The sequence below is a fragment of the Cydia fagiglandana genome, chromosome Z (assembly GCF_963556715.1).
Source record: "Cydia fagiglandana chromosome Z, ilCydFagi1.1, whole genome shotgun sequence".
NCBI classification, from domain to species: domain Eukaryota; kingdom Metazoa; phylum Arthropoda; class Insecta; order Lepidoptera; family Tortricidae; genus Cydia; species Cydia fagiglandana.
In genome coordinates this window covers 24,930,637-25,218,994 of record NC_085959.1, presented here as the reverse complement: position 1 = coordinate 25,218,994, position 288,358 = coordinate 24,930,637, and the positions used below count along the sequence as shown (strand labels likewise).

General features: G+C 37.3%; 10 protein-coding genes across 10 annotated transcripts in view; 4 read left to right on the top strand and 6 right to left on the bottom strand.

The window, feature by feature from the left end:
- LOC134678269 (uncharacterized) overlaps window positions 1-75,561 on the bottom strand; it is a 77,028-nt gene extending 1,467 nt beyond the window's left edge. Inside the window, exons 1-11 of the mRNA XM_063536752.1 lie at window positions 75,179-75,561; window positions 39,386-39,538; window positions 29,155-29,278; window positions 28,544-28,654; window positions 21,192-21,348; window positions 18,583-18,745; window positions 17,772-18,350; window positions 16,953-17,109; window positions 10,144-10,319; window positions 5,003-5,155; window positions 1-4,665 (exon numbers count right to left, since the gene is read on the bottom strand). The exon at window positions 1-4,665 is cut by the window's left edge and continues 1,467 nt beyond it. Of these exons, the coding sequence (XP_063392822.1) occupies window positions 4,355-4,665; window positions 5,003-5,155; window positions 10,144-10,319; window positions 16,953-17,109; window positions 17,772-18,350; window positions 18,583-18,745; window positions 21,192-21,348; window positions 28,544-28,654; window positions 29,155-29,278; window positions 39,386-39,538; window positions 75,179-75,395 (2,301 nt within the window). The 5' untranslated portion in view covers window positions 75,396-75,561 and the 3' untranslated portion in view covers window positions 1-4,354. The remainder of the gene's footprint in view (window positions 4,666-5,002; window positions 5,156-10,143; window positions 10,320-16,952; window positions 17,110-17,771; window positions 18,351-18,582; window positions 18,746-21,191; window positions 21,349-28,543; window positions 28,655-29,154; window positions 29,279-39,385; window positions 39,539-75,178) is intronic.
- A 1,459-nt stretch (window positions 75,562-77,020) lies between these two features.
- LOC134679413 (probable pseudouridine-5'-phosphatase) lies at window positions 77,021-80,439 on the top strand. The gene is made up of 4 exons (XM_063538308.1): window positions 77,021-77,349; window positions 77,787-78,005; window positions 78,282-78,514; window positions 79,321-80,439. Exons 1-4 carry the CDS (start codon window positions 77,238-77,240, stop codon window positions 79,495-79,497), a joined length of 741 nt encoding a protein of 246 aa, XP_063394378.1. The 5' UTR covers window positions 77,021-77,237; the 3' UTR covers window positions 79,498-80,439.
- Window positions 80,440-80,563: 124 nt separating this feature from the next.
- Window positions 80,564-83,762, bottom strand: LOC134679416 (NADH dehydrogenase [ubiquinone] 1 alpha subcomplex subunit 2). Its single transcript, XM_063538313.1, has 3 exons — window positions 83,554-83,762; window positions 83,370-83,476; window positions 80,564-80,730 (listed from the first exon to the last, which is right to left on the bottom strand). The coding sequence occupies exons 1-3, from the start codon at window positions 83,631-83,633 to the stop codon at window positions 80,648-80,650; spliced, it is 270 nt and encodes an 89-aa protein (XP_063394383.1). The 5' UTR covers window positions 83,634-83,762; the 3' UTR covers window positions 80,564-80,647.
- A 7,682-nt stretch (window positions 83,763-91,444) lies between these two features.
- LOC134679412 (DCN1-like protein 1) lies at window positions 91,445-97,110 on the bottom strand. Its single transcript, XM_063538307.1, has 3 exons — window positions 97,012-97,110; window positions 96,260-96,859; window positions 91,445-92,147 (listed from the first exon to the last, which is right to left on the bottom strand). The coding sequence occupies exons 1-3, from the start codon at window positions 97,012-97,014 to the stop codon at window positions 91,953-91,955; spliced, it is 798 nt and encodes a 265-aa protein (XP_063394377.1). The 5' UTR covers window positions 97,015-97,110; the 3' UTR covers window positions 91,445-91,952.
- A 350-nt stretch (window positions 97,111-97,460) lies between these two features.
- On the top strand, window positions 97,461-101,436 carry LOC134679409 (nondiscriminating glutamyl-tRNA synthetase EARS2, mitochondrial). Its single transcript, XM_063538304.1, has 6 exons — window positions 97,461-98,094; window positions 98,417-98,612; window positions 98,940-99,154; window positions 99,744-99,859; window positions 100,586-100,695; window positions 100,895-101,436. The coding sequence occupies exons 1-6, from the start codon at window positions 97,766-97,768 to the stop codon at window positions 101,432-101,434; spliced, it is 1,506 nt and encodes a 501-aa protein (XP_063394374.1). The 5' UTR covers window positions 97,461-97,765; the 3' UTR covers window positions 101,435-101,436.
- A 17,262-nt stretch (window positions 101,437-118,698) lies between these two features.
- LOC134679408 (diacylglycerol kinase eta) lies at window positions 118,699-232,044 on the bottom strand. The gene is made up of 22 exons (XM_063538303.1): window positions 231,778-232,044; window positions 206,761-206,871; window positions 190,447-190,527; window positions 183,295-183,440; window positions 182,822-183,020; window positions 178,825-178,916; window positions 177,501-177,706; window positions 169,609-169,805; window positions 168,537-168,682; window positions 162,320-162,434; window positions 160,591-160,766; window positions 160,116-160,206; window positions 146,428-146,535; window positions 146,009-146,160; window positions 144,328-145,812; window positions 123,128-123,541; window positions 122,577-122,751; window positions 122,032-122,261; window positions 121,724-121,877; window positions 121,158-121,313; window positions 120,552-120,677; window positions 118,699-119,059 (listed from the first exon to the last, which is right to left on the bottom strand). Exons 1-22 carry the CDS (start codon window positions 231,913-231,915, stop codon window positions 118,772-118,774), a joined length of 4,986 nt encoding a protein of 1,661 aa, XP_063394373.1. The 5' UTR covers window positions 231,916-232,044; the 3' UTR covers window positions 118,699-118,771.
- A 350-nt stretch (window positions 232,045-232,394) lies between these two features.
- On the top strand, window positions 232,395-234,177 carry LOC134679358 (tubulin beta-4B chain-like). Its single transcript, XM_063538259.1, has 2 exons — window positions 232,395-232,620; window positions 232,856-234,177. The coding sequence occupies exons 1-2, from the start codon at window positions 232,564-232,566 to the stop codon at window positions 234,140-234,142; spliced, it is 1,344 nt and encodes a 447-aa protein (XP_063394329.1). The 5' UTR covers window positions 232,395-232,563; the 3' UTR covers window positions 234,143-234,177.
- A 7,158-nt stretch (window positions 234,178-241,335) lies between these two features.
- Window positions 241,336-244,401, bottom strand: LOC134679224 (uncharacterized). The gene is made up of 2 exons (XM_063538111.1): window positions 244,067-244,401; window positions 241,336-241,801 (listed from the first exon to the last, which is right to left on the bottom strand). Exons 1-2 carry the CDS (start codon window positions 244,394-244,396, stop codon window positions 241,763-241,765), a joined length of 369 nt encoding a protein of 122 aa, XP_063394181.1. The 5' UTR covers window positions 244,397-244,401; the 3' UTR covers window positions 241,336-241,762.
- Window positions 244,402-260,452: 16,051 nt separating this feature from the next.
- Window positions 260,453-273,765, bottom strand: LOC134678610 (uncharacterized). Its single transcript, XM_063537239.1, has 9 exons — window positions 273,638-273,765; window positions 271,810-271,872; window positions 264,174-264,206; window positions 263,959-264,084; window positions 263,651-263,861; window positions 262,363-262,470; window positions 261,989-262,136; window positions 260,848-261,037; window positions 260,453-260,613 (listed from the first exon to the last, which is right to left on the bottom strand). Exons 1-9 carry the CDS (start codon window positions 273,674-273,676, stop codon window positions 260,491-260,493), a joined length of 1,041 nt encoding a protein of 346 aa, XP_063393309.1. The 5' UTR covers window positions 273,677-273,765; the 3' UTR covers window positions 260,453-260,490.
- Window positions 273,766-275,392: 1,627 nt separating this feature from the next.
- On the top strand, window positions 275,393-287,183 carry LOC134679411 (tubulin beta chain-like). Its single transcript, XM_063538306.1, has 2 exons — window positions 275,393-275,594; window positions 285,823-287,183. Exons 1-2 carry the CDS (start codon window positions 275,538-275,540, stop codon window positions 287,119-287,121), a joined length of 1,356 nt encoding a protein of 451 aa, XP_063394376.1. The 5' UTR covers window positions 275,393-275,537; the 3' UTR covers window positions 287,122-287,183.
- The last annotated feature ends 1,175 nt before the right edge of the window (window positions 287,184-288,358 follow it).

Genomic DNA, 288,358 nt, shown 5'->3' with positions numbered 1-288,358 from the left:
TGTTTTCCAAGCAAAGCTCGGTCTCCCAGATATTATATTATTAAGTAAGATATATAATTTATGGAAATTATAAAGCCTAAGACAAATTCGTGCCTCAAATTTGTCAGGTGATGTAGATGGCGCTGTGTGGATCCGGTACAGTACCGTAAAAGACGGTACAGTACTATATATACCTAGGTATATACCTACTGTTTCGGCTCATTCGGCTCTTAAAATAGGAGGCACGTTTTTTTCTTAGGTTTTCCTCTCTATTGCAACCAATAACTATTGCTAAGGGTTACGCTCACAATGATATGTAAATATCCCACATTGCGTGCACTGAAATATGCTTAACTAACTTATTAACCGGAATACCTTGCCTACAATCATATAACAATTAATACGCAGGAGGGATCCACCACCTCCGCGGGCAGGTTTTATGTCTTGCCGTAGAGAAATACATAAGCAAGTTTGTGCCCACTCGAATCTATACAAGAATTTCCCTAATCAATAATAATAGTTGTATTTTGTATGGAATAAAGGGGACACTTTTTTATTTTAATTAATACACGTGACTGCGAGTCGAAATAACCCAAGAGATAGATTTTTTTTTCTGAAAATCCCCAAGTAATTCAGTGCCGAAAACATAATAAACACTTCAGAAGTCATAAAACAAAAAAGGAATAGGCCACTGTTGTATGGCGACATATAATATGTACGAGTAGATTGCAGTAGGAGTTAGATAGCAGCGCGTGCAGCCGACCCGACCTGCATGCCGGGGTACTGTTAGGCCGTGGCAATATTTAATCCTGCACTATCGCTGTAGCGTTAATGAATCAACTCGGTACCCTGTTTCGTTAACTGTATAAAAACTACTACTACTAGCCACATTCAGTTTTCATGATAGTAGTTAAATTACATAATTTTATATAACATTAAATACGATATTTACATTAAGTCTATACAATGTTACAAATTGTTGAGTTATAATATGATAAGAACCGTAGTTCTGGTTTGCATCTTCAATTTATTTTAATGTTATAAAATAATGTTAATATATTATTGAAAGCCTTCAATTTACTGGCTTAGTTGTTAATGTATGTCCAACTCATGTCCAACTTCATATTATAGGGTGGTATTCATAATAAGATAGAGTAAGTTGACGTCTGCGGGCGTTTACTTAATGAGACTTTCGTACTATGGTAAAATGGTATGACCAGGGGCCCGTTTCTCAAAAGCTTGTAACTTGTAATACAAGCGGATGTCACTTTATGACAGCTTTTGTTAGAAAGGGACTTCCACTTGTATTACAACTTACAAGCTTTTGAGAAACGGGCCCCAGGGATATATGATCACGCACCATGTTGCAGGATTTTACTAGAACCATTTTTTTTTTCATACTATTCTGAACAGTCACCCTATATATGAGAATAATAGCGCCGCCCCTGACAATGATCATATACTACTGGTCAGGCTTTACTTATAAAACTAGCGTTGCCGACTATTGACTTGTGAAAAGGTCCTGGCGCCTATTATTTTGGAACTATTTTTATTCATGAATTAGTTCCTTTTGTTTCAGGATTCTTTCAACTCTTTACTAATTTATATTTTTACGAACGAAATATTTTAAATTGCTGCCATTTTGCGTTATCTTATTCTGAAAACCACATAACGATTCTTGTAACTACTAGTAAAAGTTGTGAATAGGTTTTAGATAACTAAATCGATTTCATTTCAAGTAAATGTTGTATAGCGGCGTCGACTCTTGTAAACCAATAGCCATAACGTCCTCATATTCAGATTGCGACAACAATTCGCATTGTATACAGCTGCGCTTCGATAGCTAGATACGTATATAAGTGAGACATTATTACTTTTTCATCACACTTGCTCGAAAAGGATCTTATTTCATGCCATGCAGGTGTACTGAAGGACAAAGGCCTTTATTATTCCGGCTGTTTGTTATGTTTCTAATTCATACGAAATGACGAGGTTTAAATAAGTTTTACTTTTGAAATACTAACGTTTATACTTAAGTGTTTATGTTTAAAAAATCTTTAATTTGTTTTTACACAATTTTCAATTGAGGTTGAATGCCGGAAAGGTGGTGGTGCCTTTGATGTTGCTTTGATGCCAAACCTGTCAAAACATGACAATATGGCGGACGAATGATTGAAATTTCACCTTATTTAAAAATAACTCGCTTACAATTTAGTTTTTTCTTCGCAAGTGTGGTGAAAATCATCGTGTGTAACTCCAGGGGTAAGTTATATTGCAAACTTGAGTCTTTTCCGAGCACCTTCATTTCCAATATATCACTTACCCACCTCGATACACAATGTACTATTTTTTCATGCAACAATTCCTTTGGAATAACACAAAGTTACACAGTAAATAATAGAGAATATACAATAAGCACAATGGCACACAAATCAGGCATACAATATATTATTAATTTGGTCCCGTAGCTCGCACATATCGCGCTTCACCTGGCGATAAATATAGCCCGCGTACTCTTGCTACTCGCTATATATTTTATTAATGTGGATTTTGTTTTAATCAAGAGTTATATACAGCTGCTTTATAGCAATATAAAACAAATACATGTATGTGATAATAATTGTAGGAATTGGCAATTTGGCAGGTACACTTGTTATTCGTGCACGGCGGGTCGCGTCGCTTGGCGAGTCGTATTGTCCTTGAACGGAAACATGTTTTTAAATAATTTAATGTGTCTGATATCATACTTGTTCCGAGGCAGGCTTTGGGCCTAAATTGCTGCAGACATTGAGTGCATAGTACGGGGTTAATATTTAAATTTATATTTAATCTTACATTTATGAGATGGAAAGAATGCTATAAGACAAAAACATAAGATTTTAGCTTATACATTATTGATGATTGTGCGTTTCTTTTTTATGTTAGTATGGCAAAGCTCGACATTAATAGAAACATGTACATAATATCCACTAGCTGATGCCATTATATGCACTAGCTAGCTAGAGCTCGACATGGTGAACCCTATCGGAGTGAAGGTGCAGTCACCTCATTTCACACTGCAAGCTTTGTCATGGACCGCGGTCGGCAGCGGACAGCTGACGGGTGACAAACTGTAGTGTAGAGTTAGACCGTAAAAAGTCTGCAGCGATTTTGATAGCCCATGTAGTGCGTCATTTTAAACGTCAAACTTCTATGAAATTATGACGTATAAATAACACTTACACTGCGTGGGCTATCAAATCCGCTGCAGACTTTTATTGGTGCGACTATACATCAAATTCATCTATAAATAAAAAAAATGATACTAAGAAAAACAGTAAAAAACAAATATGGTATAAAAGCGATATAGTTACATCACAATAGTTTTTGCTTAACCGTCGCGTATGATCAAATAAAATTAGCTATATTATTTATATAAAATAAACGAAAGCGAATCAGTCTCTTAAATTAATTTTAATATTAAGTCTAATTTATATGTACATTTTAGTTAAGTCATTTTTAACGTAAAAGAGTCATTATGTGGATTTGCTCTTAGAATTAAAAAGTATGTATACATAAAATATGTATAAATATTAAATATGGAGAAATACACATAAACATCCAAGTTTCATCGTTAGCATTCCACACAGACTCACTAAATAGTATACATACATTAATCTGACGCATAACAATAGACATATTACATTCACTAGCTAAGTTAAATTTTACACTTCATGCACAATAACAAAATGTGCTCGGCAGTGGCAAACGGGCAGTATTGTATATTCAGCCACTCGTATGGATTTATTTAGGTGGCAAACTAAATCCAATTGTTACATTCACGGGGTTTTTGTTAGGGGTGACTATTTCCAGTCGGCGGCGACTATGCGGTGGCAACATCGAGCCCTACCCAGGTTCGAGCCACCAGCTTCGCCCACGCGACTAACATTTTAATAAACGCCACGTATTGCAGACAATATGCATGCGTCTTTTTATAAATTGATAATATATAAAAACCAGGACTAATAATAATATAAAAAAATAATAAATAAAATCCACAATATTTCACAGTGGTCGTAAATCGTTTTACAAATTTTCTAGGAAGTTCATGCTCAGACATTCTTTCCTATATTTTTAGTAGGCATAACCTGTCCACTTCTTTTTATCACAGCAGCGCTCACACGCCATTCTACTTCCGCTTTTACTGACTAGGATACTATTATCCGATTCATTCTCTTCAGTTTATCCGAAACGTCACGTGTGGAAACTCATAATACACTTCCGAGGTCAGACGCCACTAGCAATTGAACTAGCCAGTACCCCGCACACTTCCGCAACGGCCGCTCGCACGATCGATCAAGTAACAAGTCCAACACTGAAGTAACGAGGGGTGCGGTTATATCAAGTCGGTGATGATGGTACCGAACCACGCGCAGACCACCGGCAGCGCGTAGGTGAAGAGCGCCTTCTGTAGCGAGGGGCGAGCGGGGGCGCCGGCGGCGCCGGCGGCGGGCGGCGCGGGCGGCTCGGGCGGCGGCGGCGCCGCGCCCACGTGCCCGCGCACCTGCACGTTGTTGGACTTGGGGCTGTCCACCACGCCCGGCAGCCCCGGCGGGCCCGGCAGCGCGGGCCGCTCCGTGCCCAACGGCTCCTCCACCTCCGTCTCCAGCGAGTCTTCGTCGTCCCGCCGTGGACCTTCGCCCGACCCTGCAATCATTACAAAATCAGTATATCAACAACACACACATATATAAACATTTGATACATATTGTCGAGGCGAGGAATAGGCCATTTGCAGGCTGAGTATAAATTTGAAACCGACGGCCTTGGGAGTTCATTTTATTAAATACGACACACAAGCAAATGATGTCATTAATTCCAGCCGAGTCAAAAATATATTCCTTCGCCCTTAACATTGACACAAATTATGACACCAAACATTTCTCGGATCAAAATTGGAATAACGCTCAACATAAACTTAAAAATTGTATCAAATTGGCAGCAATCCTGAAGTACAAAAACGACAATTGAATGAAATAGTGACCTTCAGGATAGTCTGTGGGCGGGTCGCGGTCCTCGTCGTCGTCGGGCAGCCGGTCGCGGCCGTCCTCGTCGTCGGCGTCGTCGCCCGACCCCGACCCCGACCCCGGCTCCGTCAGCGAGTGCATTTGCGACTCCGCTGCCGCCAGAGAATCACCTGGTAAACACAATCACTTACACTCAATACATCATTCATATGTCATCGAGTAAAATACTTGAGGGAAAACCAGCTATCCCAACAATAGTTCACTCATTATATCCAAAAAACCGACCCTACCCGTGAATAATTAGTTCTTGGATTCTTTTTTCGTAGGTCCCTCGGGGGGCACTGGGAGTGTAAATTCAATAATTTTTAAGAAAAAAAAAACCGACTTCCTTGGGGGCCGATGAAAGATTATTGTAGATGGTACACTATGTAGAAAAGGAGGTAAAACCACCCACTTTTCTACTAGCATTTTTCTTCTGTATAATGGCTCCTCTACAGGATGGGCCAACGCCAGCCACTCCAAGGGACGCAGCCATGCGGTAGAATGAGATAGCAATATCAGTTGCTCCCTCTAACGCATAAATGCGTCCCTTGGAGTGGCCGGCGTTGGCCCATCGTGAAGAGGAGCCATGAGGGTCGTAGTTCTAGCCTAACCTAACCCACTCCTCAGATAGCAGTTCGGTTCTGTGCGGCTCGCAGTTCGAACCTAATCAAACCCACTTTTCAAGTAGCATTTCGTTTCTGTAAGGCTCGCAGTTCTAACCTAACCTAATCCTTGTTCGGTTCTGTGAGGATCGCAGTTCAAACCTAACCTAACCCACTTAATGGCGCATGCCGTGCGGTGTACGGGGGTTTAAGCGGGAGGGGCTAGTAAGATTGGCATCATCGTACTTTATACCTACATTAATTTTATGATAGGTAATCATAGTTGTTTATTTAGTTAAGGTATCATAGTGGTTTTCTGGGTCAAGGTCCGGGTCCGAGTCCGGGTCCGTGTCCGGGTCCGAGACCGGGTCCGAGTCCGGATCCGAGTCCGAGTCCGGTTCCGAGTCCGAATCCGGATCCGAGTCCGGGTCCGAACCGGATCCGGGTCCGAACCGGATCCGGGTATGAGTCCGAGTCCGGGTCCCAGTCCAAGTCAAAATCGAAATTCGTAATCACCAAACGTGTACCATGCGTCATTGAAGAGTTCTGTTCTGGTCATCATCAGCAGTTCCACTTCATCAAATGCGACAGTTTTTAATGTAAATGCTTGATTTTATGATGAAAATACAAAAAAATCTATACGTAGGTATGCCTTTAATATTTGAGGAGTTCCCTCGATTCCTTATGGATCCCATCATCAGAACTCGAGCTTGACAAAAATGTGGCTTAAAAACTTAACTTGCTTAACGATCATAACGAAAAGGACAAATCGCCAACCGTGAACTATGCGTCGTTTAAGAGTTCTGTTCTGATCATCATCAGCAGTTCCACTTCATCAAATGCAACAGTTTTTAATGAAAATGCTTGATTTTCTGATGTAAATACAAAAATCTCTATACGCATGCCTTTAAGATTTGAGGAGTTCCCTTGATTCCTCGTGGATCCCATCATCAGAACTCGAGCTTGACAAAAATGTGGCTTAAAAACTTAACTTGCTTAACAAACATAACGAAGAGGACAAATCGCCAACCGTGAACTATGCGTCGTTAAAGAGTTCCGTTCTGATCATCATCAGCAGTTCCACTTCATCAAATGTCGCTTTTTTGGGTGTATATGCTTGATTTGTTGATAAAAACCCAAAAATCACTATATGTATGCCTTTAAGATTTGAGGAGTTCCCTCGATTCCTCATGGATCCCATCATCAGAACTGGGTTTTGACAAAAACGGGACCAATCTGTATGCATATACATTCAATCAAAAAAAGAATTTTCAAAATCGATCTAGTAATGACGAAGATATGGAGTAACAAACATTAAAAAAAAAATAAAAAAAAAATACAACCGAATTGATAACCTCCTTCTTTGAGATTTGGAAGTCGGTTAAAAAGTAGACTGAATCAGGCTCCTGCGTATATTCGAAAAACGGTTTTTCTTGTATAACTCGGCCATTTTTGATTTTACAGTAAAAATTTTAGGAAATTTGATTCTCTACAAGTTTGGTCCTCACAATTTTTCTTCTAGGATCGATATATTGGAAATTAAATTTGAAAAAAAAAACCGGGCAAGTGTGAGTCGGACTCGCTCACGAAGGGTTCCGTACCATACTGCAAAAAAAAAACAAAAAAAAGCAAAAAAAAAAAAACGGTCACCCATCCAAGTACTGACCACTCCCGACGTTGCTTAACTTTGATCAAAAATCACGTTTGTTGTATGGGAGCCCTGTTTAAATCTTTATTTTATTCTGTTTTTAGTATTTGTTGTTATAGCGGCAACAGAAATACATCATCTGTGAAAATTTCAACTGTCTAGCTATCACGGTTCGTGAGATACAGCCTGGTGACAGACGGACGGACGGACGGACGGACGGACGGACGGACGGACGGACGGACAGCGAAGTCTTAGTAATAGGGTCCCGTTTTACCCTTTGGGTACGGAACCCTAAAAAGCGACAAATAAACTTCAGAAACCCTATAATAAAACCCTTCAGAAATCCCTATAATAAAATCTCATATCTTCCATTTCCAGGTTTATGATTTGTGGACCTGCGTGCGCTCTGAGCGCTTTTAATATGTGACTAATGGGCAAGTGAGCAACATTCACCATTTTATTCACCAGGCTATGCACATTCCATTACCAACAATTTTATTAATTTGCTGTCCGAAAGTCATAAATTTTGATGCCTGGTGACATTTCGCCGTAATGTCATTTATAAAAAAGATTGTAAACTAACGATTTAGGGAACTTGGATTTTGGAACCCAAAAAAGAATTCAAAAATAAAAAGTATTTATTTTTGAGTCTCCATCATGAGATATGTAATTAACGCGACAGCATGTATTTACACACTAATAGATATAGTAAGAGTAGTATCTCTTATAACTTCCCATATACATATAAATGACTCTACAGTTTGAATACGGAAATCGTGGATTAGGGGTCTGGGCAAGCTTCGGGCGGCCTACAATCATGTATAGAATAGACGTGTGCGCCGATTAAAAAATGATCGGCGGCGGCGTTTGCCAAAAAATCGGCGGCGGCGGCGTGTTTTCGGCGTGAAATCGGCGTGACCTTGACTTTCAGGTTTCTTAAGAAAAATCATTAATTTGTTGTTATTCTTGAAAATTTGATCAATGCAGGTTGCTGGTCAGTCAAGCTACGTATAGTTTGAATATGCTGCGAGTAAAATAGGGTTTGTAAATGAATATAAGATGGGTATAATCACTTGATTTCCCTAGTAATTGGCTTGCATTAAGAGGTTACCTGGTTCCAATGACCTTCGATCTGATTTGTATCTCTCCGTATTGTCCAGCTTTCCATGGCTTATCCAATTAAAAATGACGTACTTTAACAAAACAGAACTCCACATATCCTTGACATTTGCTAGACATGTGGACTCCTATGGCTTCTTTTCAATGGTTTTTTTGTCGTACAAGCACCAGGCTCTCTGAGACGTATCTTCTTTCTCGTGTTCTCATTGCTGAGGCTCTCGACTCGACCACATGTAATTTGTCTCCATTTCGTGCGGTCATAAGCCGTATGGACTGCACGGTGCAGACTGCTGCAAGCCGACCTCTTCATTTCATAACGTTCGACTATCTCACATCACACGTATGCACGAACTCGAGCACGTTTGCCATTCATTCGGCTTAAACTCATGTGTTTCTCCACATCATGCGTTGGATAATATTTCCGAAGAATCTAAGGGCTAACCCATGGCATGTTGGGAAGAGATGAGTGGCGATATAGAGCTCTTTGAGAATGGAGGGGTTTGTTCTTCTAGCTGTCCAAGCAGCACTACTAGCAGTCTTCGTTCGTTCGTTAACAGTTGACGGTGAATACTTAGGATAACTCAGTTACTTTAATTGGTGTGTCAAATAGTTTCTGCAACTGGCTATTCAGTTTCATTCAATTAATAACTGACGTATATTTGACAACAGTGTTATAAATAATACAAAAAAATAATATTGTAATCCAAAAACCAGCTTGAAATAGCTAATTAACAACACTCAAGGTCACGCCGATTTCACGCCGATCATTTATCGGCGGCGGCGGCGTGGTCAAAAAGCCCGGCGGCGGCGGCGCGCCGGCGCGGCGCACACGTCTAGTATAGAACAAAGCAATCGTATATAACTTGAATAATGTATAGAAATAATCCCGTGACTTTGGTGTTCAATTTTAATTTTCAATCGGATTTGTCGTTGAACGATATAGTGAACTACGGCACTGACGACGCCGTTGACCAACCGGCGTTGAAAGATGGACTAAATAAAACATAATGATTACTACACACTAATACCACAAAACAGATAGGTACAGAAATCAACCTACATACAAAGCGCGCTCGAGCAACGCACACATAGACACTGCTCACGGACACGATATCTCGGACCAGTTGGGACCAGTGCGAGCGCGAGTGCCATCCGCTTGAGACACGCGTCTGTGAACTTTTTTGTGCAATAATGGAGAAACAAACAAAAAGTTATTATAACTGTACAGTGGACGGTTGTTTAAATTCAACATTAAACGGTGAATTGTCGTTTTTTAAGCTACCAGTGGTTTCAGAGAGAATGCGTATGCGAATTTATTACATTGTACATGAGAATGCGAATTTATTACACTTAAAAATATAATAATCGTGTATTTCGCCAATCTCGGAATCATCGCAAGATATTTTCTGTGGCAAATTTGTAATATAACAATGACATTAAAATTTAAATACCTATTTGAGTTATTAATGTTATTATTAATTTATATTTCCATTCTTCCCGTTTCATCCTCAACAATAAATCAAACAACTAAATACTAGATACGATATGATAGTTACGAGTGCCACTACCACGATAGTTTTTGTGCATAAGTCATAGTTCGCAACAATCGCAACCCTAGAGCGACCGCCGAGCGTAGGTATGAAAAGTAAAGTACATACATGTGATTGACTTCTGTACTTATCTATTTTGTGCTAATACGACAAACACGTCAGACAGACACGTGATGTATAAATAAGTAGTGACATACTGTCGTCCTTCCACTGCACTTCGACGCCGTTGTAGGCGTCCTTGAGGCGCGCGGTGAGCGCGGGCAGCGCGTCGAGCTGCGCGCGCGCCACGGCGGCTGGCGCGCGCGCCGCCCCGCGCACCTCCGGGTTGGCCGCCAGCGCTTCGCTGCCCTCGCCCGCCGAACTCAACGTATAGCTGCAAAAGAAAATCGCATTTGGCTCAACATTTTTTTTAATATCAGTCAGATTATATGCGACTTTCCTGTCAACATTATAATATAAACGGAATTAAAGCCTAATTTCCGTACTTTATCATTATGTTAAAACCTATTTAAGGGCCGTAATTAAAACATGTAAATTCACTTGAGATTGAGTTTTATTTTTCAATGACAACAATTAAATATATGACACATTGCGCAGACTTTTCTTTACCGCGCAGACAATCCTGCGCGGAGATGTGCGCAGCAGCTACAGGGCTCCCCCTCAAGCGAAGCGTACTGGTCGCCTGACGGATCGGCCTGACCGAGTACACTTTGCTGGAGGTTCATTACTCGTAGCATTACCAGGTTCACTCAAATTCACTGTATAGGCGGGCTTTAAACGGTCAATGGATACTGCGACAACCCGTCCTGGCAATTGTATTGTGAAAACTTTATCACTACGCTTCAGTACTGGATAGGGCCCTTTATATGGAGCTTGTAGCGGTTTGCGCACTGCATCTTCACGCAGGAATACATTTTCGCAATTTTGCAAATCAGGATGCACAAAAATCCTTCTATTGCTAGAGTGTACCTTTTGCGTAGGCTTGAGATCATTTATGATTTGCCGAAGTTGTTCGACGTAATCAAAATTTATGACAGGATTTACAGAAGTGGATGACGAAATGAAATCGCCTGGCAAAGGGAGTGAGCAGCCATACGTAAGTTGGGCTGCACTGACGCCAGAGTCGCTGCGCAGCGCTGAGCGTAGTCCAAGCAGGACAGTGGGGAGTTCTTCGACCCATTTATCTCGATCGCTCAGCCGCGCCATAAGAGCTGCCTTTAGGCATCTATGCCAGCGTTCGATTTTACCATTACTCTCTGGGTGATAAGCTGTTGTGCGTACTCTTTCGATGCCAAATAATTTGGTCAGAGATGAAAAAAGTTCACTTTCGAATTGACGGCCTTGATCAGTTGTTATGGTTGATGGGCACCCAAAACGTGCGATCCAAGCTTCGTATATAGTTTTAGCCACAGTTTCAGCAGTTATATCTCGAATGGGTATTGCTTCTGGCCAGTGCGTTGTCCTGTCTATAATTGTGAGTAAATACCGGTGTCCAGCCGATGAAGTACTCAAAGGACCGACGAGGTCTGTATGTATATGTTGGAACCGTGCGCTCGGTGTGAAACATCCCACGTTGCTGTAAGTATGACGCTGAACCTTCGATTGTTGACATTGGATACAAGTTTTGGCCCAAATACCGACATCCTTGTTCATAGACGGCCAAAAATATCTCTCTTGTATCATCTTCCTAGTTGTCCTGATACCCGGGTGACTTATATTGTGTACGGTATCGAAGGCAGTGCGGCGTAAATCTTCAGGTATGTAAGGTCTAATGGCTGATGTAGATACTTCACAATAAATTGGTTCTTTTGAGTTTGGCAAGATGATTTTCTTTAACTCTATATTCTTTTTCAGTAATAAATGCTTGATAGATTTGTCAATTTGCTGTAATTGTGCGAGTCTATCATAGTCGAACACAGATGGCGTGGTGATAGTCTCGATGCGTGACAATGCGTCCGCAACCACGTTATCTTGGCCACTTACATGCCTGATATCGCTGGTAAATTCGCTAATGAATGACAGCTGTCTGGAACGGCGAGGAGTTTCTGACTCAGATGACATTTTCATAAGTGCGTATGTCAGCGGCTTATGATCTGTAAAAATGATTAACTCACGGCCTTCGAACATTTTCCTAAAATGTTTCACAGACATATATATAGACAACAATTCTCTGTCAAACGTACTATATTTTTGTTGGGCGCTTGAAAATCTTTTTGAAAAATATCCCAACGGCTGCCATTTATTGTTAATACGTTGTTGGAGTACACTTCCCGCGCTCTGCTCGCTAGCGTCACAAAAAAGAGCTATAGGCGCGCTATGAGAAGGGTGAGCGAGAATCACTGCGTTGTTTATAGCTTTCTTACATGCTTCAAATGCCTCATCCGCTTCAGGGTTCCACTGTATGACTGTTTTATCGCGTTTCTTGCAGTTGTGCAAAAATACATTTAATGGTGTTTGAATTTGTGCTGCGTTGGGAATGCTGTCGTGATAAAAGTTGACCATTCCAAGAAACCTTCGTAGTTGTTCGATATTTTCAGGTTTAGGGTAACTGTTAATAGTTTGAATTTTATCTTCTGGTGGTTTAATTCCATGCGGTGTTACAGTGTAGCCGAGGAACTTGACAGATTCTTGACCCAGCACGCATTTTGAGGGATTGATTGTGACACCGTATTCGTTCAGTCGTTGGAGGACTGTCCGGAGGTGATTTTCCTGGGTTTCCGCGTCCTTAGATGCAATGATGATATCATCGATGAATGGGAAAACATAATCTAAACCAGCAAGAACTTGATGAATAAATCTTTGAAATGTCTGTCCAGCATTTTTTAAACCTTCTCTCATCATCGGAAACTCAAAAAGACCGAATGGCGTGATTATAGCGGTTTTGTCGATATGATTTTTGTGCATAGGAATCTGTTGATACGCCCGGTTTAAGTCGATCGTACTAAAAATATTCATACCGTGAAGTTGGTAGGTAAAATCTCTTAGTCGAGGAACGGGGTAACGATCTGGTTTTGTGACAGAGTTTAACCGTCTATAATCTCCGCACACTCGTATGTCGCCATTTTTCTTAGGCACAACGTGAAGTGGACTTGCCCAGGGACTCTTGCTAGGACGACACAACTGTTGCTCTATCATGTGATCAAATTCCTTTTTGACCGCGAGGTACCGGTGTGGCGGGAGCGGGCGTGGGCGTGCATGCACGGGAGCTCCATTAGTCTCAATGTAGTGCTCGACGTTGTGCTTGGGAGCGCTCTTCATTGATGATGGCCTTATAATATCGGGAAATTCTTTGAGAATATGATGATATTTTTGTTCGAGATCAATGCTGCAGATCGTTGGCTGCGAGGTCTTACAAATCGGAGTTCTGACAGCAAGGTTGGTTTTCTTGTCAATCAGACATCGTCCGTCAAGATCGACGAGCAATTGGTGGTACTTCAGAAAATCAGCGCCGATGATTGGCTTACTGACTGCCGCGATAATAAACTTCCATCTAAATGTACGTTTTAAATTGAAATCTAGGTCCAATATCTTTTCGCCGAAAGTAGGAATTATGCTGTTGTTCGCTGCATAAAGATTGAAGGAGGTCGGACGGCCACGGAATCCTCTAGGCTTTGGTATGACAGAAATATTTGCGCCAGTGTCAATAAGGAATTTAACTTTGGTGTCTTGATCAGTGACGAACAGGCGGTGTGAAATATCCGATGCGCTAGTACCCGCCTCAGCTAACGCCGGCACTAGTTTTCCTTATTATTGCTCTTCTTGAAATTACAAGGGATGGTGCACTTATACGCTGAGTCGCCGAAACGTCGGTGATAAAAACAGATGTCGCTCGACGAAGGTTGGAGGTTTTGAAAATTGGTCCGTGTGCGAGAATACGGACGATTAAATCGCGAAGCGTTGAATTGCGGACCTGAATATGTGCTGCGACGGTACTGTTTCTGTTGAATCTTGATCTCGGCGACTTCGCGAACGAGATAGTCCAGCTTGTCTTCTAGCGTTTTCTGCGGCGAATGAGCTTCACTGGTAGTCGTAGAAGTGGATGGTTGTGCCGAAATTGCGGATATTTCTTTACGCGTCTGTTCTAAAATTTTATCTGCCATCAGTGCTATGTCACTTAAATTTATATCTTTCATAATAGTATCGCTCGAGGCGACGACTGCTCGAACAGACAGAGGCAGATGATTTGACCACAGAATACGGAGAGCTGTTTCGGAAATGTTGCTACCGGCGAGGGTTTTCATCCGACGCAGTAACTGAGATGGCTTTAAATCGCCGAGCTCCATTTCTGATAAAAGACGTTGCAGACTACGTTCTTTAGACTCCTCGTAGACGGTAATCAATCGGGTTTTCAATGTTTCGTACTTGTTAGTTTCAGGTGGTTTTAGTAAAATGTCGCTTACTTCGTCCAGATCCTGACGTTCTAGTTTTGCTATTGCGAGTTCGTACATTGCCTGGTCGCCCTTCTTGAGGGGGGCGATGATAGATTCAAATTGCACAAACCAAAGTCTTATTTGGTCGCGCCATATTGGTGGGATACGAATGTTGGTCGCGATACCTGAGAGCTCTACAATCGGGCTCGAAACTGCAGGTTCGAACTTTTCGGTTGTTTCGTTATCAGAAGACATGTTTTTAGAAGGCTGGATGCTGCTCTGAATGCGGGGTCACCACTTTAAGGGCCGTAATTAAAACATGTAAATTCACTTGAGATTGAGTTTTATTTTTCAATGACAACAATTAAATATATGACACATTGCGCAGACTTTTCTTTACCGCGCAGACAATCCTGCGCGGAGATGTGCGCAGCAGCTACACCTACTTAATTAAATTTACATATATGATAAAAGACGTCAATTTTTTTTATAAATCGTTAACATCTGCAATATCCACAAATAAGACTCCAGACTCCAGATTTCCCGAACGTTATTGACCCATTTCTAACTAAAGCTCCATAATTTTCCGAAATTTAAATGAAATCAATAGTCAATAGAAGATTGTTACCCGAGGTTCACATATCCATTGCACCCGAGATATATTAGCACTTGAACGAATAGGGAACGTTAATAGTGTGAAATGGGTGCTCTTTTCTGTTGTACTTACTATTTCGATTAAGAGGAAAGAAGATAAATAGAAATATGTAAAAAAAAAAAATTAACAATTTAGACAAGAGGAAAGTAAAATACAAGGGTAGGAAAAGCGCTTTTCAACCCTGCTATCTTCATATGAAAAGTGAAATTTACGAAAATAACAGTTAAATAAATCGTCATAAAATTCATTATTGGTTGTAACGTTGTACGTACATGTTTTAATTATAAGCTTAGATTTTACTATTTTTACATATTAAATTAATCAAATTTAAATAAAAATAACTTATTTATAATAGATTTTAATTTATTAACGCATGAATTATAATTTTACTTTTATTTTAATCAATTATTATTTATGGAAATGAACTAATTATTTATTTATACAATTTTATTAATCAATTTTATATTTACAGTAATCGTCTTATTCTACTTTACTATTGTAAAGTAAGACAAAAATATCATAATTAATATATTCAATACATAGATAGTTTTTACATTGCATGACATTTTATTCTTACGGACTGTACTCGCGACCGGTCCATTGGTTGACGTCATGGAAGGATCGAGAAGCGGCTGCGCGCGCGCTTGTCTCCTCCCGTTGACCTCTGGCAGTCCAGTCCGCGCCACCTCGCCGTCGTATACGGTTGTGCCGTTGCGCACACGGGGGAACCCGTGTCGTCTAGCGCGCGGTACAAATATTTAATTATGGTGAGCGCGGAGCGCTTTCCTTATAAAACCCTATTTGCGACGTTTTAGCGCTATAATTGTTATTCCCGCACCCACGTATTGGTAAGTGCAAAGTGTTGAACGTTATATTATTAGGATAAGTAGTTTAAGTTTGTGTTAAAGTAGCTCCTTTGTTATTCGCTCTTTAATTAGCGTAATACATTTTGAAATCATACATTTCACTTGTTGCTAAATGCCTTTATTATAATGATACTGCAGTTTCCTTTGTTCTCGTAGTGGCGGGTACGAGTAAGTATGTGTGCGTACCCTCCTACTTATTTAAATTCACTTCTTTGTTCTTCTTTCCTTCTTTACTCTGTGCTTTTCCTTCGCTTTTGTAACTCCGCTCTGCTTGTGAACACAAACACGCTTTCTGCTTGGTGCACCGGCTTTCCCATGGTCATCATCATCATATCACAGGGTGTTCACGAATGCAGAGCGAGCAGGAACACCTTACTAAGACGTTCTGGAAATCCACAGGGTGCGTCGTAATATTTCAAAAATCACCGTCGGCCGACGTAGCAACAACGCACCATCACCACCACCTCGACGGCAGGGTTGGAGCCATAGCCGTTAGCCCGCCGTCGCCCCTGCTCCTCTTCAGTGCTGGCGAGAGTCACCCACCTGCTGCGGACCCTCGACCTGGCCAGGGCAGTACCGGTTCCCGGGTGCAAATCTAGACGGGCCTTGACCACCCACGACCCTATTTTAAATTCGTAGTTTTTTTAAAATAAATAATTATTTTGTTAACGAGTTGGTAGTACTTCATTTACTTACCCTACCAACTAGGACGTACTCTCCTCTTAACGTTACATGGTCAAGCTTTTATCGCTGACTGTACTTTTTTTCCACAGTCAACTACTTGCTCATCGAGACAATTGTGAAAACCCCAAACACAATTATGTAGTTTGAGTTGTTTTATCACAGAGTTCTCATGACCACGTCTCCATCATCAGATCAGCTCCATGTCATCAAAATATGGCATTGTCATTCGATTTATATAATTATGTATGCAAAATTTCAGCTCAATCGGAAATCGAAGTGGGTCAAATGTAGCTTCCAAGATTTGATTTGAAATAAAAGCTTGTAAAAAAATGCATCCTAGTCGCAAAAGTGTCACTAGCACGACGCGAACGGTTATTAATGGTCAGCATACTCGTACTCGTAGGTGTGTGTGTGTGTGAGGTGGCATGTACCTGGCGCTGTGCGTGCCGTTGAAGCAGGGCGCGCTGGTGACGCTGGCGGGGCTGCAGAGCAGCGCGGGCAGGTGGCTCCAGTAGTGATGCGTGGCGCGCACGCGCAGCCGCGTCTCGCGCACCAGCTTCTCCAGCGCCGGCCCCGCCCACTCCGACCCTGCTCCCCGCATCATACAACACCTTATTATTATACATATACAGGATGTCCCAATACTATGGGATAATGGGACATCAAGGGAAAGTACCTTAAATATCGTAGATAGGATATTTTGCTGAAAGAAGACATTATTTTAATTTAAAAAACAATTTAAACTGCATTCATAGATTTTTAAATAATTACATGGTTGAACCGGGAATCGAACCCGCTACACGAGAAAAAAAATCACCTGTAGTTTTATCATACCGATCCAAAGGCTTCATCATAAGGATAATTTTTTGCTAAATAACATAGTGTCAGAAATAAAAAGAAGACCATGAATTTTTTTTGTATGTTTACTGTCCTCATATTAAAATAAACCTAACAATAAAATAAACATAAAATTTTGAACTTAAAAAAGAATTTAATAGCATCGTACGCAGACGTTTTGCTTGTAAAAATTAAATGTATCAACAACCGACAACGTGGTACCTTTTAGTTGAAAACATCACATTTACGTATTGACGTGAATAGATACGTCTCCCTAACGGACTCTATAAAAATCATTTAGAATTTTAGACAGCGACTAACTCTGTTACCGAAAAACGCAAATGATCGTTATGATAGTCAATGAATAGTAGTGGGCACATAAGCCGCGGGTTGTGTAAGGCGCTCGCACTCACCGTGGCCGTCTTCCGCCTTGGCGGCGGGCTTCTTCTTCTTGGAGCCCCGTTTGCCGGCGAACTCGTACGACCTGAAGTCAATCTCAGCGCCTCCGGCGGGTTCGGGCTCCGCGTCTCGTTTTCGTCTCTCGTGTTCTTCGTACGCTTCTAAATCGATGTTTCCCCTCATATATTGCAAGAATCGCTCTCTCGACTTGGCGTGTTCGGCCATCTCGTCCGTTATCTTTTTGATACCTTCTGGTGTCCTCAGGCTGAGGAGGGAAGGATCGTCGTTGACTAGACTCTCGAAGGACGCTTCGATCTCGAAATCGTCTACGTCATTAGCGGCGGGGCGGACGCGGGCCGGAGGCGGCAGCGCACGCGGCGAGCGGCGGCTGCGCTCGGGCGCGAAGAAGGCGCCGCTGCCGCCGCCGCCGCCCAGCACCGGCTTGCCGCACCCGGCGAAGATCTTCTGGGAGATCTCTTGATTGTGCTCTTGAAAGCTCATGATGGCCTCTGATATCTTTATGTCGATCGGTTCTACCACCATGGCGATATTGAATGGACCAAGAAGTCGATCGGCTACCTTTTCCACAGCGTCTGAAAAACACAACATTTATCATAGGAGAAACTTAACTATTAGCAAAGAATATTTAAATAGAGGCGTCAGAATCTACAGAATTAAATATTGTATAATTGAACTACTAGCGTAGCGAGTGGTTCAAAAAGTGTAATCTTGAGAGTTGCGTGTGTTTGCGAGATATAGTTATCACTTGTAATTCGGCGTCGTGGCTCGTGTTTGGGCGCGAGCAATCGAGATGTATGTACGTACCGACGTAGGCGTCCCAGTTGTCGGCGAGGTCGGCGTGCGCGGGCAGGCAGCCGCGCAGCACGTTGTGGCAGTAGCGGCTGCAGGCGGGCGCCGCCACCGCGCCGCACGCGCCGCACCAGCGCAGCCGCGCCCACGCCGCCGCGCACTCCTCACCCACGCCCACCTGCGCGACACACCAAGCTGCATCACACCACTCTCACTCCGCTAACCACGCAGCCGCACGCATTTTTAGAGCCTATGAGGCATTCATACGTAGCCTTATGCAACGCGATTGATCGGTGCGCGGTATTCACAATATCACATTCGTTTAAAGTTTACATTGGCTTTTAACCGTGAAAGCGTAGGTACTTTGAAGAAAACGATACCCGAATCTGCCGTGTGACGATTAAAGCCTTGTGACTTTTGCCTCAAGGTTTCTAAACAGCAATCGACTAATTAAGTGACCGTTACTTACACAACATTTACTTACTCAAATGTGACGAATAACATTTACTTATACAATATTTTATCATAGGGTAATTTATTAATTATAGGACACATATTCGCAAAGCGTTGATACAACTGTAAAACAAAACGTCCATAAACAAAAAATGCAAAAGCTGGTGCATTACATCTCGCGTTGCAATCTCGCTTCGTTTATTCTTCTTAAGTAAACCATCTGAATAGCCTACTAGTAATGAAAAACTCTTAAAACTTATTAAGCTAATTGAATGTCAAATCGGTACTTAATACTAGTCGAATTATGGAAGGTTCAAATTGGTAGACATTGTCTTTCCGCCTCGGACATGACGTGAATAGCAGTTTAAAACTTCAGAGCCACATATGCAATTTTACGGGTAGGTATAATATATTGTACCTACTTCATGATATATAGTACTACTACTTAGCAAAGATCAGTTGCAAATACATTTACTATTCTCATCACAAGTCAACAGCAACGCCGGCCTTGGTGGCCAGTAACTTCGCGTGCAATGCAAATGCTCGTCGGTTGGGCTTCTATTAGAGGCTAGGGAGACGTTGCCTGAATCGGCAGTGGAGCAGCCGTGGGCCGCGGGAATAGAAACAATGAAACAATTGGAGCGCTGGCGGGCGCAGGAGGCGCGCGGCGCGGCGCCGTGACACACGCGGGGAGCAACGCTCGCCAAACGAGCGCTGAAACTGTGACTCACGGCCGGGCTGATGTCAGCTCGCAGAGGTCATCTTAACGTCTTCGATATCGATTTGCTTAAATTACACATTTAAATGTTGAGCCGGTTGTTATAAAATATTTCATACATTAAGAATGAATAATTAAGTTTGGCACAGGTTACGATAAAATATGCCGCTAAAGGTGCACAATAACTAAATGTCCAACATTAGTATTCTATGTTGAGAACTTCGCTTAGCATACCAAATGAATCACGCTAATCTTTATACAGCTGTGTAAGCCAGAAGGTTGCGTCATCTCAACTACTGGTATTGGAACTAAGTTATTTGTACTTCTATAAGCAATAATTACTATTTAACCTATGTATTTCAGGCAGAATTTACCGTATGAAACAGTATGTGGACCTATCTTAGGGACAAGTCTATTAAATTCTGACTCTCCACCTACTCGTATCTACAGACATTTCTGTAGACAAATATTTAGTGATTATGTATATAAGTCATAATTTTAATAGGTACAGTACGTAATTATAATTAATTATAAATGGAAAATGTACGTGACAAAGAAAAAATATACTGGTGGCGATGCACGATGAAAACATAACAAAAGTCGAAAAATGTAAGTAGTATGTACAATTAGTTGGTAGGTCGCGCGGAGGCGCCGGCGGCGGCGGCGCGCGTCTATTAATAACGACAATCAGTTCGCGGACACACTCGCAGACCAGAGGAGCCACACAACGCGTGTTCACTTTGCGTGCCTGCTACTCGTATACTTTATGAAACATTATCTAGATAGGTATTCGCTCTTTGCATTATTAATACTCATATAATAGAAAAATAATAAAACCCACTATTTTAGTGCCTTATTATTCTAATTAATATGTTAATAACATGTTAAATAGGCACTAAAATAGTATATTTTAGTCGACTTAGTTAAAACAGGATTAAAAGTACCTAGGCGTCGTGTTTTTAGCGTGTATTCTTTCAATTTTCTGATTCTGCTGGTAAAGGATAACATTTATCTCTAATCAATACACATTAATTCGAAGGTGCTGGTGCACTTCGCTAAACTGACAGTACACAATTGTAAATAGCATTTATAATTGAATCAGGCCGTTCCGCTGTCATCATAATGTAGGTACACGAAAATTCGTCGTCCTTTAAGGACTGTGCACACCGGCTGCGTGTGCGTGATGTGCGCGTGCGCGTACGGCGTTGTGATATACTGGCTCCAACATTTTAGCGCAGTGTGCACAGGCCTTTAACACAACGAATGTTTTAGATGATATGACTAGAAAAAAAGTGTCAATGAAAGAAATAATCCCCATTAAATTCCCTATAAAATATCACTATTAAAAAGTATACATACATATTACAATGTATCTTGATTATTGTACAAACGGATCAGTTCCGTGGTTGGCGTAGTTAGTTAGGTTAGGTTATAGTGCGGTGTCGGTGGTTACCTGCATCATGTTGCGCACGACGTCGGCGCCGGCGCGCAGGGCCTTGTGGAAGGTGCGCGTGGCCACGAAGGCGCGCCGCAGCTGCACCGACAGCTTGTGGGGCACGTCCTCGAACGGCTGGATCTCGCGCATGTGCTCGTTCACGCATTTCAAGTACCTGCAGTTTACAAATTCAATACATATATGTATAGCTTGGCAAAAAAGAGTACAAATTAAAAAGTGGCAACACTGTAGTGTCGTCCCTTTCAAACCAATGTATATAAGAAAAAGGGACAATACTTTTTTGCCAAGCTGTACGAGCTAACTATGACTGAAGTGGGAGAGCCATGGATATGTACACCCGTGTACTGGCAACTGCAGAAAAGAAATAAGCCTGCTGTGTTTATGTAGTACATTACATAGGTCACTACCCATATAACCATTCCAGTCGCAGAATCATCAAAGTGGTAACTAAATGTCAGATGTGTCGTAACAGAGTCCACACAATGTGTCTAGAATTGTTTCGAAACAAAGTGTCGTCGCCGTGTGTACACTTTTCCGTAACAAGGTGTCGACACATTTGTGTGCACTTTGCGTGCGGTTTGCGACTAAATCTGACAGCAAATTTGTGACAGCAAATGTCAATATAAAATACCTCTTGAAAACCAAGGTTTGTCAAACTACTATTAGTGTCTCGTGTGCTCGTAAGTAATTCTAGTAAGTCATCATGGGCGATGCAAATGATAATAATCGACCAAAACCATATAAACACCCAACACCCGTCAACCTTTTACAGAAAAGTTTTTAAAGAAATGCAATAAGCTACTTAGGTCAGCCAACGAATGCCCAAAAAAGTTGTAGAGGGAAATGCTCGGAACACAATTTTTGACTCTGTAACTTGATGGTTTGGACAAGTTAGGAGGTGAACATATCAAAAGTCCCCGGCCGCACGGGCGGTATAGCCCTTGAGCGGGGGAAGAGAGGGGGCTTTGAAGGTCCCATTTTCCGGTTTTTCGATTATATCTCGGAAACTATGCATCTTAGCGACATGGCCACTTATACAAAATGAAAGTTAATTTAATTTGTTACAAGTTTATTCAGTCAATTTTTTCGATATGTTGAATAGTTTTTGAGATATCCGCTCTTGAAAGTTTATTTAGGGCTCTCAATTTTATCTTGATATATCTACATCAGTGAAGGTGCTAGGCCGTGCATGGTATCGTTTTCGTATAAATCTGGGTTGCTGAATCCATTTAAGGTATCACATTGACACCATTCCACTAAAATAAAAAAATCTTTTTAGGGTTCCGTACCTCAAAAGCAAAAAACGGAATCCTTATAGGATCACTCGTGCGTCTGTATATCTGTCTGTCTGAATACACAAAATAGTTCTTTACCTATAGATGACAGGAAAACCTATTAGAAATGTGCAATCAAGCGCGAGTCGGACTTAATGTACGGAACCCTTAATACGCGAGTCCGACTCGCACTTGGTCGGTTTTTTTTAAACTCCTCTTGACGCTTAACCGCTGAACCGATTTCGTTGAAATTTGGTATAGAAATAGTTTGCGTCCCGGAACAGGACATAGGATAGATCTTATAACCAAAATCATCTTTTGAAGGTGTGAAAAGTGGCGTGGAAATTTGTACGGGAAATCAATAACCGCTGAACCGATTTATATTAAATTTGGGATGGTCTACATCTTTGATTTAGTTAAAAATGATAAAAAAAAACATGACTTCAAACCTAAACTTAAACAGTATTAACTTCAAGAAGTCAATTCTGAATTCCCCCCTACACCTCATTTCACACCTTTGAAGGATGATTTTTGAGATAACTTATTATGTCCTGTCTCGGGACTCAAAATATATGTGTACTAAATTTAAATTAAACTGTTCAGCAGTTTAAGCGTGAAGAGGAGTTTAAAAGAAAGTAAGTTTATATGTTTTTACTTTGGAATGGTGTCAATGTGATACCATAACTAAATTTGGTACTGCGAATTTATACGAAAACGATATCAAACATGGCCTCGTAGCTTTACTGTTGTAGAAGTCAAAATAAAATTGAGAACCCTAAATTCTTATTACTTGACCAAACTTGTGTAGAAGGAAAAGGAAAAATAAAAGTCTTCGGCAGGAATATAAGACACAAATATATTTTTTTTTTTGCGTTACTATTTCAATCATCAAATATAAACATACCTTGATTATGATTATATTATTCTAGTGAGATCCTCACAGATAAACAAAAACATTTACTTAAAAAATTACAAGGTCGAAATGTCACGGAACTTGTGAGAGTAATACGTGAAAAATAAAAACTTTTATGACAAAAAAATCTGGACACAATTTAAGAAGCATCCCATTGCGTCGAGGAATCATCTGTATTTTTGCTTGTTTCATTACCTCCTCGCTTCTTTTTTTGTCCTTTGTATTCTGTAGCAATTTGTTAGATCTGAAAATAAAGATAACTTTCGTCGTCACGGATGTCGATTTATAAGATTTAGGGAGTGCAGAATTCGAAAACGATGATCATTTTATAATCCAAGATGGCGGCTACGTATTTTGTCATAAAAGTCGTCATGAATATCGTTTTATAGGTTTTAGGAAGTGCCGATTTCGAAAATGATGACCAGTTTGGAATCCAAGATGTGTGCCGTGCACTTTGTCATAAAAGTCGTCATGGATATCGTTTTATAGGTTTTAGGGAGTGCAGAATTCGAAAATGATGACCATTTTGGATTCCAAGATGTCTGCCGTGCACTTTGTCATATAAGCCGTCATAGATGTTGATTTATAGGTGTTAGGAAGAGCAGATTTCGAAAATGATGACCATGACCAACAAAACGACATCCATGTCGACTTTTAACATAGTGCATGGCCGGCATCTTGGATTCCAAAATAGTTATTATTTTCGAAATCTGCGCCCCCTAAAAACTATAAAACGACAGCCATGACGACTTTAATGACATACTGCATGGCCGCCATTTTGGATTCCAAAATGGTCATCATTTTCGAAATCAGGGCCCCCTAAAACCTACAAAACGACACCCATGACGACTTTTATGACATAGTGCATGGCCACCATTTTGGAATCCAAAATGGTCATCATTTTCTAAATCTGCGCCCCCCAAAACCTATAAAACGACACCCATGACAACTTTTATGACAGTGCATGGCCGCCATTTTGGATTTCAAACTGGTCATCATTTTCTAAATCGAGGCCCCCTAAAACCTATAAAACGACATCCATGACGACTTTTATGACATAGTGCATGGCCGCCATTTTGGAATCGAAAATGGTTATCGTTTTCGAAATCGGCGCCCCCCAAAACCTATAAAACGACACCCATGACGACTTTCATGACATAGTGCATGGCCGCCATTCTGGAATCCAAAATGGTCATCATTTTCTAAATCTGCGCCCCCCAAAACCTATAAAACGACATCCATGACGACTTTTATAACATAGTGCATGGCCGCCATCTTGGAATCCAAAATGGTCATCGTTTTCGAAATCTGCGCCCCCTAAAACCTATAAAACGACACCCATGACGACTTTTATGACATAGTACATGGCCGCCATTTTGGATTTCAAAATGGTCATCATTTTCTAAATCGGGGCCCCCTAAAACCCATAAAACGACATCCATGACGACTTTTATGACATAGTGCATGGCCGCCATTTTGGAATCGAAAATGGTTATCGTTTTCGAAATCTGCGCACCCCAAAACCTATAAAACGACACCCATGACGACTTTTATGACATAGTGCATGGCCGCCATTCTGGATTCCAAAATGGTCATCATTTTCGAAAGCGGGGCCCCCCAAAACCTATAAAACGACATCCATGACGACTTTTATGACATAGTGCATGGCCGCCATCTTGGAATCCAAATTGGTCATCGTTTTCGAAATCTGCGCCCCTTAAAACCTATAAAACGACACCCATGACGAGTTTTATGACATAGTGCATGGCCACCATTTTGGAATCCAAAATGGTCATCATTTTTGAAATCTGCGCCTCCTAAAACCTATAAAACGACACCCCTGACGACTTTTATGGCATAGTGCATGGCCGCCATTTTGGATTCCAAAATGGTCATCATTTTCAAAATTGGGGCCCCCTAAAACGTATAAAACGACATCCATGACGACTTTTATGACACAGTGGATGGCCGCCATTTTGGATTCCAAAATGGTCATCATTTTCGAAATCGGCACTCCCTAAAACCTATAAATCGACACCCATCTTGACTTTTATGACAAAGTGTTTGGCTACCATCTGCATGCAAGACATTTCTATTATTTTTACGTACAAAAATGGCCCCCTGTCAACTTCCAACCGAGATTTAATCGATAATTTATTCGATTAATGTTCAGATTAATTCAATTTCAATCTATGTTAGGTCGACTAAACTAATCGTGATTAAAATTTGAGGATTAACTTTTTTTATTCCATTAATTAGTCGAATAAACAGTTAATCTATTAAGTCCCATCTCTGACCACGTCATTTTTACACTTTGAGAATATCTGAAAACAAATGAATACAAGGAGCCATTTTGCAAATCCAGTAACTTTGTTATTACTTTTGACAGCGCGTGTCATGTGTCTACACAGAGTCGACACAAAGTCGAAACATTTGCGACTACTTTGTGACTGCAATATTTCTCAGCCTTAAACCATATTTATACATCATAATTAACAAGTTTCGTAGTATGTAAAGCGTTATTTCTGTTATTTAAGTATAGTATACGCATCGAAGTACTAAAAATGCATCAAATAATATATTTATGAACACAAGCCCTGAGAAGTAAACAATTTCATTTTCGGCTAAACTAAAACAATGTGGTGGCGCGTTGATTATATTACACTTAGTTTATCAAATCACTCGAGCAGTTTAATTCCCCATAATAATTTAAGTCCTATTGTAATATAAATGCAAACAATATATAATTACGTCTTGTTATCCGTTTTAGAGATGGCGTATTAATGTCACTTATTTTTATTTAACTATTTTTCCATCTGACAGTTTCCATTTGACAGGAACAAAATGAACGAATGAACGAATGATTTTGGCATAAAGTAGTCGCAAACTAGTAACAATGTGTGCACACGGCGACCACACTTTATGTCACTTTGTGTCATGTGTCGACCCTTCCCCATTTCTGGTAACTGTGTCGACACGGCGACGACTCTGCGACTGGAATTGTGACCGAAACAGACGGTGTCGACACAAGATGTGTCTACACCGCGTCGTAACGGCGACTGGAAATGGTTGTATGGGTAGATAAGATTGCAACAAATATGAAACAAAGAGGTGGCCTGTCGCATATACTTTTTAAAACTATAGTTCAATATATGTACATACAATGATTGGCCGGAAAAAAATACTTATTTTTATACCTTATTAAAAAATCTAAACTTTTAAGTTTTAATGAAATAAAAATATTGTAACAAAATTCGTAAATAAACTTTAGCCCACGCAGACATTTTAAAATAAAAATATATTTTTTAATAAGTAAATTTGAAAAGAAAGTTAATGTTTTCTCGCGAAACATTATCTATGTAAATATAATTTAAAAAGTACATATATGTAAGTCGCCTCTTTGTTTCACATTTGTCTGTAGCAAAACTTATCTAGTGACCTATGTATGTATTACATACATCACCATTTGACTAACAGTACTGTGGTCTTTTTTATCCGGTTAAAATTAATGGTAAGTCCTTCCGATTTCATTATTAAAACAGGTACTTACTTTTGATAATGATAATAGATAAGTTATTCAGTTTAGTTTGTTGAAAGAACTCTCAGAAAAGGTAAAGTACTAGCTCTAGTATGTATGTATGTCGCAGTCGGATCGTATAATCCGCCGTATTACATTACGGCTAGCCGTTTTCAAAAACAGGGGCGTTTTGAAATGCGGCGGTTTAACGATTAGCCGTATTGAATGCGGCTGAATGAGAATCCGCCGGAATGTATTCGGCGCCATACGTTCTTCAACACGGCTAGCCGTAATGTAATACAGCGAGTCATTAGCCGCCGCTTTGACAGTTTTTAGTTCCCATTTTTAACACTCGTGGCGCTGCCTGACAAACGCTGGGGTGTCCATCAAATCTGGAGTTTGTCGGACTTTTTCTTTTCAAAAAAAAATTTCCTTCGCAACTTAACTAGACGGAGCCCCGCTTCGCGGGGCTCCTATTTCTGAGCGGTTTGCCCTTCGGGCATCTGAAGCTACCTAACGAACCTAACCTACCTACCTATTGATTAAGTGAGACGTCCGTGAAAACATTACACTTTGGGGAAAAAAGCGTAGGTAGATAATTAGGTTAGGTTCGTTAGGTAACTTCAGATGCCCGAAGGGCAAACCGCCCAGAAATAGGAGCCCCGCTTGCGGGGCTCCGTCTATTTAAGTTGTGAAGGAAATGTTTTGGAAAAGTAACACATGTAGTGCGGTGGGACCATGGTAGAAATAAATTAAATTGCAAACATTGTCAAATTCCGGTTACGTAGGCGACCGAAAGAACTGGTCACTCTACAATGTACGATGCGGCTAAACGTGGGCCGCCTTATTGAAGAACGTATCGCAGTGACAATCCGGCTAATCGTCGAACCGCCGCATTTCAAAACGCCCCTGTTTTTGAAAACGGCTAGCCGTAATGTAATACGGCGGATTATACGATCTGACTACGACATGTACATGAGGTGCACCTACAATAGGGTATTTTCCTACTAGTCAAATCAATTACTTTTTTAGAACTGTCAAAACGATTTGCTAATATGGAATTTATATGAAACATTACATCGTGACGTCACGGTCAACTCACCTACTTTTTACATTTCTATCCGATTTATTAAATAGAACTTGTGTTTAAAAATAACTCCCATCTGTGTTTTTCTAATAACTAATTATCTGGTGCTTTATTTCATGTATGGTGTAAAATAATTTATTTTAAATACAGTATTACACATGGACACCGAGGGTAACGTCAAACAAAGTGACTCATTGTGGTTAATTACTCATCTGGCACATAAAAATATTGGTTTCATTATAAAGAAACGGATTAATAAATGACTGGATTATAAACACAACACAGTAAATCTAGGAAACAAGAAATTGTGTCACAGGATATTTTTTATAGTTGCTGCTGTCATTCAACTGATTCAACTCCTCCTAGTTCTAAATATGAGTTTGCTTACCTTTCTCTTAAGCGTCCAGTAGAATATAAGAAATGCTTCAAAGAGCAGGGTATGACATCTTGCTAAAGTTATGTTATGTTAAGCCGAGATACGACATGTTCTGTGCACAGGAAATAAATAGCCGAATGGAGCGTTCTATATGGTTAAGTTATATATGTGAATGCACTTACTTTTCATCGAAACTGTATTGAGCATTGAGCACGCTGAACATCTTCTGGTAAAGTATGCCAAAGAAATGATCCATCATGTGCTCGAAGTTGGTGTCGCCGAGAGTGTAGTACCTGACCAACACACATGTTCATCGCATCATTTGTCACATAATGGCATATTTACACATATGTTTTGTATATACATTACTACTACAGACTATCTAAAAAATGAAAAAATACAGTAGGTACATAAGTCACAATTCGTAATATATTTGCATAAGATAGTGTTCATAACTGTTATGTAAATTATAATAATATTAAAGGAGGATCTGCTTTAATTAGCCGAATTTCATATAACTTGACACAATTCTCCATTTAAATCTATAGGTGTGTTTTCTACGCTTAAATCACTGATAATTGGGTACTATTAAACTATTGAGTGATGCTTATAGTTTAGGTGAAAACTTAACATGGCGACTGCAAATGTCAAGCACTGAATTTTAATTTTTCAAAATTAAAAAAAGATATCACTTCAACACTGGTTAATTGTGTAAATACATAGTTTCATCTTCAGTCAGTAGGGAGTCCAAAATTTGAAATGGTAATAATAAAATAGAAGCATAAGTAGTTACCGTTCGAGCTGTTCGAAGAGCTGCTCGAAGACGTACGAGTGCTGCTCGTAGATCATGCCGTAGGTGCGCTTGAACATGGCGTGGAAGCCCTCGCGCGAGATCTGCAGCAGCTTGCGGAAGAAGTCTGCAACAACAACACAACTATAACCATCCACCTTCCTGTCATTATGTTTATTTTATATTTAATCATGCGTCCATCAATCCGCCTGTAGACAAACCATAATGTTATGACTAACTGAGTGGTTCTAATGAACCATATACATAAACCAACGTCGGTTTTGATCACATCTCTCAACACAGAGAAGGATCGGTATCAAAATGAATAGGTACGGCCGATCGTAGATATTATGATATTGTCACCTAATACATTATAATTTAATGAAAAAAATGTTTAGCATTAAACTTGTCGAAAATTGAATTATTCAACAGTTTTATCTAGTATTTCAATGAATAGTAAATAACAGTATACAACATTGAAGCTGTCTAGTGTCCACACTATATAACCTAATAGCTAATATTTAATAGCTAGGCCAGATAGTGCAGGCAACATAGAATATAGATTCTATGTTGATAAAATGCATCGGTATACATAAGTATACTTGACCATTATCCTCGACTATAGTTATATTGAGCCTCGCCAGCCGGTTCCTGACACACATTGACTCAGATGGACGGGTGGTTTTACTATCTTATTGATTATAGAAAAAAAGGCATATATCTCAAAGATTCGTCTGATAAGTAGGACAGAGGCAGTTTCCCGTTGCGAGTCGTCGTTGGGTAATTGCGCCGCGGTGAACGGGACCGCCGGCGCCGGCTCTCCAAACATGGCTCGGCCGGCGCTCGCAACACTTCTCTCAACGCTCGCGCTGCCGTGCCGCCTTGCACATTACCTTACGACATTCCAATATCACAAACTTACCGCCCACCGCCCCCGCTTAATGACACCACTTACATCAACTACTACGCGTTATCATATAAATTTATCACTTACTAGTTTACTGATAACATATGTATTAGTACTGGTATAAGTACGTTCAACACTAAGTGTGGGTTCAACCCCCTCATCATACATATTTGCATCACACTAATAGATATATTAAACCTAATATCATCGGATCTACATCATTATAGTCCGGGAGCCGGCTGCATGAAACAAACCTCATCAAAAAATAGAATATACCTACCCTGTAGAGGTACCTGACATTTAGTAGATTCCAACGCACTTGGTCGGCCTAGGCTTAACCTGGCAGATTTTGTACAAATGGCAAAAACGTTGGACAAAAATTCATCAAAAAAAACCTCATCGAAAAATAGAATGAAACTTGTATGGTAGGATACCTGACCTTGAGGACAGTAAAAAAAAAGTGGTCGGCCTCACCTTAGCCTGGCAGTTTTTGCAGTCCGACCAGATTTATTGGGTCACGTGAGAGCTACAATTTACCTCATCGAAAAATAGAATGAAACAAACGGATTATAATAGCTAAAATAAGCCTGTCGACGTATGTCTTGGTCGGCCTCACCTTAACCTGGCAGTTTTTGCAGTCCGACCAGATTTATAAAAAAATCATCAAAAATTTTTTATCGAAAAATCGTATGAAACTTGTATGGTACGATAGCTGCCTTTGAGAACAGTAAAAAAAAAAGTGGTCGGCCAAATCCTGTGTTGGCAGGTTCCTGTGTCCGACCAATTTTGTGGTACCACGTAAGAGCTACAATTTACCTCATCGAAAAATAGAATGAAACAAACGGATTATAATAGCTAAAATAAGCCTGTTGACGTATGTCTTGGTCGGCCTCACCTTAACCTGGCAGTTTTTGCAGTCCGACCAAATTTATAAAAAAAACATCAAAATTTTTTTATCGAAAAATCGTATGAAACTTGTATGGTAAGATAGCTGCCTTTGAGGACAGTAAAAAAAAGTGGTCGGCCAAATCCTTTGTTGGCAGGTTCCTGTGTCCGACCAATTTTGTGGTACCACGTGAGAGCTACAATTTACCTCAACGAAAAATAGAATGAAACAAACGGATAATAATAGCTAAAATAAGCCTGTTGACGTAGGTCTTGGTCGGCCTCACCTTAACCTGGCAGTTTTTGCAGTCCGACCAAATTTATAAAAAAAACATCAAATTTTTTTTATCGAAAAATCGTATGAAACTTGTATGGTACGATAGCTGCCTTTGAGGACAGTAAAAAAAAAGTGGTCGGCCAAATGCTGTGTTGGCAGGTTCCTCTGTCCGACCAATTTTGTGGTACCACGTGAGCTACAATTTACCTCATCGAAAAATAGAATGAAACAAACGGATTATAATAGCTAAAATAAGCCTGTCGACGTATGTCTTGGTCGGCCTCACCTTAACCTGGCAGTTTTTGCAGTCCGACCAGATTTATAAAAAAATCATCAATAATTTTTTATCGAAAAATCGTATGAAACTTGTATGGTACGATAGCTGCCTTTGAGAACAGTAAAAAAAAAAGTGGTCGGCCAAATCCTGTGTTGGCAGGTTCCTGTGTCCGACCAATTTTGTGGTACCACGTAAGAGCTACAATTTACCTCATCGAAAAATAGAATGAAACAAACGGATTATAATAGCTAAAATAAGCCTGTTGACGTATGTCTTGGTCGGCCTCACCTTAACCTGGCAGTTTTTGCAGTCCGACCAAATTTATAAAAAAAACATCAAAAAATTTTTATCGAAAAATCGTATGAAACTTGTATGGTAAGATAGCTGCCTTTGAGGACAGTAAAAAAAAAGTGGTCGGCCAAATCCTTTGTTGGCAGGTTCCTGTGTCCAACCAATTTTGTGGTACCACGTGAGAGCTACAATTTACCTCAACGAAAAATAGAATGAAACAAACGGATAATAGCTAAAATAAGCCTGTTGACGTAGGTCTTGGTCGGCCTCACCTTAACCTGGCAGTTTTTGCAGTCCGACCAAACTTATAAAAAAATCATCAAAATTTTTTTATCGAAAAATCGTATGAAACTTGTATGGTACGATAGCTGCCTTTGAGGACAGTAAAAAAAAAGTGGTCGGCCAAATCCTGTGTTGGCAGGTTCCTCTGTCCGACCAATTTTGTGGTACCACGTGAGAGCTACAATTTACCTCATCGAAAAATAGAATGAAACAAACGGATTATAATAGCTAAAATAAGCCTGTTGACGTATGTCTTGGTCGGCCTCACCTTAACCTGGCAGTTTTTGCAGTCCGACCAAATTTATGAAAAAAACATCAAAATTTTTTTATCGAAAAATCGTATGAAACTTGTATGGTACGATAGCTGCCTTTGAGGACAGTAAATAAAAATGGTCGGCCAAATCCTGTGTTTGCAGGTTCCTGTGTCCGACCAATTTTGTGGTACCACGTGAGAGCTACAATTTACCTCATCGAAAAATAGAATGAAACAAACGGATTATAATAGCTTAAATAAGCCTGTTGACGTATGTCTTGGTCGGCCTCACCTTAACCTGGCAGTTTTTGCAGTCCGGCCAAATTTATAAAAAAATCATCAAAAAATTTTTATCGAAAAATAGAATGAAACAAACGGATTATAATACCTAAAATAAACCTGTTGACGTATGGCTTGGTCGGCCTCACCGTAGCCTGGCAGTTTTTGCAGTCCGACCAAATTTGTGATACCACGTGACAGCTAGAATAGGACCACACATGCTGTATTCCATACGCATCATGACTTTGTGTACCTATCTGATGGGCGGGCGTATATGAAACGCCTTCTTGTACGTGCAGGTGATCCAGGTATACACCAAAGCTTAGTTTTCAATCGAACACTTGTAATATAAGAGGAAAAACTGCACGTGATCCTTCCAAAATTTAAATAAATGGTAAAATGTTCCTCCACGATGTTCTCAACGGGCATCTAGACTGCGTTGGATTGCTGTCACAGTTAGGGCTCCGCGCTCCCACGCGCCGAACTCGTCACACCACACTATTCCATATTCCCTGTCATCGTACCAATTATGGCCAAAATTCTATTCTATTAAATTCTGAGTAGAATCGCACGTACCTATAATAAATCGTTCCAAAACATTGACCCTTTCTTCTCCTCCAGACGTGTTTTCAAATCACAAATTGCAAAGCAACTTTCCTGGTAGTCACGCACTATCACACCCACTTACACACATACACCCACCCACCCACACAAACACACACACACACACACACAAACACATAAATTCCAATAAATGCATACAAACTAATAGATTCGCTCGTTTATGTAGGTACTGTATGTATTTTTATTTTACTATTTTTTATTTATTGTTTACGCAAAATTAGAGCTATACCTACTATTTTAGGATTTTTTTCCAGGTTACAGTTATAATTATTTTTTTCTCTTTTTCCTTGTACCTTAAAGACTTACAAATTAAGTTATATTTACGATTCTTGTACAGCACAAGTTGCAAGTCTACCCACAGATGATTTTTTATTATGTATAAATTACAGGAAGTTCTGTTATTGGCTATGCTATAAGTTCTCATGTTTTTTTGTATATTATTTAATGTAAACGCTGTTGAACTTCTCAATAAATATAAATAAATAAAAATACACAAGATAACCTCACATATATTAAGTGATTATCTTATTGTTATTTCTTCGACTCGCAAAGGCGTTATGTGTCCTTCAAACCATTTGATCTTATACATTTCATCTCTTAATGTCCAGCCACAATGTGTTGCATCAAATTTGATGCAAGTGGATTCTGCCGCACACTGCCACATTGAATTTATGAAAGCCGCCCGTAACAAGCCATACGTCAACAGGGTTATTTTAGCTATTATACTTAATCCGTTTGTTTCATTCTATTTTTCGATGTGGTAAATTGTAACTCTCACGTGGTACCACAAAATTGGTCGGAGACAGGAACCTGCCAACACAGGATTTGGCCGACCATTTTTTTTTACTGTCCTCAAAGGCAGCTATCGTACCATACAAGTTTCATACGATTTTTCGATATAAATTTTTTGATTATTTTTTCATAAATTTGGTCGGACTGCAAAAACTGCCAGGTTAAGGTAAGGCCGACCAAGACATACGTCAACAGGCTTATTTTAGCTATTATAATCCGTTTGTTTCATTCTATTTTTCGATGAGGTAAATTGTAGCTCTTACGTGGTACCACAAAATTGGTCGGACACAGGAACCTGCCAACACAGGATTTGGCCGACCACTTTTTTTTTACTGTCCTCAAAGGCAGCTATCGTACCATACAAGTTTCATACGATTTTTCGATAAAAAAATTTTGATGATTTTTTCATAAATTTGGTCGGACTGCAAAAACTGCCAGGTTAAGGTGAGGCCGACCAAGACATACGTCAACAGGCTTATTTAAGCTATTATAATCCGTTTGTTTCATTCTATTTTTCGATGAGGTAAATTGTAGCTCTCACGTGGTACCACAAAATTGGTCGGACACAGGAACCTGCCAACACAGGATTTGGCCGACCATTTTTAGGGTTCCGTACCTCAAAAGGAAAAAACGGAACCCTTATAGGATCACTCGTGCGTCTGTCTGTCCGTCTGTCCGTCTGTCACAGCCAATTTGCTCCGAAACTACCGGACCAATTAAGTTGAAATTTGGTACACGTATGTAAGTCTGTGACCCAAAGACGGATATGTAACGACAACAAATGAATTTTAAACATAGGGGCTACTTTTGGGGGGTAAACGACAAAATTAAAAAACAACGTTTTGAAAACTATATCGTGTTACATATCAAACGAAAGAGCTCATTTTGAGAATCTCAAATATATTTTTCTTATAAATTTACGATAATAAGTTTAGAAGTTATTCAAGAAAATAGACATAAAATGACCATTCCCCCCCCTCTATCTACGAAACTACTGGGTTAAAAATTCTGAAAAAAATACACATAATAGTCCTTTACCTAAAGATGACAGGAAAACCTATTAGAAATCTAGAGTCAAGCGTGAGTCGGATTTAAGAACAAAAATGCGGTTAACGTTATTTTAGGGACACAGCCGCAGTGGTTTAAGTGAAACGTGATGTAGACAACTATTGCGAAGGCCCTAGGCCGATATCCGCATAAGGCCGAAGGCCACAAGCGTCCAAAAGAGGCGTGCCTTTAGCTTCAAGCGTGAGTCGGACTGAAGACAAAAAATGCGACTAGGCTGTATTTGGCACATAGCCGCAATGGTGCTTGTAGTACAGTCAACAGCAGAAGTTGCTAAGCGGGCGAGGTGATCAAAATTACCTTCACATGCTCTTATTGTCTTAACTATAAAGTCGCGTCCATATCATTTTAAACCAGTCGCCCGCTTAGCAACTTCTGCTGCTGACTGTACTGATTGATTAGGTTACTTATTGTTACGTGTATTAAAAAGCACTAGGTATACAGGTTGGCTAAAAAATAAACTAAGCGTATTTCCGTTGCCAACGTGCAACTCTGAAATCACGAAGAAAAATTTGGCTGTTTCATACATTTTGGCTGGTCTGTTTTCTATGGGAGGATACTTCTTTTTTCGCGATTTCGGGGTTGGTCCCGTACTAAAAGTTGCTCAGTATAATCCCAAAACCTCCCTAGCTACGGAAATACTTACACTTATTTTTTGACCTTCCTGTAGGTATTATCTCTCGTCGGCCTTCGCTTTTAAAACACTGTAGGGCATTTAATCTTCAGAGATGTAGAGATATAAGCCACCACGCCAGAAAACTTCATGTTACATCTGGTTTTTGATTGACCCATTCGGGTTTTTCAAGACGTTTCACGACTCACGTACAAAAAAAATGTTGAAAATTATGTGATGTACGGAACCCTTGAAACGCGAGTCCGACTCGCACTTGACCAGTTTTTTTTTTTTACTGTCCTCAAAGGCAGCTATCGTACCATACAAGTTTCATACGATTTTCGATAAAAAAAAATTGAATTTTTTTTTATATATTTGGTCGGACCGCAAAAACTGCCAGGTTAAGGTGAGGCCGACCAAGACATACGTCAACAGGCTTATTTTAGCAATTATAATCCGTTTGTTTCATTCTATTTTTCGATGAGGTAAATTGTAGCTCTCACGTGGTACCACAAAATTGGTCGGACACAGGAACCTGCCAACACAGGATTTGGCCGACCACTTTTTTTTACTGTCCTCAAAGGCAGCTATCGTACCATACAAGTTTCATACGATTTTTCGATAAAAAATTTTTGATGATTTTTTTATAAATCTGGCCGGACTGCAAAAACTGCCAGGTTAAGGTGAGGCCGACCAAGACATACGTCAACAGGCTTATTTAAGCTATTATAATCCGTTTGTTTCATTCTATTTTTCGATGAGGTAAATTGTAGCTCTCACGTGGTACCACAAAATTGGTCGGACACAGGAACCTGCAAACACAGGATTTGGCCGACCATTTTTTTATTACTGTCCTCAAAGGCAGCTATCGTACCATACAAGTTTCATACGATTTTTCGATAAAAAAAATTTGATGATTTTTTCATAAATTTGGTCGGACTGCAAAAACTGCCAGGTTAAGGTGAGGCCGACCAAGACATACGTCAACAGGCTTATTTTAGCTATTATAATCCGTTTGTTTCATTCTATTTTTCGATGAGGTAAATTGTAGCTCTCACGTGGTACCACAAAATTGGTCGGACACAGGAACCTGCAAACACAGGATTTGGCCGACCATTTTTTTTTTACTGTCCTCAAAGGCAGCTATCGTACCATACAAGTTTCATACGATTTATCGATAAAAATTTTTTGATGATTTTTTTATAAATCTGGTCGGACTGCAAAAACTGCCAGGTTAAGGTGAGGCCGACCAAGACATACGTCAACAGGCTTATTTTAGCTATTATAATCCGTTTGTTTCATTCTATTTTTCGATGAGGTAAATTGTAGCTCTCACGTGGTACCACAAAATTGGTCGGACACAGGAACCTGCAAACACAGGATTTGGCCGACCATTTTTTTATTACTGTCCTCAAAGGCAGCTATCGTACCATACAAGTTTCACACGATTTTTCGATAAAATTTTTTTGATGATTTTTTTATAAATTTGGCCGGACTGCAAAATCTGCCAGGTTAAGGTGAGGCCGACCAAGACATACGTCAACAGGCTTATTTAAGCTATTATAATCCGTTTGTTTCATTCTATTTTTCGATGAGGTAAATTGTAGCTCTCACGTGGTACCACAAAATTGGTCGGACACAGGAACCTGCAAACACAGGATTTGGCCGACCATTTTTTTATTACTGTCCTCAAAGGCAGCTATCGTACCATACAAGTTTCATACGATTTTTCGATAAAAAAAATTTGATGATTTTTTCATAAATTTGGTCGGACTGCAAAAACTGCCAGGTTAAGGTGAGGCCGACCAAGACATACGTCAACAGGCTTATTTTAGCTATTATAATCCGTTTGTTTCATTCTATTTTTCGATGAGGTAAATTGTAGCTCTCACGTGGTACCACAAAATTGGTCGGACACAGGAACCTGCAAACACAGGATTTGGCCGACCATTTTTTTTTTACTGTCCTCAAAGGCAGCTATCGTACCATACAAGTTTCATACGATTTATCGATAAAAATTTTTTGATGATTTTTTTATAAATCTGGTCGGACTGCAAAAACTGCCAGGTTAAGGTGAGGCCGACCAAGACATACGTCAACAGGCTTATTTTAGCTATTATAATCCGTTTGTTTCATTCTATTTTTCGATGAGGTAAATTGTAGCTCTCACGTGGTACCACAAAATTGGTCGGACACAGGAACCTGCAAACACAGGATTTGGCCGACCATTTTTTTTTACTGTCCTCAAAGGCAGCTATCGTACCATACAAGTTTCATACGATTTATCGATAAAAATTTTTTGATGATTTTTTTATAAATCTGGTCGGACTGCAAAAACTGCCAGGTTAAGGTGAGGCCGACCAAGACATACGTCAACAGGCTTATTTTAGCTATTATAATCCGTTTGTTTCATTCTATTTTTCGATGAGGTAAATTGTAGCTCTCACGTGACCCAATAAATCTGGTCGGACTGCAAAAACTGCCAGGCTAAGGTGAGGCCGACCACTTTTTTTTTACTGTCCTCAAGGTCAGGTATCCTACCATACAAGTTTCATTCTATTTTTCGATGAGGTTTTTTTTGATGAATTTTTGTCCAACGTTTTTGCCATTTGTACAAAATCTGCCAGGTTAAGCCTAGGCCGACCAAGTGCGTTGGAATCTACTAAATGTCAGGTACCTCTACAGGGTAGGTATATTCTATTTTTTGATGAGGTTTGTTTCATGCAGCCGGCTCCCGGACTATTATTTATTATGCTTACAGTTCGAGTCAACCAATAGCCACTGACAGTATTTTGCAAGACTAATAACTGTTCCATAAAAAACTCTTTCTATGCTTACAACTTACGAGAACTTTTCTTTCTCTTGTTTGTAATGAATCTCTTTTCATAACTATAAATTCCATAGTGCAGGCACATTCCTAAGATTATTAAATACTCCAGTCCAAGAAAAGTATATAGTTTGACGTATTAGGTACCTACGTTGATTTAAATGCAGTCCTGGCGATAAGTCGACGCTGCATTGCACGCTAAAAATACCCGGCTGGCTAATCGTCGGGGTTCCCAAAGGCAAACGAGTCGAACGCTCACATTCAGGCGACAGAGTTTAACTGTATCTAGAGATTCCTAACAAGAAACAACAACTATGTAGGCATATGTGTAACCGGAGAGCGCTGGTGCGCTGGTTCACCAGAGCGCCCCCGCTTGGTAGTAAGCAATTGGAATAACACCCAGGATCGACATCCAACTCAGTGTCAGTGTCAGCCTGGCACGGCACTACATTACATATCAGCATATCACTGTAGTGGCTGGTTGTGTCTTGGTATTTCATGTAAATAAGCATGCTAGTGTCCAGTAGAGAGTAGAATTGACGCATCTTATTTAGTCTTAGTTTTGGACACTTGGAGACCTAATACATCTCTAAGTTTTTACGTAAGCTACAGCCTTCTCCAGAGCGGAAAATAGGTATCTTTAGTACAAGTCCGGTATCCTCACGATGATTTACTTTTTTCTTAAAAAAAACTATTGTTACATAAATACATATCAAATGATATTTCGTACCGTACATAAGTTTTAAGAACTTACGGTTACGGGGAGGAAAGTAGCAGTGAGTTACCACTAGGCCTCCAAAGCTTCCCAATTATTAGTGTAAGTAGGTAAATATGATAGGATATTGTAAGGTGTGTTAGTTACCGTCAAACCGCTTGGCCCGGTTGCCGAGTACGTCCGCCAGTTTGCCGAGCTCGCTGCGCAGCGCGTCCTCGAGCTGCCGGCGCGCCTGCTGCGTGAGCGGCCCGCGGGCAGCCGGCCCGCAGCACCCCTGCATGCCGCATAACCCGTCCGCATCTGGAATTGTATTCTACTTTTATATTCATGTTATGAAAGTACCTAACTTACGAAGAAAAATAAATAAATAAAATAATAAAGCATAACTGTGTTTTGTTTATTAAATCAAACTCATTTATACTCAAAATACTAAATTTGAAAGAACTCACGTGAGATTAGGGAGGAGGGAGGTATTTGAGACAAATCTCAGAATATATCACCAGGGTGAGAGGGTGTGGGGGGGGATCCTAAAACCCTCCATTGAGAGATTAAAATAAAAAAATAAATATTGCTTCCTTAAGAACGTACCTTCCTATACAAATTGAGGAAAGGAAGGTTTAAGTTTCAAGAGGGAACCATTAAGTCCACCAAACACTGAATGTTCGAGTGTGAAAGAGAAGGCGATAAAGATGTTGTAATGGCTCTCCGTAATTACATAGACCACCCGCGAGATACCACTCGCATCAACCATTATAATACTTTTTGTGGAGAAAATAATAATCAACACAATGAAGTCATCAACCGACTCCCCGGAGAAACTCGGGTTTAATCGATTGAATTTAATAGCACAAGAAACAGTTTAGTGTGTCTGTATGCTGTATGACACTACACAGATACCGCATTATGAAGCGTTTACAAATAGCTTGAGGTACACCATTTTATTTCACCACACCAGCTCGGAAAGGCTTACTTTGCACTTCGAAAACTGATAGCAAAGTTGCATTTTATTCACATGTGAGACAAAGTAATCAAACGCAAATTTTGAGTTAGTTTCTTATGTTTTCTGCTAGAATTGACTTTTGAATTATGTTTTTGGATGATAAATATTTAATAACATTGATTTGGATTTGATTTGGTTTGATATTTTACATTTAAAATTTGCTTCGGGTTGGTGTGGTGAAAAATTTTGTGTTTCACTCGGGGGCAAATTTAGTTTAACCCTCGTGCTTTGAAACCCTCGCAACGCTCAAGATTCCATTATACGAACCACTCGCTACGCTCGTGGTTCAATTTTGGAATCTTTCGCTTGCTCGGGTATCAATATTAGCACGAGCGGTTAAACAACAACTTTGCCCCCTTGTAAAACAAATAACTATTAAAATATTTTAATTTACATGCCGTAAAGTAGAAGGAATATTTAGAATTAGACCAGGAAGTTAAGAAAAATTTCATAGAAGTTTGACGTTTAAAATAACACTTGCACTGCGTGTGCTATTAAAATGGTTACAGACTTTTCTTGTTGCATTATGTGCACATATAACTATTTCTACGAATTTACCTCGTATATAAAATATTGGAATGAGTGTTACTGATGGCACAACGCGCTCTGTGTGGAGTATAGCGAGGTGCGCCATCGCCACTTCCGCGAAAGGAAGAGTCGTCGATCTGTTACCATGCTACATGTACGATTACTTTCCGTCACGGACGATTCCGTTTTCTGGCATGCGGTGCCGCACAGTGCGCGTACTGTCTCATTTGTGCCCACTGTATGCCAACATATTGGACAGAGATTTTGTCTCTCTCTTTCTCCGATTGGTAATTTCTGTCTTTGTTAATATAAGAATAAGAAGCCATTTATTGCAACACACAAAACATACAGGCAACAAATATAGGTAATAACTAAAAATAAAAATTGTGAGGCAAAAGGAACGGGCTCAGCATACGCTGCGTCAGTCATTTCGTTACAAATTGCCTGCGCAGCGCTGATTTTCAGTCCGTCCCCTTCACTGAACCACATTTACATATATGCGGGTTGATGGTAATTTGCTTGTATGTACAACCAAAAACATAAAACAAACAAAACTACAAAGATAACATGTCAGTAATTAAACAGAATATATGTACTTTTTTTTTTGTATGAGAGAATACTTATAAACAATAATAAAAAAAAAGAGAACAATAGGATAAGAAAGTGTCCTAAATATGTAATGTAATATGACGATAGCTAAACCTGATTCATAATATAAGTGTCTTTATATTATGAATCAGGTTAGCTCGTGTCCTCATGATATTGATATGTCACCGATTTTACAAGAATCTGCAACTTCGTAAGTGATCGAAAAATAGTCTGTTTATTTTGAAAACAATTAAATATACATTGTTAAATACAAACGAACAATGAAAGTGAAATGAAAAAAAGCGTGTAAAAAGGAGTTAAAGGACTGTAATTGTATTCTGAATTCTCTTTCCTGGAAACCCATATCTAAACATGACAACTGCGCTGAACCCTGGAAGATTTCTCACAAGATGGTGTGAGGTAGAGCATAAAGGACACGTCTCGACTCGACACGGCGACCCAGGTTGGAACACGCTTACGGAACCGGGTCACGTACAGTTTGCCGTACAGCGCCGCTGTTAGGCTCACACACAACACGCCTACGCAAGTAGGTAGGAGGTAACTCATTCATTTACTGATTGCTTTTCGGTACATAGTCTATAAATAAAATTGGTACTCTATAAAGGGTTCTATGATCTATAGAATTATACTTGACTTTGGTCGACTATGAGTTGGTTGCTGCTATGTCTTGCTAAATTTTGTTGTTATAATTATGTCGGTACGGGAAATTTCATAATTCACTGCAGTTTGCCGTTGATAAGTATTGTTCGTCAGTTGTGGTTGGTGCCAGCCCATCGACACCCCATACTTTGATAAATTATGAAAGCACTTGTTACCAACATTGAGGCATAGAAATGATCTTATCGAATTAAAATGACTGCTGTTGCATTTTGGTGGCACATACCATACTTGCTTTTGACATAGACGTATTATACTTACTTTTCTTTAGGTTGGTATGATTGGTAGTAAAACGTCAAACGTCATTTGAATTGTCGTGAACGTAATTGGTAAAATAACTTTAGCTGTTATTTAAATGAGGGGTAAATCTTTAAGGAAATGTGAAGTTTGTAGTGGGTGTGTAAGAAGACTAACTACTGACGCATTTTTGGCCAAATTTCCAACTTGATCCGAACAGGTCGGTAAACTGATGTTTGTATGCAATATTTTTATTTTTTACTTTGAGTCGTTAACAGTTACTAATTTAATTAGTTTTAGTCGTATACAATCCATGATTAAAACGAAAATATTTTGTGAATAAAGTATTTTTAAGTAAAAAAGTCTAAGTAACCTATGACACGAATAGTGTACGACCAATTTTATCGATAATCTCTTTATTTCAGATGTCGATTATAGGCAAAGCTGAGGAAAAGGAAATGAGGATTTGGCGTATTTATTTACCTATTCAAAAGCTGAATAGAAACAAGTTCATTTGTGGAAATCATTCTCCATCCAGTGCCTGCAATAAAAAGGGACCAGATTAAAAAAGAATGCGCGCGAATTCAGCATATTGTAATATGCCTACTTGAATAATAAACTATGTTATTTTTATCATGTAAAGTAAAATTGTTTATATATATAATGTTCTTTTATTTTATTAATCCACGTGATTCTCAAAATGTACTGTTACAGTAGTACAGTAGGTAAATACAGCAGCACGTATCGCACATTTATCGATATCGATAAACAGTAGGTACTGGAAGTGTCGAGCCCTAGCGTTGTTTTTTTTGTGTTGGTAGTATTGTGTGGGGTTTTTATTTAACAATTATGGCCTGGATGCGAGATCTTTAAGCCTGTATTTGGTGTGCTGGGATATGTACGTTCATAATTCGGTTCGAGGATTGTTCGAGAGTGCCGACTCTTAAAACGTAGTGATTATATGCTCTTTGGTTGGTGCTACTGGCCCTAAATATTCTTTGTCTGAATTTTTAAGTTTAGACAATCTGGCGTGTGCCTAAGCAAGATAAGAGATAAGTAAAATGAACTACATCGAGGGATGGGGCACGGGAGAGCGGCGCGTGGCATCTGGGTGAAGTGCCCACTAGGCGAAGCATTGTGTTCACACCTTATACAGATACCTACTACTCGTATACACGATAAAACATATATGCTCAGAGATAAGACAAATTTTCGAGCGTTTGTATATGTATGTATGTAAAATATAATATGTTCAGAGAAAAGACAAATTTTCGAGCGTATGTATATGTATGCTACCTATCGGCGTCATTTTCGTACGTGTATGAATAATTATCGGCAAATAAATGAGTATACCTACTTAATTTGTTCTGAACATTAAATAATACATTGTGGAGTAAGGGAGGTATGGACAAAATGGTTAGCGAGAGTCAAAGGAACACGATGCACCTCCTGTATTTTAATTTTCAGTACAAAATGCTTGTGCCATAACCAGACATCGTAACTTTTACAGCATTTTTGGTGCAGCGTTAATATTAACCTTAATTTACCATTTCAGTTGGAATTATCTATACCAATTCCGTTAACACCACTCCGCTGCACCAAAAATGCTGTAAAGTTTACGATGTCTGGCCATAACACACAAAGTTATTCATCACACTTGCATGAAGAAAGTCAGAAAAAAACATCAAGTCACATAAGAGAAGAGCCCTTGCTGCCTTGCGTACCATCACGGGTAAAATCCGTCACACGCGTCTCCGCGCCAGCTAGCGTTGCTACCGGACTAGCACATGATTGGCGCGACAGTGTCTCGCCATGAGATAGACTGGGTAGTCCTGTTTGAGTTAGAATTTAGACCAAGGGACTTGAGATAGATCAAGGGTAAACCTGCTTAAAATACCACCCTCTATATGAGCAAGGGGGATGAAAAATATTTTCCCCCTTAATCATAAACACGCTACAAGCCTCAAGTAGCTAATAATCGTTTGTCTTTATCTGTCATTTTGACTTATGTGTTTGTAAGAAAGGAAGGGATAAAGATAAAACATAATTTAAATTGTAAAGTTTTATAAATAATGAAAAAAAAATGCCGATGGTGTTTTATCCAAATACGGAAACTAGAGAACATTCACAAACCCCTAGGCATAAACAAAGAATTGGTATAAATATAATTCCAATATATAGATAAATAATAAATTAATAACTATCAATAGGTACCTAAGTTAAACAATTTCAACGAAAGAAAACTAACCGACTAATTACCAACTAACCGTCGAAGAAATTAGGAACTAAGCATTAATGTCGCGTCTACGACACCAGACCAGAACTCGCTAACAGTTGAAAAAGTAGCATTTGTGAAAAAAGTGTTCGAATAACTACAAGCGGCGAGGAAGTGTGCATTGTTCATGCTCGGTTTACGGTTTACGAGTCAACTGCATTCTTAAGTAAACTATCCTTCCATTAAAGCGATTCGCCTTTTTAGGGTTCCGTAGCCAAATGGCAAAAAACGGAACCCTTATAGATTCGTCATGTCTGTCTGTCTGTCTGTCCGTCCGTATGTCACAGCCGCTTTGTTCCGAAACTATAAGCACTATACTGTTGAAACTTGGTAAGTAGATGTATTCTGTGAACCGCATTAAGATTTAAATAAGTAACAATAAGTTTTTAGGGTTCCCCATACATAGAAAAATTTTTATCATCAAACCCATACGTGTGGGGTATCTATGGATAGGTCTTCAAAAATGATATTGAAGTTTCTAATATAATTTTCTTCTAAACTGAATAGTTTGCGCGAGAGACACTTCCAAAGTGGTAAAATGTGTCCCCCCCCCCCCCTGTAACTTCTAAAATAAGAGTATGATAAAACTAAAAAAAATATATGATGTACATTACCATGCAAACTTCCACCGAAAATTGGTTTGAACAAGATTTGGTAAGTAGTTTTTTTTTAATACGTCATAAACCGTAAGCCGCAATTTTATTATGTTACTTGCTGTTACGGAACCCTTCATGGGCGAGTCCGACTCGCACTTGGCCGCTTTTTATAATTCGTATAGAATAAAAAAATTAGGCCATGAGCATGTCGGGCCATGTCTAGTGTAGGGTTCCGTAGTTACAATTTTATTTGGGTCAGTGAGGGTAGCTACTTGATTCTGTTCAGCTACGTGGAAATGGTCTTATGGCTCCTCTACACGATGGGCCAACGTCGGCCACTCCAAGGGACGCAGCCATGCGGTAGAATGAAATAGCAATATCAGTTGCTCCCTCTAACGCATAAATGCGTCCCTTGGAGTGGCCGACGCTGGCCCATCGTGTAGAGGAGACATTAGAAGATTTTAATTACCGTAAACTAGTTCAGCATTGCCTACCGTGCCAAACATTGCCTGGCTTATAAAACGGTAGGTAAAATGACGCTTGGCATCACAAGTCTTGGAAAAAGTGTAAAGTTAGCCTCATCACCCTATATTATTACAAAAGTTATTCATATCCGTGAGCATGATCGCATGCCCGAGCTGTTGGATAGTATCCATCGTCGGTTAACATTTTGTTTACGTTACAGGGCCACGAAACTGTTTCTTTTTTCCTACCAATTTTACATGTGTGAAAGTTTGTACTTATGTCTTATGCCGAGTTATACCGGAACTGCGGGCTACATTAGCCCTGGGGGCCGACTTTTGCATTTCGACCGCTCGATTTCGTCACTCGAAAATCGGTGGAAAACGATGAAATGCAAATTTTTGAAATACGAGCGTATGAAATTTGGAATCTAGTGGTATTGACCACTCGATTTCAATTCTATTAGTAGAATTTAAATGCCTAGTAGTGGAGACATCATTTAACGAAATACACGAAATCGAGTGGTCGAATTTCAAAAATCGGCCCCCTGAGGAAAAACTTTGTCCTAGATCAAAAAATGTTTAAGTAACTTATTGCCACGTCGGAGCGTCTGAGTCAGTTGTAAAATTTCTAGCTGAAACGTATGGCTGGTTGTAAGCACGTAATTGAGTACTTTTTGGTCAATCTAGCAGTTTGTAATGTTACATGATCTCTTTGGACCTGTTGTATTTTTAGCAGTTTGGTTTTGGTACAGTACAGCCCAGTTCTGCCGCTCTGCTCGCTAGCTGACGTGGATTTCACACTCGCATTACAGTGTACTCGTAGTAATAACATTACGCTATATTTAGCTGCAGCCGACGTGATCTAGCAGTGTGTAAGTAAATAAAGGTGCCCACCGCCGCGGTCAATATCCCACCGCAAATAGAAGGCTGTCTTCAGTTCAACGGTGTCCGGGAAATACACAATAGCACTGCGTTCATACTTACACACAAATTAAAATAGCCTTCATGTACAATGGTAAAATTAGTAAACTAAGTATCCGTACGTACTATTTCAATCATCAGAATGACTTCGGTTAAACCTTAACATGGTTAGTTCGGCCAACTGTGTAAATTGAAGGGTCTGAACGCACTTGTTCCAACACAATCAAGTGTAGCATTCATAGGACAAGGTGTTAGCCTAGGGCGTTGTTTTCTTGGGAATTGGTAATTTGCATGTTGAATGTGACCAGCCGGAATCTCCGGTCCAGGTCATTAATTGTTCCATATTAAAAAGTCCCTTTCATTGTCAACGCCAGGCGTTTCTAAGCAGATTTGTAAGTAAGAGTGAGTAAGAGTTGTGTTGTCTAATAGTTTCTGATAATGATGCTACGAGTATGTGATCACGAATGATAATAGTTTCGACATATTATATACCGTTTTTGGGTGCGACAACACAGTGTAATTTCCGTACTGTAAGTCTTTCTTTGATTTTTGGGATCGGAATGTGGAGCAGATTTATTGAACTAGCAAAGGTTTTCATTTCAGCTTGGGCAAAAATGCTTTTTCACCACACCACCTCGGAAAGGCTTACTTTGCACTTCAAAAACTGATAGCAACGTTGCATTTTATTCACATGTGAGGCAAAGTGATCAAATGCTAATTTTGAGTTGTTTTCTTATGTTTACTGGTAGAATTGACTTTTAAATTTTGATTTTGGATGATAAGTATTTAATAACCTTCATTTGGATTTGATTTTGTTTGATATTTGCATTTAATATTTTCTTCGGGTTGGTGTGGTGAAAAATTTTGTGTTTCACTCGGGGGCAAATTTTGTTTAACCCTCGTGCTTTGAAACCCTCGCAACGCTCAAAATTCCATTTCTCAAACCACTCGCTACGCTCGTGATTTAATTTTGGATTCTTTCGCTTGCTAGGGTATCAATATTAGCATGAGCGGTTAAACAACAACTTTGCCCCCGAGTGAAACAAATAACTAATTTTTTGTAAAAAAAACTTGTACAATACGGTCCGAATTGCGGATACGTACTCACAGTCACATAAGGGCTCACGCTAGACAGCGTCCATGATGTTTATCTGGGGTCGCCGTCATCGAAAACGATGAGGAGGACTATATATTTGTCAACTATGGTAGAAATTCTTAAAACTAAAATAATTAATTATGCGTTATAATCTGTGTATTTTTTGAGTTCATTATTTTAACTGTACAATAAAATACCTAAAATATAGTATTTTATTAGTTTTTATCAAATCTACAACTTTATTTTTATTAATTTATTATTAAGAATTCATACTCGTACGTGGTTTGGAACGATGCGGTCTGAAGTTTTTCGGGGGTCTATTATAAACCGTCAATATGCCGTTGAATGTTGTTTTAACTTTTTGTTGTCTGTTTCTTTTTGCTAACAGTGTGAAAGGGACAGAGATAATAGAACCCAAGTATTTCGATCTTGTATTAGACCCCGCATGTTGAAATGACATTTGACTATGAAGGTCACTTGAATGTCATTTGGTCTCGCTCAGTGAGCAAAATCGTATTTTGCTCACTGTTTTTACGAAGCAAAGTACCCTTGATCGAGCTGCTGAGGTGAAAAATAGTTTTACTATTAAAATAATGATATCAAAAAGCACAGATTATCACACAAAATTAATAATTTTAAGTACTTTTAATAATCTTTAATATGAGTGACAAATAGTAGTGTCTGCGATTTGGACTGTATCTTGCAAACTTCTTTACAAAAAAAAGTTGTCGATTGAAGTGTCAATTGATGTTAGTTATTTACATATTATTTTACTGATTTTTTTTTCGTTTTGTTTTCGTGTTTGATTGCGATATTTAAATGTAATTGTTAGAATATATTAAGAAAACGTGGGTGAATAAGTGATGAAGAAGGATTTACCTACATTTTTCAGGTTCAGGTTGTCTAATATGTTCTCACTCTTGAGGTGAAAATTGTATGTACAACAAGAGATCAAAGTTATTTAGTTTCGAACATATTTCGCTTGCACGGGACTCAAAATAAACACTCGAAGAAATATCAAACGTTGATCTCTTGATGTACGAATAATTATTTCATTAAAAACGTTTCATGGAAATGATGGAAAATTTCATGATTTTTACCATATTTTTTTTTTGACACGCGGTTCAAAAGTTAGAGGGCGGACACAATACTTTTAGTTAAATTATTTCTGTTGACTATCTATTCAAGACCCTTATTCAACGACACCCCACACCATAGAATAGAATAGAAGCGCAAATAAAATTCCATTTTATTTTACTTGTGTAAAAAATCTAGTAAGTAGGTACTTATTAATAAAAGGGCACCAAAATGTAGGTTTCTTGTACTATAGATCATAGATCCCTGAACTAAGCTGCGAACGGAAGGACCGACGGATGGACAAACATGCATGGTGTAATTATAAAAGGGGCTTACCATTAAAAGCTACTACTTTACCTACCTATTTATGTAGACTTTTAACAATCGCATTTACCACCAACATCATAATAATATGATCCAAGTAAGTAGAGTCAGCATATTAAGTATATTGCTATAGGTACCCATACAACCATTTCCAGTCGCCGTTACGACGCGGTGTAGACACATCTTGTGTCGACACCGTCTGTTTCGGTCACAATTCCAGTCGCAGAGTCGTCGCCGTGTCGACACAGTTACCAGAAATGGGGAAGGGTCGACACATGACACAAAGTGACATAAAGTGTGGTCGCCGTGTGCACACATTGTTTCGGGTTTGCGACTACTTTATGCCAAAATCATTCGATCATTCGTTCATTTTGTTCCTGTCAAATGGAAACTGTCAGATGGAAAAATAGTTAAATAAAAATAAGTGACATTAATACGCCATCTCTAAAACGAATTACAAGACGTAATTATATATTGTTTGCATTTATATTACAATAGGACTTAAATTATTATGGGGAATTAAACTGCTCGAGTGATTTGATAAACTAAGTGTAATATAATCAACGCGCCACCACATTGTTTTAGTTTAGCCGGAAATGTAATTGTTTACTTCTCAGTGCTTGTGTTCATAAATATATTATTTGATGCATTTTTAGTACTTCGATGCGTATACTATACTTAAATAACAGAAATAACGCTTTACATACTACGAAACTTGTTAATTATGATGTATAAATATGTTTAAGGCTGAGAAATATTGCAGTCACAAAGTAGTCGCAAATGTTTCGACTTTGTGTCGACTCTGTGTAGGCACATGACACGCGCTGTCAAAAGTAATAACAAAGTTACTGGATTTGCAAAATGGCTCCTTGTGTTCATTTGTTTTCAGATATTCTCAAAGTGTAAAAATGACGTGGTCAGAGATGGGACTTAATAGATTAACTGTTTATTCGACTAATTAATGGAATAAAAAAAGTTAATCCTCAAATTTTAATCACGATTAGTTTAGTCGACCTAACATAGATTGAAATTGAATTAATCTGAACATTAATCGAATAAATTATCGATTAAATCTCGGTTGGAAGTTGACAGGGGGCCATTTTTGTACGTAAAAATAATAGAAATGTCTTGCATGCAGATTGCAGATGGTAGCCAAACACTTTGTCATAAAAGTCGAGATGGGTGTCGATTTATTGGTTTTAGGGAGTGCCGATTTCGAAAATGATGACCATTTTGGAATCCAAAATGGCGGCCATGCACTGTGTCATAAAAGTCGTCATGGATGTCGTTTTATACGTTTTAGGGGGCCCCAATTTTGAAAATGATGACCATTTTGGAATCCAAAATGGCGGCCATGCACTATGCCATAAAAGTCGTCAGGGGTGTCGTTTTATAGGTTTTAGGAGGCGCAGATTTCAAAAATGATGACCATTTTGGATTTTAAGATGGCGGCCATGCACTATGTCATAAAAGTCGTCATGGATGTCGTTTTATAGGTTTTAGGGGGCCCCGATTTAGAAAATGATGACCATTTTGAAATCCAAAATGGCGGCCATGCACTATGTAATAAAAGTCGTCATGGGTGTCGTTTTATAGGTTTTGGGGGGCGCAGATTTAGAAAATGATGACCATTTTGGATTCCAAAATGGTGGCCATGCACTATGTCATAAAAGTCGTCATGGGTGTCGTTTTATAGGTTTTGGGGGGCGCAGATTTAGAAAATGATGACCATTTTGGATTCCAAAATGGTAGCCATGCACTATGTCATAAAAGTCGTCATGGGTGTCGTTTTATAGGTTTTAGGGGGCCCCGCTTTCGAAAATGATGACCAATTTGGAATCCAGAATGGCGGCCATGCACTATGTCATAAAAGTCATCATGGGTGTCGTTTTATAGGTTTTGGGGGGCGCAGATTTCGAAAACGATAACCATTTTCGATTCCAAAATGGCGGCCACGCACTATGTCATAAACGTCGTCATGGATGTCGTTTTATAGGTTTTGGGGGGCGCAGATTTAGAAAATGATGACCATTTTGGATTCCAAAATGGTGGCCATGCACTATGTCATAAAAGTCGTCATGGGTGTCGTTTTATAGGTTTTAGGGGGCGCAGATTTCGAAAACGATGACCATTTTGGATTCCAAAATGGCGGCCATGCACTATGTTATAAAAGTCGTCATGGATGTCGTTTTATAGGTTTTAGGGGGCTCCGCTTTCGAAAATGATGACCATTTTGGAATCCAGAATGGCGGCCATGCACTATGTCATGAAAGTTGTCATGGGTGTCGTTTTATAGGTTTTGGGGGGCGCAGATTTCGAAAACGATAACCATTTGCGATTCCAAAATGGCGGCCATGCACTATGTCATAAAAGTCGTCATGGATGTCGTTTTATAGGTTTTAGGGGGCCCCGATTTAGAAAATGATGACCATTTTGAAATCCAAAATGGCGGCCATGCACTGTCATAAAAGTTGTCATGGGTGTCGTTTTATAGGTTTTGGGGGGCGCAGATTTAGAAAATGATGACCATTTTGGATTCCAAAATGGTGGCCATGCACTATGTCATAAAAGTCGTCATGGGTATCGTTTTATAGGTTTTAGGGGGCGCAGATTTCGAAAACGATGACCATTTTGGATTCCAAGATGGCGGCCATGCACTATGTCATAAAAGTCGTCATGGATGTCGTTTTGTAGGTTTTAGGGGACGCAGATTTCAAAAATGATGGCCATTTTGGAATCCAAAATGGCGGCCACGCACTATGTCATAAAAGTTGTCATGGGTGTCGTTTTATAGGTTTTAGGGGGCCCTGATTTCGAAAATGATGACCATTTTGGAATCCAAAATGGCGGCCATGCAGTATGTCATTAAAGTCGTCATGGCTGTCGTTTTATAGGTTTTAGTGAGCGCAGATTTCGAAAATAATAACTATTTTGTAATCGAAGATGGCGGCCATGCACTATGTTAAAAGTCGACATGGATGTCGTTTTGTTGGTCATGGTCATCATTTTCGAAATCTGCTCTTCCTAACACCTATAAATCAACATCTATGACGGCTTATATGACAAAGTGCACGGCAGAAATCTTGGAATCCAAAATGGTCATCATTTTCGAATTCTGCACTCCCTAAAACCTATATAACGATATCCATGACGACTTTTATGACAAAGTGCACGGCACACATCTTGGATTCCAAACTGGTCATCATTTTCGAAATCGGCACTTCCTAAAACCTATAAAACGATATTCATGACGACTTTTATGACAAAATCCGTAGCGGCCATCTTGGATTATAAAATGATCATCGTTTTCGAATTCTGCACTCCCTAAAACCTATAAATCGACATCCGTGACGACGCAAGTTATCTTTATTTTCAGATCTAACAAATTGCTACAGAATACAAAGGACAAAAAAAGAAGCGAGGAGGTAATGAAACAAGCAAAAATACAGATGATTCCTCGACGCAATTGGATGCTTCTTAAATTGTGTCCAGATTTTTTTGTCATAAAAGTTTTTATTTTTCACGTATTACTCTCACAAGTTCCGTGACATTTACACCTTGTAATTTTTTAAGTAAATGTTTTTGTTTATCTGTGAGGATCTCACTAGAATAATATAATCAAGGTATGTTTATATTTGATAATTGAAATAGTAACGCTAAAAAAAATATATTTGTGTCTTATATTCCTGCCGAAGACTTTTATTTTTCCTTTTCCTTCTACACAAGTTTGGTCAAGTAATAAGAATTTAGGGCTCTCAATTTTATTTTGACTTCTATAACAGTAAAGCTACGAGGCCATGTTTGGTATCGTTTTCGTATAAATTCGCAGTACCAAATTTAGTTATGGTATCACATTGACACCATTCCAAAGTAAAAACATATAAACTTACTTTCTTTTAAACTCCTCTTCACGCTTAAACTGCTGAACAGTTTTAATTTAAATTTAGTACACATATATTTTGAGTCCCGAGACAGGACATCTAGACACGCGGCAGCGTGTCAAGCCAAGTTCAAGCAAAGGAACTGGCTAGCCAGCGCCAAGTGTAATATTACAAGAACCACTTGGTGCCACTTTTGACCCTTCTATAACTCAAAACATCTTTAACGTAAACACATAAAACTACGTGTGTTTAATTATATCCATAAGGACATCTAGAAGCCCAAATTTCATGAAGCTAGCTCAAACGGTTATAAAGATATGAAGGTCAAAAAGTCGTAAATTTTAAGACTGACTGACAGACTTATAGTACCTAAACCTAACCTACTTCCAGATGACCTAGAAGGATGAAATTTGGAATCCAGCTCAGTTATTGTGTGAAAGCGTAGGAAAAAATCTAAAAATAAAAAAAAGTTATAAAATAGGAGGGGTCCCCATACAAAAAAACTATTTTTTATTGTGACTGACATATAAGTACCTAAACCTAACCTACTTCCAGATGACCTAGAAGGATGAAATTTGGAATCCAGCTCGGTTATTGTGTGTAAGCGTAGGAAAAAATCTAAAAACAAAAAAAGTTAATAAATAGGGGGGGTCCCCATACAAATTTCTTTTTTATTGTGACTGACATATAGTACCTAAACCTAACCTACTTCCAGATGACCTAGAAGGATGAAATTTGGAATCCATCTCGGTAATTGTGTGTAAGCGTAGGTAAAAATCTAAAAATAAAAAAAGTTAGAAAATAGGGGGGGTCCCCATACAAAAAACCTGTAATACGCGCTAAACAACCGGCCAACGGTGTGTCGTTGCCGGCGCGTGGCACCACATAATTAATACAAAGAACAGAAGTAAAAAACATGCAGCGGAAACACAAGAAAAAACATTAAATCTCAATACCTGCCTAGTTTTCTTTACAAAAAGTATTGATATCCCATCAAAAACATAAATGTAAAAAAGGAGAGCCAAGTTCAATACAAAAATTATGCTTGGCTGTGGGGTTCGCCGCAAAAAGAATGGAGATCTAAATGAGTGCCAAGTTCTATGCAAAATCCAAATATGTATTTATAGGAACAAACTAACATTATAAACAAGTATTAAACTCTATTTCTTTGCTTTATTGGATACCTATAACAATTGCTGTTATTTAAAAAAAATGTGAGATCTTAAAGTAGGTTAGATTTGGCTTGGCCAGTTTTTATCAGAATTACAAAATATATATGTTGAATAACTTTATAAAATGACTTATGTAATGAAAACTGGCCAAGTCAAATCTAACCTGCTTTAAGATCTCGCATTTTTTTTTAATTACAGCAATTGTTATAGGTATCCAATAAAACAAAGAAATAGAGTTTAATACTTGTTTATAATGTTAGTTTGTTCCTATAAATACATATTTGGATTTTGCATAGAACTTGGCACTCATTTAGATCTCCATTCTTTTTGCGGCGAACCCCACAGCCAAGCATAATTTTTGTATTGAACTTGGCTCTCCTTTTTTACATTTATGTTTTTGATGGGATAATAAGTTATCTCAAAAATCATCCTTCAAAGGTGTGAAATGAGGTGTAGGGGGGAATTTAGAATTGACTTTTTGAAGTTAATACTGTATAAGTTTAGGTTTGAAGTCATGTTTTTTTTATCATTTTTAACTAAATCAAAGATGTAGACCATCCCAAATTTAATATAAATCGGTTCAGCGGTTATTGATTTCCCGTACAAATTTCCACGCCACTTTTCACACCTTCAAAAGATGATTTTGGTTATAAGATCTATCCTATGTCCTGTTCCGGGACGCAAACTATTTCTATACCAAATTTCAACGAAATCGGTTCAGCGGTTAAGCGTCAAGAGGAGTTTAAAAAAAACCGGCCAAGTGCGAGTCGGACTCGCGTATTAAGGGTTCCGTACATTAAGTCCGACTCGCGCTTGACTGCACATTTCTAATAGGTTTTCCTGTCATCTATAGGTAAAGAACTATTTTGTGTATTCAGATGGACAGACATACAGACTCACGAGTGATCCTATAAGGATTCCGTTTTTTGCTTTTGAGGTACGGAACCCTAAAAAGATTTTTTTAATTTTGTGGAATGGTGTCAATGTGATACCTTAAATGGATTCAGCAACCCAGATTTATACGAAAACGATACCATACACGGCCTAGCACCTTCACTGATGTAGATATATCAAGATAAAATTGAGAGCTCTAAATAAACTTTCAAGAGCGGATATCTCAAAAACTATTCAACATATCGAAAAAATTGACTGAATAAACTTGTAACAAATTAAATTAACTTTCATTTTGTATAAATGGCCATGTCGCTAAGATGCATAGTTTCCGAGATATAATCGAAAAACCGGAAAATGGGACCTTCAAACAAATCCCCCTCTCTTCCCCCCGCTCAAGGGCTACGGCCGGGGACTTTTGATATGTTCACCTCCTAACTTGTCCAAACCAAGTTTCAGAGTCAAAAATTGTGTTCCGAGCATTTCCCTCTACAACTTTTTGGAGCATTCGTTGGCTGACCTAAGTAGCTTATTGCATTTCTTTAAAAACTTTTCTGTGAAAGGTTGACGGGTGTTGGGTGTTTATATGGTTTTGGTCGATTATTATCATTTGCATCGCCCATGATGACTTACTAGAATTACTTACGAGCACACGAGACACTAATAGTAGTTTGACAAACCTTGGTTTTCAAGAGGTATTTTATATTGACATTTGCTGTCACAAATTTGCTGTCAGATTTAGTCGCAAACCGCACGCAAAGTGCACACAAATGTGTCGACACCTTGTTACGGAAAAGTGTACACACGGCGACGACACTTTGTTTCGAAACAATTCTAGACACATTGTGTGGACTCTGTTACGACACATCTGACATTTAGTTACCACTTTGATGATTCTGCGACTGGAATGGTTATATGGGTAATATCTGTACCTATTCTATTGATATGAACAGCAGACACTGCAGAAGGCAGGCAGGTAAAACCACTACTACAATCAGTAAGAATAAGAATAGTAAAACGGTCAAACGCTTGTTTATTACAAACGAATTCAAACGACTTGAACAAACCTGTATCAACATGTTTTGTCCGGATAATCCCTCTGCACACGACCACTGACAAAATTGGATATAGATAGGTAAACTCTTATAAATAAACTAACAGTTTCAAAACTTGTATTTTGCATGTGTTAAGTATTTTTCCCCGAGATTAATAGCGACTACATATACACAAATACACTATTAGAGGTCAGAGACTAGTCCGTCTGGGGCAGTGTCAACGGTGAACGTCGACCTTACCTATTAATACAAACAACTAGGTACTTATAGGATTATCGCGATAAGACCCCATCATACTTTAAAAAGTAGCCTATAGATAGTCATGAAATGGTTTGAAGTCCAAAGTGCAAAATTAGTATTAACGTTGCGATCTTTTTCCTGACGCCCACTTAAGGCATCTTGTGGAGTTCCACGAATAGATTTCATCACGCATCATATTATGTGTAAATCCAATCGGAAGTGTTAGTACCTATCTATTACGTGATGCTGTTTATAGGTACCTGCGAAAGAAATGTTTGTGGTGATGGGTGTTTATTTTTTCTATCAAGATAGTATTTGGATTTGTACGGAAAGAAAAGAGTCGTAGAATATATTGGACGACTCTTCTCTTTCCCACAGACTATAGCTATTTTATTTTCACCACATCAACTGGTAAAGACTCTCTTGATTGTTCAAAAACTGATAAGTTACATTTTATCCGGGTCTCTATTGTTTCCCAAATAGTTTTAAGTCATAATGTATTGTTTGTCCGAATTTTCGTTAGTCATAATCATAATTGGTTTTTCTCAGTAACGCGTAACTTTTCAGGATTGCCATAAAACAAACCTAACCTAACCTAACCCATGTATAGAATAACCTTACGAAAATCCTGAAACGTTAGCGGTTTCAGTTTTATGACTAACGATAATATAACAAACAATCATAGTCATAATATAGACTTAAAGCTTTATGGGAAACAAAAGGACCCCATTTTATCCACATGTGAGACAAAGTAATCAAATGCAAAATTAGATTTGAATCCGTTGGCTGGTAGAATTGACTTTTAAATGATGATTTGGGAACATGGATGATAAATATTTAAAAACATTAAGTATCTAATTTATATTCAACAAATAATTAGTAGTAGCAGTTTGTAGTAATGCAGTTTACTACATTAATAAAAATAAATCGATATACGAGTAAGTTCCTACGTATCAAACTATATACGTTGACGTTTTCGCAAGGAAGCATTTTTGCATAAAACGCTCGTAAAAGTATTGATTAAGGAGTCTGCCATGTTTTGCTTACAGCAACCAACATGGGCCAATTCAGCCAATGTATTGCTGCACATCATATTTTATTTACAATCTTTTGAAAGCTAAATACTACTTAAATATCTTTTTGTAGTTCTGTAGCCAAAAATAGAAAATACAGAAATCTAGTTTTGCCATGTCCGTCTATATTTCAATTCTGTGTATTTAAATCAACTTAGGTTAGAATACAGGGTCATTTTTGGACCGTTAGCCATATTGTGCGAGGTGATTAGGTAAGTCATACTGAACAACTTTTTCTGTGGGACCAACCCCGAAATCCCAAAAACGAATTTGGCCTTCCCATAGAAAACGTTGACATCCACTCGGCCAAAATGTATGAACCGATAAAAAAAAATTGTGATTTCGGAGTTCGTTCCATAGAAAAAGTTGTTCAGTATGGCCTGCCTAATCATCTCGCACAATATGGCTAACGGTCCAAAAATTACCCTGTATACATATACATATACTTTAGGATTATCAAACAGCGATGGGTGCAGCCGTGCAGCACATTCAATGAGCAAAGATCAGCGAGTCATCCCAAAATAGTTTCCTATGTAGGTCGGCAACTCGGCAAGGCTAGCCAGTTTATGGAATATGACGTTTACTGATCTAGATACATTTTGTACCGAAAAACGCACGCCATAATATTTACAGGTGGCCACACATATATATTAACTATTTACCACGGTATAAGGCCCAATCAAATTGGATTTTTTTGAAGAATTAATTCCCAGCAAGTTGGATATCGTTTAGGGTCATTTTGGTGGTGGTTTGTTATATTTATTTGCGTATTTATTTTTGCGGTGGGAGGGTGGGAACATTCTTCTTCTTCTTCGTATTCTTCATTACTGAAGGTCGTGCCTGTCTTGAAATGCCTTCACCGAGGCCTCGACGAGCTGCTTCCATTTCACCCTGTCTTCGGCTTGTCTAAGGGCAGTAGTGACAGTAAGTCCTGTAATGTTCCTTACTTGATCGGACCAACGGGTGGGTGACCGTCCTCTCGGCCTCTTGCCATCCACTTTTCCACAAACAACCAGTTTCTCCAGGTTATCTGGCTGCCTTCGAGCAATATGTCCAAAATAGCCCAGGACCATCCCAGGACTCGTTGGTAACAGATTGTGGACAGTCTGGATTTGATCCTGAGTTGGTTGAGAATGGATTTGTTGGTTCGTTTTGCTGTCCACGGTATGCGCAACATTCTCCTCCAACACCACATCTCAAATGCCTCAATTCTTTTCCTGTCTATTGCCCGTATTGACCATGACTCCGAGCCGTAGAGAAAAATTGAAAACACTAAAGAACATTAATTTCATGTAAAAAATAAGCAAGTATAATGGGTTAGCACTGTTTGACTAGCACGTTATCTTTTCGCGGAATAGCAAACTAATATTTTGGTTTTAATTATTTTACCCGTACCATAATGTCGCTGATTGGTAGTTATTGACATTATATGCATTTCATCTATACTTAGCTGTGTACATTAGTGTAATAGCGATTATTTAGTTTACCAGCTTAGTTTCTCGCTAATTGATTGAACAAAAGAAAAAAAAATCAAGTCAAGAAAAATTTGTTTCCTTTTTTCGATTTTTAGAATGTGTTTGTACTTACAGAAAAAGTCAATGTTATTGGTAAATTGAATTGGTTTCGTTTTTCTCGTAAACCTAGTTTTTGCAGAGTTACTTGCCACTTTTTGATATGTCAAAGATGTTTATACTAGGTCATATAGTGACAACATCACCATCAAAAAGATGTTTTGAAAGTAACAATAAAACATATTGTTTTAAATTGCGAAAATTCTCAGTAAAAAATAGAATATTTTTTTTTACACCAATGTGCCAATAGCCGAGGCACACCTCACCTTAAAATTGAAGTATCTACTTATCTGTATGCCTTCTCTCGGTCCATTCCTAATGTACGGTGCTTATGACTAATGTATACTTGTAACGATGACAAAAGCTTACAATCTAACAAAAGTGTTGTAATTCCACGCCGTAACGTGTTTGTTAGCACACGAGAGACACGAGGAAGATGGTCCTTCTGTCTGCGCCAGTGAAGTTTATATTGGCGTGGGGGACCCTCGGCGCGGAGGCGGCCGGCGCCTTTGACCGAGCAAGATAACATCTACATCGAGCAGGTAGGCTTTATTGCGGTGCGCTTGTGCCGGTGCAGCGCGACGCGAGAGACGCTGCCCTAACAAACATTGCCACACTCGGCTCGACACATTTTTGTTTAAAACCGAAATTAACTATAATAGTATCTATTAATTTCTTCTGTATTTAATAATATATTTTTTATCTATTGTAACATTCTTTAATAGAAAAAAGATGTTACAATAAATAAAAAAACATGTTCATAGGAGCGTGGCCGTAGTTTATTAACTAGTCAAAGCGATTGGCAGTTAACCTGTAGGTTCCTGATTTAAAATCGAGGATTATCAATGAATCAAAGAACTATTACCGACCTATTCCATTAAATACAAACCAGGCACGAAAGATAGGAGAAAGCCCAGGTATAATGTATGTAGTTACGTGACCTGGCACCAGATCGAATGGAAAGAGCAGGGTTTTGGACTTACTACCCGAGCACGGCGCAGGCGCCGGTAAGATGAACGACATTCCACGACTTTATTCTGTTATTTTAACAAGGCATGGCGCAACTACATTAAAACACAAGTTTCAGAAGTTTACTTGTTATCTCTTTCCAACTAGCACCTGGGAGCATCGTTGGCCGCAGGCGCTATTGTATTCGTTGGTTGGACTCTTTTTTTTGTGATAGTATTTCGGCATCGCCCACTTGAGTTTTTCGAATTCCAAAAGCAGTAATGCCCCCCGCGCATCGGGCGGGCCATTATCGGCGGTTCGGCGACGCCGGGCGCGGGGACTCACGTTCATTCATAACGCTGCGTGATGCCAGATTCACTCCCACCCACCTTCATTTCGCTTCTCTAGTTGATTATGTGCTCAACGTGAGCACCAGTACTTCTAAACTATCCTAAACTAATTAAAGGTCATATTAAAAATTTTTTGCAGCTTTATGGCGTAGGTACTTCATGCTAAATAAAATCTGTTATTACTGTTTTCTTTGGTTAATCGCATTACATTAGTAAATTTGCTCAAAGTCGATAACAATGGTAGATTGGCCGCGAATGATTGATTATTTTTGTGTTTTAAGATCTTCATACAAAACGACATATCGGTTGAGAACTAAATGAAATAAGAATGTTATTTTGTTTTATATCACTTTTGATATTAATTAGCTTTTATTGCCCACTGTACGTTTCTTTTAATAGTTATCTACTACTTCATTGGCAACCTACGGTCTCGATCATCAGGTCAATCATTGTCACCGGTCTTAGGATCGATACTTACGGACTGCAACCCAACTGCAACTTGTATGGGAACTGCACGCCCACGTTGCAGTTGGCGTGCAGTAGGCGCGGAGTGCAGTTGGGTTGTAGTCCGTCTGCATCGGCCCTTAGATAAGTAATTATGCCAAATATTAGCACAATCAGTTATTATAAAGTGGTCGAAAATTGGTGTGCAAAATTTAATAACACGAAGGACAACGTGATTTAACCAATTAGAGAATAATAATTATGAGAAAGTTTCCTAAATACGGACTTGCTAGAAAAAGTTGCAAAAACAGGCAACCTTGTAGGTATGTCCTGAAGCTGAAGTTTCGCCGCAGTGTCAATATGAATTACCTATTTCCCCGATTTTAGCGTTCCGGCTGATCGTCTAGCTAGGCTAGGAAGAGTTTTGGCCGAAGGGTGTCAAGTTTCAGCGGTTCCGCAACTCATTTCTCTCATCGCCGTCTGCGACGATATGGTGTGAGTTGCGGAACGGAACCGTGTAAGTTGTGGTTGCGACACTTGCGACTGATCGTCTAGGCTAGGGGGAGTTTTGGCCGAAGGGTGTCAAGTTTCAGCGGTTCCGCAACTCATTTCTATCATCGCAGAGGGTTGCGAAGTGCATCGCCACTATAAAGTACCTATTTTAGTTTTAAATTACATATAACTATGTTCTTATCGTGGGTTCTTAGTTTACTGAAGATGATAACAAATTTCTTTCTTTACATTCATTCAATAATAAGTAGGATTAAGCGTTTCTTTACGCGATATATTATGAACTGGATACTTGGATAAAAAAATGATTCACTAGCAACTACATATATCTACTCTTATAACTAAAATTTTAGTTTTAGGTGTAGCGCTGTATCGGGAAATTATTTCATGATTTACTATTGTGACTTTAATATGTCGGTAAGCTTACTCTGAAATAAGTATGGCCAGTTGCCACCTTATTAAAATAGGAAGTTTACAAACGGGGAATCACCAGCACATAATTCAATATAGATTCTGATATTCGTCAACTAAGTCAAGTGGGGTCCTAAATTGCGGTGTAATGAATCTGTAAATAAACAATGAGCACCTGTCTAGTCGGATAGCATGTCATTGATATTTGCAATTGATTGAATCAAGGCGCAGCGGCGACTTGTTATTGGGGTGCACGGGCGCGCACTCTCACGGCGTAATTACGGGGCGCGAAGCACTCCGTCGCAGTTTATAGGCCGGCCCGCCCTGCGCCCGCGCCGCGCGTGCAGCTCCCTCCCCGCCCGCTCGCCGGCTGTCCCTCGACACTCGCCCCGGTCGTCGGACCGCATTCCGCTCCCATGCGACTACGTCCTGCACCCTTCTCGCTTCAGGACCTTCCCAAAATGACGTTTATAGCTAATACATATAGGTACCACCTATACCTAACTTTGCACATACGCGCATTCCTATTTCGGACCTATTATGAACTTTGTATTATCAATGAACATACCCCGATTTGACGAAGGCAAAATAGCACCAGTGCTAGTGATTAATGAAATATCGGTTCAAGTGTTATCGATACGATTAATTAAATTGAATTGAAATGTGACATTTACTTGGACTAAACGTTATTAATTAACACGTTGGCTGCTATGAGCATCACCGGTGGGATCACGTAAACTTCTCTGTGTGGCCATGAGCATCACCCCCACTGGTGATGCTCGATCACGATCACGTAATCTTCTCGGATGCGGCGTGGGAGCTACACTTTAGGCGAAGTATGGTGGGCAGCCAACGTGTTAAGAGCGTCAGTTTTATTATTATTATTTTATCGAAACCATAAATAAACATCTAACACCTGACGTCGATTTGACTCCAACATAAATTTAAAATGACCTACAATGCAGATTAATACTGTTCATATGATCGTAATACATCATATTTTAGAATATAAAACGGTGGTATATGTAAAAATTTATCGACATCGAAAGCAAGTTTCATTTGCCCTCGCGCTCAAACCAAAATTGCCCTTGTTAGACCGGGGCCCGGGGTATGTAAATGAACATACCGACACTTACTCGAACTCGAGTTAAACTATAAAATCGTATTCTTCTTGAAACGCATATAAGACTATCAAATAATATGCCACACCAATGGTTGCAAGAAAAAAAAATTCTTTCAAACTTTATGTTTACGGGAAGTTCACCTACAAAATACTTATTTGTTCTACAAGCGGGCAAAGTTGTTGATTGTTTAACCCCATGTGCGAATAATATAGAAATTGACACTGTAGCAAGAGCAAGATTCCAAAATTGATCAACGAGCGTAGTGGTTCGAAAAGTATAATATTTTTCATCACACCTGCTGCTTGTAAAGGCTCTCTTTATTCTTCAAAAAGAGTTAAGAAAATTGCATTTTATCCACAAGAGTGGCAAAGCAATATGTTTGTGTTGCAAATTTCGAGTGGTTTCCTCATGTTGGATGGTGGAGGTTGAGTTGTGGTTGTTGGCTGGTTACTTTTAAGTGACGATTTTGACATTTTTGAATGATAGATATGTAAAATTGTTCATAGCTTCCTCGCACAAAGAATAAGTATTGCGATACAGCGGGGAAATGCTGCCAGCATCTACGGCACCATTCCGCAGGATAGTTTGTAATTATTTATTTTTAGATTAGTTTTATTTATTTTTAGATTTAGTTTTTAAGTTTTGTAGGTTAGTTATTTAATTATGTTTTAAGTATCATTTTTGTTTGTAGATATTAAGTTTGTATACACTAATAAATTCTTCAATCAAATTGTTCATTTGGATTTGAGTTGTAATGTTTTACATTTAGTATTTTTCTCACATTGGTGTGGTAATTTTTATTTGTTTTCACTCGGTAGCAAAGGTTGTGTTTGACCATCTAATCTTGAAACCCTAGGAACGCTTCATATTCCAAGTTTTGAACCCTTTCGCTTTCGCTTTCTCGGGGGTCAATATCAGCACGAGGGGTTAGTTAAACAACAACTTTGGCGCCTTGTAAAACATTCCAAAATATTAAATCATCATAATAAATATTAAATCATTATAAACATCAGTATTTTAAAAGTAAAACTCCGTTATACCTTGACATAAAACAAAGTATTTTACTTATCATTATAACCTACTTGGTTCCTATGAATTAGTGACGTAATAAAAAAAAGAAAGCTATAACTCTCTAGGGAGTTATGGTGTTCTGTGTTTTCCCAATCCATAACTCCCGCGGCCTTCACCCTTCAGTACACCTGCATGAAATAAGATAGTTTTCGAGTGTGTGATGAATTCTATTACCACTGACGTGACGGCGTGATATTGATATACCCATGGGCCCCATGGCATTAGTTCTAGATAGCTATGGCAAATTTCAGTTGTAGATTAACGGTCAATGAGCTAAGCCGCGGACGGAAAGATATACGGACATGGCGGACGATCCGGTTGGCAGAAGGACGGAAAACTGAGGAGAAGGCGACGCCGACACATTAACTCAATCCAATCTAGCAATCGTGCTCGAGCTTGGCCGTCACTTTCGAGCAAAATATGTAAGTGCGAGTGATGTACGACACGAGACGACACATAGACATAAAACTCGGTGAACACACATACAAATAAAAAAATAAAAAATTTACTCCGCGAGGAGGCCTCAAGGGCTCTTTCACAAGTAAATCTAACATTTACAGTGACATTCAAAACACATAGAAACATATATGGACATGGTTAAACATTCAAACAAAATTTTATTTAGCACTATAGAGAAGACTCTAAAAAAAAAGTTTGTTTCTGGAATTGAGGAGGTTATCAAATCATGCTAAGTTGGCAGAGATTTCCGAGTGTTATTTTAAACGACAAACTTCTATGAAATAGTGACTTAACTTTTGCACAGTCTGGGCCGAGGATGATAGGAAGGGGGGGGGGGCACATTTTCTAGATTTAAAACACAAGTTTTAGAATAATAAATTACACATGCACTTGCAACTAAAGTCGTAGGAAATAATTCACACGGTTATTGCTATTCCATTAACGAAATCAGACGATGACGAATCGAGCACTAAATTGAGATTATAATCATTATACGAGGTTGCGGCTCGCATTCTTAGCCCCGAAGAATCCATGAAGCGCCGGCATGCACGGAATCAATTCAAACTCGTTTTGTTTTCGCCACGTCACTACCCGCTCAACCTTCAACCCGAGACCAACTCCCCGGGATGTTGGTGAGACCCTACTCCGGCTAATCAATACTGCTAATGATGGGGGAAGTCAAAGTGCAGAAAATTACCGGGTATTTACCTGATTGGGTATATACCCACGACCCATCTCTATATAGTTTCTACCTACGTTTAGTTATCACGTCAAGTTTGGTATAATATTCGGTGTACTTTCGTTTCGGCCAAATACATTTCGCCAAATTTCACTTCCCAACAAACTTATCGCAATAGTTTCATTTCCCAAAGGAACCTTTAGCAAAGTTACACTTCGCATATAATTTATTTGGTCAAATTATCTTTTGGCATGATTTTACTTTGTCAAATGTTATTAGGACAAAAACTTATTTAGCAAACGTTTTTTATTGTCTAATATTATATTCCAAAAAGATGTTTGGTCAAAATTGTCACTTCGCAAATTTGACAAATAGGCATCTCTATTTAAAGTACTTTTTGTTATGTTATAATAGGTACGTTAAATTCTACGTAATTTGGGTGGGTTGGGTTAGGTTTGAACTGCGATCCTCACAAAACGGAACCGCTATCAGAAAAGTGGGTTAGGTTAGGTTAGAACTGTCACCCTCACAGAATCGAAATGCTATTAGAAAAGTGGGTTAGGTTAGGTTAGAACTGCGGTCCTTACAGAAACGAAATTCTATGTACTAAAAAAAGGTCATCGAAGTGGATTAATTAATTTAATAGAATAACGAGATGTAAAAAAATTGCATGACATTTTAAACTAAAATGTGGTTTGAATATTGGTGGTTATTTACTATTTTTGGGTTACAATGATTACTTTGGTGTTATTTGCTTTAATAGAATAGCAAGATGTAACAAATTTGGTTGTCATTTTTTTTTTATTATAAAAACAACATTACATTAAAATGGAGTTTTAATTTTAGTGATCATTTACTACATATTTTTGGCAGTAAGAATGTTTTTTTTGACGTTACATTTTACTATGTATATGTAATGATCAGTTAAATACTAGACAAATAAAATTCTGCAGCCTCCACTTTATTGGTATGTAAATTGTATGCCATGCAATATTTTGGGACATGTAAGTTATGCTTAATGATACATTTGACTAAAAAATATTTGGTAAAATGAAACTTGTCCAAGTAATTATTTGCTAAACAATAACTTGCCAAAAAAGACTATTGCTAACTGAAAATTTGCGATAAGTTGTTTTGCCAAACATTTTTTTGGGAAATGTTAATTTGGGAAACATAGTTTGGGATGTGATACTTTGGGAAACGATTTTGGCCCATTCGTTAGTAAACCATAATATTCGCATAAATTAGGGATACATACAAAAAAATAAAATTATGATCATTCCGAAAATTAGACGAAATCGCCTAAATTAAATCCGTACTTACTAATATTATAAATGCGAAATTGTTTCTGTCTGTTGTCTCTTCACGCTTAAACAGCTGAACCGATTTAATTGAAATTTGGTATATAGATAGTTTGAGTTGAGTTGCGGGAAAAGACATAGGATAGTTTATAACCCAGAAATCATCCCTAAAGGGGGTGAAAAGGGCGATGTAAAATTGTACGAGGAATCAAGCAGAAAAAGAAATGAACTGAAGTTGAATGAAGTGAAGATACCTACAGCTACACTTATTTGTGACCATTCACGTGATAGCTACAGTTCGTTTTTTTAGCATTAGAAAGAACTTGCAAGAAGGTAAGCGATCTTGACATGTCTTTTAATTGAAAAATGCTTTTAGAAATCAAAAACTATTACTTATGAAAGCAGAAGAATATAAATGATCGTATAATACGATCGAATTATTCGTATTAGATTCATAATTGTTACATATTTGCCGTAACTTATTTTTAAAATGTGCTTTTCAATTAAAAGACACATCAAGATTGTTTACCTTATTTCTAATGCTAAAAAAAACGAACTATAATGGCTAATAGCAAAGAGAATAGAGTGTATAGATAGTTATTGTCAAAGTAAATTATGTCGTACAGTGAATTTACTGCCATTTTTCGACAGATGTTTAAGACTTTAACTAGACTTTGATACTTATTCTTTCACAGATAAGTGTTAAATTTGTTAAATATCAAAAAGTGTCGCTATCTACTCGAGACTAGGCCGAAGATATGGTTCCATCTTCTAGAGCTATGGGAACTATAATAAAATCAAACAACAGACAAATACTAAAATCTCTAAAATACTTTAGGGATTAAAGGGCCCCCCAGATTATCAGTTCGCCGGACGATATCAGCCTGTCAATTAATCGCAAAAGGTGACAGTTCCGAACAACTGACAGGCTGATATCGTCCGGCGAACTGATAATCTGTGGGGTCCTTAAAAGTCTCTAGTGTCAGAGCTAATTTAAATAAATAAATATCTAATAAAATACGATTATCAAATTATCCTTAGAAATGCATAGGCCAGGGTCTTCAAGATTTGAATTCCCTTTATGATTAAAAGAATAGAAACAAAAAGATAAGAACCGAATGAAGTGTCTCACGTCAATGCCACTAAAAATAATTATCCTAGATAACTCTGTCCGTCTGTTATGTATCTCTCATTCTCTACACGCGTATTAGTTAAACCGCTGAACCTAGTTATTTATGTAGATAATTGGGTGGAGATGTAGTTTAAATCACGGGGATGTTGCACCATTTTCGACCAACGAAATCTTACTGACTCTGTAAACAAATTACTGTACCTACCGAGAAGGGGCTTAAGATACTTTGCTGCAGACATAAGGCATATCACGTGCATAATTAGCATGAAACTTAACATTAATTACTTTAGTTCGTGTCCTGTAATTGGAGATGCAGTATCTAATTAGTAGTTTTAAAAGCGATTGCAAGCAACGAAGAATAAGTAGATTGCATTTTTTTGCGGAAACAGGCTCGAGTACGGGACCGGTCCGCGGCGGCCAGAGGAGCGCCGGCAGCCGGCACCTGCATCACCGCTCGCTGGAATGTCCGGCCGAGAATTAAATAAACCCTGTATCCGTTGGCTGCTCCACTGCATAAAAATGCACCAAACCGGCCCTATTTTATTATTAAATATACCTATCGAGTACCGAGTTTGGTCTGTCTGTATACCTATACCTAAATCAAATAAAACAACGACACAACCCTGGAGAACACTTGGGGTTTCATTCTTCCAAACATTACTCTTGCAGTTAAGTCATCTGCAGATAAACGACTTCTAAACGGACGTAGTCGCCGATACAGGCTAGTTAATGATAAGTTACTATTGAGTCATGATGAACATAAAAAGAATGTCGAAATCATCATAATTCGTAACTCTAGCAACGGGTACCAGCGCTTGTACTCGTAATGAAGAGATCTCTAGTTCAGAGTCGCCCACTCTCGACAAACCACTTCGTTCGTTCGACTTTTTGCCTCTATATCGCTGGAATAAATAATAAACAAGAGAGCAAAGAGACAAATTATAAAGCAGCGGAAATGGCGAAACTATAAGGGTTCCATTTTAACTACAGTACCCTAAGAAGTGCGTCCAGATCAGGTGAAATGCACACTGCACGCAACCAATAATTTAACGTTAATGTAAAAACTTCGCGCACGGCACTCCAGCTGTCCCATAGTGTGTATAGGCTTATAAGTTCAGTAAGACGGAAAATTAAGATGAATGATAAATTAAAAAAATTGGGTCTCGTTGGGAAATAATGAACTAGGCAGGTATATCTTGTCGCGGTACGAACTGTCCAAAGTTTTTTAAACGTTAGTTCACGTCCAATATATAGTGTGTGCGTTCGATGCCGGTGCAACAAGGTTTGTCGACCTTTTACTTGTTTGCTTAGTCGGCTGTCAACCAGTCCACCCACTGCTCGATTTTTATGTACCTAATAACAAATATTGGCTTTCATAGGTAGTATAGGTACCCATTGCCATGTTAACGTGTTTATTATGCTGAAAACTTGACTCCACTAAATTATTTGTATCTTATTGATTGATTGATTTAGTTACCAAATAAATGTACACTATCCTATAGTCTGATTAATGAAACATGGTCTATAAAAACTGTTGTAGCCAGAGCCAGACCAAGCTAGTTCTGCACCGACAAGTGTGTAAGTCTAAAATAAACTTCTAGATTTCATAATTAATAATATATAACATTTCGTACTTTGTCATTGCATGTCTGTGCAGAGTTAGCTTGGTCGGACTCTACCATCATGACCGTGGTAAAAAATAACTTCAAATTTCTCGCAATCAATATCAATCATCAAACAATCGACCGAGCGACCATGGAGTGAAAGCAAAGTGTCTCCAATTCAACTTGGGCAAAAATGTTCGTATGTATATACTTCTATAGATTCTATCCGACTGCGTTCTTCTCTTATTTCTACAAGTCGCATTTTTCAACCGATTCTCATGAACCAATTTTTTAACAAGCAGATCTGCGAGCGATACTACAATTTTTTTATATTAAAGGAAAAACCGGACGGACAAGTGCGAGTCGGACTCGCCCACCGAGGGTTCCGTACAAAATTATTATTAAATTATCCTTATGTTTTATTTATAGTTCTTGCCAAATTTTATAGTTCTAATTCAACAGGAAGTATTCCCTTGAGAATGTCGAAATATTTGTACCTATTTACGGCATAAACGTAAACGGCCGTATCTTTTTTTTGCGTTAACTTAGAAGTTTGATTTTTTTCACAGCTTCAAGGGACTGTAGACTTGTGTTTATTTATTTATTTGAACTCGATATCTCCACGTGTTCCCGTGATATTAAGGGTCTTAACAGACAGACGGGCGGACGGATACTCACTGACGGACAACAAAGTGATTCTATAAGTTTTCCGTTTTTTTTTTGAGGTACGGCACCCTAAAACGGCTACATTTACTTTTGAAACTTGAACCCCCAACTTCTGCAATCAGTGCATTGCTCTTAAGTCTACTCTACAAGTTCATAGTGGTGAAAAATAGAGATACTACTTCTAAAAATATGTGTGATATCTCATTGGATTTGGAATGATGACTAGAAAAATGTGTTGGAAGCGTTAGTTGTTAATGATGCAGACTCTGCTACGGAGTTACGGACCACGGTGATATCATTGTTTACACTTTGGTTGGACTTTTACGTGTATTGCACCAACATATTGAGTTTTTAGCTTGCGTATGAAAAAATAGGCCAGTAATCTTAGTGTAATTTACACCCAACTGCAATAACAAAATTAGAAAGTTTGGAGAAATGAAGATTGTAGTACTTATGCTAAAAATCTAAATCAAGAAGGCACCTGGGTCGATAAACTTTTTCATGTCATGGAGAAAGATTTTTTTCGAAAAAATAAATCTTTTAATTATGATTATTTTTCAGACATTTAGCGTACAAAAACATTTAAAGTTTTGTATGCGATAACGGGCCGCGCACAAATTTTATTATTTTGACAACTTTTGGTGTTATATATGTTGTGCTGTCTCAAAACGTGTCCCCTGGGTTACCCGGGATTTATTAAATAAAACTTCATTTAATCGAAATACATATTCGTCTATTATATAAAGGAGCATAAACTCTTTGCTTCTTTTAACTTAAAATTAAAGAGACCCTTTTTGGTTTTCCTTAAAATCAACTAATAGTGTCTCCTGAGTCACTTATGTCGTAAAATGTACGAAAAGTTTTTATATTACTCAAATACCGCAACCATGCATATTCTACCTATCGGAATAATATGTTAATGTTACGAAATAATCAAAAAATTATAATTAAAAACATTTATTAATCACTCTCCTCCAGAAAAAATGCAAAACATGCCTAAAATTTTTTGGGACATCGTAGTTTTCCCAGAGACAAATTTAGTTATCCAAGAGACATTTTTGGTTCCTCCAGAGACAAATTTAGTGACTCAAGAGACATTCTGTCATTCTGTTTCACATTTTAACTTATCAGTAAGTCTAATCAGTCTAAAAACACTCAGAAATCAAAACAATTAAACAAAAATCAAAGTAAATGATTCTCAGCAATCAGTACAATCAACATCAAAAATATAGTGACAGCCAAAGTGGCTAAAGAAAAGCTCGCCTCATCCAAATTTCAAATACACAGTTTTCAAAAGGAATAAACAATAACATAAAGGCTCAAAAATCATCATCATCATCATCATCTCCTCCTAGCCGTTTTCGGCTACAGCGACTGCTATGCTACAGCTGAGAGCGTCGCTGGTATGCTCTCAGGTGACTGACGTAGCCAATCTTTGCAGCAAATGTGCGGCCACATTCGCTGCAGGTCAGCACCCCTCCGATATAATTGTACGTGATGGCCACAGGTGGTCTGGCCTTTAGCTCGTCACGCTTAACGTCGAGCTCTGTGCGTCGCCTGGCCTCAAATTCACGCACCTGCGTCTGCACAAAGTTTTTAGACCACTTCCGCTCATAAGCAAAGAGACATCATCATCATCATCATCATCTCAGCCATAAGACGTCCACTGCTGAACATAGGCCTCCCCCTTGGACCGGCCGGTTGGAAGCGACCCGCATCCAGCGTCTTCCGGCGACCTTAACAAGGTCGTCTGTCCGTCTTGTGGGTGGACGTCCTACGCTGCGCTTGCTAGTCCGTGGTCTCCACTCGAGAACTTTTCGACACCATCGGCCATCTTCTCTGCGTGCAATGTGGCCTGCCCATTGCCACTTCAGCTTGCTAATCCGGTGGGCTATGTCGGTGACTTTAGTTCGTCTACGGATCTCCTCATTTCTGATTCGATCACGTAGAGAAACTCCGAGCATAGCCCTCTCCATAGCTCGTTGAGCGACTTTGAGTTTTGAGATGAGGCCGATAGTGAAAGACCACGTTTCGGAGCCGTAAGTCATCACTGGTAACACACATTGATTAAAAACTTTTGTCTTGAGGTACTGAGTTATGTCGGACGAAAAGACATTACGTAGTTTCCCGAACGCTGCCCAACTGAGTTGGATTCGGCGGTTGACCTCTTTCTCGAAGTTGGACCTACCCAATTGGACTACTTGTCCTAGGTAGATGTACGAGTCAACAACTTCGAGTACCGAGTTCCCAACAGAGACTGGGATGGGCACAACATTGGCATTTGACATAAGTTTCGTCTTGTTCATGTTCATTTTCAAGCCCACCCGTTGTTAAACTCGGTTGAGGTCATCGAGCATCATGCTGAGTTCCTCCATCGACTTTGCCATGACTACGATATCGTCGGCAAACCGAAGGTGAGTGATGTATTCGCCGTTGATGTTGATGCCAAGTCCTTCCCATTCCAGGAGCTTGAAGGCGTCTTCCATTACGGCAGTAAACAGTTTCGGAGAGATAACGTCTCCCTGCTTTACGCCTCTTCGCAATGGAATCGCCCTCGTGCTCTGCTCCTGTACTCGGACCATGGTGGCGTTACTATACAAACACTTCAACACTTCGATGTACCGATAGTCAATATGGCATCGCTGAAGAGACTCAAGCACCGCCCATGTTTGCACCGAATCGAAGGCTTTCTCATAGTCCACAAACGCTAAGCATAATGGCAAGTAATACTCTTCGGTCTTCTGTATAACTTGCCGCAGCGTATGGATGTGGTCTATGGTCAGGCGTTATGCCCTCGGACAAGACGGAATTAAAGAGCTTCTGGAGGACTTTAAGTACCGGTGTTCCACCCGCTCTCAGAAGCTCTGAAGTGATTCCGTCTTTGCCCGGCGCCTTGTTGTTCTTAAGCTGCTTCAGGGCCATCCTAATCTCATACAGACTGATGTCCGAGATATCTTCGGGAATAATGTCGGGACAGCTTGGCTCTTAGATCTCCTACCAAGCTGTCATCGGGCTTTGCGATCGAAGTGTATAACTGTCCATAGAACCTCTCGATCTCGCCTAAAACCTCCGCTCTGCTCGACGTTATGCTGTCATCTTCCTGTTTCAGCTTTGTCAGCTGGCTTTACCCAATAGACTTGTCCTTTGCGAACACTTTGGAGCCTTGGTTTCGCTCAATAGTCTCTTCATAGTCAGTGTCTCAAAGAGACATAGTAATAATTTATTACTAATTTCTATTAAAAAGTTAATATATCCATGAAAAGAAGCAAATTTATCAAAACGTATTGATAAAGTCTCCTGAGTCACCATCACAGTCTTTTGGGTCACCAGAAAAGTGACCCGGGGGAACGGTGACCCAGAAGACATTTAAAGTCAAATCAATAATTTTAGTTATTATCCACAAAAGTATGTTAAAAAAGTATATTGTTAGACCATATTAGAGCTAAGAAGGATCTATAAAGCTACAAATTAATATAAAAAGACAAAACTACTTACGAAATATCACAGTAAGTCAGCGGACCGACAATTAACACATCTTGTCACACTTCGAACCACAGACGAAATGGCCGGCGAATAAGAAAGTAACCGTAATGGTGGATCTTGTCACGTGATACTTAGATCGGCTGCCTATTGGCTGGGCGATACAGTGTCATAACTTTGAGCCTTCGTTGCCATTGTAATGTGTGGTAAGTTAGGGGACTTAAAAATGAATCATTGTTTCGGGACGCAAAAACATTTTTTTTTTTAATAAATCTACGAATTCTAGCGAAATTTTAGCATCGAATTTGTAAATTAGATGTCAATATCTTTTTAATTAAGCGTTAGTAGTGAATATGGTGGAGTACATTTTTTACACTGTTAAGTAAAAACCGAAGCCGACATGCGATTGGGACATGCTTTTTTTGTATGGGAGTCTAAAATTATCTCCTGGGTCACCAAAAAAAAACTGTATTTAAAAATAATTCTTTCAGTTTTTAAGTTCTAGTTTGAATGATTATTTGGTTAATTTACTATAATATACCAGATAAATTTAAAAACTGTTACGATTTGTAAGATTTGAATTTTTATATCGTTGGGACACGATATGACATAAAAAAGTTGATCGACCCACCTAATTTAAATTTTACTGCTTGTGTTGCTAACAAAATATCTCCAAACCATATCATCAAATCAGTTCAGCGGTTTAAGCATAAAGACTTGAAGAGATAACAGACAGACCAGCAGAGTTACGTCCACAATTATTTTAATATTAAGAGCTAGGACTTATCTATTAGCCTTTGCAGTTTTCATAGCATGGTTGACTTTAGTGGGCTGAGGATGAGTAGGTATGTCTTTAATTTTAATGCAATGTCAAGTCCATAGCTCATTACTCATTACCATGCTATGAGAACTTTGATACCTGTTTGTTAATTTATGATAGATAGATAAACCATTTATTAGCTTGCCACAATACACACATTGACAGAAAAAACAGAAACAATAATAATATCAAACTAAAACTAAAATCAGGAACAAGATGTATCAATAAACGTGCTGTGTGTGTTGCAGCAAAACAAAAGGGTTCTGGTCAGTAATACGCTCCACTCTTTCGTGTGAAGCACTGATAATTCTGCTAGAACCCAGACATATTATCTAATTATACTTACTGCCGACAAACGAAACAGGTTGTAGCAAAATAAAGTCAATGGCAATGTAATTGTATCAATAAAGTTTGATATACTACCTTAAATAATTTAATGATGTTCATCTAATATGAATATCTGTTATTTAGGTCAGGTATGGTTAAAGTATAGACGGAAATGCTTGGGACACAATTTTTAACTTAGTAACTTTGTTGGGACTAGTAGGAGGTGAACATATCAAAAGTCCCCAGACTTAATGTTTGAGTCAGGGGGAGAGGGAGTTTGAAGGTCTAATTTTTCGGATTTCGTTTATATCTCGGAAACTATGCATCCTAGCCATGGGGATCATTTCTACAAAATAAGAGATGATTAATTCTATTCAGTCAAGTTTTTCAATGATTTGTATACCTAGTTTACGAGGTATCGGCTCTTGGACTTCCTGCATTTTTGCATTGAATTTTATTGAATAATATTTGATGTGCTCTTGAGGAACCAGAAAGATTTTAACAGTGTATTATAAACTTTTCAGGAATTACCCCAGTTTCAGAGTTAATAATACCATTTAAAAAACAAACCACCGCAGAGCGTCTGACAAACCGCCTGATTTAAGTAGTAGCCCTGTGCCCATACTTACAATTCATAATACATACCCAGTCACAGTACATATATTTTACTTGAAAAATGTTATACTTTTACAAAACATACTAACAACTTTTGTTCGACCCCATTTACATGTCTATTGAGATTGGATCTGACTACGCGACATTTCACTACGTAGAAAGCTTATCTTGACTTATCATAACAATGCAAAACTTGTAGGCTACAAAAAAAAGGAATCTAGAAGAATTTAAAAATTGTAAGTGATTGTGTCACGTATGTTTGGCACGTACTTAATGAGTTTAATATGAGTGAGCTCACAGTGCTCCCAAGCCGCGACATGCAATGAACTCACCTGAGTTAGGTTGCTCCTGTATGTCCACCACCGACAGCATTCCTTTCTTTTCAAAGATATTTCGCACGTTTGCGCATGATAGTTCCAAATCAGCAACACAAGAACTAATCATTATACTGGTAAATACCAGTAGTAACAATATTTGTCTCATTCTCAATCCGTAAATCGATTTTTTGCTGGGCGACAGTTTAACACAATAACACTCTCTCACAGTCATGGTTTTAACAATTTACTCTTTACATACATCAATATGAATTGATGTAAATAGACAAATCAAAGAGTCTTTGACTTGATTCTTCTTATAAAAAGTATTCTTAATTAAAACTAATAATATAAACGTGACCACTTAATCGTAACTTCCAATCAACTACGATCCATGATGGCCGCAGTTCGACTGCAATGTAAATTAGTTCAACTTCAACCAACCCTGTTCAAAATAGCGATCAATGCTGGCAATCGCAGAAACCGAGTCCTAAATAATGAACTGGCAACATTAAAGGCCTCTATACACTTTTGTGTTAAGCCGTGACTACTGCGCCGCACCGCCTTCTTGGTGCGGTTCTATATAGAGCCCGCTCCACACTCCTGCCCAAAGAATATAATACTCACTAGGAGAAGAACGGTAACTCCATACAAATAAATGTCCCCAACCGTTTATACGTTTATACTAGTGGCGCCGTCTTTGTGTACCAATGGAACTAAAGTTGACAACCGGTTTAGCCTGGCGGGTATTGGTAGGTAGTAATTCTGTTGATAAACATATTTGTTATCTTCATATCACGAAATATATGCAAGATGCAAATATTACCCCTTGTTTGTGGTATTATCAATTGATTTAAATAAAAGGCATGTTTATGTTTATAACATTATATATATTATTTATTAAAAAATGTTTTACATATAAAAATATACACTGAAAACTGGCAACTGGCAACTTAATAAAAAAATAGACATTAATAAAGCGCATTCACAAAGTTTTCAGTACCTTTTATACAAATAACATTAGGCATGCCTACCTATTACACTTTACACACAGATACACTACACTTTACACACGGCATTTTACACAGATTTCCAACTTGTATTCATACATTTCTTCACGGTTAATTAATACGCTTTCCAGATGCGTTATGACTCGGTTCCTTCTGAACCCACTAAAGTTGTAAATTTCACTCTGGCTGCTTCAACAGCCGTTGCTCCGCATTTAGCACATTTTCTATGTGCATTGCTGTAATCTATGTAGGTACAGACTTACAGTCTTAAGTGGTACGTAGCGGTACACGTTGTATGTATTATTTAAAGAGTTAATAAATAAAATTTTCGTTATGAACTTTAACCACAGCAGTTGGACAGAGTCATTGACAAATATATTTTTTATTATGGTGGGTAGACGTACCTACCCTCCATATATTTTATGAACATTGATAAAGACAGTTGGAAGCAAATATTCATTATAAAACTTAATCGCATGTAATTAAGTTTTAAGCGTTTTAAGTTTCGTTTTATGATTAATATTGTATAAAATTCGTGATAATTTAAATCAGAGTTGGGAGCAATGTTGCTGTAGAAAAATGTTTTTATTTTTATTACTCGCAACTTTTTCCCGGAGGCCAACGCACACATAGAAGCTTAAGGCGCACACATGCGCAATTATTTGGGGACATAACTTTCTTAGGAAGTGAACAGGCCTTGCTCCTGCCAGTGTTACGAAACTCCTGACATGGGTTTTGTATGAAGTTTTCTCTATACGGTCACTTCGTCCAAAGAGCATATAATCACTACGTTTTACGTGCTTCGGTCAAACTCGGCTCCGCTCGGCGGATTAGTACTATTAGTAGGAGGCAAGTAGGAGGAAGATTGGAAGTGATTAGGGAATGGAGTTGGAGTTTTCGATTTTTATTTTAAGTGCCTTACATGGGAAATAAGCCACGTTTAGTTTTAATCGTAAATATTTATTATACATTATTTTCCTAAGAATTAAATATAACAATCAAATATCGAGAAGAAACTTACCAACTTTTATTCTAAGTTTACATAACCATTGAAAGTTAAATCCACAATGTATTTTTGTACTAAAATTGTCTTTAAAACGGTCGGAAGACGATATTTGTCAACGAAAAAGTTTCGAAGTGTTACGCATTGCATTTTTGATATGGATGGTCTACTTTTAGGTAAGTAGTCTTGTTATTATAATTTGATTATTATAGGTATATCAAACCAAAATACATGGGAGATTCCTTGGAAAATGTATAAAAACGCCAAATGCGCGTTTTCCCAGAGGTAAGACCTAGCTAGATCGAGTTTTCGCCCCTGAAAACCAGCATTTAGCAAATTTCATCGAAATCGTTACAGCAATTCCCGCAATTCAACATTTTACTTCATGTTTTAAGGTTTAAACATAAAGTAAAATGTGGACTGGAGTTTTAGTGTGGGTTTGTTCCTGTTTGCTGAAATACGTGTTTTAACACTAAGGTTTGATTTTCCAAATTGTTTTGTGTGGTTTGGTTCCCGTTTGCAAAACTTCGACTAATTGTTTCTGTGGTGTGTATTTTCGTAGTCTTGTGTTATTATGATGAGAAAACTCATGTTCAATTATGTTGTTTTCCAGATACAGAACTTGTCTACAAGAAAATGGTCACTCAGCTGTGTGCAGCATATGGACATGAATACACGGATGAACTTATGATGAAGGTTTTAGGAGGAACTGAGCAGCGTTTGTCTGAGATCCTATGCAAGGAATTAAATCTTCCAGTATCTGCAAAACAATTTAGAAATCAATTGCTGGAACTAGGCGATACAATGCTTGCTGGCACTCCTCTGTTGGATGGTATGATACTTGTTTTGCTTGAATGAATATAAGTCAGTTGATGTAGCATGTAGCATGGCCTCACACTTGAGGAGGCCCCATGGGAGTCAACTCAGATTCGACTATACCCACAGCTGGATTAGTTCACACAATGCTACTGTTTTTAACCTGCATCTCTCTGTGACATTGTAGATATCAAATATGTGGTCTAACAAGTTGGTCTTAGATCAACTTGCTAGATTGCATTTAGTTTGTCGGGGGTTTGAAATGATATGATAATTTTCTGGGCTGTTTCAGGGGCAGAAAAATTAATAAGGCACCTGCACAAAAGTAAAGTTCCATTTGCATTAGCAACTTCCTCTAGTGAAAGATCTGTGGTTACTAAGGTAGCTGCACATAAAGAGTTGTTCAAGCTATTTAACCATATGGTCATGGGAAGTAGTGACCCAGAAGTAAAATTTGGAAAGCCAAATCCAGACATATTTCTAGTTGCTGCTGCGCGATTTCCTGACAAACCACACCCATCCCAGGTAATCAACTAATCATAGATTAATTACAGTCATGTCACCTAATGTTCAATTACCTAATTTACCCGTGGAGTAGGGAGTGTCACACATGTGATAAGCAGTTAATATAGGAGTTCCATACTACTGTGATACTGGGGTGCTCCGCGGGTTAAGACCAAAAACAAACCAATGAAGATTGGGACCAAATACACCCAAATCAAATCAGATTCTTGACATAAAGCATAAATACAGTTTTTTTTTTGTTTAGAACCTAGTTAGGATTTTCTTTCATAGACCTTTGGGGTCATCCATTAATTACGTCACACGAATTTCTAGGTTTCTTGACACCTCCCCCCCTCCTTGTCACACTTGGTCACATTTGGCAAACCCCTAGTGTGATGTCACATTTTTTTTTAAGAAATCGCCAATTCGAATTAAGTAAGTACCTAAATATTATTAATATTTTATCAAAATATATTTGACGATATAAATATTAGTAATTTTATAACCCAAAACTGCTTAGGAAAGAAAATTAAATGAATAAAAACATTATCGTTTTAAAAACTTGTTATTTAAATGTACAGTAAATAAAGTAGTTTAAATAAATTTTCGGTTACTGATGAAGTTAAAGTGACGTCACAAAGTTTGTGTCTACCCCCTACCCCATGTCACATTTTCTTGACCCCCTCCCTCCCCCTAAACGTGTGATGTAATTAATGGATGACCCCTTTTCTCAAATGCTATGTACTTCTAATATGCTATAATATTTACGGAATGTTTATACAAATACTCACTGACATTTAGCTCAAACTTCTGCTGCATTATTTCAGTGCTTGGTCTTCGAGGACTCTCCACACGGCGTCACAGCGGGAATTTCAGCTGGCATGCAAGTGGTTATGGTGCCCGACCCCCATTTAGATAGAAAACTGACTGAACATGCCACCATAGTTCTTCCTACTTTGTCTAAATTTCAACCAGAGCTATTTGGTTTACCAGCTATGCAGTAAAGAATGAGATGCCTACATCAGTGTCAGTCTTTTGCAAAAAGTTCAGGGTTCTGTTTTGTAAAGCTAGAACTTAGTTTAGACTTGTAAAATGGAAACAGCTAACAAAACGGGTTCCAGGAATTGAATTAAAAAAAAGGTCTTCCAAATATTTATAGCCAGACTTTTGTAGTGCACTGGTATTATTACATAGTGGTTCGTTTCAAAAACTCCTGCAACATGAAGTGCACACGGAAGCCTGTTTCTATTAAAGAGTATCTGATGGCTCCATGTGGGTACGAGTATATTCGAAATATTACCCCAGTTGTATTCGAAGGAGGAGCAGTGCGAAATTTGTATTCAACTTTGAACTATTAAAATTTTCTTAGATGTCGGAATCAATATATGTACTAATAATTGTATCCTCTACTTTCTATGGAATTTGTATAGGTACAGTCAACTGTAAAAATATAGGTGCACAAATCATCTCAAAAATATGCCCGCGCATGTCAGCGAATAAGGAACAAATTATTTTTACAGTTGACTGTACAATATTCAGCAATCGAGGTGACAATGACAAACAATGTTTAAGCTATTGTCGTCTACCTCAAGACGGGCCTTACGAGCATCAAAAATGTTACTACTATCAGCGGTTTCACTCACGAATTAGAGCAAATCGTGCAGTCTAACGCAACTAGTTGCGACCAATCGCGCGCGTAATGCGAACTCATCAACCAATCGCGTTGTAGCGGTGTAACACCACTGTACTGGCTCCATTCGTGCCCTTCTTATTGCCCGTAAGGCCAGTCCTGAAATATAAATACGTCAATGGTTTAAGCAATCTTGGCCGAAATTCACCTTCCCATACAAACGGAGTTTCGTTCTCATTTTAAAACTACATGTTTCATTGTAATGAAACTTTACACATACAATAACATGAGGTATAACTTTACTATGCCTGTAATTAGTTTGCTAAACATCTCTGCATACAAACATGTATGCAGCGGTGCTAATGGTTTTGCCGACTCTACATAACCGTTGGTATTTAAGTAGTTGAGAATCAGTAGATGAATAAGAAATAAAGAAGTACTTAAATGAAAATCAGTTTTTAATTTACCAACATATGCATTTTTCTAAATCTTCTATTTTTAATAATAATTACATTTGTTCTGTTTTATTTTACTAGCTTTTGAATGGCGGCCAAAACGTCCCCAGCCGATAAATTTGTGAGAATTGTGCTGCGCTCCACTCCTTTATCTGAAATATATACCAAAACTATAATATTCATATCTAAAATTCCAGATGAAATGCGGAAATGATTAAAATATTAGTTCCCGATTCGCCGGATTTACTTTAGGATATCACAGTCCGAGTAGGTACGTAGGTACATATATTAGATTGAGAATCCAACGAAACAAGAAACCGGCGAAAAAGGAAGGAACCCTTAAAATATATAATAACATATAAACTTCCGCAAAATTAAATAAAATCAGAAGGTAAGGTCCATGCGGGTAAGTGTGGCTAGCCTTCACATTAAGGCCAGCGCAAACCGGCGGAGCGCAGCGCAGATCACCGAGGAGGATTTACGCCGCGCAGCGCACACAGGCGAGGTAAAATCCCCCGACATACCGCGAGCGTCTGCCAGCCCGAGCGCTGGCGGCCGGCGCACCAAGAAGCACTTCGGCGTAGGCCGGGGGATGCCGCGGCATGCCGCCGCGTGTGCTCTATCACAAGGGATTAGTGACTAGTGTGCACGAGTTCTTCCCCGTCGTCCCGGCCCTACTCCGGCGCACTCGGGAGGCCTCGGCGCATGCCGCGGCATGCTAGCGCCTACCGCCGCGGTATCCTCTAGCGTGCTCCTCGATGCCGTGGAGTAACAATCCTCCGTGATGCTCCGAGGTCGGTCTCAAAGCATTTAAATTTATACCTGAAGGTAATTTAAATAGGGAAGAAAATACATTGATAATTTTAAAGTGATCTGCGCTGCGCTCTGCCGGTTTGCGCAGACCTTCAGGGCCTGTTTACACATGAATTGGTGTTTATTGCAAGTTCATACATTTATTGCTACTCGCGTTTATTGGCAAATGTATAAACTCGGAATAAACAGTAATCAATGTGTAAAGCAACGAATGTCTTACCCCCTTATTCATAAACGTCTACTAAAGTTGACAAGCCGACAATAATCGTTTGTCCCTTTCCGACGTATTATGATGGAAAGGGACAAACGTTTATTATCTGCTTGTCAACTTTAGTAAACGTTTATGAACTTTATGAATAAGGGGGTAATTCTCTAGCTAAAACTTAAAATAAAAAATATAACTTCTACTAATATTAAAAATTAAACTACTACTTCAAACATCTCTTTTTAGATAAAAAATAAACATTATCACTGTCAGCCTAATAATAAAACTTTCATCTGAGTATTCTGAGTCAGGATACATATATAAGTACGAGTATTAAAAGGTCAGTATCAGTTATACATAAGTACGTTTTTTTAATTATATAATGTACAAATAATGTAAACGTAAATACACAAACTATAAAACGATAAATAGAAATAGTCTAACAGGCCTTTTAGAAGTTGACTTAAGTAATTTAGTTATTATAATAAAATCATGTTAGTGCAATTTCGGTAGTTACCCAACCAGTCTTTTTAATACTTCCATAACTTGTGTGGCAGATAAATTACTTAATGGAGTTACTGTTTCACATGCTTTTGCTGTAAGGTAAGAAATATATTTTTCAATTAAGCACCATCACATTGTGCTACTTGCAATAACTATATGTTTTATAATATTTCATAACTAGCTACTTATTCATTGATTGCTTTCATTCACAATCCTAACTCCCGCGGGAATAATATAGGCCTTTGTCCTTCAGTACACCTGCATGAAATAAGTTACTTTTCGAGCAAGTGTGATGAAAAAAAAAACTATACCATGTATGTAATTTCCTGAGACTCTATCTCAGTATCAAAAGGCATCTAATAGGTTCAGTGTTCAGCGGTATTAATGTGAGTGACAGGCAGAGACAGTTACTTTTCCATTTATAATATTAGTAGTGAAGTAAATAGGTATTGTAGAGTTGGACCAAGAAAAGTCTGCAGCGATTTTGATAGTCTAAGCCAGGGATCTCCAAACACTGGCCCGCAGGCCAAATCCGGCAAATCATTGACTGTACATTTTAAATATTTTTTTTGTGTCCATTTGTTCTCATTTGAAGAAACGAAATAAGCTAATCATTATAATGAACAAAACTGTTCATAATGAAGCTTGGTAGATAAATACTGAAGTTGTTCAAATCAAATTTTCATGTTTGAAAATTGTGATCTGCTAAGGTATACCGGGATAACATCAGATTGATGTTAATATTGTATGATCGCAATTGCTACGAAAATAGTAGTATTTACATTAGAGATGCCACAGATAGTGGTTTTGCTGGATACCGAATAACGGATAAACAGCCTGACTATCGAACAAATATTTGGTATCTGGCCAGTGGAACAGTTTTTCAGGGGCGCATTGTGCAGGTTTCTCATTTCTAGGTTCGAAATGAGTGCGCGTAGGTTGTAGGTCACTATCTGGTATCTCACTGATATTACAATAATGGCCAGATACGGGACAGTAACCAAATATCTCATGCATCTGTAATTTACATTACTACCAATACAATGTGTGATGGCATTTCACCAAGCTCCCTGGTCCATGTCCATGTATTAAGCCCATGGTAACTACTGGACAATGCAAAACAAATTGCATGCCAAGATTGAACTCTGTCTCTAAATACCTGCTGGCCAGAAAATAATGCCTCGTGACGGCAAAAAACGTATCATAAGGGAAAATTTGTTATCAACCTATAAAAAAGTGGCATTACTAAATCGAAACTATTTTACATACCATATCGGGCCCAGATCTTAGGTTCAACTCCACTGCACTCACGAATCAAAATCGGAAAGCCAGGATTCGCTTTCTTGATAGATACATAGTTTTGCTGAATAAATTCCCTGAAAAGGATGAGTGGTTAGGTTAACCAGCAATATTCGTCAGAAGAATGTTTCATAGTTTATGTAATCAAGCGTACCTCACGCCCGCAGATTGCTTATTGGTTTGACACAGATGAATCCGGAGCTCTCTTAGTGCGCCGCCTAGACGTACTGACATTTTTAACGTTTGTGATTATATTCAATAAACAAAATATTAAGAAATTCACAGTAAAAGGGATATATTTAGGCAATTTTTTCACCGACCACCGAACGTCAAATCGAAATGTCGATTCTATTATCTGTGTCTGTCATTTTTCATATGACAATGACATTGACAAGGGCTGTTTGTATTAAAGTCGCAACAGACGGGCGTACCGCATCGTGAGCTTGGTACGGTTAAAATTTATGTCTTCGTTTATCTCGCGCACCGGGTCAAAGAGTAGTATAATATATATATGACTATCCCTATCGGCTATTTAGGGTTGTCAAAATTCAATCCATTATCTTAACTGTCGTGCACGCAAAGGGACGTCAAGTTGTGTCAACCCTAATAATTGCTAATACTGAGCCGAGTTTGGCCGAGGTCAGAAGTTTTGACCTGCTTCGTAGTGATCTTTCAACCAGTTACTATCCGGTATCCGACCAGATATTAGGGCACTATCCGGCCGGATATTAAAAATAAAGACTAGATTGAGATACCGGATAGTGACCGAATATCCGGTGCATCTCTAGTCCTAGTCAGTACATATTTTACTGCCATCTTTCGAGTTCGAGACAAATGATTAACACTTTTAGAACGCCATTAAATTTTGACTTTGATCTTTATTAGGGATGTACCGACTAGTCGCCGACTAGTCGGGAAAGCCGACTATCCGGCCACATTTGTAGTCGGCGATTAGTCGGCGACTAGTCGGCAAAAATGGCCGATTAGTCGGCACTTTATTAGTGAAAGAAAAACGGAAAGAAAGAAACCAACAGTCAATATTTACCATATGTTTTATGTCTATTTTACCAAAATACCTATTCAAGATGTGAAAACTTTTGTTCATATAATTGACCGTTTAATCGTTATCGTATGGTGGTGGGCTGGTGTTTTCCTCTACAGGTCGATCTCAACTGATTCTCGTGTAATTTCATGGCCAAGTTCTATACTTAAAGGATTTTATTATAATTCAGTTTTTTTTTTGTAATGGTGGAGCCATAACCATGGGGAACTATTAATTTTATTGTAAAATTAAGAGACATATAAACAGGCCATGTTGCTCGTAAAGACGCTGACCACAGGGGATAGGTTCTTAACTGGCGACTACGTACGAGAAATAGAGCCTTGAAAATACCTCCTACAAGTTGTACCTGCTCAGGATCGCAAAATAAAAAAAAGACAGAAATTGAACGAGGATTCTTGTGATAGGTCTTTGAACCTGTAGAGAACACCTTTTAGCCAAGCTAATATATGAATAGCGCAACCAAAAGAGCAAAACTATTGTTTTTCACCTGAACTTATACGAAAGTAATGATCTGGCCGACTAGCCGACTAGTCGGCCGACTAATCGGCCATTCGAGCGCCGATTAGTCGGCTAGTCGGCCAAATCAATAGTCGGCACATCACTAATCTTTATTTTATCACTGATATTAAGTAAAATTTGTTAAATGTCAAAAAGTATTGCCATCTACTCGACAGTAAGCGAAGGTATATAGGTATGGCGCCATCGCTCAAAAACATGGTACCATACCTTTGGCGTATTCTCGAGTAGATGGCATGGTAAAAAAATAAGCATCAAAGTCAAATAGCATAAAGTGTTAATCATTTGTGTCGAAAGATGGCAGTAAATTTACTTACTACTTGTTACTACATAATTTACTTTGACAATATTCCTACCACTCACAAATTTAATATGCTTGATATTTTTCAGTGACCTCTATTATTATAATAAAATAAGGGTGACAGCTGGTAGCTACAGTTACCAAAAGCATGTGAGTGGTTAGTCTAAATTCTCATTGGTACAAACATTCATTTATCTCAACTCTTTGGCTTATTAAAGGACTCGTGACTTCGTCGCTTTGCAACAGGTAGCTATAAGTACATCCGTTCCACACCAATTTTGGTGGCTAGCCATAAGCCGCGCGTGGCGCTATCGCCACCTAGCGGCCATATCCATATGTCCTGATCGTAACAGACGCGTTTTGTTAGAGAGTGAGCTTCTGTACCTACTCGTAGTACTAGAAATTTATTCTGTGATCGAGGCCATAATTGACCGTAGTTATGCAGAAAACGACTAACTCATTTTTTTATCAATGCAGAAAGCGACCAAAGGTATTGAGTTAGGGTGTAAGTCACTTTGACAAAAATAATAAGTTGGTCGCTTTCTACAGATCTACGGTCAATTGTTAAAAATTAATAATTTATCTCGTGTTGAGACACAAAAGACTTTTGATCCAAAGTCCTCCTCCTCCTCGCGTCGTGTTCCTCGTTGCCGAGGGTCGTGAAATTAGCTTCTCTTTGATGGTGTTTTTGGCATCGTGAAGCGCGACATGCAGTTGGGTGCCCAGGATAGAACGGACTTGATCCTTGATCTGCTCACCTTGTTGGACAACTACGGCCTCTGGGTCAATTGCCATCAACCTTGCCAGTAACTGTGATCAGAAGTAAACTATAGTTCGTTTTTTTAACCGACTTCCATTTCATAGGAGGAGGTTCTGTATTCGGTTGTGGCAATTTTTTTTTTTGTATGTACGTTCACCGATTACTCCGACATCCGTAGTCCGATTTGAGTAATTCTTTTTTTGTTTGAAAGGAGCTACCTCCGAGTTGGTCCCATTTTAATTTGGTTCTGTTCTGATGATGGGATCCATGAGGAATTGAGGGAACTCCTCAATTTTTAAAGGCTCATGCATGGTGATTTGGGTGTTTTCTTAAGCAACTCGAGCATTTTCTCGTGAAAACCGCCACTTTGATAAAGTAGACCTGATGATGATGATTGTTTTGATGATTAATGATGATGATTTTTTAAATGTAGTATGTTCAGCGAATTACTTCGGCACCTGTGATCCGATTTGAGTAATTCTTTTTTTGTTTGGAAGGAGTTGCCTCCAAGGTGTTTCCGTATTATTTTTGGTTCTGGTCTGATGATGGAATCCATGAGGAATTGAGGGAACTCCTCAGTTGTAGTAGGTACAACTATTTAATTGTAAGTAGAAAATGTTTTAATTTAATTTTAAATTAGGCATAGTTCTAATGCTTATAAACTAGTTAAACTACCTAGATGTAAGATTTTATTTGCAATGCCCTAACAGGGTGCCATGTGTTCTCACAACCTTTTACTGTAACAACTAAATGTACCATGGTTTCGCAATAAAGAATTCTATTCTATTCTATTCTAAAGGCACGTGTAAAGAGATTTCGGTGCTTTCTAAAGTAACTCGAGCATTTGCTTCCGAACACCGCCTTGATGTAGTGCAAGTGTAGCCTTACCACGAGTTTGACATTGACATATTCGCTAAGTTAGCGATGCTAACGACCATAGCTTACTTTTTATGCATCTCGCTTGCACTAATATGCCAGTACGAGCGAGATGCAAAGAAAGTAAGTTACACACACGCTAGCGAATAAATCAATGTCAAACTCTTGGTAAGCTGGTAAAGGCTTGGCCACATACAGAGCGCGACGCAGCGCCGCGTCCACGCCGCGCGACCGCGGCACATGCTAACAGGTTACCGACGTCAAACAGACTGCGTCCCGCCGGTATCACGCCCCGCTTCTGTCGCGCCCTGCGCCGCGCGGCCCCTTGCGTCCGCGCGGCGCGTGCGCAGCGCTGCGCCGAGCGAACGCGGCGGCCCGCCGCGTCCCGCAAGGTCACATCAGTAGGATCGGACGTTAGGCAGCGAGCGGTGCGCCGCGTTCCCGCGCGGCCGCGCCGCGTTCACGCGCGCCTTGAGGGCGTGTTGAGAGCGTGAGGCCGGCGCGATCGGCGCGCGCCCTGTTTGACCAGGCTTCGCGTCGGCATCACGCGGCGCGGACGCGGCGCTGCGTCGCGCTCTGTGTGTGGCCAAGCCTTAAGGCTACTGATCGGGGGTTAGAGTTAGGAGTTAAGGGGTCGGGTAATGGTGGTTGAAGGGCTGCTGGTTCAGGGCCGAGGGGTACATGGATCAGGGGTTGCGCTGTGAGGTAGAGTGATCGGGGGGGGGGGGGGGGGGGTTGAGGGATTGGGTCAGTGGTGGGGCGGAGGATGGATTTAGTGTAGTGACTGGAATTATAATTTCCCAGACGGACTCGTGAAAATTCCTGATTACATATTTACTAAAGTAGGTATGTATTGGCAACGAATTTAGTGTTAATCATTATGTTGTTTTTCATGCATGCGTCACGCTCTTAACAATTAAAACTAAAAATGGAAAAATAAACTTTTTACAAAAAAAGAAAACCGACTTCAAAAAGGATGAAATAAAATATTATCCTTTTTAAGTATATGCGTTACCAACTGATATGTTTGAAGTCGGTGCCAAGCCAAGTAGGTAGTAACAATACCCGTCAAAAATAATCAGCTTTATGACTATAAATCCCATTAGAACTGTACTAATAACTATTATAAATGTGTAAGTAATTCTGTCTGCCTCTTTGTCGCCTTTTCATGGCTAAACAACTGAACCGCTTTAGGTGAAATTTGGCAAGAAAGTAAATTCCTTAAATTGTTTTATATTTTGAAATATAGTCCTCTGAATAAGGGACGGGAAATAACTTCAGTCCCAATCCCACGCTTGCGTGCCGACAAACATGGTACGGATTGTGCCAAGAAGATTTGATCGTGTGTTCTTAGGTACAGTCGAGGTCAAAGATATGTTTACACTTTTGCACCCTACTCCTTTGTAATAAGACGAAAAGTGTAAACATATTTTTAACGTCGACTGTACCTACAGAAAGTACGTTCATTGTCGTCGTGTAAGGCAATCGAACGTACATCCTTATCGAATCACACCCAACTCATGGTATGCTTCAAAAGTTGGCTTGGCACCGACTTCAAACATATCAGTTGGTAACGCATATACTTAAAAAGGATAATATTTTATTTCATCCTTTTTGAAGTCGGTTTTCTTTTTTTTGTAAAAAGTTTTTATTTATAAATAAAAATAAGGTAAACAATCTTGATGTGTCTTTTAATTGAAAAACACATTTTAAAAATAGGTTACGCCAAGTACCTATGTAACAATTATGAATCTAATACGATCATTTATATTCTTCTGCTTTCATAAGTAATCGTTTTTGATTTTTAAAAAGCGTTTTTTAATTAAAAGACATGTTAAGATCGCTTACCTTCTTGCAAGTTCTTTCTAATGCTAAAAAAAACGAACTATAGCATATATTTAATTACACAAACGGGTCTACTGCGATATAATTTCATTGTTTTTACCTTTAATTCCGACGTTTCAGCTGAGTTGCACCAGCTGTGGTTACGTTTGTGTAATTAAATATGTGTACAAAACACGAGAGTTTAAAGTGTTAAACTAAGCATAATTATGTACAGCGTCATTTATCGGCAAATTGGCTAATTCGAGGCGCGACGTATATGTATGTATAGTGGCAAAGAGAATAGAGTTGGAATAGAGTGTATAGAGACTGATTGTCAAAGTAAATACAGAGTGGCCCAATAATACGTTGACAACTTTTTTTTTCTAATTATTTTATTAAGTACTTACATAACTAGTACAAACTAAGTTAAAAATTAAAACTACACTCTTTTTATGCAACAAAAATTAATTGTCTTCAAAATAGCCTCCTTTCACTTTAATACACAAACGCAAACGCTTGTTAAAATTTTCACTGAAATGCCGCAGGTCCTCCAAGGATATTTTTTCCCATTCTCTGGTAAGTGTTGCTATTAGAGCGTTTACACTTTTATGTTTAGTAGCACAGGCCCTTGGTCTATAAGATTGACCACAAACTATAATCCATTGGATTTAGATCAGGCGAGTACCACTCTTTTAAACTTATGAATCCGGGAAAATTCTCTGCACAACTGCTAAATTTCCCGGATTCATAAGTACCAAAAATTGGCTACCCTACTCGTCTGATTTAAATCCAATGAATTATAGTTTGCGGTCAATCTTACAGACAAGGGCGTGCGTATATTAAACACAAAAATGTTAACGTTCTAAAAGCAACACTTACCAAAAAATGGGAAGGAGGAGCTGCGGCATTTCGGTGAAAATTTTAACAAACGTTTGCGTTTGTGTATCAACGCGAATGTTGTTGCATAAAAAGAGTGTAGTTTTAATTTTTAACTTAGTTTGTACTAGTTATGTAAGTACTTAATACAATAATTTGAAAAAACGTTGTCAACGTATTTTTGAGACACCCTGTAATGTAGCCACTGTAAATTTGCTAGAGTTACAGTGTAACTTTTCTTGGTGTAACTGTTAAACCAAGAAAAGTCTGCAGCGATTTTGATAGCCCACGCAGTGCTAGTGTTATTTGTACGTCATAATTTCATAGAATTTTGACGTTTAAAATGACACTTGCACAGCGAGGGCTATCAAAATCGCTGCAGACTTTTCACGGTCTGACTCTACCATCTTTCGACAGAACATAAAACTGTTAGAACGCCATTTGACTTTCATTCTTATTCTTTCACTGATATGTGTCAACTTATTAAATATTAATATTTTACCATCCATCTACTCGACTATAGGCTAAAGGTATGGTGCAATATTTTCCAGCGATGGCGCCCTCAGCCTACTCTCGAGTAGATGGCGTTAATATTAAAATTTGACAAGTTAGTGTTAACTTGTTAATGCTAACAAGTTAATGTCAGTGAAATAATAATGTAATGATCAAAGTCAAATGGCGTTCTAAATGTTTGAATTGTGTGTCGAAAGATGGCAGTAAATGTAATGTAGCTACCTAATTTACCATGACAGTAACTTTCTATTTTAAATTCTCTTTGATATTGGTCATCAAGGATAAAAACGTGGAATAAAATTAGTAACGTGCCGTGATAAAGTAGGTACTTATGTTTTAAATGTCTACCAAGGATTTTTTTTTTGGATATTAATATTTTATTTTGCTAGGTCTGTCTTGCCGTGGGAGTCAGTAGTATCTATTCATAATTCATTTTATTATTATAATTGTTTTGAATTATAATTATCCGTGAAATATAAAGTCCACATCTCAGGTAATAAAATAGGAGTAAAGGTGATTTTTATTTTTTTTATATTTAACCTATTCAGAACTATAAGTACAAATTGTAGTAGGAAGTAAATATGTTTTTTTTCTATTTTCGTGTATATTATTTCATATACATAGGTCACAGTTAAATATATCGGGAAAAATCTTGCGGAGATAACGTTAGGTGGAGGCAATTCGAATTATGGGCTACATTGTACTTATCATATTGAAAAAGAATAATATACACATATTCCTCATGTCTTTCATATTCATTGTCATTGCAATAAGTACTACAGTCACTACAGAGGCCCAGAAACATAATCAAGTTAGCTACCTAATGAGTCGATCAGAACTATTTTAGAGAAATAGGACAAAACAAGAATGACACATAATGACATAACACATAAAATACATATACACAATAATAATATTTATATTATAACGTTTTAAAAATGTCACTTTTCAGTGTAGTAGTTATTACTAAGAGACACATTTAGATCTCAATGTGATTGTATAGATTAGGAACACCAGGCTAGGGAGCTAGGAGGCTAGGCAGCCCGATGACCTCGGCCGCGTGGCCAGTGCCTAATGTTCCTTGTGGGAGGGGAGATCATGCCAGTCCCCCCCCCCCCCCCCCCGCCGGGACCGGAACCGAAACGGGCGCGGAGACAATGCGGACTTATACTATGTATATACACAGGCTTCCATCAGTGTCCTACGTTGTAATCTTTATCTATATTGTATGAATACCTATATATCACAACTGTCTTCAACGATTATGAATTAGTTACCAACCCTATTTAGAAAAAAATACTATACATATAGTAACAAAGTTTTCAGTTTTAATACAACCAGTATTAGTCATAAAAAACAAAATCAAAATTGACAAACCTTACGATAGTTATGATAATGCATGAATCTACACACACCCAATGGCAAATAGGCGTACCTTCGTATCTACTTCAAGAGAGCTGCATACGAAAGTGTTTATATTATAACTCTTATAACAGTTTCTCTACTGTTTTAGATCTAAGTTACTAGATTATATAGTAAACATCTTAAACGTTTTTTTTAACCGGGACAATCATCTATAAATGTAATATAAAATATCTTTTTGGAATAACTTACAATTGCATCGTATTAGCCACAGAAATCGAATACCATAACAACCGCGATCCACTCTATGGGACAAATGTCCAGAAGGTAGAGGAGCAGGCGGAGCAGCAGCAGGGCGAGGGAGGATGCCAGCGCGCGCGAGCGGGCGCGGCGCGGGCGCGGGCGCGGCTGCGGGCGCGGGCGCAGGCTCGGCGCGGGCTGCTCGCAGGCGGGCGGCGCCAGCTAGCCGGACGCCGGCTCCAGCGCCTTCAACCCCTCGGCGGTGAGGCCCTGCTTCTGGCACCACTCCACGAAGTCGTCTATTAATACGGGCCAGGCTCCCTCCGCATCATAGTTGCTCATGCCGTCGTCGATTTGCGTGGCGAAATCTAAAAGTAGATTCCATGTATCCTTGGGAATTGACCTTTTATGGTGTTCCTGAAACATTGCATATTTTGGACAATATTACTTTTTGTGGTCATGGACAATCAAAGCAGCAACACAACCTGCCAGATTACGTTTTCGTTTCCTACATAGTTAGCAAGTTCCATAGAATGACATTTTAGGTCCTTACAATGCCTAATATACCTACATTACGCAATGTAAAAATAATCATATCGTAATTATTAGCGTTACGTACATGTTGTTAGCCTACCTACTGCTTTCATGGCGTGTTACATTTTATGTATAAAAACAGTCTAATTTGAATACAACATTTTCATCTTTTATTTGTACACTAAGAAGGCAAAAATCCCACCGCTCTATAAATAGCCACATTGTTTTTAGTTAAAGCACAGAGTAATGTAAGTAAAGAAAGAGTGGTAACTCCAATAACTCAGTTTTCTTACCAAAACGCGAGTTATTTCGTAGTCGACATTTAACGTCAACTAGTGGAACTATCCGTAGGCACCGCTACTTGACATGAGATGACAAATTGTCGCTAGTGACGAAAAATGTACTACTAAAACAATTTACAAGTAATATTATAAGCCAAGGAGTTGAATATAGACTTCCAGTTAATCCAGTTATAATACTTACTTTCCTTATATTACTCTAAGCTTAAAGTGAGAATGAAGGTTCCGTTTCAGCTTGGGTGAAAATGGGTCAAACACATTATATAAAATGGTCACTTCTGTGGACATTATGTATAATAAAAGCTAACATTTTAGTGGGTACCCCCCTATGTGTGGGGTCTCACACATAGTGCGTAAATGCATTCCCACTTCTTAAAAAAAAGTTCTAGTTATCTAGATAAAGTTTTGAAAATAAACAAAATAGCGGCCATGGTCTACAGCGACACTTCAAAATAAAAGAAAAGGAAGTATTTAACAATTTTTGCTTCTCGCTCAATAACTTTTCTATTTACATGCATAGTATCAATGGAATGCTGGTAAAAGGAATCTATTAAAAATACGCAAATTTTATTTGTTTAAGGTTTCACAACTGAAAAGTCCACGTTTCACAGGAATAGACAAAAAAACGGTACCTAGGAAAAATTACAGTGATTATTATTTTAAAAATACATTTCCTTTAACAAAAGGTTTCCCTATGGAAAATCTATAATTAAAGTTACCACCCCCAGGACTTTTCACATGGTACTTAATACATTTTTCATCGATTTTATTAATTTCTTAAGATAATTCTGTGGTAGCTATTCCTCCAACAACGCCGCGTTCCGCACTCGAAGGTTGATCTATTCTCGTTTCAACTACTTAGTTAGCAGTTTATAAAAAGTATGGGAGTTTTTGAAAAAGAAGGACCTTTACTCGAAGACCAGGAAATGATCACCGGTGGTGCATGACAGCTCTTCGAATACGCCACCTTCCAGGAATGCCAATAAGTGGAAAGTTAGGAGATGACCTTGGAAAGGTGACCTGACTCCTAAAAAAACCTGCTACCAGGCCCAAATTGCTGCCAAGGTATTGTACAGTTGGTACCCTAACATAAGTATGCACTTTTCTATACAGCTATTATGGAGGTTCTGTAATAATGTGGGTAAACATTTCCATCGATGGCGGGATCGAGATTCTTCTCGTGCCTGGCGGGAGCCACGACTGCACATTGTCAGCAGAAAGGTACACTGACATCCTCCGTTACTTACGCTTGTTTTTGACGAGGGGTTCCTTCTGATGCAGAGCAAAGTCATCCGGACCTACCCTCCCGAAGTTGACATCGCCATAATGAATTAGACAGCTCTTACGCTGGACCTCTATTCCATCAAACATGTGTCAAAAAAGGAAGCTTCAGAACCAACATCCTGCGCCACCAGGACCTGAAGCGGCTTAGCTAAATGAATAGGCAGGAAATACATTATATGACAAAATTACCTTAGGAAGTTAATGAAATCGATGAAAATCTAATAAACATATGTAAAAATTACTTATTACCCCCATTTTTTTGAAAGAAAATGAATTTATATAATAAAACTTACTGTAATTTTTTCAAGCTTTTTTTTTGTCTATTCCTAAAAAGCAGGGAGTTTTGCAAACTGAAACAAATAAAAATTTGGTGTTTTTCAATAGGTTATATTACTAGTTTGGTTGGATACTACTTTCTTCAGGATATCATGAAAATTAGTAAAGTTATTGAGCGGAGAAACCAAACATGTATTCCGTATTTTTCTGCACATTTCTTTGGTCACAAGTGTATAGCTCACAGAGAGACTGAGGTCTATAGTTCAGTTTAATACAAATATTATATTAATCTTGGTCTTGGGTTAATAAACAAATCCATAGACTTATGATGCTTTTACTTTTATGTGTCCGTTGCTTTCAGCAATGTTGGTTCACTACGTCCAGTTTCTTATGTGCCTACCTACTGGCAGGTACACTCAAGAAAACAAGACATTGTCGCCTAACACGGACAATTGTCTGGTCCTTGAGATACCTCAGGTGAAGACCACTGGGGAAAACAAGTTGCCTTATTACAAAGGGCTCATTCAGAAGTAATGTCAACTTGTTTTGCCTATTTTTTGACCAACTTCCTTTACCCCATAAGGCCTCACATGAAAACAGAAAATGCACAAATTATTTTTTCATATAGGTTGCCAGTGAGCATAAATGTAAGACCATGAATCACTTAAGTGCAAATATTTTATCAGTATCAGTGCTGCATTTGCTCATTACTTCACGTTTTATAATCATACTTCGCTGCTTGTTACCAATATGCATATAATTGAATACATCACTCGCTAAGCAATAAAAATTAAATATTATTATGATAAAAAAAATTTGCTAAAATTCGCACCTGCTGGAACAATTTTATCTTATAGTTAGGAAAATTATTAAATGTTTAGCTACTTAAAATAAGGTATATTCAATTTATGATTATATGCCTTGGAAATCTTTATATATTTCAAGTCAAATAGGATGGATCAAACAAAATCATAAGCATTTAACTTTAGCATTGACTGCAAAAATTTCCATCAGAGAAGGGTCTATATACTTCAAATGCATGCAAGGGCCCTCTTCTTTAAAAAAGCCACAAATAAAATATGTGGGCCATACTGAAAGTTTCTGGATTCTGATATATCAGACAACCGGTTTTTCCTAAGTGGCCTGTCCAGGAATTTTCAGTATGCCCTAAATTATGCAGGGTGTATTTTTATGAAATGTCTAATAACCTAAAGAGAACATTCCTTGTGCAGCCTAGGTTAAATACAATTAATTTTTCCAAGTCACTTGTAGTGTAAATTAACTCAAACATTAGTACTATTATAATTCCCAAAACGAATGTTTATTTGATTATGTATCAGCATGCATCTGAAATATGCTTTTCGATGTATGTTGTAAGATGCATGTTACAATGCATGTTGTAGTTAAAGTATGTGTCATAAATTTGTTTGGTGCAAGTTTTTATTGCAGATTGTACTTCCTATCCCTAAAGTTGGTGAGCGGTATTGCCGCTGCGGCACAGTGGGCGAGTCACACACAACACAACACACAGCTGTTAAGCAAGCTTCCAACCACTACAACCTTGGTGGTTTCCAATCATCTAGTAGGCCCTTTACAAGCAATATATGATTACCAACACATTAACAGACTTGTGAAAACCACTTAAAATAAGGACTTTATTCAGTATATGACACTGTACAAAATTTGCAACTGAATGGGACAATCCTTATGGATGAAAATTGAATTTAATTTAACAAATAAGAGTATGAAAAAGACTTGGGTATGTTGAAAGTGTCATGCCAGGACTAACATACAGGACTCATCCACCTAATATTGATATGGCATAGTAATAATTGTTTATAAAGCCCATTTTCGAATCATATGTAAAAAAAAAACCATTTACATTTAAGATGCTATTAGGTTCAGGAACTGTAAATTGTTTAACCACTATGTTGTAATTGTACTATCTTGCAAGAAGTACCTATTGATTTTAAAGTGATTAAAAATAATAATATCAACAACTAGGACCCAGTACCAAATTATAATCAGAACCATAAAATGTGTAGCATGAGTATATGGGTGTTGGCAATTTACAAAGTATAATTTGTATACAAGTAATACAACCAGAATTAAAAATGTTTGTGTAGAAACACATACCGTAAGAAACTTGCACCAAGCATCTAGGAATTTAAATCTTCCTCGAAGCACTATATTCCAATATGCTATTGCCATATCTAACTCCAATCCCTTTTGTCCTGGGTTTTTGGCATAGTTAAAAGTGAAGTGGTAGAAATCTTTAAATTTATTAGGATCTTTAATTTCTGTTTCAAGGGTAGCTAGTTTTGTTTTTAATTTGTCTATACTGTCTGCTCCCAGCTCCATCAGCCCAGTCAGGAACTCGTCTTTGGAGAACTCACACTGCACTGCAGCTTTACATTTCCATGCAATAATAAGTACTAATATAGATTCAGGACTAAGGTTTAAATCTTCTAGAAATTTCATGACTCCATCCACAGTGATCTTATCATTCTCTTGTTGATCTTTGTACTTGTTAAATAAGAGTTCCAACTTTTTTCTGTCTACTGCAGCCTTAATGGGATCCTTGTAGTACGCATCTGGGTTCTGAAAATAGTTATCACTAGCCAGGTCCAGTTTCCAATCATTCTGAGTAAGGCAATAAATCGCAGTGCTCTCGCTAGTTTGAGTAAATGCGACGAATTTCTTGACTTTGTCTCTCTGTGATGATTTTAATTTATTCTGAAAGAAAACGCAATAGGTAATGTCATAACCTTAGTCTAGGTGTTGTCTCAGGTGCCTTGTTTCAGCGTCAGTATTGGTCAAAATTTACTCCTTATTGAAATATTTACATGGAATACCTTTTTAAAAAGCTATAAGGAAATGATTCTTACCATTTTAGTATGATTTTTGGTAATTCTAACAATGACTTTCACTGTTATTTCGACATCGGTACCATAGTGATATCCATTTTTTTTGCTTTCATCCTTTAACCAAAGACAAAGTTGTGTAATCAAAAAGTATTAACACACGAACCGAAATATCCGGGTTTTGTATTATAGTCTGTCAAACAACTTTGACAGTCGAAAAAGGTCTGTTGCTATCACTCTCAACAGAAAGAAAGTGTCCGATGAAAAAGTAAATGTAAAAGCCCTAAATTTCATGGCGAAATCTCAATTTCCAGCGAGTATTATATTCTTTGGATCAAAATATCGAAGACATAAAGCATAAAGTCACATCCTGTTACATCTATAAAGCCCTTTAGATGGACGTAGGGAAGAAAAAAAACCAGTGTGACACATGTCATTGTCATTATCTGTCATCATATAGGCTCATTTTCGTTTAGTTGAGAATTTGGGACTTATTAATATTTATTATATAGATATAATATATCTTCCAGTAAAACGGAGAGCTTAAAACGCTTGAGGAATAATATTCTCGTGGGCGAACGGATCAAACTTTGAACGTCAAATTGTCAATTATTTGTACTAAAATATAAATTTTTGTGGCTGCCGGTTGCAGGGTTTCATGTAAATGGTGCAAAAAAAAAGCATTCCGATGAAAGCTAGGAATTCTCTACATTACACAGAATTGTAACTTGTGATTGAAAACAAAAAAAGAACCTACAGCTACGCATTGTATACTACTATGAAGCTCCTAACACCCATCCCGTATTTTATGTTACCACACCGCTATCTGACATCCAAAACCCCTAGAGTCAGATTTGCACCAAGTCCTACTGGCTACCTTCATTTAGGTGGGTTACGCACTGCACTATATAACAAATTATTCGCAAAATCGCACAAAGGTTCACTTATTCTTCGAATAGAGGACACTGATCAGACACGGAAAGTAGAAGGCTCTATTAATGCTCTAATCCAAGACTTACAATGGGCTGGCATTCAGTGTGATGAGGGTCCGAGCATTGGTGGTCAATATGGGCCATATATTCAGAGTGAAAGACTTGATATATACCAGTAAGTATGTTTAATATATTTTATTCAGTTAAATACAGAGTACACGCGAAAAACAATGAGCCAATTAAGAGATTGTTATTTTTCAGGAATAATTATTATACAGGGTGTTACTGACCATGGGGCTTTAAATCCAGGGCTCGATTCTACTTGCTAAACTGAGCTACTTTTATTATGGCACCAACCCCAAAATCCCAAAAAAAAAATTACTTTTTCATACATTTTGGCTGATCAGATGTCAACGTTTTCTATGGAAAAGCCATAAATTTTTCCCCAATTTTATGGTTGGTCAATATTATAATTATTGTTATTGCAATTGTTACAGGAGATACATCAGTAAACTCCTTGACAATGGTACAGCATATAGATGTTTTTGTACAGAGCGTAGATTAAATTTGCTGCGTAGAGATGCAATGAGAACACATAGTATACCAAAGTATGATAACAGATGTCGTAATCTATCATTTGGAGAAGTCATGGAAAAATTGAATGCAGGTACTCCAAACTGTATCAGATTCAAGGTTTGTCTAGCTAATAAAGCTTGTTATAATTTTAACTATTTAATCTACCCTCAAATGGATCCTTATGCCAGGTGAGGGTAGTTGAAAATATTACATGATCAAATAATATAGGTTAAAGTCAGGTTGTTCAGTGACTGATTCAGTCAGTTTTTATTTTAGTTGGTTAACCAATAAATGTTATTAACTACCCAAAAATCTATTGATGAAAAAAATATTGGTTGGATTGTACATACATATAATATCCGGAAGCTAATTTAATTATCATTAAAAAATAACTTAAATGTTATTCGTTCTAATAGATACCTAATCTCTAAACATGCACTGCAGCTGTCATCCGAGTGCCAATTTTTTGAAGATTTGATCTTTGGTGGCATTGCGTATGATGTGTCCATCAATGAAGGAGACCCGGTGTTAATGAAATCTGACGGATTCCCGACTTATCATTTTGCTAACGTGGTTGATGATCATCTTATGGGAATATCTCATGTGTTGAGAGGCGTCGAGTGGCAGATTTCCACAACCAAACATATTTTAATTTACAAGTAAGTTTTACCTAAGGATATATGAATACATTTGAACGTATTCCAAAAGATATTCTTGCTAAGGCTTCTTTATTTTTATTTACTTAATAGGTAATATACCAACTACCCAGGTCCAGTCTTGTTTTGTTTGACAATGTAAGAGTAATATAATAATGATTACTAGAGTCTGTGTGGCAAGATAAGAGTCATGGAATGTATCGGTTCCCATGCTTTTCTCCTATCTCTATCGCACGCGCATTATTTTACATTAAATCGTTGTCTCGCAGATAATGCGGCGGTCAATGAAACTGCGCGAGCGGGACAGCAATATTATTCGCGTGCGATAGAGATAGGAAATGGTCAATGTACGAAATTCATCGTGCGTAGCGTCCGTAAATTATATGGAGAGTATGTTGGGTAGGGGTGTACGTACAACCAATTTGATTCCTTAACCACTATGTCATAAAGAATCAATTTGTTTATCTTCTAGGAAAATGCTTATTGATTACCTACCTAGTAGTTAAAGCGACTAGGTTCTGTAGTGGCCTTGAAATCAATTTGGTTGATTGTGCGTTGGTATGACAGAATGAAGCAAAAACCTATTTTGCAGGGCATTTGGATGGAAACCTCCCGAGTTTGGTCATTTGCCTCTCATAGTGAATGCCGACGGTACCAAGTTGAGCAAAAGGCAAAGTGATGTAAAGGTGGAGGATTACAGGCGGAAAGGTTTGTAAAATTGATCTGGTTATACTGAAACTAAACACGTTAGGATGTGGTACACGTTTTAGAAATGTTTACATTAATTGCTATCTGATGTAGGTATCAAATGTATTTCAGTTCAGATATTTTTGAGCACTAGGTACATGTAATACCTATCGTAGAGCCATCAAATTCGATTAGTAACCTATTTTAATTATAGAAATTGATGGTTGGTACGACACTACTGCGAAAGGGCCGGCGATAAATATTGCATAATTGGTCTTTAGAAAGAGAAAATTGGAGACAACGAGAGAGAAACAGACAACGTTCCATGTACGTAGCCGAAAGACCGATATGCAATATTTATCGCCGGGTATATACTGTACCGATAGATACTTGTTACGGCAAAAGTTTCTCATAGGAAAGAGTTTCGATTAAAACCTTGAGACTCGTTGGGTGTCTGGAGCAAGAGATACGATGATCCTTGAGACTTGCGAGTTCCTCTCTCTGCGGTTTTTAACCAACACGCGCAGTGGCGGATTTGCAGTAACTACTGGCTGCCCCTATCTCAGCACCCATCATATAGGCTGCCGCTCTAGGCCCGGGCCTACTGGCCCTTAGGGCAAGTCCGCCACTGAACACGCGGAGGCACTCTAGGTTAGCTTTTCTCGTGCCCCATGAAGGTTATGATTCATAGGAGGTTAGGACACGCCCGGATTTTTTCAAATAAGTTTAAAGTGTTTTCGTTCGCAGGAGTGTATCCGCTGGCGCTGGTAAACTACATCACGCTATCTGGCGGCGGGTTCGACCACGTGCCCGGCGCCGGGATCAGGCTGAAATCAATGGATGACCTAGCTGAAGAAGTAAATATTTCATGTTTGTTCAATTTGTTCACAATTATAAAATAGCGTTGAGACTTTTTCTGATAAGAAGTTTCTGGAGAAATGCACAGTTGAGGACTGCCAACCATCTAAGCGGTCAAAATAAAAATGCTGTCGCGTAGATTTTATTTCGCTACTTCTGCCGCCACTATCTTTTTGATGCTGACCGTACAAAATTTAGTTTCAGTTACGAAAAATATCATCACATCCAAGCCGTCTCAATCCAGAGTTGCTTGATGAATGCAACAAACTTGAGATGAGACGCCGTTTGCGCGACGACAACGAATGTCGAGCCCTCGTTGCTACATTACAACAACTAGTGAAATGTTCGTATCCCAAAGAGAAGTTGAACTTGAGCCAGGAACATGTCAAAGGAGTTCTCGAGTGGGCGACCTCCAGAATCAGCAGGCTCGAAGAACTGGTGACGGACAAATATGGATTCTTATGGATTCTTCCATCAAATACTGATCAAGCTGAAATTAATAAGGATCTACTTGAAAAGTTAATACCCGTTTTAGAATCGTTATCAAATTATGATCAAATACATATAAAACAAAATCTCAGGGATTTCTGTACCGAAAATAATGTAAAGTTTCCAATTCTTATGAAAATGCTTAGATCAGTTCTCAGCGGTCTCGCAGAGGGTCCTGGCGTGGCTGAAATGATGCAGCTGCTTGGTAAACAGCAATCCTTGTTAAGAATAAAAGCATTTATTAAATGATATCAGATGTATTATTTAAATTTGTCTCGATTTGCTAGGCGTATTTCATTGCAAATTTATCATTCGGTCAAAAGTATCAGGTTTTTTCGCAAAAACGCGTTTTCGGGTAAAGTTATCGTGATTCTGACATTCTAACACGTTCTTCGTCGACCTACAGTTTATCGTAAGAGCGATATTTTGCACACTCGTTCATCGTCGTCGTCGAACGTGCATTATATGGGATAACAGGAGATGGCGGGGTGAAATCAAAAAGAAGTAAAAAATAAGTATAGAATATTATAGAGTCAGACCAAAAAAAGTTCGCAGCGGATTTGATAGCCCACGCAGTGCAAGTGTCATTTATACGTCAGAATTTCATAGATGTTTGACGTTTAAAATAACACTTTCACTGCGTGGGCTATCAAATCCGCTGCAGACTATTCTTGGTCCGACTCTAATAACTAATACGCGTCTGGCTCTTTCTGCCTCGGTTCTGGTCACTTTAGCTCCCTTTTTGGCCCGTTGGAATTTTAATGAGTACATTACGACTATTACGATACAAGTGCGAAACTTAAGAAATTCGTAACGAGTGGCGATATATTGAAACACGAACGAAGGGAGTCTTAAATCGACACGAGTTGCGAATTTCTTACTATTCGATTACATACATTTTTCCACTTGACGTAACAAAAATAATGAGGATCCGTTTAAGGGCATATTCAGTAGGTATTTAACCGTAGGTTAGCTTAAAATGAAACCAAGCTAGTGAGTAACAGTATCTTTAATTGAAATACCAAATATAAATAAGTATGTATAAGGTCTTGTTTCACTTAGTTAAGTATAATATAAACATAGACATTAAATGTGTAGGTAAAATACCCATAAGACAACAGAAATCAATGCTTACTTGAGATCTATAATTTTAACCATAATAACCAGAGTGAACGCCTCTACGTTCGAACACAGTCATAGAATGATTGCAGTCAATAAGTACAAATTAGACTTTCCTTACATGAAACACATACCTATTAAGTAGATATTATATTGTAATAAGTAGGTATTAATAACACATCTGCAAATCGTTGGGAGTGATGTTAGCTAGTGAGCAGGTTCCTTCTCCTTGAATACCAACCATAAATACATATCAAGTTCATTTTAATTATTAAAAACTAATACCTTTATCTCCGAAACACAATATTTAATAGTTATTTTGTGTTTCACTCGGGGGCAAATTTTGTTTAACCCTCGTGCTTTGAAACCCTCGCAACGCTCAAGATCCCATCTTTCGAACCACTCGCTACGCTCGTGGTTCAATTTTGGGATCTTTCGCTTGCTCGGGTATCAATATTAGCACCAGCGGTTAAACAACAACTTTGCCCCCTTGTAAAACACAAAAGTTTTCACCACAGCAACCCGAAGCAAATATGAAATGTAAAATATCAAAGAAAATCAAATCCAAATGTTATTAAATATTTATCATCATTCAAAAGTCAATTCTACCAGCAAACATAAAAAAACAACTCAAAATTTGCATTTGATTACTTTGCCTCACATGTGAATAAAATGCAACTTTGCTATCAGATTTTGAAGTGCAAAGTAAGCCTTTGCGAGCTGGTGTGGTGAAAAAGTATTTAGTAGGTAAGTATTAAGGAAAAAATACTTTCGTTGTAACATTAGAATTACAGAAAATGAAATTAAATATATCAAAACAGCTATAGGTATCATCTACTCATAGATAGGTACGATGCTAAGAACCGTTTCGGATTGAGAGTAGGCAACTTGAGGGTGGGCTAATCGACATTGCTGGCCTAGCGGCTAGGGATCTTATAACATTGTCACAGTGATAAGGACGAAAATGTACAGAAATATATCAGAAATTTAATTCTTTAACTACGGTTAAAGACGTATAACGAAGACGTACAAGAAGGCACCTGCTCCCGCTTCTACAAATCAACTCACTCACACTCACTACACGACCTTAATCAGAAAGTTATAAATTATAAACGGGAGCAGGTGCCGTTATACTTTCTATTCGATGGTCCTTATTCACGGTACCTTTATACTAATAACATCAGACGCAGTAACGTGATCGAAGGGACAAGGCTCTTACTTTCTTTGTACAGCTATTTATACCAATTGTCATAATATGTAAGGATGTTATGCAGGATAATCGGCAGTTAATATTTTGGATCGATTTTTTAAATAAGTAGGGGCAAGCAAATTGTCATTTTAGCATCTGGGATATAAAAACAAGGATTTACCTAGTTAGAGACGGCCTAATAAGCAAATTCTGCACAGGCTGTAGAAGTGTGAAAGTGCCACTACATATTATATAAACGGTGTCTAGAAAATAACTGCATTCCCATTGCCAGGGAGGTTTTAGGATTATACTGAGCAACTTTTACTATAGGACCAACCCCGAGAGCCCGAAAAAAATTACCCTCCCATTGAAAATGGACAAGCCAAAATGTATGAAACAGCCTAATTTTTTATTTGCGATTTTGGGGTTCCCATAGTAAAAGTTGCTCAGTATAATCCCAAAATCTCCCTGGAAACGGGAATGCATTTATTTTTAGCCACTCTATATACCGCGTGCTTCCTATAACACGTGCAAATAAATGAATTAGATTATTTTACATACATTAACATAAATTGTACTCATACAACTGTATATATATAATGCGGAAGCCAGCCGCCTCTATCTATCTGTCTGTCTGTCTGTTACCTCTTCACGTTTAAACCGCTGAACCGATTTAGATGAAACTAGGTATGGAGATAGTTGAGGCTCGGCGGTGGACATAGGATCATCATCATTCCACGCAGACGAAGTCGCGGGAGGAGCTAATATGTGACGTCCCACGGGAAAAGGTACCTTATGGCGGTTGGCGCTTACGCTATTATTAATGCTTCTCCAATATTATTGCGGCGTTATGCGACGTAAGCGCCAGCCGCCATAAGGTACCTTTTGCCGTGGAATGTCACATATGTAATAAACAGTACCTAGGCACAACCATTACCAATTTAAACCTAATAGTTTCGATATGATGTCGATGCATTGCTTGTGGTATATTTGAAATGCTGACAGAAAGATATTCGTCAATAAGAAACAAACAATGAAAGCTACTTCTTTCGACTACATTTATGATAGTATCTATGTTTTTTGACGATTTGAGTAATGCACCTCACAGTACAGGCACAGTCAGCAAATAACCATTAGGTACCATTTTTTATTTATTTGAAATGCATGTTGATTGTAAGTAGTTATTTCACATCTTGCATGGTGCAAGAAGCACTTGCAAAAAATGTTACCCGGTATTGTAACCGCGCTATTGTCACAAATATCGAAATCGGAAAAAAATATTACAAAGTAACCTTGACATTATAGTTATTGGCTTAAATATGAGAAAAAAGAAACTGATCTTACATAATACATATCAGTTAACGTCCCATGGCGAATGATAGATATTTTCGATTTTCATACATAGCCTAAAAATAGCGACCTACACAGTACAGGTACAATACTATACCTACATTAATAAATTCAAGGACAATACATATATACTCGTAGATACTTTTAACTTAATGATATGGTAATCTTAGGTATGTAGAAGAAAAGATATATAAATGGTTACTTAAGAGCGCTCTTACAAGAAAAGTCGAAATAATGCAAAATTGATGATACTAGTCGACGAAATTCAGGACTTTGTGCTCATTATTAGAAACAATGAGTACTTGTTCCAGTAAAAGCGTCTTCTTATCTTTTTAAATATCGTTGTAAATATTAGAAAAAGGACTTATTAAATTAGTAATGAATTTTTTTCTGATGGTCGTTTCCGAAAAACCGCGTGAAGCACTGAACGGCAAGCTCTTATTTGGAAATGTTGAGAAGTTTACTCTGCTAAACCTGGCTATTTTGTATTACTAATACCCTGTACTTTAGGCATATCAAACGATATTTTTCCTACATACTTTTGAGAAAGAGAAAATCAAAGTAAAACGAATTCAATTTTCTCTCCGAAACAAGTGTCAATTTCTACGAAAATCTACTTAATATCGAAGTCATTTTCATACTCAAGCAATCTGCAACGTTTGCTTATACTGTTGGTATACATTAGTGTTTATGAAATTCTACTATAATTTTTTGGCAATTTTTTGAAAACTACTCTATATTACCGATGACGCGCGCTCGCCAGCTCAGTGCCGCGGCAGAGCTTGTACAGGCAGGACGTGTGTCGGTCGGCTCCGCACATTTTCAACGGCGACGACGAGGTTTTTTATCATTGTCAACCGCAACGAGAGACTTTGATCCTAGCACTGTTTTTATAGTATTATAATTTATAATGGTACAGTTTAATAAACTACCGGACAGGATTAAAAATATTTGAAACGACCTGACATTCTATATGTATTTATTTGACTCAAGATAGTACTCAGGGTCTGATGCTGGAGCCGGAAGGTGGTCACCGGTACCAATCAACCATGCAACTAAACCACTTCGTGTTTGGGCACGTTTGATTCGGCTCAACAAGATCTTTGACACAAGATAGTACTCAGGGTCTGATGATGGAGCCGGAAGGTGGTCACCAGTACCAGTCAACCATGCAACTAAACCACTTCGTGTTTGGGCTCGTTTGATTCGTCTCAACAAGATCTTTGCCACAAGATAGTACTCAGGGTCTGATGATGGAGCCGGAAGGTGGTCACCGGTACCAATCAACCATGCAACTAAACCACTTCGTGTTTAGGCTCGTTTTATTCGTCTTAACAAGATCTTTGACACAAAATAGTACTCAGGGTCTGATGATGGAGCCGGAAGGTGGTCACCGGTACTAATCAACCATGCAACTAAACCATTTCGTGTTTGGGCTCGTTTGATTCGTCTCAACAAGATCTTTGACACAAGATAGTACTCAGGGTCTGATGATGGAGCTGGAAGGTGGTCACCGGTACCAATCAACCATGCAACTAAACCACTTCGTGTTTAGGCTCGTTTTATTCGTCTCAACAAGATCTTTGACACAAGATAGTACTCAGGGTCTGATGATGGAGCCGGAAGGTGGTCACCGGTACCAATCAACCATGCAACTAAACCACTTCGTGTTTGGGCTCGTTTGATTCGTCTCAACAAGATCTTTGACACAAGATAGTACTCAGGGTCTGATGATGGAACCGGAAGGTGGTCACCGGTACCAATCAACCATGCAACTAAACCACTTCGTGTTTAGGCTCGTTTTATTCGTCTTAACAAGATCTTTGACACAAGATAGTACTCAGGGTCTGATGATGGAGCCGGAATGTGGTCACCGGTACTAGTCAACCATGCAACTAAACCATTTCGTGTTTGGGCTCGTTTGATTCGTCTCAACAAGATCTTTGACACAAGATAGTACTCAGGGTCTGATGATGGAGCCGGAAGGTGGTCACCGGTACCAATCAACCATGCAACTAAACCACTTCGTGTTTGGGCTCGTTTGATTCGTCTCAACAAGATCTTTGACACAAGATAGTACTCAGGGTCTGATGATGGAGCCGAAGGTGGTCACCGGTACCAATCAACCATGCAACTAAACCACTTCGTGTTTAGGCTCGTTTTATTCGTCTTAACAAGATCTTTGACACAAGATAGTACTCAGGGTCTGATGATGGAGCCGGAAGGTGGTCACCGGTACCAATCAACCGTGCAACGAAACCACTTCGTGTTTAGGCTCGTTTTATTCGTCTCAACAAGATCTTTGACACAAGATAGTACTCAGGGTCTGATGATGGAGCCGGAAGGTGGTCACCGGTACCAATCAACCATGCAACTAAACCACTTCGTGTTTGGGTTCGTTTGATTAGTCTCAACAAGATCTTTGACACTGAAGATACACAAGGTTTGATTATGGAGCTGAAAGGTGGCCACGGGTACCAGTCTATCATGTAACTGAACCGCTTCGTGTTTAGGCACGTTTTATTCATCTCAACAAGATCTTTGATACAAGATAGTACTCAGGATCTGATGATGGAGCTCGAAGGTGGCGACGGGTACCTGTCTATCATGCAGTGTTGGCATCATTCTGAACTAAATCAATCCGGATTGATCAATCGAATTGACGCGTCAATCCGAATTGACCAATCCGAATTGATCAATTCGAATTGTTTTAATTCTGATTGACGCGTCAATCCGATTGAATCAATTGGAATTAACGCATCAATCCTCAATTCGGATTAAATCAATTCTCAATCTAGATTAACCCCTTCCCCTTCCCTAAGATAAGGGTCCCTTTCCCTTCCCTAAGATTAGTTTTCAAAGGTGTCCTTTTTAGGGACTTACTTACTGGACTTAAAATCGATATCTGAGGTTCCCAGAGGTTCGAAAACGTGTTCCTGATGTCAGTATTGACTGATGTCCCTTTTAGGGACATTTTTCGAAATTGGCCAATTACGTTCATATTCGTAATCGATGTCGACCATAGGTCCCGAAAAATGTTTCTGACGTCAGTATTGAAGGATGTCCCTTCCATTTCGGGACATTTTTTTAAATTGATCGTTGGCACTTTAAAACGATATCTGAGATTTCCAAAGGTTCCGTAACATGTTTCCGACGGCAATACAGACGGAGTTTCCTTTTTTTCTGGACATTTATGGGACATTTCTTCCAATTAACCGATTGCGTTCAAAATCGATATCTGAGGTGCCCAAAGGTTTCGAAACATGTTTCTGACGGCAATACCGAAAAATGACCTTTTTTCAGCAGGGTGGCGTAATGCAGGTAGTAAAGTAAGTACGCGGCTAAAGTGTAGAATCTAAATATTGCCGTTGAAACCATATTTTGCACCTCAGATATCGATTTTGAATGCAATCAGTCACTTTCAAACAATGTCACTAAAATGTCCCAAAACAGGACACCTTTCAATATTGCAATTGAAAAAATGTTTAGAAACCTCTGTTTACCTCAGATATCGATTTTAAACGCAATCGGGTAATTTCTAGAAATGTCCCAAAAAAGGACATCTCTCAATATTTCCCTCGGAAACAAGTTTCGAAACCTTTGGGCACCTCAGATATCGATTTTGAACGCTATCGGTTAATTTCAAGGAAAGTCCCGAAAATGTTCCAAAAAGGACATCCTTCATATAGCCGTCGGAAACATGTTTCGGAACCTTTGGTAAACTCAGACACCGCTATTGAACGCATTTGGCAGTTTCACAAAAATGGCCTAAATAAAAAGGACATTAGGTAGGTACATACAAAGTAATCGTCAATCCGAATTGACGATTGAGGATTGACCGATCAATTTGAATTAACGATTAGTAATCGTCAATCTTCAATTAGTAGATTTAGAATTAGTTTCGTCAATCGTCAATTCGAATTGATCGGTCAATTCTCAATCGTCAATTCGAATTGATTTTTTACTAACACTGCTATCATGTAACTGAACCACTTCATGTTTGGGCTCGTTTGATTCGTCTCAACAAGACCTTGGACACAAGTTAGTACTCAGGGTCTGATGATGGAGCTGGACTGTGGCCAAGGGTACCAGTATACCATGTAACTGAACCACTTCGTGTTTGGGCTCGTTTGATTCGTCGCAACAAGATCTTTGACACAAGATACTACTCAGGGTCTGATGATGGAGCTCGAAGGTGGCGACGGGTACCAGTCTATCACATAACTGAACCACTTCGTGTTTGGGCTTCGTGTTTGGGATTCGTGTTTGGTTTATCACCTAGTGTCAAAGATCTTGTTGAGACGAATCAAACGAGCCCAAACACGAAGTGGTTTAGTTACATGATAGACTGATGGTACCCGTGGCCGCCTTCCAGCTCCATCATCAGACCCTGTGTATCTTCAGTTTCTTGTAACTTGTTTCTTGTAAATAAGCGAGTACCTATAATTTCTTTCGAGTAATATACGTTCATAAGTACGAGTATGGGGCTATTCATAAATTACGTCGTTTCAAATGGGAGGAGGGGGGGAGGGGGTCTGGACATCGGATGATGGTAGCATGATGTAGGAGGAAACAGAGTCATCCGATGCATGATTTTTGGATGATTTGAGGGATGGGGGGGTCAAAAATAGATGACGTAATTTATGAACAGCCCCTATGTACATTTGCACTGCATTTAGTATTTTCGTACCAAATAACAGTTTTAGGACTTTATAAGTTAAGTACAGTTAGTGTTGTTATGGTTGATTTCAATATGCTTCGCGAAGGATCAAGAATGTTTAATCCATCATTGTAGTGCGAGTGTGGTAGAAGGGATCGGAATACTGAGCTCGCACGGCCTGCCGCAGCGCGTAAAATACCTAAACTCGCTCAACCCCGAAATGTAATAGCACTCTTAACGAAGGCATTTTATAGATGTGTAGGCTACAAGTGTTACCATAAGAAAAGGTTGACTTAATAATTCTGTAAGTAGTAAAAATAAAGTATTTCATAATCATAATTATTTAAAGTAGGTATTTTATCAATTATCGAGGTTAATCAACGGAAATATGTGCGGTCAGTGTGAGTGACCAAATCTTTTATTAGATTTTTTTTAAACCTTCAATAATTTGTGTTTACAGTTTTTTGATAGAAGTTTGTTTTTGTGAGGGTCACAGTTCAAACAATGCGTACCTACTTATAAGATTTTTTTTCAGATGCGTTGTTTTAATAAATTATTCAGTTATAAAAGAATAGTGTCCCGATTCATATTTTATTATATATATTATTTTTCTGTCAAATAAGTTAAAAAAAACAATGTTTTACATAAATATCTACTTATTTTGGAATCATTATTGTGACAGGGAATGTTGGTGAAATGAATAATCATCGATAATAAATTATCCGTGACGTTTCCATTATATATTATGACATTTAATAAAATGTAGCCTACTCATTAATTAGTAGGTAAATCAATAGCTTACGAAACACTAAAGTACCTACTTATTAACAGTTTTTTTTTATTTCTGTTCATGAGCTCTTTTTATTACCGACTAAGTAGGTATAACTTAATATTTATAAAACTGTGTGATATCTTTAAAATTATAAAGTAATAAATGCACAGATTACATATAGGTCAGGAAATGAATGCTCAAAAAACGTTGTAGAGGGAAATGCTAGGAACACAATTTTTGACTCCGTAACTTTGTTTGGACTAGTTAGGAGGTGAACATATCAAAAGTCCCCGGCTGTAGCCCCGGTGCTGGGGGGTAGAGGGGGGTAAGAAGGTCGAATTTTTCGGTTTTTCATTGATATCTTGGAAACTTTGCGTCTTAGCGACATGACTACTAAGACAAACCGAAAGCTGATAAAATTAGTTACAAGTTTTATCCAGTCAAGTTTTTCGATATCTTGAATAGTTTTTTAGATACCCGCTTTTGAAAGTTTATTTAGGGATTTTAATTTTTTCTTGATATCTACATCAGTGAAGCTGTTAGGCCATGTTTGGTATCATTTTCGTATAAATCGGGGGTGCTGAATTCATTTATGGTATCACATTGACACCATTCCTAAGAAAAAACATATAAACATTAAATAAATACCTTTTTTTTTCGATTCCTCTTCACGCTTAAACCGCTCAACCGATTTAATTGAAATTTGGTATACAGATATTTCGAGTCCCAAGACAGGACATAAGATACTTTTTATCTCAATAATCATCCTTTAAAGTTGTGAAATGGAGTATGGAGGGAATTCAACTTCGTCGACGAAACTGAATTCCTGAGGTTAATACTGCTTAAGGTAAGGTTTGAAGTAATGTTTGGTATCATTTTCATCTAAATACAGATGTATACCATCCTAAATTTCATCTAAACCGGTTCAGCGGTTATTGACTCCCCATACAAACTTCCACCCCACCTTTCACACCCTCAAAAGATACTTTTGGTTATAAAAACTATCCTATGTCCTGTGTCGAGATTGAAACTATTTTTATACCAAATTTCAACGAAATTGGTTCAGCGGTTTAAGCGTGAAGAGGGATTTAAACAAAATATATTTTCTAAAATTTTGGTTTTACTTCGGAATAGTGTCAATGTGATACCGAAAATGAATTCAGCACCCCCGATTTATATGAAAATGATACCAAACACGGCCTAGCAGCTTCACTAATGTAGATATCAAGAAAAAATTAAAATCCCTAAATAAACTTTCAAAAGCGGGTATCTCAAAAACTATTCAAGATATCGAAAAACTTGACTGGATAAAACTTGTAACTAATTTTATCAGCTTTCGGTTTGTCTTAGTAGTCATGTCGCTAAGACGCAAAGTTTCCAAGATATCAATGAAAAACCGAAAAATTCGACCTTCTTACCCCCCTCTACCCCCCAGCACCGGGGCTACAGCCGGGGACTTTTGATATGTTCACCTCCTAACTAGTCCAAACAAAGTTACGGAGTCAAAAATTGTGTTCCTAGCATTTCCCTCTATACCTTCTTATTGCTTGGCCTAATAGGAGTCTTAAGTAAATTTACGGTTAGGACCCGATTCGCCGGATTCTTATTTCGTCGTATATTTCACATGTAAAATATTTTTTTATATCATACAAATAAATTCACCCTGTGGTTATTTCGTATCCAACGTGTCCCTGGTCTATATACAGGGTGATTCATGAGACGTGAGCAGGACTAACACTGCGCATTTCGTAAATTATAAGCAACTGTTTCCTATCAGTATTAGTGAGGTTAACGTTAATTTTCTAGCCGTGTTGAAAAAAAAAGTTATTAATTTATTTATGACATGGATGGTCACCCTAACATTAGAATACTAAACTATCGATATTGTGTGTCAAATTGAATGTCATCTCGTATCTCACTCAGGTTTGACATTTTATTTTCTTCGTAAAAGAGGTTTTATGTTTATTAATTAGGTCTTGTAGGGTGACCATGATTGTAGAGAATTAAATTTGCTCTCACCAAAAAGTTGAAAAATAGGAATAAGTGTGGTTGTTTCACCTAAATACGACAGTGATCGATCAATTATCAGTTACTGAGTGTGCAGGATTAGTCCTGCTCACGTCTCATGAATCACCCTGTATACATTAGTCTGTTCGAGGTACGGAAAACGGTGAAAAATATAGATAATACTCCTAAAAATACGTGTGATACCTCATTAGATTCGTAATGATGTCTAGAAAAATGTATTCGAAGCGTGTATTAGCACACAAAAAATTACAAAAGTTATTAACAAAATAAGGGAAAAAAAAGTAGATTTGTCTTATTTCCCAAATATCTCAAAAAGTATTAATATTTAAGAAACCAAAATTTATATTATAAAATAGGAGGATATTTCCAATCAAACATTCCAACTTGCAGAACTGTATCTCCATTATTTATACTTCTTTTTCAACGCAGAACACAGCCCTCCGCGCCTCATTTCGGGAAACGCGCGCGGCGTGAAAATGCGATTACGTAGCATTAAATATAATTTTAAAGGTATTAAATATTCATTGAAAAATTTAAAAAAAATATGGTGTATATAAAATTAATCAACAAATGTAATACTTGTAGAAATTTATCTTAAAGTTATTTTTTCAACAAGTTAGGCAATTGTTAATGAACAAAATTTTCTCGAAATTCTTTCTTCAATGATAACGAAAAAAAATGTACAAATAACTATTGTAAAATTTTGTCGCTTTCTAGAGCCCTTTTCATATACATGCTTAATAAGATCACGTAGTATTATCTATATTTTTCACCGTTTTCCGTACCTCGAACAGACTACATAATTTGGAAGTAAATATTCTTACTAAGTATTACAACAGGGAAATAAACGATCAAATATAAAACAAAAAAAAATGATTAGTAGTTGCTTTGAAATCTAATATTTATAATATGTATATACCTATTACTGAATCGCGATTAGAAAGGGATTGAGATAGCTGTCAATCCATATTGATTTTGACGTAAGTGTATGAAAATCTGTTATTTCTAATCCCTTTCTGATCGCGGCATGATAATACCTAGGTATGTAAGGAAATAATGTGAGAGAATTTCAGATTATGTAACGTCATTAATTAACCCTACTCTACACACCTTTGTTTGTAATTAATTGCACTAAATAAGTCTAAAAACGACATGTATTTATTAATTGAAAAATAACATTTCTTGTCGATAGGTTTGATTAATGTTTTGTCGGATATTAAGCGGTGTAGTGTAGGTACAATAGAGGACTCCTGTATTTCATAATCATAAAGTAGGTTCATAAGAATCGTCGTAGGTACTTAAGAATCGTTTCGATTAAGCGAAAGAACTTTTCAATATGTATGTAGAATTATTTAATAAATCGAGATTAAAAAATTCTACAAGGGTGGTATATTTTTATCCCGGTTGATTTTTGTCGCAATCTGCTTCGCACGGCTTACACAAGACCTTATCAAAGTATCACCTAAACATTCCTCAATAATGACTCTTAATAGGTAAAAACCGCATGAAAATCCGTTCAGTACTTTTTAAGTTTATCGCGAACATATTTTTGAGTTTATGCACACAAACAGACAGACGGCAGCGGGGGACTTTGTTTTATTAAGTGTAGTGATGTCTAAGAAAGATTTTAACGCATTCTCTGCCAGGCCTACTGAATGTTCCATAAGACCGACCCGTTTGGTCATGATACTATTATTACAGTATCAATTCATGTCTACGCTTAGTCTGACCCAGGCCGATTCGAGTTTTAGTTAGGTATTCAATCTGTTTCCAATATGATACTGATCCGTCAGTTGCAAAATTGACATAGGTATCTTAAAACAAATACGTCACTATTGACGACAGATCAGTATCATATCGGAAACAGATCGAGTAACTAAAACACGAATTGACCTATGAGTTGATACCCCTCTAAGAGTATATTTTCGGTCCTGTTTCAAGACCCTGCCCTGTATTGCCTGCTTCATACTATATGACGGCGTGTTAAAAACATCGACTTTTGTGTTATAGTAGAGAATCAAATTGATAAAAACTGTCCATCAATCAATAGCCATAAATAATTTACCTGTAAGTGTGTATGTTAAAATGTCCCCGATTAGGATTAAGTAGTTCATAAATGTGGGGAATAAACGGACATAAAGAGAATTATTTAATTTCACACATGATAATAATTGATAACATTAACACTGAGGAAATAATATATTCAACTACTGAACAATTAACACTTTTCTTGTTTATTAATAGAAGCAGAATGTTGAACGAAAAAATCATTTTTGAGCAGGCTCTCTATAACAGTGTCGTATCCATGGTTATTAGATCGCAGTTTAACAACTTATTCTTGAAGTGGGGTTCCTAGGCTTCACGAAACCCGATGTTGCCAGGTTGCGAAATGGGGCCGTACCCATCAGCCACTTAAATTCCCTCCATACAATGCAAATATTTTATTATGTATACAACACTGTTCTAGAGAGCCTCTATTTCGATCAGTCATCATTCAGGAATAGATTGAAGAAAATCCAGCTATATACTTTAAATACATAATCGAAAGTGCTTACTTGTGCCATTAGACGAGAAGTAGATAAAGATCAGTTGAAAGAGACTCAGGCATTGTGTAAGTGTAAGGCCAAGGTGTGGTCGACGCGGGGCTCGGAGCCCATTGACATAGATATCTAGGGACGGGCTTTATGGGCAATAATAATGAGGCATGACAGATGGGCCAGTACAGCGGTGTGATACCGCTACAACGCGATTGGTTGATGAGATGGCATCACGCGCGCGATGGTTGATGAGTTCGCATTACGCGTGCTATATGTTGGTCGCAACTAGTTGCGTTAGACTGCACGATTGGCTGGAATACGTGAGTAACACCGCTGAACTAGTACCATTTTTAGTGCCCGTAGTGCCCGTCCTTAGATATTATACGTAAATGGCGGAGCCCCGCTGCAGCCCGCAGACAGTCACTGGGCTGTTCACCGAAACCGACACTAAGCAACTCACTTTAATTCATTTTTATACATAGTAACAAGAGGACAATATTTGTCACACATAAGTAGTACACTTAATAGATGTACATCCATAATAACAATTATTAGGTAAGTAATGAAATTTAGAAGAATAGATCACATTTCGCATAGTTTTGTATTAATACAATATTTTTACAACAATCATCACGACAAACAAACAAACATTGCTTGTTTTAATTTAGAATTTGGTTTTAACCTTTATATAGTAGGGAATACGAACTATTAAATGTATAGCTACTACCTATTTATTATCGTAACTTCCTATGTTTACGACTAAAGATAAATAGATACATACTTATTATTCTTGTATACTTATGACAGTTACGAGTATGATCCCTAAAACTTGTAGATATTGATTCATAAGAACAAAATTTTCACCACACCAGCTGATAAAGGCTCCCTTCATTGTCCAAAAACTGATGAGAAAGTTGCATTTTATCCACATGTGGGGCAAAGTAATCTGAGTTGTTGTGTTGGCTGATATAATTGACATTTAAATGATCATTTTGAATGAATAATGTTTAATAACATTAATTTAGATTTCATTTGGTTTGATTTTGAACGATATTTTACAGTTCCCTAAGGAATTTCCTCGCGTTGGTGTGATGAAAAATTTTGTATTTCACTCGATGGCATAATTTGTTTAATTTTCGTGGTTTAAAACTCTCGCAATGCTCAAGATTCCACTTTTCGAGCCACTCGCTACGCTCTACCTATGAAATCTTTCGCTTGCTCGGGTGTCAATATTAGCATGAGCGGTTAAAGAATAACTTTGCACCTTGTAAAAATTGAAGGGATGTTTACAAAAACAACATAACTGCTTAGAGCGGTTGACACTTTTTTAAGAACATGGTCAATCGTTTCAGGCGTCAACCAGTGTAGTCAGTTATGTTGTTTTTGTAAACATCCCTTCAATTAATGTCTATTCTTGTTACCTATAAAACGATAGTACGTTGTAGTGCTTGAATAATTTAATTTATTAGTTTAAGAAATCAAATTGGTTTTGCTAGGAGTTCCTATTGAAAGCACGCAAAAGGTACTAATTTTAATTAAAAATCTCGAGCGTAGGGGGATTGTAGGTGACTACTCCATTATACGAGTAGGCAAGTCCCCTCTTAAAATGGGTTCACTGCTGGGGTGAAAAAAGGTATGCCACATAATACGAAAGTTTTTTTTAGGACGGCTCTAAGCCTTCGAGACAAAGAATATAATACTTATTCTTCGAGACGCTCAAGATTTAAAATTACAATCTTTCACTTGCTTTGCTCGGGACTCAAAATCAGCACATACAGCAAAAACAAGTGGGCAAGCTTAAATATATGAATATTTTTATTTGTATTTTCTTAAAAACATCGACGAACAGTAAATATACATGTAACTATTTTAAGTAAGTAATGATATATGTAGCTAATAAATTCGCCGTGTCTGTTCCCAACGACGTACCGTGTCATTACCTACTTGCCAGATAGTTCAATGCATATCTGGTTTCATTATGTTTTAGATATTAATATTAACCGCCAAATATAATTGTAATAAAATTGTATATAATATTTAGAACATGTTTATTAATTTAATAATTAACTAGTGACGAGTAGAAAAATATGTAGGTAAGTAGCCACAGTACGATCTAAATGGCTGAAGAAATAGGTACGAAATAAGTTATCGTGATTTTCGTGTAGAGTTTAAAAAAAGGAGGTAGCGATTTCGATGTTAATTACTTGTGTACAAGTGATAAAGTCGGCCATCGCGCCGTAGTGGAGTGCGTAGCGAGCGAACAGAGAACTAGAAAAGTTTCAAACATCGATGGTTATAATTTATAATAATTATAATTATTATATCCATAAGGTGACTCGCACATTTTTATATAATTGATGCTTATCTTATGTAAAGACACATTACCTATATAACCAATATCTATAATCATGTATAATTCATAGAGAATAATGTTAAATATTTTTATTATTATTCTAATTTACTTAAGATTTAAAGTTATCTTCATATTTAATACATGCTTGAGTAACTATTTAGAGACACTTCAGTATACATGACTCTTGTTATAAATTCTTTGGGCCACTTGCACCATACAATAACCCGTGGTTACCAGTACAATTTGACACTGGGTTAACGGTTTAACCGGTTAACCCCGGGTTAGTGGGATGCTGCAAGTGGCGCTTAGATAATTATATAAATAGATGAAATTTAAGAACCATAATATAATAATATAATTATGTAGATACATACACTGTTAAAGTTTTGATGTATCTATTAAGATTAACAGGTCCTTAAAGTTGTTTAGATCAAGATCTGATCAAAACCGTTAAGGGTTTTGTAAGAATGTATACATATTTATGGTAACTATCACTTCACATATATTCTTTATTGTGTTTAACCTCGCTGGCGGTGCTAGCTAAAACGAGATAGGTAAGTTTCAATTACTTATGATGTTTTCCAGACTTACCTAATCAATGAATGGAAGAAAAAACGAAGGCCGTTTTAGTATTAGGTATATAGGTAAGTAAGATAATTAGTAGCCTTTTCGGGAGCATGCCATAAGCACTAGCGAGAAGCGGTGTCAGCATTACACGGATAAGTGTAATAACACGGCTCTGCCGCCAGCCTGCTGCACGCAGCTGACGCAACACGCGAGCTTTTACTCAGTCTTTTAGTACATTCATATATCAGCCATGTAGTTAATTAGCTACATTTTGTTTTAACGTATATTTATATTTATACCTATAGCCTCAGCTATGTGGACATAAGTTGGAGTTTTTATTTTAGAAATAGTTTAAGCTGGTTATTCACATCAAAGGACTAACGTCTTTTGCCAGTTGGTAGGCAGAATTTATTAGTTAGTTTTTTAAATAATAATTCCTAAATAGGTCACAACGTCCACGTGTTATATTATATGAAAACAAGTCTTAATAGTTATCATAAGGAATGTTGTGCCATAGCACAAAGTATATGACACCGTGACAGCAGTGCTACTTCTTTTGGCAGCCAGTTAAGTAATGCCATTTATCATATTAATGACCTACGCCTACTAATGTTAAACCTTGGAGATAATGATTACCTACTAAATTATTCATCGAAAATATAATGTAGGTACTAAGTACAAGTACCTATCTATAATAGTGAGCATAATAATTTAATGTTAAACGACACTAAAATGTACCGCCACAAAAACAAGGTTTCATCTTAAGATTCGTTGGTAGGTAAATAAATATAGCTAGGTAATAAATAAAGCAAAAAATAAATACCTTTGAAAGGTCGTTCTCAATTTTTCTTTGATTAGTTACTCGTAGATATTACTCGTATTATATTTACTTACGTTCTCTTTAGTGAATGAAAACCATAAAGGATGCGATCTTCTGATACGTGTTTATGTTTAATAGAATACACCATTGAAGCTCGGCTTGCTACGCTCCTCGGAGCGGCCGCGCGGATGTCACTGGAGTTCTTTTACGGCCTGCAGAATCCTCTTGACATGGCCGACTTTTGTAATACCTAGATCACGCAAATCCCGCCTCGCCAATGACAATAGTTCCCGGCCCGTAACGTCATGCTTGGCAAATACGTCGCAATATTCTCCCAGCTGCAGAGACTCCAGCCATGCCTGCACTTCCTTGATGCCCCAATAACGAACTTGCGTGCCGCTGTGTGACGTTGTAGATCCTCCTTCTGACAAACTGCGACGTCCTCTAAGCCAATTTCGGCCACTGCCCTTCTTAGGTGCCTGAATAAAATATCACGGGAGTTATAGCTTTTTTTATTATGTCACTAACTTATAAAAGTTATAAATAAAATACTTGTTTAGTTTAAACTCAAGGTATAAATGAGTTTGACTTTTAAAATATTTATGTTTACAATGAAAAATTTTGTTTATGTTTAAAAGTATTTGAGTTGATTATTTTAACAGCCGTTTAAAATATTTTTACACAATTTTCAATCATGGCTGAATGCCGGATACCCTATGTCTTCAATGCCTATCTTGCCAAAAAAGAAATAATGAAAATAATACAAGTGTGATGAATTAATACATAATCAGCTCTATTTTTTTTACGATACGACGCCGCGGCGCACAGACACCGTACCTATTGCTAATTATTGCATTTGAATATTTATATTATCAAATCAATATTGCAAAATTTGCAAATGGCAAGTATTGATGTCTGGACGGCTAGAGGTTAAGTGGACGTGGCGTGCGGCGGGTGAGTCACCCCGCACATACGTTTACCTATACGTATACCCCATTTCAAATGCCATGGCCCGATTCCACTTGAGACCTTCATTAGGCGTACACAATACGAGTAGTGACAACAAAAGATACTCCGCAAAATATTTTTTCTCAAAAATGGACGGCAAAGTCGACTTTGCCGTCTAAAAAATTGGTCGCGAAGCGCGTAGTTTATGGTCAGGCAAAAATTAAAAAGTTAAAAACATTGCAGTCTCGATTTTGGGACTGCAATGTTGCATACAAATTCCATTATTTGTCGAGTTCCAAACTTTTTAAAAGTTGAAATTACCATATCAAATGAAGGCACAGGCCCATTAAACAGCCAAACAGATGAATAGTACCGCGACTATTTAGATGTCTCAAATAGGTTGGCGTATTTTTGGCAGAAAAATACACTTCTATTTTTTTATTTAAAAAAATTAAAAAGGCGGCAAGGGTTTTTTTCTGTCAAAATATATATGTAAGAACGTTGCTTTTGTAAAATATTTCTATGATATTTATATTTCTTGCACCATTTTTGAGAAAAGCACTATATATGACTCGGCTGGAAGGCTACTTGCTGGCTTCGGATTCAATTAAACGGACTCCCAAGGTCGTCCGTTTAAAACGAATCCTCAGCCTGCAAGTAGCTACTTCCGAGCCTCGACAATAATGTACTATTTGCGGCGTACAAAACAAAAACAAAAGATACCCGACTTTACTTCACTGGAGATGCTGACTTTCAAGAGAAAAGGTTGTACTAGTAAAGCAATTATTCAGCAATAGGCAAATATTATGGTTATCTCTGTGCAGTTTCAAGTGGAATCGGGCCATGGCATTTGAAATGGGGTATGCGTACTGTACGTAGCAATCAACGTCGTCGGTAGCAGGAGGTTGGCAGTCCCACCGCGGACGGCGTCTGGTCAAACACACCATTAGGCCACTACTAATTCACCACTTCGCGTACCCAAGCGATTGGTTATATTAATTTATTGAATGCTTGTTATCTCACCTCGTCTACCTGCAGGAATGCGTGTCCATCGTGAATATCACAGCGAGCGAGGTGTGCACGCAGCGCTGCCGTCACTCCGGCGCTCACTGCCACTGTATCCTCAACCAACTCATGACAACTTTCCACCTAGTAAAGGACAATTTAGTACCTTTAGTAACATTTCATCTCATCAAATATAAGTTGGGAGTTGAAAATGATACGCAGATTTCATCCTTATTGACAGCAAGATTAGAACATTAGAGAGACAAATATGTGACTGTACTTGACAGGCTCGAACAGGGGCTCTCAATCCAAAGATGATTAAGTCGGATGCCGTTGGGATTGGATGCAACGCATCCCCATTAATATTCTTACTATTTAGGTCACGGGTCACGATGACCTAAGGACCTAAAGAGGCGAGACTATCGAAATCATGTTGTGGTGAGAGGTAAGTAGACGATTCGATACTAGGACCTTTCAGCCTGTTTGTTTGTCTGTTATCTCTTCACGCTTAAACCGATGAACCGAGTTTAGATGAAATGTGGAAGGGAGATGTTTGGGTGGAAATTTATCATTCAATCATCATCATTCCAGCAGCCGGCAGAAATACATCATTATAATATTTACCAGGGCCGCAAGTAAGCGTCGCAGCAAAGGTGGGGGCAGGAGCCGACCCTCAGAGTCTTGCAGAGCATCGGCGCGGGCGGCAACACGACGCGCTTGGGCCACGCTCGCCGTGGCGCTCCCGGTCGCGGCGCCCTCACTAATGCACGACAGCTTTACCTGTGTTCCGATCACAATGCTTGTAACAGAACCGAGATTGAAAAGTATAAGAAGGAGAATGTTGATCGGAAAAAAAATTTATACCTAATCTGAACCCCGCTTGCGATGGTTGTAGAGCTTGACAATGTAAACTTCAGTAGGTAACAGCAGAATTCAGAATAACAAATATGAAAAGTATAGTTCCTAGTAGTATAGCCGAAGGATAGGGTTCTGGTGTTTGAAGATCGACAGGGCAAGCTCTGAGGTCGAGTCTTCCGATCGTGCGCTTAAGAGGAAGGCACTTCATAAACAAAACCCATAATGCGCCGGCGCAGTCAGACATGGATACTTTTTGTAGTATTAAGTCTAGCTTATTTGGTATATACCTACACTGAGTAACTAGTAACTATTGCCAGAGTGCTAATACTAACGTGTTTGACAAGTGTGTTGACGTCGTCGAGCAGCGCCAGAAGCGCTGCATTTTCGGCGGTGGAGAGTGGAGCGCGCGCCGACTGTGGCGCCGCCGAGGTTGGTGCCGAGCCTGACGCTGCGTGAGCTTTCATTTGTTGCTTCTCGTCCCAAGCTCTGCGAAGTGAATGACTTAGCTTACACGAAATTTAGATAGGCCAGGTATCATTTTAAACGTTTGGATTTACTTTTAATAGGTTTTAATGGTAAACTGTGTAATTATATAACTGAGATAAATTCACGAACCATAGGCTTGCTTGCAATTCTATACCTAAGGCTTGTCTCAAGCGCGCGCGAGCGGCACATCATTTGCGCTCTGTTCTTGTGAATGATCCGCACGCAGCCGGGCGGCTGCAGCCAGGCCTCGCCATCCACTTGTACGGGCACGCACTCTTCACCAAGAATATTTATTTGCACCGCGCGGCACTGGGCAATGCGATGCTTCTGCAAATTGATGAGGCGAGACGCCGCCATTTGTGCTGAACCGAATACTGCCACCACCTAAATAGATGCATGAAAAGTTATTACCAGACATCGTAACTTTTACAGCATTTTTGGTGCAGCCGAGCGGTGTTAACGGAATTGGTATAGATAATTCCAACTGAAATGGTAAATTAAGGTTAATATTAACGTAATTAATGCTAATTAATCATTAGGGTTGAAATTGTTTAATACCGATTCCGTTAACACCACTCTGCTGCACCAAAAATGCTGTAAAAGTTACGATGTCTGGTTATTAGTGTTATTTACCTACCCATTTAATTAAGTCTAAGTAAGCACATTCACATCTAATATATGTATAGGTTTGAGGATTACCTCTAGGATGCGGTCGTCGAAAGAAGGGGCTAAGAAAATATCATCGCCCCTTGTTCCTCCCCAGAAATTCGTCCCACCCATGAATGATGATATGTTAAGGACGACAATCCCCTGCAGTTCTGGCAGCGGTATACGTTGACCATCGCATTCTAGTTGCACTCGTTGTCCAAGGTGCCTTAAATATAAAGATATGTTATAAATCTGTGTCTTGCGAAAAAAAATACAAATTTTGGTAAGGACATACATTTAATACATGACAGGAGATGGATACTTTGAGTAGGCGTAGTGAAACAAACAGGTGGTTTAACAGTTTCAGAACGTCTATAGACGTACCCCATACATACTCCATCATCATATATTTTAGTTGCCTGTATTAAAGGTACTTAAGTACCTAATTTAGCCAGCCTGTTTTTGAAAACGGCGGCCAGAGATGACCAATCGTTTGAAAAGCAACAGTGTAAAAAAGCATTGGGTGATATCATACTTTTATTTACGATAAGATGCAATAATATTACTTAATGGATAAAGGTTTTAAAATAAGGAACGAGTACCTGTAAGTCTTGTTCACCCACTCCTTAGATCCTAGTACGCCGTACCAAATGTAATTTCTTGCACGTGAACGACATTTTTCAGGGTGTTCTTCGCGTTTGTTATGGAAATCCAGTGTTATTTTGGCATCGATTCCAATACCAAAATAGTTATTCATAACTGCTTTTTCGTAGAAACCTTCTAGCAATGTTTCGTCGGGGTCCATTAATGGGCTCACGGCAGCACATAGCGCATCAGCATTTGCCAAGAGACATTGGCTTATAAAACCCTGCGTGACATGAGGCCAGGCTGGCAACTGGACCAGCGGATTAATAATTGGTAGCTTCTTGGCACGTTCGCTGGTATCTGACTTTGAAGACCCGCTAGCTCCCCCAGTCGCACCTTCACCCCAAATGGACGACACTGATGTAGACAATCTGTTAAAAAAAATTATCGACAACGTTCCAAGTGTTCCACCTTTTCAGTGATTAGAAAAAAAAACGAATTTGTCATTTTATCAGGGTCGGTTGATTTCTCATTTTTAGACCAATTTGCAAAGTTAGGGTAGGACACATTATATTAGATTCTGAAAACGATTATTATCAGTTTGAGAGATATTGGACAAAACTAAATATCATCTTTTTTCAGGTTTATATTCGCTATGTGCACGACTGGTGCTGCCCTCATTTTTGGGCAGAATTTCTACGTTAAATCTTATGGAGTAAAATTAGTTCAAGCGGCTGCCGCTAGTACTAATGTCGGACATTCCATAAGATTACCTGTGTTTGTGACGATCAGCGCCACCGACTTCACACGGTCCCAATACGGATGTAGGTAACATGAGGAAACCGAATAATTTTAACAGCGTATTCCTACCAATATTAAGTTAAAAATGTCGTATAATGTTTGCTGGGTTCAGCTTGGTTTACGAGATATTTGCGTTTCTAAAATGTTGTAATGAAATCTTCAGTCCCTTATAATTGCGACGTTGTGAGCCTGCCACATCTAAGTTGACCGTAAAAGTTAAATTCATTTCTGTCACTAGGTTTAAAGCCTGACCAGGGATATGATCATGCGCCATGCGAATAAGAATTTGATTGGAACTAATTTCTTACACTGGCAATAATTTTAATGATAGGTTGTTGTCATTGTTGTCAGTGTCATTGTGGCATTAAATAATTAATGGAATAAAATGTCCATAACTATACACTATACACAGGCAAGAGCGAAACATTGTATATAATAAGCTGCTAGAAATAAAACGCTTGGGACATGAAACCATTTCGCTAAAAAACATTTCTCATTTAACAATCAGACCTGACAGGTAAATAATCAAACTGTCATTATAGTCCGGTTATTACGAATTGGTTATTGTAGTGTCATGTTATTCAAGCGAGGCCATACCCATAGTAAAAATATTTATAGTTGGCTTATAATGTACCTAGTAAGCGTACATTTACGGAATTTAACTAGTAACATGATAAACGAAATCATTTTCCAGCTCTATTATATAGCCACACCATCTGATATATGACAACTAAATTAAACATTTATAAAAAAAAATAAAAAAAAAATTATAGGACATTCTTACACAGATTGACTAAGTCCCACAGTAAGCTCAAGAAGGCTTGTGTTGTGGGTACTCAGACAACGATATATATAATATACAAATACTTAAATACATAGAAAACACCCATGACTCAGGAACAAATATCTGTATCATCATACTAATAAATGCCCTTACTGGGATTCGAACCCAGGACCATCGGCTTCGCAGGCAGGGTCACTACCCACTAGGCCAGACCGGTCGTCAAACACTCATTAATAAACTTTTCTAGGTAAATCTGAGGCATCGATTACGCGAATTACGAGAGAAGGTCGTTCTTCCTCAGGTTTTTGGTTTCCTTAGAAAACAAACAGAAAATAAAAAGGAAAATTAGACGATTCGACCTTTGTGTGATACGTAGGAAAATACATGAATTTTATACAATAAAAAAAGAGGTACGGACATTTAAAAAAAAATAACGGGTTGCACTCCGGGAGTGCCGACAGAAGTGAAAACTCAATGACCAGTCCAAAATGTCTGCAGCACTACCTAGTTGGTTACTAAGTTCTGTTACTCGATTTGCAACCTCTTCCTTTCCGTTAAAACAAATGCTACGGAAAAAATAAAAAAATTACATAATGTGGTGGATTTGTGAGCAATAATTTTATACCGCACATAACATTTATCTCCTCGTATTTATAATGAATTGGGGCATAAAAGAGAATCGTGTCGCTGTGATTGCTTTGCACAAATGTGGGCACCCGCCAAACATGATTTTGAAGTTGCTTGAAAACCTGAAAATCAACAAACAATTTGTTTATCGCACAATTAATAGATACAATAGTACTGTGCTTCGATGACCGCAAGAGAGACGGAAGACCACGCACCGTTCGGACCCCAGCTCTGATAAAGGCAGTGAAGGCGAGAATTGCAAGAAACCCCGTCCGCAAGCAAAAGTTGTTGGCAATACAGATGTCTGTGAAGAGAAGCTCCCTAAAAAAAGTTATCGATGAAGACCTTGGACTACACGCTTACCGCAGACGAAAAAGTCATTTGCTTAATGGACGATTAAACACTATGAGGCTGGAGAGAAGTCGCGTGCTACTGAAGCGGTACGCACAAAATGGCCACCGAAAAATACTATTTACAGATGAAAAAAAATTTACTATCGAAGAATGTTGTAACCGCCAGAATGACAGAGTATATGCAAAAAACAGTCAAGAGGCGATTGCGGCTGTTCCGAGAGTGCAACGAGGCCATCATCCCTCTTATGTGATGATTTGGCTGGGAGTGTCACACTCAGGGCTAACACAGGTTCATTTCTGTGAAAAAGGTGTGAAAACTGGAGCCAAAGTTTACCAGGTAACCGTTCTCGAACCAATAGTGAAGCCTTTAAGCCACACCTTACTTCAAAACCAGCCGTGGGTCTTTCAACAGGACTCAGCTCCTGCACATAAGGCAAAAACAACTCAAGCCTGGTTTCGAAGGAACAAAATTGACTTTATTGCCCACGAAGACTGGCCGTCCTCCAGACCGGAACTGAACCCGCTGTATTTTGCCACATGGCAGGTTATTGAGGAGAAAGCCTGTGCTAAACCCCACACAAATATGGACTCCCTCAAGCGGGCCATAGTTAAGACAGTGACGGGATTAGACTTGACAACCGTGCATGCTGCTATTGATGACTGGCCTCGTCGTTTGAAGGCCTGTGTCAAGGCCAGAGGAGGCCATTTTTAACCGACTTCCAAATCCCAAAGGAGGAGGTTATCAATTCGGTTGTATGTTTTTTTTTTAATTTTTATTTTTTATTTTTTTTTATGTTTGTTACTCCATATCTCCGTCATTACTGGACCGATTTTGAAAATTATTTTTTTGATTGTATGTATATGCATACAGATTGGTCCGGTTTTTAGCTCAATAGTGGGACCGGATTTTTGCACTAAAAGTTTTGATAATTCTAAAGTTGAAAAAGTGATACTTATCTGATATGGGACATATTTTTAAGCATATTTGCAATATATGATGAAAAGTTAGAACGAGCGTTAGGTATAAATTAGGTATTTATATATTTTAGTAATGATTTTTTAATATTGAATTAAAGTGCAATGTTTAAGTTCCATTGTTTATAATATGTATGACGCTATATAATGTAAAATTATTAGAAATTTTTTTAACGTGCTTCTTTGTCAAACTACAATTAGCTTATTATTTTGTCGATATTGAATTAAAGTTTAATAAATCCACAACAACATATCTAAATTTTTAAGTTAATAGGCAAGCTAAAAAGCTAGAAGAATAAGATATATGCTTTAGAATTAATATGCGTTTTTTGTCCTATAAGATCTAATATTGAATTAGAGTCTGTAAAAATAAGTCTATTACTATAAAATAATATACGCAGCCATATTATGGAAAGTAAGAAATTTCTGTGTGTAGCTTGCATTGTAATAGTAAAATCTAGTTAAAAAGGCGCGAAATTCATACATACGCCGCGCTGGTCCGTCAGTCGCCGGCGCGGCGCTCGAGAGCCTATCATAGCCTACCTATACCTCGCCCCTCGCCCCACCTCCCGCTCAGTAACACTGTCTGTCTTTTCTTATCATTCATTTGTTTGTTTACCGTGCACATATACAAATTAGATGCGGACATTACGTGAAATTAAAATATCTTATTACGTAAAAATACCTACAGCTGGTCAATCAGATCTTGTCAGTAGAAAGAGGCGGCAAATTTGAAAAATGTATTCGCGAAGGGATATCGTCCCATAGAAAATTTGAATTTCGCGCCTTTTTTTAGTGACAAGATTTGCTGGACCAGCTATAATTCATTATCTTCACTAATATTGTAATAAAAATGTACAAGATATTCACAACTATTTTTTATTATACATAGTTTGTCAAAGGACTGTCTCATTTCAAACATAGACAGAGAGAATCATCATACTATCTTTGACTTACACTAGTACTAGCACCCAAAAGGATGAATATAGTTTTTTGTTTTTATTTACTGACAAATTGGTTTGACCAACTATACCTACTTCTGGTTCCTATTGTCATGTCCTGTCCTATTCAACGTCAATATCATAATATGTATATTATAAACCAACTGCTCAATATTACACGGTATACATCCTGAATATACAATAAGGTAAGTGGCCTCACTTACCTTATTGTATATTCCGTGTGGGCCGTATATGCCTATATACAGCCCACCTTAAATTAAAATGTTTTTTTTTTTTAATGAACAGGATATGAAGTATGAAAAACTCACTCAAATAGGTTTCTCATTTATTTAAGTTTCTTCATTATACCAAAATAGTTATAAAAATATTACGATACTCTTGGAAAATAAACCTTTTATAAAAGTCCTATTATCGGCCTTATTGAACACTAGCAGTGTATTACTTAATCCCGCAAAAAATAATCATTTTGACTGTAGGTAATAACAGATTTTATTGTTTTTAACTTAAGAGTTATACATATACAAATAACAATATTTGATACTTCATATCAGGAGGATTTATTTATAATAAGTGAAAATAATTATTTTGGGCCTTAATAGAGTCTGGCTACTGAAATTGTACTCAAATGTTTGGCGGGAAATTCAAAAAATCTTGGGCTGGTCACACTTTGTGTAGTAGGAATTATAGTTTTGATACTAGACAATATTTTTGATTTTCTATAGTTCGTTTTTTTTAGCATTAGAAAGAACTTCGCAGAAGTAAGCTTGTGGTTCCAAATCCGGTACTTTTAGCGGTAATAATTTGAAGTGAATTATATGTATTGACCGTGCTACATTAGATAATTCAATAATTATTAACAATTAAAGAGCCTGATAAAAACTGTACGCTTACTTCTGTGGAGTTCTTTCTAATGCTAAAAAAAACGAACTATATGCACAAGTAAGGTACTATGGAAATAAGTTAAATAAGCGTTTACGTGTACTCAAAGTCAGCTCACATAATTTCTACCACTATTTAAACTACAGTCAACCACAAACACATGTGTTTACGTTCCATATTTAGATATTATAGATATTTTTCAGAACGTTTAGTTTATCCGTTTCTGTATGCACTTGTCCTGTTTATGAGATTCAAGCATTAATGAAATCACGTACTTAATCAAAGTAATAGGCAAATGTTAGAACTAGTACTTAAAGTATCAAAATGTTTATAGAGCACCAACCTCCTAATTTGTTTACATTTGGTTAGGAGTTGTAAACATTGCAGTTTTTCGTTATACAACGCTACACGTCGACTTCGCACATTGTCGTAATTATTTACGAGTACGAGCTTAAATAATGGTTTGCGAACCTCACTCAGTATAGAAATTATTAATAAGTATTATTTAAAATAAACCCCTTATAAACCGCAAAAAATTTAAAGGAATGACATAAATTGACAACTGACTTTTAACTTTTTTTTAAATCATAGACAATCGGTGATACAACAACGAAATATCTGTCAACAATTTTTGGCTAGCCAGACTCTAACTAAAGATTTAAAAATTGTCTAGTTTACGCGAAAATAGTAGGTAACTAAACATAAATCTTTATTAGTTACAGTATTATCATCTTTTAACATCTGGGGGCACGGAAGTGCCCCCGCCAAGACGAGCAAAGCGCACGGGCACTATCTACCTTTTCTCGAAGCGCTTTGTCGTTTTTTGGAACCCTCATAACTTGGGGTTGGATTATACCAGATAAACAAAGTTCTCGGGCTTATTAAGCATATCAATTGCATAGCTCTTATACTTTAGATTTTATTCATATCTAAAAACTTTGATTTCGTCACTGACTCACTCACTTGATGATCATCAATACCGGGTACTTCCTGAAGTCCTCTAAGAAGCTGAAATTTGGTATGTAAGATAGTTTTAGTACACAAACAACAAATAAATTCAAAAACTTGAAATTTTTTATCCCTAAGAGGATGAAGAGGGGGTTTAATTTTATATGGGGAATCAATAATCGCTGAACCGATTTAGTTGAAATTTGGTATGTAGATAGGTATTGTTATGGGGAAGGATATAGAATAGATTTCAACCTCAAAGTTTACCCTTACGGGGTGAAGGCAGATTTCAACCCCAAAGTTTACCCTTACGGAGTGAAGGGTTTATATGGGGAATCAGTAAGAAGTACATTGTGTAACAGATGCCCCCAGATACTTATTTCAGGATTTTTAATAGTAAATCACCCCAACCCTTTAAATTAGGGGATGGAAGATTGTCATATGCAACTTACAAAAAGACGTGAAATCCCACCAAAAACATTTTGATGTAAAATGTTGCCCAAACGAAACCATAAGGCTCGCACTGTCAAAAAGTTATCAGATCTCTTGCCAAGCTTCTAACTCTACAAGCCCTCTAACTTTACTAGCTCTACACCAAAAGTATGTGGCTTGGCCGTTTCGTTTCTACAAGAACTATTGTATGTAAGTATAACACAAAAACCGCCCAAATGCGAGTCGGACTCCAAGGGGTCCAAGGGTTCCGTACATTACACAATTTTTAACAATATATTTTTTTTTAGAGAAAAGTGAGTAAAATGTCTTTGAAAAACCCGTAGGGATCGGAAAACTAGGTACTTAAGTCCGACTCGCGCTTGACTGCACATTTCTAATAGGTTTTCCTGTCATCTATAGGAAAAAAGCTAATATGTGTATTTTTTTCATAATTTTAGACCCAGTAGTTTCGGAGATAAGGGGGGGGGATGGTCATTTTTTGTATTTTCTTAAATAACTTCCAAACTATTTATTTTAAAATTATGAAAAAATATATCTAAGATTCTCACAATGCGCCCCTTCATTTGATATATAACAAGATATAATTTTTTTTCTTCTATTTATCATTCATCTCAAAAGTTACCCCTTTATTTGAATTTCTGTTATTTACTTTACATGTATGCCCTTGGGTTATAGACTTACATGTGTATACCAAATTTCAACTTATTGGTGCAGTAGTTTCGGAGCAAATAGGCTGTGACAGACGGACAGCCAGACACACGAGTGATCCTATAAGGGTTCAGTATTTTTCCTTTTGAGGTACGGAACCCTAAAAATAATGAATTAGATAAATTTTTCACCTTATGCCCATGTGGCGGTAGCGAAACAGCCAAGCCACATATTTTGACTAAGGTGTAGAGTTAGTGAAGTTAGGGCTTGTAGAGTTTGAAGCTTGGCTCGACAAGAATTTAGAGATCTGACAACTTTTTGATAGTGCGAGTAGTGGTTTCGTCTTGGCAACAATTTACATGAAAATGTGTTTGGTGGGATAATTTTTTACAGTATAAATATTTATTCGTAACAGTAAGTATTATCTTTTAACATAATTTTTACAGTACATCTGGTGCTACATTACGACACCGGTGCTATAATAAGCACATTAAAACACTCCCGTTGGCCGTGTTTTAAAATTCGTCACTCGTTGCAAAATATCTATTTTTCGCACTTCTATCGTAAATACCTACCTATGTATTAACAAAAAAAAGTCACTTGTAAATAGTACAAGGCAGTACCTTTAAAAAGTATAGGTGCCTCAATGTTATTAGACTTTTTGATTCTTTAAAACGTCTTTAGGTCAATAAAGCAAGTGAAACATTATTAGAGTTAGACCAAGAAAAGTCTGCAGCAATTTTGACAGCCCACGCAGTGCAAGTGTTATTTATAAGTCATAATTTCATAGAAGTTTCTTCAAATCGACCTTATTAATAAGAGATTAAAAATATTCAAAATTTACTTAAAATATTTTAATCTAATATTTCATCTCATACGTTCAATAAGGCCCGGGACTGGACCTTTTTACCTGCACTGACAGTGGGCCTTCTAAGCAACAAGTAGAAATTCAGAATAATTGGGAATAATAGGGAGCAACTGCTACTTTTGAATGCTGGGCCTTGTTACCCGCCGGGCCTCATATGCCTGCACCTCACCTACTTTATTTATTTGTTTTACAAGGGGAAAAGTTGTTTATTAACCGCTCGTGCATTTTTTTATTAAATAGGAGGCAAACGAGCAGGTGGATCACCTGGTGGTTAGCGATTACCGCCGGCCATGGACACCCGCAACACCAGAAGGGTTGCAAGCGCGTTGCCGACCTTTAAGATGGGGGTCTTTGAAGGTTTGAAGGTCGTATCGGACAGTTCATTCCACAGTTTGGCTGTGCGAGGCAGGAAATACATTCACAAATTCAAACATTCTAAAATTGAACCACGAGCGTAGCGAGTGGTTCGTAAAGTTGAACCTTGAGGGTAGTGAAGGTTTCAAGGGACGAAGGTTAAATAAAATTTTCACCACATCAGCTCGTAAAGGCCCTCTTGATTGTTCGAAACGGATAAGAAAAGTGGCATTTAATTTGATGCAAATTTTGAGTTGTTTCCGTAGGTAAATAGGATCAGTTGGTTGGTAATATTGACGTTAAAATGATAAATATTGAATAACGTTAGTTTGAAATTGATTTTATAATAAAGTAAATATTATCGGAGATGATCGCTCTTAAAAAATATATGTCGCTAGTCATTTATAACCTAAAAGCGCCAAATTACGCAAAATTATATTGAAATGACACCTGTGTATTGAATTTGAAGAATATTTTAACAAGGGTAGTTATCTGTATGACAATGCACCTAAAATAATTTTCAAATGTATCTATTATTTCATTTATTTCTATACTTAACACGATAACGAATTCTACGTATACGAAACCGCGGGCAATCCCTAGTACATATAGAAATAAATAAGGGAAGGTAAGTTTCCATTAGTGTACTGTGTAAAATAACTATTTACCATTGATAATAATTTTATAAACGCTTTGCGTATTATTAAGGGCACCGCGCTAACCGCTAGCCCGCGACCGTCGATCGCTGCCCCCTGCCACGGCGCACAGCGCGGCGCGCGAAAACGCCGTGCGTTTGAAATGTAGCTTAATATAAGCTCGGAATGCATACTTACGTATCAGTATTTAGTGTCGCCGTGATTTTATATTTCTAATCTTTTGTGTGAGAAGTAAGATCTTTATTATGACCGTGTAATACTAACTCTACAAACTTTAATTCAATATTGGCTATACTGCTTAACCAGAAATCAATATCTAGACAAGCACATTGTCTACATTTCTAACTTTTTACATGTATACTAAGTTGATAGATAATATCGTAATTTTGCAATATCAGCTACTCTAATTCTATATTTGCATAATAATTCGTGTTTTTACGTTCACCAGAAAGCAGCTGTTCCAGATTTCTAAAAACCGAATATTGTGAATAAATTAAAGTGTTATTGAATATGTTAAAGTTTTTTGTAACTTTAATTTTATATTTACATAGTTATTTAGCAAAAATTGAAATATTTAAATATGGCCGAACGCTCCACCTAAAATTTTCTAACTTTTTACATGAATGTTATTTAACATGCTTCCAATAACATATCAAAAAAGAAAAAACTTTAATGTTATCAAAACCCATTTTTGTTCCACCGCTGGTCTATTTTGTCAAAATCCAGTTCTGATGATGGAATCCATGAAATGGAAATTGCATGAAAAAGCTATACTTCCCTCTTAAGTCAGGTCAATTATTTATTACATTCATGTACAACATAAGAAACTACTTATTTTTAACCGACTTCCAAATCCCAAAGGAGGAGGTTATCAATTTGGTTGTATGTTTTTTATTTTTTTTATTTTTTTTATTTTTTATGTTTGTTACTCCATATCTCCATCATTACTGGACCGATTTTGAAAATTATTTTTTTGATTGTATGTATATGCATACAGATTGGTCCCGTTTTTGTCAAAATCCAGTTCTGATGATGGGATCCATGAGGAATCGACGGAACTCCTCAAATCTTAAAGGCATACATATGGTGATTTTTGTGTTTTTATCAACAAATCAAGCATATACATTCAAAAACGTGACATTTGATGAAGTGGAACTGCTGATGATGATCAGAACGGAACTCTTCAACGACGCATAGTTCACCTTTGCCGATTTGTCCTCTTCGTTATGTTTGTTAAGCAAGTTAAATTTTTAAGCCACAATTTTGTCAAGGTTGAGTTCTGATGATGGGATCCATGAGAAATCGAGGGAACTCCTCAAATTTTAAAGGCATGCGTATAGAGATTTTTGTATTTTCATCAGAAAATCAAGCATTTTCATTAAAAACTGTCGCATTTGATGAAGTGGAACTGCTGATGATGATCAGAACGGAACTCTTCAACGACGCATAGTTCACGTTTGGCGATTTGTCCTCTTCGTTATGTTTGTTAAGCAAGTTTAGTTTTTAAGCCACATTTCTGTCAAGCTCGAGTTCTGATGATGGGATCCATAAGGAATCGAGGGAACTCCTCAAATCTTAAAGGCATACGTATATAATTTTTTGTATTTTCATCAGAAAATCAAGCATTTTCATTAAAAACTGTTGCATTTGATGAAGTGGAACTGCTGATGATGATCAGAACAGAACTCTTCAACGACGCATAGTACATGTTTGGTGATTTCGAATTTCGATTTTGACTTGGACTGGGACCCGGACTCCGGATCCGGTTCGGACCCGGACTCAGATCCGGATTCGGACCCAGACTCGGACCCGGACTCGGATCCGGACTCGGACCCGGTCTCGGACCCGGACTCGGACCCGGACCCGGACTCGGATCCGGACTCGGATCCGGACTCGGACGCGGACTCGGACCCGGACTCATACCCGGATCCGGTTCGGACCCAGACCTGGACTCGGACTCGGACTCGGACTGGGACCCGGACTCATACCCGGATCCGGTTCGGACCTGGACTCGGACCCGGACTCGGACCCGGACCCGGACTTGGACCGGGACTCGGACCCGGACTCTGACTCAGAGACCCGGACCTTGACCCGGAAAACCACTATGATACCTAAACTAAATAAACCACTATGATTACCTACCATAAAATGTGGGTATGATGATGCCAAACCCCTCCCGCTCAAACTCCCGTACACCGCACCGCATGCGCCGTTAAGTGGGTTAGGTTAGGTTTGAACTGCGATCCTCACAGAACCGAACAAAAGTGGGTTAGGTTTGGTTAGAACTGCGAGTCTTACAGAAACGAAATGCTACTAGAAAAGTGGGTTTGATTAGGTTCGAACTGCGATCCTCACAGAACCGAACTGCTATCAGAGAAGTGGGTTAGGTTAGGCTAGAACTACGACCCTTACGGAAACGAAATGCTACTAGAAAGTACTGGTTTTACCTCCTTTTCTACATAGTGCACCATCTACCATAATCTTTCACCGGGCCCCACAGAAGTCGGTTTTTTTTTCTTAAAAATTATGAATGATATTCTCAAATGTACATCCTGATTTTATATACTTCATTTTAATATATAGTTTATTCTACTTTCGTTAGTATATTTTATGTAGTTAAAGATTATTACAGTAGCAGAACTTAGTAACAAACTAGGTATGTATAATTGACCCATCCTCCTTTCTATTGAAAAACTTTAGTTCAGAAATTGCTGGTCAGTGAGTTTGTTTAAAATTCGAAATTCAAATTTGTAGCGTTTATTGTTTAAAATTCGAATAGAAACTGTAAAGTTACCTTGCAGACCTTGCATCTAATATATTTGGTCATGAATGTCATGATATTTTGAGTTTTATTCACCAGTACTAGAGTTCACTTTTATTAGCGATTTCATCAAGATGTAGCTTTATTGAATTATATTTAAGTGATATAAAATTAGAATGTAACTGTGAGATTCTCTCCTCATATTTCAACCCGTACAAGATTAGAACCTTTTTCATGTAATGTCATTGAGTTTTTCTTTATTGATTTAAATGCCATCTAAATGAGTGGCCATCTAAACGTTACGGTCACGTGATCGTGTTACGCTGTCTCGAGTTTATTATTTTTTCCACCTCAAAAAGAGTCCAGTGAGGCGCCGCTAAAAAAGTTTTCACTTCAATAATTGTTGGCAGTATTAAAAGAGGACATTCATTTCCCTGGAGGCAGAGAGTCATTACGACTAATTTTGAAAAAAAAATGGATCTAAATTTAGAAAGTGTCGAAATCAGACACAAATCTTGATGAAACGGTTTGATATAATTGCTTGACGAGAAAAGTATTTAGATGAAATTGACAATGCTCGAAAAAATAACATTCCTATTGTGTATTTGCATGAGTCATAGGTACATTCATACATCGTTGAATCGCAAGTGCTGGCAAAGTGATGAGGAACCAGGTGTATCTAGACACGCGGCAGCGTGTCAAGCCAAGTTCAAGCAAAGGAACTGGCTAGCCAGCGCCGAGTGTAATATTACACGAACCACTTGGTGCCACTTTTGACCCTTCTATAACTCAAAACATCTTTGACGTAAACACATAAAACTACGTGTGTTTAATTATATCCATAAGGATATCTAGAAGCCCAAATTTCATGAAGCTAGCTCAAACGGTTATAAAGGTATGAAGGTCAAAAAGTCGTAAATTTTAAGACTGACTTATGACTTATAGTACCTAAACCTAACCTACTTCCAGATGACCTAGAAGGATGAAATTTGGAATCCAGCTTGGTTATTGTGTGTAACCGTAGGAAAAAATCTAAAAATAAAATAAAGTTAAAAAATAGGGGGGGTCCCCATACAAAAAAACCACTTTTTATTGGGACTGACATATAAGTACCTAAACCTAACCTACTTCCAGATGACCTAGAAGGATGAAATTTGGAATCCAGCTCGGTTATTGTGTGTAACCGTAGGAAAAAATCTAAAAATAAAATAAAGTTAAAAAATAGGGGGGGTCCCCATACAAAAAAACCACTTTTTATTGGGACTGACATATAAGTACCTAAACCTAACCTACTTCCAGATGACCTAGAAGGATGAAATTTGGAATCCAGCTCGGTTATTGTGTGTAACCGTAGGAAAAAATCTAAAAATAAAATAAAGTTTAAAAATAGGGGGGGTCCCCATACAAAAAAACCATTTTTTATTGGGACTGATATAAGTACCTAAACCTAACCTACTTCCAGATGACCTAGAAGGATGAAATTTGGAATCCAGCTCGGTTATTGTGTGTAAGCGTAGGAAAAAATCTAAAAATAAAAAAAAGTTAAAAAATAGGGGGGGTCCCCATACAAAAAAATATTTTTTTATTGTAGCGTTGGAACCGTTACAAGCAGATATTTGAAACTACCCCAATATATGTATTATTATATTTGCTATATTAAAATAAAGTTTAGTCAAAAAATAAGTGGTGTCCCCATACAAAAAACTTTTAATACGCTCTAAACAACCGGCCAACGGTGTGTCGTCGGCGGCGCGCGATACCACATAATTATACAAAGAACAGAAGTAAAAACCATACAGCGGAAACACAAGAAAAAACATTAAATCTCAATACCTGCCTAGTTTTCTTTACAAAAAGTATTGATATCCCACCAAAAACATAAATGTAAAAAAGGAGAGCCAAGTTCAATAAAAAAATTATGCTTGGCTGTGGGGCTCGCCGCAAAAAGAATGGAGATCTAAATGAGTGCCACTGCCAAGTTCTATGCAAAATCCAAATATGTATTTATAGGAACAAAATAACATTATAAACAAGTATTAAACTCTATTTCTTTGCTTTATTGGATACCTATAACAATTGCTGTTATTTAAAAAAATGTGAGATCTTAAAGTAGGTTAGATTTGGCTTGGCCAGGTTTTATCAGAATTACAATATATATAAAATGATTGATATAATGAAAACTGGCCAAGTCAAATCTAACCTACTTTAAGATCTCACATTTTTTTAAATAACAGCAATTGTTATAGGTATCCAATAAAGCAAAGAAATAGAGTTTAATACTTGTTTATAATGTTATTTTGTTCCTATAAATACATATTTGGATTTTGCATAGAACTTGGCAGTGGCACTCATTTAGATCTCCATTCTTTTTGCGGCGAGCCCCACAGCCAAGCATAATTTTTTTATTGAACTTGGCTCTCCTTTTTTACATTTATGTTTTTGGTGGGTCTAATCTAGACACGCGGCAGCGTGTCAAGCCAAGTTCAAGCAAAGGAACTGGCTAGCCAGCGCCGAGTGTAATATTACACGAACCACTTGGTGCCACTTTTGACCCTTCTATAACTCAAAACATCTTTGACGTAAACACATAAAACTACGTGTGTTTAATTATATCCATAAGGATATCTAGAAGCCCAAATTTCATGAAGCTAGCTCAAACGGTTATAAAGGTATGAAGGTCAAAAAGTCGTAAATTTTAAGACTGACTTATGACTTATAGTACCTAAACCTAACCTACTTCCAGATGACCTAGAAGGATGAAATTTGGAATCCAGCTTGGTTATTGTGTGTAACCGTAGGAAAAAATCTAAAAATAAAATAAAGTTAAAAAATAGGGGGGGTCCCCATACAAAAAAACCACTTTTTATTGGGACTGACATATAAGTACCTAAACCTAACCTACTTCCAGATGACCTAGAAGGATGAAATTTGGAATCCAGCTCGGTTATTGTGTGTAACCGTAGGAAAAAATCTAAAAATAAAATAAAGTTAAAAAATAGGGGGGGTCCCCATACAAAAAAACCACTTTTTATTGGGACTGACATATAAGTACCTAAACCTAACCTACTTCCAGATGACCTAGAAGGATGAAATTTGGAATCCAGCTCGGTTATTGTGTGTAACCGTAGGAAAAAATCTAAAAATAAAATAAAGTTTAAAAATAGGGGGGGGTCCCCATACAAAAAAAACCATTTTTTATTGGGACTGATATAAGTACCTAAACCTAACCTACTTCCAGATGACCTAGAAGGATGAAATTTGGAATCCAGCTCGGTTATTGTGTGTAAGCGTAGGAAAAAATCTAAAAATAAAAAAAAGTTAAAAAATAGGGGGGGTCCCCATACAAAAAAATATTTTTTTATTGTAGCGTTGGAACCGTTACAAGCAGATATTTGAAACTACCCCAATATATGTATTATTATATTTGCTATATTAAAATAAAGTTTAGTCAAAAAATAAGTGGTGTCCCCATACAAAAAACTTTTAATACGCTCTAAACAACCGGCCAACGGTGTGTCGTCGGCGGCGCGCGATACCACATAATTATACAAAGAACAGAAGTAAAAACCATACAGCGGAAACACAAGAAAAAACATTAAATCTCAATACCTGCCTAGTTTTCTTTACAAAAAGTATTGATATCCCACCAAAAACATAAATGTAAAAAAGGAGAGCCAAGTTCAATAAAAAAATTATGCTTGGCTGTGGGGCTCGCCGCAAAAAGAATGGAGATCTAAATGAGTGCCACTGCCAAGTTCTATGCAAAATCCAAATATGTATTTATAGGAACAAAATAACATTATAAACAAGTATTAAACTCTATTTCTTTGCTTTATTGGATACCTATAACAATTGCTGTTATTTAAAAAAATGTGAGATCTTAAAGTAGGTTAGATTTGGCTTGGCCAGGTTTTATCAGAATTACAATATATATAAAATGATTGATATAATGAAAACTGGCCAAGTCAAATCTAACCTACTTTAAGATCTCACATTTTTTTAAATAACAGCAATTGTTATAGGTATCCAATAAAGCAAAGAAATAGAGTTTAATACTTGTTTATAATGTTATTTTGTTCCTATAAATACATATTTGGATTTTGCATAGAACTTGGCAGTGGCACTCATTTAGATCTCCATTCTTTTTGCGGCGAGCCCCACAGCCAAGCATAATTTTTTTATTGAACTTGGCTCTCCTTTTTTACATTTATGTTTTTGGTGGGATTATCTACACTAGGTGTATCTAGTAATCTGTATCTACAGGAAAAAAGTACATAATGGTACACGCAGGTGAAGCTACTGGATTTGTACCAAATGCTTTGCTTTTATATAACGACAAAGAAAAAAAAAGTGACTATCATGATTCAGTGAATAAGGATAATTTTAAAAATTGGTCACTGATAAGATAAGATAAGCTTCTTCCGAACCTGAATGAAAATTCCTGTGTAGTTAATATTGACAACGCAAAATACTATTCTTACCACATCAACAAAGCACCAAATACTTCTTGGAATAAGGCGCGGTTACAAAAATGGCTTGAAGACAACAATATTATTTATCCATCCAAGGCCACCGACGCAGCCTTAATGAAATGACTATTGCTAAAATAGATACACCAGAGCCAAAATGTAAAATCGATAAAATTTTAAAAGATTATGGCCACACAGTACTCCGGCTACCGTCATATCATTGCGATTTTAACCCTATTGAAATGGTATGGGGTATAGTTAAAGGCAAAGAGACATCAAAAAATGTTGCACATGGGGGCGAAAATTTTTTGAAACTAATGCAAAACAGTTCTGAGGTAACTATCTATTTACGTTAAATCAGGACAAATGATCATGCTCAGTTACATATTATGTTATAGAAGTAACGTTTTTATTTTCAGGAAGTAACTGCCGATTCTGGGCGAAACTGTTGCGATTATGTGATCAAAATAGAAAATTACTATAGGAAATCTGATCAGACAATTGATATCCACGTGGAAAAATTCGTGATTGAAGTTGGGGCAAGTGACACCTCTGACTCCGAAAGTGATTCCAGTAAGTCACTTTCAGAGTCTGAATTTGAAGCTACTTGCCCTATGGAGCCGGAATATTTGGATTCTGATTTCGATTTTGGCGAATAAAAGTACCTATGTCATAATAACGAGTTGTCAATCCACATAGTTCAGACTATACTGAATTGTTACCATATAAATGAGAATAATAGCGCCCGCTTGACAATGATCATATATATTTCTTGGTCAGCCTTTACATGTCAACGTCAGCTTCAATTGTCCAAAACGTAGAAATAATAATCATAGAATTAGTCAAAAATATTCAATTTCTGTAGTCACAGTCAGATAGTAATATGTTTACTTTTGGATTGCTGGCTGCAGATAGGCAGGTATTGTACCTGACTGCGGCCAGGTTTTCATTTCATATTTGATTCTCGCACCAGCATCAATTTTCGTCAATTGATGATAAATTGATAGGCCGGGCCGGTGGAACACCCTTCACGATTGAATTCAGAACGCTACCTAATTTTTTTGCGGGAAGATCTGGACAACCTTCTCGAAGTTACGAAGCTTCTCGTTTAATGTGGTACCAACATGACGGAGCTCAACCCCCAGGCCTCCACTATGGACTCATTGTTCGGGATTATCTAAACCGAGAGTTTCCAGGCCGTTGGATTGGACGAGGGTCTCAAACAATAGGTACAGGTGGCCTCTGAGATCGCCAGATCTAACCCCCCTAGATTTTTAACTATGGGGCACTTTGAAGGATATGGTGTATTCAAAACCAATTTCAACTCGAGGGTAGAATTGATCCTTAAAATCACAGAAGCCGCTCAGAACTTGGAAGACTGGCCTGCTCAGTTAAATCAACATCAACAAATACGTACTAGGCTAAATTTATGCATCGAAAAAGAAGGATCCCATTTTGAATTTTGTTTACGTTGAAACATATGAGTAGATAGCAACGGAGTTGATAGCAGTCGCCGTGGCCGAATCGACCGTGGAGGAGTTAGTTAGTAGAGAGGTGTTTAAGTTTTTATTTTATTTTAATGCTTTTATAAGAAAGTCATTATGTTACTTTTCAAGTTTGAATATCATTAATTTTATTTTATGATTTATACTTTTAATTAAAGTCTATTAAGACATACCCTACTTACAAAATTATCAGCCATTTTTACCCGACTACGGCAACGCAAAAGGAGAGTTATGATTTTGACCGGTATGTATGTGGGTATTCTTATTTAATAAATTTCATCCAATCTGTTACTCTTGTTTTTTCTAACGAATTGTTCCAGAATTCAAATCCCAGGTTCCATTTCTGGAGCCTAGTTACAAATTACAACTTACAACCGGAAGTCGTAAGAAGTTTAAATTGTAACCTGTAATAACAAGAATAACATGACCAACAAATGCTTGTAAGTACAGTCAGCAGCAGATATACCTGAGCGGGCAAGGTGTCCAAGAAAACATATACACTTCAATCGTCACAAAAATAAGGACATCTAAGTTGTCATTTTAGCGTAGGCTTTCAGTTCGTCACATATATCTTAACTTCTGAGTTTTTCTTTAACACATACACCCTTATTTAATCACAATGACAATAACGGTTAGTAATTCAGTGGTAACTAAGCACTCAAATTCAAGCTGCTGTCATTAATACCTACACGCACTGCCAATCATGTACGTCAGCAGTCAGGGTGCCACCAGTTGCTAAGCAGTTGTTATTTCAATGGTAACTAAGCATCAACATTTTATCTGTTTAACTTTAAAAAAAATACTGTAGCAGCTACGAATTGACACCTTTCTTAAAGAAGTATTTTATCGTCAAGTGTCAAACTTAGACAATAAATAAGTATTAGGTTCTATGAGAAATGAGAATGATCGGTTTTTAATTTTAACTGTCATAGGCGGCCGTTTTTCCAAACCGTAGAGCATATATTATATGTTAATATATTTATTTAGCCCGCTTATTGTACTAAAATATACTATATACTACTATAATACGATGCTCCGAATCGATCAAAGAACGAAGGAGGAAATAATAGAATTGAAACTTAACACGTTCACTGTCCCAATCTGACATGTAAACCTTTGGCTTTGTAATAGAGGCTAGCCGTGGCCCCACGTGAGGAGCACGGGCAGTATAAAGGTGTTAAGCATATCCAACTATGACTCCTCTGTTTATTTTGTTGGTTCCAACCATGATCCGGAAGAACGGTGCCTCCTCTTCTATAGATGTATGTGTATGCGATAAAACCATCACTGCCATGCATATATCTACGTAATATGCTAACTGTTGACCATAGGAATTTACATCAAATGGCATTACGCAAAGGAGTAATCTTAAGGAACGCCCACTGCGGGTTCAAACCTACAACGTCCTGTTAGAAAGTCGCATATACGCTACATGTGACATATCTTCAAAAACATATAATATAAAACCACAAGATTAATATAAAACCACAAATCAATAATAGAAATGAAACCCAAAAAAAAAGCTGTAATCTCTAGGTGCGTCCGACTGAGATTTGAACCCGCGGTCTCTGCTTTGAAAAGCAAACGCCTTAGTAACAAGACCACAACGTGCCTTGACAATTGGCTCTAAATTCGGCTTCAGTTAGCTTTCGCTATGTGTCACTCATTCGTTTTGATGATTCTATTATATAAAAGAAATAGTTTGCAGTAAGCTGACTGACAGGCCCCTGTCAATGGTTGAAGGGCAAAACGTGAGATAGATGTATGTGATCACAAGACTGTACTGCTTACGATGATTGTCAAAACGCTTTACCAGAAATTAGCATAGCTATTATTCATTCAATATACGACCATACATGTATGCTTTAAACGTCTATTTTTCCATATTGTTCAGATATATTTGACACGTTGACCGCTTAGATACCAGTGGTTTTTTGACAGCTAAGGTATCAATGATTTGTTGTAAGTGTAGAAATTAATGAATAGCGACTGTTAAGATATTTGTGACATGTTGAGCGCTCACAAGTAAATGCTACCATGACAGTCAACAACTTTTTGACAGTTTAACCGTTTACCTCTCTTTGAGCACCTGGAGTGTATAGCGACTTCTGCTGCTGACTGTACGAATGAATAAACTACTTGATGAATCCTGTAATCCTTCTCACTTCAATATTGATATAAGAAAGGTGAAAGGAATATCCGAACTTTTTGGTTTACCGACACTACTAATCGAAAGAGGTTGTACAATAACGTTAACGCTGCGAAAATATGCCTAGTGTGAATAAGTAAACAGTTCCAATTGCACTTTTACGTAAATCCTGCTTTGAAAAATTAATGCCTAACAAGGAAATTTTATTATAACATAGACTTGATTCTTCTAATGGAAAGAAATAACCATAACAATCGTAGTAATTAGTTCCGATTGCACTTTTACGTAAATCCTGATTTAAAACAATTTGTCCGACAACGAAATTTCTCTATGGCATCGACTTGCCTCTTCCAATGGAAAGAGCTAACAATAAGAAACGTTGCAAGCTTATCCTAAGGTGTTGTTTTACTGGTGAAGGAAAAATAATTTATTTATTAAGTTTGAAAACATAAAAAATTGCTTCTAGACCTCAGGAATTCATACGCTGTTAAAATTATCCGGTTTCCTCGTGTACACCGGTATAACTTTTGCATTTTTATATGTGCTAATGCTAATACATTTTTCTAGATGTCTTATTGAAGTCGACCAAACTATGCCGCTTATATATGCTTATATATATATGCCTCAATTGCCTCATACGGCAAATCGTCGCGCATTTAATTATATTGCATGTAACACATAATGAACTAATAGATAGCGTCAATTATTCGTCTAAGGCTCACGGTCCTGTTTATATCTCTTATTATCAATTGGAACAGAGTTGCATTCCTAATGCAGCGTTTGTTTTCTAAAACAAAATAAATTCAAGCATATTTTAAGTGTCAGTTTTTCATATCTAAAATTTTAATTACTTATACAAAAGCAACATAAACGTATTAAAAGAAGATTGATTCAATTTGAAGTCTCAGATCGTGTTTATATACTTACTTGATAGAAATAAATCGTTTTGAAGTTTCATAAAGAGTAGGTAGTTGATTTGACTGGTTATACTGACCTATCAAACACAACAAGAACTAGGTACTTACTTGTCTGGTTCGCCAGGTTTGAATAGACTCCCACAGGATATTCGTCTAGTTGCCGCTGGAGAACAACTCAAAAACTTTCCATATTCCGGATCTGAACCCAGTAACTTCGGGTTATCTGACTGCCTTCTTTCTCTATTTAAATCTAAGCTAGGTTCTGGCGAATTCACGCTGAGGGTATCGTTGCCTTGCTCAAATATATCACTTAAAACAGACGCCATTCGGCTTGCGCACGCTTTCAGACTCTTTTTATCCTCACTGTGGGATGGAGAAGGAGGTTCGACGACAACACTTACTTTAGGAAATGTTGAAATATTATCTACGCCAGTATCTGGGATATTTTTTGTGTCTAAATCGTCAAATAAGATAGACCCTGAAATATTATTTTGAGATTGTTCGTCAGTTTTAGATGATTCGTCCAATTGTTTCAGTACCTCTGCTGTTTTAGGTATTAATAGTTTCATACTTCCGTTATCACTCCGGCACACTTTTCTAATACTTTTCTTCTTATGATGCCTTTTAAAAGATTTTCGGGCGATATCATTCCCTTCTTCAAAATGCGCTAAGCTGCAGTATTTTTTTTGTTCGTCCGGTTTACCAGCGTTTTCAATGTAAAATACTTTGTTTTCAAAGCCAAATTTATCGATATCGTTTTCTTTAGAAAAATTAGCTTTTGCATTAAATTTTAATTTTTTCTCCTTATGTTTTTCCAAACTTGGATTTCGACTGTCCATAGCTAAATCAGATACTGTGTCGGAAGTAAACAATGTTGTGTCATCTGTATACGTTTCATTTTCACCATTTTTTCCCAACATGGCTAGTAGAACATCTTGTCCTAGCATAGAGCTTATGTCATCCACGATCGACTCACCATGTAGTGTTTCAGAGTTAACATATGTCGTATCAGAAACTTCAGGTGAGTCAATATGTCCAATTTCACCTAAACCTCCAATTTCATTGAGATCACTGGGTTTCGTTTCCATGATTTCAGAAATTAGACTATAATCATCACTCATATTTGAGCCCTCTGAACTTGTGTCATCGTCGTCGTCATCATCGTCGTCATATAATTCCAAATCTACACTAGAAGGCCTTCTGTCTGGAGTACATTCTCCGCTCCCTGCCATCACGCACTGTATTAACTCTTGAAAGTGAACATCGTCAGTATACGGTTTGTCTATATCTATAATAGTCAATTGGTCCGATTCATAAGTTTCTCCCTGTAATATCGAATCTCTCTTATCGCTAAGATCTGAGACAACCAAGTTTGGTATCATCAAGTTACTACTAATACTGGATTCCTGATCAGCGTCTGGTTCCGATTTATGCAAATTTTTGCATGAGCTCGTATTACATGTCAGTAGGTTTGAGACTGATAGACGAGCTTGACTTATCGTAATACTATTATTTTGCTCTACCTTGTTATCTACATCCAAATTGAACATTGGAGTTATAAGTTTGACAATATCCTCGTCTACGTCCGGAATGCTGCAAATAATAAACACGTTGCCATGAGCACATCTATAAATAATAAATCACCCAAAATTTAATATAATACGTTAAAACATTGTAAAAACCCGTCAATTAGAGACTTGCCCCACAAAATCATTCATGAGGCTGAAGTAAAAGTATGATTTAACGCATTATTTGTTAGTTACCTTCTTAATATTATACGTGAACTCACTTATCAGGATGTAAAGAAGCGGCCGAGACAGCAGAAGTGGCCGAGGATCGGCGGCTGTCGGCGAAGGCTCGTGGGACAGGTAATGTCGATGCCTCCACTTCGGCGCTCTCGCCGCCTGCGTCGCTGCCGCAAGCTTCGCATAATGCTACACCCTATATTTTTATTAAGATGCCTATTATTATTATCATTTGTAGAGGAATGATGCGAATGAATAGAATAACTATTCACGAATGAAAAAAAAACGTAACATAGGTACTTCTATACACTTATTTATTATAAGCACATAATGTGCTAATTTAGAATACAGGACAGATTGTTAAAATAGGTCAGAGATTTTATCAATATATTTGTGGTGCCTCTTCGGTTAGTGGTGACTCCAATTCGCTATGTAAGATGGTTTTTACGATGCACAGACGTACCTGGGGGTAGAGCTGCGACAGCGTGTGCATTAAGGAACGAAGGGCGCGCCGCACGCTGTCGGCGCGGCCCGCAAGCGCGCAACCCCGCACCTCCCAGTTGAGCTGCTCCTGCGTACCATTTGATCAGTGACGTAGCGTGAACCAATCTAGCCGTGGGCGAAAACCACATCTGCGAGGCCCTTGTCAATGTATTTTCCCTTTGCGATTAAAAGGTTCGCTTTGCGAGGCCGTGGGCGAAGCCCCCGTTCGCCCACGCCAAGCTACGCCACTGCATTTGATGACCTTGTTATCGTCACAGTCAGTAGCCTACCTACCGAACCTACCACCTACCTACGTACCGAAAACAAAACAGACTTATATTGAAATTATTAGGTTGAAACCTTAGTATGGGATATTTATGAAAAGTCACAATCGCTAGCCTTTCCAACCCTTACGTGGCAACATAGGTATGTAAATAAATTTACAGTAGGGTAATTCCAGTATAGTTATACTCTAATATGACTAGCCGTCTTAGAACTTTTTGTTTATTATCTGAATTACACAACGTATTTCTTTCCAGATCATTTTGTTAACTCATCAAAGGAAAAAGTATATAATTTTAACTAACCAAGATTCCTACAATCTCTAAATCTTCCAAATGAACGTGTAAGTGCTTCAGATTTGTTAAAATGCCGAGTTATAGTATTATTCTCCTAACATAATTATGTGAACAATATTTACCAAAAATTAAAATCTTGACTGTGTTTTATAGTCAAGTCGACTATCAACCGCTATAGTCTTTCTGAGTTTTTCATAAGTGAGGTTTTTCCTTTTAAGCCTGAAATGTAGTAGTAGTAGTAATCACTTTATTGTAAACAACACAGGTTTACAAAAATAAATTACAGTAATGGAAGTACAAAGGCGAACTTATCCCTATAAGTAAATAAATAAATGAATGTATATTTTTTTTTACTTTTTTTCCAGAAAAGTATGGTACATTTTAAATCTATATTAAGTTCGTCAAACTTACGTTTAATGGCGACATGATGCACTCATTTCCAACATAATCATAGTACTTATCTTTTATCATAAATATCATAATAAGTCACTTTTCCTTGCAAATTTATATTTATTGGTTAGGAGTGGGTTATCGAGCTTTTCCTTGCAAATTTATATTTATTGGTTAGGAGTGGGTTATCGAGTTTTATTAGATAGAAGAGAAAAAACCTTAATATGACAGAAAAAATATTTAGTCATGACCTGACATAATAATAGATCTTTCTATTTTACAATCATACGTTAGTTACATATTAAGTAATCGAAATATTCTCTGCCGCTTTCTCAAAACAAAAATACCTCTTATAAAACAACTCTCAGTTTCTTCATGATATTTGGCATCAAAGCTGAACAATTTTAGGCCAAAAAATCTGGGTTTATGGCCATAACTTGTGTTAATTCGTTTAAAATTAAACCTAAACCCTAGACACGTTTTTAGAGACGTCAAAGATGAACCCAAATATGTATATTTCGTAGGTATATATAAGATATTACACAGTATCAAATCGAGATACGAAAAAAGTGTTTTTTAGACAATGTTAGACAAAAATGTAGAGATGCTTTTTTTTGTTCCAGAAAAAAATTACGTTTTTTACAAGCAGCGATTACGTTAAAAGTTTCAATTAAAAAGGTTTAAAAATGCTGGTCGTTTGTAAGATGTCGTCTGCCCAAGAAAAGCTGCATGAATAGTACATTGTAGGAGAGGACGGAAAACCGCCAAAAGATGGACGAGTGAGTTCGAGGGCCGACACGTTAGTGGAGGCCCTCGAATAATACGAGTCCATCTTTAGCGTTTCCGGCCGAGGCATTACATAGTGCTTTTCACGACTACTGCGAGGAAATAAGAAAACATTTGCATAACTATAAGTACTAGCCCGCGATTTCTCTGGTAGCAAATTACTAGCCACTGCCTGTACTGTCTCTTGAATTTCAGTAGGCGTCAGCGTAAGAATATCATTTTCTTCACTAGAATAACTCATTTTTATAGCGAGCGCGTTTCTTATATTTTTTAGTCAAACACAATTTACACTATCCAATTCAGTAAGTATTTTCAGATCCCGCCTTTTTTACTTTTTTTACCACTTTTAAGAGGCGTTTTTCTGTTATTTGCTTCAAACCGACTCTAAAATTAGAAGCGTTTTTGCTAAAAAAAAACACAAACAGCTATAAAAGTCAAAAACGCCTTAAGCGTGAACTGACTGGATAATTGTTAAAAAAAATGAAGTGAATGGTTTTGACATTTCTTTTTTTTTAAACAAGAAATTGGTTCTATAAATAACCTAATTTTATTTTTGAAGGAAAAAGTTGCGCAATAAAAGACCTTTTATTGTTTTTTATGTTTTAAATTATACTCATTGCTGTAGCGAACTGTCACCAATGACAGATGATGATAACAATGAAACATTGTAGTAGTGGTGGTAGTTCAGGTGCTACAGCTATTGCCTACTTTCCAGCTTGGCTTTAGACCATCTATTGCCACATTTCCGAACAGTGGCGTGAAAAATATAATATTGTACATATACGTCGAATATGGAGGCAATTCTACGAAAAAAGTAGCGTTGGAGCTGAATACATCTATAAGAACGGTTCAAAGGGTGATTAGACTATTCAGGAAAACTGGTGGAATTCGGCGACGGCCTGGAAGTGGTCGTAAGAGCTTGTAGATAGAGAAATTGAGAAAAAAGTCATAGGCTGCTTTGAAAAGGAAGCCAACCCTCTCTGTAAGAGATTTGGCTAAAGAGTTTAAAACATCTAAATCTACAGTGCAACGAGTGAAGAAAAATAATCACATAAAGACTTTTAAACAAACTAAAGTTCCAAATAGAAATGCCAAGCAGCAAACAGAAGCAAAAACCAGATCACGAAAACTATATTCAAAACTAACCACAAAAAATTACTGTATCGTTATGGACGACGAAACATACTCCAAATTGGACTTTAAGTCACTACCTGGCACCTGGGCATCATTTTTTATTCTGGGACCGACAGAAAAAATGTCGATGATGAGTACAAGGTTATTGTGGCAAACGCAGTACCCCATATTTTGCTAAGGGCACTGTTAATGGCGACATATGCCTAAACAAGTGTCTGAAAAAACGACTGTTACCGTTTATAAAACGGCATAAATAATTAAGAAGCCTGTTCTGTTTTGGCCTGATTTGGCCACGTGCCACTAGGTACACTAAGAAAGCTATAGAGTGGTATGAGCCCAACAACATCGAATTTCTGGAAAAAGACCATAATCCTCCAATTGCCTAAGTTGCGGCCGATTGAAAAAAATTGGGCTAACATGAAACAAAACCTCTTAAAATACAATATGTGTCTGACCATGGGGCCTTAATTCCAGGGCTTGATTTTACTCGCTAAACTGACCTACTTTTACTATGGGACCAACCCTAAAATCGGGGAATTTTTTTTGGCTTTTCCATAGAAAACGTCGACATCTGATCCGCTAAAATGTATGAAAAAGTAAAAACTTTTTTCGGGATTTCGAGGTTGGTGCCATAATAAAAGTAGCTCAGTTTAGCGAGTAGAATCGGGCCCTGGATTTAAAGCCCCATGGTCTGTAACACCCTGTATAAGTAATATAACTAATGCAACGTCAGTTGATAACTTCAAGCGAAAGTGGAACGAAGCTTCGAAACTAATCGCAGATTCACATGTACAAGTCTGGATGGCAGGGGTGAAGCGTAAACTAAGAAGTTTCTGGATGAATAAACTTTGTAATTTTTTTTTTATAATTTTGGATATTTAACCCATGATTAAATGCATGATTTTTTTTTGCCCGAAATTTATATATGTATCACAAAATTGTATGCCGATTCTAGGCAAAATAGTAAAAAAAAATATAACTTCGATTTTTACTGCGAAATCAGTGTTAGAAGTTGAATTGGCTAAATCATATTTATGTAATTTCAGTAATATATAAATGATTTTTTTTACTACCATTAGATAGGTACACTATTTGATATATACCTATGATAAAGTATTTAAATATAAAATAATTACCCCGAAAAAACCGTTAAAAATCACAAAAATTATCAACGTGTCGATTTTTCCAACTTTGCCGACTTTTCGTCTTAAAACGAATGTAATTTTTATAAATTAAAAATATTGCGTAAATTTAACCCTTAAATCATCACCCTATTACTTGACGTTTTGTATAAAGGTGGGTTCAAGAACGTAAGCCTTTTTATTTTAAAACTGTGAGCTGTCTAATGGTTTGTAGACATTTGGCAACACTATTATGCATTTAAGGGTTAATGTCTTTTTAATAACATTACGTACAAAAATTAGGTAGTTTCTTTTAATATGCCATATTTTGAGGCAAATTAATAAACGTAATTTTTTTCTGGGACAAGCTTTTGAGGCCGCTTTTTGCAGCCGTTTATGTGACTACGAGAATAAACAGTTGGATTAAAATGTGAAATGCATATTATTGTAAAATTATCCTAATTTGCATTTCTGTAAATTTAATCTTGTAAAAAAAAAATATTATAATGAAACACATCGAACACTAATACCGCCGACCTAAGTCGATAACAGAATTTTACAGACGCCATTCTGAAAAACGTGGACTGACTTTGTACGTACTTCGTACCTGACCAGACCGAAATGTGATCAAACGGTACGTAGACAAACGTCAAGCGGGATTCAAGCTACTTCCTGGTCTAAAACCGACTTTTAATACGCCCAGGTTGCAAAAAAAAGTATTAAAGAAGGCGAGACAAAATCGTAGCAAATCTAACCGCGACGCCTTACGAGAACTTGGCTTGACCCTGTCTACATATCGACGAGTAAAGAAAGCAGCTGGGATTCGAAGCAGGAAGAAAAGACGCAGCCCCACATACAATCAAGGGCAGATCGACCGGTGTATTAAGGGTGCAGAAAAAACTTTACAAGGACAGCATTCCCAGCGGTCGAAATTTCTTCTTTGTTTTAGATGATGAAATTTAGGTACCGCTGGAGCCGACGCAAGTAGCGGGCTATAAATACTACATATCGGACGATGAACTAGATACACTAATAGAAGACACTTTTCTCTCGACTGGGAATAAGTCAGCGAACAGCATCCCAGCGATGAAGCGAATCTGGCAGCAACAGGACATCGCAATTAAATCTAGAAAATTATTTTTTAGTTGATTCCATTCCAAGATAAACTGCTAAACAAGGTCACGTTGGGTTGTAATTTTTGAACATATTTACTGTAAATAATAGTAAAACTGAATATGTAATTCAATTTTTGTCACTTTATTTTAGTTACGTAGAAATTTACATATTTACAAACTGCCTCTATGTCTGGACTGGACCATCATTTACCTAGGCATAGGGGCACACCTAGGTATTGATTTCTTTCAAAATCCGGTAGAATAAAATGGAGATAAAAGATTGAAGAACCGATAGTCGTTTGTTATATAATTCTATCTGTAGTGCAAAAGTAGGAGATACGATTCAAAACTTGCCACTGAACTTGAACACTTGAACGTCTACGGAAGTACACTGAAGGTACACTATAACTACACACTTGTAGTTCGGTATAATCTAAGATTTCATAGGTCCACCCGTCATTCTGACGTCAGAATGGCGGGTAGACCTTATTCGTTAAATATCTCGTTTCCGGGAAAATTACACTGATTTCTATTCATAGTTTACGCAGGTACACTGTAAGTACAATATAAATACATACATTTTGCTTGAAATAATACTTTAAATACCGGAAACCATATCAGAAACTCGAAATGGATTAATGTTCCAATTCAAGTTAAAGTGCAAAATGTAACGATACATATTTAATGGCAACCCAATTGGTAATAATGAATTGGACGTCAAGACTAGTGCCGTGGCTGGTATAGTGACTATTGGCTGTGGATATAGTCAACTTACAGATTTAAGATCTCAACTTACTGCTAACGGAATTCCTCCAATGAACTGAATGAACAAAAAATATTTTCCAAAAGGTTGGACGTGGTTCACATTGCAAAGTGTGGGAAGATGAGCTTTATAAAACAATGGCGGATGCTGCTGAAGAAGAGCGTCGACTGACCATGGAGGAGAGTAGGGTTTACTCTAATGGAATACCGATAATGGACGTTATAGCTAACGGGTGTTATGTATCGTACTAACAATTTTTAATTAAATATTAATACCGAGTACGATAAAAAATTTACAAAATCAAAATTTAAGCCTGGAAGCCAGTTTCAATATCGTTCAAAAGTTGAAAGTGCACTTATCATGATTACGTTTAAATCCTCAAGGCAAAGTTATTCACAATAAATATCAGAATGTGTTGGAGAAGAACGTTGGTGTTTCAATTTTAAATACCTTAAATGATTTGATATATGAAAAAGAAGTGGAACTGCGTAATACAGAAGTAATTCATCAACACCATTATTTAAATTTGCGTCGATTACTACAGTAAATTTAGAACGGTCCTTTAGTTGGCTGAAATGGATTTTATCTTATCAGCAAGACGAAGGAGTTTAAAATCGGAAAATTTAGAAAATTGATAGTTGTATACCTATTACGAAAATTAAATAAAATAAAAAAAAAATACAATCACTTCATTTTAATTTTGTGTACAACTATAATATTTCTGAATTTCATAACGGTGGTATAGTACATCATCGTGCTGTTTTATCTATGTCGGCGGCAGATCGTAAAATCGGGCATATCGAGATATTCCTAGGCATATCATGAAACGCCGCCATTTCATGATCTGACTAACGACTACTAGCCATATCGTTCAAACCTCAACGTTTGACGATTTGCCTGGCTACGTTTAGGCATATCAAATAAGTAGGGTGTGATATTCCTAGGCAGATCATGAAACGCCGGCATTTCATGATCTTCCTAGCGAACACCAGCCATATCGTGCAAACCTCAAGGGGTGATATTCCTTATGCCTAGCGAACACCAGCCATATCGTGCAAACCTCAAGGGGTGATATTCCTAGGCAGATCATGAAACGCCGGCATTTCATGATATGCCTAGCGAACACCAGCCATATCGTGCAAACCTCACGAGGTGATTTTCCTAGGCAGATCATGAAACGCCGGCATTTCATGATCTGCCTAGCGAACACCAGCCATATCGTGCAAGCCTCAAAGGGTGATATTCCTAGGCAGATCATGAAACGCCGGCATCTCATGATATGCCTAGCGAACACCAGCCATATCGTGCGGGTGTTCCGTTCTTAACGTTTAGTTTTTAAGTAATTAATCAAATTTCTGCGCGCTTCTACCGTTTATCGATGCCAAGCCAAAACACACTTCACAACGATACAATATTGACATTTTAGCCATTAGGATCGTCCGAAACTCTCGGGCGGCACGCTCAGGACGAGCTTCAGCAGCGCCTCTGTTGGCGAAAAAGAGAACTAGCGAGACGCCGCGGCATGCGGATCGACCGCTATCGATTTAAATCACATTATATGTATTAAGCCTCCAAAACTAAGTGTTTTCGTGATATATCGTGCGTGACAAAAGGCCTAAGACTGTTTAACGTACCGCCGGCCGGCCTGTGAAAGAGGAAAAGGTGCTGAACGTAAAAAAAGAACTAGTGGCATCGAGAGGATTCCGCCATTGCTGCAGTATCAGGTCAGTCCAGTGCGTGATATCCTTTGGTTATTGTGTCGTGTTGTACCGTTTATTACCGGCGAGTAAAGATATTTATGCTCGATCCTAAATGTTGTGAATTGCATCTCATTCCAAAACCGCGTCGTTTTGCAACAAGGGGTGATATTCCTAGGCAGATCATGAAACGCCGGCATTTCATGATATGCCTAGCGAACACCAGCCATATCGTGCAAACCTCACAGGGTGATATTCCTAGGCAGATCATGAAACGCCGGCATTTTATGATATGCCTAGCGAACACCAGCCATATCGTGCAAACCTCACAGGGTGATATTCCTAGGCAGATCATGAAATGCCGGCATATCATGATATGCCTAGCGAACACCAGCCATATCGTGCAAACCTCACGGGGTGATTTTCCTAGGCAAATCATGAAACGCCGGCATTTCATGATCTGCCTAGCGAACACCAGCCATATCGTGCAATCCTAACGAGGTTATTTTACGATGCGCCCGGTATGAAGCTAGGAATATCAACGAATGCCAATGCTTTGATCGATCTGCCGCCTCTTTTATAAGGCAGATCGTGATATGCCTGCGCAAATCTTAGTCAGATCATGAAATGGCGGCGTTTCATGATATGCCTAGGAATATCTCGATATGCCCGGTTTTACGATCTGCCGCCGACATCTACATCGACTTATAAAATATGTGTCCTCGCACTATTGAAACGTCAGCACATACTTAATTTCTCCCGTCAATCCGGGCTTTGGATATATGAGGCTGTATTTTCATAAGCTGATCAACTTTAAAAAATCGAGGTCTGCAGTAAGTATCCATGCACAGACTTGCACAATATTTGTTGTATTTGGGAGATAAATGTCAGGAAGGTTTTTAAAGAAAATATTAAATTATACAATGAAAAGCAGTATGACATCATAGGTACATGAGACGAGTCATGCTAAGTTTCATTAATTTTTTGATGAATGTCATACAATTTTAGATAAATTTAAATAAAAATTTAAGGTTTTTTCTCAACACCTTTTAGGTAAATAAGTATGTACAAAGTTTGGCGAAATAGAGGTTAATATTGGCTAGATTATTGATAACAATAAAAGATGTAAGTGGTTTCTATTGAGTAACAGAAATCGAAAATCTTTTCAAAGTTTGTCTGAAAAGCGAAAACTTATAAGAACTCCGATAAGTGAAAACAGACTCGTTATCACAAACAACCAATTTATTAACAGAATCGTTGAAAAACTGTATTCTAAATAAATTTATTAATACGGGTTTATTCAATTTTGCATGTTACTTAGAACACTCGAGACAACCCCCCCCCCCTTTTAATCACCGTTTACACCTCAAAAGGTTGATAATATACGATCATTGAAAAATATTTGAACGTGCGAATGCACTTCGCTGGTAATACTGATAATAGGTAATAATCCCATAAAGAAGAAAGTTTCAAAGCGACAAAAGAGAAACGCGTTGAATTGCTTTCAAGGCATTGAATTCTAACAAGATATAAAATATCAATATACTAAGTAATAATGGACGTGAAACCGAGAATGAGACATTAAACCACAAACCCTGGAAAATAAGTATATTATATGTTTACTTAATTTATATACATTATGTTACCATAATCAAGTTCCGAGCTGCTTACGTTTGACGTTTTATTAAATTTTTTAAGGTATTCCCGCCTACCCAAAACTTGCGGAGTCGCTAATTAAATATCAGTGCTCCCATATGCTGTTTGCTTTAGAGACAGACTGCTATCGAAATTATAAAATTGGAAATTAAGTATATTCTCACAGTCTGAATACATCTCACGCCTCTCACGGTAAAATCTTATGCCAGTGACAGCTTAGTTAGTAAGTTGGTAAGTAGTGCAGTAGTCAAAATTTACTTTCTAAACAGTTAACTTACTGTTCTTATTCAGATTACACCAGCAGTATTGCAAATGTCGACAACAAACAAAAGACTACTTTCACAAAAAAAAATCAAACAAAACATTGTATTCCGCATTTCTTATACGGTGCCCTGCGACTACTAACTCAAAATTTGTGTAAACCAAGAGACAATGACAAAGTTATTTAGAACTAAATTGATAAGTGGTTTTCGGAAGTTGACGGGGATCTGAAAAAAAAGGTCTGTCGCAAGTATCTACTGGCTCATCCTAAGAGAATATTTGACACAGACTGAGAGTACTTTTTTCTCAATCCGAAACCTGGACGTATTCTTACTAAGAAGAGGCAAAAATTTGTATATTCGACTTCAGGCGACCAGTAAAATAAAATTACTGTTCTAACAAACGGAAATGCTGCAGCAGATCGAGCTCTTACTATGGTAGTTTACAATTATACAAGAATACCGCCTGCAATATAAGTACCTAATTATCCAAAAATTGGGGTATTGGTAGCTCTGAAAGCAGATGGATGTGCTCTGGACATTCTATGAATATTTGTAACTCATGTTTTTAATCCACGGCTAATTAAAACATTGAAAAGCCAGTTTTATTCTTTTTGTAATTTGGATACATTTCCTCACATTTTAGAGGCACTTAATCCGCGTCCTAATCATATTTTGGAGCCATGGTGTACCTACCCGAAAAATGCAAAATTTGGGACAAATCGATGAAACACGATTTTGTACCGTTTTAAGTCGGCCGTATAAAAAATGATTGTTTATACAATGAAAAATGGATTTCGTGCCAGCAAACCACAAAAGAAAAATATTGATTCATTGCATCAAAGCGAATTTTAGAAACATTAAAGAACAATTAAGATCCTATAAACTTTCACCGGTGAAAAACTGAAAATTTTGAAAGCCTTATTACAAAAGCCGCCGTGAACTGTAAAATCTTTTGCTTTATTTGATTTTGGCCAATAGTTACATAAGAACCCATCCCACCCACACATGCATGTAACTTACCTACAAATTTTGCTATTGTAATGAATTAACGATACTTAATGAAAAAAAAAGTTACTACAGTAGATTCCCTCTCACTGCGCTATTGCTTGGAACGAGGAGGTGGATCAGTTGGCCAGGGAAGCGTCCTAAAATGGGTGACCCATGCCATAACGTTCCTTAGTTTACTGATGTCCTGTGCAAGGTGAAAAACATGTGCTTCGATTTCGACACGTGGACCGAGTATTTCGATAAAAGATCTCACACATGTGGATCGAATATTTCGATAAAAAATCTCACACAAAAGGCATATGGTATAAAAAACGATCTAATCCAGACGTCTTCGGGCTCCATTATTCTCGAATAGCTATGCGTTTATATTGCGCAAATTAGATTCGCCTTTTTATTAGAGAGCCACTATGAGCGTTTCATTTATCCATCAAATCCAAATCCAATCATCATTTTATTAACATCAGTTTAACACCAGACAGTTAACATCATCATTGGCGAAAATTTTCGGGTTAGTATCAATTCGTGTAAAAAAGCAGCTTTTTAAGACAAAAATAGTTCGCATGTTTGTTGTCAGAGATGAGTTTGTGACCGTAGTACAAATATACAAAGTTCTTCGCCTTGTGGACACTAACACTGATAGTTTTTTCCTCAATTACAAAAATGGAAAGTGTACCAGGCAACCAATTGGACGGCACACCATTGCATCGATGCCCAAGGCGATCGCACACATACGTGCCGTGAGTCTGCTCATCAATACCGGTTTTCATTGAATGTTTGGGCCGGTATTCATGGTGATAACATTATCGGCCCAATATTTATTGACAAAACGCTAAATCGTTGTCATGAATCATTTTTGGAGTTATTAAACGGGCCTGTCTTGACAGATTCCGCTGAGTGTGGTTCCAACAAGATGGAGCATCGGCACATTTAGTTGTAGAGGCAAGAAACCGTTTAAATCAGATGTTTAAAGACCGGTGGATAGGGCGATTAGGACCTCAAAGATGGCCGATGGCCACCGAGGTCTCCAGATCTGACGCCCCTCGACTTTTTCTTGTGGGGATTTGTGAAGGAGGAGGTATATTAAACAGAAGTGACCACAATCGAAGATTTACGAAATCGGATAGTGGTAGCATTTGAAAGGTTAAAGGAAAGGGCTATGCGTGACGGATTATTACGCAGAGTGCGCCGTAACATTGGGTGCCGTAACATAAGGTTTAATACCTTTGTATTCAGAAGGCAGACATTTTGAAAATTTAAACGGATCATTTAGGTATAATAATGAGTAGTTCGGAAATAATGTAGCTATAAGTACAAAATTTTCATAAAAAAAGGAAACAACGATTTAGTCGACTAAGGCCTATAAGGAAAAAATACTAAGTATAAAAATGTCTAATTTATGTAAAAATAAAATAGTCTGAATCTTTTGGTAGACGTGAAATTCCTAATCCAAGAATACATTTTAGTTGCAATCTTGTGATTATACTTTATAGTTATGATAATGTCGTCATCGTAAACTAATAGTGAAGACGCACCTTGAAAATCCCAGTTGGAGTCAGGTTAGAGTAGCAAAACATTTAAATCGGCCTAGATCTTCTGTCGGAAAGGTTTTACGATGTTACAAGGAGAGGTTGACCATCGAAAGGAACCCAGGTTCTGGTCGAAAAAGGGGGTTTCAGGACAAAAATCTCGCTAAAAAAATCAAAACTGCTTACAAGACTAACTCTAACATTTCCGAAAAATACTAGCCGAAAAGTTAGGTAGGTATAGATAGTTTCACCAGAGTTGAAGTCACGCCGCACACAACAACATTGTCATGTAATGACAGCGGGATTTTGAAATTACTGTTCTTTTATTGTACCGATAGCAAGTTCAACAGAGAATTGCAAGATAGACCAAAAAGTTTTTTTGACCTATTTTGTTAAGTACTGTATAGAACAATTCATCGACCTCAAACAAAACAGAAAATGCCATATTTTGATCAATTTAAAGGTCAGATATGCGTAGGTATATGAATATAAAATTAATCGTAGAAACTAAAGATAATAAGTAATATATCGCCTTGTTTTTATTTATGTAGCTGTTAAAATTGTCTTTACTTATATTTTCATTATCAAACCTCTTCAAAGATGACTGAAGTAACTGGCACTCGTTACATGGTTGTCATACCTATTGACAACTGCATTCTAAGAGATAAGAAAACCTACAGATTCTTATTATTATAACTACGGAGACATGGCTTTTTCTAGCGAAACAATAGGTCGTGGGAAAACTTTGAAAAGACAAAATCGGGAAATAATATTCAACGTATTCTGTCATTTTAGATATAACTTTATATTTTTTTTTATTTACATTTTTATTCACTCGCTCATTTAAATTCATTCATTCACTTTTTTTGCAATCAGTACTTCATGTACCTGTGTGTGTAATCATTCACCTCAACTCAAATGGAACTACCTTTACTAATAAGTCTATGATTCATCGAGTTAAACAAAATAGTCGGCTGAAAACATTTAAAGTCCAAAAAGTTCCAGACAGGACGCCTGAAAAAGTGAAAGAGGCTAAATCAAGGGCAAGGAAGTTATCCTGTTATACATGAATTTCTTTACAAAATACGATTGCTGCGTGATGGATGACGAATGTTATATGTTTTAATTATAATCAACAGAAATCGTACAGCAGTTATAGTAATTATACAATTACATCTTTTTTATATTATTACATCTATTTTTGACATCCGAATCAATCAAAATCCAGATAATTTATATGGATTACCTAAACAACTCAAGGGTATTTGGGTATTCGTACTCCCAGCTCCAGCGAATAATAGGTATGTGTGTACCTAACCTACATTAATTGTATGCTCGCTGGGGACAGTCGTCCGTGAGGCATGGCTTTCGTTGCTTTTAGTTTACGTTGCAAGCGATAGAAATAGATGGCTACGATTAGACACGTTCAGTATACAGAGGTTTTCTTGTACCGAGCGCCTTCTGTATACCTAGTATAGGTACTATTATTTATTACGACGCTAGGGACTTTTGGTAAGTAACCATTTGCTACTAATGAATGGGTCACTACTGGAGGTATCTGTGCATTGCGGCTTATATCACAATTCGTTTGTTTGCTATATTTGCTAAAATAATCTAAAATAACTTCTTACCTTTTCTGTCTTTTCAATGCTCCCTTTTTCAGCGACTGGCGCAGCTGCCTCGCTTTCACTGTCGCTTGTAGTATCTCCAGGCTCCCAAAACCTAAACCAGGCATTTTGAACATCAACGGTACCTATTTTTGAATTGAATTCTAACGTTTACTTTTACAAAGCTCAAAAAGAGCAAGTTAGTAAAACGAAAAGACAATTTCAACTATAAGTTCAACCATTTGTTGGTAGGTAACGAATGCTTTGCAATTTTGTCCACTTCACGAAGCCTGCGTTTCTGATCACAAACTATGGATCTCTCATTTATGTTATATGAAATCAATATTTCATTAATAAAAAAAAAATTAAACGGTCATTTCGAAGGGGTTTCAATAGACTTCGGTCTATCGAATTCTTATTTGGATTTTAAATATGCTGTTTACATTCCATAATGGTCTAGTCAAATATTTTAGTGAAAACGAACGAAACGAAGACGTACCGGCAACGTGCATGATCGTGCGCAAGATGTGCCCTGGCGTGCAGCAACAGCGACACGGCGCGGCGCAGACGATGTGCGGCGCGCGCCGCCGCCCCGCCCGCGCGCTCGCCGGCTGATGCCAGCTGTGCGCAACCCGACCGCAACGCACAACTGGCGGAGGCATTCATTTCACCCGCCTACCACAATAACATCCTCGTTTTTACAAGCTTTTATTTAGTTTCACCTGACCGTTGTCAGTCTGTCTGTCTGTCTGTGTGTAATCAAATCTTGCAAGTTAAATTTGATCCACTTCCCGGTTTCCGATTGAGCTGAAATTTTGCATGCATGTATAAATCGGATGACAATGCAAGATTATGGTACCATCGAGCTGATCTGATGATGGAGACAGGAGGTGGCCATTGTGTTAGGGGTTTTTAGAATTGTCTCGATGAGTATTAGTTGTCTGTCGTAAGAAAAGTACAGTCAGCGATAAAAGCTTGTACCAAAAATGAAATTTTTGCCAAAAACTTATTACAATTCATCACTAGAAAATGATACTTACCTACACATAAAGGGTTTAGTTAGTAGGTGTAACTAGGTATGTACATGGGCGTACCCAGAATTTTTAAAGGGGTGGGGCAGAGAGTAGATATAAACTAAGTGGTAGGCTGTTTTTATTTACTTTTTTTACACCTTTTTTCAAACTCTGTCATTGTTGATCTTAACCAGGTTTTTATCCTTCGTAAAGTACTAAATGAGCTTTCAATAGTGCATGTTGTGCAGGGTTGTACAATTGATATAGTAAGCGTTTGTCTTATGGTGGGAAGAACAGCTGTGTCTCTTCAATTAGCACCACATTAGCACAACTAAATCAATTTCCTTCAGTTCACTCTGTGCCATTTTCTTTTGCTTCCACGTGTCATACCAAAGTTCAGCATCACCAAAAAAATCTCTTAAATTGTAATAATTACAAGCACCTTCCATTTTGCTCAAAAAGTATTCATTAGGCTTTTGAAGCATTAGGTGGGTGTAATGTTAGTAGGAAATACGCTGGTGAAATGCTCTCAGTAAAACGCTGCTCTAGAGACATAATTAAAGAATCTAGGTAAAAATTCATTAATAATCTCCTCCATAATTCTCAATATCTTGGTCCAATTTATAAATTACGTAAATTGATATATTTATTTTGGCATTATAGTTATTAATTTTGCCTAAAATTCTTAGCTTCGGGTCAGACAGCAGGTTGCCCCACTGTGCGTACGTCCATGATGTAACAGTACATATTGTGCTATTTTACCCGTAATTAGCACAAGACGTGCATGTCCCTACGTGTACCAAAGGACCACACGTACCTACTGTAAAATCATGTACGATACAAGTGCGAAACGGTAATTCGCAACTCGTGTCGATTTAAAACACTCCCTTCGGTCGTGTTTCAATTTATCACCACTCTTTGCGAATTTCCTACTTTTCGCACTTGTATCGTAATGTACTATTATTGTACGAACCGAGAACAAGTTATATTATATATAATTGAAAGTACAATAGCAAACATATCTATATGAGATTGTTTTTACAAATCTATGGGAATCGATATACGATTTAATTATATCACAAAGTTATCTCTGATTTTATTTTACAAATAGTAATTTTCGCTCAGGGCATTTTGCCTTATAAAACTGATAATATTATAAAGTTAAATTACAGAGTTACAATATTGATTCAGTTTCACTAAGTATTCCGTTCGTACCTGCATGATTTCATGGAGGCTATTCAGCAACGAACTTTCCGCCACGATGTCCGGAGGCTCAGGAGGAGGCGGCGGCGGTGCAGACACAGCGCGTTCGAACGTCATTATTGACCACCTGGTGCAAATATACCAATATTGTATAGGATTTATAAATGAATCAAAAACGGATATTGTCGGAAAAAAAGGCGACATGAACATTTTCGGATTCTAGTCATTGCACAACAGTTAATTCTTTACACTGCTACGCTTGCTACTAACGCAACAAGTTGCCTTTAAGGCGCGAAGATTGTGTCGAGTACTATAAAGTGTCAGATTATTTAGATGAAAAAGATGTATTTGATAATTGTATTTGCTAATTGTATTAGTTAAGTTATTAAGTAGGTATGTAATAGTTTTAAATAAAAAAATTGACGGACATAAGTGTATCCTGTATACCTACTTGGTAAAATAAATTGAAATTGAAAGAATTTTCTTTCCATATAGGAATGTTATTTTCGTGAAATAAAAGTACCAGTTAGCTATATGAACGAAGCTGTAGGAACATTTATAAATATATTTGATAAAAATGTAAGGTACAGTCAGCATCAAATAGATAGTGACAGTGAAGGTCTCCAAATATACCGCAACATCTAAATTTACCATTAATACTAAGTCATCCAAAGTAATAAAATAATTCATGCCATCCACTGTCAACAAATATACCGATGCATACACAACGCCTGATACTTAGTAACATTCAAACCGCCATAAACACCATTACACCCACATCGCCGCCGGTAGCGTAGCACCCAAAGTGTCCAAAAATCCGGAACACTTAAGAAAAATGAACTTTATTTTTAAGGAAATAGATGTCAATCTTACAACTTTGTATTTTGACAATCATCGAGAAGAGTGGCGACCTGTCAATGCTTAGACATATTATCAATGTTCATTTTGTATCTTGCATGCATATCGCTGAAGAAATAAGACTATTTAAAACGACAACCAGTGAAAAATGGATTCTCTTTATTCAATGTGTTTTAATAAAATTATATCTCAGCTAAACGATAAGAAGAAAGTAGTTTCGTGGGACATGGTAAAAATGAGAAAAAATGAAATTTTTCAGCTTCCTTTACCTACCAATCTATTATGTCACATTTTCCTAGATGTGCTGTTACAAATGCGTTTGAAAATCAACATTGATAAGGAAGAAATATCATTTATGGGAGCATGCATCGACTGCGGCCACGTTGTTATTTTTGAAGACGACGACAATTTCGACGACGAAGAAATAAACGTAATGTACTTATTCTGTGAGCGATGTAGCGGTCCCTGTTTTATTGAATGTCCTCATTCACCCTATAATTGTAACTGCGTGTATGAATATACAAATCGCTTCCACCAATAAAATCATTCCATTGTTTTATTTCTTATAAAATTACATTATAAATTTAAAATATGAAGGCCATTCTGTGTTAGCCGCAATCTTGAATTTGCATTTTTTTTTATATTGTGTTGTATTCTATTAGCCAAGACCTTTCATTTGATACCCATGACGAGGGAATTACGAAAGAATATAAAGTCGGCCATTTTGTGGCGTCGGCCATCTTGAATTTGTAATACTAGTGATCATATATTATTGCATTGTCACCAGAACTAAAGCTAAGTTAAAAATTTCAAGTCAATCGGTCAACAAGAAGGTGGTACAATTTTGATTACTAGATTTGACCCACGCCAACCCAAGCTAAATAAAACCGTTTAATAAAAAAATATCGTTCTGGCGTGGTCTACATCTTCGAGCAACACCGGCTTCCGACACGTCGGAAGGGAGGGGCCCAAGCGATATCTCATCGTACAAATCATTCTGCCATTTTTCGCGGGGGGAAGGTGCACACAGTCGCACTTCTCACACACTTACATACAAAATCCAATCAAAGGCCCTACCGCGAACCACGTTCGACGTGTTGCCTCTCTATGGCACTTGTAAATTCATACGTAAGTGTGACAGGGAGGCAACACGTCGAACGTGGTTTGCGGTAAGCCCTCTGTAATGACGACACAAATACATAGAAAATGACACACGTCAAAGACAAATCTTGCAAACCTCGATCTCTTTTTGTGTACGGACGAGTGACTAGTGTCACAACACGCACACTAACACATTTTCGTTGAAGTATGTCATTGTATTCTGAGAGATGAGAAGTCGGATTTGTCGCTCGACCGATCCGCAATTTGTACTGAGCGAGCAAAATCGATAAACCCAACAATGACTTGAGACTAAAATATAATAATTGTATTTAAATGTAATTAAACGTATGATATGTAAAAAAAAATATTACATGTGTAATGTAACACTTTCTTTTTGTAAATTTGATGTCCCCGACCTCTTTTTATAACAAAAAACCGAGCAAACAGGCATTTTTGTGCAGCAGTGTTCACGCGCGTGTCTGGACTCGGTCTAGTGAAAAATCCAAGTGCAACTAGTTTTATTACCCGCGCTAGATTATATTGACGCGCTAATCTTGTACCTCGGCAGAGGGGAAATAGTACGAATGCCGCCTCCCTTCCGTGTTGCTCGAAGGTCTACATACATAACTGCAAGATGTAAAGGAGGTTGATTTACATTTGCTTAAAATAAAAATAAAACTTCGTTTTACTGTCAATATACCTAATCGTACTTACACTGTCAAGTGCATGATATGTCATTGCTATCTAATAAGATTAATAAGTAATTGTTATCTTGTAAGTCTTAAAATGGACACGATACGTATTAGTGATGATGTTAAACATAAAATTATTCATTTAAAACAGGAGGGTGTTTCAATAACAGACATATCTAATGAACTGGGCATAAGCGTAAGTTGTCTACTATGTTTGTTTTTTGCCTCACATGGTGTTTAGTTAAAAATACTAGTAATTAATTGTTATTTCTAGCGATCTACAATCTACCGATGGATAGAGAGAAAGACCACGGAAGGCAATCTCAACAACCACGTCTCCTATGGCCGTCCTCGTCGAACAACTGCTATTGAAGATAGAGAAATTGTGCAGCGGGCTCTTGACGATCGGTTTGTGAATTCGCGTAATTTGGCAACCGAACATAGAGTATCACAAACCACCATAAGAAGACGTTTGCGGGAGGGTGGTTTACGACACAGAATACCAGCAAAAAAGGCTTTCCTTACACATAGGCACAAAGGTCAAAGACTAGAATTTGCACGTAAATAACTAAATTTCAATTTTGAAAATGTGGTATTCGTGGATGAGAAGGTATTTTGTTCTTCTGCCCGTGGGCGGCTGTCATTATGGCGAATGAACAATTCGAGATATGAAGAACAGAACGTTTTACCGAATAATAGGAGTGGTAGAATCACATTGGGATTTTGGGGATGGATGTCTAAAGCTGGTCCTGGTGAACTGATAGAAGTCGGTGGTAGATTGAATGGGCAAAAATATAAAGAGATTTTAAGTGATGTTTTGTTGCCCACCACACAGATATACTATCCAAATGAAACCGTCCAATTTGTACAAGATAACAGTTCGGTTCACAAATGCAGAATAGTCCAAAACTATTTAAACGAGCATGAGACTAAAGTGCACCTGAAGCAAATCGTTTTTCCTCCTCTTAGTCCGGATCTAAACCCTATAGAGAATGTTTGGGGGAAAATGATTCAACTTTGGGACAACAACAGGGTGAGAGATACAGAGTCCTTACGAAGACACGTTGTAGAGACATGGGAGTCTTTACGGGGAAATGTCTTTTGCTCTAATGCGGTGCAGTCCATGCGACAACGACTGTCGGATGTAATCACTGCTGAAGGTGGATATGTCGTAGTCAGATCGTATAATCCGCCGTATTACATTACGGCTAGCCGTTTTCAAAAACAGGGGCGTTTTGAAATGCGGCGGTTCGACGATTAGCCGGATTGTCACTGCGATACGTTCTTCAATAAGGCGGCCCACGTTTAGCCGCATCGTACATTGTAGAGTGACCAGTTCTTTCGGTCGCCTACGTAACCGGACTTTGACAATGTTTGCAATTTAATTTATTTCTACCATGGTCCCACCGCACTACATGTGTTTCTTTTCCAAAACATTTCCTTCACAACTTAAATAGACGGAGCCCCGCAAGCGGGGCTCCTATTTCTGGGCGGTTTGCCCTTCGGGCATCTGAAGTTACCTAACGAACCTAACCTAATTACCTACCTACGCTTTTTTCCCCAAAGTGTAATGTTTTCACGGACGTCTCACTTAATCAATAGGTAGGTAGGTTAGGTTCGTTAGGTAGCTTCAGATGCCCGAAGGGCAAACCGCTCAGAAATAGGAGCCCCGCGAAGCGGGGCTCCGTCTAGTTAAGTTGTGAAGGAATTTTTTTTTTGAAAAGAAACAGTCCGGCAAACTCCACATTTGATGGACACCCCAGCGTTTGTCAGGCAGCGCCACGAGTGTTAAAAATGGGAACTAAAAACTGTCAAAGCGGCGGCTAATGACTCGCTGTATTACATTACGGCTAGTCGTGTTGAAGAACGTATGGCGCCGAATACATTCCGGCGGATTCTCATTCAGCCGCATTCAATACGGCTAATCGTTAAACCGCCGCATTTCAAAACGCCCCTGTTTTTGAAAACGGCTAGCCGTAATGTAATACGGCGGATTATACGATCCGACTGCGACAGATATACACGCTATTAAAAAAATCTGCTTTCTTTTTGTTATTATTTACTTCAAAAACAACGAAGAAATTTGTTTTTTTTTATGTTATTATTAAAATTGCTTATTATTTTCTGAAACAACAACGTGTGTGATTGATTAAAACATTATTTTATTCTTGTACCTTATTTAAATCTTTGTCTCCGTTTCTCGTTCACATTGTGTTTCGAACCAAGTAGGTATATATGTATGTATGTACAGTCAGCGTCATAATAGCTGGTAGCATCCAAAGTAGTCAAATAGTTCGGTACACCATATAATTTATATGATGTACCGAACTATTTGACTACTTTGAATGTTACCAACTATATGACGCTGACTGTACAAGTAATAACATTACTGATAACATTCGATTTGATTTGGAATCTAAACCCACTCATATAAGTAGATCTTTTAAATAAATAAAATGACTACATTTCATTTAAAAACGCGGCTGAAAAAGAATCAGTTTAAAATTTAATAATATTGTACTCGTATTAGGCATAGCCATAAAGAAAGAGAGGAAATTATTTGACAGGTCGCCACTCTTCTCGATGATTGTTAAAACACAAAGTTGTAAGATTGACATCTATTTCCTTAAAAATAAAGTTCATTTTTCTTAAGTGTTCCGGATTTTTGGACACTTTGGGTGCTACGCTACCGGCGGCGATGTGGGTGTAATGGTGTTTACGGCGGTTTGAATGTTACTAAGTATCAGGCGTTGTGTATGCATCGGTATATTTGTTGACAGTGGATGGCATGAATTATTTTATTACTTTGGATGACTTAGTATTAATGGTAAATTTAGATGTTGCGGTATATTTGGAGACCTTCACTGTCACTATCTATTTGATGCTGACTGTACCATAAGGTACCTTAAGGAACCATAAGGTTGATATGGAGTTTTGTATGTGTATGTCCTAGTACTCGTAGTGTACAATAAATAGGATATCGATAACAAAAAAGATCAACCTGTTAAGTTGTGTAGATATATATTTTTTAATTTTGTAATTTAGCAATTTTACGATACCGAAACGTTTTAAGTTCACCCTACCTACTAAAAACCTATGTTGTTGAAGTAAGATAGAAATAATTATTCCAAGACTAAAATGACCCAAACAGTTCTGGAACGCAAATCGAAGTCTTTAATATCGGCTAATATATTCATAAAAGTTTCTCAAATCTAAAAAGCCTATGATATCGTACAGAAATAAATTTCGCGCTGTCATACGGGCGCTGTCGGTAGCTCAGTTGGTGGAGCGGTGCATGGGCTTGTATTCCGGAGTCGCGTTTTCAAGTCAGTTTTCCACCTTTTCTTTGTCAGCATTGTGGTATCATTTATAGACGTTCGCGGTGCTTAACAACATTAATTTAGTACTTAATGGGATAGTGCATAATAGTTACTAGTGGTAAAAATTCGATCGTTCCGTTAGCGCACTGCTAATCGAACTGAGATTCTGTCAATTTGCTGCCCCGGGGTGAGGTAACTCCATTTAGGGCGGGACGTATCCGTAAATAATCAATTAGGTATAGGTATATAAAAAGATACCTGTCGAGCATCTTCGTGGAGGCGCGTTCGTAGCGCTCCAGCAGCTGCTGAAGGTTAGCGGCGTCATCGCAAGACGCGCCCCAGCCCAGTACGCGCGCCAGGTCGTTCCCGGTGCCCAGGGGGAGCACGGCGGTCTGAACTTGACGCTGCTTAATCATTCAAAACGTGCATTAATTGTTCTAACTGTTTATCTAAAACATTAGAAGCACAACATGTAACAAGGAGATATATAGCATAAGATCATTACTGCATAAACAATGCCATAAATGGCAAATAATGTTCAGCAAAGCAATAACAATTATGTTATGCGTTAATTTTAATAATAGTTATATATTTTTTAAATAAAAGCGTACACGAAGAGAGGCCTATGCTCAGCAGTGGGCGACTGAAGGCTAGAATGATGATGAATGATGAAATAAAAGCGTGTGTATCGGATGGAAAAAAACGAAGAACTTTTATGCAAACGGGGAATAGTTTAGGCTATGAACTTTTTTCTGTTAATATTTCTAATAATACCAATTTTACTTAAAATTTTAAGTAAATATTCTTTTATATATCATTATTTGTCATTGTTTTATTTGCTCCCACAATCGAAATTTTCCTCGCAATCTAAGTGAAAAGCAGAGTGTATAAATTTATCCTTGACTATATTGGTTCTACTATTAAATTTCGTTCTATATTTCGTATTAGTTATATTGTTAGATATGAATTGCTTAGATAGTCATGATCAACATGCTCGTAAAATAAGCCGTAAGGATTTTGATAAGTAGCGGTTGTCTGACCACATTGCCCACAAGGTCTGCAGCGGCAACGTTTAACTAAGAAGTGTCACTTAGAATTTTAATTGTGTTCTGGTATACTGGTACCCGACTGTGGTTTTCTTCTAAAGGAGAGGATTTTTGTTACAGCAAGTAAAATGGGTCTGCTTAATTTGCGAAAAAGCTTGCTTTCATCACAAATTGCAACTTTGCAATATTGAAGCAGTAGGTTATCTAGTCGACATGTTGACGTTTACTAGAAACCTAGGTAGGTACTCTTACTTACGTAGGCTCTTAAACTTCAATAAGCTTACATGCATATCAAGTTTGTCTATCTCCTGAAGCACCCAGCCCACGGAGCCGTCACCGGAGCACACGAGGACACGCAGCGGCGCGAAGTGTCGGAAAAGTCGCAGGCCGAGTCTCGGGCCGGCGCCGCTCAGCTCGAACACTTGCGCCGGGTTCAGTAGTTGCTTGAAACGACGGAGAAACTTAACTCCCTGGTTGTCCCCTGTTAATCAGTATTATCCAATATTACTAACATTCATTTAGGCATCAACTCCCACACCAAAAATGTGTTTTAACTGCTCATAACGCTAAAAGCAAAGAGATTGCAAACTGAAGGGCGACTCGCGCGTCATTATTCATTTTAATGTAAAGTTCGAAATACTGACTTTTCATAAATCATAACACAATATTTCTATTTTTATTTATTTCTTGAGTTACTGGCCGCTCACAAGTTTCGTTGATAGCTTGTTTTTTATACTTAATAATAACGTTTCAAATAATATAAATGAAATATTTCAATAACCGTGGCAATGTGGAAATATTTCCATCCGTCCGAGGTAAAACTATAATAGGTCCAAGGACTCCAAGGTACAACAACAGTCGAGACGTATAAGCTCTGTCAGTGGGTGTTCTGTCGACGCAGAACAAAACATCGCAAAAAAATACGGTAAAAAAATACCATTGTATATATCTACCTACGGTAATTCAAAGTAAAAACGTTAATAAACAAAATTCCAACGATGCTTGCCACAAGTATACATGTACGTTATTTAAAGTTAATTTTGCACATAACAACATTCCTATAGGCAAGAGCAATAATAGTGAACTTACATTCTACATATTTGGTGATTTATCGATATTGAATGTTTAGGTACCTTCCTGAAATGTTACAATGAGCTTTAGGACCTTTAGGTTGCATATTAATCTTTGTCGAGATGTTTACTTATTCATTCTCTTTGCTTATAGGAGTTATAGGTAAATATATGTATGGCGATGGCTTTGGGAGGGTCGAAAGTTAGCAACAAAACCAGTGATAGCAAACATATCCTTTATGTTTCGTTATTTTGTTTGGGAAATCAACATCACGTGTCGAAAATTCTATGCTCCAACTGTTAAACGATGAAATTTCAAAAAATTACGCCAGTGCTAACACATGTTGTAAAAGGCGCGAAGAGTGGAGCTTACCCTTTCGAAGTGACGTGTTACATAAGTAGGTATTTAGAGGCAATAACACGAACAATCTTATTATTGTGAGGAAACTGAATTTAACACTAGCTTATGAAAAGTTTTGCAAGCATTTAAGCAAGATCGATGAAGAACAAATAAAACAAATTTCAAATTCATTATATGAAGTGAAAGAGAAAGAGTATGGCAACTGTTGTCAAGTAGATATTAAGAATGAGTTTTGTACTGTTTGGAATCATCAAATAGGAGATAACTGCAAACACCTAAGCGCACAACAGCACCAACAACAACAACAATACCAACAACAAAACAACAACAAGAAGACCGCGGGGCCCTCGGGCCCCGCGCACAACGCACAAAATTACGGCGATTTATTATTACATTCTTTATTGATTACTAAAGATAGGAAAAATATCGTCAAAATTGCTTTAGGCGCATAGAATTAATAGATTTCTACGAAAATAAAGAGTACATCGATAGCAAGAGCTTTACTGATGACTACGAAGATACAAGTGCTGCTTCGCCAGAAGTTCCTTAATAAGTAAGTAATACTTGCCGAAGGCTTTGGAGGCGAAGGAAGACTACTATTTGTACGAAAAACTGCGTAAGCAATTTGGTAGGATGGTGCTCTATTAATATTTTGATACTTTAAGTAGGTACTTAGTTCTAAAATTTGCATATAAGTTTGATTAAGTACGTAAATTTATTAATGCCTGAATCTCATAAACAGGACAAGTGTGTAAAGAAACGGTTAAATTAGAAATTCTGGAAAAAAAATCATCAAGGAACGTAACGTAAGAAGTTATTTAGGTACTGAAAACCAATAGAAGAAATCTGTTGAGTGACTGGTCAGTTGTTAAAGTTGATATAAAAATATCTTGGCGAAACATGTCCATACAGTGTGGCTAAAAATAACTGCACGTTGACAGGGAGGTTTTGGGGTTATACTGAGCATTTTTTACCATGGGACCAACCCAGACCTTGCGAAAAAAAATTTGGCTTTTCATAATACTCGTATACATTTTGGCTGGTCCATTTTCCATGAGAGGGTAAAATGCTCAGTAACTATTAATCCTAAAACATCCCTGGCAACGGGACTGCAGTTATTTTTTAGCCACCGTGTATGTGTATATGAGCGGCCAACGTGTCGATGGAATCTCTAGGCATAGGTACCTTATTAACTTAACCATAGAGCTAACCTAAAGTAACGTAACTTAATGGTCACATAGACAGACGTATGAAACTCACAAAATGGAAATTACCACCTTTGATTGGAATTTCTACCATTAAAAGACCAAAGAAGAAGAAGAAGAAGAATTCACCAAGTCGTACAGGTTTATGGGTTTCAACTTTGAAAAAAATACTAAATGAAGGCAAACCAAACAATGGTGACTTTAGTACTCCGGGGAAAAAGCGGCCTCATCAAGCTACCAAATCAATCATCATTGTACATACTGGTTCCGAAAGTGGCTTTGTGCCCAATGCATTGCTAGTATTCAGCACTAAATCGATCGCAGCAGACTATCCATGACGATATGAATGCGGCAAACAAATGGTTACGGAAAAAATTGGTGCCGAAGGTGTAGTCGTTTTAGACAATGCAAGTTACCACACTGTGCAAATTAATAAGCTGCCAAATCGACAATCCCAAAAAGCAGATTTGTAAAACTGGCTTATTGAGAAATCGATACTGTTTGGTGAACGTTGTACCAAAGAACAACTCTTGTGTTTGATTGGACAGCATAAAGAAGAGCCTATACTATCTACGAAGCAGATGAGATACTCAGGACTCACGGGCACGAGGTTCTAAGACTGCCACCATACCACTGTTTCTTGCACCCCATAGGATTTGGAGTATCGCTAAGCGAAAAGTTGCCAGCAAAGAAGTAGCCCAATCTGCGCAAGAGTTCGAAAGAACTATTAAAGATTGCTTCGAAAGCGTGACCCTAACTATTGGAAAACAATGATTGATCATGTTGTCCACATAGAAAATCAGTACATGCAAAAGGATAACATAACTGCTCACATGAAAAGATTTGTCATGAGCGTCGGTGATGAAGAGTCTTCTAGCAGTTCAGATCAATACAATGGAGGGGACGCGGAGCCGGAGTATTTGCTGTCCGGCTTTGTAAACTACTTAGAAGCAGAATATTTAGAGTCCGATTTTAACTGTAGCGAATAAGGCCCGTTTGCACCAACCACATTTAACAGACTGATTAACGTCAAACAGCAGTGAAGTATGAAATTACCCATACAAATACATTTAGCGAACGCTTTAACGGTGACAGAAGGTTTGGTGCAACCGACCTTTAGTCATGGTTAGTTAAATGTGTAAATATTCATCTTAGTCAAAATTATTAATTGTAACTTAGTAGTTTTAAATACCTATTCGCCGTCTGTCTTTTCTGTAAGCAAACCAAGCAAGCAAGAAAAATGCAAATCTAGTAAGACTAGTAAGTTGAACTTGACCTTGAGTTGAAATTTGGCATAGTACTCGTACTTATCTAAATTTTTTGGTGATGGATTAATATTACGGTATTATCGAAGTATGTAGGTCTTATTTACACTACATTTCATTTTTCGCCTTGTTACAATGTTATGTGGTGAGAAAGTGTAAGCATATATGTTTGTCGTTGACTGTACTTTACATAGTTGTAGATATGATGTGAGCTGAGTTTGAGGGCACGTCAACGTAGATTCAACTTACTTATATCCTTAGGTACCTTACGTGTGCACAGAAAATCAAAAATATTTTCTAGTATCAAAACTATAATTCCTACTACAAAAAGTGTGACCAGCCCAAGATTTTTTGAATTTCCCGCTAAACATTTGGGTAAAATTTCAGTAGCCAGACTCTATCACATTTTCGTTGTAAACAAGAAAAACAATTTTAAGAACTTAGAATAATAGGATATTATGAGAAACATTGGCACTTAATATTATAAATTTTTTTGCAATTTCAGTATGACCTTTTTGTATTTCATTTTAAATGAATGAACACATGATGAATTTCGTGTAGGTGGTCGTATATTGTTCCAGAACGTTGTAGCAAAGAACAACTCTTGTGTTTGATTGGACAGCATAAAGAAGAGCCTATACTATCTACGAAGCAGATGAGATACTCAGGACTCATGGGCACGAGGTTCTAAGACTGCCACCATACCACTGTTTCTTGCACCCCATAGGATTTGGAGTATCGCTAAGCGAAAAGTTGCCAGCAAAGAAGTAGCCCAATCTGCGCAAGAGTTCGAAAGAACTATTAAAGATTGCTTCGAAAGCGTGACCCTAACGATTGGAAAAAAATGATTGATCATGTTGTCCACATAGAAAATCAGTACATGCAAAAGGATAACATAACTGCTCACATGAAAAGATTTGTCATGAGCGTCGGTGATGACGAGTCTTCTAGCAGTTCAGATCAATACAATGGAGGGGACGCGGAGCCGGAGTATTTGCTGTCCGGCTTTGTAAACTACTTAGAAGCAGAATATTTAGAGTCCGATTTTAACTGTAGCGAATAAGGCCCGTTTGCACCAACCACATTTAACAGACTGATTAACGTCAAACAGCAGTGAAGTATGAAATTTCCCATACAAATACATTTAGCGAACGCTTTAACGGTGACAGAAGGTTTGGTGCAACCGACCTTTAGTCATGGTTAGTTAAATGTGTAAATATTCATCTTAGTCAAAATTATTAATTGTAACTTAGTAGTTTTAAATACCTATTCGCCGTCTGTCTTTTCTGTAAGCAAACCAAGCAAGCAAGAAAAATGCAAATCTAGTAAGACTAGTAAGTTGAACTTGACCTTGAGTTGAAATTTGGCATAGTACTCGTACTTATCTAAATTTTTTGGTGATGGATTAATATTACGGTATTATCGAAGTATGTAGGTCTTATTTACACTACATTTCATTTTTCGCCTTGTTACAATGTTATGTGGTGAGAAAGTGTAAGCATATATGTTTGTCGTTGACTGTACTTTACATAGTTGTAGATATGATGTGAGCTGAGTTTGAGGGCACGTCAACGTAGATTCAACTTACTTATATCCTTATTCCTACTACAAAAAGTGTGACCAGCCCAAGATTTTTTGATTTTCCCGCTAAACATTTGGGTAAAATTTCAGTAGCCAGACTCTATCACATTTTCGTTGTAAACAAGAAAAACAATTTTAAGAACTTAGAATAATAGGATATTATGAGAAACATTGGCACTTAATATTATAAATTTTTTTGCAATTTCAGTATGACCTTTTTGTATTTCATTTTAAATGAATGAACACATGATGAATTTCGTGTAGGTGGTCGTATATTGTTCCAGCACTTCGAGGAAGAGCGCCTGAAACTGCCACGAAATGCAGATGTATTGTGCCGTTGACAAGCAAGATGACTAGCACAGCACCCTTGACATGACGTTGAGAAAATTGCAACTTAGTTATTAGATACTGGGTCGTTTAAGTCGTTTTTATAATGCGAAAGATCATACTAGGGAAATGCAGTGCTCGTCATGTCTCGATGTTCATTAACCCACGACTATAATAGAAACGTATCAAAGGACTTGGTGGTATGTTAACGCAGAATCGGGCACAAGCATTCTGCACGTGCTGTATTAGATTTTTGGTTTGGGCGAACAAACAACCACCGATGACTGTATCAGCATAGTTGAGTATTGAGAGGATTAAAGATTCACATAAATAAATTCAAACATGGGTACTTTAATATTTACGAGTACGGTACAATATTTTGAGAAATATTATATCATCTTTCGATTCTCTGTTTTGGCTTGCGAGTTTTCTTCAAATTTAGGATTGTTTTTGAATACGGATTCTTTAGTAAAATCACCATTTATTGAATAATATTATACGTGGTTTGTTTTACTATCCAAATCTCTATCATCTTTTTTGTAATAATTGCGTAGGAAATTGGTACAATTTTCTGCTTTAAATTTTGCCTAAAAGTACCTACTCCGTATGTGTCATGATAAAACCGTCTACGCGCATCAATCTATTTGTACTACTTATGCAACAATAACCTTTTAATATTCTTTCAGTAGGTAGCTCTCTAGGTTATTACTATTAGCAACATTTGATGATTAACCAATGAACAAAACCAATTGCGTTAATACTGAAAATGTATGTCCACTTTGATTTAGGGTTTCTTATCCACTTTTATGAATTACTCCATGCTTATTTATATCATTCCTTTTGCCAGTTACCTAGTAGTATAGGTTTTACCTTATGCCAAGAAACACAGTCAACTTCAAATTACTCAACGTCAATATTATGATTATTGCTATAGTTACCTAACTTATTCATATTCAGCCTAGTTAGAAACGTCATTATCATGCTATATCACAAAAAAAATACAGTATGTTTGTTAGATTTAAGCTGATTGATTTGATACAATGCTTTTGGTGTCATACGATATGATAGCTCTTTGCTAACTTCACTTGATGGTAACTTCTTATCATTTACAAATAAGTTTTAATAATTCTGAAATACACCTTTTTGTTGAAGCAGCGACGTCTTGATGAGTTTCTATGAGGGGCGGACGTAGAAGCTGCATAATTTTCCGCCTTTTCAGACTCGGCTAAGGCATTGAGATTTAGTGGTATATTAGGAGTAATAAATTGAGAGTTAATTCCAGCATCTTAATTTTCAAGAGAAATCACCACGTTGACCGCTTCGTCTAAGCTTAAATTTAAATGAACTCGATTTGTGTTCATCGTAAAATTACATTCTTGGGAATAAAGTTTCAAATTCAAAGCTTGGACATACTCCTTGACGGTTTCGTGCAACCGTTGTTTACGCGTAGCTATCAGTAACAGCCGTAACAGGTCTCTGGCGAGGATTTCATTTTTCGGCTTTATAGGTAGTACATATATATTTTCTTAAAGTACTAATGGCTTCGTCGAGTTCGTCGTACGTTTTGCTTCCACGTATATAAATAGGTACTTAAGAAAATATTGCAGGAGAGAGATCTACCTGGAGCTTCAGTTTGATAGTCCGTTGTGTCAAGGGCGCATTCTTAAGATTTTTGGATTTAAATTTTTGAAGGTAAAGCCCATTTTAAATCAGATGAGGAGGCGACGCGGCCCTTGGTGGTTCGTCAAATCCCTCTTGGTGGATATAACGCGAAATAGTTTTGTTTATGTTCGACATATTTTATTTTAGCGTAGATACAGTTAAGTATATCTGAATAAATTGATGCAAATTGGATAAAAACATTCAAAAACTTGGCTTTATTCAGCTAAAATACAGAGTAGTACTCGTAGTTAATGACAGAAATTGACGTCAGTATAATAAATAATCTTTCAAAGGAAACAACAACACAACACCAATCGCGAATATCGCGATCTTGCGACGCGCCGTATCTGATCGCGCGCAATCCATGTTGCGCGCGATTTTACAACGAAGTTTAAAGACATGTTTATATTTTTATAGTTATTATTTAATATATACATTAATCAATTAAATGTTTTGTAAGGTAATTTTGAGTATTTAGTTATTAAGTCTATCTGGCTATATGGGTATATCAACATGGGGCCTGAATAGGGATTCAGGGATTCATGTTCTTACAATTTAATATACGAGTAACACCTGTATGTACGTAGGTATTGCAGTAAATATAATATGAAATGAAAAGTTGTGGATAGATTTGTGTCGGTCAACATGTTGATTTACCCTTATGCCTACTACCTCATCACTTGTCGTGAATAATGCTTGGCTTACCTGATCGAGAATTCACAAAGACAATAAGAGGCGACGCGTTAGTAGGCCTATCCGGGACCCAGGCATCGTCTGGGCCAATAGAATGTAGCCGGGTCGGCGGCACGACGGAGGCTCGGGCGGCACCCAGAGAGCACGCGGCGCGCCAGCTAGGCTTACATGCTGCGTGGACGCTTTTGCGGCACCATACACATCTGAAGTCTTGCAACCTGCCACAAAATACAGAATAGTAGCGTACCTTAACAGAGGAGTTCAAACTTACGTGCGGATTCATATATTAAATAATATCAATGCTCAACTAGACCAACCTATTTCGTTTGTGGATTTGAATTACCAACTCTCACCGAAGAAAACTCGCTTACAAAGAAAAAAATGGTAGGTATGTTACGTTTGGTATTTATTTGAAATTCTAAGAAGCAGCACCCAGGCAAAAAAGTGTGGAATCAAACTTTATTTATATGAGCTATGAGCAATGACTCCCTGCTCTCTTTTCACGTAATCCGGTCTTCTAGACCGCGGGCAAGGAGCAATTATCGTCAATTCGTCAGTCATCGCCTCCCGCTTGATACTTTGTCAGATGATAGTTTAGATGCTAACATGAATTAAAAAAATAGTCATCCGGTTGTATCGCCGTGGAAAGACCGCCAGTTGATCACATGAACATGTGCGTTTTTTTTTCAGTCGTCGTCTCCCGATTGATACTTTGCCAAATTGCCAGACCATGATAGTTTAGATGTTATTATAAAATATTAAAAAAACCGTCAGCCGGTTGTATAGCGGTGGAAAGACCGTCATGTTATTTGTATAAACATGTAAATTTATGCACATTTGTTTGCGAAAAGCACTATAGGTACACCTGGGCGTGAAAAGGGATTTACTACGCTGGCCTCTTACCCTATCTGTTTAAGTACCTACTACTTGGCCGGCGATCCATTATTTCCCGGCCTCTGTCGTAAGGTACCTACTGTTATTGACATAATTGACATAATGAATTGCTATTGAGAAGTCAAAGAATATTAATTATCTATCTGATGCTAATTATCATCTGTACCTTTTCCAAAAGTCGTCGTTGTAATATCCACTAATAATTGTTAAGAAAAATACTGTCTTGCCCTAGATATGTTGTCAGCTGCGCACGTAAGTCTTTCCAATAGGTACTACAGAAGCGTTCTCAGTAAAAGGCCATAGACGTCATTCAATTAAATTACCACATTTCTAACTAAGATACCTTTAGTTAAAATCGATTAAACAGTGGGTCTTTTACGAGGTCACAAACAAGCTATAAACCTAATTCCTTTTAACTTGGGCAGATGTTTGATTTACTCACCTAAGCACGGAACCACAGGTCTTATCACATATGTCACACTTAGCGGCTACCGGTAGATTGCCTTCTAGCCATTGATGCGGCATGATTATATTCTGAAACAACCAAAAACAAACACCATAAGTAAATAAATCAAACAATCAACTTGTAATGAGCGAAAATTGTTCCGTTTAAGCAAAAGAATTAGTACATTAGACATAGACATGGGCATAGAAAAACTTTATTTAACATCACATTCATGGTACATTTGAACATACAATCTTAAAAACTATTTAAACAAATTTAATTTAAATTAACATATAAACAACACAACGTGATGGTAAAAAGGGGCTCGACTCAGCATGATGTTGCAGTAAAATAAACTGTAACGCTGGTTTTCAGTCGGACCCTAATAAAATAATAAAGAACCTAAAGTAAATAAGGAAATAGTGGTGGAGGTATATTATTGCAGCACTTAGTTGCTGTGTAATTGTGTATTTAAAACTACCTCGAAAAGCGGTGGTGCAGTGATGCGAGGGTACTAATTTGCTGCTGAGCGATCTAAGGCCATATTTCATTGAAGTGTTTGAGCGCCAGGTAAACTTTTTAAAGAGATACTCCGGGTTTGCAAACTTTACTACACCGAACAATAAGAAAGAAAGATGGAGTTCTCTTCTGTAAGCCATTTTGAGAATGCCAGATGAGATGAATTTAAATAAGGAGTGACATGCACTCGCGGGGGAATTCTAAAACAATAACGCGCACATGCATTTTGGACTCTTTGTATGATCCGGTCTGTCCGTGCTAATAATCGTGGACCATATAGCTAGCACATCCGCGTTATCAAATCTTGAGAGTATAAGCGTATCACAAAGTTTGATTCGAGGGTCTTCGCTAAGAAAATCACTGATTCTATAGAGGACTTTTAGTCTATAAAACGAGTTTCTGGCAATATCTGCTATGTGACTTTCAAACCGAAGAGTCTCGTCCATTATAAGACCTAAATTACGCGACTCGAAAACACGATCTGTTTGTTCGCCTGAAATCAAAATTATTGGTTTATGGCTATTTGTATTAATTGGTGTTTGGAACCGAAAAACATAACTTTTGATTTGCCGGGATTTAGAATTAAAGAATTTGAGGAGGACCAAGTTGTTATATTGTTGAAGTCTTCATTTATTTTGGCAACTGCTACAGAAAATCAGTAGGATTACATGGGATGTAGATTTGGATATCATCAGCGTATAAGTGGAAGTTACTAATGTTTTATTACATCACGGACATCAGCTGTATATAAAATAAATAATAGCGGGCCTAGGATCGATCCTTGCGGCACTCCTCTAGATAATATAGATGGGTTAGACTTCAAAATCATACCGCTACTATTTTGAAGTTTGACAATTTGTATTCGATCAGTAAGATAACTCAAAAACCATTATGATACAAGTGCCAAAAGTAGGGAATTCGCAACGAGTGGCGATGAATTAGACACGGAGTTGCGAATTACCTTTTCGCACGTGTTACGTGTGATGTAAAGCGTTTTATTATATTTTGATTTATATACAACAAATACAAATACGAATTCTTTATTTCTGAAATAGAAAAATAACAGTGTTACAGTTATGCTGACTCCCACACTAGGCATAATCTGTCCCGTGGGAGAAATAATACGGCTTACAGTACAACAATGGGTTTTTGAAAAAAGAGAGACAGTTATTTAGTTTACAATAAATATTATATATATAGTAGATATTATAAAGGCGAAAGTGTGTCTGTCTGTTACCCTTTTAAGCTTAAAACGCTGAACCGATTTAGTTGAAATTTGGTATAGAGATAGTATGAGTCCCGGGGAAGGACATAGGATAGTTTTTATGTCAGAAGTGATCCCTAAAGAGAGTCAAATAGGGGATGGAATTGAGAGAGTTAATAAATACCTGATAATTTGATGTAAGCAATTAAAATGCTCAAATTGAATGATTGCTATTATCTATTACTTTATCCAGGTGCTATACTTACTCTAGCTGCTGTCACTAATTCCACGCAGACGAAGTCGCGGGCAAAAGCTAGTATAGGTACCTATATATAAATAAGATCAGTTGCTTAAAGTAATATATGTATAAAAATGAATACGTTGTAAAACGCCGCCTGGTAGAACAAAAAATTAATACAAACGTCTATCGTTGAATATTGTGTACTGGGGAGGTACAAACGCTAACAATAGAAACAAGGGGTCGCCTGCCGCCCCGGCGCTCCCTTTGTGGAAAGGACATTATCAGATACCCTTTTAGAAGCTAACTGTTGTGTTCAGTGGGTATACCTTGAACAGGCCAACATTGACGTCTTTAATCATTAATGAAGATACCAATCCAATGTCATACCTACCCACCCAAATATGATAGACGCAATTAATTGTTAAAAAAAATACAATTACTCAAGCATATTAGATACTAGCTTTTGCTCGCGACTTCGTCTGCGTGGAATTAGTGATAGCACCTAAAGGTGGGTTAGTGCCTGGATAATGCTAATGGCAATCATTCAATTCGCGCATTGCTTACTTCAGTTATTAAGCAATTCATTAACTCTCTCAATTCTATCCCCCTTTGCACTCTCTTAAGGGATGATTTCCGAATACAAACTATCCTATGTCCTTCCCCGGAACTCAAACTATCTCTATACCAAATTTCAACTAAATCGGTTCAGAGCCTTAAGCGTGAAGAGGTAACAGATAGACAGGCAAACACACTTTCGCCTTTATTATATTAGTATGGATTAGTATTTTATTTGTATTTATTTTAACAAATTATAAGTCATACTTTATAAAAATATTCATCACGATAAGGAATTGGGTACCTAATGATTAGTGTCCGGAGTAGCGGTGGCAAATTTCACACAGAGGGTAATGGAGTCGTTTTTACAATATTTTTTTTAGACTGAATATTTAAATTATTCATTTACATAAAGTACTTAGAGTTAGACTGTAAAAAGTCTGCAGCGATTTTGATAGCCCACGCAGTGCAAGTGTCATTTTAAACGTCAAACTTCTATGAAATTATGACGTATCAATAACACATTGCGTGGGCTACTGGGCTATCAAATCCGCTGCAGACTATACTATGACTATGACTATTTTGGTGCGACTATAGTATGGTACTCGTAAAGTGAAAGTAATAAGTACTTAAAAATTTATTTTTATAAAACGATTTCAGGAACACCTACATGTTATGTCGCAAATGTTTTGGGTTCTTATTCAATTTATTATCGTTATTCGTTTAATCATAAAAATACTTAGGTGACTCCATTACCTTCTGTGTGAAGTTTACCACCGCTACTCCGGACGCTAGTAATAAAAGTACCAAAAAAACGGGCAAGTGCGAGTCGGACTCGCGCACAAAGGGTTCTGTACCATAATGCAAAAAGGCAAAAGAAAAAACGGTCACCCATCCAAGTACTGACCCCGCTGACGTTGCTTAACTTCGGTCAAAAATCACGTTTGTTGTATGGGAGCCTCACTTAAATCTTTATTTTATTCTGTATTTAGTATTTGCTGTCTAGCTATCACGGTTCGTGAGAATCGTGAGATACAGCCTGGTGACAGACGGGCGGACGGACGGACGGACGGACGGACGGACATCAGAGTCTTAGTAATAGGGTCCCGTTTTACCCTTTGGGTACGGAACCCTAAAAAAGAACATGCCATGCCACAGAAATTATATTTATCGGTTTTTGGTAACGTTACTGGGAAAATAGGAATTTACTGGTAAATTTCCCAAGTGGTAGGTACTTCACTGGTAAGGCGAATAAAGTTGATTGTTGAGTGAGTAGTGTTCGTCCTAGCAATATTTATTGGAGAGCAATGGATTTAGGACGAAAAATTGCTATACCGACCAAGTTGTAAGTGGCGTACTTATATTAACATAAGAAATATAGCGAGTATATGGACTTGCATGATAGACGGTTTTATCCACACTGACCCTACTTAAGTCTACTTGACCAATAGTAAAAGTAAGTGCAAAAACCTTACTCCTTCAGCGTCTTCGACTAAGTGCGGACCGAGAGAAGCGAGCGTGCTCCACTTGCAGGAAGGAGGAGCGCGCGCAGCGCACCGCTTGTGGGCCCGGAACTTGCACAGCTCGCAGGCTAACGCGTGCGCTGTTCCCAGCGCGCCGAATGGTTCACGGCACACGTTGCAAAACGTTGGCCGCGCGTGTGTGGCTGAGTACCTACAAACGGATAAAACATTGTCTTAACTGGGATTCTGGTTCTGATACAGGTACAACTTAAATCACAAAATAATGTTTTTTAAGAAGGTATAGGAATCTCAGCCGTGTGGCTCATGATTTAAATGTCTTTCACGTTTGTATATAACTCTGTCAGAAGTATTTTCTTAGTACCTACATAGTACATACTAATGCCGGACTGAAAAGTTCCAGCTACACGTTTTTGAATAGAGCTACTTTGATAACATGTTAATAGAAAACTGATAACGAAGGTTACCATTGATGATCTCCACATGATAGCCTGGCCATGAGATCGTCGACGTCGCCCCCGGGGTGCAAAGCACCCCGCAGGGCTCCGGCCCACGACTCCATTTCCGCGCGACTGTCAGCGCACAGAACGAGGCACCGACTTGATGTTATTACCTTAAACAATTTAAATTTCAAAAATAATCGGGTGACTAAATATTACAATATTTGGAAAACATCCCTAAAACACAAAGATCCCTGAAATACAATCGAGCTGTGGTCTTAAGTTTTATTTTCTGACGAATAAGGTTGAAATATTTGTGGGGAGACTTACAGGCGTATTCACATTTTAATAATTCGATCTGGATCAGTTATGGATATGATCAGTCAATGTTAAAAGTGTAAAAAAAAAATTCTACTTTGAACAATCTTAGAGGTGCCCACCTCGTAGAATTATTAAAATAATTATTAGGGCTATTGATTTTCCGAGTAAAAATATAATATTATGTACAAAAAACCGGGCAAGTGCGAGTCGGACTCGCGCACGAAGGGTTCCGTACCATAAAGCAAAAAAAAAACGGAAAAAAATGCAAAAAGAAAACGGTCACCCATCCAAGTACTGACCACGCCCGACGTTGCTTAACTTTGGTCAAAAATCACGTTTGCTGTATGGGAGGCCCACTTAAATCTTTATTTTATTCGGTTTTTAGTATTTGTCGTTATCATCATCATCTCCTCCTAGCCGTTTTCGGCTACAGCGACTGCTATGCTACAGCTGAGAGCGTCGCTAGTGCGCTCTCAGGTGACTGACGTAGCCAATCCTTGCAGCAAATGTGCGGCCACATTCGCTGCATGTCAGCACCCCTCCGACGTAATTGTACGTGATGGCCACAGGTGGTCTGGCCTTTAGCTCGTCACGCTTAACGTCGAGCTCTGTGCGTCGCCTGGTTTCAAACTCACGCACCTGCGTCTGCACAATATGCCTCCACTGTGGACGGTCACCAGCTAGTGTCACCCATGTTGATGGCTCTATATGAGCTCTCTTCATATGCCGCTTCAACACATCTTTGAACCGCAGAAACTGTCCGCCTTGCTTTCGCTTACCAGTTTGCAGTTCGCTGTAGAAGATGCGTTTCGCGACTCGATCTTGGGACATGCGTTGTTGTTATAGCGGCAACAGAAATACATTATCTGTGAAAATTTCAACTGTCTAGCTATCACGGTTCGTGAGATACAGCCTGGTGACAGACAGACGGACAGACGGACGGACGGACGGACAGTGAAGTCTTAGTAATAGGGTCCCTAGATAATACCTAGCTAGATCGATTTTTCGCCCTCGAAAAGCCCCATATAGCAAATTTCAAACAAGAATTGCTCGTTTAAAGGTATTAGACATAAATAAATAAACAAAAATTGCTCGTTTAAAGGTATTACATAGATTTATATTCCATGGATGTTTGTTATTTCTACATTATCTCATGGAAATTAAATTCGTTTGGTTTTTGTGTTTTATTGCGATATTTTAAGTCTAACAATCATTTATAAAACCTTTAAAACATGGGTGAAAAAGTGATGAAGAAGGATTACATGTTGTCAAATTGTTTATTTCCTTCTAAATATGTTCTGACTGCTGAGGTCACGAAATCAAAGTTATTCACAACTCGTGCGCTTTTGAGTCCCTTACTACGCTCAAGAGTCTAAATTCGATTCTATAATAGAATCATTCGCATGCACGGGACTCAATAAGCACTCGAAGTAATATCAAACTTTGTTGTCTGATTGTTCAATTAACTATTTACAAATTGGTTCAGAAAGGACGAGGTTCAGAGGTATCTATTTATTTATTTAAACTTTATTGCACATAAAATTATAAGTACAAATGGCGAATGGAAAAGGTATCATATATACTTACAAAAAAACCGGACAAGTGCGAAGCGGACTCGCCCACTGAGGGTTCCGTACTTTTTAGTACCTATTTGTTGTTATAACGGCAACAGAAATACCTCCATCATCTGTGAAAATTTCAACTGTCTAGCTATCACGGTTCGTGAGAGACAACTGTTCGTGTGTCAGCCTGGTGACAGACGGACGGACGGACGGACGGACGCACGGACAGCGCAGTCTTAGTAATAGGGTCCCGTTTTACCCTTTGGGTACGGAACCCTAAAAATACGATCGAATTGATTTGATAACCTCCTTCTTTATTTGAAGTCGGTTACAAACAAGAAGAAGACAATTTACGCTTTATCTACTCATAACTCTCATAAGTCTAACAACCTAATAGGTACCTTATCTAATAATAACCAGTGGTTTTGCGGTTTCTTATTTGTCAAAATGGTATAAAACGCACCTTTTACAAGACCGTCGTATTACACATACACAGCATTTGTTTAACATCACATTAGAAATAAACGTTGACGTTGAAGGTGGAAAACTACCTAAATGAAAGTATGTTTTCTGTGGAGAACATTTTAGTAAAAAGAGCTAAGAAAAGTAAAATAAGAGCTTGAGGCGAGAACTTAATTGCCGCCGGTTTCTTGACAACAAGTGTCAAGTGCTGCAGCCCGCAGGTAAATATGTACCTACTGCTGCTATAAATAAACTCGTAAACATTCAGACTATTTACTTATTCCATGGCTATAGACTGTAGGTACAGTAGGTACTCGTATAACATAAAATCTTGCCATGCATGATCTGACTTTTTTATACTTTGGTGTATTTCTGTGAAACCAAAATGAAGCATCTCACCTGAAGTTGATTGCAAAAATGTTACCTATAAATAATATATTGTGAAAAGACAATTGTACCTACTACTACCTAAAGTAGTAAGGATTATAATTTGGATTATCCGAAGGATATTTTTGGCTTTTATTCGATTCGTGTGTTACTGTTTATGATTTCTTGACAACAAACAAAATGTGCTCAACATTGACACTGGTCTTTGTATTCTAGATGCAAAACGTTAAAAAAAGTAAAAGCAACAGTTAATGGGTTTCCATACAACATTTCGACTACTGACTATGCACGGTAATATTTATTTTATTTGAGTTTGGCGATGAAATAAAATCTTGCCTTACTATTACTACCGTACTATTATTATTATGTGTTGTACTATTTTTGCTACGATAAGGTGACCTCCACATCCATTCTACTTAGGATACATTGAATAACGTAATTTACAAACCCGTTAAACCCTCGCTTGAACCAAATTACGTTACACCTCACTAAGAGCCCTAAAAGGTTTTATTTATGTCTTGTGCAAGCTTTCGGGGTCAGAATCGTTCGTGGATTTACGATGTAAATATATTAAAACAGGTGCGTTACGGGCATTTATTAACATTATTCTATTCGGTTAGGGTACAAACTAAACAAACCGTCCTTTTCATCATAATATAGCCATATAATTGTGTTTTCACCACATCAGCTCGCAAAGACTCTCTTTATCCTTCAAAAACTGTCGAAGTGGTTGCATTTTATCCAAAGTTATTGGAAGCAAATTTTGAGTTCTTGCCTCCTGTTAGCTGATAGAATTGACTTCTAAGCTATAATCTTGAATGTTTTTGATATTTAGTATAGTCTGTTCGAGATCCTGAAAACGGTGAAAAATAGAGATAAAGCTCCTAAAAATACGTGTGATACCTCATTAGATTCGTCAAGGTATAAGCAAAAAAAGGGAGAAAAAAGTAAATATTTATTATTTCCCCAATATCTCAAAAAGTATTTATATTTAAGAAATAAAAAATCATACTATTAAAGAGGACGATATTTACAACAAAACATTCCATACTTGCAGAACTGTATCTCCATTATTTATACTTTTTATTCACCGCTGAACACAGGTCTCCACGCTCCATTTTCGGGAAACTCGTGTGACGTGAAAAAGCGATTACGTAACATTAAATATAATTTTAAAGGTATTCAATATTCATTGAAAATTTTAAATAAATATGGTGTATAAAAAACGTAGCAACAAATGTACTTCTTGTAGAAATTTATCTTAAAATTATTTTTTCAACAAGTTAGGCAATTGTTAATTAACAAAATATTCTCAAACTTCCTGCTTTATTGAAAATGATTTTTTTTTTATAAATAAGTATCCTAAAATTTCGTCACTTCGTAGGGCCCTTCTCATATAAATGTTTAATACGATCAAATTATAAAAGTTTTAAGAGTCCTTCAACGTGCACACTAGCGCCATAGCTGAATAATCGTAATTATTTAAATTTAAGGAAAGATATTGAAAAAAGGAGGCCGCTACGTACTGTATTGTGTATTTAAGCACCTTTTGAATACATCAAACCAGTTTTTATGTTGCTGGTTTCGTCGATCTAGGAACTCAAAACAAAAACGGCCGTTTTAACTTTGGACGCATAGATTGACGAATCCAGCAACATAAAAACTAGTTTGATGAATTCAAAAGGTACTTAAATACACAATACAGTACGTAGCGCCCCCTTTTTTCAATATCTTTCGTTAAATTTAAATAATTACGATTATTTAGCTGTGGCGCTAGTGTGCACGTTGAAGGATTCTTAATAACAATAATACTTTGCTTAAAATAAGTTTTAGAATAACATAGAAAATTGTCAAACATCGAAAAATCTAGGTAAAATTGCAAAACTTAAAACAACAACTTAACCAACCTATTTTTTTTTTATAACGTAATCTTATTAAGCATGTATATGAGAAGAGCTCTAGAAGGCGACACATTTTTACGATAGTTATTTACCTATAATTTTTTTGTCGTTTTCAATAAAGAAACTTCGAGAAAATTTTACTAATTAACAATTGCCTTACTTGTAGAAAAAATAATTTTAAGATACATTTCTACAAGTATAGCTGGGTCAAGCAGGTCTTGTCAGTAGATAAAGGCGGCAAATTTGAAAAATGTAGGCGCGAAAGGATATCGTCCCATAGAAAAAATGAATTTCACGCCTTTTTTAGGGTTCCGTACCTCAAAAGGAAAAAACGGAACCCTTATAGGATCACTCGTGCGTCTGTCTGTCTGGCCGTCTGTCACTGCCTATTTTCTCGGAAACTACTGGACCAATTAAGTTGAAATTTGGTACACATATGTAAATTAGTGACCCAAAGATGGACATATTTTTTATATCATTTTAAAATACATAGGTTCCAAGTTATTTAAGAAAATAGCCAAAAAATGACCATTCCCCCCTTTATCTCCGAAACTACTGGGTCTAAAATTAAAAAAAAATACTCAAAATAGTTCTTTTCCTATAAATGACAGGAAAACCTATTAGAAATGTGCAGTCAAGCGTGAGTCGGACTTATGTACGGAACCCTAGAAACGCGAGTCTTACTCGCACTTGGCCGGTTTTTTACTGACAAGATTTGCTTGACCAGCTTTAGTACATTTGTTGACATGTTATAAATACACCATATTTTTTTTAAATTTTTCAGTGAATATCTAATACCTTTAAAAATATATTTAATGTTACGTAACCGCTTTTTCATGCTGCGCTCGTTTCCTGAAAATGAGGCGCGGAGGGCTGTGTTCAGCGTTGAATAAAAAGTATAAATAATGGAGATACAGTTCTGCAAGTATGGAATATTTTATTGGAAATATCCTCCTCTTTACTATAGTCTGGCTAGCCAAAAATTGTTGACAGATATTTCGTTGTTGTATCACCAATTGTCTATGATTTAAAAAAAAAGCTAAAAGTCAGTTGTCAATTTATGTCATTCATTCAAATTGTTTTCAGTTTATAAGGGATATACCTATTTTAAATAATATTAATAATGTCTATACTGAGTGAGGTTCGCAAACTATTATTTAAGCTCGTAAATAATTACGACAATGTGCGAACTCGACGTGTAGCGGTATAATGAAAAACTGCAATGTTTACAACTCCTTAACAAATGTTAAACAAATTAGGAGGTTGGCGCTCTATAAATATTTTGATACTTAGGATTTAGCATATTTGACTTATGTATTTTTTTTGGTGATGGATTAATATTACAGTATTTTTCGCATTGTTACAATGGTATATGGTGAGAAAGTATTAATATATGTGTTTATCGTTGACTGTAGTGGTAGAAATTATGCGAGCTTATTTTGAGTGCACGTCAACGTATATTAAATATACTTAATTAAATTTTTAACTTATATCCTTAGGTACCTTGCGTGTGCATAGAAAAAAAAATATTTTCTAGTATCAAAACTATAATTCCTACTACACGAAGTGTGACCAGCCCAAGATTTTTTGAATTGCCCGCCAAACATTTAAGTAAAATTTCAGTAGCCAGACTCTAATATGAATTTTCGTTTCTTAAATATGAATACTTTTTGAGATATTGGATATAAAAAATATGTACTTTTTTCTCCCTTTTTTGCTTATAACTAACTTTTGATATTTCTTGTGTGCTAATATTACGCTTCGAATACATTTTTCTAGACACATGTATTTTTAGGAGCTTTATCTCTATTTTTCACCGTTTTCAGGATCTCGAACAGACTAAGTATTTTCCTCGCGTTGTGTGGTGATAAATTTAGTACTCCATATTTCACTTAGTAGCAAAGTTTGTTTAACCCTCGTGCCTTGAAACCCTACACGAAGAGTAAAACAACACCCCCTTTTGATACAACCACTTTTATTTTACATGGTTTTAATTTTATGAGGTTCCAGGTTCGATTCCCGGTTATGTATGAGAGTTTAAAAAAAGTTTGAATGTCATTCATTCATTATTATTAAATCTAAAATCGAAGCCATGGTTCCTAAATACAGATTTCGCTAATTTCGCTATCTCTCATAGTTTCTGACTTCTCCATACTGATCCATTTGGATTGATCGCCCTGTATATATATACCATATGTATGTAACATTAATTTCGTTTTAAAATATTTTTTTTCTACGCTGGGAAGAAAAACATGGTAAATCGGGCGATATTAAAATTGAAAACAATTTTGGACTCGCTAACAATTTTGGCCAAATCTAAAGGAGGCATTGCACGATAAACTATTTATAATAACTATTTAAATATTCATTTTTAACTTTTGCGAAATCCGAGAATGGCCCTTAAAATCTGCCGATGCCGATGCCCGGCAGCCGACATTGTAAAAAGGCTGTTGACGTTTAATTGTTTGTTTCAATACTTTCAATTCAATATACTACAATAGAGAGAACCTCGGAAGAAATCTAGCACATCAGGGAAAGTTACTCACTTGAAAACTATTATTAGCGTTGTTGATGCGGCATTCAGCGAATGTAGCGTCTTCTAGTTCAAACTCATCCCACAATTGACTCTGAAACAATAACAGCAACTTATCGTTCTCGTCTAAGAATCTTAGCGCCTATTATATTGTCAGATTACGTTCTTAATTAGAGAGACTGCGGGGGTCGACTAAAGAGGGCTTAGTTAGATAATCCGAAGGAGTAAAGGTATAAATAAAATGAATGAAAAACTTTACTACCTACCTATATACATAATAGGCAGTACTGAAAGTTCTGAGAATGTTCCATTTAGAGATTATATGCCTAATTATCTATCAATTATTGAGGTAGGCATGTTTTATTCGGTACATAGTCATTTGTATTTCAGAATTGCTGGTATTTTGAAGATTGTATGTCAAGCGTTAATACAATATTCGTATTTTTAAAATTAAACGTAGTTCTCATACGACTGTTTGCAATTAGTACTACAAGCCCTACAGAAACGCAATACAAGCCTTGCTTCATACGAGCGCGCGTGCACACAGTATGATCTGGGTTACCGTTCGCGAGTGACTAACGGTAAACGACGGGATTAATTGTGGTATAAACTGTAAACTACCCTCATTTATGAAAGGGTCTAGCAGGCTAAGGAAGCAGAAGTGGCCCCTGTGCCGAATATCGGATTCTTATAGTGTCATTTGTTGGCTATCTTATAAATTATAATATAGATTTATAGAAACACCTCAACTCTCAGCCTCCTATCTTGAACCGTCACCGAGATAATGTCAAATAGGTCATTTTATGGACACATTTTTCAAAGTAGTTTGTTTTAGAACTATATAAGGTAGAGCAATCAAACCAAATCATAGCTACAAAGAATGAGGAGTATATCTCAGATTTTTTTTTAAATATTTAATTCCCTGAAAAAATAATGATTAATATGTCAGAGATATTTGTGACAGCTCTTTTCAACAAGTATTTGTAAAGGTACACCTATGGAAAAAAATCACATAAACTGCAAATAGTATTAGCTACTACCATGCGAAAAATCAATTCAATCAAACTGGTGCAACATACTTAAAAAAAATGTCAACGAAAGCGCTTAAGTATCAAATGAGTCTTGTCTTGCATTTTCAGTTTATTTGATAGAAAAAAAGTAATAGCTGAATAGAATCTTTTTTTCCCTACAATGCTTCGTAAAAAATAATAAATTTCTTTTCACAGATTCCCACCTAAACTTCAATAAAAAAAAGAATGTCGCTTACGATTCACGTTATTATGAGGCAGTGTTCTTCTGTACGTATCCGAAAGGGCCCGAAATGTCACGAAACCAAGCTGATTGCATATAAATAAATCGAAGGCATTTGTAATTAAGTGGGTGAAGCATTATATTATGGCGTATAAAATGTTTACGATTTACCAGAACACGGGAAAAATAAAAATAAAACCGGACAAGTGCGAGTCGGACTCGCACACCGAGGGCTTTAGTATTTGTTGTTATAGCGGCAACAGAAATACATCATTTGTGAAAATTTCAATTGTTGAGATAGCTAGTCTCGAATCGTGAGATTCAGCTTGGTGACAGGGACGGACGGACAGCGGAGTCTTAGTAATAGGGTCCCATTTCACCCTTTGGGTACGGAAGTAACATAATAAAATTGCGGTTTACCATTTATGGCGTATTAAAAAAAACTATACTTATTTACTAGATCTCGTTCAAACCAATATTCGGTGGAAGTTCGCATGGTAATGTACATCATATATATATATATTTTTATCATTCTCTTATATTAGAAGTTACAGGGGGGAGGGGGCACACATAAACTCGCAAACTATTCAGTTTAGAAAAAAATAATTTTTGAAGACCTATCCCATCCGTGTGGGGTATCTATATCACACGTATGGGTTTGCAAAAAAGAATTTGACTTTCAGTTCTAAGTATGGAGAACCCCCAAAACTTATTGTTTTTTTTTAATTATTTTTGTGTGAAAATCTTAATGCGGTTCACAGAATACATCTACTTGCCACAGTATAAATAGTTTGTATAATTTCGGAAAAAAGTGGCTGTGACATAGACGGACAGACAGACGGACAGACAGACATGACGAATCCATAAGGGTTCCGTTTTTTGCCATTTGGCTACGGAACCCTAAAAAGGTTTGAAGATATCTCTAGATACAATCAGAACGCGTTTGAATGAAAATGGTTTAAAATATCGCGATACAAGTTTTACCGGTCACGCTCTTATCGTACATAGTGTACCTTGAATAATACCTAAACCTGTTTGATACATACTACGAAGAAGTTTATGTATTTTATTATCATCTATAAGTATAATAAACAAATGGCATTCTGACAAGAAGTCAGTCGCAGTCATCATTGCAATAATGTCCAACAAATGCAAGATTTGTAATGTGTTTCTTCGTAAAGTGCAAGGAAAAAAAATGCTCTGCTGATGAATCCGCATTTTTTACCGGTAACTACCAAAAAAAAAACAATTGTAGTGTACGATGTTATATGCGAAAAATGTTTGGTGAAAGCCTATAAAAGTGTAACGGAATCTCGGCTGTCCGAGGCTACAGCAGCGGTAGCAGTGTTTTTAGAGGTAACAGAAGAAAAATCAAGTGATTCCAGTACTTCATTGGGAAATGCAGATGATGACTTGGATGATTCTTGGCAACCGCTTGCAGAACAAAACGTCGAACGTTTTGATATCCAAATGCAGCGAGTCATTTCTACACACACATACTGCTTTATTTATAACTCAAATACGGACCTTCAAAAATCTCCTTAGAAACACGTTGCCTAGTTTATAAAAGTACCAACATTTACATTCAAGAAGGAAACCGATCTTGTAGGTCTCATTTTATAAGCAATTATTTGTTTGAAGATGATTTATTGCATTTACGTATTGTTTCATCGACAAGTAACATATTACTGATAATGAACTCAGTTCATTTCTAAGGTCTCTATTTAGTCAAGTAAACACATCTTTATTTGATAATATCAACCGGCCAAGAATTTGAAATACGCAATTACGTGTATTTACCGGATTAACATCGGATAACATAAATGAACTTACAATAAAATTGTACTTACATCTATGAGAAATACCTCCGCTCGAAGTATTAAACAGGCGTTAATTATATCTCTTTTTAAATTTAGGATTGGCAATTCAAACAAACTGATTGCTAGTAGTAAGTTTGGAATCAAACATGACAGCAAGTAAGTAATATGTGGACGGACGTTTTACGCAGCTTTGAAAACGACATCGAGTTCTGTTATACCTCAACTACCCGTGAAGAACTTCTTGCTAACACAACATATATACTGTATACAGTTCGCCGGTTGCTGGGCCTCTTAGATGACCAATTAGCGATGGGACGTACATTCGTCATCAAAAGAGTCAGAATAATGAATATCGGAGTAAATCGTATTCGGGACAAAAAAAAGTTGTGTAAACCTTTCACGATTTGCACAATAAACGGATTTGTCGTTAACTTCGCTGGACCAGTTTATGGTACACAAAATGACGTTTTCATCGTCGATCGTGGTTTCCGTGATGTAATTTCATACCTAACTGAAAAAGGTTACGTTGTACATATACCAGGCCTGAAGGATAATAGGACTCAATTTCCCACATTTGAAGCAAATGAGTCCAGACGAGTCACTAAACTACGTTGGGTAGTAGAAGCTATTCATGGCGCTATTAATAAAAAATATTGTGTATTGCATCACAATCTTGATGATAAAATATTGCCAAAGGTGAAAACCATTTGTAAAATAGTGGGAATATTGTACATTATGACAAATATGGAAAGAGAATGGACGACGAAATTATCGACCAAATGGAAAAAAGAATGCATGAACCGAATACATGGATAACCGAAGTGGAAAGCAAACGGTGGAATAGACGAAAAACAGCGTTACAAAGGTTGTCGTCTTCAGAAGTTTTAGATTTCCCCAGATTAACTGAATGTGAATATCAGCTAAAGGTATTATTTACCGGATCTTATCAGTTATTACAAGCTGTGTCGTAGTTAGCTGAATTGCTGAGACGAGTCGAACGACGAATATTATGTTAGGGTAACCACCAGTGAATGAACACTTAAGCAATTAAACAAGCAAGCTATATAACATATGGCGTAAAGATATGAACGATAAACAAAAACGGCTGTTATATAATAAATATAGGAATAAAACTAATAAATGTATAGAGAACACTAGGAATAATTATATAAAAAACGAAATATGTGTTAATTTCAAAAACTCTCGGAAAGTTTGGGATATTATTAACAGATTGAGCGGTAGAATAAGTAAAAGCGTCGATAGAATTATTACGAAACATTTCAAAAATAATGTTGGTTTGTTAACCAATATTTTTGCAAACGAATTCAGAAATAATGTCAAGAGTATATGTGGTCTGTGTGACTCCCCCCTGTTGAACCATAAATTATATAGTAATATTCCTAAGGTAACTATGAGATTAAGGCAGGCAAATAACCATTCCGTATGTAATATAATAAAAAAACTTAATAATAATAAAAGCCCTGGCATCGACAAAATTCGTGTTTCAGACTTAAAATACATCACAAACGAAATCACGCCCCTAATTACTCATCTAATAAACACCTGTATTAAAACGTCATCCTTCCCCGACAGGTTAAAGGTCGGTATCATACGCCCTATCCACAAAAAAGGTCCGTATACGGACTGCAATAATTATAGACCTATAACGATCCTACCATGTATAGACAAAATAATTGAGAGATACATCGGGAGTGAATTAAACAGATTTTTAAATAGTAATAATATAATCAATAACAAACAATATGGTTTCCAACAAAATCGGAGTACCTCTCAATTATTGACCAAATTTACAAACGAGGTTAATGACTACTTAAATGAGCGTAAACATGTAATTACCACCTTTATTGACTTCAGCAAGGCATTCGATACTTTGAATTACAGCACTTTATTTTCCAAACTACAGCAAAATGGTATACAAGGACCCTTACTGCACTGGTTCCAGAATTACCATAGCAACCGATACACAAGGGTGAAGATCGCCGACGCGCTCAGCGACCCGTTGCGCATGGAAGAAGGCACGGCGCAGGGCTCCATTATCAGTCCAACTGAATACTTGATTTATGTTAACGACATGTGCAATATATTTAGCGAGGGTTCCGTATACCAATTTGCTGACGACACGTGCTTACTTGCTGCCCATCATGATTTACTCGAAGCTCAAAAAATCATGCAACATAACTTCGACTTGCTATGCAAATGGGCTCATGACGTAGGTCTCACAATAAACGCAAAAAAAACTAAAATTATCCACATACGATCGCCATACACTAAAGAAATACGGGTCCCTAACATCGTAGCGCACACACATTACTGCTTACATAACCCTAACAATAACTGTAAATGCGATACGCTCGAACTTGTCAACCACCACACCTATTTAGGCCTAATTATAGATAACAACTTCAATTGGGGACCGCACATAGATCACATATGTTCAAAACTTAGATCCGTCATGGCTAACTTAACATTGCTCAAATACAAACTCCCATACAATACACTACGTATGCTTTACCTATCACTTGCCGACTCAATTATATGTTATGGTATCACAAGCTACGGGCGGACATACAAAACCTACTTGGAACAAATCTATAACCTACAAACAGCACTTCTGAAAACAATTGTACCGAATAAAATTAAAGAAAAATATAAAAATGATAAAAAAGGCCTATTTAAACATTGCAAAGTTATTAACGTCTTTGATAGGTTTTGTTTGTCCTTAGTAACAGAGGAGTGTAAAATCATACCCTCATTAGATAAAAAAACTCGCTCCAGTAATCTACGTACCTTAGACTATCTACCTTCATATACAACACCAAAAAGTAACAATGTATACGGTAAAAGAGTAACTGAATTTCTACTCCCATATGTATTAAACACCTTACCTAAGAATTTACAGTACGATCTCATTAACATTGTTGAAAATCACGGCAAATGTATGCCAATCCTAAAAAAATACTACCTAAGTCTAGATTAATGTATAAAATAGAAGCAGAGATTTTGATATTTATAGATTAAGTTGTGTTTACCGAACCACAACTAAGCATGTAATAGATGTAATAATAGTATTAAGCAAACGCGGAGTGGACCGCGCGATCTCGCCAACTATTACATAAACCCTAGAGGTTTTCAATAGTGGCATGCATGTAAAAATTGTATAAAAATATAAAGTGAATAAATAAACTAAAAAAAAAAAAAAAAAAAATTATCCAAGTTTGAAAAATCATTGCTCAGCATTCATTAATAATTGGAATAATTAACTGCAATTTAATCAATCCTCATTTAATAAATAAGAAAGTAATTTCTGCGATTTTTAATTACTTTCATAGTTTTTGAGCTATACCAGAATTTACCAAAAACTACCCAAAAACCTAATGAATGAACATAAAAACTAGTGAATGAACACCGAAAAACCCAGTGAATGAACATTATTTAACTCTTTTTAATTAGCATAATAAAATCATTTTTATCACAAACACCGTTTCCGGCTCTATTTTAATAGGTTTAGTGATAGCGTTTATATCTTTTTATCCCTCCATATTGACTTCGAATCGATTAGAATGTAATAAAATTATGGTTATTCACCAATAACATAGAAACCCGTTACATATTAAAAGGAAAAATTAAAATCAACTATTAAAACAAGAACCAACGTGCATATTTTGATGAAAAGGGGTCATGCTCACCAAATAATGCTTATAATAATAAACTTGTCGCTGCATTGTTCGTGGCATAGACATAATATATATATAGACGTAGTCTCAGCGAGCTGTCACTGTTGCCACTTTTGTTTAGTGTACGATTAACAATGAGGGCCACGTTGCTGTAGCCATGTCGATAAAGTCATATCGATAAACTATCGACATTTCTTGCAATTTTAATTTTACTTCAAAGGCTTAACGATACCTAAAATGACCAAAAACGCTTTTATTCTTTATTGTGGTTATCAGATCACAATTTTATAGTCACGCCCCAGCAGGGAACCAAGGGAAAGTTCAGATATTTAATTAAAATACATAAATACCTCCTAAAATAGGTGTTCCGCAATAATTGAATTATATTATTATATTATAATATATTCATTATCCATTAGCATTTCAATAATGTTTATGTTTAACGAAGATATTGAAGCTTCAATTAATCGCTATTTCGTTCCGCTGTGTAGCGTTTATCGATATATAACATGATTAAAATCGACTTTTCACATCCCTAAAAGAGCACACATATACGCTTTTACGCACACATACACAGGGTGGGCGCATCAAGAAAGGCAACACTTGATTGGAAGTCCGCCTTGTCAACAGTATGGTTGTCCTTTTTTGACAAACGGCATTTTAAAAGAGCGAGGTGAGAGAAATGATACTAGTTGCTGCGTCGTGAAAGAGAACAGAAAAGGTTGGGCCCTTGGTTCGTGGTTACACTGTTCATACATAGAATTAGTAGAAATCCAATAAATGAACAAGCCAAATTTTGTATTGTTCATACATAGGCATGACAAATCTGGTAAATGGACTATAGAAATTTGGTTTGTTCCAATACTGGCTAAATGAATCAGAATCGTTTTCTATGCAGAATCACAAAAAACAAGCTCAATACGATTGCGTTTACATATACATTTGGGAAAAAAATGAAATCTACGCGACACCAGTAAATGAACACACAGTTCATTTACTGGTTTCAGAACATTTGATGAGCCAGTAATGGAACTATAAAAAATAAAGACTTAATCGCATAATACGCCGACAAAGTGTACATAAATAGAAGGTTCAACTCTTAATCTAACCAAATAACTTTGTACTGGTAAAGATTAAATAAGCACTTCATATGTTGCTCAAAACGTACAGTGTTCTTATCTGGGATCTAATATTTCCATACAAAACTTCAAATCCAGAAATACGTAAACTTCAAACGCCAGTCACATCCTAACTGGTCGAAAATAAATTTATTACGGTTTGTCATTGCATAGGAAATAGAGTTGATAATAAGAAAAAATAATTGGCCAAGCACGAAGTCAAGACTACGGTGTTCAGAGCACCGTACGACACATCCCTAGGTGGTTTTAAGTTTGGATACTAATACTAATTTATCCCATAAGTACATTTTATTGACTAGGAAATAAGAAGGTAATGTCTGGGAGCTCTGGGACCTTGGAGTTTGGACTTTTATTAAAGTCCTCTGGGCTAGTATAGGTAATGTAGAAGTTACAAAGCTTCTACCTTAGATATATTTTTTAGAGATTAAAGATTTTATTTACCACCTTGTCGGGTTGATTGTATATCCATACCAAATTACAGCTTTCTAACACTAACAATCAACCTCATCTTGGAGGTGAAAAGAGGAAAAATCGTAAGTCCCATTTCGGCCATTCGAAATCAAGAACGTTTATATAATATAGGCCTAATACCGTTTATCTAAAACGTTTGGTGAAGGCACATTTCTAGTAGAAACAAATTATTATGAATTTCTCTGTAATTTGTACAAACCATTTCGTAAACTGTTGTTTTTACATCTTACTAGCATCCATAACATATTGAAGTATGATATTCTTCCACTTGTCTGAACATTCTCATTATTATTGATTCTTTTTTTGTGAGAATGGCTTTTTCTGCCACGGCACTTTGCCAATTATTGATTTTTTCAAACACCAAAATAGTTGACCATTTAATATACGTCAGAGTTGACAGGCAACTTCGATCATGAAAAACTTAATCCGTCAAAAATACTGGGTATACATACAACCTCATAATCTTTGATATAGTCGCAATTGTTGTATTTTAAACTTGTAGACTGGGCAGGCACGACTCAAAAAGGAATAATATTACAATTAAGTCTGTGATTCGGCATTTCTCGGTTTTTGACGTTAGGCTTGTTTCTGACTCAAAATATAATTAACGTAAAGTATTAATCAATGTTTCATATAAGTCACAGAAATAAGTACCTAATAATAAATGTCTAAGTTTTAGTACAAGTAGGATAACTGCGTCAGGTTGCCGTCCAGTACCTGTTTCCGTCCACTTGGCGGAGTTGCTACAAAGAATTGCGTATAATTTGAATATAAACCTAACTTACCGGACAATTTTGGACTTATTGTACATCAGTTTTTAAAAGAAAATATGTTTTAGTAGAACTGGAATTCATGAGTACCAAATCTTAACTGTCATTTTTGTCACTCAAACAAGTTTGATCAAGATCGGCTTACTTTATATTTCGTCAACTTTACCTTTGTTTCCAAAAACTGTGAATTGTGAATTTTAATTTTTTTTTCGTCACAGAACAGTATCTAATTGCTGCTCTCACCGATCGGTTCAAAAATATACATACTTTATACAATTAATACATAAATGTAATGGTACTTAATGAAAAGGAATAGGTACTGTTTCGACGAATCAGATACTCTCAGTAAAATCTATAGGTAGATGACGCCATAGCTGTTAATAAATATTGAATGACTTTATTATCTCTATTCGCTTTACTAACTCTATATGCTCTAATGTGAAAAAAAAACACAACGACAGTGAAGAACGGAATTCTTAATTTAAATTTGAACTGATAAACTCCAATAATAAATATGATTCTTACTGAGCACACTGCGATAGTCCATTGGTTGGAAAGCCCGTTCGAAATTTAAACTTATTTGCTTTATAATAAGGTTGCATTTTGCAGATCTTTTACTCTCTCATACTTATAGTAGGCTATTCAGAAAAAAATGATATATCTCACAAAAGTAAGTAAGTAGAATTAAACTTTGTATCAAAGACATAGGTCATAAATTTCAATGTCAAAGTTTTAAGTAAGGATCTTTCTAACTAAAACGACTTCTTAATATGAATGACCAGTGTAAGCATCAGTTAGCTAGCCCTAAGCAACCAAAGATCAGGCTGCAGTTTAAAAACTAATAAAGTTAGAGTTAACCTGATAATTTTCCCGCCGTCTCCATACTCGTTTTAGTTGGATATTGACTGGTCAGCTGCCTGTTAGCTATAGTTTTCCCGAAAATCGCCAGGACAGAGGTGAAAATTTTTGTATGAAAACTTGCAACTTTAAATGCATTTTTTATCGAAACTATTGCATTCTAAAATGAAGTCAAAATCAGTCCATCGACTCAATTTTTTGCAAGCTTTCTAATGGTACCTCACACGATTCTTACAATTGAAAATAAAATTCAGCCTACCCCTCTTAACCCCTAAATTTCCCCCTAAAATCAGAAATAAGCAGTTTCGACTTATTCACAGTGTTAGTGATGGTACTTGCCATAACTATTCCAAATTTCAGGTACCTACATCAAACGGTCTTTGAGAAAAACGCATTTAACCGATTTGCAAGACCGAAGTGATCCCATAAGAGCACCGTGAACAAAGTTTTGTACGGTGCTCTAAAAATAAGACAAGTGGAAGAAATTGCTATATTTATTATTTTAGACAAAAAACGTGATTTTGTTCATTCACTGGGGGATGTTCATTCACTGGAGGGTTTACCCTAGTCATTATCTACTTGTATTGCAACAACTCAAATAAGTGTCTGATAGCCAATTTAACAAAATTAGAACACAGTTTTTATAAAATAATTGAAAAGATAAAGCTAAAATGAATTAATTTTATTTACTAGTGTACTAGTAGTGCGTATTTTTTTGGAATAAATGATCAAGCGGACCCCAGGCTCCCATGAGAAGTGACAAAAGATAACACGAGAAAGGAGAAGATATAGACTTTCTTTTAAGATCCCGCTTTTAAAAAACCAACCCGATGAAAAGCATAAAATAATTGTTTTATACCCAACCCCTATTCTTGTCCATGTCCCGATCCCGACGAAAAGCAAATTACTGCCAAAAAGTAATTTACCTAATAATTAAAAAAACCGGGCAAGTGCGAGTCGGACTCGCGCACGAAGCGTTCCGTACCATAATGCAAAAAACGGCAAAAAAAAAACGGTCACCCATCCAAGTACTGACCCCGCCCGACGTTGCTTAACTTTGGTCAAAAATCACGTTTGTTGTATGGGAGCCCCACTTAAATCTTTATTTTATTCTGTTTTTAGTATTTGTTGTTATAGCGGCAACAGAAATACATCATCTGAGAAAATTTCAACTGTCTAGCTATCACGGTTCGTGAGATACAGCCTGGTGACAGGCGGAAGGCCGGACGGACAGCGAAGTGTTAGTAATAGGGTCCCGCTTTACCCTTTGGGTACGGAACCCTAAAAATTAATAACTATCTGGGTACCTAATTACATTCAAAGTTGGTACCAATTACCAAAGCAAAGTTTTAGAGAACCAACACTTTAGTTTAGACGATGACTTTCGCGTTTTGAACACATTTATAGACGGGTCTATCGAGAATTTATTTTATTACCTTTATTTATAGACGTTTCGACTCAGGTTTCAGGTGAAACCCGTCTATAAATGTTTTTTCTGTTTGGCAAATAATGTTTTTGTTGGTTTGACAATTTTGAAAGAAATATCGACAGTGCATATACAGACGTATATTGCCATAAAATGTTCATACAGTCATACAGTGTCAAAAAGGTGCCATACAAATCTCAACAGCGAGCGCCTTACAAAATTAAATGGCTGTATAGTGACGTACGTAGGTATTTAAATTAAATAACAAATCAGCAGTATTCGTTCGTTGAAAATACTTATACTCGTACATGGTGTTTTTTTTAATCCGTGAATTTGAAGGCTGCTTTCCTGAGCTTAATATCTTTCTAAAAAAACCGGTAAGTATTCTAATTAACTCCATTTTGGAGATAATCAATAATTTATTTTTATCTGATAATGATCAGGCCCCTACGAGCGTGTACACTTGCCTTAGGGTCTGTTTACATATTGATTAGTGTTTAGTATGAGTTTATACATTTGCTCCTAAACTCAAGTCGGTATCCACTATCTCGGACGATCGATACGCGAAAAATCATTGATACGTTATAGTTTTTAATTGTTTGATGGATTTAAATATAATAACCTTGTTACAATTAACGCTATTAAAGTTAGACCAAGTGAAGAAGATTTTAGACGATTAAAATAACACTTGCACTGCGTGTGCTATGAAAATCGATGCAGCGGGTCTACTGCGAACGACGTTCTTCGTGTTGCTTCGTATCGCACTTGTAAATTCGTACGTGTGACAGGGAACGTGGTTCGCGGTAGGGCCTCTGACTTTTCTTGGTTTATCTCTAATTATAATTATACTGTTATGCAAACTATGCCCTTCAGTTTCCTTAAATGTACTTAGCCATATCCCGAAGTTTGTTTGGTGTTTTTATGTATTTGATTTACTTTTACTTCACGCGAATACGTTTTGTATCTTCACAGTACCTACATATGGTGCTGCTTTTCCGCACTAGTGTGGCAATAGGTAAGCGCTTTCCGTGCCTATGTCAAAAATTTAAAGGGCCATAGGTATGTACGATACACGTGCGAATAGGTAATTCGCAACTCGAGTCGATTTAAAACACACCCTTCGTTCGGTCGTGTTTTAATTTATCACCACTTGTTGCGAATTTCCTACTCTCTGCACTTGTATCGTAAATAACTAATTATACCTACACATCCTTTAGCCTAACTCTGCTATAAGCTGGAAAGGGGTAGCATGAAGCATCTGGTCAAGGTTAACTCATGTTCTAAGTATTGTCCTTTACTGCAGCAAATGAATCAAACTTGAACGGATATGTGTGAAAGTTCTATGGGAATTTCTATATACAGGGAATATTATTTAAGCATAAAACCTGTTCCAACGGGGCTTAACAATTACAAACGATATTAATATACCACTTAATTACTCGTATCTGCCTCTAATAAAATGGAATGCTAGGCACGAGAACAAAAAAAACCGTACAAGTGAGAGTGGGACGCGCCTAAATTCGAATCCGTACAAATATAACTTATTTTTATTTTTTACAAATTAATAGTCAGATTTTTCCCTGTATTTGTAGTTTACGTTGATATTACTGACCAAATTCCATAGTTCTAGGTGAACGGGAAATACCCTATAAATTTTGATTCTCTTGAGAGTGTCGAATTTACGTTTTTAGCGGCATAAACGACTGTATCTTATTTTACGTTGTCTTATAAGTTTGATTTTTCACAGCTTCAAGGGACTATAGATTTGAGTAAGTACATATATGGTTTTAATTTCAACACAATACCTCCACGCGTTCCCGATATGGGTCTTCACAGACAGACGGACGGACGGACAATAAACGAAACCCTAAAAAACTAACAATTAAAACACTTAAAAAGCTTTGCGGAACCCTAGTCTAAAATAATAAAAACAACGTTTAAAACAATCGCAAAGGCAACACTAAAGTGAGCAAGTTTTTATAATGCAAATGGTACTTTCAATTACATTGAGTAATTAATTTACATAAGTTAATAATATTGCTTACCCACTTTTTATCCAATTCATGACATGAAATTTGGTCTTATAGCACAAAAAATGAATTAATGGATCGAAAACAGAACCAGGTCAGTGAAATTGATTCTAAAGGTCAAGTATTAAGGGTAACAGACCCACAGATATCGAAATTGTAAAGGACTAAATAAAACAAAATAGGTGCCAGTAATGATTTTGACTGAATGATTAAATATGCCGCCGAGACGACCAGCGTAAAGCCGCGTACGACGAGTCTCACGCGTGAAGCGCGACTGGCTGAAAATGCTGTGACCGCAGGCGAGGCCTTTCGAGCGGCCAAGGAGGTGGCGGGCGGCGGCGCCGAGCGGTCTAGGGAGGGCAGGTGCACGCTCTCACACTCGCACCCCAGCCGTGAGTGCCAATCCCGCGTCCCGGCCCTCCCGTGCTACCTCTTTACATATTTCATAACGACATATTTAAACACTATGGCTAACATGACAATGAAACTTTAACCCTTTATAAGGCATAAGAGTTCAAATAGTAGATTATTAACCAAGGGTGGAAAGTGAACCATTTCACCCGAGATATTTTGGCGCTCGAACGAAGAGAGAGCGCCAATAGTTCGAGGGTAAGATGATTACTTTTACCCGAGTTAAACACTCTACTTTTCATTTCGACTATGAGGAAAGTCAAACACGAGAAATGTATGTTTATTATTGGTAAGTATAATTCTTTAGAACAAATTATTAACAGATATATAGGTCACTAGGTATAAGTCACTCGAATCACTTGAAAATGTAAACGGCGCCAATTTCAGTCATGCGGAAGCTGATATGAGAGTTTATAATATGGCATATATTGCTGTTAGCCGTTGCTCGAAGTAAAAATTAAAAAAAAATTACTTTCCACCCTAGGGTGGGAAATGTAATTTTCCATCCGGTTATCAACTTATGAAAGGCAAACTTTCCGAACAGGAGAGATGAAAAATTATGTTAAATTGAATCACTTTAAAATAAAGTTCAAATTCAGGTGGGAAATATATTCCCTCTGCCTTACAAAGGGTATAGGCACCTTATGTACTTCTATTACCCAGTCCATATTGTTGATATACTCGTACACTGCTAAATAAGTAATTGCAACTGTTTTAAATCGAAATCAAGCTGTTTTCGTTGCTGTTTTAATACAACCAAGTGACTACATCAGTAACATCATACATACTTACCAGAGGTCGGACAGGGTGAACTATTCACCTTATAGACATATCTTACGTCATATCATATTATAAGGCAAGTACATAGCTCACTGTTTTACGTAAGTACGTAGTAGAGCTGTTATCAGGTGAACTTTTTGGCTTCGACTAATGGAGAGAAAAATAATCTCCTAGATGCACATTCATAGTCTGACAAGAATCGCTTTAGACAGAGAAAATATTACACGGTATTTTTTATTTATAGCCCAAACCCTCTCGTGCTTGAGAGGAGGCCTGTGCCCAGCAGTGGGACGTATTTAAACAGAGTCAGACGTCAGGCTGAGGGCATTGGCTTCGAGTTACGGACGTAAAACGCATGAAAAATTCGTATTATTTAGAGAGGTACCTAATTTAATTTATACATACCCTTTAATTAGAGTTTAATTTTTACTTAGAGTTACAGAGGTTTGTTGATAAATAATTTTAATATATAGAGGTGACAAAATAATATTTACTTCAATTTTTTCATTTATAGAAGTCAATTTTCAGTGTTCGGATTATAGAGATAAAAATTGTACTAGATAGCCGTGAAGGGAATCGTTGGTTACTTCGTCTTAATGAGGTTAAATATTTAGAGTTAAAGATTTTTGGGATTTGAAGGGAAGGGAATGGCATTTTATTTCGTGTAGGGTGGGTAAATTAATACACACCCTAATCGCCTTACTGTTCATTTGTTAAATCGTATTATTTAAAACTTAAAAGTTGAACAGGGTTTTATGACCACCTAAGCGAGTACTTTTATTAAAGATTGTGGTACAAAAAAAGGCTGACGAGATCTTTGAAGAGTAGTGCAAGGAAGGCGAAAGCGACGAGGAAGACGAAGAGGGCGAGTTGCCTAGTGAGCCATCAATCGATGTAAATTTGGAAGCACCTGTTTTGCTTCCAAACTTACCTACAGAAGTTGTACCGTGGCTCGAGAACGAAGATGAAGAAGCTGACCAGACAATACGACAAATGCTCCCAATTGACCACATGACTTTTGACTGGCACTGTGACTACAAGACATTCAAAGGACATCGTGAAGACACCGACACCAGGACCGACGACAGGACATTTTATACTGGACAGAGACACGTCTCCTCTGACAGTTTTCCGCGAGTTTTTTGACGACATTATGGACCTCATAGTTAGACAAACGAACAAACGTTCGAACATTAATTAACAGAAAACGACTGACAACTGGCGACTTTTGATTTGGTAAAATAATTGGTAATATGATTATTGGAGGGAAAACGGCTACTTCACTTCAAAGCAATTTAAGGAATTGATGACGTATAACAGATTAGTATTAATGAAACGACTAAGTATTACAATATTCTAGCAACCATAGACTGCCCTGACAGGACTCTTCGACACCCAACGCAAAGTTGGTATATAAAATCTGGCCTTTGCTTGGACATCTTAATAATTTAGTACTTTATAATATATTCCGAAACAAAACATCAAATTCAAATTCGACTAAGGAATGTTTGGGTTTGGTACGGAACCACCCGCTCGTCCTTGGAAGGTTTTGGAATTTTTTCAAACTGCCCAGTTATACTTGTACGGTTCTTTGTTGCTTCATTTGTTTTGTATGAAGGTATGGAACCATCTATTATGCGTTGTCCTCTAACTTGGGGTTTGGCGTATCTACTTACGTCTTTTTCCTTAGCATAATAAATGGTCCGTCCACGCAGCTTGAAGTACCGTCGTTGCCAACGCTGGAAGCTGCGCGTTTGCTTCATCAGGAATCCTTCCTTGACCACGGGCTGCAAATAATTATATTTGGAAATTTATCAATCGTATATTATATTTGTGCCACCTACCACAAAATTATAGAATATAATATATCGACGCTTATCATTAACAGTGGCACAACTCAAAATGAAATGCTATTGCATTTAATATTCTATCTTTTACTGGTAAGATTTAAAATCGAATGGCATTTCATTTTGTTTTGTGTCACTATTCATGATAAGCAACGATATGTAAACAATTTTCATGGACATCGAGTGCAATGATAAATGTTATTGCAATTAAAGCTCTTCATCTTCATACTAGTTGTTCCTGAGTAATGGATGGTTTCTGTGAATTTCCATATTTACACTCTGGCAAGCCAACTTTGTACTTAAACATACTCTAATCATGTCGTGTAAAGTGCATAGTGTTATAGACAAACCAAAGTCTCATGTAGTATGAAAAAATCCAAGATATCTATATTAAAAAATATCAATAACTCATTAATTACAAAACAAAGAAGTAGAAATCATAGAAAACACAAACAAAAATGTCAAAATAACGCAGCAACATTACAGAAGAATGCCTTTTTTACCCATCACGCCAGTCGAAGTTGAAAGATGATTATATCATCAAATCGTACACCAAGTGGATTTTCACAGATAGAAGACGTAGAATAACTTCTAACTATTTAGAACAAATATTTATTGTATATCACAAATGTCATATAAGTATTAAATGTTAAAAAATATTTTTTCTAATTACCTACTTGTAAAACACGATTACATCACTAGTCTGTCAGAAACGTCAAATACTACCTAAATGCCACAAGCCGCCGATGTTTGGACTTATCTTTATCATCCTCGGTCTTCATCACACTTGCTCGAAAAAGATTTTATGCAAATATGCAGGAGCACTAAATGACTAAGGCCTAAGGCTAATATTATTCCCGCGAGAGTCATGGATGTAAAAAAAACTACCAATTGATACGAACCGAGTAGGTGTAAACTATTTTACGTTTAAAATACGGACGTTTATAACTAAATATTTTTTTAGGTACCTATGTTTTAATATATTAAACTTGATTAATAACCGTTTAAAACATGGACACGATAACGTTACATGAGCAAATAGATGCAGCCTCAGCCCGTGCTGCTTATGCAACTGGTATGCCAATTTGCAGCTCCGAAAACAAGTACTGAAGTGATTACAAGCCCCCGTCGAAATAGGCAATGAGTAACGCATTACATTGCATTATTAAGAATGATATGGACGAAAAATTAAAAAGTCATCATCGCTAGGTTTGATTTCAGACGAACGGACAAATGTCCGAGGCAGAGGGGTTGGTAACTTTATTATAATAACTCTTGAACCAATTTTCTGGAGCTGCATTTACGAGTATCCTGGCGTACAAAGAGAAACAGGCGAGTACATTGCAGACAGACAATGCCAGCAATATGCGAGCAGCATGGGACCAAATTCAAGTTCACTGTAACCACTTCGTTTGCATTGGATGTGCGGCACACGGATTGAATTTATTATTTGGCGATATAATGAAAACAGACTGCTAATAATTTTTCATCCAATGCAAAAATGTCATAAAACGTATTAATAATAGGAGACACGTATACCTTGCGGTATTTGAAGAATTATAGAAAGAAAAATATGGGAGTCAATACACTATTGCGACCTTCAAATCACTTATCGAAAATCGAGAAGCTTTAGAAGCTCTGGCTATTACAAAAGGGCTAATACAAGCTCATGTTGATCGTAATATTAAACAAACAATTTTATCTGATTATTTGTGGTCTTAAGTTACAAAAGAAATTTTGTTACCCATTTCGACAGCGATTCATAACATAGAGTCCGACAATGTATTTCTTTCAGAGATTCCATCATTTTTGCAAAAAGCAAAGATGCTATATTTCACGTACGTAAAAAACCGCAAAGAATTTTGCATAACACCTATGCATTTGTTTAGCCGCATATCAGGGAGGATGTCTGCATCGTCATCATCACTTAATATGCATGATAATCCAAAACTTGTTTGGAGAGGTCTACCACAGGGCTGTACGTAACGTCGTTAATGTAGCCCATTCCATTACATAAACAATTAGCTCGCTTTTCTAGGTCTTTGGCTAGATGGCCATCGTTTAGACTTGTCTCCTTCTAAGAGCTCTGCTCTAGTCTTTCAGAGGACGAAATCTTCCTCTTGTTCATGTGTCATGTCAGAAAACCAAAATCTAATCTTCAGTTTGCTCTATCTTCACCGGAGAATGCGTAAGCCATTTTAACTGCAGTTAAATATACAATAATGGAAAACGTTTCTCGGCTCGATCCAAGCCATCACCTGTAACTCTATCAAAAATGAAGTATAGTTATCATGGATTCCAAGTCACATGGTAAGTAATCAAAAAGCGGATGAAGCTGAAAACGAGGCGGCTACAAATGGTAATAGGAACTTCTTCCAATGTTTAGTAAGGACTAGATATGAGCGCCGCGCCGGCGCGCCGCCGCCGCCGACAAAATTTTCGCGCCGCCGCCGCCGACGCTGCGCTATCAGCGTGGCATCGGCGTGACCTTGTTAGATTCTACTGCTTTCAGAATCAGAAAATATATGTTTATCTAGTTTAGATCTTTAACGGCGCCAGTCTGAATAGCTTAAAAACATTCAAAAGGTATTTTAGGTCCATATAATTCAAAAATATTGATGGTAAATTCAAACTTTTCTGTTTGGTAACCACGCTACTAGTGTTAGGGCAACGAAATGACTAATTTCGACAGCTGGCTAGCTCATCCTCATTCACCGCGAAGTTAATAATTGCAAGCATGGTTTGAATGTCTTTAAAAGGTATAAAAAGGGGTTAATTTCAGATATTAAGCGTTTTAACGCCCAAAGGTCCGGCCGTTAGCTTCGCACGGAAGGGCGTCGAAAACGGAATCGGGTCTCATTTAAGCTTGGCCATTGTTCAAATTTCAAGCTTTGCTCTCTTGAAGCCCAATCTTTGGCCTCGCATACCTCGCATAGGAGTAAGACGCTATCTGAACCTCCAAGTTTTCGGCCCTGTTAGGAGCCTAACTTTCGGCCTTGCTTTCAAAATGATTGGTCATTGGTTCTTCTCCGATCTTAGCTCCACTGCAGCACGGCCTTTGGCCTCGCACGAATGCACCTGCAGGAAAGCTCCAGGTCTTTAAAGCGTTAATGTGATGTGTGTGTGTGATGGCCTCGGCCTTTATCGGCCCTCAGACTTGCTTACACTGGATCAATAGTTCAATTCCAAGCTCTGCTCTCTTGCAGCTTGGCCTTCGGCCTCGCACAGAAGCGCACCGTAATCGGCGTTCCGGGCATTCGACCGTCAGCCAAGCTCACACTTGGCGTTCAATTCTAAGCTGCATACAGTAGGGTGGGCCGTTTGAGTAAATATTGGAAATAAGCAATGTAATACCACCTAAAAGATGCGTAATTTTATGTAGATAACGAGAAAAATAATTTAAAAAATCTAGCTATTTACTTTGAGCCCTCTACCAACGATTAAGTGTAAAAATTAAATATATTTTTTTAAATAAAATTTCAATATATTTTTTTTCATTTTTATTTTTTGTTTGAAGAAAGCAATGCCTTAAGCATCCGACATGATTTTAACGTTCGTCAATTACACTCCTAAACATTTTTTTCTGAAGTCGAAAAAGTACTCGTAAAATGCGTTTTTCGGAAAAAAACTTTTTAATATATGGCAGACGCCCAAATTTGTATGTGAATCCTATTCTAGGCCCATTAGTGAACAATAAAATAAAATAGATCATAAAAATATAGACTGTTTATAGCAAACCAATGAGAAAAAGCACATCGTAATATGCCTGAATTGGCATAAAACGCAACTTTTGCCTAAGTTTACAAAAATAGGAATAATTGTAAAAATGCATAATAAAAATGCCAAAAACTGGTTTTATCATATTTAAGCAGTTCTACTTTCATAATCAATATAAACTAAAAATATATTGTATATATTAACGATCCTTCTCGTATATTCATGCGATAAAGTGATAATTGTATTTTATATGAACTGTTGGGGTGTTATATTATATGATTTTAGTGAAAATTAAGAGCTAAATACCACTGAATTAGGTTAGTTAATGGTCTATTTATGTTATATTATAATAATTTTAATAAATAAGAGCCATCCAATATTTTTAATTTTTTTTTTTAATTTTGCCCTATTTTTTTTTCTTCGTCGGCTGGTAGAGGGCTAAAAATAATACCTGTTTTGATTATTTTTGCTAGAACTGTAATCTACGCATTATTACGCAACTTTTGATACCTATTACGATATGAGTTTTGAATATTTATTTTCTTCCATACAAAATATGGTTTATGGTTTAAGAACTTTATTCTCAAAAAGAATTTACAAAATTCGCTTACTTGAGAATACAATTTTTATAGTAGGTATATCTTAGGACTAACGTGCAGACAATATAAAATAAATAAGTAATTATTAAGTACAAAACATTAGTTTGGTTACAAAATCGGCCCACCCTAGCATACAGCCTGGCAAAAAAGAGTAGAAATTAAAAAGTGGCAACACTGTAGTGTCGTCCCGTTTTCTTATATAAATTGGTTTGAAAGGGACGACACTACAGTGTTGCCACTTTTTAATTTCTACTCTTTTTTGCCAAGCTGTACTTACCTGCAGCTCAGCTTCTGGCCTCGCACGGAAAGGCGTCGGAGTTAGGTCTTCAGTGTTAGGTGGAACTCGGCCTTGGACCTCATTTTTGACATAAATCGGTTTGTTGAAAAATTGCACATATTTTATAACTTTCTTACAGCAAAAACATGTTTTTTCGGTCAAATTTTGGTTTAAATCCTTTTTTCATTAATCAAAGGTGTTTCATTAGTCAAGGCCACGCCGCCGATTCGCCGCCGCCGCCGACCGATTTTGACCGGCGCGCCGCCGTCGGCTAAATGCCTATCGGCGCTCATATCTAGTAAGGACTTGGATGCAGTCTTCTCGGCAAACCTGCTTTCTGATTGGTCTGATATTTGGGTTACTTCTAACTAATAAAAACTACTAATAAATTACAGTTTTTTAAAATTCAGCAAAAAAAATATTCCAAGCCTTGGTTTTATCAAGCTTAAAAACAAAGTAACGAGCAGTCTGATTCGCGTTAGGCTAGGTCATGTATGTTGTATGTTCTCCGGAGTTTATATTCAAGATAAAGGTTAAAGGTAATCCGGAATGCCAATATGGTTATGGCGTAGGCACAATTGAACGCATGTATCTTTTTTGAATGTCCGTTAAACCGTCTTTGCTTTTGCGATCTCTTGCTCAAATTCAGTCTCCCTTTCCTGTAATGTAAAATCTCTTCTGGCTAGTTCTGAACCCAATGTAGTAAAACTGTTAGCATATTTCCTCGATAAAACCATTTGTACATTGTTGTATTATATTTTGTGCAATAAAGATATTAATCTGAATATTTCATGATTTTTGTATGTAGGTATCTATATAGATACCTATATGTAAGTATGTGTTTATTGTTAATGTAATATGTATATTTATTTAAGCTATCATGTTCAGTACAGATTTCTCTAAATTCCAATCCAAATTTTGGGCTAAATCATAGGTGCCCTCCTCAGGATGTCCCTACAAAACTTGACGTTGGCAAAGTACCCTGGCAGCAAAAGACATTTCCACAAAAAAAAGCTTTTACTGTCTAAACTAGTAAATCTTGAATTCCGAAATATTTATTTCATGTAAAAATGAGTAAAAATCAATTAAATTTTGTGAGCACAGCGAGAAGAGGAGTGGCTTTATTTATATTAGCAATTAAGTATTATATAGAGAGTAGAGATAGAGGAAACTTACGTTTGTGGACGTGTATCTATTTTATTTTCATACTTGCCATAAAAATGTATCTATTCATTGATTGTTAGTTGATAGAAACTGGTGGGAGACGGGTCAAGACCGGGATCAAGAAATGACACAATATATGACCGAAGACTACCTACGTAGAGTAGACAAACTCCCGGCCCTACGTAACAAGAAAGATTCTCTTTATAGAGCCCGCCACGAAGGAGAATCCTTCGAATGCTGCGAGAATGTCTTGCTACCGGAAATATTAGCCAAGGATGTGTTTGGGAATCAAATTTTTTGGTATTTGTAAATGCAAAGGCCAAAGACTGGCTTGCAAATTACAAAAAAGTTTTGTAAAGAGGACAATTCGTCAAAGTGAACTATGCATCGTAACAAGTTCCGTTTTGATCATCATCAGCATTTCCATTTCATTAAATGGCACTTTTTCTGAACGGAAATACTTGCTTTATTGATGAAAACACGAACATCGCTAAATGTATGCCGTATGCCTGAGATTCGAGGAGGTCCTCATGGATCCCATGGACCGGGATTTGATAAAAACGGGACCAACTTGGAGCTATATACTTTCAAACAAAAAAAAATTCCAAATCTTTTAACCAATGACAGAGTTATGAGGTACCTAACATACATACAGAAAAAATAAAGTGGCCAAGCCCGAGATAGCTCGAGGTATTTAGTGTTCCGTGCGGCTACCATCAGTTTGGCATTGACATAATAAACGCTATCGAGAACGTAATTTACTTCCTATATATCTCTTTCGCACTAATATGTCAGTACGAGCGAGATGCATAGAAAGTAAATTACGCTCACGCCCACGGTAGCGTTTATGTCAATGCCAAACTGATGGTAGCCGTACCGCTCGCATCGTTATATTTTACAGAGGTTGTTTGCCTGTTTTTAGGATACCGTATTCAACTACCCTATAGGAACCCTTATAGTTTCACAACCCTTGTAATTTTTACTACATATTCAATATATCATTAATTCTGAGACAAATTTGTTTGTGGTGGCCGAAAAAACTTTCAACAACATATTATGTAAATATGGAATTCGGAATATTACTAAAAAAAATGGAGACAGGCTGTATCAGGGACACACCCGCTATGGTTGACGTGAAACGTGGTGTGGACAGCTAATGCGAAGGCCGAAGCTCGAGCTCCGCGTAGGGCCGAAGGCCCGAAGCGTCCAGGATGTCTGTGCTTAAACACAGAACAATAGTACAAGTGTCTAAGTGCGAAGGCCGAAGGCCGAGGTTTAGCAAAATGTCAGTGCTTTAGCACACAGCAATAGTAAAAGTGTCTAAATGTGAAGGCCAAAGGCCGAGCTCCGCGTAGCCCGAAGGCCCGAAGCGTCCAGGATGTTAGTACTTAAACACAGAACAATAGTATAAGTGTCTAAATGCGTAGGCCGAAGGCCGAGCTCCGCGTAGGGCCGAAGGCCCGAAGCGTCCAGGCTGTCAGTTCGGTGTTTAACCACTGACATCTTGCAGGCTTTGGGCCTTCGGCCCTACGCGGAGCTCGGCCTTCGCATTTAGACACTTGTATTAATTACCTGTGTTTAGAACTGACCTCCTGGATGCTTCGGGCTTTCGGCCCAATGCGACTTCAGCCTTTGAATCTTGCGATTTAGACACTTGTACTTTAAAATACTTGGAAAAGTTACGGGAGGCGCGCGTCTGTCGGACGCTTCGGATCTTCGAATCGGTCCTACGCAGAGCTCAGCCTTCGGCCTTCGCATTTAGTTAGATTCTTGTACTATTGCTTTGTGTTTGAATACCGAAGTCGAGCATCTCGCATATGCTTGATGTATTATATAGCTGCGTTTTCACTTTGTGTTCTGAGCAAACATTTTGCTCTGAGCAAATGTTTGCTGTTCGGTCTATGTTCGCACGAAACAGACAACATCTGTTTTCACTTAAATGAAAAAACGAACAATTGTTTAGAACAAAAGATTGACGAACAGTTGGGCGAGCGAGCCAGTTGCGTTTTCACCAGCGATCATGGATGGCGGCGATTTGATTTTAGCTAGTGCAGCGTTTGCTGTAATTGCAATAAGCTTTTGGAAGTAAAGAAAGTGAGAAATTTTGCGAATGGTTAGAAAACCTAGTAGAGAAATAAAGTTTTGGGAAAAAAAGTGGGAAATTATGCCAATGGTTAGAAAACCTATCAGAAAATAAGCTAAAGCAAAATTAAAATAATGGGAAAATAACTAAAGTCACCGACATAGCTCACCGGATTAGCAAGCTGAAGTGGCAATGGGCAGGCCACATTGCGCGCAGAGAAGATGGCCGATGGGGTCGAAAAGTGCTCGAGTGGAGACCACGGACTAGCAAACGCAGCGTAGGACGTCCACCCACAAGATGGACGGACGACCTTGTTAAAGCCGCCGGAAGACGCTGGATGCGGGTGGCTTCCAACCGGTACGAATGGAGGTCCAAGGGGGAGGCCTATGTTCAGCAGTGGACGTCTTATGGCTGAGATGATGATGATGATGATGATGACCTATGGTTAGAAATGCTTTCGGAAAAGGAAGCTATCGAGAAAAAGTGAAATGGACAAAATCGCGAATAGCAATAATAGCAATCTGGAAAAACGATTAACAGAAGGGACAGACGACAGGTACACACTCGATAATGATAGTAAATTAATTCGTCTTAATGTAATTTCAAAGATTGACACTGATTTACTTGAGTCAATGTCAGATAGCGGTTGTTTATAATTGCGATAAGCATATATGATTAGGTACCTGTATGAAAGAGGTTTGTAAGTTATGAGAAAAGTATCTATATAGAACTGATGCTCTTATTTTACGATTACGACCGTGAGAATCCACGAGTTTGATAATTATTTATTTAATTAGTTAAAGGAAATAGATTTATGTACACTGGCACGCACGCTCCTGACGAGACCATAATTCGCTGGAGAGAACACACTTGTGAGAGGAATAACAAAAAAAATTAAGTGTTTCTGGCTCTACGCAAATTTAAAGATGCAATTTGTAACGATTTTGCGCCCATTCAAGCCACGTTCGAAAAGCACATGGAACCTCTGTGATGTTACAGTTAGAACAAATAGTACAGCGGTGGCACAGGCTTTAGGTTAGTTCTAGTTCATGTCGTCTCGGATATGGGTGAATATGGTATCGATTCGATACAATCAACGTGCCCCAACAATGCCCTGAAAACAAATATGTGAGAGGTAACAAACGCGAAAGTGGTGGGGGTAGTTGCTGTAACGTCATAAAGTCGCCAGTACAAACTTAATTTTTATTTTCTTTTAAACATACCATGCGGGGTACCATATGAAAGGGTTTTGTGAGTGGATCACAAATACGTATATAACAATACATTTAATTAAAATGGTACAGTATATTTTCAATACTAGGTCTAACTAATTATCAGAAAACGTTCAAAAATTTCACAATCCACAGTTGACTTCGAACAGCTCTAAATTACAAATGGCTGAATATATTAGTCCAAAATATATACCAAATCACTGTGAATATCCTCTATAGGAGCATTCCACGGGCTGTCCCGTACAAACGCATTCTATTTCCTGTGTTGCGACTTTTTTCTCGGCATTTAAAGCAGGCGATTATTTTTCTGTGCATATTTTTGACCATTTGTCATAGAAAAGAAACTCTTAAACCTTTCAATTTTCAGAAACTTCGCGTTTGTACGGGACAACGGTAGACAATTTCATGGAATGCTCCTATATAATGTTCAAAAATTATTAACCAGATATATCAAAAAATAAGAAAAGTACAAGTTGAAAAAAATTATAATTTTCTGTTACATTAAACTGCAACTATTATTAAAACAAACAAAAAACCCGGCAGTTTACATATATTTATAAAATGGTATTTTTCCTAGCTTTCATTTGGTACCCATATTAGTACACCCAGTGAAAAAAAAACAATCCCCCTCCCTTTTTAGGGTTCCGTACCCAAAGGGTAAAACGAGACCCTATTATTAAGACTCCGCTGTCCGTCCGTCCGTCCGTCCGTCCGTCTATCACCAGGCTGTATCTCACGAACCATGACAGTTGAAATTTTCACAGATGATGTATTTCTGTTGCCGCTATAACAACAAATACTAAAAACAGAATAAAGTAAAGATTTAAGTGGGGCTCCCATACAACAAACGTGATTTTTGACCGAAGTTAGCAACGTTGGTTGCTATAATGGTACGGAACCCTTCGTTTGCGAGTCCGACTCGCACTTGGCCGGTTTTTTCATTAGCGGGCGCTATTTTCAAAATTTATATAGTCTATCACTACCACCATTTTCACGAATTCAACCACACCTCATATATATGTCAAAAACCGTCCAGCCGTTTGGGCTGAAGGGCGTGTCAAATAAATGGACATATACTCGTATAATATACAACATCTGAGAGACCGAGCTTTGCTCGGAAAACAGATTCCCACAGATAAGACCTAACTAGGTAGATCGATTAATATACCTACAAGAATTGCTCGTTTAAGATACCCACGCTCGTCAAACGTTACTCGTTTTGTAATTCTATTTTAATGCTTTCTGACATTATTATTATTGAATAATTTATGTCCTTTATTGTGACGTGGGCAACGACTCAAAGACACGTGCTTACCATCCAAGTTGCCGAGATGAAGATGCTGAGGTGGATGTGCGGCGTTACCAGGCTCGACAGAATCCGTAACGAGTACGTACGAGGAAGCCAGGGCGTACGCAACATTGCCGATAAAATGCAGGAGAGCAGGCTGCGATGGTATGGTCACTAGGGTGGTTCACGTTTGTATGGGAAAAATTCAAACTCTAGCTAGAATAAGCGGCACCCTCTCATTTTGTTACACTTGTTCTGTTGACTAAATATGCCAAGTTTTGTAATCTTATTTCAACTACAAGGGGGTGCTCAAACACTTTGAAAATTTTCAAAGTTGTATGAAATCCAAAAAAATCAACTTATTATTTTTTGAGTTTTATGTAAGTAGTAGTTTTCACATTATTTAAAAGTGTGATTTAAAAGTTATTTGGTGAAAAACCATTTTTATTTCTATTTTTTAAGATTTTTTTAGGTGAAATTCTAAAAATCTCACTTTGGAAAAATTATAAAAAATAGAAATAAAAATGTTTTTCTACTTAAAAACTTATTAATCACATGTGCAAATAATGTAAAAACAGATACTTAAATAAAATTCTGAATAATACATACTTGTTTTATTTAGTTTTCATACAACATACAAAATTTTCAAGGTGTTTGAGCACCCCCTTGTAGTTGAGATAAAATTACGAAACTTGGTGTATTTTATAAGCATAATAAGTGTAACAAAATAAGGGGGTGGCCGGTCGGAAAATAAAAAAAAAAAATTTTTGAACCACCCTAATGGTCACGTACAAAGAAGGCCTTCTGACTACGTTGGAATTTTGGCACTACAACTTTGCAATCCCCAGCTATACCTAGGAAGAGAGAGAGAGAGAGATGTCCTTTATTCGTTTCTCAGCTCAGATTAGGTTGTTTATAATATGTTAATAGTTTGGCCTAGGAGTGTCTCTTCGAAAATATACAGAGAGAATCATATTTTCTTTGTCTAACGCTAGTTGAATCCCTGGTTGAAGCTTTTAGTGATACTAATAAAAACGTACATCAAGAGTTAGTGACAGCAGGTGAATTTTCCGATCCTACAGAAGTATTTACAACAGTCCAGAAACGTTGGGCATTTACGCTCGAATCACGAAGAAGCAGACACGCGATTCGTATTGCATAGAATTGGCTTTAAAATATCAGATTTTCAAAGACTTATTATAAATAGCCGGGACACCGATATATTGCTCCTTCCGATACACTTTTACAAAAAACTGCCACAAGAAGTATGGGTGAATTCGGGAACGCCAAAAAAAAAACCGAAATATCATCCAGTGCACGAGATTGTCCCGGAATTAACGACACAATCAGAAAAACTTTATTGGCGCATCATGCAATAACAGGTTGCGATACGATTCTTTTTCTGGACTGACAAAAGCATCAACATGGTCTACTTTTGCTAAACATTGCAACTCACCTACTCACTGAATTTGGGAGCTCGGAAACATTAAACGAGGAAGAAAAACGTAGTGAACAATTTGTTATATGTATTATTGTATACTTCTAAAAATTCTTTGGAGAATCTGACAAATGTTGACGATTTACGGTCAGCATTGTTTCCAAATATAAAAAGACTTAACAAATTAACATCAAGTCGAGATGCGCTGCATAAACATTTAAAACGAGAATTACGAGAACAGAGTATATTCACAATCTTTTGGTATGTATTTTGGACTAATCTATTCAGCCATTTGCAATTTAGAGCAGTTCGAAGTTAACTGTGGATTGTGAAATTTTTGAACGTTTTCTAATAATTAGTTACACCTAGTATTGAAAATGTACTGTACCATTTTAATATAATGTATTGTTATATATGTATTTGTGATCTACTCACAAAGCCTTTTCATTTGGTACCCCACATGGTGTGTGTAAAAGAAAATAAAAATACTTAAACAGTTCTGGCGACTTCATCACGATATTCCATATATTCCATCATTTGTCGTGAACACCCCGGACTATTATAGCGGTTTGAATATAAATCTGATGACACAGATTTTTGTTGTCTTGTTTTTTCTGTTCCTATAAATAGTAGATACCTTATTTATACATAAAAGTTAAAACACAACACACCTTCAGTAGACAAAATGCTGAACAGACACCACTAAACTCAAAAAATGTTTTTTTAGGGAATTTTGCTAACATTAGTATAGCTGTATTTTAGAAACTATTTGGTCTATGGTAACCAAATTACTTTCATTTTGTTGCAAATTTAGTCTTCTTTAAAGTATCCATAGTGACATTTGCCGTAAAATAGGTCCTTGTTGGTAAAAATTGGCAGAAACTGAAAAAAGTCTGAAAATTTTGTGGTGTTTCAAAAATTTGACAATGACCCGGACGGTTTCCGAGGTCGAAAACTTGGATTTGCCATAACCACTTCATCACATAGAACATATCAAATAATCAGAACTACCCGATTTGATGCAAGGCAACCCCTCTTTTAGAGTACAGTCAACAACAGAGCTATTAATACAGGCAAAGTGCCAAAAATATGTATACACGACCTTAATGTACAGGCAATAAAGTACTGTATATATATTTTTGACACTTTGCCTGTATTCATAGCTCTGTTGTTGACTGTACGATTTCAATGGAGTAAAATTGAGGATCTAGAATACTTTTCCATTTCTCATGCTCGTAAAGTTCGTCTTTATGTTGTGTGTAGGCTGCATAAAACGGCGTTTTAGAAGCCCCAGAGTCTTGATTTGATTTTTCCTCTGTAATAAATACTTAAATAAATACACGTGGGAGGGCGAACTTACACAAGCACTATTTATATAATCTATAATATTGTGTAATGAAAAATTGCAAACGAATAGGTACAGACTATTAGTTTAGTATACTTACTTACTCAATCTTGCTTCTACGTTTTCGTATTATTTTTCCATTTTCCAAAATCCTCTGCGCGTATCATTTTTCTTCTGTGTTGATGGCGAAAAGAATCGCTTGACAAGTTTTTGTTTTAACTAAGTATATACATTAATTGTACTTTTATGTGATATAACAACGTTAACTTTTTATTCAAAGATTACATGCCGTGACAGGGACGTTTTTATACGTTGACTTTTGTAATTTTAGGTTTTTTTTTACTTAGGTACTTACCATTATAGTAATTTTTATTCATCGTCATTTTTTATTATTTATAAATATTTATATACTATAAATTGTAGATATTTATATATTTGATAGCTGTAATTTGTATATTCCTTAAATAGTTTGAAGACGAGAAGACTCAAACGTTTTGAAGCACTGGCTTACTAATATTCAGACAAATTTATTTATTAAAAGTGTACATTTTTATACACCGCCATATTTCGTTACAATTCATAGTCACATAAATCATAAATTTCCTTTGATTGAAAAATGGTATGGATGTCGATAAAATAGTCGATATTTAATTAAGCACTAGGAAAAGTGCATTTATTCTCCCGTCGATCCGGGCATTTTAATCATCTAACACAGTTCTTGGAAAATCGTAGCACGTCTATAAATAATATTATAGTTTGCAAAAAATAAAACAGAATAAATTCCAGATGATTAGATTAGATGGACGACTCGATTCCATGTATCACTATCAGTAGAAATAGATGGTAGGGATAGGTGGAATAGGCGATAAGTTCAAGTTCCACTGTGCGAGATTCACTTTTAGATAACTAGTTATAGATAGTTAGTTTTAGTGTTTCTTTTTTTTTTTATATGTATATTGTTGTATTGACGATTACTGAATAAAATTAAAATATTGCTTTTAGATAATAACACAAGAGACCTAAGTCTCCCTGTGCCAGAATCTCATTTGGACAAAAACGCAAGAGACCTAAGTCGCCCTGTGCCAGTTTCGCATTTGGACAAAAACGCAAGAGACCTAAGTCTCCCTGTTCCAGATTCACATTTGGACAAAAACGCAAGAGGCATGTCTTAATTCGACTACTTCTCGATTGGACTAGGCATAACGCATAAAAAGTGTTTTTATCATGTCACAGAATAATTTCATAATATTTACAATGTCCTGCACATGTTCTCTATCAAAATTTGTTAAATTGTCTTCCGCTTCAGCCACTTGAGCCCCTTCTAACCAATACTGGCCAGGGTGGACATGATAACAACTGTAAGCTTTGGGTGCCAGGCGATATAGGTACATAATTATCTACCTACCACTTCACATTAAAGAAACTGAAAATTTAAATATGTTAATTGTGGGTTAATTTTTTATTATAGGTATAAATACGAAAATTATAAAGAACCTCCGTATTCTACTTGATAAATATTATACCAAAACAAGACCGAAGTGATCCCATAAGAGCACCGTGAACAAAGTTTTGTACGGTGCTCTAAAAAGAAATTACATGCCTAAATCAAATAATAAAATAAATTGAATAAGTACTAGTATTAAGTACTAGTATGTTGGTCAAAAGTAAAAAAAAATACACTAAAAAAGTGTTTATAAGGAATATGTTCACAAATAACCTGAGCAAAATAATATTAAATATATTAAAAACAAAGTAAAAAAAGAAAATATGAGTATACTAATAAGAGTGCAATAAACAATTCTGATTCTGAAATATGGTTCGGTTTTTTATAATTTAAGATAAGTTGTTTCACATTTTAAATTAGGACATTTTGTCGGATGCCTATTTAGTTTATCGCGGACCCCAAGTAAAATCAGATAGGTACATAATTTAAAATCACCGCAAAGGAGCCCGATTTTACCTGGTATTATCCGATCTTAGTCGTTTGTCGTGATCTTACCTTGGATACAGTCAGATTGTAGCAGAATGATTCTAACTAATGATGATAAAGTTTTACAATTAAATATACCTACAATGAACACGGGGTGCTGTGGTTTTATTATTGCTCTTTTTATGTATTTAATCTATCCTTGCGTTGTGGTAATAGTCAATAAGCCCATTGGCTGTTCCATCTCCTAGCACCAAATTGTTTATTGAAGGAATTTTGTTTGAAGTAACGGAATACTTTTGACCTATCTAAATTTATTTCAAGTGACTAAACGGACTACTCTATTTATAATTTAAAAATACGTTCTTTGTCCGTGGTCCAGGTGTTCCTACTGCGTAGTCCTACTGATCGTATCGTGTCACGGATAATTTGTCGTACTTCCGTAGTTCTATTAGTTGGAGCATGACCTCTGTCGACCCCACAACCCCACATTGCATTTTAGCCTTTATTGCATGAGGATGAGGAGGAGGAAGGAGTTTGTTTGGAGGCATATACCTATCTTTTGAATGTATAATATACTCATTTTTATTCTATAATAACCACGAAACGCATATAAACGGCGCTTAGTATAGTAATTAACGTAACAAGACAAGCTCTTATCTCCGTAATGGAACACTTCATGTCTATTATACTGCAAAACGTAATTCAAGACCAAAAAAAGTAAGAAATGTTGCCACTTTTTTACTAGCGCGTCTTGTATTTATGTACAAATAAATAAATAAAAGTACTTTTTTAAATAGTAGGAGTAAAATTACTAATGAATAAATTATCTTAGCGTGATTATTTATCAAAAGGGATTTACAATTTTACAAACAAATTATTGCAATGGCAACATTGTCTCACTTTTTTTGGTCTTGAATTACGTTTTACAGTATAGGCCGGAGCCCCACTGCTGCGCACGCTATGTACACGACCCACGTTAGTGTAGTAAATTAAATAAAGGTAGTGGACCCCGCAGTAATTCCTCAGCCAGAAAAAACTTTACAGTATGATAAAGTATCAATAAATAAAAAGTATTGTATAAATTTCCAAAGGATAATAATAATAGGATTTAAGTAAATACCTAAAGTCTTAAATCGTTAATATCTTTTCACGGAAAATGCTCCGTTTAAACTTTCTTCTCCGGACATATTCATGTTAAGTATTGCAACAATATATGAAATATCAAAAAAATATCCCCGTAGAAATACCAATGTGGCGTGGCTTGGACCGGAAAATTGCTCAGTCAAATTTTTTCACTGGAATGCCATTTTAAAAAAAACATTCTCAAAGTACAACAAAAATACACTTAGAATTACAAAAATAAACTTAATCCGGGGACAAGGAGAGTTAACTAATAGGAACAAGTTGACTTTTGCAATTTCTATTATCTGTTTGTTGAAATTGTATTTGGGATTACTGAGCTGTTTGTAGAAATAAATAAACTTTACAGAAATAGTGAAACGTCCATAATTATTACTAAAACTTCATTTTTTCCCCCAGTACAGAACTGTTTTTTAATTCCTGCTGATGATTTTTCTCTCAGTGTAAATACATAGAAAACAGCCATGACTCAGGAACAAATATCTGTATCATTATACAAATAAACGCCCTTACCAGGATTCGAACCCTGGAACATCGGCTTCACAGTCACAGGCAGGGTTACTACCCACTAGGCCAGACCGGTCGCCATGTATAATTGATAGTACATTATTGTCGAGGCGAGTCATGTAGCAATGTCAAAAATTTACTGTTTTCGAAATGAAAAGAAGTGTGCATGCTTAACTCGGATGAAAGTATCCATTTTATTCCTTGGTTAATGATCTACTAGGCAACATCGATAGACGCCAAATAAAGGCCTATAATTCTACACAGTACTGACTGGGCAAATTGCATCTATGCATGTAACAAACATTGCTAGTTTGTAACTTAAACATTATGTAGGTATTATATGTAGAGTCAAGAGTACAAAGTAAACTAAAGTTATTGTACAGTCAAAGAATTTAATTTCTTCATAGGACTATTGTCACTGTGACAAGCTACGAAATGGTCCTGAAATTAAATTCCTAGACCGTACTACGGGAATTAACTCGTTAGGCGTTAACATTTCCACACACCATGTGGCAATAAAGTTCGCTTAGCAGATTTATGACAGCTAATTGCATTAAAAAAAACAGTAATTTAGAGACATTCGCTAGGCTTTCCAATTACCAAAACAATTGTAGGAAAAATCCTAAGTAAATAAAATTGGTTTTCGTTTTATCTCCGCGTGCCTAAGATGTTTTATGACTTAGTCGCGTTTTGCCTAAACTTCTCCATCTCCAGTGGCATTAAGACTATGTAGGTACTTAGTTTGCCGACTATTTCGCTTTATGTCTATACAATGACATATACTTAGGTAGTATGTCTATTATATATGTATGTTACTACGAGTATAAAGTGCAAAGTGCCATTTTCACGTTTCGCCTAAAATTGACATTTAAATAGCGTAAATGGTAATGCATAATTCTCTTAGGGCCACTTGCACCATCCCACTAACCCAGGGTCAAGCGGTTAAATCGTTAACCCAGTGTCAAATTGTACTCGTAACCATGGTAATTCCAGGTTTAATGACCTGTTAGTGAAATCGTGCAAGTGGCCCTTACTGACTCATCGCATTTTGCCTTAACTTTGAAAGATATGAAGCAAGAAAATTTCAAAGACAGTAACTCTGTATGCGTTCCATACATAACTCCACCTTTTTTTATTTTAACTGACAGAAAAAGAATTTGAGTTTTTTTAAAGTACCTATTGCCGATATATTACGTCAGTTATGGCGCAGTGTTTTGGTTGCGGTTTTCCTAACATACTCCTCCTCGCTTCGCTCGTGACGTTCGTCGTAGCACATATCTAAGCTCAATCTAATCGTATCCAGGAAATGCGTTTCAGACCTAAAGTGATATAGCCCAAGCCCAAACAGTTTTAGACCAATGTGCCTACCACCAGTTTGACACTGACATAAACGCTATCGAGAACGTAACTTGCTTTCTATGCATGGCTCGTAAGTACACGCTTAGGTATTACATAGTGCGTTAATACCTAGTTACATTTAATTATATTCTTTGTTATTATTATTTAAAAATATTTATACATATATACCTTTAGTACTTAATATTATATAATTTTTAAGAAAAAAAAACCGACTTCTATGGGGCCCGGTGAAAGATTATGGTAGATGGTGCACTATGTAGAAAAGGAGGTAAAACCAGTACTTTCTAGTAGCATTTCGTTTCCGTAAGGGTCGTAGTTCTAGCCTAACCTAACCCACTTCTCTGATAGCAGTTCGGTTCTGTGAGGATCGCAGTTCGAACCTAATCAAACCCACTTTTCTAGTAGCATTTCGTTTCTGTAAGACTTGCAGTTCTAACCAAACCTAACCCACTTTTGTTCGGTTCTGTGAGGATCGCAGTTCAAATCTAACCTAACCCACTTAACGGCGCATGCGGTGCGGTGTACGGGAGTTTGAGCGGGAGGGGTTTGGCATCATCATACCCACATTTTATGGTAGGTAATCATAGTGGTTTATTTAGTTTAGGTATCATGGTTTTCCGGGTCAAGGTCCGGATCTCTGAGTCAGAGTCCGGGTCCGAGTCCCGGTCCAAGTCCGGGTCCGGGTCCGGGTCCGAGTCCGAGTCCGAGTCCGGGTCCGAGTCCGGGTCCGAGTCCGGGTCCGAGTCCGAGTCCGGGTCCGAACCGGATCCGGGTATGAGTCCGGGTCCCAGTCCAAGTCAAAATCGAAATTCGAAATCACCAAACATGTACTATGCGTCGTTGAAGAGTTCTGTTCTGATCATCATCAGCAGTTCCACTTCATCAAATGCGACAGTTTTTAATGTAAATGCTTGATTTTATGATGAAAATACAAAAAATTCTATACGTATGCCTTTAAGATTTGAGGAGTTCCCTCGATTCCTTATGGATCCCATCATCAGAACTCGAGCTTGACAGAAATGTGGCTTAAAAACTAAACTTGCTTAACAAACATAACGAAGAGGACAAATCGCTAAACGTGAACTATGCGTCGTTTAAGAGTTCTGTTCTGATCATCATCAGCAGTTCCACTTCATAAAATGCAACAGTTTTTAATGAAAATGCTTGATTTTCTGATGTCAATACAAAAATCTCTATACGCATGCCTTTAAGATTTGAGGAGTTCCCTTGATTCCTCATGGATCCCATCATCAGAACTCGAGCTTGACAAAAATGTGGCTTAAAAACTTAACTTGCTTAACAAACATAACGACGAGGACAAATCGCCAACCGTGACTATGCGTCGTTGAAGAGTTCTGTTCTGATCATCATCAGCAGTTCCACTTCATCAAATGCAACAGTTTTTAATGAAAATGCTTGATTTTCTGATGTAAATACAAAAATCTCTATATGCATGCCTTTAAGATTTGAGGAGTTCCCTTGATTCCTCATAGATCCCATCATCAGAACTCGAGCTTGATAAAAATGTGGCTTAAAAACTTAACTTGCTTAACAAACATAACGAAGAGGACAAATCGCCAAAGGTGAACTATGCGTCGTTGAAGAGTTCCGTTCTGATCATCATCAGCAGTTCCAGTCAGTTCATCAAATGTCACGTTTTTGAATGTATATGCTTGATTTGTTGATAAAAACACAAAAATCACCATATGTATGCCTTTAAGATTTGAGGAGTTCCGTCGATTCCTCATGGATCCCATCATCAGAACTGGATTTTGACAAAAACGGGACCAATCTGTATGCATATACATACAATCAAAAAAATAATTTTCAAAATCGGTCCAGTAATGACGGAGATATGGAGTAACAAACATAAAAAATAAAAAAAATAAAAAAAATAAAAAACATACAACCAAATTGATAACCTCCTCCTTTGGGATTTGGAAGTCGGTTAAAAATAAGTAGTTTCTTATGTTGTACATGAATGTAATAAATAATTGACCTGACTTAAGAGGGAAGTATAGCTTTTTCATGCAATTTCCATTTCGAGAAAAAACGGTTTCCACTAACTAAATCTTAACATATCACTTTGATTTTAGTTTCGATTATTCAGGTTTATAAGTTTCGTTTTTTATATACGAGGGTTGCACTGAAAATGTCGGGAATAGAGAAAACTGTCGCATCTAGACAGTCAATCTTTATTTTAATGCATACTTAAACTCAAACTGACCACGCATATAAATTTTCTTTTGAAAGTAATCATTCTGTAATGCACACGGCTCATAATCCCAAAGTCCTTTTTGTATGGCGATTTTGGGGCCTTAGTGGTTTTGTATGAAATTCGTAAAGTAGCCAACGGAATTGAAGTTTTTTTTACATATATCTATATATAAAAGATTTTTTTACTGTTGTCATATGAATATTTAGGAATGTCGAAATCTGCCGATATGCAACTTTTTTGGCAGTCTTTTTAATTAACAACACAAATGCGATTTTAAATTTTGACGTCGCTTTGGAATGACATGCTTCTTTAAGATCACCCATGGGATAAAATGAAAGCGACTTTCATATATAATTTTAACTGCAAACGAGCGTACGATGAACTCTAGTTCATAAAAAAATAACAGAAGCCCATTGTAACTTTTATTTGTTCGCTGAGGGCATATTGAAAACCGTTTAAAAATGTGATCCGAAAAATCACTTGGCCAAAAATTCAAATAATGTTCGACATACAATTTTCAAATTGTCAGTAATTTTTAAATATAAATGACAACCAAATGGAATATACCTTAAAAGTTTTATAAAGAGTTACATTTTTATAAATTATATGCCTCATTCTATTATGTTATTTCTAAGTGTCCCATTCCCGAATATTTCAGTGCGACCCTCGATATATATATTTTATTGCAAATTCTGAAAATCTGAAATCTATAAACCTAGTTCATTATTGTGTCAATAACATACCTACTAAAATATTTAGAAGTGGAAAAACGTTTTCTCTTTTTGTATGGACGTGTACGTGCTCTACTTCCCTTTTAAATAAAATCGAGCCGGTGGATGATACAATAACTATAGCTGGTCAAGCAGTTCTTGTCAGTAGAAAAAGGCGGCAAATTTGAAAAATGTAGGCGCGAAGGGATATCGTCCCATAGAAAATTTGAATTTCGCGCCTTTTTTCTACTGAGAAGATTTGCTTGACCAGCTATACTTTTAATACTTTTTTCTACTCCAGTACTTCTAGTTGTCATTTAAAGGGTGGTGCACACACCTTTAAAACCCTACCTTATAGTTGTCAAGACAAGTCTTTAGTCTATTCCCCAAAAAAGAATTTGTGCATACACGCAGTATCTTTTGAAGATTTTACGATACTTCGTGTAATGACCACATAAAAAATATTGAATGAAATACAATGTTGCCAACCTTATTTTAAATGTCATCTCTGACAAATAAGTGAACCATAGACATTTTTTTAAATTTTACTCATTCATTCATTCTTTTCCCGCCCGTACCCTCCATTGTTGCTACTTTGATTTAAACATATTTGTTAAATTTACAATTTTATTTAAAAGTAAGTGCTTGGTCGTAGAAAAAGGATTGTATGCAACGTTGTTTAACTGAGTCAAAAAATACTCGTGGCGTCTTTTCTAACAATTTTCGGCTTCACCTCAAATTGTTACTCACGCCACTCGACTTTTTTGACCTCAAAACCTTTATTTGTGATTGTTATGAGGATAGTGGAAAACAGCTACTCCATAAAAACGTAGAACCCCCATTTTCGTCTCTACATATTGGCGTCATGGAAAATATTTATACACAATTTGATGTAAGTACCTACTCGTACCTATATTAACCATAGCAATGAGTTTGCTAATTTTATATTTTTTAATATTTAGGAACGGACACACAAAATCCATACAATTTTTTGATCTTCTATTAAGTATATATATAATAATTTTTAAGAAAAAAAAACCGACTTCTATGGGGCCCGGTGAAAGATTATGGTAGATGGTGCACTATGTAGAAAAGGAGGTAAAACGAGTACTTTCTAGTAGCATTTCGTTTCCGTAAGGGTCGTAGTTCTAGCCTAACCTAACCCACTTCTCTGATAGCAGTTCGGTTCTGTGAGGATCGCAGTTCGAACCTAATCAAACCCACTTTTCTAGTAGCATTTCGTTTCTGTAAGACTCGCAGTTCTAACCAAACCTAACCCACTTTTGTTCGGTTCTGTGAGGATCGCAGTTCAAACCTAACCTAACCCACTTAACGGCGCATGCGGTGCGGTGTACGGGAGTTTGAGCGGGAGGGGTTTGGCATCATCATACCCACATTTTATGGTAGGTAATCATAGTGGTTTATTTAGTTTAGGTATCATAGTGGTTTTCCGGGTCAAGGTCCGGGTCTCTGAGTCAGAGTCCGGGTCCGAGTCCCGGTCCGAGTCCGGATCCGAGTCCGGGTCCGAGTCCGGGTCCGAGTCCGGGTCCGAGTCCGGGTCCGAGTCCGGATCCGAGTCCGGGTCCGAGTCCGAGTCCGGGTCCGAACCGGATCCGGGTATGAGTCCGGGTCCCAGTCCAAGTCAAAACCGAAATTCGAAATCACCAAACATGTACTATGCGTCGTTGAAGAGTTCTGTTCTGATCATCATCAGCAGTTCCACTTCATCAAATGCGACAGTTTTTAATGTAAATGCTTGATTTTATGATGAAAATACAAAAAATTCTATACGTATGCCTTTAAGATTTGAGGAGTTCCCTCGATTCCTTATGGATCCCAACATCAGAACTCGAGCTTGACAGAAATGTGTCTTAAAAACTAAACTTGCTTAACAAACATAACGAAGAGGACAAATCGCCAAACGTGAACTATGCGTCGTTGAAGAGTTCCGTTCTGATCATCATCAGCAGTTCCACTTCATCAAATGCGACAGTTTTTAATGAAAATGCTTGATTTTCTGATGAAAATACAAAAATCTCTATACGTATGCCTTTAAAATTTGAGGAGTTCCCTCGATTTCTCATGGATCCCATCATCAGAACTCGAGCTTGACAGAAATGTGGCTTAAAAACTAAACTTGCTTAACAAACATAACGAAGAGGACAAATCGCCAAACGTGAACTATGCGTCGTTGAAGAGTTCTCTTCTGATCATCATCAGCAGTTCCACTTCATCAAATGCGACAGTTTTTAATGTAAATGCTTGATTTTATGATGAAAATACAAAAAATTCTATACGTATGCCTTTAAGATTTGAGGAGTTCCCTCGATTCCTTATGGATCCCATCATCAGAACTCGAGCTTGACAGAAATGTGGCTTAAAAACTAAACTTGCTTAACAAACATAACGAAGAGGACAAATCGCCAAACGTGAACTATGCGTCGTTGAAGAGTTCCGTTCTGATCATCATCAGCAGTTCCACTTCATCAAATGCGAGAGTTTTTAATGAAAATGCTTGATTTTCTGATGTAAATACAAAAATCTCTATACGCATGCCTTTAAGATTTGAAGAGTTCCCTCGATTCCTCATGGATCCCATCATCAGAACTCGAGCTTGACAAAAATGTGGCTTAAAAACTTAACTTGCTTAACAAACATAACGAAGAGGACAAATCGCCAAACGTGAACTATGCGTCGTTGAAGAGTTCCGTTCTGATCATCATCAGCAGTTCCACTTCATCATATGTCACTTTTTTGGATGTATATGCTTGATTTGTTGATAAAAACCCAAAAATCACTATATGTATGCCTTTAAGATTTGAGGAGTTCCCTCGATTCCTCATGGATCCCATCATCAGAACTGGGTTTTGACAAAAACGGGACCAATCTGTATGCATATACATTCAATCAAAAAAAGAATTTTCAAAATCGGTCCAGTAATGACGGAGATATGGAGTAACAAACATAAAAAAAAAAAAAAAAAAAAAACATACAACCGAATTGATAACCTCCTCCTTTGGGATTTGGAAGTCGGTTAAAAAAAGAATCCCTATTTCCCTTGGTTACGGCATCACGCGTGAACGGCTGGACCAATTCCGCTGATTCTTTTTGTGTTATGTTTGTTATTGTCAGGGGAAGGTTATTATGAGAAAAAAAAGAAGTTTGTGTAAAAAAGAATAGATAGATAGAGTATGTGAAACAAAGTTCGCCGGGTCATCTAGTAGCCTTATAATAATTAAAAAAATAAGGAAGGGGCATAGCTATGGATAACATGAGTCAAAATAAATTATGTTAAAATATTTTCCAGAAGTCGATATCCAGAGAGGAAAGTGATGACTTCGTTTTTATGGAGAAGCCGTCCTCCACTTATTTATTTACCACTCCATTATTATTTTTGATTGTTAAGAGAATTCTTAATTATCAAAAATAAAGGTTTTGGTTCGGATCCTCTTAAATTAAATTAGCGCCTATGATATATAATTTTTTTAGCTAGAAGGGACTGTTTATTGTTAACTGACTTTAGATACAGACCCTCGACCCTCCTCTATTTTTCTTTCGCTCTATGACTTAATGAACAGGTAGAGGTAATTTAAGAATTTTATAATTTGAATCACAGAGTTGATTGACCTTATTGTAGGTTCATGGTTCGAACGTACCTACTCGAAGTTATAGCATAGAAAATCGAAAATCAGGCCGGAACCCCTGGCACATGTTGTCGTCCCCACCTCTCCCCCGCGACTCCCCAGAAACATTGACACTTGTCACGCCCATAATTTCTTCAATGAATATTTCTAAAGTTATGAATGATATAATTATGTTTATAAAAAAACTATAATTACCAGTCTACCAACACATTTACTGGTAGATATTCTGCGAAGCAAAGGTTTCCGTTCAATTTCATTTTCACTATCAGTGCTGTCTTCAGAGTAAACAGTTTTTTTCTCTTTTGAAGTCACATTTTTCTCTACTAATGACATCACTCGGCAGTCACTAGCTCAAATAACACGGGACATTTATTTAATATAACTACATCATACAGAATTTAATATTATTTTCCATTATATTATACGCGGACTCGATCGCTATGATGCTGACATTTCAAGCGAGCGCCATGACACTGATACAGCCGCTGAAAACAAAACAAGTTCCAAGTCTGAAAGCGAACCAGCGCCCCCAGCGGCGTTCCTGGGAACTCGGTAGCGTGGCAGTAAATAAAGACTGCCTGAGTAGTCGTTTACATTCGAATGCATACGTAGTTCTCTATATCTTTTGCAGATGGAGCTGTATTCAACTTTTAGATCTTGCCTTATTAAAAAATAATTTAAATCGCAGCCTTCATGCCTCAGAATATCATATTCTTTGTTATGGCTGGTTTTTATAATAAAATTTCATATTCTAGAATTTAATTTTAAATTGTTTACTTGGTTTTGACAGAATTCCATTTGCTCATTTTTATTAGAAATCTGACGTTATGCACACGATTTAGGCAAACGTTGGTTTTTTAGTACTTTTATTTTTATTTAGATTAAGTTTTATGTTAAGCTTCACTTTAAAAATTTATTCGATTATCTGAGGTAAATTGACCAGTGTTAGTGTTTGGCTTTTATATTTGATAAATTTACAAGATGAGAGAAATAATAACTCTTCAAGTTGGTTCCTGCGGCAATCAGATTGGAGGAAAGGTGAGACATTTTGCTAATTTATGAAGTTTCTTTTAATCCACACACACACACCCCGGCTGCGGTTCATTAGAAATGAGGGTTGGCAAAAATGCGTACCTTTTGTTCGTCTGAGGAGCGTATTCAACGTCTTATATAGCATGTTTAATATATTTTATTCCTGAGTATTAGTTTCCCTGAGTGATAACTAACATTTGGACATTTTTACTGAAATAATGTTTTTTCTCTTTTGCTGCAGTTTTGGGAAGTAATATCTGACGAACATGGTATTGATCCCAGTGGGTGCTACCACGGTGACTCCGACTTGCAATTAGAAAGGATCAATGTGTATTACAATGAAGCATCTGGCGGAAAATATGTTCCACGAACCGTATTAATTGATCTGAAGCCAGCAACGATGGATGCCGTGCGCTCTGGTCCGTTTGGGTGTTTGTACCGGCCTGACAATTTTGTGTATGGACAACATGGCGCATCTAACAATTGGTCAAAAGGACATTACACAGAAGGTGTAGACATTTTAGAATCTTGTTTGGACGTAGTCAGAAGAGAAGCTGAAGGATGCGATTGCCTTCAAGGATTTCAGATGTCACATTCTCTGGGCGGGGGCACTGGTTCTGGTCTCGGTACATTACTAATAAACAGAATAAGAGAAGAATATCCCGATAGAATAATTCTTACCTTTTCTGTTTTCCCTAGCCCGCGGGTATCCGATTGTGTAGTGGAACCATACAACACAACCCTGGCTGTGAACCAACTAGTTGAGAATACGGATCACGTGTTTTGTTTAGACAACGAAGCGCTGTACGATATATGTTTCAGAACCCTGAAGTTGACTACACCTACATATGGTGATCTAAATCACTTAATTTGTGCAACAATGTCAGGTATCACGACCTGTTTGAGATTTCCCGGCCAGTTAAATGCGGATTTAAGGAAATTAGCAGTGAACATGGTACCATTTCCCCGACTCCATTTCTACACTCCCGGCTTTGCGCCTTTAACGGCAAGAGGAGCTCAACAATACAGAGCGTTGACAGTTCCAGAATTAACTCTCCAAATGTTTGACGCCAAAAACATGATGGTTGCATGTGATCCACGACATGGAAGATATTTAACAGTAGCGACTGTGTTTAGAGGAAGAATGTCTATGAAAGAAGTAGACGAGCAACTTGTGAACATCCAAAATAAAAATAGCACATATTTCGTGGAGTGGATTCCCCATAATGTAAAGATTGCAGTCTGTGACATACCCCCACGAGGGTTAAAAATGGCATCTACGTTTATTGGCAATACGACAGCTATACAAGCCATATTCAAGAGGGTATCTGAGCAGTTCGTAGCGATGTTCAGGAGGAAAGCGTTCCTTCATTGGTATACCGGTGAGGGTATGGACGAGATGGAATTCTCGGAAGCGGAGAGCAACATGAATGACTTGGTCTCTGAATATCAGCAATATCAAGATGCCACGGCGGATGACGAAGGAGAATTTGACGAAGAAGCGGAAGGCGAAGGCTTAGAAGGATAGTGTTCAATTTTAGGTGCGCATATCTTTGGTTAGACTATAATAAATACGGAAGCCTACAATTTATTTTCATTTTATTGTATTTTCAAAGGGGGCTTGATGTTGTACGGTGTTCATAGGAAAGCAGCCCTTTTGAAAATAATCTTGATTTTTAAAATAGGTACCGTAAAATCAGGTAACTTTAGACAACTTACAACTATGGTACAAATTAAAGTTCCAGTAAAAGACTAGTACAAATCATAAGCTCGTTAAGAATTAACGTTAACACTTTAACTGTCCCTCGCCTTCACTACTCACATGGATCGATACGTCCGTGCATTACAGGTAATGCACAAATGTATAGAGCATTCCCATTTCTGACGTCACTTGGACGTGACAGAGCTAGTTTGGCGGTGCATGTCATATAATGCACGGACGGTAAACGTGTTAAAAACTGGACCATAGTTGTATTTAAGGACTACAGTACGGCTACCATCAGTTTGGCATTGACATAAACGCTACCGTGAACGTAGTTTACTTTCTATGCATCTCGCTCGTACTGACATAAGTATTAGTGCGAAAGAGATATATAGAAAGTAAATTGCGTTCACAATAGCGTTTATGTCAATGCCAAACTGATGGTAGCCGTACAGTTACTTGATTTTACGGTATTTATTTACCTTAGTTGTGTTTGCTCAGAGCAAAAAAAGGTCAACCTCGGCGTTGGGATGGATTTAAGAAGTGGAGCCACCCAGATTTTTGATGCAGGTGGGGGGGGGGGGGGGGTTTAAGCGTCTGCTACGTTTGAGGTTAATAATTCTTTAAGTTTAGGTTCTTAGTCAAGTTTAGTATCATTTTCAACTAAATCAAAGATGTAGACAGATTTCATCGAAATCGGTTCAGCGTTTATTGATTTCCCATACAATCCTACACCTTACCTTTCATTTTTAATTTTAAGGTATTTTTATTGGAATAAAAACTACCCTATGTTCTTCCCTGGGACTCAAACTATCACTGTACCAAATTTTAACTAAATTGGTTCAGCAGTTTAAGCGTGAAGAGGAATTAAAAAAAAAGGATTTTTTTCATATTTTATGTGTTTTTACTTCGGAATGGTGTCATTATGATATCAGAAATGAATTCGGCACCCCCGATTTATACGGAAACGATACCAAACTTGACCTAGTAGCTTAAATGATACAGATATCAAGATCAAGTTGAGAGGGGGGGGGGCTAAAAATTTAACGAACGTGGAAACGTGGTTCGCGGTAGGCCCTCAGCTCGGAAAGGCTAACTTTGCACTTCAAAAACTGATAGCAAAGTTGCATTTTATTCGTATACTTATGTGAGGCAAAGTAATCAAATGCATATTTTGAGTTTTGTTACCTATGTTTGCTGGTAGACTTTTAATGATGATTTTGGTACTCGCTACGCTCGTGGTTCAATTTTGGAATGTTTCGCTCGCTCAGGTATCAATATTAGCACGAGCGATTAAATAACAACTTTGCCCCCTTGTAAAACAAATAACTATTTTTGTACGGTAGTACTATAGCCGGTTAAACCACTGTCAGTAGAAAAAGGCGCGAAAGCGAACTTAAATTTTCTATGGGACGTAACCCTTCGCGCCTACTTTTTTTAAACTTGCCGCTCTTTTCTTTTGACGGGAATGGCCTGATTTTAAATCGTAAATCAAAATCAAGGATACATAGCGGAATGTTCAAGTCGCAAAATGAGGACTAGTTCAAATCGCAGATGGTGAAGACAGCAATATGTGCATATCGTAAAAAGCGCAGGTCGCAAAATGTGCAAATCGTAAAAAGTGCATGTCGTAAAATGTGCAGGTCGTGAAATGTGCAATTCGTAAAATGTGCAGGTCGCAACCTGCAGTCCACCAGGATCCCCTAGCCTGATCCCCCAGGGGATCCTGATGAACTTCCGGGTTCCGAGTTCATCAGGATCCCCTGAAGGTAAACTTGCCTAAAGTTGTTTATACAGTGCAGCAGTTAAAGTTTCACTTCTGACATTCACATGCAAAACACTGATTTGTTTGCCTATTATTCTCGTCGCAGATAACCTTTGTTAATCTAGCTAACATGACAGGCTAGATATAGACAATGTTATAAATCAAATGTCATTAGTGGCAAATGAGATAATATGTATAAATCTATGATTGTGTCTTTCTGTGCATAATGTCGGAAGAAGTATGATAAATGGGTATCGTCTTGGGTCGTCCGATTCGCTTTTCGTCAAGTTCTAAAATTAGTCCTATTCTGCTTTCGTCACTCATTCTACATTCGTTACAATCGTCGGTGGCTTTCAATGTAGAATGAGTGATGAAAGCAGAATAGGACTAATTTAAGAACTTGACGAAAAACGAATGGGACGACCCAAGACGATACCGATAAATGTAGAAAATCACGGAAAAGTGATACTATTTGACGGACCAAGGTATCAAAAAAAAGCATAAGTATTAAGAACGGAAACGATTTGTTACGGTGCAGTAACTGGAAAAAATTTAAGTGCAGCGGCTATTTGACTGTCGATGTTTATGTATTATATTCTACTATATGGGACAAGTATGTATATCAATTTTTTCGTATCATTTAGCTAACTTAAGCTCTAGTTTCCTAGGATAGCGGTGCCGTCATCTAGCAGCCGTCTCCATACTTCGTACTAGTACGAAGTAAAGTACTAAGGCTGCGACTCCGTTAAGGCGGAGCGGAGCTGAGATGTGCGGAATCGACCAATCATATTACTTGAAAACTGTCAAGCGGAGGCCAGCTGTGGATGTCAATAATATGATTGGTCGATTCCGCACATCTCTGCTCCGCTCCGCCTCAGTAGAGTCATAGCCGAAGTATGGAGACGGCACCGCTATCCTAGGCCCTCTGGGACAGTAGTACTACCATCTAGTTCAACTGGTAGTACAAATGATACACCTTAGGGTCACCGTACTACTTCTAAAAATACAAGAATATCCCTCGGGTTTTGTCATAGACTACTGTATTAAAAGTTCAACTGGTAGTACATATGATACACATTCCAGATGTAAACAAAATATGTATAACGTGTTTTCTAACCCACTGAAAACCTTGATCGGGGTGATTTGGTAGGTTATACTGAACAACTTTTACTATGGTCGATCGGTATCGATCGGTCAAAATGAATGAAAAAGACATTTTTTTTAGATTTCGTCATTAGCACCATAGTAAAAGTTATTCAGTACTAGCTGTTGCCCGCGACTTCGTCCGCGTGGAATCTTATCTTCAACATTTTACATCTTTAGTACCTATAATTTTCATATCCAAGCAATGTTGAAATTAAGTAAGTACTTTTCTTTTTTAGCAAGTTGTATGAAGTTTTAATTTAATTTAATTTTGATGTTGGTTGCTGAAATTACTTTTCTTGTATTCTCATAATAGGTACCTACCTATGCCCTTATACAAAGATTCAAGTTCCGCATTCCGCACTCACAAAATATCTGATCTCCATACAAACTTTCAACCCCTTTCTCACCACCTTGGGGGATGATTTTCAAAAATGCTTGAATTCGTTTTCATGTTTTTTAATTTATTTCCTTTTTTTCCAAAAAGTTAAAGTTCCTAGCTTAAAATTAAATTTACACCCCAAGACGAATTTTCATCCCCGTTTTAGCCCCCTTAGGAATTTCCAAAAACGTTGCAATTACTTTTTTTTGTAATCGGCTATTAGGTATGTCTTTCTAAGAAGTTTCAAAGCATTTGTAATGGATTCAAACTTTGAACCCCATTTTAACCCTGTTAGGGGATGAATTTTACAAAACGCTGAAATTACTTTTTCTCAAACATGCAATGAAATATTGATGTTATGTTCCTTATAATAGGCTGCGAAGTATGACGTTTCAGGTGCGGCTAGGACAATACAATATAATACAATACAATACGACAAAAGGTCGTTAATGGAATTTCATACAAATCTTGCAGGCCTAGGCCGGCAAAGTCCTCTTTTTTAATTTTCATTTCACAGATATTTGTGACACAGCATCGTGGCATTCATCCATAAAAAAAAAAACTAGAGGCAGTATTTGCTTTATGGTTCGTAATGACACTCTGCCACTACGCCTATAAAAAAAAAACAAAAATCAATATTAGCTATAATTTGCCGTTTTATTTGTATAAAATCAACATGAATTTAATAAATAATACATTATTAACCAAATTCCATAATTTTAAATTATAAATTTAACTACACAAATAAAAACATTTAAAATATTTCATCTAAACGTTAACGGTAAAAAGGTCTACTCAAACACGCGTAGTTATTTTTTTTTAATTGTTATGGAGGCAAAGTTGAAAAATTGTCATTCTGTTTTATTGGATTTATGGTACGTTGTTGATTTTTAGGGTTCCGTACCCAAAGGGTAAAACGGGACCCTATTACTAAGACTTCGCTGTCCGTCCGTCCGTCCGTCCGTCCGTCCGTCTGTCTGTCACCAGGCTGTAACTCACGAACCGTGATAGCTAGACAGTTGAAATTTTCACAGATGATGTATTTCTGTTGCCGCTATAACAACAAATACTAAAAACAGAATAAAATAAAGATTTAAGTGGGGCTCCCATACAGCAAACGTGATTTTTGACTAAAGTTAAGCAACGTCGGGCGTGGTCAGTACTTGGATGGGTAACCGTTTTCTTTTTGCATTTTTTCCGTTTTTTTTTTGCTTTATGGTACGGAACCCTTCGTGCGCGAGTCCGACTCGCACTTGCCCGGTTTTTTACTTTAATATGAGTTCCGACGAAATAATGAAATTAATATTAATTGTAATCGTAGGTGTTGGAATTGGCAGCGTAAGCAAAATTTATTTTAAATAACTTGCTGCCTCTGCCGCCAAGTCAAAGACGAAGTATGTATATGGTTGGTTATGGCAATTTTATTATTTGAGAAACTAAGAAGAATGGCGTAAAAAATTCACGAAACCCAAGTTTTATATAGAAAAAACTAAAAGTAAACTACACCCAAAATATAACCAACACGTACCTATAATCATTATCACGCGTATGTTTTACACGAGTCGTGTATTTTTAATACCCGTATATTTTCATGTATCTTTGATTTTTTCGCCTTGTATCCGTCTGACTGTCATTTTCATCACATAAGTTTACATAGTATTTCATGTTGATATCATGTTTCACATACATCGTTGCTTTATGCATGGATTAAATAAGTATAATTTCCACAGTGTTGACGAGTTTGTAGTTACATTCATTTAAAATATGCCACAAAACTGTTACTAATAAACTGTAAGCCATTTTTCTTAGTTTCTCAAATAATAAAATTGCCATAAGCAACCATATACATACTTCGTCTTTGACTTGGCGGCAGAGGCAGCAAGTTATTTAAAATCAATTCTGCTTACGCTGCCAATTCCAACACCTACGATTACAATTAATATTAATTTCATTATTTCGTCGGAACTCATAATAAAGTCAAAAAATCAACAACGTACCATAAATCCAATAAAACGGAATGAATATTTTTTAACCTTACCTCCATAACAATTTAAAAAATATAACTACGCGTGTTTGAGTAGACCTTTTTACCGCTAACGTTTAGATTAAATATTTTAAATGTTTTTATTTGTGTAGTTAAATTTATAATTTAAAATTATAGAATGTATTATTTATTAAGTTCATGTTGATTTTATACAAATAAAACTGCAAATTATAGAAACATTGTTTTTTGTTTTTTTTTTTATAGGCGTAGTGGCAGAATGTCATTACGAACCATAAAGCAAATACTGCCTCTAGTTTTTTTTAATGGATGAATGCCGCGATGCTGTGTCACAAATATCTGTGAAATGAAAATTAAAAAAGAGGACTTTGCCGGCCTAGGCCTGCAAGATGTGTATGAAATTCCATTAACGACCTTTTGTCCTAGCCGCACCTGAAACGTCATACTTCGCAGCCTATTATAAGGAACATAACATCAATATTCCATTGCATGTTTGAGAAAATAAATGTAATAAAAGTAACAAAATAAATAAGTCAAATTTATTTAATAACAAAAAATTGGCAAGTAGGTATGTTTGTATATACCTATACATACAATCATAAATCGAGTCATAATGTCTGAATTGCAATATTACATATACTGGAATAATTACTGTTTAATAATATTATTTATTAATTATTGTGATACGCGTGGATCACTTGATAATATTGGTGTGCTACTCTGCAGCGGCGCCACTTTCAATGCCGATTATTTCGTTTCCTATCACAGGTACAGCCATAAACATTATAGGTACATGATGTACCTTTTAGGTACATCATTTCACCATATAATTCATTGGTATTTGTTATGTCCTCTTATTTAATATTATGTAGGTGAGGATTTGGAATGAAATGCAAATTATTTCTTAGCCAGCCGGTGCGCTTCCAACAGTACGGTTCTCTCGCGTAATGGCGGACCTCGTCAGTGTTGCCAACGCAACCGCGCTCGTTTATTCCAAGACACCACATCTCTCCCTTTTTAACAAATTGAAAGATAATTAAAACTCTAAATGTATTACAAATATTTCACAGCCAATAACCAAGAAATATAATCTACACAAGAACATATGTTTCACAATTAGTAAAACAAGGAATATAATTCACAAACTATATGCTTCACAGCCAAGACATGAAATATAATCTACACAAGAACATATGTTTCACAATTAGTAAAACAAAAAATATAATTCACAAACCATATGCTTCACAGCCAAGACATGAAATATAATCTACACAAGAACATATGTTTCACAGACTTGGATACACACATATCAGAATAGCCTTAGACACATAAAAATCTCAAAGACATATTTAAAGTACCATATGTTTTTCAATATATCCTACTTTATCTTACTCTGCTTCACAGCCAAGACATGAAATATAATCTACACAAGAACATATGTTTCACAGACTTGGATACACACATATCAGAATAGCCTTAGACACATAAAAATCTCAAAGACATATTTAAAGTACCATATGTTTTTCAATATATCCTACTTTATCTTACTCTCAGACCCTTAACCAATTATATACTTATACTAATAATACCCATAGGCACACAACAATCAATAATGCACTATCTCAGTCTTAATCATGACTAATGACAAACACATGTTCAAATTACAAATTTTAAATATCAATATCTCTTAAGCTTAACCAATACAAATAACCATGTGTAACTACCACATCACACAACACAACAATATAAAAGCATGGACTTGTTTAATAGACTACCGTTGAATTACAATAAATTCCACTAAACATTTATTCAAGATCAGAATCATCAGTGAGAGACGCAGACTGTTCTTTATCCTTTCCCCATACTCTCCATTCTCCTTCAACTTTTTTTAAATGAACTATGTTACTTTTATACTCTTGCCCAGTTAGATCATTTCGAACATTTATGTCACCTCTATTAGCACTAGTAACAGTATGAGGTATAGAATTGTAATTTGATGTTAATTTGTTCTCTTTAAGCATGTTTTTTACATATACCTTCTCTCCTACCTCTAACCGGTGTTCCTTTGCTCCTCTTTTGCGATATTCCTTTAATTTTCCTTTTTCCTTCATTTCGGCGTCCTTGTCCCTTACTACTAGATCTGTCTGCATGTGCTCAATATCTAAAAGATGAGGGATTTTGGCCCGGAACAGCCTGTTGAAAAAAAGTTCACACGGTGACTTTCCAGTAGTATTGTGAGGGGTGGGTACCGTTGTACATCATAAGGTAGTACAGCAAATCATCTTTCCAATTGGTTTTGAGGCTTTGACTAATCTTAAGATTCTTAAGGCGTTTGACAATGTCGCGATTTTGACGTTCCACTTCTCCGTTCATTTGAGGCCAGTAAGGAATTGTGTTGTAAATATGAATACCTAATTCACTACAAAACGTTTTAAATAGTCCATTTGTAAACTGTCTCCCATTATCAACCGTGATGCTGACAGGAGACCCTAGTCTTGAGAATATATCTTTCAAAACATTAATTGTATCTTGTGATGTTATGGATTTCATCATTTTAATTTCTTTATATCGACTGTAATAGTCATGACTACCAGTAAATAGTCTCCACTTGGTAGTGGCCCTAAAAAATCTGCTGCTATGTCCACCCAAGCTTGCGATGGTAACTGCCGTCTTTTCATAGGTACAGGTTGGCTAGGTCCAGAAACTAATGTGCATCCTTTACAGCTTTTGACCATGGCTTCCGCATCTCGATCGATTTTTGGCCACCATACCTTTGAGCGTAACCTTCCTTTCATAGCTACGATTCCAGGGTGCCCTTCGTGAGCTGCTTCGAGAATTTGGTGACGCAGTTTAAAAGGAATAACTAACTTGTTTCCCCGCAGTAGCATTTCATCATGTATCCATAGTTCTGACTCAAATATTTTGTAGAGATTTACTTTGTTATCCCAGTCATTATACAGAATACCTTTTTTTACTAATTCAAGCTCCGTATCGGAATGTAAAGCATCTTTAATTTCTTGAAAAGAGACAGCTACTGGTCGAGCAAACTGTACTATTTGGTTTATATGAAATTCCTCATCAAATGAATTTGTATTTGTTGGAGCACATAGTCGAGAAAAAGGATCTGCTATGTTTTGCTTACCCGGACGATATATTACTTTATAGTTATATGATTGTAAACGTAAAACCCATCTTTCAATGCGAGGGCAAGGTTTTGATCTAGTACTAAATATAACCTCTAATGGTTTGTGATCAGTTATAAGATCAAATTCCTTTAGGCCATATAAATACATTCGGAAATGTTCTACTGACCACACCAGTGCAAGGGCCTCCCTTTCAGTTTGACAGTACCGTTTCTCAACATCAGTCAGCGTTTTATTTCCATATGCTATAACTCTAGACCCTTTACTGTCCCATTGAATAAGTCCTGCTCCAAGGCCAAAAGGACTAGCGTCTGCCATTATTTGTGTTTTATCACCAGAATCAAAATATCCTAAAGAAGAAATGTTACTCAAACTATTTTTCAGATTACTAAATGCCAGACTTTGTTCTTGTTTCTAGTAACTGGTGATATCAGTGTTTTTGTGCAGATTTAATCTCAAAATCTCACGAAGTGGCTCAGTAAGAGTTGCTAGATTAGGAATCCATTTACAAATGTAATTGACTAGACCCAAAAAGCTCTGTATCTCCTCAATAGTCTTCGGTTCCCTGAATGTTTCAATACCTTTGATATATTTGTCTAGGGGTTTAACTCCATCCGATGTCAGCTCATGTCCAATAAATTCAATCTTACCGGAGTTGAAAATACATTTACCCTCATTTAAAAGCACATTGTTCTTTTTCAAAACTTCTAATACATGATTTAATCTTGCGTTATGCTCAACCTCATTTCTACCAAAAACAATGATATCATCAATGAAATTGACAACACCATCACATGGCAAAAGCATCCTTTCAAGGATTTTTTAAAATGTTCTGGTGCACATGAAATGCCAAACATTAATCGTTTATACCGAAAGAGCCCTTTGCCTGTGATGAATGTTGTCACATCCCTAGAGTCTTCGCTAATTTCTACCTGATGAAATGCTTCTTTGATGTCCAGTTTTGAGAAAACAGTAGCCTTTTTGAACTTAGGAATTAATTGTGCCATTGTAGGCAAAGGATGATTTTCCCTAATGATAGCCTTATTAGCACATCGCATATCTACGCAGATCCTGAGGTCCCCGTTACTTTTTAATATTGGCACTATGGGGGACACCCAGGAGGCTGGTTTATCTACTGGTTCAATAATGTCCTTAGCGTGGTTAGTTCATCTATTTTAGAATTGATTTTGTTTTCTAATGAAATAGGTACTCTTCTATATGGTTGACTTACAGGAGTGACAGCCTCATTTATAGCTATTTTTAATTGAACATCTTTAAATTTAGGGAAAGCTTCCGAAATATTATTTACACTTACCCCAATTTTGAGAACCTTTAGCAAAATAGCAGTGTCTTTGCCTAGTAAATCTCTAGGCCCATCCTTGATAACGTAGAATGTAGCTTCTTGTTCTTCCGAACCAATTCTAATGTTGGCTTCAAAACGTCCTAGCACCGTCGATGGTTCTTTGCTGCCAAATGCCATAAATACTCTATCCACAGATTTATCTTGACTGGTTATTTGAATCGCATTTGCTTTTAAATGATTCCATGCTGTGTCAGTGATAATGTTGCATTTGCTCCCAGAGTCGATCAGTATGTCTGCATCAACGCCACCTATTTCACATTTTACTGTCTCACCTTCATCCATGTTGAATATATGTCACCGTTAAATTGTAAAAACCGTTAGTTTATAATCTAACTAGCGAGATTGTAAACTGTCGAAATATTGTGTACCTTAACATACTGCTTACAATTTAACGCTTTACTTTTCGTTAGATTATAATCTATCGAAGTGAAACCGTCATATTGTGAACTGGCGTACGAAGGAACGCGCCTCAAGCGCTGATTGGTTGAACGTTGTGAGCCGCGCGCCGCCATATTTTAATGTCGATAAATACATAGATCTGTTGTCGAATGCAAACAAACAGTGTTTTGATTACTGTAAATTGATTTCGTGTTAGAAATTACTAAAAACTTATAATTAGTTACCTACATGACATTGTTGCTGAATGGTGAAGTAAAATTCATCTGTGATTAACCAAAGAAATGCACTTCAAATGATAAAAAACCGGGCAAGTGCGAGTCGGATTCGCGCACGAAGGGTTCCATATCATAATGCAAAAAAAAAAAACAGCAAAAAAAGAAACGGTCACCCATCCAAGTACTGACCACTCCCGACGTTGCTTAACTTTGATCAAAAATCACGTTTGTTGTATGGGAGCCCCATTTAAATCTTTATTTTATTCTGTTTTTAGTATTTGTTGTTATAGCGGCAACAGAAATACATCATCTGTGAAAATTTCAACTGTCTAGCTATCACGGTTCGTGAGATACAGCCTGGTGACAGACTGACGGACGGACGGACGGACGGAATGGACGGACGGACGGACGGACGGACAGCGAAGTCTTAGTAATAGGGTCCCGTTTTACCCTTTGGGTACGGAACCCTAAAAAGAGGGGAAATATTGCTGCGTTTCTGATTTTTACTTTTATATTTAGTTGCATTTCCGAGGCGTCCGACATGTAATTTTCTATGACGGATGACTTTTTCGGAAAACGAAGCGCCGGAAGCTCCGGCCCGGCCCCGGCCTGGTCTAGCGTGGGTCATCCTTAACTTAAGAGCAAGAATGTAACGTTCATGATTCTATATCGTATTGTTGTAGCGGTGGTGGCCGAGTGGATATGACATCCGACTTTCAATCCGAAGGTCGCGGGTTTAAATCCTGCATGGCCCATACCAATGAGTTTTTCGTAACTTATGTACGAATTATCATTTGATAACTATTTACCACTAGCTTTTCGGTGAAGGAAAACATCGTGAGGAAATGGTAGGTGTATGTGAAGTCCCCAATCCGCATTGGGCTAGCGTGGGGATGATAGCCCAAGCCCTCTCGCGCATAAGAGGAGGCCCGTGCCCAGCAGTGGGACGTATATCGGGTGAATTATTATTTGTATCTCCGTTTTAAAACACCCAGGTCTTTCGAGCCCGGTCATTTATAAGGCGTACGTGGGGATATAGATCCAACACGTAGAGGCCGTTTGGAGAGATTTGATGTCATATAGAACGCCTTCTGGAATCCATTCACCACATCAATCGATACCCGCCGTGAACCGGTTTCAGCAGGCATTGTAAGCTATTGTAGAGAATATGGACAGAGTACTGGTCTATGGTTTAAGTTTGGGTGAAAAAAAAGACTGGGCTATTGCAAAGAAGTCCGGACACCTGCCATAAAATTGCTTGCACAAGTTATCGAGGCAGGCAGTGACTCGCCACTCGTTAGATGGGCACCCGATGCGCCATCGCCATCGTAAAGACGGCCAGGCGCAACATCGGTGTAAGCGGCTCAGGGGTGTCGAGAGGTGTGCGCAGCTTTCTACCCAGTGGCTGTTACCAGCCACTGTGCCAACTCGCGTCTTATGCATCTTTCACTTCCACCCCTGGAGCATATAGCTCTAGCGACTCCTCTCTGGACGGCCAATGAAGGCAAGCCAGAGCTGAGACTCCTGCGGGTCCCCTTGAGGTCCACTCCGACCAACGAAGACACGCCGGAGACCCTGACCGACTCTCTTATTATTATTGTATATTTGTTTTGTTTCACGAGAAAGTGACGTTTCTGATTTTATTATTATGATTATGTTACTATGTTTTCTTAAATAATATCAGAATGATTGATACTCTTCTTAACTAATAACAAATACATAGGTACTTGATATCACAATATTTGAAGCGTATTTTATTAATATGACAGACACCCGTGTTTGATTCTTAACTCTATGGACACAGAACGGCGTACTGTAAGACGGACCAATCAGCATGCGAGGTGCGTTTCCTCGTGTGTCGGTTCACAATTTTACGGTTTCTTGTCGATAGATTATAATCTACCGAAAAACAATCCGTAAAATTGTAATCACTAAGTTACGGTACACAATCTTTCGACAGTTTACAATCTCGCTAGTTAGATTATAAACTAACGCTTTTTACAATTTTACGGTGACATATATAATCAATTGTTGTATTCTTCTCAACCGGCTCAGGGTCTTTTCTTGCTTTTGTTTCAGAAATGGCATTAAGCTTACGTTTGTATGGTCTTGTCTTACACATCTTATAGAAATGCCCCTTGAACCCGCATTTCTTACATATCTGGTCTCTGGCTGGACAAGTCATACTGTCAGCGTTATATCTTCTATTGCCACATCTGGTACACTCTGTTGTAGATTTAAACTTGTTGCCTTGAAACTTCTTCTGCTTGGCTTCAATTTTGTTTATAGAGTTATTTGGTGCCTCCTTTTGAAAACCTGTGAGTTGTCGCTCTACAGTTTCTGGAGTATTTGCCTCTGTTATGATTTTGTCAACTGTGGCGGCGTCACCTAGTGTTAATATTTTCTTCTGTAGCTCTGTTGATCTACATTTCTCTGTGATTTGATCAATCAGGTTATCGTCATCTTTGAATATGCATTTTGAGCTTTGATTTTTTTTTTATTATGAATGGGCTTACTCATGGCCACAGACTAGCCGAGGCGTAGACGTGGCCTACGATGGAGCGAGCTCGCCCAGAAGGTGCCTGTTCACTCTTGATTACGAAGTCTTACCAAAAACTTATCAAATTTTTCCCCTTCTTCTAGCTTTATCAGCCTGAATGTGTGTCTTTCATACACATAGCTTTGTTTGGGAGAAAAATATTCATCCAACTTCTTAACAGCTATCTCGAAAACATCAACTGCTTTTCCTTCTTTGTCCTTTGTTTCTGCATTTGCACCAGGAATGTTGTAATAAATTTCCTGTAGACTCAGGCCACCAGTGTGTAACAATGTGGCCCTCTTTTTTTCTGGTGTCTCTACTGCAGAACCTAGAAGGTAGAGCTGTAGTCCTCTCTTCCACTTCTCCCATCTAGACCCCAGGGAGTGTGGATCTCCCTCACAGTCAAATGGCTCCGGTCCATCAAGCATTTCCTGGAAACAAAAGTGAACATCCCACTATTCAAATTTTACAATATAGCTGTCCACTCTTTCCTTCGTATCGTATGTATTCACCCCTAGTTGCCCACAAACTAAAGCTTACCAAGATAATTGTAATTTTGATCCGTCAAAATTAAGATTCAAAATACCAATCATGTATGCTTTTATACAATTCTGAGCAACTAAGGTATAATTTATTTATTTATTGTCTTTTATGTGGAACTACCACTGAGCATTTTATTTTTTGTTTAAATTACCCTGTACATGCAGGTCATATTTCAGTTTCCATAATGAAACTACCCTTTCTCCTTTTTTATTTTATAAGTACTCAAGGTACATTGTTTTATGAACCACTAAAAAGTACAATTAATCCATTTTCATTTTTTATGATATAAATTACTTTTAATCGTCCCACCATTTTGTAGGGTTTATGATGCTATTATTTACAACTCGGACGTACGAGTTGAACATCATTTTCGGCCTCAGCCAGTAGTAATTAGACATTTTTCGTTACCAACGATTTGTTCCCATCATTTTATGGGGTTTGTGGTGATTTGTACGTAAGGTACGTCACTGGTTCTCGTAACGGAATAGGACTTGGGTTAGGTTTCGACCACAAGTCTAAGAACGTACGATTGTCCCAGCCCTTTCTTCTGCCTTTTAATTGAAGAGCTACTTATTACTGTTGCTGCTTATTATTTGGATAATTGCTGCTGAAGCTTTCCTTTCTGTGGACCTTGCTGCGTGGAGCCTACGTTGCCAAAGCTGAGTCCCACACCCGCAGCCACAGTTGATCGTACGGTTCGACTAAGAATGGGATTCAAGAACGTTAAGGCCAGTGACGATATTTATTTGGTTTAGATTCAGGTACTGACAGAAATTAGTTTATTTTATTGTACATATTTTCACATTATATTATTTTCTGTAAAGAACCTGTTTTTCTTTTACCGCACTAGCTAGCCGGCTACACCCCAAAGATATTTTTGCCCAGATAACTTTCTTTAAGAAATTGATAATACTTAACTGCCTGTTCTCACGTTCTTTTAAGAGTTTTGACAGTTTGCGATCAAAGGCTATATCGCTTTTTTGCCTATTTTAGGTAATTTATTAAATAGGCTGTAATAAATTTTGCATTACACATGTCTTGCTTCTTTCATCAGCTTGTGTAGGAAGTAGTAAAAATTGGGTCTTTTGGGTATTAGGCATTGATTCTTCTATGCCAACCCTCTAATGGGTTAGTAGTACGATGCTTTTCGTAAGCACAGCTTAACTTTTCGGCAAATTGTTCAGGATCCTACTGATTTCGGAAATATTGAAAAAAATTTGAAAATGCTACCGTCACGCAACGGTAATTTGCTGCAACGTAATCAGTTATATTTGATTATATACTATCAGAACAATGACGGTGTCTCACTCGCACCTGTTGTTACATTACTGATATGTCGGTCCTTTGTGGTTGACACATATTGACTTGGCATTATGCTGGCAATTTGGTATTCTGAGAAACTGGTGGTTTGCGTGTAAAAAAACTTTTGTCGTGTATTTTATGTCGCACTATACGAGTACCTAAATATGTGCAACAAAATCAATCGCCATATTATACATAATTTTTGGTAAACCGCGGGTTCTCAGTTCGGGGCGAACTACTAGTTATTTCTTTTACCATGGTTAAAGATCGTCTACAACGTCTTGTGCAGCTAGGACATCATCGATCACATCTATAAGCGCAGTGGTAGTGCTGCGGAGGTTTCTGAAACCTTTCTGACATTGTTTTTTCAGCAGGATGTTATTTGCTTCAAGAAACGCCGACATTTGAACGCAAACAATTTTTTCCAATACTTTTGATAACACTGGAAGTATGTTGATTGGGCAAAGTTCTTTGAATTCATTACAAATTTGTGATTTGCTAATGCAATAATCAATATATCTGTATCGTACGCATAGATTACGTTTTCGCGGTGATTTTGGAGTTGTGCAGCGTGAAAGATAACCCTCGTGTCCGCTTCCTCATGATAACACTCAAATTTTGGCTCTTTTTTTTCAACTGTTTGGTCATTCGCATTTCAATTTCAATAGCATTTCTCGTCAAGAGTTAAGTATTTTTTTTTACTACCAATAATAGGACGTTATTACAGTTTATGGCGAGATAAGCCAAGAGGGCTTCCTTGAATTTGCGATTTTTTAATTTTTTTGTACCATCACGGGGCGGTCTTTGTAATGGTCCAGTAATTTGCCGCTCTTTTCTACTGACGGAAATTGCTTGACAGAGTATAACTTTTTGGGTTATTCCCACTAGTTACCACCAAGATCTTACCAGTGGTAACTACTGCGAATTTTTTTCCCACCTTTTACCACTGGTAACTATTGGGATTTTTTTCTTATTAATTTTTATTCCCTGTATATACCACTGGTAAAAGGTGGGATTTTTTTTCCTCGACTGGAATTGGTTTCATGTTGGTGTCAGATGGGTATATTTAGGAGTCCCGATGGTCATCTTTGAGAGCGTCTGCGAAGCACTTCCAGCAAAAACAAATACTGGCAGACTTCGCTTTTCTGTGCCTACATGTAAATTTCTGCTGCTGCTGCTGCTGCCATAACTATTATTTCAGTAACGGATGGGTAAAATGACCCCCCTTTTTCGCACCGGAAGTGGCTATCTTTTTTGTACTTTCGGCAAGATCGAGTGACTTAATGTTAGAAAATTGAATAACCGTTTTCGAACTAACACTACGAGTTTTTTAACACAACTTGAATAAAAAAAAAGTATTTTCCTTCTTCTTGCACCGGCACCACACCAACAACGTCACCGAAAGTTGGCATAAAAAGATTAATGGCAGACTGAATAAAAATTACAATTTGCTTTATTATTTCTTAACTAAAGGCTGAGGCTTTAGTTGTGGATTTTATTGTACTGCAAAATGAAATGCAAGGTCACGTTTGCCGGAAATGGAGCAAAAAAATATAGATAACATGTAGACAGTTATTGTTGGTACTATCCGTCTCATGAGACATTTGAAGGGACTGGGCAATGGGCAAGTCGGCAATGTCCGTTATAAGTGACGTTTTAATAAACAACATAGAACATTTTTTTTCTTGCATATGTCCCTTAATTAGTCCCAAATCAACATAAAACGTATATTGAATCAGCAACAGAGAGTACGACTCGATAGTTATGATGGTGGTTATGGTTATAAATTTATAATTGGTATGGTGGTAGTTAGAGTAGGGGAATGGATCGCATACATCAGTTATTATCTCTCCAGGTTTAGTGTCTCTTTGTCTCATACCAAATTCTGAACGTTTTGAATTGTGAAAGGGTGACATGAGCGGCACGTTCCAGTTTTCTTTTTAATATTAGAATGATTTGCTCTCGAACTTGCTCTAGAAATACGATCGACGAAGCTAAGCACTCTCTTATCCAAATTTGCGTCGGAGTTTCCATTGAATTCACCGCTTTCCGTTTCAACGCAGGTTTCAACTCGATAAAATTGTTTGCTATTGGAACCGGCTCATGACTTTTTATGTTTGTTGCATGCATAGTATGTAGGATGCGTTAGTATGTAATATTTTTGTTGTATGTAATAGTTTAATTATGAACAAATACCCGTAGTAAACAGAAGGCTTTTGTAAGTATAGGTACGTTATATTTTTAACAATACTATAAAGTAGTCAGGGTATCATCCGAACCGGACCACGTAACATGTTGTTCTTGCAGAAAATTTAAAATGTGATAAATTAGAATAAAATTTATTCACCATAAATTTAAGTGATAACATCTTAACCAACTTTAAAAAAAATATATTTTTCTAAATTATAATTGAATAAGTATTTGAGGCTGAACATAATTGAACCCCTTGAAATAATAACTCATCATTAAACAGATCTACAAAACCTATTATTATTTCTTTAATATTTTTTATATAGCAATCACTATTAAGAAATGCAATATCGTTTCCTGTATTTCTTGAAAACAAGCTACTATTAGGCATTCAGAAGGATAACAATAAATATACCGACGAATATGGAAAAATTGCCTATGATATGGATTGCCTATTATGAAAACGATTTAAAATAAATTATAAATACATGTTTGTTACGACACGATGCTCCCATAATAAAACTACCGTTTATGAAATAATAAATCTAACATTTATTTTTTAAGGTGGTTCTCCTTGCTCGATTTTCATACAACTTTATTGGCACCCTAGCTCCTATTATATAGGGTTTCTTCACTTGTATATGTAATGTTTGGATAGTATATATATTTCTGTCTTCGCTTAACGTAAAAAAATACTAGATTTTGATTAAAATTATTAAGAAAAAAGCCTTTGAATATTGGTAAAATTTTGCCTCATTGCTTGTTTGTGTGAGTGATGCTTATAGTATCGGTGTAATTCTAACATGGCGACTTCATTTGACAAGTAATCATTTTTAATTTGTCAAAGGTGTAACAGATGGCACTTTAAAACCGCAACACAGATTATAGACCAGCGGTGGAACAAAAATGGGTTTTGATAACATTAAAGTTTTTTCTTTTTTGATATGTTATTGTAAGCATGTTAAATAACATTCATGTAAAAAGTTAGAAAATTTTAGGTGGAGCGTTCGGCCATATTTAAATTTTTAATTTTTGCTAAATAACTATGTAAATATAAAATTAAAGTTACAAAAAACTTTAACATATTCAATAACACTTTAATTTATTCACACTATTCGGTTTTTAGAAATCTGGAACAGCTGCTTTCTGGTGAACGTAAAAACAGGAATTATTATGAAAATACAGAATTAGAGTGGCTGATATTGCAAAATTACGATATTATCTATCAACTTAGTATACATGTAAAAAGTTAGAAATGTAGACAATGTGCTTGTCTAGATATTGATTTCTCGTTAAGCAGTATAGCCAATATTGAATTAAAGTTTGTAGAGTTAATATTACACGGTCATAATAAAGATCTTACTTCTCACACAAAAGATTAGAAATATAAAATCACGGCGACACTAAATACTGATACGTAAGTATGCATTCCGAGCTTATATTAAGTTACATTTCAAACGCGCGGCGTTTGCGCGCGCCGCGCTGTGCGCCGTGGCAGGAGGCAGCGATCGACGGTCGCGGCTAGCGGTTAGCGCGGTGCCCTTAAAAATACGCAAAGCGTTTATAAAATTATTATCAATGGTAAATAGTTATTTTACACAGTACACTAATGAAAACTTACCTTCCCTTATTTATTTCTATATGTACTAGGGATTGCCCGCGGTTTCGTTTACGTAGAATTCGTTATCGTGTTAAGTACAGAAATAATAGATACATTTGAAAATTATTTTAGGTGCATTGTCATACAGATAACTACCCTTGTTAAAGTATTCTTCAAATTCAATACACAGGTGTCATTTCAATATAATTTTGCGTAATTTGGCGCTTTTAGGTTATAAATGACTAGCGACATATATTTTTTAAGAGCGATCATCTCCGATAATATTTACTTTATCATAAAATCAATTTCAAACTGACGTTATTCAATATTTATCATTTTAAAGTCAATATTACCAACCAACTGATCCAATTTACCTACGGTAACAACTCAAAATTTGCATCAAATTAAATGCCACTTTTCTTATCCGTTACGAACAATCAAGAGGGCCTTTACGAGCTGATGTGGTGAAAATTTTATTTAACCTTCGTCCCTTGAAACCTTCACTACGCTCAAGGTTCAACTTTACGAACCACTAACTACGCTCGTGGTTCAATTTTAGAATGTTTGAATTTGTGAATGCCTCGAACAGCCAAACTGTGGAATGAACTGTCCGATACGACCTTCAAACCTTCAAAGACCCCCATCTTAAAGGTCGGCAACGCGCTTGCAACAAGGTGTTGCGGGTGTCCATGGGCGGCGGTAATCGCTAACCACCAGATGATCCGTCTGCTCGTTTGCCTCCTATTTAATAAAAAAAAATGTTTCGCTTGTTTGGGTATCAATATTAGCACGAGCGGTTAATCAACAACTTTTCCCCTTGTAAAACAAATAAATAAGGTAGATGAGGTGCAGGCATATGAGGCCCGGCGGGTAACAAGGCCCAGCATTCAAAAATAGCAGTTGCTCCCTATTATTCCCAATTATTCTGAATTTGTACTTGTTGCTAAGAAGGCCCACTGTCAGTGCAGGTAAAAAGGTCTAGTCCCGGGCCTTATTGAACGTATGAGATGAAATATTAGATTAAAATATTTTAAGATAATTTTCAATATTTTTAATCTCTTATTAATAAGGTCGATTTGAAGAAACTTCTATGAAATTATGACTTATAAATAACACTTGCACTGCGTGGGCTGTCAAAATTGCTGCAGACTTTTCTTGGTCTAACTCTAATAATTTTTCACTTGCTTTATTGACCTAAAGACGTTTTAAAGAATCAAAAAGTCTAATAACATTGAGGCACTTATACTTTTTAAAGGCAGTAACTAATTACAAGTGACTTTTTTTTGTTAATACATAGGTAGGTATTTACGATCATCATCATATATTTAAGAGTATGACTCTTGTCGGTGGAGCAAATTCCATGTTTGGCGGTCCTCCGCCTTCTCTTTGACAGCCCGATACGACACGACTTTGATCTTTTCCTTTATTTGATCCATGTACGCTCTCCTTGGTCTTCCCCTCTTCCTGTTTGCTTCAACTTTCCCTTCTATGATATTTTTGATAAATTCGTCGTGTCGTATCAGGTGCCCAAGCATCCTTCCTCTTCTATTGTCTATAGTTCTTAACAAACTCCTCCTCTCTCCTACTACATAGGCCACACTGGATGTTTTGCACTACTGGCCACTGGTAAACATTTAAATTATGAATTGTATATTTAAAAAAAATACAGGCTTTTGATTATGGAATGTGACAAATGTTGGCGACAAATCGATCGTCTTTTGTTTTTAATGGCTTGTCAAAGTAAGTCAGTGCGTTGAACGTGGCTTTAACGCGAAAATATTTTTAGAGCTATGATTTTGTTATGATTTTAAAAGTTCGCTTACTCCGCAAGAGTGTAGTGCTTGCCTTCAAAATGCTTTTGGGATTGAAGCACCACATCTGAGCATCGTGAGGCGTTGGTATGGTAAATTTAGTAGAGACAGTATTATTCTAGATAATGATTTTCGTGAAGGTCGACCGTCCACGGCGATCATTCAAGGAAACGTGGCTACTGTGAGACGACTCATTGAAGAAAACCCACGAATCACCTATGACGAAATTTGAGGACAATTAGGGATAGGTATGAGACAAATACAAAAGATTTTACAAGAATATTTAAAAGTCGGGAAGCCTTGTTGTCTTTGGATTCCTCACGAATTAACTTCAGTCCAAAAACAGGTACTTTTTGACTGGTGCCGAGAAATGCTGCGTAAGTACAAGCAAGAAAGTTCAAATGCTGTATATAACATCGTTAGAGGAGATGAAATCTGGATTTACTGCTACGATCCGGAAAAAAGGCATTAGTCCAGTCAATGGGTCTTTCGAAGGTGACAGGAGGCCCATAGAAGTTCAACAAGCCAAAAGCGTTGCCAAACATTTTTATCGTCTGTTTTTTTAAACGCGACTTTTTTGTACCGTACTTTTAAATAATAAAAGAACGTTAAATACTGAGTAGTACACTACCATTTGTGTGCCCGCAGTCATTGAAAAAGACCGCGAGAGACGACCGAGAAGCCGCATCCTCCTGCGTCATAATAATGCGTCCACCGATACCGCAATAAAGGCAAAAACATTTTTTCATTACGAAAACGTGGAAAATGTCTCTTATACGGATTATAATCCAGACATTGCACCCTGTGACTTCTATCTATTTCCCAAAATTAAGGATTTAATTTGGGGTTTGACATTTAAGACCCCGGATAAGGCAGTTACTACGTTTCATCACCACGTCGAAAACATGCAGTCAAGTGATTGGGCCTCATGCTTCCAAAAATGGTCTGAGCGAGTGAATATGTGCATAGAATGTAAAGGGAAACATTTTGAGAAGCAATAAATGTATTATTATGGTTATAAATGATTTTATTCAAAAGTTACGCAAAACTTTCAGTGCGGCCCTCGTATGCGTAAAACCTCTTCGTTAGTTTTCTTTTCTTTTACGATAGAATTGCGAAAAATAGATATTTTGCAACGAGTGACGAATTTTAAAACACGGTCAAAGGGAGTGTTTTAACGTGCTTATTATAGCACCGGTCGTAATGTAGCACCAGATGTACTGTAAAAATTATGTTAAAAGATAATACTTACTGTTACGACTAAATATTTTTACTGTAAAAAAATATCCCACCAAACACATTTTCATGTAAATTTTGTTGCTAAGACGAAACCATAAGACTCGCACTGTCAAAAAGTTGTCAGATCTCTTGTCGAGCCAAGCTTCAAACTCTACAAGCCCTAACTTCACTAACTCTACACCTTAGTCAAAATATGTGGCTTGGCTGTTTCGCTACCGCCACATGGGCATAAGGTGAAAAATTTATTAAATTCATTATTTTTAGGGTTCCGTACCTCAAAAGGAAAAATACTGAACCCTTATAGGATCACTCGTGTGTCTGGCTGTCCGTCTGTCACAGCCTATTTGCTCCGCAACTACTGCACCAATAAGTTGAAATTTGGTATACACATGTAAGTCTCTAGCCCAAGGACATACACGTAAAGTAAATAATAGAAATTCAAATAAAGGGGTCACTTTTGAGATGAATGATAAATAGAAGAAAAAAAAACTATATCTTGTTATAATTAATATAAGAGAATTAGAATATGAAATAATATAAGAGAATTTTGTTAGAATTTTAATTAGTAGAAAGTTAGATATGTATATTGTCATGTTATTTTCTCGAACTCCCCATCGGCATACAAACCTCCTCAAGGTTTTGCCCACGATGGGTCTTGTAATAATAATGTACTTTATTTAGCTTATTGTTCAATAAATTAAAAAAAAATATATATATATATATATATATATATATCAAACGAAGGGGCTCATTGTAAGAATCTCAGATATATTTTTTCATAATTTTAAAATAAATAGTTTAGAAGTGATTTAAGAAAATACGCAAAAAATGACCATTCCCCCCTCCCCCCTTATCTCCGAAACTACTGGGTCTAAAATTATGAAAAAAATACACATATTAGCTCTCTTCCTATAGATGACAGGAAAACCTATTAGAAATGTGCAGTCAAGCGTGAGTCGTTAAGTCCGACGTACCTAGTTTTCCGATACCTACGGGTTTTTTAAAGACTACTCACTTTTCTCTTAAAAAAATATATTGTTAAAAATTGTGTAATGTACAGAACCCTTGGAACGCGAGTGCGACTCGCATTTGGGCGGTTTTTGTATTATACTTACATACAATAGTTCTTGTAGAAACGAAACGGCCAAGCCACACACTTTTGGTGTAGAGCTAGTAAAGTTAGAGGGCTTGTAGAGTTAGAAGCTTGGCAAGAGATCTGATAACTTTTTGACAGTGCGAGCCTTATGGTTTCGTTTGGGCAACATTGTACATCAAAATGTTTTTGATGGGATTTCACTTCTTTTTGTAAGTTGTTTATGACAATCTTCCATCCCCTAATTTAAAGGGTTGGGGGTGATTTACTATTAAAAATCCTGAAATAAGTATCTGGGGGCATCTGTTACACAATGTACTTCTTACTGATTCCCCATATAACCCTTCACCCCGTAAGGGTAAACTTTGGGGTTGAAATCTGCCTTCACCCCGTAAGGGTAAACTTTGAGGTTGAAATCTATTCTATATCCTTCCCCATGACAATACCTATCTACATACCAAATTTCAACTAAATCGGTTCAGCGATTATTGATTTCCCATACAAAATTAAACCCCATCTTCATCCCCTTAGGGATAATTTTTTTTTTAATTTATTTGTTGTTTGTGTACTAAAACTATCTTACATACCAAATTTCAGCTTCTTAGAGGACTTCAGGAAGTACCCGGTATTGATGATCATCAAGTGAGTGAGTCAGTGACGAAATCGAAGTTTTTAGATATGAATAAAATCTAAAGTATAAGAGCTATGCAATTGATATGCTTAATAAGTCCGAGAACTTTGTTTATCTGGTATAATCCAACCCCAAGTTATGAGGGTTCCAAAAAACGACGAAGCGCTTCGAGAAAAGGTAGATAGTGCCCTTGCGCTTTTCTCGTCTTGGCGGGGGCACTGCCGTGCCCCCAGATGTTAAAAGATGAGACTACTGTAACTAATAAAGATTTATGTTTAGTTACCTACTATTTTCGCGTAAACTAGACAATTTTTATATCTTTAGTTATTAAGACCCAAAATAATTATTTTCACTTATTATAAATAAATCCTCCTGTTATGAAGTATCAAATATTGTTATTTGTATATGTATAAGTCTTAAGTTAAAAACAATAAAATCTGTTATTACCTACTGTCAAAATGATTATTTTTTGCGGGATTAAGTAATACACTGGTAGTGTTCAATAAGGCCCATAATAGGACTTTTATAAAAGGTATATTTTCCAAGAGTATCGTAATATTTTTATAACTATTTTGGTATAATGAAGAAACTTAAATAAATGAGAAACCTATTTGAGTGAGTTTTTCATACTTCATATCCTGTTTATTAAAAAAAACCATTTTAATTTAAGGTGGGCTGTATATAGGCATATACGGCCCACACGGAATATACAATAAGGTAAGTGAGGCCACTTACCTTATTGTATATTCAGGATGTATACCGTGTAATATTGATCAGTTGGTTTATAATATACATATTATGATATTGACGTTGAATAGGACAGGACATGACAATAGGAACCAGAAATAGGTATAGTTGGTCAAACCAATTTGTCAGTAAATAAAAACAAAAAAACTATATTCATCCTTTTCTTTTGGGTGCTAGTACTAGTGTAAGTCAAAGATAGTATGATGATTCTCCCTGTCTATGTTTGAAATGAGACAGTCCTTTGACAAACTATGTATAGTAAAAAATAGTTGTGAATATCTTGTACATTTTTATTACAATATTAGTCAAGATAATGAAATATAGCTGGTCAAGCAAATCTTGTCACTAAAAAAAGGCGCGAAATTCAAATTTTCTATGGAACGATATCCCTTCGCACCTACATTTTTCAAATTTGCCGCCTATTTCTACTGACAAGATCTGATTGACCAGCTGTAGGTATTTTTACTTAATAAGATATTTTAATTTCACGTAATGTCCGCATCTAATTTATATATGTGCACGGTAAACAAACAAATGAATGATAAGAAAAGACAGACAGTGTTACTGAGCGGGAGGTGGGGCGAGGGGCGAGGTATAGGTAGGCTATGATAGGCTCTCGAGCGCCGCGCCGGCGACTGACGGACCAGCGCGGCGTATGTATGAATTTCGCGCCTTTTTAACTAGATTTTACTATTACAATGCAAGCTACACACAGAAATTTCTTACTTTCCATAATATGGCTGCGTATATTATTTTATAGTAATAGACTTATTTTTACAGACTCTAATTCAATATTAGATCTTATAGGACAAAAAACGTATATTAATTCTAAAGCATATATCTTATTCTTCTAGCTTTTTAGCTTGCCTATTAACTTATAAATTTAGATATGTTGTTGTGGATTTATTAAACTTTAATTCAATATCGACAAAATAATAAGCTAATTGTAGTTCGACAAAGAAGCACGTTAAAAAAAATTCTAATAATTTTACATTATAAAGCGTCATACATATTATAAACAATGGAACTTAAACATTGCACTTTAATTCAATATTAAAAAATCATTACTAAAAATATATAAATACCTAATTTATATCTAACGCTCGTTCTAACTTTTCATCATATATAGCATATATGCTTAAAAATATGTCCTATATCAGATAAGTATCACTTTTTCAACTTTAGAATTATCAAAACTTTTAGTGCAAAAATCCGGTCCCACTATTGAGCTATTACCTGTGTATTTTGTTTTATTTTCACTCAATAGAGGGAGGTATATTTAATGCACAAAGCATGTTACGAGTATACCTACTCATTTAAGAATCTCCTTTCTGATATAATTTCATTCCCAGATTTAATATAACTTAATAATTATTATGATTATTACACAATAAAATACATTTATATATTTATAGAAAGGTCAGTCCAAACAATCATTCGCGTTACGGTCGTCCACCGAAAACCCTTGTGAATTCTGCTTTCGTTTCGGTAAATGTTCTCTGGAAAAGCCTATATTTATTGTAACAATGATTTTTAAACTAAAATACCTAGCTATATTTTTCTCAAAAATATATAGGTATGTGGAGAAAAATGTCATCTTCTTGTAAATATTTTGCAGTTGGATTCCGATAATAACGAAATGAGACAATGTTGAGTTGAACATGTCTCGATTTGGATGTAGTATTTTTTATAGTTTTCGCGCATATCAACACATCTTATGAAACTTTGTATTTTGGGAGAAATAGTGAAAATCCACAATTCGTGCACAGTGCCGCCATCTTTTGGCTGATAATCGGCATTCCATCCCTAGACATCCACCTTAAGGAAGTATATTGTTTGTTTACAGTAGTTGAAGAGACGCCCTCTTAAATGTTTCTAAATGAACTTTTCTTAAAATTTGCGGTGCAATTAAAAATAATGTTAATTTCGAGGCGAACCGCACAAACCTGAGATAACTTGGGGCATCCTGTATACGCAATATACGCATGAGTAAGTATGTACTGAAAACATACAATTTGAAATATAAATATTAGTTGTTAAAAACATTTTATTATTGAATGCCTAATTTCAATTGACGAAAAATTCGTTGCCACGCTGGTTCTGGTTATGGCGCCATTTGCAGGCCCAGTTCCAGCAAGACATTCCGGCCCATGGTTCGTCTGTATAAAACACTTGTCCGTTCTGGTACATCTGTAACAACATTTTGATATGAAATGTACATTTTTAGTTAAAGCAAAAATAAATCTTTGCAATAATGCATAAAGGCAAAAGGATGACAAACATACTAGATAATCCGGAAACTGAATGTATGTACATATTTAAAAAAAACCGGTCCTTCGAAATATTAGCCTGAAATCGCTAAAAACTTTTGTAAAGGTAAACTTTGAAGTCGGTTAAAAAGGAGTATTTGTGATTTATACTAACGAATGAGAGGTCTGAACTCTTATAGGTGACTGCGTCGTAGCCGAAACGCAGCACGAAGTTCATTGAAAATATGGAGAAGATGCATCGTACGTCGGTGGTGGCAGGAATGAAGTAGCGGTATGGGCCGCACCAGTAGGAGATCTTCGGTTCGTACTCTACAGACTCGGGAAATTCTTCACGAGGATTGATTCTGGAATTTATTAATTAGGTAAGTTATCATAAGCACTGGTGGTATAGGTACCTACTCCACAACGAGTCGAGAAATTTTACAATGATATTAAAACCGACTCACGCTTAACGGATTTATATAATTTTATAGTTATAGTATTTTTTGATGTCTGTAAATATGTTAAACAATGATTGGGAAAACATAAAAACAAAAATGTTTCCTGTCCTCCACGCAAAAAGTGGCAAACATTATCAATTTTGCTTTCATTAGTTCTTCAGCGGCAACAGAAAAACACTTAAAATTTTAACTATCTACTCTTATGGATAAGTATACACTTGCAAGATTTTATTACATTGTTAGTGCCTTCTTAATAGTACATTATTGTCGAGGCTCGGAAGTAGCTACTTGCAGGCTGAGGATTCGTTTTAAACGGACGACCTTGGGAGTCCGTTTAATTGAATCCGAAGCCAGCAAATAGCCTTCCAGCCGAGTCATATATAGTGCTTTTCTCAAAAATGGTGCAAGAAATATAAATATCATAGAAATATTTTACAAAAGCAACGTTCTTACATATATATTTTGACAGAAAAAAGTCCTTGCCGCCTTTTTATTTTTTTTAATAAAAAAATAGAAGTGTATTTTTCTGCCGAAAATACGCCAACCTATTTGAGACATCTAAATAGTCGCGGTACTAATCATCTGTTTGGCTGTTTAATGGGCCTGTGCCTTCATTTGATATGGTCATTTCAACTTTTAAAAAATTTGGAACTCGACAAATAATGGAATTTGTATGCAACATTGCAGTCCCAAAATCGAGACTGCAATGTTTTTAACTTTTTAATTTTTGACTGACCATAAACTACGCGCTTCGCGACCTATTTTTTAGACGGCAAAGTCGACTTTGCCGTCCATTTTTGAGAAAAATAGATATAAGAATAGTAGTTAGTCAGAAAATGGATGAAATAGGCTAACTTGTAAATGCACTGGGCGTCACTCCAGTTATCATCGGAATGGCAGTAGAGTCCCTGGCTCGGGTCTTTGGCTTGGAACTGTTCCGCATGGGGTCCTACGTACGTCGTCTCTGAATGGCGGTGGTAGAAACCTTGGAAGGCGAAGGCACCTAAGAAAAATGTTTTGCTAGTTTATATAAGCTTTAATAAAAGTGTCAAAAACTATTAGTTACTAAATTACTAAGATCTTTCTAGCTTCATGAGACACAAATCTAAAATTAAAATAATACTGTATTCATTAATTGTTAGTACGTCTCAAACCGAAATTAGATGATAGAACGTGTTTTTAGCTGCGTCCGAATGCTGTAAACAAGTAAACTAGTTATATTTATATACCTCTGAAGGTGTAGCAGTGTGGTTTGCGTTCGCTAGCGAGAATCATCTGTGCATCCTCCTGACTGTGCGCAGAGGCGATGAAGTAGGATGTGCCTAGGCATTTGAACTCTGCAAGATGTATATATAAATAAATACTTTGTTTAATATTAATGAGACTTTCCCAATTTCTAGCTACGGTTGGTTAATATCTTCGAAATGGGACTATAAGTCTCTACCGTCTACAAAATTTGACTTTTCCATTACCGATTTTTAAACATACTTGGTAACGAGCTTCTTTCAAAGAATCCACTTTAGCTTAGTATCTAAAGGTATATAATACAACTTGCCTAAAATAACCATTTGTATATTTTACTTGACAGTCTTTTTTTTATTAATATTATTAATATAAATGACTAAAAGACATAAACAGCGTAGCCACAGGGCGAACACGCCATACATCGAAAATCATTTGCGTTTATATGTGTGCACGGCACGTCTGTACACGCGTCATTGTGTGAGTAAGTGGCTTAGGGCTGACTCGTGCGGCGCGCGGGGAAGGCGAAGCCGAGGTTTGCCGAGGCCGGCCGAAGGACACGACGAGCGGCCCGCTGCGTTGCATAATTCGACCGAAATACGTAAAAAAACAAAATATAGTTTTATGTTTAACAAAATATAGGTTTATAAAATATAAAATTTTATAAAATTACTAATATTTATATCGTCAAAAATATTTTGATAAAATATTAATAATACTTAGGTACTTACTTAATTCGATTTGGCGATTTCGTAGAAAAAATGTGACGTAACACTAGGGGGGAGGGGTTTGCCAAATGTGACAAGGAGGGGGGGAGGGGTTAAAAAACCTAGAAATTCGTGTGACGTAATTAATGGATGACCCCTTACCTTAGGTAGGTACTTTAAATATTAAATGTTGGCTTAGCATTCACAAATTCAACGAACGGGTTTTAATTCATATGATATTATAATTATTACGCAAAAGTATAGCCTTATTTACTGATACATATTTCGTCTCTTTGGAAAACTATATTATTATTCATTTCTACAATAAGTAGGTATCCATATACTACCCGTACATCGCACAATACACCGGCATTTTGAACGTTGCGTCATCGCGTCGCGGCGTCGCTAGCCGAACTGAGCGTACGTCAGGAGTCCGTCAGAACTCAGTCGCGGGGCGAGGTAATCCGAGTCGGGGCGGGGCGGTGCGTGTCCGTTCTGTATGATAATACTATTACTTATTCTGTGGCGTAGCTTGCTATTTTCCCATCCGCTTATTTACTAAGCTTACCTGGACTGGCATACAGGCCGAATGGTATTTTTGCCTGTGTAGACTTGATCTTCGCTTCGCTTGTGTCCATCTTTTTGTTCAGCTTAAGTAGTACCATCGACATGAGCGCGCTATCGGTAGCAAAGAGTAACCTCTTCAGGTCTTTGATATGGGAATCAATAAAGTCGAAAAGTTTCTGCTCGGCGCTTTCCAGGATTTCAGCACGTTCTGCCTGTTAAAAAAGTAACAATTATCATAACTAATCCTGTGACACAATTAATAACAATTTTCATAAATAGTTGGGTTTTACAAGGTAAGTAGGCACTTACCGGATTGTGAGGTTCGCGTATGCGTCCATTCATGTAACTGTAATACACCTTGAGCTTCTCAAATTTTTCATCTGCATAGCTGTGTTTCGGGTCTACCTCCGACGTCGGTGGTAAATTGTATGCCCTCTGGGAACAATGGAAAATACAAATAGTGGTTAGAGAAATTCATTGCGTTATGTTATTTATAATAAAGAAAAATCAAGTGAAATATTTACCGTCTCAACAGTAGGAAATGATAGCCGAGCGAGCTGAAACACAATGGATCGCAGTTATAAATCTGCATATTTGATATTGATTTCAATTTGGGATCTCTACGTGTTCCTGAAAAAAGGCTCCTAACAGACAGGCAGATTTGTTAGCCGTTCGTCTGGCTCGCATTTGGTCCAGGTCGCTGTTTGTCCATAAGCGTTTAGTCCAATACGCAATTTGCCCTAAAATCCGGACCAACAGCGAATTGGCTCCCAATCGGAGTTCGCCATATAAGCATTTTGACATAATCGCTGCTCGCCTTAAAAGCAGTTTGTCCTATACGCAGTTAACCCTTTTTTCGTAAACACTAAGTAAATATAAATATTAAATAAATATATACACAAATTGACTAAATCCCACGGTAAGCTGAAGAAGGCTTGTGTTGTAGGTACCCAGACAACGATATATGTTATATACAAATATATACTTAAATATATAGAAAACATCCATGACTCAGGAACAATTATCTGCGCTCATCACACAAATAAATGCCCTTATCGGTATTTGAACGCAGGACCATTGGCTACACGGGCAGGGTCACTACCCACTAGGCCAGACCAGTCATCATGGTAAGTAGTTCAGTACATCGTTGATTGGTAAGTAGCCGTGGCAACCTTCCGGCTTCATCATCAGACCCTGAGTATCACCTAGTGTCAAAGATCTTGTTGAGACGAATCTTAACACTTACAGTTTTACACTCCCGAAAGTTACAACTCAAGTAATAATCAAAGCAATCCTCAGTGCCGTGCCGGCTGGCACCTAGACCACGTGGCACGTGGCAATGTCAAATGGCTAACCGAACGAAACAAAAATACGAATTATCTTCGTGTGGGAAAGGGAGAGCAGTTCTGTGTCGGCTTCTACAAAGGAAAACGGCGGCACATGCTTTGCTCCTTTATGACTCCTCTGGGCATATTCATTTTACTTGTAAAAGTTAAGCGCGACTTAAGTCGTGTTTCAGTAACGTCTAACCGTTACATTCCTGACAAAATGTATGGGATTTGACATTGACCATCAGTTTTGTAACGATTGCTAACCGGCCGTTAAAGGTGTTCAATTAAGTGAAAATGGCCCTCTATACGATGGGCTAACGCCGGCCACTCCAAGGGACGCAGCCATGCGGCAGAATGAGATAGCAATATCACTTGCTCCCTCTAACGCATAAATGCGTCCCTTGGAGTGGCCGACGTTGGTCCATCGTGTAGAGGAGCCATTAGGCGCGCGGCTCAGAACAGAATAATAATGGTTTGGAGAACAAAATAATTCCGTTCTTAGGGAAGAACGTTATAATTCCGTTCTTCGGGAATATCGGTTACCGAAATTAATTTGTTCTTTTACAACACGTTACCGTAATAAACCGGTATTGGTACGAACGAAATTAATAACGGTTTAAGAGCGATAGCAAATGGTTTTTGGTGGTCATTATATTTGTAGCCGTTTTTATAAGAGGTTAGAGCTAATTAATATACAATCGTAAAGCAGCGTTGTTGTAAGAAAACTCTCATTTTGGCAAAACTGTTTACTTATTTTAACAAAACATAACTTAACATGTATCTTAACATCAACAAAAAAAAACAATCCTACACTTAGGTCCTTCTCTTGGCTTTGGTTACGGGTGTTAACCCGTGATATGTTGTACACTTCCACCCTTGTCTTGGCAAGGCTCAAAATATTTCAATTTTTTTTTTTAGTTTTTTGACATCTATTGACCATATTAGACTATTGAAAAATAATGAAAAAAAAATCCGTGTTTTCCAGTTTCGAAAAATCATAAAGTATCATATTTAATACAATGCCAATCCCTCGACAAACTAGTTGCCAACTTTTTAGAATATGAATTCCGTAGAAATAAAAAGAAACACGTTAACAAAAAATATGTGAAATAGGGAGAGTATACAAATAATTTAAATAGTAAAAAATACTTTTTTTTATAACTTAGGGGACATTTTTTGCCATAAACAAAATTTGCCGCGCTACGGTCTACGAATATACAGTTTATATATCTATTACTTATTTCTCCATATTTCTGTATGGGGCCGAAACCTGGACGCTGAAAGCCGCTGATAGGCAGAGGATCGATGCTTTCGAAATGTGGTGCTGGCGCCGTATGTTAAGGATTCCTTGGACAGCCCACCGCACAAACGCTTCGATCCTCAAAGAACTCAGAATGGAGAACACCCAACGTCTGTCCTCTATATGTCTACACCGTGTTGTTACCTACTTTGGCCATATCGCACGAAGAGGGGCCAACAATTTAGAAAAACTAGTGGTGACGGGAAAGGTCGAGGGTAAAAGACCTAGAGGACGAAGTCCAAAGAGATGGTCGGACCAGATCTCCGAACAGCTGGAGCTACCTGTTACCACCGCCTTCCATCAAGCATCAGACCGCAACAGTTGGAGGCAATTTATAAATCGCAAGTGGAGTCACGATCCTCAGCAATGGGGGAGCGATTAAGAAGAGATATCTATTACTTTAAAAATGTAAGTTCACTAACTAAATATAGTATGACAACTAATATAACATATTTAAAACATGTACATAGTTGTAGGTATTGCAACTCCCCAAAAGTATCAAACAATAAAAATTAAAATGTATCATGTAGGTACACCTATTTTGTCTACAACTTGGCAATCTATTAAATGTAATACACATGTACTTTTCTGAGTTCTTGGAAATGTATCAAATATGATACATAACAGTTTCATGTAAATATTCTGTGTGTTAAATGTTTTTAAATACGATCACTATGTAAATCCTAATATGTATTATTTTTGCTATAATAAATGAGGGAAGTTCGACATATTTATAGCAGAAATATTTTAATAAGTAATAAAGTGAACCTGCTAGATTTTTTAACCCTTAAATGCATAGTGTTGCCAAATGTCTACAAACCATTAGACAGCTCACAGTTTTAAAATAAAAAGGCTTACGTTCTTGAACGCACCTTTATACCAAACGTCAAGTAATAGGGTGATGATTTAAGGGTTAAATTTACGCTATATTTTTAATTTATAAAAATTACATTCGTTTTAAGACGAAAAGTCGGCAAACTTGGAAAAATCCACAAGTTGATAATTTTTAGTATGTGATTTTGGACGGTTCTTTCGGGGTATGTAATAATGTTATGTTATATTTAAAAACTTTATCATAGGTATATCACAAATAGTGTACCTTTCTAATGGTAGTAAAAATTTCATTTATATATTACTGAAAATTACATATTTACATAAATATGATTTAGCCAATTCAACTTCTAACACTGATTTCGGAGTGAAAATCGAAGTTATATTTTTTTCTACTATTTTTCCTAGAATCGGCAAACAATTATGTGATAATGTATAAATTTCGGACAAAAAGAAAAAATCATGCATTTAAGGGTTAATGTTCCATGTATCACGGGTGTTACAACGCCAAGATAAGGGTTAACTTTTAAAACCACTACTTATAAGCGTTATTTTATTCTAGAAGGAAATTAAACCCAACTAGTAACAGACTTGTTAATGAACCATTTTAAAAAATATAATTTTTTTTAGGAATTGGCTTGGTTGGATCTCATTTCCTTCTAGCTTTCTATAAGCTTTTTTTAGCATGCGGTTAAACTTTATGTCACGCAACCTTCTTTTCCTGCTAATTGAAGAATTTCTTCTTATTACCATGTCAAAATGCCGCCCTTCCTTTTTTAATTGCTGAACTAACAGCAGTAAATTTGGCTTAACTGGTATCTTCTTGTTAATTCTATTATGCCACCCTTCGACAAGATTTGTCGTCCTTTGTTTTTCATGAGCAACACTTAAAATAGGAAACAAAGGTATCCATTGCTTTAAAAAGTATTGCTGAAAAGCAATAAATTCATCAGTGTTCTGAATGGATCCCGCTGTCCCTATTATCTCCAACCAAGTTTCCGCTAAAAAGCGTGTTGGTAATGGTAACAGGTTTAAATACGAACAGTATCTTTTAACCTTTCTACCATCAGACGTCTTGTTTAAATTTAACTCCCTGATTTTTTTTCTAATCGCCTTTTGGTAGTGGAAATAGATATGAGCGCCGATAGGCATTTAGCCGGCGGCGGCGCGCCGGTCAAAATCGGTCGGCGGCGGCGGCGAATCGGCGGCGTGGCCTTGAAACACCTTTGATTAATGAAAAAAGAATTAGAACCAAAATATTACGGAAAATACATATTTTTGCTGTAAGAAAGTTATAAAATAAGTGCATTTTTCAATTTCAAGCAATATTTATTGAACAAAGGTACGAAATTGTTTTATGTAGTATAAACGATATCGGGCAGCATCAGAGGCGGTCTTAATCTTGGCGAGACCCTAGTCGGAAGATCTTTGCGTGGCCCTTATCTTTTGTGCTAAGTAAGAAGTAGCGGATTGACTGTATTAGGGAAACGTCTGGTCGACAGTCCAAAGAGCCGAAGTGGGGAAAATCAAGGTCCGTCATTAACCAATATCGACCCAATAAACCGATTTATGGCCAAGGCCGAGCTCCACCTAATACCGAAGACCTGATTCCGACGCCTTCGACGCCGTTACAACTGAGCTTCTGAAAGCGGGAGGCAAACCTGCACTGAAGGAGCTCCAGAACATCTTTAACGCCGTTCTCTTCGATGGGAGACTTTCTCTTCACAGTGCGGCAGATTATACAGAAGACTGAGGAGTATAATCGGCACCTGTACCTGCACAGCATTTGTGGACTATGAGAAAGCCTTTGACTCCATTGAAATCTGGGCTGTTCTGGATTCCCTGCAGCGATGCCAAGTCGACTGGCGATATATCCAAGTGTTGAGATGTCTGTACAACGCAGCTACCATGACTGTCCAAGTCCAAAACCAGCAGACTAAGCCTATTCCCATGCATCGTGGTATGAGACAAGGGGATGTGATTTCCCCAAATTGATCACAAATGCATTGGAGGATATATTATATTTAAAACGCTCGACTGGAAGGAACATGGTATCAACATTAATGGCGAGTACATCTCACACTTGCGATTTGCGGACTACATCGTCATCATGGCTGAGACGTTGCAGGATTTAGAGCATAGCTGACCTGTCTAGCTGATTCTTCTCAACGCAAAGGTCTCCGGATGAATTTGGACAAAACAAAAGTTATGTTCAACGAACGTGTTGCTCCGGGACCTATTGCAGTACAAGGGGCTGTTCTCGAGGTTGTTCAGGAATACGTCTACCTCGGGCAAATACTGCAGCTAGGAAGGAACAACTTCGAGAAAGAGTAGAATAGAAGGATACAGCTGGGCTGGGCAGCATATGGGAAGCTTCGTCGAGTCTTCACGTCATCAATCCCACAGAGTCTGAAGACAAAAGTCTTCAATCAGTGCGTCCTACCCGTGATAACATACGGAGCCGATACGTGGACACTCACGGTAGGACTGGTCCATAAAGTTGCTCAGCGAGCTATGGAAAGGGCTATGCTCGGAGTCTCTCTGAGGGATCGTATTCGAAATGAAGTCATCCGTCAGAGAACTAAAGTCGTCGACATAGCCCACCGGATTAGCAAGCTGAAGTGGCAGTAGGCCGGTCATATTAGCCGTAGAACCGATAACCGTTGGGGTAGACGAGTTCTTGAGTGGAGACCGCGCATCGGCAAACGTAGCGTAGGACGCCCGCAGACTAGATGGAGCGATGACCTTCGCAAGGCGGCTGGCAAGAACTGGATCAGAGTTGCCGCAAATGACGCAAATCGTGCTCAATGGCGTGCAATAAGAGAGGCCTATGTCCAACAGTGGACGAGAGTAGGCTGATGATGATGATGATCGATATTTTTGAATTTTTTGGATCTAAAATACCTTTTGAATGTCTATAAGCTATTCAGACTAGCCCCGTTAAAGATCTAAACTACCTAAAATATATATCATCTGATTCTGAAACTATCTACAAGGTCACGCCGATGCCACGCCGATAGCGCAACGTCGGCGGCGGCGGCGCGAAAATTTTGTCGGCGGCGGCGGCGCGCCGGTGCGGCGCTCATATCTAAGTGGAAATAGCAGCCACTGATTTTTGCGCCAGGATAAACCGCTCTTATAGCATTTATTTGTGCAATTTCGAAGTCGGACTTGAAATGACTAATGTCTAAGCCCAGCTCCTGTTTTAAACAGGTAAACAACCTTTCATAGGTAGCTTGTGTCTGATCTGGTAAAAGACAATACACTATTGGCACAATATTTGGGCGAGAAGTGGTGGAACCTATTTCTGCGTGCAATGTGTATATTTGACGAAAAGGTTTAGACGCTCTTTTGCGAGTACCATCAGCAAAAATCGTACATGCGTTTTCTCGGATCAATTGCTTGGCTAAGTTGGTACAAAATACCAAAATTTTATTGTCGTCTCCTTCTTCAATAACTAAAAAGTTTTCGGCCAATGCTTTTGGAATTGTGACATCACTTAAACAGCGGAATGATAAGCTCTTTATATCTAACATTTTCTTTTTATGTCTATAGAGAGTATCTCTTTTGGAATGATATAAAGGAATTTCTTCTGGTTCCACCAAACCGCTCTCTGCCAGCTGTATAAATGAATCCTCAAATATTCCTTGGACAGATCCAAGATCGGCAGTTACTTTCTTCTTACACTCTTCAAATGTAATATCGATTATATTTTTCGCGTGGTCAGGCTCACACGTATGTTCGGTTTCTCTTATCACACAATCGCGGTCAATATTTAGGGTTACAGAGGCACTGCACTCACTTCTATTATGACAACGCCAAAGAGAGCTGCCGGTATCATTTTTCGTATTTAGGTGGTACCGGTGACCTTGTCTCAGTAACACGGGATGACCCCTTTTGCTCGCTATAAAAGTTATATCCATCTCGTCTTAACATAAAGATTTTCAACAAAATTAAAATTGTTAAATATTCACAATAAAATCGAATGAATATCTCATTGTAAATTTGACATTACGTCATGTTTTTTTATTAGCGGCCAGGATAATATCGAAATCTAATTTAACCTATGTATTAATAACCTCCTTAAGGGCTACTTGCACCATCCCACCAACTCGGGGTTAACCGGTTAAACCTTGAGTTACCATGGTTTCCAGTACACTTTGACACCGGGTTAACGGTTTAACCGGTTAATCCGGGGTAACTGGGATGGTTCAAGTGGCGCTAAGTGCTTCTCCGGTATAATATGATAAATTAAAATGACACAATATTATTGTCTGTCCATAACACTCTCATACTTATTTAAGTACCTAAAATACATTGTTGACTGTTTGACGATGTGGATAATATTACGAAAAAAGGGTTAACTGCGTATAGGACAAACTGCTTTTAAGGCGAGCAGCGATTATGTCAAAATGCTTATATGGCGAACTCCGATTGGGACCAACTGCTACTAAGCCAATTCGCTGTTGGTCCGGATTTTAGGGCAAATTGCGTATTGGACTAAACACTTATGGACAAACAGCGACCTGGACCAAATGCGAGCCAGACGAACGGCTAACAAATCGACAGGCATACTGTCAGGACAAGGAGAGTATCCTTATAAGTGTTTTTGAGTTAAATATGTTTAAATCATTCAATTAATTTAATTGCAAATTATATATATAGGTTTAAATACATTTAGCACCGGTTTGTACATACTATTTGTAAACTAGCGCCTGTCCCGTCGCCTTTGCCATGTGATAGTCCAGTTAACAGGAGCAACTAAAATAAAATACAATTTACAATCACAATTAATTTTAACTCGATACTTCCACCCGTTTCCGAGATAAAGGGTCTTGACAGACGGATAGACGGACGGACAACAAACTTCAACAAAGTGATCCTATATGGGTTCCATTTTTTTCCTTTTGAGGTAAGGAGCCCTCAAAAACATCTATAAAATAAATTTAAAAAACCGTTTACAATTCTAACAATTTTTTACCAAAACTGAGAATCTGGCGTTTGTGGATCCCGTTCAGTAGTTTTTGGTTTATCGCGAACATACATACATACAAACAGACAGACGTGGCGGTTTTATAAGGTGTAGTAATATTAAAAGTTTTTGTTTTTTTTTTATGATTCTTGAGAATGAGAATAGTTATTTGTTTTACAAGGGGGCAAAGTTGTTGTTTAACCGCTCGTGCTAATATTGATATCCGAGCAAGCGAGAGATTCCAAAATTGAACCACGAGCGTAGCGAGTGGTTCGAAAAATGGAATCTTGAGCGTTGCGAGGGTTTCAAAGCACGAGGGTTAAACAAAATTTGCCCCCGAGTGAAACACAAAATTTTTCACCACACCAACCCGAAACAAATTTAATGTTATATAAATATGTAATATAATATAATTTAATGTAAAATATCAAACAAAATCAAATCAAAATGAATGTTATTAAATATTTGTCATCCAAAATCATAATTTAAAAGTCAATTCTACCAGCCAACATAAGAAACTAACTCAAAATTTGCATTTGTTTACTTTGTCTCACATGTGAATAAAATGCAACTTTGCTATCAGTTTTCGAAGTGCAAAGTAAGCCTTTCCGAGCTGGTGTGGTGAAAATATATATATTATTTCGGCGTTTCCGAATTATAAGACGGCAAATATGTTTGCCGCTATCATCCAAGGGCAGTAAGTGACAAGACCGTCATGTCAGTTTGCCGCGGAACTACGGGTGGCATGAAGTATCTAAAATAAATAAATTAAAAACCAATAGAATGATAAGAAATAATTAATACCTTTATTTAAGTTAAAAAGATTTGTTTATTCTATTTATAATATATACTATTATATGTAGGTATTGCATATTATTTCCTCGTAAGTATTGTAATCCTAGCAAGACTGTGGATATTTAGGTTAATAGCATGTAATAATTTGAAGTATTGAATTAAGCTATTTATATAAATCAATAACAATAGTCGCCTAACCTACTCTTTCCTTTAATAAACACCAGACTTAACGGATAGTGGCAAATATATTGCCGTTACATTTTTAAAAATTATCAATTAACAGATTTTTTTCTTTAAACTATATATATCGCCAAACTTGTCTCTGAAACTAGAAAATTGTGACTATTGGATAAATCCAGCAAATAAAATTTTATTTAAGTACAACATTTTTGTTCTAATGTAGGCAATAGTTAAATTTAAGTTCAGGTCTAAGAATCATGATTTAACAAGAGATGGAATAACGTTTATCATCGTAGATTGGTCCGAGTATATTCTCTTATGCTAACCAAAATGTATATTAACTAACAACACGTTCATTGAGAAAAAACATATGTATGAGTGGTATGACGGCAAATATCTTGCCGTTACTCACTAAGCGCCACTTGCATCATCCCACTAACCCGGGGTTAACCGGTTAAACCGTTAACTCAGTGTGAAATTGTACTGGTAACCATGGTAACTCCAGGTTTAACCACTAAACCATAGGTTAGTGAATGGTGCAAGTAGCCCTATAAAGGGTTAATGTATTAAAATGCTTACACAAAAAGATCTTAAAACCACCATATTCTTAAATTCCATTGTGGGTGCGGCCCCTCAGAAATCTCGCGCTAACTGCGACTGAAATGTTTAATTGCCGTTTTCAATTTGGACGTTACACATAAACCATTAAAAGTAATTGGATCTTAAATAACATACCTTTTATTGTATTGTTAATCTTTCTAAGATTTCTGCCGCCAGTAGGAAGAAGGGCGTAAATTAATATGAAGTTGAATCGGAGAAAATAAATGTTAAAATCTAAAAACGTCATAGTCCTTTATGGGTGCGTTTCGCTGTATATAGCAACTATGGATATATTATTGGTGGATATAACGATCAAAGGATATAATTTATAAAACATATACATACCCTAAGCCTAAGCCTTCTTGAGCTTACTGTGGGACTTAGTCAATCTGTGTAAGAATGTCCTATAATATTTATAATATTTATTTATATTTATTTAATATTTATACGATTACGAATGACATATTTTTATCAGATATATCACTCATACAGTATAAGAGGTATTTGATATAATAACTTTCAATCTAATGCCAAGGTAGTATAACGCACATATTTTGTAATAAAAGGTTCGGTATAACATTAATTGGCTATTATGTTTAAAGACATATTTTTGATATTGGAGTATCGTATCGAGTATATATAGGTTAAAAAATAGACACGGGTATCCCCATGTCTAAAGAGGAGGGCGGCTCGGGGGGCTCGCATAACAAAGAAGAGCATGCACAACCGCAGTTTCAGATTGGGGTAAGTTAGGTTCGTTAGTGACCCCTATATAAAAATCCCTCAGAGCAGGAAATAGAAGCCCCGCGAAGCGGGGCTTCGTCGATTTGTCACCAAGTCGTACTTGCATGTTAAAACCTATATTAATATGACAAATATATACATAGATGTTATGATTTCTAAATGTAAGCTCTCCGCATATTTTATGGATTGATACTAATACATATAATTTCACATACGATAACTAATAAAAATACATTTTTCAGTCATTTACAAATGTTGGGTGATTAAATTTTAGGGACGACAGCTAGAAATTATGTCATTTATAATTATATTGGGTACTCGTTATATTGAATTTATTTTATATCTACCGTTAACTATACCTTATAAAATTATTCCTTTTGTTGGTATACACATGGTTGATTATATTATCTTAGTGTTATATCATTCAAAATTATGCCATATGTTGTTATATCGAATGAAAACAGATCATTTATTGTTATAGCGATCATTACACACCACCATACCACCACCACCATACCATACCATACCAATACCACCACCATACCACCACTACCACCATACTATACTATACTACACTACTACTATTATATATATTATTATGGTAATACTATACTATTACCATAATATGTAATATATATAATGCCAGTTTACAACTTTTACAAGTCAAAATCAAACAAATAATAACATCAAATCAAATCGCTATTCAGTAAAATTAATAAATTGAGAACTATCGCACTATGCCCCAGAGTCCTTAAGAGATATAGATTTTTAGTGTTTAACTAGTTTAAGTTTGTATTGTATTAGGTATTCATTTATATTACAAATATGCATTATGTATCAATTGATTGATAAATACGTAAAACTAAATATTTAAAATACGCAATTAAAAACTCAGTGCAATAAGAGTTAGAAAGCTATTTACTACTTGTAAGTTTTAAAAAGCATAGTCATAGTACACCTACGAAATGCATGGCCATGCTGAAATGTTACTGTAACTAATAGGCCATGAAATAAACACTTTTTTTTAGTTATTAGGTTAGTGTATTTAGATTAGTATACAATCGATTTATTTTGTTATTTTATATTAATATTTTAAGTTTTTTAACAGTAAAATTTTTTGTGTCCGTTGTCAATAATGCGAGAAATAGTTCACGTACAAATTGGACGATGCGGAAATCAGATAGGATCCAAGGTCAGTTCTTTACCAAATTTTTTAAAGCCTCGTTTATAATAGCCTAAATCGATAACGCAAGTACCTCGCTCTCCAGATATTTAGCGATGTGACAGACAGACCGACAATCGCACGAAATATACGGGCTTCTTTTTAGATACCTTTTTGGTATGGAACCCTAAAAATGGATGTTTGTTGTTGTAGTTCGAAGAAATATATATTTCTTATTCAGTCAATATAAACTTAATAGTTTATACATATTATGCTTTAATGATTTATTTCGTCGTAAACAATATATCAATATATGGAGGAGACAGTAGGAGTTACGTAAAAAATATATAGATATATATATACATTTCTTGAGGGATCTTCACTCTTCAGTATAATGTTCAGTAGATGATTCCTGCTCCGTCTTCGCATTCTCCAAAAGCTTTGATACGTCGTCTCGTACCTCTGACTCTTATTACGCTTTAATTGTTCTTTTGTGATTATGACAGCGATCATGCAAGTCGTATTTTACGTTTAGAAGTAATAAATAGCAGTAGGTGATAGATTGAATATGCATATAGCTAAAAAACTTTTTACAAAAAGAAGACTTCAAACATATCAGTTGGTAACGCATAGACTTAAAAAGGATAATATTTTATTTCATCCTTTTTGAAGTCGGTTTTCTTTTTTTTGTAAAAAGTTTTTATTTTTCCATTTTTAGTTTTAACGCATTGTTAAGAGCGCGACGCATGAATGAAAAACAACATCATGATTAACACTAAATTCGTGTATCTACTGTAAGAGTAAAAACACCAGACACCACTTTATAACAAGATTTATTAGGGAATCACAAATATGGGAATATAGTTCTGAAATAATATGCCAAGACGCTCTCGCGTAGAACCAATCTAAGATGGACGACCACCTCTAGTGATGTGACATTGTCGGTTATCGTAGTGATGTCAAACACCGACGGATGACGATCTCGCCGTATAGCTCGGCCATCTTCTGACCCGACCTACGTCCCGTCAGGTCACTGTTATCAAGGCCGCCACTGAAGACTGCCGCAGCCAACGCAGTCGCAGCAAGCTGGGCCTTCACCAGGTGGCGGTAGCCTCCACCAGTTCATTACTGGTTGGCTCCTCAACTGGTGGGAGGCTAACGTGGGACACGTCTCATGCATGTGCATAGTTGCCCTCCAATACAGCACATGTAAACAGTACAAACTCTTATTCACAAAACTTTGTAACATACATGTGAAAAGCCTCAGTTCCTTAATATAACAAGGCGTTATAATTCACCCTAGCGCCATCGACAGGCTTTGACATTAGCATACCACAATGTTGTTCAAAATAATCATGATAAGGTTTCGATGATATATTAATGCGCAAATGGCACAGTTAGACCCTTTGATCACAGGTCCGGCTTGATAGCCATAAAATTATACCGTAATAACCATCACAGTCAAAAGGTCTACTTCTGTAAATACATGAGAAAGATGCAGTTATGATTGGATAGAACTCATGGGCGCTCTTTAGCAATATTGTTAATAAATTACATCATAATCACCCTTAATGGCGACGTAATGAAGTAGGTACTTCATGTCACCGCTTTCTAGCATCGTGAATAATGGCAGATAACCACAGATTATTAAACAAAAGAAAACATTACCGAGTTAAAATACCACATGCAGGCTAGAATACCACTGCCCTTGTAGGGACAGCGACCGTAGAAGTCAGCCCTTCACGATAAGGCTGTCACGGAGCCCATTGCACGCACTCGTTCTACTGGGCATCTTGAACCGGCACTACCTCAACCTCTACTGGGTCCGGAACTGCGCCAGCAATCTCTAAAAGGTATTAGTGCAAGCAACCCTTTCAAGGTAACCTTGAGATCATCAGTATTAAGGTCATTTAAATATCCTTTTGTAAACAAAGTCTCAAGCCAACCTCTCAAGGTCAACAACAAATAGTACGATATAGATAAAACAGTTATCGGTAGTAGAAATAATGGTCCTCTTAAGGATAATCTCATATCACATACAATGGACCGCCTCTTAAGGCCTACACTGCAGATACCAGGAACAAACTAGCATCTTAAGAATAGTACTATGTTATAAGCAATGGACCGCCTCTTAAGGCCTACACTGCGGAAACCAAAAACAACTAGCCTCTTAAGGATAGTATTGTCATCAGCAATGGACCGCCTCTTAAGGCCTACACTGCAGAAACCAAAAACAACTAGCCTCTTAAGGATAGTTAATACTATGACATAATTGTCATCAGCTATGGACCGCCTCTTAAGGCCTACACTGCAGAAACCAAAAACAACTAGCCTCTTAAGGATAGTTAATACTATGACATAATTGTCATCAGCAATGGACCGCCTCTTAAGGCCTACACTGCAGAAACCAAAAACAACTAGCCTCTTAAGGATAGTAATGTCATCAGCAATGGACCGCCTCTTAAGGCCTACACTGCAGAAACCAAAAACAACTAGCCTCTTAAGGATAGTTAATACTATGACATAATTGTCATCAGCAATGGACCGCCTCTTAAGGCCTACACTGCAGAAACCAAAAACAACTAGCCTCTTAAGGATAGTAATGTCATCAGCAATGGACCGCCTCTTAAGGCCTACACTGCAGAAACCAAAAACAACTAGCCTCTTAAGGTTAGTATTATATCATCAGCAATGGACCGCCTCTTAAGGCCTACACTGCAGAAACCAAAAACAACTAGCCTCTTAAGGTTAGTATTATATCATCAGCAATGGACCGCCTCTTAAGGCCTACACTGCAGAAACCAAAAACTACTAGCCTCTTAAGGTTAGTATTATGTCATCAGCAATGGACCGCCTCTTAAGGCCTACACTGCAGAAACCAAAAACTACTAGCCTCTTAAGGTTAGTATTATGTCATCAGCAATGGACCGCCTCTTAAGGCCTACACTGCAGAAACCAATAACAGATAGTGACAAGCAACAGACCGCTCCTTCAAGCCTTTGTTGCGATTACCGGCGCCAGGAATTAGCCTCTTAAGGATAGCATCCCTTGCCAAGACAAAAGTAACAGCCTTTCTTAAAGAGCACACAATAATTAAAGCTCTATAGCAGACATTGAAGCAACCGGTAGAATTATGAACCAGCCTTTAGAGTAAAATGGTTAACAGTGAGGTGGCATAAAATAACATATCGCAAGCATTACCATGGTTACTACAATATTTAATCAAGCACAATGTGTTTATTTTCTAGGTTTTGTCGGCAAACCCGTTAACAAAACACATTAGTATGACAACAGTAACCCAGTTCTAAATCTGGAATAAAACAAAATCACAACTCGGTTCCTAATCCGAGAGTATGAAATATAAATAATAACTCAGTTCTTAATCCGAGTGTTCAATAAAAGTATAACTCAGTCTTAGTCTGAAAATATAGCCAGTTCTTAATCTGAAAACGGTACCTGAAATAACAGCATTTGCCTTCATTAGTCGGGAAACCCGTTAACAAAACACATTAGTATGACTACAGTAACACAGTTCTAAATCTGAAATTAAAACAAAGTCACAACTCGGTTCCTAATCCGAGAGTAAGTAATATAAATAAAATAATAACTCAGTTCTCAATCCGAGTGTCTAATAAAATTATATCTCAGTTCTGAGAATATACTTGTCGTCAGTTCTTAATCTGAAAACGGTACCTGAAATAGCAGCATTTGGCGTTAATATGGAAAATATAGGATAGTAAGCAGTTGCTACTATGCAACCAATGTAAATGATCATGTGCAACTTGGCGTGCCTCTTCCGTGCCCCTAAATAAAGGCAACACTCTTACTATACCACGGTTGAACTACCGTAGAGCCTGAACAGAAGTTCATGTTATCGAGGTTCCTCTGTTACCCAGGTTCGCCTTACCGAGGTTTCACAAATTTGTATTTTCAACCATCATGAAAGTGTATATTGATAATGATCAATCAGCTGAATCAATGGCACATATGCTTAAACCATAAAGCTTTCAATCCCAAGACACATGGTTGATTTTCTTCAGCTGTATATGTGCATTTTATGTGTAGGTAACTCATCACATCATCTTATACCTGCACAAAACTAAATAATTTTGTTAAATGCCATGCAAGCACACATTTAAAGGTAAATGAGTTCATAACATAATAAACCACAGTTTATGCAGTTTGCAAAACAAGAAACATTATAATTATTATTGTTTAATTTTTTTTTTAACTTCTGATTTATGAAACCCAGAAGCAATAAGTGTACTGTTTTATAATGCAAACAGTACCATAACACACTACAAGTTCAGACGAAAACCATTAATAACTTCAAACAGTAACTCATGATGACATGATATCCTTCGGTCAATGTTCAGCAGCAGTGAACGGGTTAAAATAGTTACTTAGAAAGCTTTAACCAAGCTATTTACCTTCGTTTGATATTCATCCATTTAACATTTAACTGACCGGTACGTTTAGAGTCCAGTAGCAATTGTATGTAAAAGACATGTACATCATGTAGACCGTCAAAGTCTATATTGACTCCTGAAAGAATTCACCTTGCTTACCATTAGCATCAACTGGCTTTACCAGTGTCATATTCAGCTCAGTAAATAAATATCTAGTTCAATATGTCCATCTCTTCGATAAGATTTAAACATTGGAATCTCCTGTAATCATAATTCATAAGTGCAAGTATATGATTACAACTTATGGTCAAAACTTCACCAGCAATCAAGTTTTGTTATAAGGAAATGCATCTGAAAAATACTGCTAGAACACCAAAGATAATCATTGTCAATAACTCAAACACTTGACAATGTCATAGCAATAACATTCTCTTTATTTGGTAAGTCTGTTTAAATATATGTCTTTGGTACATTTTATAACATGACATTTTGTGAAAAATATTTGCATTGCAAACATAAACCAACATCCCTATGAACAAAACAATCACAACACAACATACTAGTTGTATGCAACGGTTGGATAAACATTTTATTCATAATTAATAAAATAATATGTACAGACAGAAATGATCCTTGTTAATTTTCTTGACACTTCTACTGAGATACTACCTTATAATATATATCAGTATGTCTCCAACTTAATATGAATCGCAAGGATGTATGAGGTTATATGAGATATGAAACATCTTTTACAATATTCAGCCCGAGGAGGATCCGGAAACATGGAGCGACTAAACCTGTCACAGACAATACTAACCAGCTACAAATAGATGCCAATAACTCCTTTTGCTTATTCACAAAGCGCATTTTACCAACCCAGTCCATGTAACACACTAACCATTAGTATCCATGTAAAACATGAACAATCATTTTATTTCTAAATAAATACCTCATTTTCCATGACATCAGAGATTAGTCCCTTATCAACATTTTCTGCATATAATGAATTACCTGAACATAATATAACTGGCATCCATAACCAACTAACTTTGAAATATTATCCATGTCGATTTGGGTTCATTATAGAGATCTGAGCTGATAGGCGCTCTAATGCCTTCAACGGTATGGTAATTCACTTCAAGAATCATTGCTGTCAAATTTCTGGAAATTACACAACTCAAAAACATACTAACAAAGCATTATTTCAGTTGCAATAAGCATGTTTTACACACACACTTATGTGAAACAACAATTCACTTTCCTTACCGGTTTGAGATTTTGAAAACTTGGAATCTATTTTAATTAGACTGTAAAGGGAAAGTATTAAGTAGCACTCATTGTTAATTGTGAGAGCATAATATCACCATACACATAGTATCAATCAAGGCTAAATTTATATTACCAAACTTGTTTGTATGGCTTTTACTTGAATATAATTCTCACACCGGAATACAAATCTTAGAAAATGATTATAGCATTGTGTTAATGTGTCAGGTGTATATAATCACATTATGTTATGTATCTGAAAGCACATGAATCACAAAAATAACACAACATATAAGAGAAGCAGTGAATATTTACCACTATGGCCGGGGCCATTCCGGGGAACGTTCCAGGGAACATTCTTATCTGTTGGATCAACGACTTCTTACCTGAGTTAACTTTAATTCTTACTTTGTAATCCCAAGGATTTCCTTTATTCATACCATACTGTCAGCCTATGTCTTGTAATCTTCTGCTGTGAATATTGTAATACATATTCATCATCATCATGGAATCAGCTTTATTACACTGTCCATATGTATTTTTTTTTTAGCCAGACATGTTCATTTATGATGGACAGTAAACTGAAATAGATATCTGAAAGTAAACACAACAAAAGGCAAAGGTACAGTACGTCGGCAGCCGACAGTGGTTTAGTAGGTTAGTTAGGTTATCCTTGTAGGTCTTGGACGGTAAGACCTTGTATATTTTAATCCCTAACTGATGAGTGGTGTTGATGCGTTTACTCATTACAATCAGTTTCATTATTTTATATAACGATAACGTTCACAACAATGAAACAAGGAATGACTTTTCCGACAAATCATATCGTAGTAGGCGAGGAATCACTATCGCACTTCTGAAGCTGTAAGAGTAAAAACACCAGACACCACTTTATAACAAGATTTATTAGGGAATCACAAATATGGGAATATAGTTCTGAAATAATATGCCAAGACGCTCTCGCGTAGAACCAATCTAAGATGGACGACCACCTCTAGTGATGTGACATTGTCGGTTATCGTAGTGATGTCAAACACCGACGGATGACGATCTCGCCGTATACTACTTTAATAAATATGTAATCAGGAATTTTCTGGAGTCCGTCTGGGAAATTACAATTCCTGTCACTACACTAAATCCATCCTCCGCCCCGCCACTGACCCAATCTCTCAACCCCCCCGATCACTCTACCTCACAGCGTATCAACTCCTGATCCATGTACCCCTCGGCCCTGAACCAGCAGCCCTACAACCACCATTACCCGACCCCTTTATCCCCGACCCCTTAACTCCTAACCCTAACCCCCGATCAGTAGCCTTACCAGCTTACCAAGAGATTGACATTGATTTATTCGCTAGCGTGTGTGTAACTTACTTTCTTTGCATCTCGCTCGTACTGGCATATTAGTGCGAGCGAGATGCATAAAAAGTTAGTTACGAAGACGTTAGCGTCGCTAACTTAGCGAATATGTCAATGTCAAACTCGTGGTACGGCTACACTTGCACTACATCAAATTGGCGGTGTTCGGAAGCAAATGCTCGAGTTACTTTAGAAAACACCGAAATCACTTTACATGTGCCTTTAAAAACTGAGGAGTTCCCTCAGTTCCTCATGGATTCCATCATCAGACCAGAACCAAAAATAATACGAAAACACCTAGGAGGCAACTCCTTCCAAACAAAAAAAGAATTACTCAATTCGGATCACAGGTGCCGGAGTAATCGCTGAACATACTACATTTAAAAAATCATCATCATTATCATCAAAACAATCATCATCATCAGGTCTACTTCATCAAAGTGGTGGTTTTCGGGAGAAAATGCTCGAGTTGCTTAAGAAAACACCCAAATCACCATGCATGTGCCTTTAAAAATTGAGGAGTTCCCTCAATTCCTCATGGATCCCATCATCAGAACAGAACCAAATTAAAATGGGACCAACTCGGAGGTAGTTTCTTTCAAACAAAAAAAGAATTACTCAAATCGGACTACGGATGTCGGAGTAATCGGTGAACGTACTACATTTAAAAAATCATCATCATTATCATCAAAACAATCATCATCATCAGGTCTACTTCATCAAAGTGGTGGTTTTCGGGAGAAAATGCTCGAGTTGCTTAAGAAAACACTCAAATCACCATGCATGTGCCTTTAAAAATTGAGGAGTTCCCTCAATTCCTCATGGATCCCATCATCAGAACAGAACCAAATTAAAATGGGACCAACTCGGAGGTAGCTCCTTTCGATCAAAAAAAGAATTACTCAAATCGGACTACGGATGTCGGAGTAATCGGTGAACGTACATAGAAAAAAAAAAAAAAAAATAGCCACAACCGAATACAGAACCTCCTCCTTCTATGAAATGGAAGTCGGTTAAAAATGAATAAAAAAGCTTAAGGCTATCTACAATAATAGTGCTGAGGCACGTGGGGAACGCAGTGCTATATGGAGGTTGTCCGTCTTAATTATTTATTAGTCTCTAGCATGGGGATGTCCTAGTTACTTGTCGAACTTAAAGTAGAGATGTTTTTGTGGTTTTGCCTTAACTCTTGGTATCATTAGATAGGTAAAATACCTAAAATGAGAATTCAAAAAATCCTATTTAATATATATTTATAATATACATTAAAATAATCCCCTCTAACTTTTCTACAAGTTACATGCTTTTAATAGCAAACCCGTGAGACTTAGATAAATTTGATATATTTCAACGGGTCATTTACAATAGGGGTGTATTCCAATTTGTCTCCGCCAGGCACAGATGGGATTTGGCGGTTTATATAAATTTAATTTGTCTTCGCCTCAAATATGACGGGACAAATGGAACCACAAAAGGAAAATTGTCCGACAAGTCGTACCGCTAAGGGCCAGTGCGGTCGGCGTGCAGTCAGCGTGCGGTTCATATATAAACTACGGTCTGGCTGTAGCGGCCCTAACGCTCTTCATTATCTGGCATCAAATCATTATAGACCGGGAGATAGTGACACATTTTACTGGGTCATTTGTACCAGTATGGCGGTTCGTCAGGGATCTAAGCATGTAATGAAGGAAAGAAAAATGATGGTCATAGCGCTGGTACCGGCGGCCCAATCGCGTGGGCGTTAGTCGAACGTGTCGGAAAAACTACGAGTGTCGAACGATTTGTTCCACAAAAATCCTCGTATTTTCCGATAGTCCATAAAAAAGAAGTAGGCGGTAGCGTAATGCCATACTTCTCCGCTGTGACTTACAGCCCGCCATACTGAGGCGAACACATTAATTTTAAAAAAACAATTCAACCATTTGTGCCAAGCTAATTTTTGCACAGGTGATCATCGTCGCGCAGCCATTCATGGACATCACCATGCCATACTCTTCGGACGGTTCCAAATGGCCGCCATACCGCCGCAAGGGAGTTAATTTTTTTTTTTGCTAAACGATTTGTACCAGTATTGCATTTGAATTTTTGGAAAGTATTTGATAAAATGTGACCGTTATTATAATTGCCATACTTATAGTAGGGGGAAAAAGTGCTGCCATACTTGAAAAACTTATTTAATCGACACGTTTCAAAAATACGACTATGTATACGTAAAATAATTTTTTACAGCATGGCATCATCATATTCTGTTTGTTTGGATACAATTATACCTAAAAAAAAAAATTTCAGATTATAACTACGGGGCGGACGACTTTGAGACTGAAGCCAAGACTTAAAACAAAAAACAATTTTTTGACGATTTGTACCAGTATGGCATTTGGATTTTTGGAAATTATATGATGCAATGTGACCATTATTATATTTGCCATACTTCTGATAGGGGGAAAAAGGGGCACCATACTTGAAATAAAAAAAAAATATTGTACACATTTGCCACCTCCTACAGGTATGGCATTATGAGATTTCCATTTATGATCACACAGAAAGTCTTGAAAAAAAATTACAAGATGGTACAAATCATTTAGCAATAAAAAAAAATTAACTCCTTTGCGGCGGTATGGCGGCCATTTGGAACCATCCGAAAAGTATGGCATGGTGATGTCCATGAATGGCTGCTCGACGATGATCACCTGTGCAAAAATTAGCTTGGCACAAATGATTGAATTGTTTTTTTTTAATTAATGTTTTCGCCTCAGTATGGCGGGCTGTAAGTCACACCGGAGAAGTATGGCATTACGCTACCGTCTACTTCTTTTTTATGGACTATCGAATAATACGAGGATTTTTGTGGAACAAATCGTTCGACACTCGTATTTTATCCGACACGTTCGACTAACACCCACGCGATTGGGCCGCCGGTACCAGAGCTATGACCATCATTTTTATTTCGTTCATTACGTACTTAGACCCCTGACGAACCGCCATACTGGTACAAATGACCCAGTAAAATGTGTCACTATCTCCCGGTCTATTATGAGCAATTTTTGACTTATAGGTACACTGAGCACGGCCATAGAGGATATTGACATTAGTTGCTCCCGCAATTTTTATATTAACAGATTGGTTTGAACCTCTTAATTGCTAATATGCCTGCGTTGTTTCGCTTGCGAATTTATTATCTTTTGTTTCCATTTTAAGAAGCGACTTCATTTTTAACGTTTCAGTTTTGGGAGGTCATCAGTGACGAACATGGTATTGACCCCAGCGGAGAGTATCACGGCGACTCAGATCTCCAACTACAAAGAATTAATGTTTACTACAATGAGGCAGCTTGCCAGAGATATGTCCCTCGAGCAATACTGGTTGATCTTGAACCAAGCACGATGGACAGCTTACGTTCTGAGCCGTATGGAGAGTTATTTCGCCCTGATAATATTGTGTCCGGCTCTGCTGGAGCAGGCAACAATTGGGCAAAAGGACATTTTACTGAAGGCGCTGACCTGCTTGAAACTATTCTAGACGTTGTAAGAAAAGAAGCGGAAGGATGTGACTGTCTTCAAGGATTTCAAATAGTTCACTCTATTGGCGGCGGTACAGGTTCCGGATTGGGAACACTTCTGTTAACTAACTTAAGAGAAGAATATCCTGACAGAATTATAGTTCCTTTTACAGTAGTACCTAGTCCAAAAGTTTCAGATACTGTTGTTGAACCTTATAACGCAACTCTTTCTCTAAATCAGTTAATAGAAAATTCGGACCAGACATTTTGCATAGACAATGAAGCGCTATACGAAATATGCTTCAGGACATTAAAACTTCAAACTCCAACATACGGGGATCTAAACCACTTAGTGTCAGCGACAATGTCAGGAGTAACAACTTGTCTTCGTTTTCCCGGGCAATTGAACGCAGATCTCCGTAAACTTGCAGTCAACATGGTTCCGTTCCCGCGGCTGCATTTCTTTATGCCGGGCTTTGCACCACTGACATCACGTAGTAACCAGCAATATCGCGCCCTCACGGTGCCTGAATTAACCAAACAAATGTTCGACGCTAAGAATATGATGGCGGCTTGCGATCCACGCCGTGGTCGGTATCTTACCGTAGCTGCTGTCTTCCGCGGCCGTATGTCCATGAAAGAGGTAGACGAACAAATCCTTAACGTTCAGAATAAAAACAAAGAATTTTTCGTCGAATGGATACCAAACAATGTAAAAACTGCTGTTTGCGATATTCCCCCAAGAGGTCTTAAGATGTCCTCTACATTCATTGGCAATACAACTGCTATTCAAGAATTATTTAAAAGAATTTCAGAGCAATTTGCATCTATGTTCAGTCGTAAAGCTTTTCTACATTGGTATTTAGGCGAAGGAATGGATGAATCGGAATTTGCAGAAGCAGATAATAATTTAAGTGATCTCATATCGGAATACCAACAATATCAAGATGCTACACTCGGTGATCAGGAATTTGAAGGTGAAGAGGGAGAAGAGGCAGAAGAGGGCGAAGAAGGTGATGAATAATAAAAGCGTCGTTCCGATTAAACTTAATTTATTATTACGTTTTAAATTAAAAAGTATTTCTGCGACTAAGTGGTTTTCATTTGGCAAAAACGGTATTGAATAGGGACTATAGGTACATATATAGGGTGCCTAGTAATTAGTGGATAACCTTCTAACCACCGACAGAGCACCTTAGGCTGGTCCAGAAAAGGCACTTATAGGTCTCGTAAAAGTTTCGTGGTCTTCGAGATAATCGAACTTTTCTATCTAGTGGAACAAGGAACCAATATTAGAAAAGTGCGATTATCTCGAAAACCACGAAACTTTTACTAGACCTATATTATGTGCATTTTCTGTACCAACTTAATAAGGTGCCCTGTCGGTGGTTATAGTCGTACCAATAAAAGTCTGCAGCGGATTTGATAGCCCACGCAGTGTGTTATGTATACGTCATGTCATAATTTCATACAAGTTTGACGTTTAAAATGACACTTGCACTGCGTGGGCAATCAGAATCGCTGCAGACTTTTTACGGTCTCACATAGGAGGTTATCCATTAATTACTAGGCACCCTGTACATTCAAACTAAAATAGTTATTTACGATACAAGTGCGGAAAAGAGGAAATTCGAAACGAGTGGGGATAAATTAAAACACGACCCAAGGGAGTGTTTTAAATCGACACGAGTTGCGAATTACCTTTTCGCACGTGTATCGTACAACGTTTTACTGTACATATATATGGGCCCTTTAAACTTTTGACATCGCACGAAAATGCTATTTTACGCACTAGTGCGGGAAAATAGGTCCATATGTACTTACTGTAATAGTACATTTCGATGCTAGTGCGGACGGTATGTCATTACTTCACGAGTACCGAGATATCTTGCCACGAGCCGCAGGCGAGTGGCAAGACTCGGGACGAGTGAAGAATGACATTTCCGCACGTGTATCGAACGACGTTTTTTAATACAGTTGCGAAAAAATAAGAAAAACATTGTTAATCGTACACTAAACAAAAGTGGTAACAGTGACAGCTCGGTTAGACGTCGTCTTTAAGTATATTATATCTATGGGCGTTTGACAGCTATTCCGTTCCATTCAGTCAACTTATTAAGAACGGAATTTTCAATATTGAATATTAAAAAATAAACGTGTTATAATGACGAAGAGGTAAGTAATTAAATATGAAATATGTAATATTTTTCGTATTCTTACATTAACGGTAGGTTTTTATGCTGATTACGACGTTTAAAGGA

Bases quoted from the DNA above. Each gene is read 5' to 3' on its own strand.
- LOC134679413 (XM_063538308.1), top strand. From the start codon at position 77,238: ATGTATTTTTGTACTAAAATTGTCTTTAAAACGGTCGGAAGACGATAT. The intron at 77,350-77,786 runs GTAAGTAGTCTT...GTTGTTTTCCAG, and splicing joins TATGGATGGTCTACTTTTAG to ATACAGAACTTGTCTACAAG. The intron at 78,515-79,320 runs GTAATCAACTAA...GCATTATTTCAG, and splicing joins ACAAACCACACCCATCCCAG to TGCTTGGTCTTCGAGGACTC.
- LOC134679416 (XM_063538313.1), bottom strand. From the start codon at position 83,633: ATGTCAGTACGTCTAGGCGGCGCACTAAGAGAGCTCCGGATTCATCTG. The intron at 83,477-83,553 runs GTACGCTTGATT...CATCCTTTTCAG, and splicing joins AAGCAATCTGCGGGCGTGAG to GGAATTTATTCAGCAAAACT. The intron at 80,731-83,369 runs GTATGTAAAATA...TATATATTTCAG, and splicing joins TAAGATCTGGGCCCGATATG to ATAAAGGAGTGGAGCGCAGC.
- LOC134679412 (XM_063538307.1), bottom strand. The intron at 92,148-96,259 runs GTATGTGTTTCT...GCAATGTTTCAG, and splicing joins CTTGGTGCAAGTTTCTTACG to GAACACCATAAAAGGTCAAT.
- LOC134679409 (XM_063538304.1), top strand. From the start codon at position 97,766: ATGAAGCTCCTAACACCCATCCCGTATTTTATGTTACCACACCGCTAT. The intron at 98,613-98,939 runs GTTTGTCTAGCT...CATGCACTGCAG, and splicing joins CAAACTGTATCAGATTCAAG to CTGTCATCCGAGTGCCAATT. The intron at 99,860-100,585 runs GTTTGTAAAATT...TTTCGTTCGCAG, and splicing joins GGAGGATTACAGGCGGAAAG to GAGTGTATCCGCTGGCGCTG.
- LOC134679408 (XM_063538303.1), bottom strand. From the start codon at position 231,915: ATGTCATTAGTAGAGAAAAATGTGACTTCAAAAGAGAAAAAAACTGTT. The intron at 206,872-231,777 runs GTAATTATAGTT...AATTATTTGCAG, and splicing joins GTAAATGTGTTGGTAGACTG to CCCGTGGTCAAGGAAGGATT. The intron at 190,528-206,760 runs GTAAGTAGATAC...TTATTGTTTCAG, and splicing joins ATTATGCTAAGGAAAAAGAC to AGTCAATTGTGGGATGAGTT.
- LOC134679358 (XM_063538259.1), top strand. From the start codon at position 232,564: ATGAGAGAAATAATAACTCTTCAAGTTGGTTCCTGCGGCAATCAGATT. The intron at 232,621-232,855 runs GTGAGACATTTT...CTTTTGCTGCAG, and splicing joins GCAATCAGATTGGAGGAAAG to TTTTGGGAAGTAATATCTGA.
- LOC134679224 (XM_063538111.1), bottom strand. From the start codon at position 244,396: ATGGATGAAGGTGAGACAGTAAAATGTGAAATAGGTGGCGTTGATGCA. The intron at 241,802-244,066 runs GTAAGTGTAAAT...TTTTTTCAACAG, and splicing joins TAAAGGTTCTCAAAATTGGG to GCTGTTCCGGGCCAAAATCC.
- LOC134678610 (XM_063537239.1), bottom strand. From the start codon at position 273,676: ATGGAATTTAAGAATATGGTGGTTTTAAGATCTTTTTGT. The intron at 271,873-273,637 runs GTAAGCATTTTA...ATTTTATTTTAG, and splicing joins TGGTTTTAAGATCTTTTTGT to TTGCTCCTGTTAACTGGACT. The intron at 262,471-263,650 runs GTAAGCTTAGTA...TACATCTTGCAG, and splicing joins CGGCCTGTATGCCAGTCCAG to AGTTCAAATGCCTAGGCACA.
- LOC134679411 (XM_063538306.1), top strand. From the start codon at position 275,538: ATGCGAGAAATAGTTCACGTACAAATTGGACGATGCGGAAATCAGATA. The intron at 275,595-285,822 runs GTCAGTTCTTTA...TTAACGTTTCAG, and splicing joins GAAATCAGATAGGATCCAAG to TTTTGGGAGGTCATCAGTGA.